At 34.7% G+C, this 288,358-nt stretch overlaps 4 protein-coding genes, 2 long non-coding RNA genes and 1 pseudogene across 7 annotated transcripts in view; 6 read left to right on the forward strand and 1 right to left on the reverse strand.

Annotated features, from left to right (window-relative positions):
* Window positions 1–15,863: 15,863 nt before the first annotated feature.
* On the forward strand, window positions 15,864–18,804 carry LOC138710087 (uncharacterized). Its single transcript, XR_011335054.1, has 3 exons — window positions 15,864–16,098; window positions 17,094–17,233; window positions 18,666–18,804. It is a non-coding gene; the product is annotated as an uncharacterized lncRNA (long non-coding RNA).
* An 8,452-nt stretch (window positions 18,805–27,256) lies between these two features.
* Window positions 27,257–163,059, forward strand: LOC138709986 (hydrocephalus-inducing protein-like). The gene is made up of 42 exons (XM_069840666.1): window positions 27,257–27,359; window positions 30,774–30,952; window positions 39,308–39,524; window positions 39,868–39,986; window positions 43,040–43,153; window positions 43,498–43,648; window positions 46,507–46,685; window positions 49,767–49,911; window positions 56,208–56,410; window positions 59,086–59,192; window positions 60,527–60,659; window positions 66,219–66,497; window positions 68,235–68,434; window positions 75,890–76,004; window positions 80,097–80,233; window positions 82,147–82,303; window positions 90,455–90,552; window positions 102,748–102,880; window positions 105,429–105,596; window positions 106,938–107,204; window positions 112,093–112,320; window positions 113,791–113,884; window positions 113,969–114,432; window positions 114,874–115,043; window positions 117,343–117,517; window positions 120,600–120,945; window positions 122,236–122,449; window positions 125,281–125,505; window positions 130,918–131,222; window positions 132,398–132,557; window positions 133,479–133,674; window positions 135,603–135,821; window positions 139,357–139,526; window positions 142,128–142,323; window positions 146,657–146,989; window positions 149,113–149,282; window positions 153,786–153,921; window positions 155,093–155,235; window positions 158,276–158,420; window positions 160,548–160,862; window positions 161,574–161,801; window positions 162,922–163,059. The coding sequence occupies exons 1-42, from the start codon at window positions 27,257–27,259 to the stop codon at window positions 163,057–163,059; spliced, it is 7,974 nt and encodes a 2,657-aa protein (XP_069696767.1).
* Window positions 163,060–164,517: 1,458 nt separating this feature from the next.
* LOC138710963 (uncharacterized) lies at window positions 164,518–169,953 on the forward strand. The gene is made up of 4 exons (XR_011335329.1): window positions 164,518–164,735; window positions 165,555–165,700; window positions 167,043–167,223; window positions 169,219–169,953. It is a non-coding gene; the product is annotated as an uncharacterized lncRNA (long non-coding RNA).
* A 4,423-nt stretch (window positions 169,954–174,376) lies between these two features.
* LOC138710964 (SRSF protein kinase 3 pseudogene) lies at window positions 174,377–177,791 on the reverse strand (annotated as a pseudogene).
* Window positions 177,792–181,422: 3,631 nt separating this feature from the next.
* Window positions 181,423–213,962, forward strand: Tbce (Tubulin-binding cofactor E). The gene is made up of 12 exons (XM_069842204.1): window positions 181,423–181,611; window positions 182,794–183,014; window positions 185,783–185,986; window positions 189,337–189,525; window positions 191,749–191,896; window positions 197,695–197,825; window positions 199,441–199,570; window positions 200,333–200,464; window positions 202,796–202,970; window positions 208,023–208,088; window positions 210,311–210,459; window positions 213,306–213,962. Exons 2-12 carry the CDS (start codon window positions 182,800–182,802, stop codon window positions 213,396–213,398), a joined length of 1,632 nt encoding a protein of 543 aa, XP_069698305.1. The 5' UTR covers window positions 181,423–181,611; window positions 182,794–182,799; the 3' UTR covers window positions 213,399–213,962.
* A 9,923-nt stretch (window positions 213,963–223,885) lies between these two features.
* On the forward strand, window positions 223,886–281,313 carry LOC138710967 (deubiquitinase DESI2). Of its 2 annotated transcripts, none has more exons than XM_069842206.1 (7): window positions 223,886–223,992; window positions 224,249–224,343; window positions 234,486–234,659; window positions 237,250–237,322; window positions 241,171–241,264; window positions 243,846–243,987; window positions 245,127–281,313. In XM_069842206.1, exons 3-7 carry the CDS (start codon window positions 234,537–234,539, stop codon window positions 245,289–245,291), a joined length of 597 nt encoding a protein of 198 aa, XP_069698307.1. In that variant the 5' UTR covers window positions 223,886–223,992; window positions 224,249–224,343; window positions 234,486–234,536; the 3' UTR covers window positions 245,292–281,313. The 2 variants fall into 2 exon arrangements, with proteins under 2 accessions (XP_069698307.1, XP_069698306.1); XM_069842205.1 differs by having other exon boundaries at window positions 223,896–224,102.
* A 4,175-nt stretch (window positions 281,314–285,488) lies between these two features.
* The window catches only part of slmo (PRELI domain containing slowmo), a 25,531-nt gene continuing 22,661 nt past the window's right edge, over window positions 285,489–288,358 (forward strand). The window contains exons 1-2 of the mRNA XM_069842207.1: window positions 285,489–285,648; window positions 286,059–286,224. Coding sequence (XP_069698308.1) covers window positions 285,617–285,648; window positions 286,059–286,224 — 198 coding nt within the window. The 5' untranslated portion in view covers window positions 285,489–285,616. The remainder of the gene's footprint in view (window positions 285,649–286,058; window positions 286,225–288,358) is intronic.

Consider the following 288,358-nt stretch of genomic DNA (forward strand, 5'->3'; position numbering starts at 1 on the left):
ATTTTTGCATCTTCACTAGAACATTCGGTTAGAATATCCAGATCGATACAAACATAATCATTCACACCGATGGTGTATCCTGCACTATTTATGAGGTTCTGTGTGGTGTTCATTTCGTCAGAAATATCTGACTCCACATTCATTTCACCATTACCAGCAGGGAAACCAGCTTTCCGAAAGCAACTCTGAATTGTTGTTGTTGAAACTTGTTTCCATGCATTTTTTATCCAAGAAATTGCTTGGAAAACATTCAGTTCTTTCGTAAGACTTTGCAGTGACGTTCCATCTTCATCAAGTCTTGAAACAATGTGCTTCAATACTAACTGTCTATATTTCACTTTAAAGTTTTGGATCACTCCTTGGTCTAATGGTTGAGAGAGGGATGTGACATTGGGTGGGAAAAACATGACCTTGACATTGTTCAATTTGATGTCTGGATGTGAAGTGGCGTTATCCAGAAACAGCAACACTTTCCTATTTTGACGCATCATTTTCCTGTCCAGTTGTTCCAGCCATTCCGTCATTATCTCTCTCGTCATCCATGCTTTTCTGTTCGCTTTCCAATCTACGCCGAACTTCGTTACATCCATGTTCTTAAACCAACGTGGTTTTAACGACTTGCCTATGACGAGGGGTTTCTCACGTTCTCCGCTCATACTTGCACATAACAGTACGGTTAGTCGTTCCTTAGCCACTTTACCTCCAGCACAGGATTGGCCTTTGAAACACAAAGTTTTATCGGGTAAAGCACGAAAGAACAACCCTGTCTCATCAGCATTAAAAATGTTCTCAGGAGAATAACCACTGATAAGTGAAGGCAACTTTTCCTCCCAGTTCGTAACAGTCTCCATATCAACAGTAGGAGATTCTCCACAAATAGACCTGAATTTAATGTCATGACGCTTTCTAAATTTTTCAAGCCAGCCATTCGAAGCTTTGAATTCGGAATCATTGGTCCCGATACAGGAACATTTTGGCTTCTGAGTCTGCTGAACCACTATAATAAGGGCACCACTCCCACTTTGAAACTGTCGGATGCGCTGCTCATTACCATTAAGGTGCCAATCCCTGAGAAGCTCGTCTTGTTTCTTCACAATTTCTGCTGCCTGTGTTTTCCCTATCTTGAACACTTCCAATAGTTTTCTTACTCCGCACTTTTCATGCCTATGATAGTCGATCATGTCTACCTTGTCTTTTAAAGTCAAAGATTTACGCGGAGCCATCACAAACACGTGCTTGTCAGTTCGTTTGTTGTTTCAGACTATATATACCGAGGCAAGGGATTTTTCAACCACTAGTGTGACCTTGGCACACTTTGTTTATTCCTATTAAGATCGGTTTTCACCAACCTTACAAGAAAAAGAGAGTCAAATATTTTTGTCTCTCTTTACTAGAAAAATACGATCCCACTGTCAAGTTACTGTATTCCTCACACATAATAGCAGTCGGTCCCGTTAGGTTTGCGGACTATGAGAGGGGTGAGAGTCAAGCCTCCCGAGAAGCCTGAGTGAAAGTACTGTGGTACAGGCTGCTTCAAAAATACGTTTACGCATAATACGTTATGTTCCCATGTACATTTATTCCAATATTTTTTTAAGCAGTGTCCGTTAAGAGAGGTTTTGATCGTCATTTTTGGTACATATTTTGTGTCCGTGTCCGTAATAGAGAGTGTCCGTCTTAAAGAGGTTAATTAATGTGGAGTTTTGATATATTGACCTACGGACCGATAAAATCGTCCGTTAAGAAGAGGTGTCCGCTATAAGGAGGTGTCCGTTTAGGGAGGTTTCACTGTATTACGGTATTATTAAATCTGAGTTTTAAAGAAATTATTATCGAAACATGAAGAAACAAACGCACCAAGAATTAATCCCATCCTAGCTGATAATAATTAATTAAATGTATTAAATTATTCCTTTTTTCAGGCTTTTCTTTTATATAATAAATTGTTATTACTGAGCAGGGTATAAGGAGGGATATGTTTCGTTAATGGTTCAAAGGACCCCAAAAGATAACAATGGAAACTGGATCATTTTTTCGGGGGGGGGCAGAGTTGCGCGTTGTGGTCATAATCCGTCTAGAAGATCGTAGGAAAATCCACTGTCTCTCCCTTCTCTTTCACATATTGCATTTCTCCACTCCTGTCTATCTTGCGTCTCGTTTTCAAAATTTATCCACCCATCATAACCTATACACACGATCACAACATTCCTCAATATTATCCATTCCCTCCCACCGAACATCTTCATATTCATCTTCTTTCACTGTGGCTGTTCCTCGACTTTGGAATTCCCTACCGAGTAATGTCAGGGACTGTCAGACATCAAACCAATTTAAGAATAGGCTAACGAAATATTTTTCTAACAATTCTTGTTAACAATAATAGCTGTTTCAGGTTTCTCAATGTTTAATGGTTATATATATCACAGATAAATATCTAAATTATCTCACTATTATTATTATTATTATTATTATTATTATTATTATTATTATTATTATAACTATTTCTTACCAGTGTTTATTATTGTCACACTAACATTACTTATCCAACTTTCATTATTTACTTTCATGTTGTTTTATGGTCTAGATATTAATGTAATAACTATGTAAGCAATTGTATTAAATTAGAATTAGAGTCTGGCTGGGCGGAAGAGAAGGCCTACTGGCCTTAGCTCTGCCAGATTAAATAAATAAATTATTATTATTAATCTGTATCTTAGTTGCGCGAAAACATCTAAGGTAACACAACATAAGTTGCACGTAAATATAATGAAAATGTGCTTATGAATTGCGCGAAGTGGTTACGGACAAGAGCGCACTGAAAATGTAAAGGTAAGCAATTTCTCCATCATACTTACTATAGAGACTAACTTAGCGGTTAGGTCGGTTCGGCGTAGGTGCGGTCGGTGGGCTTACAACTCACCCCAATAGACGCACAATAGACATCAGGTCGCGGTGCACAGGGATGTTCTCCTCCCGGTCTCATAGAAATAGAGAAAACAATGCCTATAGTAGCAATGAAACAGTAGAATTTATTGATGTCCTCTCTCTAACACCGAAAAAGACACACAGGTCCATAAAAGTTAAAATAACAAGAAAAAGAATAACCCTATTAACATAAAAAGGATAATCTTAAAACTATATAAATTGGGCTTTAAAATGATAAATAACATGTATAATTTGATTCATTTTTAATTTTTAGCATGTAGTGATCACTCACTGTGGCATGGCCCTGCTCCTGAAGTATTTTTCAACAAAAAAATGTCACTGTTGAAGCAAGTTTGGTATTTTTAAATTAAAAATGAATTACATGTTAACTTCTTTACGGCTTCCTGCAATGAAACGAAACTAATCACTGTACAATACATAAAAATCCAACTAGGATTTAAATATTCTGAAAATATATTCTGAACCATCTTTGAGGTTCGTTTTCAGCACTGCCTGTTATTAATTAAATTTATTCTGTTGAATTAAAAACGTATCGCCAGAGTAGCACATGTAAGGTGCATCGTTGTAAACCGTATTATGTCCACCACTGGACGAAATCGAGTTTGAATCAATTCACATAGTTTTGAGTGTGCTCTTTCGTGCTGTGAACTTTGTGTCAAATCGTGTTCTATCCCGGTATAATTAAATGGTGAAAAACAGCGATTGTAGCAAATCGTGTTTTGTTCACATTCACGATTGGTGCAAACCGTATTTTGTCCATAACGAATCTTTGACCATATTGACAATTCTGAAATTTTTAAACAATAAAGTTTATTAAACTGATCATTCTATCAGTGCAGCAATGAGTACATTGTAGAGGGAATCTCTAAATTGATTATTGTACTAGCCGTACCCGTGCGCTCCGCTGCACCCGTTAGAAATAAATATAAAGTAATTAGGCCTACGTAATTAAAATAGGACATTTTATCCAGGGAACATTCGTGTTTGATAGAAGGATAAATCGTTTATTATGTTACTTAATTTAAATTGTATTAAAAAATTAAAATGCGATCATTTCGATTCAGAGGCCACTCATTTGGCCATAAAAATTATTTTAGGAAATACAGGAAACGAATGCTTATCAAGTTTTCTGTGCATAAGAAGCTATTTTAATCTTACCTGTCCTCGATTCACTCAGAAGTTACTGTAATAACATTATAGCATTATGTCCATATAGAGAAACTACACTTTCCAATGGTGAAATAATAATTAATTATACAAATCGGTTAATTTAGCTTCCGATATCACTTCATACAAACACAGAAACATTCTCTGTAGGCTATGATTCATAGCTTTCGATTGTTGTTGACCAAGGTCCCTTATAGATGAATTCATTTGTTTATTTCATTACACCGCCTTAGATGGCAGTTATTTTAATTTTGAAACTCATTTATCTCATTAAATATCAGTCCTATCAAAATGTTTCAAAGTATAAGACTTATCGGAAATTATTTTTAAAGAAAGTTTTGTTATGTAACATTTTTCACAAAAATCAATAATAAGCGAGATATGTCGACTTATTTAATTCAGGCCCCCTTATAACCCACATTTTAAATAATCTATTTTGAATGCCATATAGCCTAAAATCTAAGTTACAACGAACTTAATTTATATTCCAATTTTCATCGAAATCGGTTCAGCCATTATCGCGTGAAAAGGTAACAAACATACAGACAGACAGACATACAAACAAAAATTTCAAAAAAGCGATTTTCGGTTTCAGGGTGGTTAATTATATATTGTAGGACCAATTATTTTTGGAAAATCGAAAATTACCAGAAAAATTTCGGCTACAGATTTATTATTAGTATAGATAAAATTGTTTCACTATGGGTGAAGGTGTAATGTAGGCGAAAACTCGAGAGAAAGCCGAAGAAAACATAAGAAGTCAGCAAGGCAGCTACAGTCTGAGGCAAGATGCGTATTTAATGAGTAAAATAAAATACTAACAAGAAAAATATCTTATTTCGTAATAGCATTATCGTTATAAACACCACCAACACCATCACCGTAACATTAAATTAAGAAAGAGGTTTGGCAATGGTTGGAGTAGTGAAGAAGGATTAAATTATTTTACTAACTCTCTAGACAGATCAGCATTTCGCAGTGAGGATGATGATAATGTGAGTCCATGTGATTATTTGGAGAAAGAGTTTATTTGCACATTAAAACTTATATTGACAAATTTTATTATTTTTCTTACTAATTTGTGCTCTTGTATTAATGTAAGATGGTATAGATTTTGTATTTCATTTGTGTATCTATTTAGATATTAATGATTATGATTTAATTTGATGTTATTTTGATATTTAATTCTATAAACTTCATGATGAACGGATCAAACTGTATTAAGTCCAAAAAAGTCCCAAAATTGTAGGGGCTGAAATTTGGAAATATTTCATTTTACATATTATCCAATTTAGCATGTATAGAAATGAGAACTCTTCTTTCATAAATAGCTGTCATACTTCAGAAGTATTTTGTTTTTCGTCTCTCCTATAAAATTTCTTTTTTTTGACATAATATGGTTTGCAACGCTGCTCCTCATGTTATTCTTCTACAGTATACCTTGAGTTTTATTTTAATGTGTCCTTACAGGTTTTTGAGGTTGCTCCGGGGAAGAGTCACCTGAATCCATTAACTATTGAAAACGTCTTTCTGAGTTTCTGTGCAGATCAGCATATGTATGCAGAAGCAACTATGATGTGTGGAATAGAAGGTGGAGCACCTAAAACCATAACCTTGAAAGGAATGGCCTCGAACATCAGTTATTATGTTGATATCACACATATTGACTTTGGAAATCAGGTAATTAATTTGCATCGCTATAATTTTACTTGGACCATTTTCATTGCAATTCGTAAATTTAAGTCCCGCGCTGGTTCAAGTCCTCATGAGGAAAGAAAGTTCCTCAAGAAATTTTGGTCAATGTATCGGTGCGGTGCCCACCCAGCATCGTGACCACACATTACCCCGATCTGATTGGATGATCGTTCACCTCTGCTGAGGCATATGGACATGAACCAGCAGTCGGCTGGTAGGACTTGGTTTTCTATCACCTGCCGCGCCACGGAATAAAAAGATTGCAGTTCATAAACATATCTGTGCTGAAGTTAGTAGTAATTTAATTTCTTCTGTATACGTTTTTTTATAAGCTTGACAACCACTCAGACCGTGTGCATCGCCAGTGTTCTGTGGCCGTGGCTGTGTGTGAAGGCCTTCTTTTATATCCATTATTCACAAGCGGCAGTGCTTTTGAAAGTGGCTTCGTTTGAAGGGACCTTAACGCTCTTATAGTGTATAGAATATACATCGCAATGGGTATTATTAATCATCATTTGTAGAAGTATTAGACCCTAGTGGATCCGTTACGGTCTCCTGCTAACCCTTCATAGGACGTCCCAAATTCCTGTGTCCTCAGCGACGCTGATATAACCTAGGCAGTTGCGAGCGTTGTTAAATAAAACTTAATTTACAATTTACAATATTTTGTTTGCCATATCTTCATCTGTTGTTGTTGTTTTCTAATGCCAGGCATTTGACAATAGAGTTATTTGACCTCTTGCACTCCAATATTTTTCAAAGATATTGTCATGGTTAGCTACTGACGCACAGATTTTGAGATGTTCTGAATCCATTTCTTGATTTGAGTTGCACAATGGACAGTTAGGAGACTGATATATTCCAATTCTATGCAGATGCTTGGCCAAACAGAGAAAATGGCAAGTTGTAGCCTATTTAAGTGTACACCATATTTTAATGTTTTGGTGGCTACTTCATTCACACACAACCCCCAGAATGTCTGGAGGATCACATCTGCTGTTGGTCGATGGGTCCACTGGACCTAGTTGGGAGATCTTGTTGATTACCAACTGGAGGACAAGCCACTGGAGGACAATTTTAGTGTCATAGCAGGTCAGCACTAGGAACAGAAAAGTAGGAAGGGTAGGAAGGAAAGTGAAATGAACCCCTAGGCCTCGAATGCTCTGATACTGTCGGGGTCGAAGAAAGTAAGAGTTCAGTCAGAGGACTGGATAGGAAAGGGTAAAGAGAGAATTATTTTATAGGTATTGAATAGAGAAAAATTATACCAAATTCGGTCAATAACTCATCAAGCTCACCAGTGCTAATTGATGAGTAGCCCCTCCCTTTAGTTCAGCTTGTAAAATTATGCTTACTAACAGCTGCACCACGGGAAGGTAGAGATGGGACATTGGGTATTTTTCCAGGTTGGTTCCTTAAAACCTTCAATAGGAAGGATTAATGGCTCTCCCCCCTGTATTCGACAAATACCGTTTTGCAGCGGTATCTTCATCTGTACTAAATGGCATCTTGTAACCCAACAAATTAAAAGAGTTGTCTCATTCAATTAAAGTGTTATTAATATAAATTGGTGAACGGGAGAAGAGTTCGAGGTAGAAGAAGATATCAGATGATAGACGACATTAAGATATATGGATCATATGAGGAAACACAAAAAAAAAATAGGAAAGACTGGAGAAAGCTGGATTTGCAGTGAAAGACTTGCCCTTAGACAGAACACTAAATGAATGAATACAAATTTTGTTTTGAATAGGATATTTTCTCTTTGAAGGCCATAACTTTAGTTTTATCTATAGAAATGTTAAGTCCAAAATCTGAGGTAATTTGTTGTAGATCATAGGCTGCACGCTGGAAGTCATATTCAGAAGACGCAATTATAATTATTGACCAACTGCATACAGCAATGTGTCCAGATATATGTTAGTAGACAGACAAAATTCTACATGATGGTTTCTTCTCCATATCAGAATTATTATGGTTCATATATATTATAAACAGCAGGGGAGATAGTCCACAGCCTTTTCATACTCCTAGATTTATTGGTGCCCAATAGGAAATGCCGCGTTCAGTTTTGACAGCTATTTGGTTGTGATTATAAATATTGTAGATTGCAGTTATAAATTGGTCAGGTACATTGCCTTGTGTTAAAATATTTATTAGTTAACTTCTATTTACCTTATCGAAAGATTTTGTGAAATCTATAATTAATCGTAAATATAATTTAATTGTAATGAAAATTCAATCCATATGATCTTATTTTTATTTTTCAGGTGTTTTGCGAAGTTTGTCAAACAACAGTAACGTTGTATAATACTGGATATGCAGAATTCGATTTTACAACAGACACTGTTGATTGTAAATTTGATACTCCAAATACAAGCTTCATCCTTGAAGCAGGCATGATAACAGTAGAACCAAAGTCAGGTACAGTTCCCCACCACAGCAAGGTAGAACTGTCCGTGCGATACTTCCCAGGGATATGTGGAGAATTTAGTGAAGAATTCCAACTCGAGGTATCACATTTTTGTCCCTGGAATAGTAATAATGATATTTGAAATTACCATCGGTTGTTTTTAATGTTTGTAGTGAAATACAAATACCACAATTTCTAAAATGATTTTACGTGTTATAATAAATGAGTAAATCAAAATAAAGTAGACTTTACTTAGGCATAGTTACTCTTAAAAGTTATGACCAACCTATATTTTAGAAGGTAATTTAAATGTAATATGCCTGTATAAGATGTAGTGATGTTCGTGCATATATACTAGACGTTATATTAGCATGGGATGATAGTAGGAGGAAGAAGAATGCATGCATAAGATTTACTGATGGTATGGTGTTGTTAGCAGAAGAGGAGATATTAGTAAGGAAAATGCAACTGGAGCTAAACGAATTCTGTGAACGGTATGGGATGAAGATAAATGAAAACAAGACGAAGACCATGATTATTAGAAGAAAAATAAAGAATGTAAACGTGCGAATTCGAAATGAGGCAGTTGAACTAGCGAACAGTTTCAAATACTTGGAGTGTACTGTAAGAAGTAACACGAGCTGCTGCCAGGAAATCAAAAGGAGGATAGCAATGGCAAAGGGAGCTTTTAATAGGCAAAGAAACATTTTTATGGACCTTGGAAAAAGAACTAAGGAAGTGGAGTGTTTTGTGTGGAATGTAGCATTGTATGTGGTAGTAGCAGGGACATTACAACAAAACGAAGAAACACGACAGAAACATTTGAAATGTGGATATGGGGAAGAATGGAGTTTGTGAAATGTTCAGACCGGATATTCGGTCTTATTTAAGAAATGAAGATATGCTAGAAATAGTGGGAGAAGAAAGAATAATACTGAAACCGATGAGGAAGATAAAAAAAAATTGACTGGGCCACTGCTGAGAAGAAACAGTCTACTGAAGGATGCACTGGAAGGAATGGTGAAAACTGTGTATGATTAAATGAATATTAGTATGCCATACACTGCATACAGTGACTTTCTCTCTTATTATACTGCAGCTAACGGTTATCACAAAACCAAGTTCGAACTATAAGTGTTTTATTTGCAGACGTCGTAGTGTTGATATGATAGGAATGGTCTTGACTAGCTGCGTCAGCATACATGTCGTCTTAACGGCAGAAGCGCGGCCTCCCACCGAGCATGCGTGTGGTCAATCATTGCGGCCATGATGGTGAAGACGTACTGTACTTGAATAACCATAGTTTCAATTGTATATTTCTTCAGATTTGATACATTATTAATGAACAGAAGGTAAAGAATGATAAAATGGACAAGAAAGCCGTATGAAAATGTATTAAATTGCTTTACCCTTAATATTTTTTCATCTGTATTTTCAAATTCTCAAAATACTTAGTACCGTATAGGCTATATTTTCCTAAACATTCGATGTGCGATGAAACTATGTAGGTACATAAGTCTTGCAAATCATTTCTACCTAGAAATCTCAGTCAATGTTGAATTTGTATGAAATGTAATGTTCCTTCGTAACTTAATGAATGTCATAATATACCATCTTAGTAACAACAAAATGCGGCTCTTTCTATTCATTCAACACGTAAAAAGAAGCCGAAGTTAAATAATACATAACACTTAGTAGTAATTACTGTTGTGCAGGTCCTTCCCATTTCCAAACATTGTCCTCCTCAGTGACTCAAAAGCAGCGATATCTGCAATTGGAAACTACTTACTACAACCAGCTATGATGACATTCAACAATGCAGAGAAGACATCAAGAAACTAAATAAAATTGTACATCTGCAATGGATACCTTCTCACTGCGGTATTGCCGGGAATGAAGCAGAAGACTTTCTGGCAAAGGAAGGAACAACTATCCCCCTTTCTTATTCTAACATGCTGCCATTCCATAGAGCTTCTACAAATATAAGAAGTCGAGTGAGACAACGTTTCCATAAGAGTTTGGAGGAACAAATTAAAGATAAACACTGGAAGGACGCACTAAACTCCACTCTCCCCGAATGGCCCAGAAGAGAAGCTGTTGCGACGTTCCGCAACGCACTAGGTCCTGACTGTCTGGCTAATCACCTCCACCGCCTGGGTGTATTATCCAGCCCCCACTGCATGCTCTGTGGATGTTCCGACACCATGGACTCAAACCACATTAAGACTTGTCCAGCACTTTCATCTGTCAGCTTTGTGGATAGGTACTGGGAGGCCAGAGAAAGAATGCAGCAGTGCTGACATTCTCTCCTTCATAGTTTCACTTGCACATTGTTCACTTTATTTCGTCTTCTTTCCTCTTAGTTTTTATCGCCATTGTACGGCCATTGGCTCTAGTCAAGTGTCACTGCATTGAATAAAAAAAAACTTAGTAGGAATTTTAAATTTAAACATCAGACCAATAATATTGACAGACCACAAGGATCCTGAATTCTAGAAAACAGAAATTTCTGAGTGTTTCTTTATCAAAATAAGTTAATAACAAAAGCTTCACTTTAGTTCATATCTCAAACATTTCAGATGGAATTAAACGCAATAATTTGATAGGTATATTTTCATAAAACCACACACACTTTATAAGGAATACTTATGCTGTACCTCAGAATTTCTAAGTGTAACGCAAATTTCGTTTCAGGTTGGTTATTTACTACCAATTAAAATCAAAGTGAAAGGAAATGGTGTGTTTCCTCAGTTGTACGTTGCACTTCCACGTCCTCCTAACTTCTCTTTGCCACGTGAAATAGGATATATTGCAATAGCCAGCATTGCCTCACAATTGTTACTTTTAAAATGTGCCTCTCCATTAACTACATCAGGAAGTGAAAGAAAATACCAGGACATATCTGACGTACAATATCTGCAGGACAATGATTGGGATTTCAGTTTATGCGAGGTGAGTAAAATATGTTTAATAAAATTGAGATATCAAATTGTGCTGCATGGAGTAAAATTTAGAATAAATAATTCGAAAATTTAGATAACACAGAATCTAGAAATGTTATGCTTACTTGATTGTATAAAAAAAAAATTGGAATCATTTAACCCATTTTGCTTCTAGTCTCCCAGTAAAGGGCATTCAAATTTCTGCACTGACGAACTTCCTTCTTCAGTTTAGTGCACTGAAGCAGATTTTCTTTGTCCATTGATGATCCTGATATGCTGCACAGTGGACACTCTTCTGTGTTATTATATTCCAATCTTGATAAGATGTGATGCAAGACAGTCATGTCCTGTATTCAACCTGAAAATAGATACGGCTTCCTTCCTGGATTTTAGGATATATTATGTCTTCAAGGTTTATTTATTTCTGTCCATTTTTCTCTTGTGATTCCTGATTATATTTATGGAATATTTCTGCTTCCAATTTAGTTTTAATTTTCATACCTAATGTGTGAGCGCTCATAGTTTTATTTTATTTATGTAAAATAAGATATTAAGAAATATATTTCTTTATGCTCTACCATGCCGAAATGTAGTAATTATACACCTGGTAGTAGCCCTTCAATGGACCTCATTAAAGTACACCTATTTATTAAAGTTCAGGTGTTCCACCAATCAGAAAACACCATTGTAGCAATATGAAAGCGCAAGTATCGATTATTCTCGGATATGCAATCGAAAGACAACTAGCGAAACGTCACGGAGGCTGGAAATCCAATACTGTCGCAGAAGGTTATGTTCTGTTACTATAATAATTAGCGTTAATTGTAAATAATATTCAAATAAATTCAATTTGTCATCTCTTTTTTCAATGTCTAAATCAATTTCAAGGTTATATCAAGGTTAATGTTTATTTTACTTTCTAGATTATATCGAGGTCAATGACATTTCTTTCTCGGAAAAAATCAATACTTTCGCGTCTGCGCACATCTCACAATTTACGAGATATTGCACAAGGTCAGTTCCGCTCCCCAGTCAGATAAGAATAACGTGAATACTTATTAATATTTTCAAGTTAGAAATATGGCCGAGCATAAAAAGTCGTATGAAACTTGCCTATAATGGTAATTAAGACGCTCGTATGAAAATTATGAAACTCGCTTACGCACGTTTCATAAACATACTCGCGTCTTAATTACTACCACTACAGGCTCATTGCATAATGTACTATTTGAATTTCACCACTAATACTCTTTCCTTTCTTGTTTATTCTAGGAATATTACCCTCCAACGTACGCAATAGATTTGGCTGTTGAAAGAATAATGACTTACCAACATATTGAAAGCAATCCCACAGTACTAATGCAGCATCTTTCGTTTCAAAAAGCCATTTCAATACCTGAGCTGGTATTCCCACCATATTTTCTCGGTGAGTGATACTAATAAATGATTTATGTTATTTGCACCGATACTGTAATGATATAATATACTTAAATAACATACTGTTTCAAATAATGAAAATAAAAGCATCTGTACTCACATACATTAGCTTAATACTTAAACAAGAGTGGTTCAGCTGATTACACGACGTAAAAGTGGGGAATGTATGAATCAACTGGGTGAACCGTAAGTAATGTCATTAATTTGAAGGAGTTATTCTTTGGGATATTTCAAAGAAAAAATTTTAATATAATTTTGCTCGTTTCTGCGCCTTTTCGAGCGTGTTTCGGGAAAATCATTGATTTAGTTCCCAATATGCTGAGTCAATTTAAGAGAACAGTGTATTATGTTAAAGAGTGATTGAAAGAATTTTAGTTTTGTCCTTTAAATGTGCAGAAATTTGATCCGAACAAATATAACATTTTAAAAATCCTTTTCAGAACGAAAAGTTACATTTGTTCGGATCAAAGTTTCTACATTTAAAGAACAAAACAAAAATTATTTCAACAATTTCTTATCATAACACACTGCTCTCTTAAATTAACTGAACATATTGGGAATTAAATCAACGGTTTACCCAAAACACACAATGAAACGTTTCATACAAAACAATTTTTATATCGAAAAGAAACAGAAACGACCAAAATTGTATTAAAATTTCCTTGTCTGAAATATCCCAAAGAATAACCCCCTGAAATTAATGAACTTACTTACGGTTCATTCTGTAGTTATACGGGTCTCTTTTCTTATGGTTTAGAACAGTAAATGGTTGGTTGGGTTGGGTTTTGGGTTTTTGGGTTGGGTTGGGTTTTGGGTTTTTGGGTTGGGTTGGGTTTTGGGTTTTTGGGTTGGTTTGGGTTTTGGTTTTTTGGGTTGGGTTCGGTTTTTGAGTTGGTTGGGTTTCGCGTTTTTGGATTGGGTTGGATTTTGGATTTTTGGGTTGGGTTGAGTTTTGGATTTTTGGGTTGGGTTTTGGGTTTTTGGGTTGAGTTGGGTTTTGGGTTACGTTGGGTTTTATGTTTTTGGGTTCGGTTGAGTTTTGGGATTTTGGGGTAAGTTGGGTTGGGGTTTGGGTTTTTGGGTTGGGTTGGGTTGGGTTTTGGGTTTTTGGGTTGGGGTTTGGGTTTTTGAGTTGAGTTGGTTTGAGTTTTGAGTTTTTGGATTGGTTGGATTTGGTTTAGTTTTTGAGTTGGGTTAGGTTGAGTTTTGGGTTTTTGGGTTGGGTTGGGTTTTGGGTTTTTGGGTTGGGTTGGGTTTTGGGCTTTTGAGTTGGGTTTTGGATTGTTGGGTTGGGTTTGGTTTGGGTTTTTGGGTTGGGTAGGGTTAGATTTTGGGTTTTTGGGTTGGGTTGGATTGGGTTGGGTTTTGGGTTGGTAATGCTCGGCGTATTGGAGTTCTTCCAGGAAATGTAGACAGAGTTGTTATTTACTATGAACAAGAGGCTTTAATTTAATTATTATTGTAACGATGAAAATATAAAATACAAGAACAGCTACTTCATACATACTCATCATTGGAATTTTCTCATTCTATAAAAATTAAAGTGTTTATGACTGAAAAAAAATCATCAAAGCTTATTGAAATGACATCCTGTGCAACAAGTTGAAGCTTGAAACTTGAAGCAAATGTTAAAGTAGCCTATTTTGTGGAAAGATGTTTTGTGGCATGACAATGAACAAATTATTCTGTACACACTGTTGAAATACTTCATAAAATGAAATTCGAGATATCTAAGCACCTTACATGTAGTCCTTACGTAGCTCCCTGGAATTACCTTCTATTTGGTCCACAGAAAAATGTATTATGAGCTCGTCGGTTTGCCACGGACCAAAATATGAATAAGAAGGTGCATCCATAGTTACAATACCTACCTTCTGAGGCATAAGTATATGAGCTTGTGGAACGCAGAACCAAGTGCATTGAAAATCAAGGACGCTTTGTTGAAAACGATATACTTGCAAGTTCTTTTTTTTATATTCTATTAAATTTCATAATTAGAATGTTGATAGTCATTATTGATTTAACTCTTATGTTAGTATAAATAATAATAATAATAATAATAATATTATTATTATTATTATTATTATTATTATTATTATTATTATTATTATTATTATTATTATTATGCAATATGTAAAGAATTATAATTAAGTTGAGGTAGCTATGGTGGTTTGAAGAGAAATACTCAGTTGCGGCTGAAGTATGCCTCTCCTTTAAGCTTCTTTTCTGCATTATATCCTGCTTCTTCTTCTCCCGTTGCTTACGTTTCTTCCATGGGGTTCCTTCTGCATCTAAAGATGACTCCTTAACTAATATAACAATTCATATGTCAAAGTATTTTTCTCTGAGGTAGTTTTTGCCGCGTACGTAAGAGGCAGTATTGCCATTCTACTACAGTTTAAAATTGTATGGATAAATGTTTCAAGATGATCTGAATGGGATATTTGTAAATGTTACCATCGTCCTGGTTGGACAATGACTGTTTTCACGAAAAAGTCTTTGGACTATGGTTGTTTTATGAAAAACCACTGAAAATTTTCAGTCCTAAAACATAGGTCTATGGTGTTTTTTTTTTTCATCTAACAACTAATTCAGTAGATTGCCGTTATAATACGCTCACCATATGCTTAATATCTCAAATTTTCATTTTTTGAACTAGGAATGTTTTTTTTTTTTTTTTTTTAACCTTTCAATTATTAGAAAAGTGGAACTCAGTGGAATTCTACCTACCTTTTAAAACTCATTGGAAAACTTGTAGAATTGATTTTTTAAGATACCATTTCAGGGCTGGCCTCGCATTCGAGAGGTCCGGGGTTCGATCCCAGGGGCCGGCAATCCTAACTGAGGTTTTCCATGGTTTCCTCAGTTATTTCCAGGCAAATGCCGAGATTGTACCTCTTGAAAGTCCGGCCATGGACGGCGATCCTTCCCTTAATCCTTTCATATGTGTGAGTGAATGCTGTGTAATGTCTTAAATGCTTGTGTTGTACCGGAGGTGGCCCCGACATTGAGCTGATCCCTCATCCGGGGAGGCCCTCCATGTCCTTGTGTGGTCAAAAAAGTATGTATGTGATCCATAGTAATTCCTCTCCCGACAGGTCGCGGCCCTGTAAGGCCCGGGTGGCGTGGGTCGTGTAAATGCACCTAGAACGGAGAGGTTAAACTGAGAGAAAGAAAGAAAGATACCATTTCACTTAGATTCTAATTTCTTGGGAATGTTTTTATTTTCATGTCGTTTTCCTTCCCCTAGATTTAGGATACGTGGTGGTGGATACAAAAGTATGCTACTCTGCTACTCTCCATAATTATGGAACTGTTCCCGTCGATGTGAATTTAGTGAAGAATGATCATCTGAAGTCATTGGGTATCGCTGTTCACTTTCCTCGATTAGTGAATTTTCCTGTTGGAGCGCAAACTGTTCTTGAAGTTTCATTTAGTCCAACATATGCTCTCTACCCATCTCCGGACCAAGAAGTGAATTGTGTCTTCTACTTGGAAGTAAGTATTTAACCATGAAGTTTTCGCACATAAGTTTATGACATTAGTATTGTGCAAGTTGACAAAAATACGAGTAATATACATAACTTATTCAAAAAATATAGAGCGATCGAGCCAAGATGTCCAGTCACTACCGGTGTGTTTTGTATATGGATCTTTAGTTTCTGTGTAGTGTGAGACTTTATTGTTCAAAATAAATCTGAATGTTTACCACTTCGATTCACGTTCAAGCGCTATATGACTGAAGTAGCCTATAATAGTACATTATGCAACGAGCCTATAATGGTAGTAATTAAGACGCGAGTATGTTTGTTTATGAAACGAGCGCAAGCGAGTTTCATAATTTTCATACGAGCGTCTTAATTACCATTAGGCCTATAGGCAAGTTTCATACGACTTTTTATGCTCGACCATATTTCCAACTTGAAATTATTCATAAGTATTCATGTTATGGTTATCTAAGTGAAGCGCGGAACTGACCTTCTAAATTGTGAGATGTGCGCAGACGCGAAAGTATTGATTTTTTTCCGAGGGACGATTGTCATTGACCTTGATATAATCTAGAGAATAACATGAATATTAATATTGATATAACCTGGAAATTGATTTAGAATTGAAAAACGAGATGACAAATTGAATTTATTTGAATATTATTTACAATTAACGCTAATTATTATAGTAACTGAACATAACCCTCTGCGACAGTATTGGATTTCCAGCCTCCGTGACGTTTCGCTAATTGTTTTCGATTGCATATCCGAGAATAATCGATACTTGCGGTTTTATAATGGTACAATGGTGATTTCTCATTGGCTGAACAACTGAACTATAACGAATAGGTGTACTTTAATGAGGTGCATTAAAGGGCTACTACCAGGTGTATGATTACTACATTTCGGCATGGTCGAGCATAAACAGTATTTTGTATTTCACATCTCCTAGTAACAATGTTGTATATAATATATACATTTTTAAAAGCATGTGTTTTATTACAGGTCAAACTTGGAGGAAAAATTCCAATTCACTTGCAAGCAACTGTCACAGTACCTCGACTTACAGTTTCAAAAACGCATTTGAATTTTGGGAATGTTAAATGTGGAGAGTGTAAAGTTATGACATTGTTCTTACAAAATGAGTGAGTTTACTTTTATTTGTTCATTTATGCATTATTAAAATTTTCTTTATTAAAATCATTTAATAACATAATTATCTTTAATGCATTATTGAAATGTTCGTGTTGGAAAGTATCTTGGTAAGATATACAAGTGTAAGATATTGATTTTGAAAAGCAAAGGAAGATCAACATTGCAAGTTTATACATGCTGTTTGCAACTGATTGAATATAAAGTCATCTTTCACAATTTATTTTAATATTAGTATATAAATAAAGTAACCTGCTAAGTTACAATTTTTGTTTATGGTACTTTTTAAAAGTGCATAAATGAATGCATTCTAATATCCGTATCTCACATTTGTTCTAAATACGATCATTGTAAAATGTCTCACAAATCATTTTATCAACTTTGATTATGTTATGTGGACTTTAGATCACTAATAAAATTTTTTTAAACACACACATTACGTAACTAGTTAGGTAATGATACTGCGTAATGTGAATTATACATTAAATTAAATCTTAACTTTTGAAGGGTCCAGGGGAATAACGATCTTAAGTTATTTAAAAGAAGAGCTAATTGTGCCATCTGTTAGATGAGGTCAAGCAATATCTTCTAAATTTAGTATTTAGTATTTATTTAGTATTTAGTATTTATTTGTTTAACCTGGCAGAGATAAGGCCGTCAGGCCTTCTCTGCCCCTCTACCAGGAGATTCCAACTACAATATGAACAATAAAATAAAAAATGTTATTTCATTGAAGAAAAGTGATCATTGATCAGAGTCTTAAGTATGAGGGATAGAAATTTTAAGTACCCACGTAGGAGACATCCGTCCCATACCATCTTTCCACGACTGTTCCAAAGGTTAAGGGAAAGAGGACACTTGTTGCGAAATTACAATTCTATTCCCACACAACTATTTTTACTTATAACTTTCGACTCAGTCATTTCCGGACCAGGGTTCATTATCTCAAATTGGTACATCTGCCCTTCCCCATCATCCCCGAAAATTTGTAACACCAGCCCGGAAACACCCTGTATAGAGTTGAAATTTTTTAAAAAGTGCAGGGCCTATAACATATATTAAAATAAGCAGGTTTATCAGCATTACTGTTCAAAATTTCTCAACGAAACAAAGTTACTTTAGGTAACAAAAAAACTACGGAGAATCGATTTAGACTATGCATTCTCCGGGAAAGGAACCTATGGGGCTATGGCCCTTATTGCAGCTACGTTCTCAATTTAGGTAATGTTTTCTAGTTTAGAAAATACATATTTTTGGTATGTATTATGAAAGATTTATTACACTGTGTTAATTGAAACACTTATTGTCACACATTTATTTGAATTTCATTTTTTCCTCTTTATTGGTTATTAATTTAATATTTTATGTATTGCTTAACTTTTTCTTGAAATATTTAAAGTTCAACTGAAAATGTAAATCTTCTAGGGGTTCAGTTTCATGTCAGTGGGAAGCATTTCTTGCTCCAGTGGTCAAGGAATGCCCTAAAAGGAATACTGCTGCAAATATTTATGGGCGAAAGAGCGCTCAACCCTCACAAAAAGTATTTTCCTTTCAACATACAAATGAATTAGTCGCTCCTGTTCTGTTTGAAGTGTGCTTCCAACCTAATCACTCTGTAAGTTGATATGAATTCCTTCATTTAGAGCTAGAAATGAAGACTTATAAGTTTGTAAATGATGTTTTGTGATACCTGACGCAAATATCATATTCAATTTTACTGATTTACTTAATGTTATTGATGTATACTTTTATAAATTGACATATTTACAAGTATTACAAATTGAAAGTAACCCTTATCTTACCTTGTTTCAGGGTACTTTTGAAATGAATCTTATCGTAACCGTGCACCAGAATCCAGAGAAAGTAATAGTATTACTGAAAGGCGAAGGCATCGAACCAATACTTTTAATAAGTAATCCACTTATAGTCTTTGAGCCAACCGTACCATATCCTCAGTGTGCTGAGAAGACATTCTCTATTGAGAATCCATGTTCTTTCCCAGTTGAATTTATTTTTTGTGATTTAGACAGGTTTGTCTCTTTTGTTTCTGTATTACTTTATTTAGATACTTCAAATATATTATGATAACTTGTTTTATCATATCCCTCTTAGTTAGCTCTATTTAAAGCCCACGGCATTAATGAACTGAGAGATATTATTAGCTAATACTCAGAGAGATCAGATGTTTATTATTTGGTTCCATAAATCAAAATAGTACATCATGCAACGAGCCTATAATGATAGTAATTAAGACGCGAGGATGTTTATGAAACGAGCGCAAGCGAGTTTCATAATTTTCATACGAGCGTCTTAATTACCATTATAGGCAAGTTTCATACGACATTTTATGCTGGACCATATTTCTAACTTGAAATTATTCATAAGTATTCATGTTGTTCTTATGTGACTGGGGAGCGAACTGACCTTGTGCAATCTCGTAAATTGTGAGATGTGCGCAGACACGAAAGTATTGATTTTTCCGAGAAACAAATGTCATTGACCTTGATATAATCTAGAAAGTAAAATAAACATTAACCTTGATATAACCTTGAAATTGATTTAGACATTGAAAAACGAGATGACAAATTGAATTTATTTGAATATTATAGGAACAGAACATAATCTTCTGCGACAGTATTGGATTTCCAGCCTGCGTGACGTTTTGCTAGTTGTCTTTCGATTGCATATCCGAGAATAATCGAAAACCTGAACTTTAATGAATAGGTGTACTTTAATTACATGCATTAAAGGACTGCTACCAGGTGTATAATTACTACATTTCGGCATACTTACAAATGGCTTTTAAGGAACCCGAAGGTTCATTGCCGCCCTCACATAAGCCCGCCATCGGTCCCTATCCTGTGCAAGATTAAGCCAGTCTCTATCATCATACCCCACCTCCCTCAAATCCATTTTAATATTATCCTCCCATCTACGTCTCGGCCTCCCTAAAGGTCTTTTTCCCTCCGGTCTCCCAACTAACACTCTATATGCATTTCTGGATTCGCCCATACGTGCTACATGCCCTGCCCATCTCAAACGTCTGGATTTCAAGTTCCTAATTATGTCAGGTAAAGAATACAATGCGTGCAGTTCTGTGTTGTGTAACTTTCTTCATTCTCCTGTAACTTCATCCCGCTTAGCCCCAAATATTTTCCTAAGCACCTTATTCTCAAACACCCTTAACCTATGTTCCTCTCTCAGAGTGAGAGTCCAAGTTTCACAGCCACATAGAAGAACCGGTAATATAACTGTTTTATAAATTCTAACTTTCAGATTTCTGGACAGCAGACTGGATGATAAGAGCTTCTCAACCGAATAATAACACGCATTTCCCATATTTATTCTGCGTTTAATTTCCTCCCGAGTGTCATTTACGTTTGTTACTGTTGCTCCAAGATATTTGAATTTTTCCACCTCTTCGAAGGATAAATCTCCAATATTTATATTTCCATTTCGTACAATATTCCCGTCACGAGACATAATCATATACTTTGTCTTTTCGGGATTTACTTCCAAACCGATCGCTTTACTTGCTTCAAGTAAAATTTCCGTGTTTTCCCTAACCGTTTGTGTATTTTATCCTAACATATTCACGTCATCTGCATAGACAAGAAGCTGATGTAGCCCGTTCAATTCCAAACCCTGCCTGTTATCCTGAACTTTCCTAATGGCATATTCTAAAGCGAAGTTAAAAAGTAAAGGTGATAGTGCATCTCCCTGCTTTAGCCCGCAGTGAATTGGAAAAGGATCAGATAGAAACTGACCTATACGGACTCTGCTGTATGTTTCACTGAGACACATTTTAATTAATCGAACTAGTTTCTTGGGAATACCAAATTCAATAAGAATATCATATAATACTTCCCTCTTAACCGAGTCATATGCCTTTTTGAAATCTATGAATAACTGATGTACTGTACCCTTATACTCCCATTTTTTCTCCATTATCTGCCGAATACAAAAAATCTGATCAATAGTCGATCTATTACGGCGAAAACCGCACTGATGATCCCCAATAATTTCATCTACGTACGGAGTTAATCTCCTCAAAAGAATATTGGACAAAATTTTGTACGACGTCAGCAAAAGTGATATTCCTCGAAAGTTACCACAGTTGGTTTTGTCCCCCTTTTTAAAAATAAGTACAATTATGGACTCCTTCCATTGTTCTGGTGCAATTTCCTTTTCCCAAATAGCAAGTACAAGTTTATAAATTTCGCTATATAATGCACTTCCACCCTCTTGTATTAATTCTGCTGGAATTTGATCGATACCTGGAGACTTGTACTTTTTCAGATTTTCTATCGCAACTTCGACTTCTGAAATCGTGGGTTCGGGTATAAATGGCTCAGCAGTTTGTATTTGAATATCGTCCCGATCATTTCTATTTGGCCTATGTACATTTAGTAGTTGCGCAAAATAGTTTTTCCATCTGTTTAGGATTGATGAAGAGTCTGCAAGTAAGTCACCATTCTCATCCTTGATCACGTTTACCCTTGGCTGATATCCGTTCTTAAATTCCTTTATACCCTTGGCATGGTCGAGCATAAATACATAAATAGACCTACGGTATGAGTAAGAGACTCACATTAATATACGATGTAAAATAATAGTTTACATCGTAGAACTTTCTTAATATTGGATTTCCTACATAGGGCTTAATTTCTGGTGTCTTCCACCTACACTGAAATGCAATAAACCTGCTTACTATAAAATTCAGATTTTTTAAATGTAAATATATTATCTATTGGACTTGCATACAATTATGTGTGATGGAGTGTTGTCTTAATCTTCTAACTAGTGTCTGCATACGAAATTCTATTTTATTTGCAATTCTTTTCAAAATTATGGCTGAAAATCCATTTAGTGTCATTTCCATTCAAAATACATGAGTTTTGTGATCATAAACTTTTCCATGTTTTTCGTTATTGTATTGCTTCTCGTCTGCCTTTATTGTGAAGAATGTTGTTGATGCATTAAATTCGTTTGCAACAATATTGCTGTCAGCAAAAGAAGCTGCAAAAGTTATTGCCCTTATTGACGATGGACACAGTTTGCACTGTGCTGCTACTGCAGTTGTCTACAACAACTGCAAAATGCATTGAAGTTGACGGTGGGTTTTTTGAACATGTTCTGTAAAGAAAAGTACACAATTAAACAGAACATAAGGTAACAATGTTTTAATTTACTATCACCTGCACTTTTCATATTCCTCATTGTTTCCATTGTTTTCTCCGAAATCGTTAAGAACAGGACATAACGTTCATATAAACTTTTTTGTTCAGAATCATCAATTTTATCACCCCTCAAACCACATAGACTACCTTTCCTCCTGATGACTCACCCTATATTTAATATCTTTATTTATGAAACTTGCGCAATATTTTCATATATTGCATGATAAAGTATTGTATTTCATAAACACTGTATTATTTTCAGCCAAGTTTTGGAAGAAGAAAGAATTTTGAGACTGTTGGCACATTATTACAGGAAGGATTATTTGTTAGCACCAGTCAGAATTCCAGGACAACCCTTGCCACAGGAATTTAACGATTTTTACCAATACTTAATTTCTCAACTTACGTCTAAACTGATGCTTCAGGAAGAAAGTGATACAAGTTCAAAATCAGGAGATGATGGTAAGAAAAATATTAAGATGTTTTAGAATAAATCTCTCCGTGGTTTTCATACTGTGTGCTGGAAGGTATGCTGTTCTGTTGGATACCAACTCCATTCACTTCTTCATGGGGAAGCTTCATTGAAGTGTTAACATTGGAAATATGATTTATGGTGATCATTTTCACATGTTAATTGTGGACTAAGTTTACAAATACCTAGTTGACTAATTTCAGCTTAGTAGGAGCCATCTTTAGAACTAGAGAGATCCTTGTATCTTCGGTTTCTTCAGTTGTTTTGCAGAGGGGTTCGTTTGTGTTACATAGTATGGAGTCAAATAGTATGTATTGTCTATCAGCTGATATCTTTTACCCCCGAACTCTTCTCCCGTTCACCATTCCTTAAATATCGTAATTAACAGCACATGGTGGAATACCCAAAGTTTAAAAGTTTACTTCCGAACACAATTACCATAAAAGCCTATAAACTCAGAATAGGTACATTGTTAGAGTATTTTATGCAATAAACTGAAGCTTCCAGTATTGGAAAAATAATATTTATTTCAATAATACAGTATATTTAGAGTTGTATTTTAAACAGTCATGCCCTTTGTCTACATTTCTTTGAGTGATATTAATAAAAGTTTCCCGAAACGAAAAATTATTTCACATCGCAGCAAATAAAGGAAGATATTATTGTGTTACTTTGAAATTAAATTAATCGTTCTTGTGACAATAATTGTATTTGCTCCATATATTTCTTCCTTAAGGTCCCATATCTCGGATTCGCGTTACGAAATGCGTGCTGGTTCGAGTTAATTTCCCCACTCTAATCTTGTTGTCCTTTAAAAATTTACCCATACATTCATTTCGTAATAATTTAATATTTATCGTAGGTGTAATGATATCTGTGTTGGTATTTTCTATAATTCCTTAACACTATTCGTAAGAAAATGGTCTAACAGTAGGCGTCGTACGATTTAATATGAATAGTTGATGTTAAAATTGCAAGAATGAACAGTGATAATTTATTTTGTAATAGAATTTATAATAGCTGATTACCAGTATCAATTATTCAATAATATTTACTCGTACAGATACACCAGAGATAGAAACAAAAGCACAAGGAAGATTGTCCTCTAAAGTACAATCTGTAGCTTCTCAATCGACAATAGACACTGCGACAGAAAGAATGCCTATTTGTGCTGATTCCTTACTCAACATGGAACCTGAAAAAATCGAAGACATTCTTCACGGTATGTACTGTAATATTACTACAATAATAGGAACAGTCTGTTTCTCTTTATTTTTAAAGCGTTTCTCCACTTGCGAAGACAAGTTCACAGACATTGTTTTTTTTATCGTTTTCCCACTTACAAAAACAAGTTCATATTGTTTTTTTATCGCTTTCCACTTACGAAAACAAGTTCACAGACATTGTTTTTTTATCGTTTTCCCACTTACCAAACAAGTTCACAGACATTGTTTTTTTTATCGTTTTCCCACTTAAGAAAACAAGTTCACAGACATTGGTTTTTATCGCTTTCCACTTACGAAAACAAGTTCACAGGCATTGGTTTTTATCGTTTTCCCACTTATAAAAACAAGTTCATAGACATTGGTTTTTATCGCTTTCACTTACGAAACAAGTTCAAAGATATTGTTTTTCTATCGTTTTCCTACTTATCAAAACAAGTTCACAGACATTGGTTTTTATCGTTTCCCACTTACGAAAACAAGTTCACAGACATTGGTTTTTATCGCTTTCCACTTACGAAAACAAGTTCACAGGCATTGTTTTTTTAATCGTTTTCCCACTTATCAAAACAAGTTTACAGATATTGTTTTTTTATCGTTTTCCCACTTATCAAAACAAGTTCACAGACATTGTTTTTTTATCGTTTTCCCACTTACAAAAACAAGTTCATATTTTTTTTATCGCTTTCTACTTACGAAAACAAGTTCACAGACATTGTTTTTTTATCGTTTTCCCACTTACCAAACAAGTTCACAGACATTGTTTTTTATCGTTTTCCCACTTAAGAAAACAAGTTCACAGACATTGGTTTTTATCGCTTTCCACTTACGAAAACAAGTTCACAGGCATTGGTTTTTATCGTTTTCCCACTTATAAAAACAAGTTCACAGACATTGGTTTTTATCGCTTTCACTTACGAAACAAGTTCAAAGATATTGTTTTTCTATCGTTTTCCTACTTATCAAAACAAGTTCACAGACATTGGTTTTTATCGTTTCCCACTTACGAAAACAAGTTCACAGACATTAGTTTTTATCGCTTTCCACTTACGAAAACAAGTTCACAGGCATTGTTTTTTTAATCGTTTTCCCACTTATCAAAACAAGTTTACAGATATTGTTTTTTATCGTTTTCCCACTTATCAAAACAAGTTCACAGATATTGTTTTTTATCGTTTTCCTACTTATCAAAACAAGTTCACAGACATTGGTTTTTATCGTTTTCCACTTACGAAAACAAGTTCACAGACATTGGTTTTTTATCGTTTTCCCGCTTACGAAAACAAGTTCACAGGCATTGTTTTTTTTATCGTTTTCCCACTTATGAAAACAAGTTCACAGATATTGTTTTTTTATCGTTTTCCTACTTATCAAAACAAGTTCACAGACATTGGTTTTTATCGTTTTCCACTTACGAAAACAAGTTCACAGACATTGGTTTTTATCGCTTTCCACTTATATCGTTTTCCACTTACGAAAACAAGTTCACAGACATTGGTTTTTATCGCTTTCCACTTACGAAAACAAGTTCACAGGCATTGTTTTTTTTTAATCGTTTTCCCGCTTACGAAAACAAGTTCACAGGCATTGTTTTTTTATCGTTTTCCCACTTATGAAAACAAGTTCACAGATATTGTTTTTTTATCGTTTTCCTACTTATCAAAACAAGTTCACAGACATTGGTTTTTATCGTTTTCCACTTACGAAAACAAGTTCACAGACATTGGTTTTTATCGCTTTCCACTTACGAAAACAAGTTCACAGGCATTGTTTTTTTTAATCGTTTTCCCACTTATGAAAAAAGTTCACAGATATTGATTTTTTTTATCGTTTTCCCACTTATCAAAACAAGTTCACAGATATTGTTTTTTTATCGTTTTCCTACTTATCAAAACAAGTTCACAGACATTGGTTTTTATTGTTTTCCACTTACGAAAACAAGTTCACAGACATTGTTTTTTTATTGTTTTCCCACTTACGAAAACAAGTTCACAGACATTGTTTTTTTTTATCGTTTTCCCGCTTACGAAAACAAGTTCACAAACATTGTTTTCTTATCGTTTTCCCACTTACGAAAATAAGTTCACATTGTTTTTTTTATCGTTTTCCATTTACGAAAATAAGTTCATAGACTTTTTTTTATCGTTTTTCTACTTACGAAAACAAGTTCACAGATATTGTTTTTTATGTCTCGTTTGGAAATTCATTTCAGAATATATTGAAAAAGAAATTGAAACAGGAGAACTAAACTACGAAAATTGTGATCCCTTAAAGCAAGCTTTAATTTATCTGAGAAGACCAACAACTACTAAAGAAGAACCAATCTTAAAAAACGGAACATTAATAATATTTCATGGCGCACCTTTCACAGGTATGAAATTATTCTCATTAGTCTGAAGTTTGTGTGATTTGCAGTGATTACAAATCTGTTGTACAGTAGTAGTAAAAAAAACCGGACCGACCCTTGTAGCTGATTTCAGAGCCTTGTTCACTTCAGAGCACGATAGACTGGTAACTAAGATTTTCGTGGTTCGAATCCTGCCTGGGAAGGAAACTTTTTTTGTTCCTTATTCAAATTTATTCTCAATACTTTTCGATTGCTGGTAAAATTCATGTTCTGGGAATAATAAGTTAATTAAGTAGTAAAATATCGTTGCAATCGAAAATTATTGGGAATAAATTTGAATAAGGGACAAAAAACGTTTCCTTCCCAGGCAGGATTCGAACCACGAAAGTCTTAGTTACCAGTCTATCGTGCTCTGAAGTGAGCAAGGCTCTGAAATCAGCTACAAGGGTCGGTACGGTTTGTTTTTTGCCACTACTGTCTGTAGATGCTTAAGGTTCACCTGTATAAATTTTGAAGAAATAATTAAGAAAATAATTTTCATTTTTTCCACCTATATATTTGCTACAGTTCTGCATTTAAAATAATTACTTATGTAAAATCAAACTTGTACTAATTTTCGTAGGAAGTTATATGCAATTACTGCACAATGCATATAATGAATACATTTGAAATTTGACCTATTATTTATTAATACAGATTCCACGTACTACGCTTGTAGAGCGGCCAGAATACTAGGTCTTACGGCATTGAACATCGATAATGTTATCCTAGAAGCAGCTGCTTCAGGTAAAACTATGGCAGGAATGATGATACGAGATCAAATCAACCAGAACTATACCGAGTATATGAGCACTTATTTCCCAGAAAGTGATGAAGGCTTAGAAGAGGCAGACACAGGTAAATATTTTATGCTTACAATCAGTGCTTTAGTTGAGTCGGAGCTGCGTTCCGAGAAATATAAGATCCAAATTTAAAAATGGTGTATTTTTTAGTAGTTCATATATTTACGAACAAATTTTGGGAACCCAGAATAAGGCTTGCTGCATGAATTAAAAATTGAAAGCCATCAACAAATGCAGGGCAGAAGATCTTGGAAGATCGCTGCCGTATGAAACGATATTCACACTGCTGAAATGAAAGTGAATTCCCTAAATATTTTTTCCAACTAAAGCACTGCTTACAATAAAACTGGTTAGTTACGAATTGTGTAACTGATATAAGCGTTTAGCTCTATTTTTGTCTGTCATTTGATTATTTTACTAACTGTAAAAAAACAGTATTTTTATTTATGACTTCTTAAAATTATATGTATTGTGAATTTACAGAATTCACTAAATATGATTGTTAATCGTACATTATGCAACGAGCCTATAATGATAGTAATTAAGACGCAAGTATGTTTGTTTATGAAACGATCGCAAGCGAGTTTCATAATTTTCATACGAGCGTCTTAATTACCATTATAGGCAAGTTTCATACGACTTTTTATGCTCGACCATATTTCTAACTTGAAATTATTCAGACGTATTCATTTTATTTGTATCTGACTCAAGATCGGAAGTGACCTTGTACTTAGCTCGTGTGAGATGTGCGCAGACGGGAAAGTATTGATTTTTTCCGAGGAACAATAATGTCATTGACCTTGATGTAGAGAATAACATGAACTAATTTTGGTATAACCTGGAAATTGATTTAGAATTGAAAAACGAGATGACAAATTGAATTTATTTGAATATTATTTACAATTAACGGTAATTATTATAGTAACAGAACATAACCTTCTGCGACTGTATTGGATTTCCAGCCTCCGTGACGTTTCCCTCGTTATCTTTCGATTGCGTATCCGAGAATAATCGAAAACCTGAACTTTAATGAATAGGTGTACTTTAATGACATGCATTAAAGGACTGCTACCAGGTGTATAATTACTACATTTCCGCAAGGTCGAGCATAAAATAAATTAAATTGGCTTCGTATCATTACAATACTTATTTACCAAGGCTGAAAAGCAGCTGAAGATTCTTATTTAATTCCCATGTTACTGTTCACTTGATTTTGACACATTGTTCATATTCATATTTATTAGTTGTCAATAGACTTGTATACAAGTTTCTGACATTGTCAAAATCTTAAGACTACATAATGTCTTACAATTAGAAATTAGTAACACTGTATGAATACTATACACAATGTGGAGTAACTGTCAACGCGTCTGGCCGCGAAACCAGGTGGTCTGGGTTCGAATCCCGGTCGGGGCAAGTTACTTGGTTGAGGTTTTTTCCGGGGTTTTCCCTCAACCCAATACGAGCAAATGCTGGGTAACTTTCGTTGCTGGACCCCGGACTCATTTCACCGGCATTATCACCTTCATTTCATTCAGACGCTAAATAGCCTAGATGTTGATACAGCGTCGTAAAATATCCCAATAAAATAAGAAAAATACAATAACTAAAATTAAGGATTACATTGTATAACAGGATGACTGAGAATAATAACTAGCTATTTACAGTAAACTATACATACAGTACATTGACATTTTACAAGGTGACTGGAAATAATTCATATTGTACAGATGTTATTAACAAAACAACATAAGAACATCACCATTACTTTCTGTTATTCGAACCCTTATTCAGGGCGGCTTTTTTATTGAAAAAATTTATTGCAGTAGGCCTAAGAAAAACAACACCACCAATTTCTGTTTCTGTTTTTCTTGTATCATACAGAAATTTCATCAAAAGGATAAAAATTTAATAGCGATATTTCTTTAAATATTTGCATTAGAAACGTGCGGTAAATTCCATTATTATTCTAATTTTATTTAGTTCAATTTCTATTACAATTTGTCCAATAAAAAACAAACCTTGTGCTGAATATACTCCCTTTTCTGATTAATATTAATTTTCTACAGGCCTAAGCTAGATTTGTGAGATGTTATATGCCCTTAAATCTAACGAAAGCAGCTGAAAGACATCAGCAAAAGTATAGGAGATTAAGGTTGTAATTTTAAAAGCCTCATGCTGTATGTAAAATGACTACATATAAATATATGTAATTTTATTACAATCAGAATTTTAAATATACCACCTGATTTGAGATATTTTTATGTACTGTTGCGAATAATGTTATGATAACACTTTAATTAGGTAATAGAGTGCATCCGATCGCCTCACTAGCAGTGAATGGAGACTAGCTCTTAAAATGACAGCTAATGTTTGTCCGCTGCGTGCTATACCAGGAAGGTCCCGAGACGGAAACCACTGTCGTCGTTGCGTCAGTGAGATTGAAACTCTTGGCCACGTTTTGGGTGCCTGTCCTTTTAGTGAGACACTGCGGAACTATAGACGTCACAGAATCAGGTCCATGATTGCCGAAGCCTTGAGGAAGAAAGGTCTCACTGTACACTAAGAAGTCCATGGCATCTCTCAGGAGGGATCCTGTCGGAGAATTGACATGGTTGCCATTCCACCAGGCTCTACATCCGCCTACATTATCGACCCGACAGTCAGGTTCGAGGCACAGGAACAACAACCCGCTGAAGTCCACGCAGAAAAATGCAGGATTTATGAGCCCACAGTTCCATTCTATTTGGAGAAATATCACCTCACCTCCATTGAAGTAATTGGGTAATGGTTGGCGCTAGGGGCACAATACCTCGCCTCTTTGTCACTTTCTGCAAGAAGTTCCAGCTAAACAACGACTTCATTCGTGATGTTTCCCTTACTGCTATCAGAGGATCACTTGCCATTTTAAAATACCACCTGTACTTTGTTTCCTAAGAAGGAAGAACTTTTGTTTGAACGTCTAATCTATTTGTTTACTATGTTTAGGCCTGTTATGTGTATGCTATTATCTGTACTTAATTTCCCTTTTTTTGTTCGTTCTCTACATTTCTCTTTTGTGGTCTGTTTTTGTTTTCACTCTGTGTGTTTGTTATGCTTTGTCCAATGAGGTAGTCCCATTATTGGGAAAGCTGACAGACTGTCTTTCTCTACAATTCTGATTTCATAACATATATTTCTATAAAGATGTATTCCACTTACGGAAATTCTGTGTTAGCTACAGGTCTATAGACTTACGATGAAGACAAGTAATCTCTGTTGCATTTCCAGTACAAGTATTTCGTTTCTTAAAAAACGTATTAGGATTCTAGTTGGAAACAGTCATGACTCTTTCATCCAGATGTTACCAGGACAGTAGCTATTACATGGTACATGGCAATTAATGACAATTATTTCGCAATTAAAATGATATAATTTCTGTATTTTAAAGTGAATTGATATTTAACATATTTAATAATTTCATTACCAGATCTTACATCGAAATATGACGCTTTGGATGATATGACTTATAAGATGAAGAAGCTGCAATTAGCTGATTATAAAAAAAAGAAACCCGAAGCTGAATCAAAACACAAGAAACGTAGTGCAGCATCTTCTCCAGTGTCAGGCAAACATGTTAGTAAAAATACGGCTGAATCTGAAACACAGGCGAGTCATGGAGTGAACATTGCGCCAGATCTTCTAATAGAAATTTTGCAACAAAGGTAATATTGTTGTAATTCCTCATATTTTGTATTTTGTTGTAAATGTAATACTGTACTTTCAATGTTAAATTTTATTTTATTTGACTATGGTGCACCACATTCACTCGGTGGCTAATGCAAATTTTTTATCAGTTCGTTGATTTACGACGTAGCCATCGTAAATACGAGTAAATTTCAAATTCCTTCTTAGAATATAGGTTAATAAAAATTAAGGGTGCTATTCATAGACATTCCGCTAGACCGCGCTACGAGCGTGCTAAACAGGGTTCATATCATATCATATCGCTAACACTGGTTTATGAATACGAAAAACGTTAGTTCGCTGATCATCCACCGAAAGCCCGCTCTAAGAATGTCTATGAATAGGGCCCTGTGATATTAAAACTGAATAGTAGGATTTATGTATGTATTTATACATATAATTTAGATACAGTTCCATCAGATGCACAGTTAAGAACGACTAAACCGCCAGCTTTCCAAATTGGAGAAGTGGGTTTAAATCCCCGACTAAAACTTAATGTATAGTGGAGAAACCGAAGATTGGGGGAAATTAATAATAATATTGTCTTTCCTGCAAAAAGAGACCCCATGCTTAATTTATCATCACAGTCAGCATACCGGTTGCTAAGAAGTGACAAGTGGTATCTACAAAAATGGACATTTAGTTTAACTATATTATTATTTTGAATAACTACCGTAAACTGGGGTTACTTTGAACACAGAGGAAACTTTGAACATTTTTTTCAGAAAATCATATTTAGGTTTCTACATGCTGCACTTGTTATAGATGAAGGCAAATTATTATAAAATCATTCTCATACCAAATTTACCTCCATCTGTAACAAGAGCAGTATGTAAAAACCTAAATATGATTTTCTAAAAAATTGTTCAAAGTTTCCTCTGTGTTCAAAGTAACCCCAGTTTACGGTATGTTATTATTATGTTCACAAAATTGGACAGTTAACTAATATTTTGTCGTCGAGTAGATGATCTTGCAAAGAAGAAACATACATAAACAGTTTGTCTATTTTGGAAGAAATTAATTTTTAAATATTTTTTTCTGATTTACCTAAAAATTCACAGATACAAGGTGTCACTTATTAGCCATCGATATAGTATAACGTAGATCCTCCTTTTGTGAAGCACCAAGGTCAAAGTCGAAGGCAGCAAAGTTATCTATAAATTCGTAGCATTACTCATAGATAAGGAAGCTTTGTCACTGTTAAATAATCAAGTACGTATCGTTGAAAAAAATATTTAAGGAATATCTGTATGTTTTTTTTTCAGGTTTTCCATGACTGACTGTACAGCTGGAATAGTAATTGATGGTTTAAACAGCATTTTCTTCAAAAATACAGCTTTGACCCTTACTTCTTTGTTGAAAGTTGTCGGGAATATTAGATATATTCATTGTATAGTATTATATAACTACTTTATAAATTATGCAGACTATTACGTCAAAAACAAAAAGAATAAAGGTAATTGTGAACGTGGTACGATTTTTTTAAATTTTTGCACCGTGTCGTATATGCGGAAACATCAAACATTTCACACCTGCTAAGCAACAGCTATTGGGAACAGATCCAACAGATAGGCTTCTCTTTCCCCGTTTTCCCTGATGATGTAGCCGGTATGTACTGTAGCTCCGAAACTTTGAAAACATCTACTACACTGTGCAAAAACCTAAAAAATATCGCATTACAATAAAGGTAATGTTAAGCTATTTTTCTTTTCTTAGATTTTACTATTTTGTTCTCTCTTCTCACTGTTTGTTTGTTTATTTGTATGAGTAAAATTGTTTACTTGTTTCACACTAAACTATGAATATTGCATGTTGCCATTATCACGGCTAAAGATAAACTCTACAGCCCTGCATTAAATAAATAAAATAAAATAAATACTGTTTTGTTCTAACTTCGACAGAAACCTGGAATACTTCGTGAATATTTTCCGTATCTCAATCACAGATGGAGCAAAGTAGAGACAAAGAACATACAACTTATTCGCTTTCACAAAACTACCTCATAGGCTACTTGAAACTCTTTAACTTTTCCCCATAATAATAATAATAATAATTATTATTATTATTATTATTATTATTATTATTATTATTATTATTCGTGATACTGAAAAGTAGTCGTTCTCTGTGGCCTTGCGTTCATCGTACTGGGCTTTGGAGGCAAGGTTCGAGAGCTCAAAGAGTGAAAGATTGATGAATCCCTAGCATGGCTTTCTCTGGCAGGGAGTTAAACCTGAGAAAGCAGTGTTTGTAGATTTACGGCACTTAAGACTACCTGAGAGAGGTCTCTAGATAAGATTCGTCGGCCATTTCTTACTCTCCTTGAATTTTGACGCTGAATAACTGCTCCTGCTGCTACTACTACTACTACTATTACTACTACTACTACTACTACTACCACCACTACCACCACCACCATAAATACTGCTGATACTATTACTGCCATACATACTGTTGACACTACTACTACTACTACTGCTGTAAATACTGCTATACTCTACTGCCATAAATACTGTTGATACTACTACTGTCATAAATACTGCTGATACTACTACTGCCATAAATACTGCTGATACTACTGCCATAAATACTGCCGATACTACTGCCATAAATACTGCTGATACTACTACTGCCATAAATACTGCCGATACTACTGCCATAAATACTGCTGATACTACTACTGCCATAAATACTGCTGATACTACTACTGTCATAAATACTGCTGATACTACTGTCATAAATACTGCTGATACTACTACTGTCATAAATACTGCCGATACGACTGTCATATATACATCTGATACTACTACTACTGCCATAAATACTGCTATTACTACTACTGTCATAAATACTGCTGAAACTACTACTGTCATAAATACTGCAGATACAACTACTGTCATAAGTACTGTTTATGCTACTACTGTCATAAATACTGCTGATACTACTGCCATAAATACTGCTGATACTACTAGCCTACTACTTCCATAAATACTGCTAATACTACTACTGTCACTACTACCATTATTACTGCTACTACGGTCACTATTACTACATCCAGTTTTGTATTTGCGTAAGAGCCAATTTAAGTACAATGAAATATATATTTGATACGATAGAATTTCTTGGAAGGCAAAATTTAGAGGGAAAGAAACAGAGAGAGAGAGAGAGAGAGAGAGAAAAGCGTCAAAATTGAGAGATGGAGAGAGAGGACACTCCGTATCACAATTCATTTTAATCCACTAGAAAAGTCGACTTTGGTAGCGCAGTCGGTATAGCGCTGGCCTTCTGTGCTCGACGTTGCGGGTTCGATCCCGGCCCAGGTCGATGGCATTTAAGTGTTCTTAAATGCGACATGCTCATGTCAGCAGGTTTATACTGGCATGTCCTGCGGGACACAATTCCGGCATACCGGCGACGCGTCGTTAAATAAACCATAATTTTTTTTTCACTAGAAATGTTTATATTTTCTTCCTCTTAGTAAAGTAATACACTACAGCAGGCATTCTCAACCTGGTACTCACGAGCACTATCGTTCTCTTTCAATTACATTTGGAGCTTTCGTCATGCGAGTAAAAAAGTGCTCGCGAGCACGAACGCGCCTGAGGTCCTTTTTTCAATTCACACTTTGTTATTTAATTCATTTATTTTATTTATGTATTCATATAGGCCTATTAAACCAATTTCATTTCATGGTACTCGGTCACTTAATATTACTTGTGGGCGGTGCTTAAAATCTTCAAAAGGTTGAGAACCCCTGCACTGCACTACGGACAAGAGGCAATATAATTTCGTTGTTTGTTCTTATACTTAGATGTTTATATTTTTAAACATATATTTGAATTTTTTAAGATTCTCTTTCGTTGGTAACTGTTACAGATGACAATATAAAGATGGAGTATGAATCAAAAATCAAACGGCTTAAAGAAATAAGTGATGATGAAGTTGATAATCTTAATGAAGAAGACAGCATTCTTTACAACAAACTCTGTTCTGATAGAAGAAAAGGAACAAAAAATAATATTAATGAATGCTTGATTAAACTTCGTCAAGAGAAAAGTAAAAGTGATCAGTTAAAAGCTTTAAAATTTCAGGTACATGTGTGTACATATGATAAATTTTAACTACTTTGAGTTTAAATCAGATACTATCATAGGCATTTGATGGAATATATGAATGCAAATAGTATCGTGCACATATCCATATCTCTAAATACTATTATTTAGAAAAATAATTTACAATTAAATTACCTTCAAAGCATACTCTATATACAGGGTGATTCAGACCACCCGAACAGTCATTTATTTCGGAAACTAATGCATTAAAATTTTCGAGAAAAAAATATTTATTACTAAACCACATGTGAACTTTCACTTGAGCTTAATTTCATCAATCAGTTCTAACAGGAAGTAGGGTCAGTGGCGTATCACTTTAAAATTTCAAATGGAAGTATGGGTCAAATAGAGTACCATTTGATAGAGCTCTTCAAAACAAACAACTTCCATAGGAAACGTTTTGATTAATTCCTATTCTTTCAATGAGAAAACGTACGAAAAGGCAATGGGTGATTCGGACCACACGTAAGTCATTTATTTCGGAATCTAGTGCATTAAAATTTTCGAGACAAAAATATTTATTACTAAACCACATGTGAACTTTCACTTGAGCTTAATTTCATCAATCAGTTCTAACAGGAAGTAGGGTCAGTGGCGTATCACTTTAAAATTTCAAATGGAAGTATTGGTCAAATAGGGTACCATTTGATAGAGCTCTTCAAAACAAACAACTTCCATAGGAAACGTTTTGATTAATTCCTATTCTTTCAATGAGAAAACGTACGAAAAGGCAATGGGTGATTCGGACCACACGTAAGTCATTTATTTCGGAATCTAGTGCATTAAAATTTTCGAGACAAAAATATTTATTACTAAACCACATGTGAACTTTCACTTGAGCTTGATTTCATTAATCAGCTCTAACAGGAAGTAGGGTCAGTGGCGTATCACTTTAAAATTTCAAATAGGAGTCCAAGTTGAAAACATCGTTTATCAAGACTGTCCCACAATAAGAGATGACATAAAACAGCGAATCCGGGAGACCTGCCAGTCACTTGACCACGCCGAAGTGTTATGAGTCACTGACAGTGTTAGAAGAATAGTACGGGTGTGTGTTGCTCAGAACGGCAGACAGTTTGAACATTTATAAAAATTAATGGAATTGTTCAGTCTTTCAGTAAAATGTCAACATTAATTGTCTTGTTTACATTTTCGTCTTTTAACATTTCTCAATATTGATGGGATTATCTTTTTGTACGTTTTCTCATTGAAAGAGTAGGAATTGGTAAAAACGTTTCCTATGAAAGTTGTTTGTTTTGAAGAGCTCTATCAAATGGTACCTTATTTGACCTGGACTACCATTTGAAATTTTAAAGTGATACGCCACTGACCCTACTTCCTGTTAGAGCTGATTAATGAAATCAAGCTCAAGTGAAAGTTCACATGTGGTTTAGTACTAAATATTTTTGTCTCGAAAATTTTAATGCACTAGATGCCGAAATAAATGACTTACGTGTGGTCCGAATCACCCATTGCCTTTTCGTACGTTTTCTCATTGAAAGAATAGGAATTAATCAAAACGTTTCCTATGAAAGTTGTTTGTTTTGAAGAGCTCTATCAAATGGTACCCTATTTGACCCATACTCCCATTTGAAATTTTGAAGTGATACGCCACTGACCCTACTTCCTGTTAGAGCTGATTGATGAAACTAAGCTCAAGTGAAAGTTCACATGTGGTTTAGTAATAAATATTTTTTTCTCGAAAATTTTAATGCACTAGTTTCCGAAATAAATTACTGTTACGGGTGACCTGAATCACCCTGTATATGGGTACGCTCACTTTAAGTGTTGATTCATAGTTATTTTGTCTAAATGTGTCCCTCCTATATCGAGGTAGGGGTAGAGGTCGAGGTATAAAGGTACTTATCGGGCGGGGCATGGCGCATGTCTATGCATTACAACTAAAGAAGCTTTTTGTGCACCCGTGATGAAATGAGCTGAGTGCCGACTGTGCTGTGAGGCTAGCCTGACCCACCATTCGCCACACTGTGCATTCCTCTCATAAGGAAACCGTCCCAGGTCGTGTAGCTTGAATTTAATGAAAATGCATATTTAAGCTAATTTTCGTTCGTTAAGAAACGTGGTGATAGTCGTTCGTTTTGCTTTTTCCTCGATGCTACTTGTGCCGCTTCTTGAGCGCACTTCGGATCCTTATAGTTCCGCGAAACTGTATCACAGTTCTCGCATTAATGCTCTAGTTTATTATTTTAGCATCGATTTTGAAGTCCTTATACTGTATTCGTAAACGAAGAAAAAGCGAAACGAACGACTATCACCACGTTTCTTAAAGAACAAAGATTAGCTTAAATTTGCATTTCCATTAAATTCAAGCTACACGACCTGGATTGGTTTCTTCGTTAGCCTTCAAAACCATAGGCCTATACCATTTTTTATGGTGTTCTACCGTTCCTCACAATTATATATATATATATATATATATATATATATATACAGGATTTTATTTATTTATTTACTCATTTATTTATTACTTATTTACTTATCTATTTACTTACTTATTTACTTCCGTACTTATTTATTTACGTACTTATTTACTTATTTATTTATTTACCTATTTATCTGTTTATGTATTTATGTATTTATCTATTTATCTGGTTATTTGTTTGTTTATTTGTTTATTTATTTAGTTATTTATTTATTTATTTATTTATTTATGTATTTATTTATGTATTTATTTATTTATTTACTTATTTATTTATTTATTTATGCATTCATTTATATATTTATTCATTTATTTATTCATTTTCATTTATTCATTCATTCATTCATTCAATCATTTATTTATTCATTTATTCATTAATTTATTTATTCATTTATTTATTCATTCATTTATTCACTTCTTTATTCATTAATTTATTCATTCATTTCTTCATTCATTCATTTATTCATTTATTCATTCACTTATTCATTCATTTCCCATTCATTAATTTATTCATTCATTTATTCATTTATTCATTCACTTATTCATTTATTCATTCAGTTATTCATTTATTCATTCACTTATTCATTCATTTATTAATTCATTCATTCATTTATTCATTCATTTATTTATTCACTTATTCATTCATTAATTTATTCATTTATTTATTCAGTAATTTATTCATTTATTTATTTATTCATTCATTTATTCATTCATTTATTCATTCATTTATTAATTAATTCATTCATTCATTTATTCATTTATTTATTCATTCATTCATTTATTCATTTACTTATTCATTTATTCATTCATTTATTCATTCATTTATTCATTCATTCATTTATTCATTTATTTATTCATTCATTCATTTATTCATTTATTTATTCATTCATTCATTCATTCATTTATTCCTTCATTTATTCATTCATTTTTTCATTAATTTATTCATTCATTTATTCATTTATTTATTTATTCATTTATTCATTTATTCATTCATTTTTTCATTCATTCATTCATTCATTCATTTATTCATTCACTTATTCATTTATTTATTTATTTATTCATTCGTTTATTCATTTATTTATTTATTCATTTATTTATTTATTTATTTATTCACTTATTTATTTATTTATTTATTTATTTATTTATTTATTTATTTATTTATTTATTTATTTATTTATTCATTTATTTATTTATTTATTTATTTATTTATTTATTTATTTATTTATTTATTCATTTATTCATTTACTTATTTATTTATTTATTTATTTATTTATTTATTTATTTATTTACTTACTTACTTACTCATTCATTCATTCATTCATTCATTCATTCATTCATTCATTCATTCATTCATTCATTCATTCATTCATTCATTCATTCATTCATTTATTTATTTATTTATTTATTTATTTATTTATTTATTTATTTATTTATTTATTTATTTATTTGCTGAAACGAACCATAACCTTGAAACATTAATTCTACTGACATTCAACAACAACTTCACAAAATAATAACAAAATTACTAATAATACTAATCCTTGTACACAGGGTATGCTTGCATGGATAGAAATCGATGTGACTTTGTACACACCCGGTATATACTGTACATATTAGTGTAACTTTTTTTTCCATCAATTTATTATTTGTGATCCTACCCTTCTCTTAAAGACTTTTTCCAAATCCTTTAAATTGAAATAATGTTTAAATGTCTGAATTTGTCAACAGGGTAACAAAGAACAATCTAAGAAAATTACGAAAGATATATTGTCAAAACGTAAATCCCGAACTGGAAGCACCGGAAATGGAAAAAACTCTGACAAGAAAAATAAATTAGAAACGAGTAAATCTCAGATGGCGAAATTAGCACAGTCTTCAGAAGATGGGAGAAGACAAGGGACTGTTAAGTCTGTTGAAAAACGTTCATCTCCTAAAAGTGCAAGAAGTAAGACTGCAAAAAGTGACAAAAGTATGAAAATGTCTAAAAGTAAGTCACATCTGCTGATGCTCATCTGTTATAGTTAAGTACAAAAATTGTAGCGGATATCTATTTTATAAAACTGTCATATAAGAGTTCATTCGCCCGTCTCTTTATAAGGATCTTCAGAAAATTATTTAACTTTGTTATTAAATAAGCAGGAAATTTACAAGTGATTCTGTTCACATGAAGTATAGCTAGATCCTAACTTTCATATCACAGTCCTTCTTGTCTTGCAACATTCGCTAGATCCTAATTTTCATATTACAGTCCTTCTTGTCTTGCAACATTCGCATATTGATGCTTACAGGTGATATTCCGGCAGATGTAGAAAATGCAGAAGAGCTTACAGCACAGTTTGATGCATTTGAGTTTGGTTATCAGGAAATAATAACTATACTTGAACAATGGGATCGTAGGAAAGGAACAGTAAGTGGAGACATATGTATATATCGTGTATCAGAAATTATGTTATACAGACCGGGAGCGGGTTTAGTGAACCAAAGCGATGTTCTTCTTCTTCTTCTTCTTCTTCTTCTTCTTCAGTTCCTTCTGCTGCTAAGCGTCGGGTTCGCCTCTCTCCGTTCATTTCATCCATTTTTCCCGGTCTCTACACATTCTCTTCATCTCTACCATTGTTTTTCCTTTCTGTTGGCCTATTCTTTCTATTGTATCATCCCATTTAATCCTTGGTCTTTCCCTTCTCTTTCTTCCTTCCACTCTCATTTCCATCACCTATTTAACCTTCCTTTCCTCTCCCATACGATATACATGCCCAAACCATTTCAGCTGCCTTTCATTAATCACCTCTGTTAATGCTTATCTCATTTTAACTTCTTTTCTTATCCTGTCATTCCTTATCCTATCTCTTCTGGTCTTTCCTACAGTTCTTCTAAGATATTTCATTTCCACTGCTGTTAATCCAAAGCGATGTTATTTATTTTAATATACTTATGGCCAAAAACATGTCATGTAAATCATAGAGGCATATGTCCCTGGTTAGAACTATTGTCAGTGCATTTCGAATTGGCATGGTGGGTCAAAGTCAAGCTATGGACTGCATTTACCACACTGCTTACTCCATTCCTGGACTATTCTCCTCAACTAAAGTCAGCTGGGACAGCCGGGATTACCAGTGCTTCAGTTCACAGTTTTCAGTTTAGTGACTCGTGCGTGGTTTGTACGTGACCTTGAACCGCCAGTTCGAAATGCACTGGGTAGGCCTATAGCAGTTCACTTCAATACTGATGAAATGACACACCGAATGCTTGGACTTGTCTCAAGGAGGTATTTTTACACAAATGACCTTCGCAAGGCATAATCAAATTTACCTACGTACATCGGCAGGCAGAGTTGTCAGAGATACGTATTCGTCTTGGGCTTGGTGCACAATGCTGTTCACAGTACCGTAGTGCAGATATATGAATAAGCAATAGTATTGACAAATATATTCAGTCTAACATTGCACTATAAGTTGTGTGAATAATCAATATTTTTGCAAAATTGTATTCAGTCTATTGTCGCACTATATGTGACTAAGCAATAATGTTAAAAATTATATTCAATCTATCATCGCACTATATGTGAAAATAAATTGAACAGCTAATAACATATTGATGTGTTGATTTTATATAAGCTTATTTAGTTAAATCTGTTTAAATGTATAAAATAATTTGACGTGGCACGGAGAAGACCGTATTTTTTAATAATAATCATGTTGTTGTTGTTGTTTTCTAATGCCAGGCGTTTGACAATAAAGTCATTTGACCTCTTGCACTCCAATATTTTTCAAAGATATTATCATGACCAGCCACTGAAGCACAGATTTTGAGATGTTCCGAATCCATTTCTTGGTTTGAGTTGCACAATGGACAGTTAGGGGACTGATATATTCCAATTCTATGCAGGTGTTTGGCCAAACAATCATGGCCTGTTGCCAATCTAAATGCAGCTACAGACGATTTTCGTGGTACATCGGGAATTAACTGTGGATTTTGATGCAGAGAGTTCCATTTTTTCCCATGGGATTGTGTTATCAAATTTTGTTTGTTGAAGTCTAAGTGGCACGGAGAAGACCGTATTTTTTAATAATAATTATATGAGCTAATAATAGGCCAGTATGTGTTGCATGTCAGTAGGCCTACTTCTGCTTCCCTGAAGATGGGACCAGTAAATAATTTTGAATCTTGGAAGATATTTTTCTCTAACTTATGATTAAAAACAAAACTTTCAAATTACAGAAGCATGAGTATGCTTTACGTACGATTCTCAAAATATTATTATTCTGTGTATGAAACGTGCCTAAAATTTTAATTTCTTCCTCTATAAGACTTAATTTTATTTATATTACTAGCCGTACCCGTGCGCTCCGCTGCACCTGTTAGAAATAAATATAAAGTAATTACATAATTAAAATAGGACGTTTGCTCCAGGGAACAACTTTTACAACAGCGCAAGATAATCTGCTTCGCTCATTACCCAATTTTTTTGCATTGCATTTATTGCATATATATTTTATGTATTTTAACACGATTCAATTGAGCATAGTTAAAATTTGAATTATAAAATAATGGATTGCTAAGCTAACGTACTATTACTGCATACTAAATCAATACATTCTCGTTGTTCGTTAATTCTCTGAGATTAAAATGAGTGTACATAAATATTATTTTAAAAAATACAGAAAAAGAATGTACAAAATAGCCTATCAAATTTTCTGTGCATAAGAAGCTATTTTAATCTTACCTGTCCTCGATTTACTCAGACGTTACTGTAATAACATTATAGTATTATGTCCATGTAGGCAAACACTTTCCAATGGTGAAATAATAATTAATTATACAAATCGGTTAATTTAGCTTCTGATATTACTTCATACAAACACAGAAACATTCTCTGTAGGCTATGTTTAATAGCTTTCGATTGTTGATATCCAAGGACCCTGTTTCGATGTTGTTGCCCAAGGCTCCTTATAGACGAAGTCATTTGTTCTTAATTCATTGCACCGTCTTAGATGGCGTTATTTTAATTTTAAAACTCATTTATCTCATTAAATATCAGTCCTATCAAAATTTTTTAAAGAATAAAACTTATCGGAAATCATTTTTAAAGAAACGTTTGTTATGTAACATTTTTCACAAAAATCAATAATAAGCGAGATATTTCGATTTATTTAATTCAGGCCCCCTTATAAACCCCCTTTTAAATCAAGTATTTTGAATGCCATATAGCCTAAAATCTAAGTTACAACGAACTTAATTTATATTCCAATTTTCATATAAATCGGTTCAGCCATTATCGCGTGAAAAGGTAACAAACATACAGACAGACAAACAAACAAAAATTTCAAAAATGCGATTTTCGGTTTCAGGGTGGTTAATTATATATGTTAGGACCAATTATTTTTGGAAAATCGAAAATTACTAGAAAAATCTCGGCTACAGATTTATTATTAGTATAGATTATTTTGTCCTATGTTTTAGATACGGGTAGCAGAGAAAGACACTCATCTGAGAAAAAGTGTGAAACGAACTAAACGTGGTCAAGAAAGTCCACATGGGCTTCAGACCGTCAATTCATTTGACAGTACATATTCAGTAAGTATTATTTGCATGATCGGAAACTTGTAAAAACTCCTTCACAATGTTAACATGTCAGTTATTTCAAAATTAAATAAGATCTCCTTAATGTTTTTAAAAGTTATCATTCATATTATCGCCTTACTACTGACTTCATTACTAGTTAGCTGTTTTTGTAACAACAACCAGACACAGTACCACAGTAGTATACAGCTACTCACTTAATACTGTTCCTGAAATAGCGTATTAATTCATATATTTATTAAAGCAATTATTGATGCTTGAAGTTGATGTGAAGATTCAAATGTTTAATGATTAATATATAAACATTTGTTCTGAAATGCAAATTTGCATACTTACAGGAAAGTGTATCACCTGAAGAAGCTGCATTGCAGAAAATTATAATTGGTATTCCATTGTGGGTAGTGCATAGAAGTAACCTCGATGATATACGCTTACTTGATATTATGCTTAAAACATTGAAAGAAACTGCAGAAATTCATGAAAAAGAATGTAAGTATTTAAAATAGGTATATGTTATTCAACAAGGCGTTTATTTCGAAAGATTACAACTGTTTTTATTCCGTCACTGTTATAGTCCCAATTCTAAATACCGTATAATTGCAAAATCGACGTTTAGTACATTCTCTTTGCCTTCTATATCGAATTATACACGATTCCACACCCAACTACCTTGCCTCTCGGTTTACTCTCCTACCTTCGCATCATAATCGTAATACACGTTCACAGCAGAATCTGTTGCTATCAATACCACGTCATCAGACATCTCTGTACTCAAGTTCTTTTTCAATAGCCATGGCCCGCTCATGGAATTCGCTGCCGCTGGAAATCAGGGGTAGTCTTAGTCCTCAGTCCTTTAAAATTGGGTTGTTTAGATATATTTTAAATGCACAGAATTAGTTTTTAGGTATAATAATAATAATAATAATAATAATGATAATAATAATAATAATAATAATTATTATTATTATTATTATTATTATTATTATTATTATTATTTTACACAGTCATTACTTTATTTTTTCCATTAACACTAATATCTAAGTAATTGTCATTGCCTCAACGTAACCCGTGCTGTGCTGATCATACTAATTCTACTATTCCTTTAGTTGTGAGATTATATTCATATGTATTAATTTTTTTAAGTTAATACTTGTAAACTAGAATGTATTTTCCTGTTTGTGATTATGTATTCAGTCTCTTTTTATTATATATATTTTATTATTATTATTATTATTATTATTATTATTATTGTTAATACTGATTGTGTATATGTATTCAATCTCTCTTTTTTACTTTATTATGTTTATTATTATTTTAAGTTAATATTTGTATACCGGTATGTATTTTTCTGTATGTGATTTGATCCTGGTTGAGTGGAAGAGAAGGCCTGATGGCCTTAACTCTGCCAGGGAAAATAAAACTATTAGTATTATTATTATTATTATTATTATTATTATTATTATTATTATTACTATTATTATTAAACAAGGCCATTAAAACAAGATCGTGTGGAACGAAATTAGATTAGATAGTTGTAACTAGGGTTGCCAATTTTTTTAAGAAAATACGGGAGATTAAAAAATCGACAAAGTTTCTATAAAAAATTGGAAAATTATTCACTTCAGTTACTAAAAAGCAACTTTACTCTACACTTCGACAGCTAAGCTTAAATTAAGAGTATTTTGCGACAGATCTTGTCTCGCGTAATAGTATAAATCAATTGTAGTTTTCCGCTATGATTTGATTGGATGTGTAGTACTCCTGTTTCTAACATCTGTCCAATTATTGTTCATGAGATAAAACACCCTCTTTGTATGAGCATTACTACTTGGTGTGCATAGAACATCCGCAGGAAGAGCATGCAAAAATCTAAATTTGATTGACTCGCCAATTGAGAGTAATCGAGTTATCCCTGTAAACTGGCGTTACAGAGGTCCTTGTCCTTATGGAATTTTTATATTCTAAAAAATTTAGAATATGGACATCTTTTATGTATTTATAAATGAAAACTAAATAATTAAAATAAAAAGAGATCCTTGCACGCACTCCAAATAGAAAGAGAAGTGTAGACGACGGAATTGAGATTGCAACAGGTCACATGAAATAAGATATGCAATTATTACTACTACTAGCCGTACCCGTGCGCTCCGCTGCACCTGTAATTACATAATTAAAATAGGACGTTTGATCCCGGGAACATTCGTGTTTGATAGAAGCATAAATCGTTTAATATGTTACTTAATTTAAATTGTATTTAAATAATTAAAATGCGGTCATTTTGGTCCAGAGAGCAATCATTTGATGCAATGACAATTCCTTTAACATGTTTCTTAATTGTTATTACATGCAACGATAGCTTAATGAAGATTGACATATCATTTAGTTTTAATTTGTATACTTTATATTACTTGCTATATGTTTCAGAAGTTACTGTAATAACATTGTAGAATTATGCCCATCTAGAGAAATTACACTTTCCAATGGTGAAATAATAATTAAACAATTAATTAGCTGCCGATATTACTTCATACAAACACAGAAACATTCTCTATAGGCTATGTTTAATAGCTTTCGATTGTTGTTGTCCAAGGCTCCATATAAACGAAGTCATTTGTTTTTATTTCAGTACAGTGCCTTAGATGGCGTTGTTATTGTAATTTTAAAACTCATTTATCTCATTAAATATCAGTCCTATCAAAATTTTGTATAGAATAAAACTTAACGAAAATTATTTTTAAAGAAACTTTTGTTATGTAATATTTTTCATGAAAATCAATAATAAGCGAGATATTTCGATTTATTCAATTCAGGCCCCCTTATAACCCTCCTTTTAAATAAAGTATTTTGAATGACATATAGCCTAAAATCTAAGTTACAAGAACTTAATTTATATTCCAATTTTCATATAAATCGGTTCAGCCATTATCGCGTGAAAAGGTAACAAACATCCAGACAGACAGACAGATATACAAACAAAAATTTCAAAAAAGCGATTTTCGGTTTCAGGATGGTTAATTATACATGTTAACACCAGTTATTTTTGGAAAATCGAAAATTACCAGAAAAATTTTGGCTACAGAATTATTATTAGTATAGATTATTTCTACTACTACTACTACTACTACTACTACTACTACTACTGCTACTGTTACTGCTACTGCTACTGCTACTGCTACTGCTACTACTATTATTATTATTATTATTATTATTATTATTATTATTATTAGTTTGAATATTATTATTAGTTGAATATTCATGTCATATATATGTCATAGTTAAACGAAAGCACAATTTCAGGAGGTAAAATTTGTCGTCTAGTATTCAAAACTTTTGTACTTTTTTTCCAGCTCTCATTCCAGATTGTTCTCAGGCAAAGGAACCGGATGAAGTAACTTATTGTCACATAATTCCTCCTTCTAAAAGGCAGAGAGTTTCATTTTCAAACGTATTTGCGTTGGAGTATATCAAGAAAGAAGATCCTGTTGATCAAATGGAGCAGTCAAATATTACAAATGAGGCTTTTTCTGTAAGTTAAACAGTACATACAACCACACACACGCATAAGCATACATACAAACAGACCCACACACACACACACAGAAATAGACACACATGCACTGATACTAACGCTGCTCATATTGATGTCATCCATGCAGCCTATCTTTGATTAAATTGCTAACAATTGTAATGTCAACCAATCTCGTAATCTTGTGAGAGATGAGACACAGTTTATCCTTTCCCAAACAGCTCAAATGTTTGCACTTTTTTTCGATACTTATCAGAATACGTTTTCGTTTGGCACCAGTGGAAGACATTTTGCGTAAAAATTTCATAGAAATTTTAATAACTTCGAAAGGTATATACATAAATATAGAACTAAAAATATGAATTCTCTGCGTTTGTGTGAATCATAATGTAAAACCGATGCAGCTTTTTATCATAGCACGAGTCAAGGTCCCAGGTTATTAAACAAATTTTATTTCATTATTATTTTAACCACGAATCCTCTCCAAATTAATAAAAACAATATATATAAAAAATTGTTTTGGATTTTATATTTTGGGTTTTAACATATTAAACACTTTTTAATATGTATTCACTTTCAATTTTAATTGTGTTTTTGTTTGTATTGGAATCCCCTCCTGAGCACGAGTCTTACTCATTCAGGAGTGGGCTAGTTTATCTTTCTTTGTATTTATTAATTTGTATTCATCTCAGACTTACTAGAAATAAAAATAAAAAAATTATACTCTACTGTCACTCGAACAATAGGACAAGGAATGAATTATGCACGGGTTTGCAATTGTGTGGAAGTTCTTAGGGTCATTTCTTTAAAAGCAGATACTGCCATAAATACTGCTGATACTATTACTACTACTACTACTACTGCCGTAAATACTGCTGATACTACTGCCGTAAATACTGCTGATACTACTGTCATAAATACTGCCGATACGACTGTCATACATACAGCTGATACTACTACTACTGCCATAAATACTGCTGATACTACTGATACTACTACTGCCATAAATACTGCTGATACGACTACTGTCTAAATATTGCTGATACTACTACTGTCATAAATACTGCTGATACTACTACTGGCATATATACTGCCGATACGACTGTCATATATACAGCTGATACTACTACTACTGCCATAAATACTGCTGATACTATACTGCAATAAATACTGTTGACACTACTGTTACTGCTGTTGTAAATACTCCTATAGTCTGCCATAAATGCTGCTGATACTACTATTTCTACTACCGTAAATACTGCTGATACTAGTATCGCCATAAATACTGCTGATACTATTACTACTACTACTACTGCTACTGCCGTAAATACTGCTGATACTACTGCCATAAATACTGCTGATACCACTAGCCTACTACTGGCATAAATACTGCCGATACGACTGTCATACATACAGCTGATACTACTACTACTGCCATAAATACAGCTGATACTACTACTGCCATAAATACTGCTGATACTACTACTGTCATAAATATTGCTGATACTACTACTGTCATAAATATTGCTGATACTACTACTGCCATAAATACTGCTGATATACTACTGCCATAAATACTGCTGATACTACTGCCATAAATATTGCTGATACTACTACTGTCATAAATATTGCTGATACTACTACTGTCATAAATATTGTTGATACTACTACTACCATAAATACTGCTGATACTACTGTCATAAATACTGCCGATACGACTGTCATATATACAGCTGATACTACTACTACTGCCATAAATACTGCTGATACTACTACTGTCATAAATACTGCTGATACTACTACTGCCATAAATACTGCTGATATACTACTGCCATAAATACTGCTGATACTACTGCCATAAATATTGCTGATACTACTACTGTCATAAATATTGCTGATACTACTACTGTCATAAATATTGTTGATACTACTACTACCATAAATACTGCTGATACTACTGTCATAAATACTGCCGATACGACTGTCATATATACAGCTGATACTACTACTACTGCCATAAATACTGCTGATACTACTACTGTCATAAATACTGCTGATACTACTACTGCCATAAATACTGCTGATATACTACTGCCATAAATACTGCTGATACTACTGCCATAAATATTGCTGATACTACTACTGTCATAAATATTGCTGATACTACTACTGTCATAAATATTGTTGATACTACTACTACCATAAATACTGCTGATACTACTGTCATAAATACTGCCGATACGACTGTCATATATACAGCTGATACTACTACTACTGCCATAAATACTGCTGATACTACTACTGTCATAAATACTGCTGATACTACTACTGCCATAAATACTGCTGATACTACTGTCATAAATACTGCTGATACTACTACTGCCATAAATACTGCTGATACTACTACTGCCATAAATACTGCTGATACTACTGCCATAAATACTGCTGATACTACTACTGCCATAAATACTGCTCATACTACTACTGCCATAAATACCTCTGATACTACTACTGCTATAAATACTGCAGATACTTTCCTGAAAAAAACCCTGTGCAACCTTAACATTTTCATGCTATTAGTAACTGTATTACAAGTTGGGAAAAACACTCCCTCCCACAAGTAACTTTTCTATTGCCGGCAGAGACAGCATTCCTACTTCATACTGTGTAACGGTAAAGACTTCTAATAGCCCTCTCTAGAAAAAATACTTATTAGCAGAATGTACAGTACTGCATATTTTTTCTGCAGCAAAAAGAATAGTGAGATAAAGGTAGTCGGATAATCCGCCGATTGGTTGATTCTACTGTAGTGTATGCATTAAGATAATGAATGAATGAAGCCACTGTGTCCATTAGTGCATTGTCCATTGTCCATTAGTGCAAGTGCATTAAGATATTGTACTGGTATTTCAAATTTTGTGCCGTTCTTTTTGTCCCACTGTGTATATACGAGTATTATTTTAATGTAATATAAATATATATAATGAATACAAATTGTGGTGGAAGATAAAATTTTCTTTCATAAATGTTAAGTTACAATTTCGTTGCTTAGATGCTGTCTTGATTAGGGCTCTGTTACAGGGAACACCACGTGATACAACTAATACGAACATTGAACAGGCAAGTGTCAGTAGAACATCATCTAAGATGGAAGTGAAGCGTATAAAAGCATCCAATGTCAAGAGTAACACCAAGAAAGGAATTCCATCTGATTCAGGAATCGAAAGTAAGTTTTGAAACAAAAATAGTTATATTACTTTACAATAACTACAAACTTTTTTACAACATACTGATTTCGTTATACAGTAGAACTTGGTTATAGCGACCTCGTTTTGTACGACACCTCGCCTATAACGTCAAATATTCTGTGGTCCCAACTAATTCCCCATAAGACATAAGCTTTTCTACCTTGCTTAATACGACAAACGTATATGCGTCTACCTCGCATATAACGTCATTTTCAACCTCAGTTTTGAATACAATTTTCTAAGAACCAAAGTATTTTAAGAAATATTTTGCTGAAATCTGGAAAATCTTTTACTGTTCCCTTCTGTCACAGACCTCTGGAATGCAGGCAGATTCCCCACCCCATTGTAACCCGCCCGAATTCATGCGGTATTAATGGTACCTGCATGCGGTCAGTTTCGTCACGAAGTTATCACTAAGTGCACGCATTTTAACGCAGTATGGCCACTAAAAGGAGTGAGTGACACTTTAGAAGCCATTAGAATTGTGAACATTTCTATGAAGCTAGAGGAGGGAGTATGAAGCTAGGAGAAGGAGCAGTGAAATTGCAACTGAAGTAATGAACATAGAATTTAATTTAGAAAGTGTATATTGGGCAAGTAGGAGACAACAGAGTAAAATGACTGATTACTTCACTCCTCAGTAAATAAGTTTGGTGAGTAATGAACAAACTGTTTTAATACAGAATACTGTATTTATAATTGTACGTGTATTTTATTGTGTTCATGGTATGCTTAAAAGTGAATACATAAATCCAAAATAAGCCTAATTATGTTTATTATTTTTCATTTTCCACCTCACTAAACTGATAATATGATTCTCGGTTACTACGACACTCGTTTATAACAACATCATTTTTAAGGTCCCTTGGATGTCGTTATAACCAATTTCTACTGTATTTGATATGAAGTATATTGGCTGATAAAGTGCCCTTGAAAGCAGTATGAAAGTAGAATGCAATGAATTCATTATCTTCTACTTAACAATTAATATTGAGAATTTTTAAATGTACCAACTTCTCAAAATTTTCAGTGCTCTGGCAATTTTAGTGCTGCGTACAGATCAGTGTTTCCAGGTTAATCAAAAGTATTTTTCCATATAATCAGCTTGTCGACAAATATTGATACCGAATAAGTTTTCCTAAACTTGATAAACTTACAGGATCTTCTATACTGTAAATGTTTTGACTTGTATACCTACTGGTGGCAGGCGAATTTTAGAAATATATTATGGAAGAGAACTAAAGCATATTTCGAAAGTGCTGTTATTCTGTCTGGATGAACTTCTTATAATCACGAAAGGCTTTACCTCCAATTTCAGTGGTAATATAGAGAAATACATCGAGTTATACAGAATGTCTGACTCAACCCGTTCATAAATTGTTTTAGGCATCACGCTCAACACGATTAGGGGTGGACACACAATACTTTTCGCTGTTGAAATTCTCTAACTCGCAGCATTTGTATTTAGTTTAAGTAACGATTGAGCACGGCTGAAATAATAAATAAACCTAGGTTTGGTGGATTAATTGATACATTAATTCATACAATGCATCTACTTAAAGATACCAACATTTATAATACGCAAATCTCTCGAGGAAAGTTCATGGCTCTTAGCTAGAGTGATGTGTTCATGTGAATGTGTCGACTGTCTAAGAGGATTCGATATTAGTTCCTTCCGTACTTTTTAAATTTCGAACTTCGATTTCAGGTGATTCTTACTTACTTACTTACTTACAAATGGCTTTTAAGGAACCCGAAGGTTCATTGCCGCCCTCACATAAGCCCGCCAGCGGTCCCTATCCTGTGCAAGATTAATCCAGTCTCTATCATCATACCCCACCTCCCTCAAATCCATTTTAATATTATCCTCCCATCTACGTCTCGGCCTCCCTAAAGGTCTTTTTCCCTCCGGTCTCCCAACTAACACTCTATATGCATTTCTGGATTCGCCCATACGTGCTACATGCCCTGCCCATCTCAAACGTCTGGATTTCAAGTTCCTAATTATGTCAGGTGAAGAATACAATGCGTGCAGTTCTGTGTTGTGTAACTTTCTCCATTCTCCTGTAACTTCATCCCGCTTAGCCCCAAATATTTTCCTAAGCACCTTATTCTCAAACACCCTTAACCTATGTTCCTCTCTCAGAGTGAGAGTCCAAGTTTCACAGCCATATAGAACAACCGGTAATATGACTGTTTTATAAATTCTAACTTTCAGATTTTTGGACAGCAGACTGGATGATAAGAGCTTCTCAACCGAATAATAACACGCATTTCCCATATTTATTCTGCGTTTAATTTCCTCCCGAGTGTCATTTACATTTGTTACTGTTGCTCCAAGATATTTGAATTTTTCCACCTCTTCGAAGGATAAATCTCCAATATTTATATTTCCATTTCGTACAATATTCCCGTCACGAGACATAATCATATACTTTGTCTTTTCGGGATTTACTTCCAAACCGATCGCTTTACTTGCTTCAAGTAAAATTTCCGTGTTTTCCCTAACCGTTTGTGTATTTTCTCCTAACATATTCACGTCATCTGCATAGACAAGAAGCTGATGTAGCCCGTTCAATTCCAAACCCTGCCTGTTATCCTGAACTTTCCTAATGGCATATTCTAAAGCGAAGTTAAAAAGTAAAGGTGATAGTGCATCTCCCTGCTTTAGCCCGCAGTGAATTGGAAAAGGATCAGATAGAAACTGACCTATACGGACTCTGCTGTATGTTTCACTGAGACACATTTTAATTAATCGAACTAGTTTCTTGGGAATACCAAATTCAATAAGAATATCATATAATACTTCCCTCTTAACCGAGTCATATGCCTTTTTGAAATCTATGAATAACTGATGTACTGTACCCTTATACTCCCATTTTTTCTCCATTATCTGCCGAATACAAAAAATCTGATCAATAGTCGATCTATTACGCCGAAAACCGCACTGATGATCCCCAATAATTTCATCTACGTACGGAGTTAATCTCCTCAAAAGAATATTGGACAAAATTTTGTACGACGTCAACAAAAGTGATATTCCTCGAAAGTTACCACAGTTCGTTTTGTCCCCCTTTTTAAAAATAGGTACAATTATGGACTCCTTCCATTGTTCTGGTACAATTTCCTTTTCCCAAATAGCAAGTACAAGTTTATAAATTTCGCTATTTAATGCACTTCCACCCTCTTGTATTAATTCTGCTGGAATTTGATCGATACCTGGAGACTTGTACTTTTTCAGATTTTCTATCGCAATTTCGACTTCTGAAATCGTGGGTTCGGGTATAAATGGCTCAGCAGTTTGTATTTCAATATCGTCCCGATCATTTCTATTTGGCCTATGTACATTTAGTAGTTGCGCAAAATAGTTTTTCCATCTGTTTAGGATTGATGAAGAGTCTGCAAGCAAGTCACCATTCTCATCCTTGATCACGTTTACCCTTGACTGATATCCGTTCTTAAATTCCTTTATACCCTTATATAAATCTCGAATGTTTTTATTCTTACTATTTGTTTCTACCTCATTCAGTTTTTCCTTCAAGTAACCTCTCTTTTTATTCCTAAGTGTACGACTTGCTTCCCGTCTTTCATTGAAATAATTATCTCTATTCTCCTCAACTGGATCCTGTAAGAATTTCAATTTTGCCTGTTTCCTTCTTTCTACTACCATGCAACAATCTTCATCAAACCACGGTTTCTTTTTCTTAGTTTCATAATAACCTATGCTCTGCTCAGCTGCAATTTTGATACTATCTCTGATATTTTCCCACACGCTATTAACATCTAATTCTTTCTCAACTTCGTCGGAACTTTCTAAAGTGGCAAACCTATTCGAAATTTCGACCTGATAATTTTGCTTAGCTTCCTCGTCCTTTAATTTCAAAATATTGAATTTAGTAATATTAACTTGTTGCTCTACTCGCTTGGCTACTGATAATCTTTCTCTTAATTCTCCAATCACCAAATAATGGTCAGAATTACAGTCTGCACCTCTGAAAGTTCGAATATCTACTATACTAGTATGTCTCCGTTTATCTATCAAGACGTGATCTATTTGGTTGTGTGTCAATCCATCTGGAGAAGTCCAAGTATATTTATGTATATCCTTATGGGGGAATGTTGTACTTTTGACAATTAAATTTTTCGATGTGGCAAAGTTGACTAATCTAACTCCATTGTCACTACTAATTGCGTGTAGGCTCTCTTTTCCAATAGTTGGTCTAAAAATATCCTCCCGTCCTACTTTAGCGTTGAAATCCCCCAATAAAATTTTCATATGATATCTAGGGAACTGATCAAAAGTATGTTCCAATTCCTCATAGAAGCTATCCTTTATATAGTCGTCTTTCTCTTCTGTAGGGGCGTGAGCATTTATAACTATGATGTCGCACCATCTACCCTTAAGTACTAAATATGATAACCTGTCACTGATAAATTCGACCTTTTTTACTGCTGATTTTATTCTTTTATGTACAAAGAATCCTGTTCCTAATTGGTGATTATTGTTTCCTTCCCCATAATACAACAAGTAATCTCCTATTTGTGATATGCCATTCCCATCTAACCTAACCTCTTGTACTCCCACAAAGTCTATTCTATATCTAGCTAGTTCTTTTGCTACTAATGTTACCCCTCCTGTTCTATAAAGACTAGTTACGTTCCAAGTGCCAAATCTCAAAACCTTATTCCTTTGCTGTGGTCGTGCCAGAGAATCAGTCCTATTCCGAGGCTTACTGTAGGAATTCGTAACAAGCTGTTTTTTACGGTGATGGGTTGTTAGCCCTTCGCCCAACCCCCAAGCTGGAGGACCACCCCTTATCGGCTGTCCACGACTGCTTATTCAATATATTCGCAGCTACCCTCCATATCTGGAGGCCGTCTCCTCTATCCGCAACCTGAGGACGCGCCATGCCGTGGTGATAGGGACCCACCATACATGGCTCAGGTGATTCTAGAATATTCTAATTAATACTACTTTAAAATGTAAATACGTAATCCATCGTAACATCATATGAACCAGAATGTTCCACAGCAGTAGCTCTGAAAGATCGAATTTATCGTCGGTAACCATTCACGGTTTGAATATCTGAAGCTCGTAACAGCAAAAGTGAAAGATAGCGAGAAAAAAATTAAATATAAGATGTTCCAGCAAGCAAGCTACGTCGACATCGTCCAACTCCATGCGGGTTGTTATCGATCTCGTGTGTCTCAGACCATAATTATTATGATCTGTCACACTCTGAACCCAACATCTTTCTTGGTCTAGCCAGGGGTTGACGTTCTCATGGTAGCGTCACTAGGCTTAACATATTCAAAATAAATTGATACTAATCAACAAATTCTTTTAAAATTCTGCGCTGTCTGTTCTTTAGAGATACGTTGTTCATTCCGAATGAAACAAAAGAAATAAATTAATTTGAAAGATTGGATGTAACTTGCGTATTAAGAAAACTGTGTTATAGAAATTATAAGAAAAGCAAATGACTCGATAAAACATTACACAAGACTGGAATAAACGTTGGAAAGGAGAAAGAAAATAAATAATTAACATAACAGATTGACAGCACGTGTTTAACATAAAATTATCATACGAGGACTAAAATTCGTAACATTCACGTGATGATGCCAGTGAAAGTTATACTCACCTCTGATTCCGCCTACGAAACCATTAAATACAACCCGCATGTCTCGACTGTTATTTGGGCTGCTATGAAAAATTGAAAGACAGTGAGACACTCTGTACATTCGTAAGTTAAATTTTTATCTTAATTTTTATAAGCTAACTTAAAATTTAAAAGCTACTTTGAAGAAAACACTTTTATGATAATTATGAATTGTCCCTGTTTTAAATGGTTAATCATTCGTTATTATATCGTTTCTGTATCATTAAATATTGCATACATACGAATAAGATCTTCCAGTCCGCTATAAATCTTAATTTCACTGTAGACAAACTACCGCCATTTTGCTTTCTTAGCACAATAATATATTATATACGGTACATAATAATATATTTGATTGATAGAATTTATAGATATTATTATATGAACATAATAGGCCTACTTTCCAGGAGATATTATGAATATGTGGTCAAAATTAGTAAGATGGAAATATTTATTTCAAAAGGAGAAAATGTAATTTATTATAGAATTGCAGTGTGTCTCATACTTACATCTTGTAGCGAATCTGAAAATGCTAATTATAGCTCTCCGTTCATTCAACATTTAAACTGGGTAAATGTGTGACATTTATAACAATATTTCTTTATGTTCAGTACCAACATTCAAAAGTCGGTGGCTTCTTAATCCAGGAGAAAAGGCCCAGTTCAAGATGAAATTTTTCCCAACTTGCTCTGGTGAATATTCTGTGAAATATAATCTGGAAATTGTTGGCTGGAAGAACTGTTACTCCATCACAGGACAAGGATCAGCTGATATTCCTCAATTTAATTTATGTCCTCGTGTTATATTTCCTAATGTAAGTTTCTATGACCTTTCTATTAATGTAAATGTTTAATAGTAATTAATAATGTGATATGATATGATTTATTCTCACACCAAACTCGTTGATCAGTGCGAACTAATGTTTAATTAATATTTAGTATTGGTTAATTACTTACAGAACGTGGGAACCAAAAGCATCTCTATCATTATTATGAGCAAACTGATACATTGTTAGTTAGAATAAAATGTTAATTAGAAGTAGAGTATTAATTAATTTTTACTTAAAGTCTAGATAATACCTGCACAAACAGCGCTCAACGAGCGCGCGCGCTCCTTCGTAGCTGGAGAGCTGTGTTTACCGCTCGCCGAAACGGAGAGGAAGATACGTCAGAATGACATAGATTTGCTATAGGCAGAGGAGAGGGAAACGACCACTAAGTTATCTAGTGGAGTGCAGTGTGTAGGCCTATTCTCAGTAACTGTTTCACGTTGCTTAGCTACTGCTACAGTACAGTATGGAGGAATCTAAAAGACGGAACATAACATTTAACATTTAACTATTTACAGCTCGAACTTATTGATCTTCAATGTGACCTAAGGGCTAAAGATCGTTCGAATAATACTACTAGCCTGGTTGAGTTTTACAAGACTAAACATTAGCAATAATATCCACGACTACACAGGCTGGCTGTGAAAATGATTGTTATGTTTGGCTCAACATTTATATTTGTGAGCAACTGTTTTCTATAATCAACTTTAATAAAGACAGACATTGAACATCTGTAACTGATGTTTCATTACAATCAGTAGGCTACTGTTCCTTTCAGCTGCCAACAGCATAAAACCTCGTTTTGATGTACTGATAAATAAAAATATAACAAAATGATATTGTACATTTAAGTAGCTATAGAATTTCTATTATTTCTGTAAAATAAATATTTCTTTATTAATTAATAATAGTCCAAGATAGTTTTGCAAACACTGAACAGGAATTCATTTCATAAACACTCTTACTAGTACTGTATTTCCTTTTGTGTATATTTTGTACGAGATCACCCCTTCTTCCAGTCCACCCTTATACAGAGCACAGCTAATATCTGCATTCCGCTCATGAGCTGTGAGCTGGCTCGGAGAGAGCAAACCTTGTGCAGGCCTGGTGTAGATACTATATTAAAGAAAGCATTAATTATTTTTTTATGATTTCATTCACAATATTTTATAAGTAAGTACAGATCTTTTTAAAGTGTGAAATTGTAATTAATTCTTTATTTGATTCCTTACAACGGACTAATTTATAAGAAAACTTGTCCAAAGATGCTTAGTTCATTAAAAGTTGACATGATCTGTCAGAGAAAACCAGGGCTCCTTCTATGACCAGAATAAAAATGCATTAGTTTAATTATTATTTGATTTATCGGGAAAACAGAATCCCATCACCTAATTACACACAAAAAATATTACCAGAATAATAGTATCCCACTAAAATCAGAAATTGATGAGCTTCAGCGTCACTTCACATGTAAGGTAGGTGTCCCTGATATGGTCATGCTATGGTTTGAGAATTTTTCTAGCCGCCATTTTGAAAAAAAAATGTAAACCACTTTTTTCTTACTCGTTCTCAGTCTAATGGGCTTTCTTAAAACAATTTCCTTTCCCCATAAAAATAGCTTTAATTGTCCAAAAAGTCCCAAATTCCAAAAGTCTACCTAGTGGCCATATCAGGAACATGTGCACATGATATGGCCACCTTTGTTCCATGTTCTACAAATCGTGGTTGTTTTCAGTTTGATAGCGCAGTTGTGTTAAAATTAAATAATTTTGGTGTAAAATGAATAAAAATGACACTTAATAATCTTTTTTATAATTCAAAAGTGTAGTCAAAACAGGTTTTTCCATAAAAAAAATTAAGTTGTTTTTCTTAAAATGCAAAATGTTTGCGTAATCCCAGCTATAAGGCATGTAAATTTGTCAGGTGAAAAAATAAAAGTGAAATGAACTTGATATGGCGATGGTGCATTTGATATGGCCATGGTACATTTGATATCGCCATATCAGGAGCAGGTAAGCTTTCACGAAAATCGTTTGATTATGAAAAACTCGTAAAAGATACGCCATTAACTACAACACCAATCAACAGAAAATTAAGAACTGAATGGAGTACGATGGTTTTCATGAAACAAGTCTTTGAAAAACATGCATAAAACAAAGAAGACTTACCATAGAAAAATAAGAAGAGGTCACATGAAAACCGCAAAACAGGCAACTGAAGCCATATTGCTCAACCTGACTGGATGGAAAACGATCAAGTGACATACCAGGATGCCCTTTCACTGGATGCTGCTGCAATTTAGCGGATTTTTTGGTTAACTAACTTACAATAGGGGGTGGCCATATCAGGAACATAGCCATAACAGGAGCACCCACCTTATTAGGAGTATGTACAGGATGTTCTGAAAATATACATACAACTTCTAGTATTTAAATCCGATGGCAGCAGTTTGACTGGAAAGATGTTACGACTGTATGATAATTATAGTGAAACTCCTTTTATTAAAACATAATTTATGTTAAAAGACCAGACTTAAATTCAGTAGATGATAAATCGCGAAGTACTGTATATGAATAATTAAAACGTTTTATACTAATATAACGTCTGTATAATATAGTTTTATGATAGTAAAAATTGTATTATTCTGTTTATTCTTTTAGGTTCAAGCAAATAAGTCAGACGGCAATTTATATGAAGTAACTTACTTTACTGATACTGATGTATTCGACTTTGGTGCTGTATTGGTTGCGAAACCAAAGGAAAAAAAGTAAGATAAAATGTTCTGACATTTGAATCTTGTAGAAACTATATTTTTAGTTTATATACGATAACTGAAAAGCTCGTACTCAAAACAAGTAGAAAAGCTCAAAAAGAAAAATGTAACAAGTTCTAACTTGTATTTACGAAGCTCAGCTACAGTGCGTTTCAGCTATGCTGGAACGGACAGAATACCGAGCAGGAAGCCACGAGTCTGCCGCTAGACGGCATGAGTACTCACGCAACTGGACTGATTAAAACATAACACATCATCCTGATCACAAAAGATGCTGTGTGTAATGTACATTTTTTCGTACGCATATTTCACGCATACGCACTAGTTCTTCTATTGTAATGTACTTGCTGTTTGTATATTTTCTTCAGTTCATTTAGCTTATGGGGATTAATTTTATACACATTATTTTTTAACATTCACCAGAGATGAAAAAATCACAAGACTTGAGATCTGGGGATCTGGCGGGCCATAAATTCCTGCTTATAATTCGTCTCCAAATATCCGGAACATTTCAGTCATGGATTCGTATGTAGTGTGGGCTGTCGCAATTACATAAACTGTTTTATTCATGAAAGTGGTCGTGTTGATATGAGAATGGCCTTGACAACACTTAGCCGTCTTAGCACAGCAGTTGCGAGAATACGCATGCCGTCTTAGTGGCAGATGCATGGCTTCCTATCCGTTAATTTTCGTATCAGCATACCTCAGACGTACTATATATAAAGTTGTATTTGTTTCCATCATAGTGAATTTGAATTCCAAATAATTTATTTTTCCTTGTGATAGAAAGATCTATAGTCCCGTCGCTCTAATTTCCGGCAGCCAATCACGTTGCCGGTCGGCTACATTTAAACGTGTGCGTCTTGTGATTCGCTGATGCATTTCCTAAGGCTCGATAAATACTTAATATAATCGCCCGCCATTTTGGCTCTTTAATTGGGATCGCAGAAAGCACACGAGGACGTTATTTGCCGCGCAATTATTTGCTCAATTACAGTGCGTTTGATTTATTATCATAGGAACTACGACATGATAATGTTTAACGGTTCGGCAAATAGATCCCTCGTCTGGTAGTTCGGCAACGAAAGAACAAAAATGGCGAACGACACTACCTACCTAGACTTTATAGAGCCTTCACTTCTTAAGACGTAAGCAAAGAGGAGGAGTCACGCCGGGAATAACAGCGTCGCGACTATAAACAGGGCATTTAACTTATTTTTTTAGTAATTTCAGCCTGAAATTCTTTAATAAATGAAGTTTTTAATTATTGTAGTCCACATTGTTCCTAGACCTCATTATTACTAGAATTTGTCTTATGTTTTATACAGATTTCATCAAGTCTCAACATCTTTCAAACTTAATAATTCCTCTACAATTCCTGCAATTGTCAATGTTAGCTTTGAGAAACCAGAGGAGAAAGTCGATGCGTTTGGATTTGAACCTTCGATTTTACATATAGAGGTAAATATGAAGTTTTAAGTTATTTGTAAGTTTGTGCGTTGTTACTTGTTACTTTGTGCAGACTCTTTTCATATTATTTCAGCAAACGAAGTACATGTAGATAAAATATGCTCATAGAGAAACAATAGGCACTAACTGACCAAGTAGTTAATACAGCGTCGCTAAATAACCGACAAAAATAGAGGAAAAATCAAATTTATGATTTACTGTATATGAGAAGACATAATTATTTCGAAGTTAAAATTAAGACATGTCGAAATAGTCGTTTTCAATCTACTGTATTTGCTTCTTCACAGTCCAGCCATTTGTGTATCTATGTACTGTACACGTTTTCTTATACAGGTGTCCCTCCGCAGCTCCATTAGTTCTAGTAACCCTGCAGAAAGTTGGCACTCTCCCCATTCATTCCTGTTAGACAATCTTACACCCCCAGTCCATCATATGCTTAGCGGTCAGTGCTGCCACTTGAATTCTCTGCCTAGTTGATTTTCTGCTATACAAGCACTGCGGAGAGACTTCTCGATCGCATTGTAGAATGGATGTTGTTTATTCATTATTGGCTAAATTTATACAGCAAATAGATACATAATATTTAAACACATTTATTAGAATACTATTTGTACAAAACATTAAAACCGAAGATAACACAGAATTATTATCATTTTATTTTATATCTCGAATATTCTGCACAATATTTTGCCACTGCCAGTCTCCGCCCATTACTATTGAACAGAGAGTTAGCTCTCAAGACACGTTTAGTTGAATCTCCAGTACGTATGTTATGTTTGATTTCAAGATTTCATTATGAATAACATATTGAATCTAATCATAACGTTAATAGGAAAGCTTGAAACCATTTCATTAAATGCTATCATTCACAGTAACTTTAATGATGGGATAAAAATTGTAAAATAGTTATATTAAAACTATATTAAACACAGAATAAATATGGGAAATGCCTGTTATTATTCGGTTGAGAAGCTTTTATCATCCAGTCTGCTGTCAAAAAATCTGAAAGTTAGAATTTATAAAACAGTTATATTACCGGTTGTTCTTTGTGGTTGTGAAACTTGGACTCTCACTTTGAGAGAGGAACAGAGATTAAGGGTGTATGAGAATAAGGTGCTTAGGAAAATATTTGGGGCTAAGAGGGATGAAGTTACAGGAGAATGGAGAAAGTTACACAACACAGAACTGCACGCATTGTATTCTTCACCTGACATAATTAGGAACATTAAATCCAGACGTTTGAGATGGGCAGGACATGTAGCATGTATGGGCGAATCCAGAAATGCATATAGAGTGTTAGTTGAGAGGCCGGAGGGAAAAAGACCTTTGGGAAGGCCGAGACGTAGATGGGAGGATAATTTTAAATTGGATTCGAGGGAGGTGGGATATGATGATAGAGAATGGATTAATCTTGCTCAGGATAGGGACCAATGGCGGGCTTATGTGAGGGCGGCAATGAACCTCCGGGTTCCTTAAAAGCCAGTAAGTAAGTAAGTTATATTAAAACTGTTTCAAGACGCAACAGTTTCAGAAAAGACAGAAGGGGTCCTGTGATATTGGGACAGTTCCGACAGTTTTCTTACAGCATTCAGAATAGCAGTCGTTCGCTGTTCCAAGGAATAGTAGCTACAGGGTGAACAGATTATGAATTTATGAGTTTCCCGCCCGCCTGTCCACGGCCAGTGAGCCCTGCCACGGTAGGGAGCGCGAAAACGCATCTTCAGTCTGAGCTAAACGGCTGTTGAAACCGCACGTGTACGGCAGTGTGCTAAGAAAGGTATAGCTAATAAAAGGCCAAAGTATTCTATTCCACAACGAGTGTTTCTTTACGATTTGTAGGCCTATATGTGCGTGCAGAATCGGCTCATGCTCTTATACTTTATTATTCCAATAAAATGTTCCTGATGATAGCGCAAGAAAATACAATTCAAGTGTGTGATCCCAAACCTCACTCAGTCCATTTGGTCATTTTTATGATTATGCTTGAGACCTCTATAATATTTTACTTTTGTTTTCTTCCAAAACAACGCCAATCCTTGTCTAAAAGTTTGTGTTATTGTGCATGTCACTTGAAAACTCGCTAAGTCCGTAGAACAGTGGATTAAAAAAACTAGCCCAGTCCTTTCATAAAAATGGACTTAAAGCGTTTTGAGATCACACTTTTCAATTGCTGTGCAAATTTCAAATTCTTACCTTGGAACAGTTACTTTGACACTACTCCAGTAGGCTATTGAAACTCTTACATTTGGAAGCTACCGTAACGATATAAAATTAGAACCTTCAAGGAACCTAGCAGTACTGCAAAGCCTGATTCCTAAACACCATCAGATAGAATCTGAACAAAACTTATTCACTTAATAAAACACAGGATCGGCTCCATAATCAATTCAATAAATCGGTTATACCGGTACCATTTGCGAATCAATAGAATACGTTATTTCTTTTGTTGGTATACATTTCTTATTTTGGACGCTTTTCGTTATGTTTCTGTTAACTTCAGAATAAATTAAGTTTACGTTTAAGTTTGTATTTCGAATTTAGTCTTGCAGTTAGTTGCTGAATTTGAATTTTCATTGAAGGAATAATTAATTATTATAGTACTTACATCATAAGTTGATTAAAATTTCTGCACAGCAATGTTTCATCTTAACTCACTAGACGGGTTAACATGACAGCGGCAAATATATCACATAAATACACTCGGTATAAGAATAGTCTTAAATAATTATTGTTATGTGTACCGAATTTTCGTTCAATTAATAATTGCGGAAGTAAATTATTTAGGTTTGGAATTCGCCAGTTGTAAAATATATTTTTTTTAAGATAACACTAATCGCTCACTATTCACGCACCCAGAACTAATCCTGTGCAAAGTTTTGATTTGATGTCACACTAAATGCAACTTATCTGAAAGAGATAATACATTTTAAATGCATCGCTCTTTGCTATAAGCAACAAACATAATTAATTAAAATGTTTTGTGTATATATGTTTTGTTGTATAGTATATGTAAGTATAAAGTGCTGAATGTGAAGTATTATTTTTCTTAGTACTAATAATGTACATTAAATATTTCATTACAGCCAGGATGTACTAAAGAGCTAACTGTGTGTGCACATCCTAATACAAGCGGAATAATATCTGAAGTGATATTATGTAGCATTAAAAATAATCCAAGAATTCATCAGTTACAGGTAATATATAACACTTATAGGTACTTCCTCTCCTTGCAAAGACGTATTACAAAGATTCGTTTGAAACGCTTTTATCGGTAATACTTGTTCGGCAAGTCATGTTGATGCTTTTCATTAGGCCTAATATGTTTAATACTAAATGTACTAAATTGTAGATTATTATTATTATTATTATTATGATCATCATCCTCACAGGTTGTAGTCCTATGAAGAACAATTATGGTCTACCAAAGTTTTCTTTCCATGGTTTTTTGAGGACATCCCAACGATCTTTTTCCTGTTGGATTGTAATTCAGCACTCCTTTTGGTATTCTATCGTTTGACATTCGATTTACATTGGAGCCAGTACCTCAAAATCTGTGCTTCAGTGGCTGGTCATGATAATATCTTTGAAAAATATTGGAGTGCAAGAGGTCAAATGACTTTATTGTCAAACGCCTGGCATTAGAAAACTACAACAACAACATTGGAGCCAGTTGCTTTGATATTGATGTACTGTACGTGATCCAGAAAAGGTAGCATTTGTAGTTCGTTCAAGACTTCTTCATTTCTTTTTCTGTCCCATTTCGTATAACCTGCTGTATGGCGCATGAATTTCATTTCACTGCCAGTAATGCGATTTTCATCACGTCTCCGAAGAATCCAAGCCTCACTTCCATAACATAGGATAGATCTCGCCAAGGTTTTTTAGAGACGGAGGCGTGTATGTCTTTGGACTAATGATGGTTTCATAATGCTGTTGATGATACCCATAGATGACCAGTGCACGACCATGGACAGAAATGGAAAAAAGAATATAATACAAAATTCGCTACATGGAATGTACAGAATATAGTCCATAGCCATTTTGTAACTCCATGTAAAATAAAGAAAGGCAACGATGACAGCGCAGACCATCGGATAGGCTATAAAAGGAAACTTCAACAAATGAGTGATGAATCCATCTATGAATTCCATTTTGTAATCGAAAAATAAAGGACCAGCACAATAATAAATTCCTACCATTCTATTGTAAACACTTTTGATGTACAATTGTATTGGCTATTCCGTTTCAAACTAACTTAACAGTCCTAGGTGCTTTATCTTATTGCATTTGTACATTTTATTATGAACTGCTACGTCCTGGTGCCACGATCAGTAATTTTTTGTAAATCCAATACCTGAAAAATCAGGCGGTAGCGCGTTCACCTACTGATCCGAAGATGCACTCGGGCGCAGATTCGATTCCCGCTTGGACTCATAACTTAGCTGGATTTTTTTCCAAGGTTTTCCCAAGCGTAGGATGAATATCACAGAATTACATGGCTTTAGCTCGCCAAATACCATCTCACTATCACCAATTTCATCGACAATAAATAAACTACCGTCGCGCGGGGTGACTTTGTGCCATGAAGGTGACTTTGTGCCATGAGGGTGACTTTGTGCCATTCGCGCATTTCATAAAAAAAACGTAAGGAAGTAGTCTTAGAAACCGTCACACGGTTTTAAAGACTACTAAACGTAAGGAAGTAGACTTTAAAACCTTGTCACGGTCTTAAAGAATACTTCCATACGTTTTTCGCGAATGGCACAAAGTCACCCTCATGGCACAAAGTCACCCCGCGCGAAGGTAGTTGATATAATGTCATTAAATAACCGAGTAGCAGTAGCTATAACTCCGTGTCTGGAATCTGTAGAGTTAGTCGGCGTATTTGGGTGGAGATGGAAAGAAGCGAATCGAAGGAGCCTAGCAGTGCGAGTGTGTGTTGTGGGCAGCATCGGCTCACGGCAGCTAAGGGGTAAGATGCGCGTGACGGAAGATGGCAGGTAGTGTGACATCTCAACTGCAGTTTAGTTCAGATAGAAGTGATTCCCTCTCGCAGTCGCTCGCTCCCTTCAAGCAATGCCTTCCCCCATAGAGCGATCATTGGATAGCCCCTTCCTCTCACCACTTGCGCAGAGGACTTGTTTCGTCTCCTATACTCTACAGATTCCAGAAATGGAGTATAGTGTTTAAAACGTTAGCCTTTGGAACTGTTTTGATGTATGTAATAATATGATATATTACATGGTTTAGAACTATTTTAATTAAGCACGTGAAGACCAAGTGAATAGTTTCGAGGTATCATGGCATAATGTATTAAACTTTTACAGTCGTATTCATAGACATTTTTAGTGCGGGTTTTCGGTGGATTATCAGCGTTTTTCGTATTCATAAACCAGTGTTAGCGATAGGATATGATTTGAATTCTGTACTAGTAACCATTGGATAGCATGGCTAGCTTAGTACGCTCGTAGCGCGTGCTGCGAAATGTCTGTGAATACCACCCTTAATGATAATCGATCAAAAATATAAAATAGATAATTTTCCTTGCAGGTTGTATGTCAAGGTGTAAAGCCTGACTTTGAGGTAGATCCTACAACAGTAACATTTGAACAGATGTCGCTTTATCGCAAACAAACTCAAGCTCTGAACTTAACAAACAACTGTCCTGCAACTCTCATCTGGAGATTTGTTGGAATTGACGTGTTTATGAAATATTTTGGATTATCATCTGTAAGCGGGCTGTTGAAATATCAAGAAAAGCAAGAGATACTAATAGAATATGTTGCACGTAAAGTCCAGACGATAAATAAAATGCCTCTGAAACTTGAGGTAATTTAGTGAAATAGTCTTATTCGTAGTACCGATATATAAAAAGACACTGTATTTAACTTAATGATTTTAAAGTACAGTGTACAGCTTGTCCAAGTCAAGTCTGCGAGTGGGGATATCGGGATGGAATGTAGAGGCAAAACACAGTTATTACATAGGTCACTTGACGCTCAGATTTCAACGTGTGCACATCGTTTAAAATACACTACGGAGCGCACGCATTTTTTGTCCTTGTCTTCAGATAAAGGCAACAGTTACGCTGTCTCCCAGCCTCCCCCCTCATGAAACTTTCTCTCCTACGCCCATGCTTGCCAATCAGAACGCCAAACCTCACTGTCAAGCAGAAGTAGAAGTACAGTCTATTTCAAACCGTCTTAAATTGTTACCGCTCTATGAACTGAAGCGCAGTAGGAAAACTTTGCTTCATATGAGACTGTACTGGTCTCCTCTCGTTACCGCCTCCTTTCACTATAGAACTGCCTCCAACTTCCCCTCTCGGCTCGCAGACTTAACTTGGTCGAGCTGTAGGACTGAGCTCATCGGCCCTGGTCGGAGGGGAACATCATAGAAGAAGCTAGGAGTGAGGATGTAGTGGAACTAATAAGAGGTGGTGACAAGCTAAAGGTCTGACCAGCGAATAGAGATTACAATAAAATGGACACTGAGCAAATTGTCATGTTCTGTTTTCTGCGGTCATGCGCTCCGTTAGCGTATAATTCCATTTTCAAACGCTGGAGGTCATTGCATTGGAGCACCCGCTAACGGTGGAAGAACAATTCCTATTCGCTAGCAAGCCTACTAACAAATATTCTTGTTGTCAATTGCTGGTGCGATACCAGCGTCAACTCTAGGGGAAAAGGCAGAACCTCACGTTCATGTAGGTACATCTGGTTTGAAGGTCATTGAAATAAGTTCCTGCTACATCAAAAGACACAGACGCCAAGTGTCCATACTTGTAATTCTCTATAACGCTGGCCTGACCATTCAACTATCGCAGGAGTTTATACAAATATAGTGATTCGTTAATGCTTTTATGAAGCTTGTACTGTGGAAGCTGGCGAATAGGGACGTGGTTTTAAGTAGCTTTGGAGTGAGTAACAGTTTTTGCATTTCTTTTGCATCCTTCACAAGGCCGGTGGGGTGAGTCCCGTATAATAGTTACTCTCCAGTAAATTTAATGTTGCTAAAGGGAGCTAATTGGCAAAATATATATAGAAAGTCCAAATAAACATTGGAATAGACAAATTATGCTATTTTCCTGCAGGCAAATAATGTTCAAGGCCAGCCACCGGCGTGGCTCAGTCGGTTAAGGCGCTTGCCTGCTGGTCTGAAGTTGCGCTCGGGCGCGGGTTCGGTCCCCGCTTGGGCTGATTACCTGGTTGGATTTTTTCCGAGGTTTTTCCCAACCGTGAGGTGAATGCCAGGTAATCCATGGAGAATCCTCGGCCTCATCTCGCCAAATACGATCTCGCTGTCAACAATCTCATCGACGCTAAATTTAAAATTCAAATTTCAAATTTATTTACAATTTACATTTGAATTGAATACATATGAATAGATACCCGAAATGAGCATATGCTCGTGCTCGGGTACAGTCCAGTAGTAGCAGTTGGTACAGCGTCGTTAAATAGCCAACTAAAAAAATATTCAAGGCAGGATTGAGCAACTAGTCATGATAGGCCTATTACAGTTTTTATTATTATCGGTAATAGTAAATAAGTTTTCATTTTTATTAAGGTATATAATGCTCAAGGAACTGGATCTCCTGTTTATACGGAAGTAATATGGATAAGTGCAGAAGCTCAAGATGTTATAGTGGAAATTTATTATGCAGTACCAAACGAAGCCTACGTTAATTTAGAATCAATCAAAATGGGTGTTGAAATTCAACAACCATTTCAACTCAAAAACAGAGGAAAATACGATATTCAGTACAGGTAAATACATTAAAATTTAAATATTAGCTGCATAATCTGTATAAGTTACTTACATCACATAAAAATTGGTGTCATTAATATAACAGACTTCCTTTTTACAATATTTAACTATTTCGCAACACTTCAGTCTTTCATTATGTATCTGCAACATTCTTGTTTATAATTCTTACTTACTTACTTACTTACTTACTTACTTACTTACTTACTTACTTACTTACTTACTGGCTTTTAAGGAATCCGGAGGTTCATTGCCGCCCTCACATAAGCCCGCCATTGGTCCCTATCCTGAGCAAGATTAATTCAGTCTCTACCATCATATCCCACCTCCCTCAGATCCATTTTAATATTATCTTCCCACCTACGTCTCGGCCTCCCTAAAGGTCTTTTTCCCTCCGACCTCCCAACTAACACTCTATATGCATTTCTGGATTCGCCCATACGTGCTACATGCCCTGCCCATCTCAAACGTCTGGATTTAATGTTCCTAATTATGTCAGGTGAAGAATACAATGCGTGCAGCTCTGCGTTGTGTAACTTTCTCCATTCTCCTGTAACTTCATCCTTCTTAGCCCCAAATATTTTCCTAAGAACCTTATTCTCAAAAACCCTCAATCTCTGTTCCTCTCTCAAAGTGAAGGTCCAAGTTTCACAAACATACAGAACAACCGGTAATATAACTCTTTTATAAATTCTAACTTTCAGATTTTTTGACAGAAGACTAGATGACAAAAGCTTCTCAACCGAATAATAACACGCATTTCCCATATTTATTCTGTGTTTAATTTCCTCCCGAGTGTCATTTATGTTTGTTACTGTTGCTCCAAGATATTTGAATTTTTCCACCTCTTCGAAAGATAAATCTCCAATTTTTATAGTTCCATTTCGTACAATATTCTGGTCACGAGACATAATCATATACTTAGTCTTTTCGGGATTTACTTCCAACCCTATCGCTTTACTTGCTTCAACTAGAATTTCCGCGTTTTCCCTAATCGTTTGTGGATTTTCTCCTAGCATATTCACGTCACGTTTATAATTCATTTTCCTTAATTTAAAAAATGTGCATAAATTAATTCATTTATTATGTAAACGAATACGGAGGTAAAACTTTGCTTCCCTCATTCCGCGTGAGATAATCGAAGTAAGATATACCGTAACTGATTAATTTACTAGTCATACAGTGCCTTCGCTTGGATTATGTGTCGTTAGTACGTGGCTAGCGAAACGGATGGAAGCACGCCGCCTGCTAGTCGTTTTATCTTTGATTCCCTCGCAAATCTCAGTGCGAGTACTTGGTTTGATACGGGCCTTCGCGACGTTTTGCTTGTTGAAGTGGAATTTATATTGTCTTCTGTGTAATTTGATAAGGTGATAAACAGAGCTAGGAAATTGGTGCCGAAATTGTTAAGTTGTGTGAGCTTGAACTAGATCTCTCTCTCTCTCTATCGAATCAAAAGTAGTAGCGCAGCTCTCAATGTCAGTGAACCAGAACGACAAACATGTACAACCGGGTGGTAACCAAATTTGTGCTCCAATCGCCCACGACCTTAGAACAAGAAAACAATAACTGAATAATATACAAAAACAATAATTTGCAATTATATAGCGTACTGCATAAGCTTCGTAACTCCCAATCTAAAATAATTTACCCATAATCTATACTAATAATAAATCTGTAGCCAAAATTTTTCTGGTAATTTTCGATTTTCCAAAACTAATTGGTGTTAACATATATAATTAATCATCCTGAAACCGAAAATCGCTTTTTGAAATTTTTGTTTGTATGTCTGTCTGTCTGCCTGTCTGTCTGGATATTTGTTACCTTTTCACGCGATAATGGCTGAACCGATTTATATTAAAATTGGAATATAAATTAAGTTCGTTGTAACTTAGATTTTAGGCTGTATGGTATTCAAAATACTTTATTTAAAAAGGGGGTTATAAGGAGGCCTGAATTAAATAAATCGAAATATCTCGCTTATTATTGATTTTCATGAAAAATATTACATAACAAAGTTTCTTTAAAAATAATTTCCGATAAGTTTTATTCTATATACAATTTTCATAGGACTAATATTTAATGAGATAAATGAATTTTAAAATTACAATAACAACGCCATCTAAGGTGCTGTACTGAAATAAAAACAAATGACTTCGTCTATAATGGGCCTTGGGCAACCACAATCGAAAGCTATTAAACGTAGCCTAAGAGAATGTTTCTGTGTTTGTATGAAGTAATATCGGAAGCTAATTAATTGTTTAATTATTACTTCACCATTGGAAAGTGTAGATTCTCTAGATGGACATAATTCTACAATGTTATTACAGTAACTTCTGAAACATATAGCAAGTAATATAAAGTATGCACATTAAAACTAAATGATATGTCAATCTTCATTAAGCTATGGTTGCATGTAATAACAATTAAAAAACATGTTAAAGGAATTGTCATTGCACCAAATGATTGCTCTCTGGACCAAAATGACCGCATTTTAATTATTTAAATACAATTTAAATTAAGTAACATATTAAACGATTTATCCTTCTATCAAACACGAATGTTCCCTGGATCAAACGTCCTATTTTAATTATGTAATTACTTTATATTTATTTCTAACAGGTGCAGCGGAGCGCACGGGTACGGCTAGTTATAAAAATAATATACAAAGTATATTATTATAACAAATAACAATAACATTTTAATTTTATTAAAAGAAATACTCCTTTTATGTTCGGGAAAACAAATATTTTCGTTCTACGTCACAAGACGTTAGTGGAGTAAATCTGAAATATGTATGTATGTATGTATGTATGTATGTATGTATGTATGTATGTATGTAAGTATGTATGTATGTATGTATGTATGTATGTATGTATGTATGTATGTATGTATGTATTTACACTGCAAGTGGGCAAGCACCCGGTGGCAGTGGTATATACAATATTAACAATACACAATAAAATGATAAGCAATACACAATAAAATCTACAATACACAATACAATTTTACAACACATATACAATTTTATACACAATACAATAAGAATACACAATACAATTTAACACAATAATAATAAAACATAAATAAAATACCTAATTTTACAATACAACCTACATAATTATGTATAGGTCCTACATAAGTTTCAATAGTCTTTCACTTTACTCTCATCTCACTCACTGTAGTGGCACTATGACGCATTTCACTGACACTTTAGCACACATTTCACTGACACTCTGTAACACATTTCACTGACACTATAGAACACATTTCATTGACGCTATAAATTATCACTGATCGGAACTGTTCACTGCACTGTAAAACCATAACTTCACTGACTCACCTCGCTTCACTGATACAACAGTTCAAATAAGTCAAATAATTACATCCTTATGCATACTTATAAACAGAACTACATTTAAACTAAACATTTCTAGTCTAAGGCCCTCTTACACGCTAGTTTTAAATAATTTACAATTCAAACCAAGGAAGTAACTCGTCAGGCTAAATAAATACATGTCACCTTAAAAAATTAAATGTTAAATGTCACCTTAATTTTAATTTGCACTTTATACACAACTTTTTAAATTATTCTTGAAACTCCTTAAGGAAGGACAGCCCTCAAAGACCGCTCCAGGTAGGTCATTCCAATCATTTATAGTTCTATTTAAAAATGAGAATTTACCTACATCCGTTTTCTGTTTCCTACATTTGATTTTAAAATCATGATCGTTCCTACCATAGTACGTTGGCTTTTCTAACCGAGCCGTTATGTCTACCCATGCTTTCTGACCTAGATGTGCTCTATACATTGATGTTATTCTAGTTTTCCTACGTCTGTTTTCCAAAGTTTCCCATTTAAGTTCTTTTATCGTATCGTTTCCATCTTCTCTTTTACCCTTAACAAATTTAGCTGCCCTATACTGGATTCTTTCTAAGGAATTTATCTGATATATTCTATAGGGATCCCAACATGTAGTTCCGTATTCCATTAACGGTCGCACTAACGTTAGATATGTTATTTCCCTCGATTTGGGGCTAGCCTTTCTCAAGATTCTCATAATAAAGTGAAGTGCCCTCCATGCTTTACCCGTAACATTATCAACATGCTCTCCCCAAGAAAGTTTGGAGTTTAAATACACTCCTAGGTATTTACAACATATGATACAGTATTTCTTACTATCATCAGGTAAACAGCAACTTTATGAATGTAATAGTATATCTCGTATTGGCACATAATATTAAACCCATAATTGTTTCCAAGAACATTTGTCATTTCTATTGTAATGATGATATTGAATGAACTTGAACTGTAACGCAGCCGAATGCACAGTAGCACAGCAGCACATTTTTTCCGCAATGAGCGTGAACACCTGACGCCAACATTTCAGGATTGCTGGATTGATTGGGGAAGCCCCACATCTTGGCCTGCTCGTTCCTCAGATTTAAATTCTCTAGACCAGCCGCGGCGAAAATGCGACTCACGAGCACATTGTGGCTCTCAGTGCTTTTCTCTCGCTTCCTACCTACAACCCCCACCCTCTTACTCACTGGAGTCAAACTCCGTTCTATTAGTATTTGTCTCGGACCTGCGAGTGGCGTGTCGTCGCAATATATCTCTCGAAACCATGTACCTCTATAAAAAACTAAAGTTGCAAGTAGGATGGGAGGATGCATTCTTTTGCTTACAATATGATGAAAATATTAAATGTATGATTTGTTCGCAAATATTACTAGGAAAACGGTTGTATAACATAAAACGGCATTATAAGTTACTGAAACATTAAAAGGTTAAGTGTTATTATTATTATTATCATTATCATGTCTGTACGTCGATTCTTTTACAGCAGATGTACGAATAATGCGGTTAGATTTTCAATTTAAACTCACAGATTTACAATGTGACGTTAAATGAAAGCTAGATGTAAGGACTTGACAGATATTGAACTTTTCAAATCTTTGCAAAAAAATAAATATTTGAAGCTTCGTTCTTTCGCTTGCTCTGTTGAAGCCGTGTTCGCTGTAACTTACGTTATTATTATTATTATTATTATTATTATTATTATTATTATTATTATCATCTCTGTACGTCGATTCTTTTACAGCAGATGTACGAATAATGCGGTTAGATTTTCAATTTAAACTCACAGATTTACAATGTGACGTTAAATGAAAGCTAGATGTAAGGACTTGACAGATATTGAACTTTTCAAATCTTTGGAAAAAAATAAATATTTGAAGCTTCATTCTTTCGCTTGCTCTGTTGAAGCCATATTCGCTGTAACTTACGTTTGTGAAAAATTATTTTCAACAATGAAAATACTGGGTGTTCAGTTCAAAATGTGTCTTGGCTCGCTGTATGCCGTCATGTGGCTAGCTGATGAGCCTAGAGAATTCAGTCTTCCTACACTTCCGCAGCTCAGGTGTATAATCTAAGAGGCAGAGAAGTTGGCTAGCAAGTACGGCGTTCATTCTGAAGAGTACGTGCCGATACGTACGGTAACGCCGGTAGTGGCAGGAATGTGAACTGTTTGGAAATACGTACTGTCGGGATATGGGGAGAGGGTTAAGACGATTACTTACGTATTTGTTGACATTAACTTCGACGGTCAACATGGACACGGAGCATTTGATTTGTGTTGTGGAATGTTACCGTACGCAACCGATGATAACAAATACCCTGCGTACGACTTGCCGGCGCAAAACACAGTTTGAAAGAGGTTATGGTAGCACACAGACCGTACAGACCGCCATCTGTTGCTACGACGTTCAAGTTATACCGTACACGTTCTCAAGTTCAGATTGAAGAACGCCTTAAATAATAGGCAACTTCTCTAACATATAAACTGAAACTCGCTTCAAATCGGTGACCCAACAACAGTGACGTCATGACACACTTTGAAATGAACACCCAGTAGTAAAAATCAAATTTAGATCACGACTGACAGACAAATACCTTCGTGATCAACTACTATTGGCAGTAAGTGACATAATTCCTGATTTTGAAACTTTGTCGCAGAGACATTCTGAAGACAGTTAATTTTAGGTTGTGATAATGTGTCCTATGTTTTCTTGTTCATTTCTTTCTTCGTTACACGTCCTAAACATTCCCCTTCGGTTGTCCGCCTCCCTCCATAGGTGCTATGCACGTTGCAGCTTACACAGTGACTCGGCGCACCATGGTCTTTTCGTCACGGCTGCTCTAGACTTTTGGTTATCAAGAACAACCAAGTCAATTTAAAAGAGTGCGTGATTCCTTACGCCGAAGGGCAGAGGAGTAGCTATATTGCCATGAATGGACGTCACATTGAGCACCTCCTATGAACAAGTGTTCAGATCTCAGAAAGTATGTGTTGTAGGACCCATGTTTATTAGACTTTTTTTCCTGTTTTGATGCATACTAGCACCTCATAAAATATTGGATACTTTTTTAACACTCTGTATAATGTAACTTTTCGTTCTGCAAAGGAATTTTACAATGTTAAATTCGTTCGGATCAAACTTCTGTACATTTAAAGGACAAAACTAAAATTATTTCAATAATTTATTATCATAATACACTCTTCTCTTAAACTGACTCAGTAAATTGGGGAAAAAATCAATGGCTTTCCCAAAACGCGCTATGAAATGTTTCATATAAAACAATACTTTTTATCTCGAAAAGAAAGCAAAAAAGAGCAACATTTTGTATTTTGTGATTCGTGGACCACGGACTTATCCCAACGCAAGTTATAAATTGGAGGTACACCGGGGATCGGACCCGGGTCCACAGGATTGCAAGTCCAGCACTCTAGCAACTAGACCATCGTGGCGGCTTACGAGCAAAATTGTATTAAACTTTTTTTTTTAATATCTGAAAGAATAACCGGCTGAAATTATTTAGGCCTACATTACTTATGATCCATCCTGTATATGGCGACAAGTAATGAAAATAATGAGTATAAATGTAATCATTACTATTTTTAAAATAAAACTATCCATAGTATAAAATCACTGTTATTCACACAGACAGCAGAGAAACACAAAGCTTCCATCTCTTAAATGTTCCGGTATATGACATCCCTGTTCTTGTCATTGAAACGAATGTTAAATTACCAGAAGATTGTGTGAAACCTACTTTAGACAAAGACACATTCTGAACATGTTTTCTCGGAATATGTCTTAATTTGAATGCTCCAATTTCATTCTGTATTTTCTCTCTGTCTTCCACCATCATCTCATAAATCCTCACGTAATTTTTACGGAAGTAAAACTTATAAAGCAACAAAATATGTAATTTAAGTTTCTGCGCCCTGAAATTTAAAATACACATCTTACGTTTAAACAGGAATAGCAATTTTCAGAACGACAAAGTAAAAACGTTGTTTTATACAACCTTAATAAAAGTACTAATTCATATTACCATGTGTAATTATTTCATTTAGTCTAGATATTTCAATAATGATCTTTATTTTCAGAATAATATTGGAACCACCATGTGAACTTACTGTTCCACCTCATTTTGAAAAAATATTAACCGTAGAACCTTCATGTGGAACATTACCGCATGGAGAAAAAGGATGCATAATACAGGTATCTGAACTTTGTTATACTTAATGGACAATATTACATTTACGAAATATTTGTGAAGTGTGGTTATACTTACATTTAAGCTTATATTTACTTTTACTTTACTTTATTTCATATAATTTAGAGAGTTTTTATTAAAAACTATTATGTGCACCACATAGACAAAATCTTCAGCGGACTCATCCCGTATTTTGGACTTGGTTTACGAATCGTCCAAAAACATTGAATTGGTCCGCTAAAGCCTTATTTTGTGTGCTTGATACATAAATAGCTATTATAACATTTGCAACCTTATATTTATGCATAAGTTTCTTGTTTATATTGCCATTAAAACAAAGACGAGAAATCTAATTGAACTTGAAAGTGATATCTATGTGTGTATCGAATACAGCAGGGATGAGACGATATTAGCTCCCAATCATGGTACAAGAGCTCGAGCTTGATCACGAGCGCATAGCGCATCCACTACGTAGCGTCGTAATGTAGACAACAGGGATGTACAGTACATGCACATTACACATGCAGCGAATAAAGGTAGCAATTATTACAATAACTTGCGTTACTAAATTTCTGGCTATGTAATAGGGTTAACTACTAAGTTATTTATAAACAAATAGCAAAGGGAAGGGTTTTTAGGAACAAAAAGAGAAATAAGAAAAGTTAATTGTATGTAAACCATTTAATTGTTAAAAGCAATTATTTATTATGTAAATACTTCACTTCATTGGTTAGGAGAAACTAATAGGGTCTACCTGCTCGACGTGTGTGATCTCTAAGTACTTTTGAGTGTTTGTTGAAAAAATAATAATGGCAATATTGATTGAAATAGAGTATATTGATTGTGTGATTGTGAAAATGTAGTCCTTACTCTCTAGTCGTGATTATGTAATGACTTTTCTTAGAGTGATTTGTGAGATGCACGTAACACAAAAAAACAAATTGATTAAATTAAGATATTGAGAGCCATCGTAATTTTTGGGGTCAATCATTTAAGGGAATATGTATAACTTTTAAAACTTCCATACTTTTCAGCCAAAAATTTGTGAAATTTAAACTATATAAACAGATCTATAATAATATCATCTGTACAAAATTTGGTGCAATTAGGTCTGATAGTTTTGAAATTATATTTTGAAGTATATTTTATATTGACGTTACTAAAAAAGCACCTTGCATCAAAGTTTTCAAAATGTTTAGTCTATATTTGCTCAAAATCCTGAAAATAATTATTGGAATAAAAGTGAATTAGCATTTTGAGTTTATTAATAGTATAAGTTAAAGTTCAATCAAAGATAGAATATTATTTCTAAATTAAAGAATCACGTAGTCTAATGAAAGTAAATATCCAGAAACAAGCAGCAAATAAAACATCAACAATACATTTAAAATAAAGAAATGAAAGGAATCTAGATACAATTTACAGACCCAAATGTAAATTAATTTACCTTCGATGTCAATTCCGAAATGAATTTATCTCTCTCTTCTCCTGAATAATGCCTATTTTTTTTCATGTTGCGTCTCATGATCCCGTTTTATGTTGCTTTTTTTGCAAATGATATTTTTTTTACACAACAAACACTGGACTTCATCACCATGTTCGAAGCATAAATATCGTATCTTTCACTCTTCCTTGAAAGCTTTAAGCGCTTCCGTTCCGTCATGATGCGCTGAGTTCTAAGATCTGTACATCCTTTAGCAATGTTTACAGGTAAAAGAGCTCCGAGCGCGCGCAGCGTGCATGAAAGAGCTCTCGCTCGCAATTACTAGTCACCATCGCAAGACTGGAATACTGAGTTCAGATTTGAGACTTTCTGGAAAACAGGCACATTTGTGGAATTAATAAAATAATTTTTTTACTTTAGTTATAACTACTGAAATTTTTTTTATTATATTGAATGTTGTTTAAGTTTCTGAACACACAGTATTTGTACGTCAATAAGGTGTTTTTTATTTTATTTTGTAAATAATCTCGCGACTGCCTCCGTGGTCTGCATGCTAGCTTCCAGATCAGGAGGCCCCGGGTTCGATTCCCGGGCTCGGCTCTCGGTGAATTTTTCTTGAAGAAGAAGAATTCCCTGGGGTCTAGAGTCTGGAAATTTGTATGAATGTTTGTGTGATTGTGAGTGTGCCGGGTTAATATTAATTAACCAATCATCACAAATATAAAAATACATCAGGACTGTCGCTGGGACCTGAACACACGTTTCAGCGTCACATTGTTGACAAGTAACTCCATCTGTTAGCACAACCATAAAGCATCTAATAGATGCTATAGAGCAGGCATGTCAAACCCCTGCACATTGTGCAGTCGCGCACATTGTGCACTTGTCTCTGTGCGATGTGCAGTTCCTATTCCCCTACCTGGAGGGAGTGAATCGGCTTGGAGGGGAACGCGACAGGGCTGTACAGTACCTATAGTAGCAGATCAGCTTTTGTTTCAGTAACACAGATCAGTACGGGTGCTCACTGAGTTGTGATTGTGAATGCGTTATGGAAAATAAAGTGAGGAGTCCACAGATATAACGAAGAAGAGAAATCACGAATCATATAACATAACTGTTATGATGTTTTCCTCAGCCAACAGTAATTATTTTAAAATGAAAGGCTTTCACCATATCATGTGGACCTAATAGTGATGTGAGAATTTAAATCATAGTAGTAAAGTTCTCAAAATATTCTATTCGCCAGCTCTTATTTCTTAATTAGTACTCCCATGGCAAGATAAACATGACAATGTTGTTGTTTTGGAGTCTGTACTAACACAGCCATCAATGGTTAGACACTTACAACTTTTATTTGATAAGTGATGAGAATATAGTGAGTAATACATGTGAGGCTCTTGAGGTTGTAAGGGAAGGAAGAAAGCAACTATTTGTAAGGCGGAAAATTTTTCTGGAAAAATAATACATAATGGCGAATTTTCCACCTCACGTTACTATATTATCTAATATACTTACGTTAATAAATCTTTAAACTTGACATAAAGAAAATGTCCTCGCTTCACAGCTTGTGAAGTACTCTTTTAACTCAGTTCAGTAACGCTCCCAACTTGCTAATACTTATAGTGAAAATATTTTGAGTTCAATCAAAATATTTTCACTATATTATATTAGATTTATCTGAATACAAAATGAATTGCAAAAAAAATGCTAATACTTGCTCTCAACGTTTTCCAAATAAACTACCGGTATATATAAATTTAAATTCAAGCTTAATTTATCCAATTTATTAATAATAATGTGAATTTATATTAATATACAGCAAGGAAATGATTCCAGTGTAAAAGCCTCACAATATCCTATTGCATGTAATTGGGAGTAAAATATTTTCTTTCTTAGCATTTGTGCACCAATGGTCTCAATAACGCTTGAGGAACAATGAAAGAGTATTACTTTGAAATAATCAGTACCTACTGCGTAAAATGAAATATTGTGTTCGTTTTTTGTTGTTTCGAAATTACTGCAATATTTATATTTTCTTCAAATGATGTATACAAATCATGTAAATAAATTATTCTTTACAAACGACTGCATTGTGAATTGTAACTGAGTAAGTCTATTGTTTCTTGTGTTACAATTATTGTCAAATATAGACACTGACAATAATTGTGTTTTTTCCTTCTGCTAAGTATGTTTATAATGTCCAAATGTCAATTTAATTCAACACTGGAAGTGCAGAATAGATTCTTGTACATCCCTCCCGCTAAGAACTGGTAAGAGCAACACGTGAATGACGCAATCTGCACAGACCGGCGTTCCGCGCACATACACTGCACTTTCAGTGTCTGATTTTTGACATGCCTGCTATAGAGTTACCAACAACGAAAAAAAAATAATAATAATCTCGCGACCCGCTCAATTCTTTACACGATCACTGCTTTAAGATATATCATTGTATCAACTGATGTTTCTGAAAATGCGGAGGCTGTTCTACTCATGCGCACCGTCTTCCATTCCTGTCTTTCGCATTCCTGCTCTCGCACAAAAAACGGTTTCAGAACGCACAGACAGTGTACTAATCATATTCATATTTATTTCCAAAAGATTTCGTTGTCACTCATTTAGTAACTTTCGTGTTCATCTCTCTTTGTTGTAGGTTATATGTAAACCTAATGCTGAATTTCAAATTAAAAACGCCCCATTGTTTAAATGCTACATATCTGATACAGGAAATAAAGAGATGCTGGTTGCTGTGATCCCAATAAATGTATCTATATCAACACATTTTTCAAGGTAAGAATTAATGATAGCCATCCAGTTACAATGAGTGTAAAATTGTGTTGCGAAATTATTTTCATTATCTTCCAAATTCCTTCCTTTTGGTATCCATCTTAGCCCGTTTGGGAGTTTTATCCTATACTATCCAATCTTTTTTTGGGATTCTTTTATTATAGGATATCGCTTAATTTTCGTCAAGTTTGACAAACGATTCTGACATCACAACATGGCCGACGTAAACCAACACGACGAGTAAATAAAACTCACTGAGATATCTCCTCAACTAACCGACTAACCTTCTCACATAAGTTGACCTCATGTCACTGAGATATCATCTCAACTAACCCACTAACCTTCTCACATAAGTTGATCTCATGTCACTGAGATATCACCTCAACTAACCGACTAACCTTCTCACATAAGTTGACCTCATGTCACTGAGATATCACCTCAACTAACCCACTAACCTTTTCACATAAGTTGACCTCATGTCACTGAGATATCATCTCAACTAACCCACTAACCTTCTCACATAAGTTGATCTCATGTCACTGAGATATCACCTCAACTAACCGACTAACCTTCTCACATAAGTTGACCTCATGTCACTGAGATATCACCTCAACTAACCCACTAACCTTTTCACATAAGTTGACCTCATGTCACTGAGATATCATCTCAACTAACCCACTAACTTTCTCACATAAGTTGACCTCATGTCACTGAGATATCACCTCAACTAACCGACTAACCTTCTCACATAAGTTGACCTCATGTCACTGAGATATCATCTCAACTAACCCACTAACCTTCTCACATAAGTTGACCTCATGTCACTGAGATATCACCTCAACTAACCGACTAACCTTCTCACATAAGTTGACCTCATGTCACTGAGATATCACCTCAACTAACCGACTAACCTTCTCACATAAGTTGACCTCATGTCACTGAGATATCACCTCAACTAACCCACTAACCTTCTCACATAAGTTGACCTCATGTCACTGAGATATCACCTCAACTAACCAACTAACCTTCTCACATACGTCGACCTCATGTCACTGAGATATCACCTCAACTAACCCACTAACCTTCTCACATAAGTTGACCTCATGTCATTAAGATATGACCTCAACTAACTCACTAACCTTCTCACATAAGTTGACTTCATGTCACTGAGATATCACCTCAACTAACCCACTAACCTTCTCAATAAGTTGACCTCATGTCGCTGAGATATCACCTCAACTAACCCACTAACCTCACATAAGTTGACCTCATGTCACTGAGATATCACCTCAACTAACCAACTAACCTTCTCACATACGTCGACCTCATGTCACTGAGATATCACCTCAACTAACCCACTAACCTTCTCACATAAGTTGACCTCATGTCATTAAGATATGACCTCAACTAACTCACTAACCTTCTCACATAAGTTGACTTCATGTCACTGAGATATCACCTCAACTAACCCACTAACCTTCTCAATAAGTTGACCTCATGTCGCTGAGATATCACCTCAACTAACCCACTAACCTCACATAAGTTGACCTCATGTCACTGAGATATCACCTTAACTAACCCACTAACCTTCTCACATAAGTCGACCACATGACATCACCCCATTCTCCAATCTAGCCAACATATATTCTCATAAACACACTACTGATATCCTATAGTCATATAGATCTCTTTTTTTCATTATTTCCTCACTTCATTTCTTACATTTACTGACCTACATTGTTAAAATATTAAAAGTAGAATTAAGTTTTGTATGCCTCAAATTCCACATTCATTATTTCAATTAACTAAGATTATTATTTACAATATAACCGTAGAATTGTACGGAAGGTACATAATACAATAACATTATTTTACAATGCCTAAATTATCTAATTAGAGCTGTTCACTTTTTATAGATTTGTAATCACGCCAAGTATAGAATTGAACTTTGGTGCTATGGTAGTTGGGACGAAGAAAACAATGAATATTACTATCCAGAACATTGGATTAAATGACTTCAAATACACTGTCACCAAAGTTGTTAAAGAAACTGCAGACGAAAGCAAATTACCAGTAAGTAATATTAAAATAGGTACCGTAATTTCCCATAACTATGGTCCAGGCACCCAATTATGGTCCAAAACGCATTATCTACTACTTAGTCCCCCAAGAGTTCGGTGTTTGCCATTTAAGGCGCCACTGTGATGGAATTATGTTCACCATAGATGCTTCTATCTACCATTACACGTGGCAATGATATGGATGCTTAACAAGGTCAGTGTGCATCGTTCTATTGAATGTGTGAAGACACGAAATCATTCAGTTTGTGATTTTCTGTTTTATTAACCTCTCCTCTGTAGAATTGGTACGTTATAAATATATGATTTTTTGTACAATTAAACCTGGCTATATAGTATTTACTTTCACGTAATAATTAGACTGGTAGAGATTAAAGACTCTGCGTGAAAAATGTTTAACCTCAAGGCTACAAGTCAGACCTCAAGTATGTACCACAATTTTTCGTGGACCATAGTTGTATTTAATTTTGAAATATTTGTTTTAATGAAATGTGAACAATTAGATTATTTACTTCTGCAAATACGGTATCTCAGTATATTCTAAAACACCATTTAACATTATAGTCCAGTAAATAAAGAAACAGGCTGTTCCAGCATCAATGGTACTAGCACGGATAATGGTCCGGTAAAACGAAAACTTCAGGGTAGAAGGATCACAACCGTCCCTGTAAGTTGACTATGAGAGCGATGAAATTGAATTGGATACAGATTATGATGTTTCCGGTGTACTCTCCATATTTAGAGACAGTGAGTCAGATGTGGAAAAGAAGACGAAATCTGTTAAAATAATGCTAAAGGCACATAGTTATATGGTAGTTACTTATGAGGAAGAATTGTGACCATGGAAAGTTTTGGAAGTGAAGAACAATGGAGCTGTTTTTTCATGTATAGTAAGAAGCGGCAATTACTGGGGGAGGCAATATCCGATATTAGTAACATCTGGGTGGCTACAAAATCAGTTGAACATTTGGAAGAAAATTGAAACAATTTGTAAGTTTTTACACCTTTTAATTATATCCATTGTTTGGCGTTGAAAATAATAGCGCAAGTGATAATGAAAAAAGAGTTTTTTTTTTCTGGGAAGCAATGTTTTCTTCATTTCATAATTGGTTTTCTGATTCTCACCTCATAAAAAAAATTGAGAAACTTTAGGTGGCCCGGTATTTTTGCCGGTGAGTGTAGTTGTTCATTATTGCAGGAAAATGACTTTCAGATTTCACTTATTTATTGTGTGTTTATGCATTGTGTACTAATAAAAAGAATCCATGTACTTTTCATTTATTTTTAATATTTCTGTGCTAGATTATGTTTCTACCCTTAAATTAGAAACTCAATTTATTGATTTGCGAATAATTACAGATCCAGTTATAGCCCATTCATGTTTTCAAGCATGAATATATGAGTGGACCATAGTTGGGCAACTCAGAATACAACTATGTACCAATGCTTATTATTTTTTCAACACTTGTAATTAAAAAATTTCAAACACATATGTCAATTTTTATTTAATATACACTTACAAGAGTCCGAAGCCAAAATTTCACTTAATCTGGATGAATAGTATTGAATATACAAGAAAAATGTGACAAATGTGGACCATAGTTAGGGGAAACTACGGTACATAACAAACTTATAATCTTTAATTACTAGTATATTGTGCTAATTGAATATAAATTTTACTTTATGCTCGACCATGCCGAAATGTAGTAATTATACACCTGGTAGCAGCCCTTTAATGGACCTCATTACAGTACACCTATTCATTAAAGTTCAGGTGTTCCACCAATCAGAAAACACCATTGTAGCAATATGAAAGCGCAAGTATCGATTATTCTCGGATATGCAATCGAAAGACAACTAGCGAAACGTCACGGAAGCTGGAAATCCAATACTGTCGCAGAAGGTTATGTTCTGTTACTATAATAATTAGCGTTAATTGTAAATAATATCCAATTAAATTCAATTTGTCATCTCGTTTTTCAATGTCTAAATCAATTTCAAGGTTATATCAAGATCAATGTTTATTTTACTTTCTAGATTATATCAAGGTCAATGACATTTGTTTCTCGGAAAAAATCAATACTTTCGCGTCTGCGCACATATCACAATTTACGAGATATTGCACAAGGTCAGTTCCGCTGCCCAGTCAGATAAGACTAACATGAATATTTATTAATAATTTCAAGTTAGAAATATGGTCGAGCATAAAAAGTCGTATGAAACTTGCCTATAATGGTAATTAAGACGCTCGTATGAAAATTATGAAACTCGCTTGCGTTCGTTTCATAAACATACTCGCGTCTTAATTACTACCATTATAGGCTCGTTGCATAATGTACTATTAAGAGACTATTACTACTACTACTGCTACTAGGTCTACTGCTGCTACTACTACTACCACTGCTATTAATGCTACTTCTGCTATTAATACTACTACTACTGCTGCTGCTGCTGTTGCTGCTACTGGAATGTTTTATTCTACTCCTAATAAATAAAACAGATATTGGTCCCTTCTATTCAGTAAATTTCATAACAGTTCAAAGTGGTGTTTACTCTAGCGTTTCGTGGTACGAGCGTAAATATACTGTATGAGAGTAGTAGTGTTTAATGTGATTAAATAATAACGTAGTTTATATATAAAGAGCGTTAATGTGTAAGTGATTAATTAATAACACGGTTTTCAATTTAAAGCATCAGTTTTTGTGCCAAAATAATCATAATGTCGCGCCGGCGGTGTATAAATTCTCCGAACGTGTTTTGTCACGTGTGTGGTGAATATGCGACTAAATTTCAAAGAGAGGCTATTTCAACTGTGATTAAGAAAGCATATGACCTGTATTTTAAAAGCAAATTAGGTGATCAGGACAAAAATTTTGCACCCCATACATGTTATAGTAAAATGTTCTCGATTGGTTAAACGGCTCTCATTCTTCGATGTTATTTGTTATTCCGATGGTATGGAGACAATAAAAAAAAACATGTCGCAGATTGTTATTTTTGTTTAACAAAAGTTTAAGGTTTTTCCTAAAAAAAAATAAATAGGCCTACTCTATGCTTAACCTCAAAAGTAAGGTAAGCTGAAATGATACATTAAACAGAATAAAATACGAAAGGTTTTTACAGACATTTATTTATTACTTGAAGTTAGTCATATTTTCTTACTTACTTACTTTTAAGGAACACGGAGGTTCATTGCCGCCCTCACATAAGCCCGCCATTGGTCCCTATCCTGAGCAAGATTAATCCATTCTCTATCATCATATCCCACCTCCTTCAAATCCATTTTAATATTATCTTCCCATCTACGTCTCGGCCTCCCTAAAGGTCTTTTTCCCTCCGGCCTCCCAACTAACACTCTATATGCATTTCTGGATTCGCCTATACGTGCTACATGCCCTGCCCATCTCAAACGTCTGGATTTAATATTCCTAATTATATCAGGTGAAGAATACAATGCGTGCAGTTCTGTGTTGTGTAACTTTCTCCATTCTCCTGTAACTTCATCCCTCTTAGTCCCAAATATTTTCCTAAGCACCTTATTCTCAAACACCCTTAATCTATGTTCCTCTCTCAAAGTGAGAGTCCAAGTTTCACAACCATAAAGAACAACCTGTAATATAACTGTTTTATAAATTCTAACTTAGTTACAGTTATTGAAAACGTAATTATCAAAGTTAAATTTTGTTGGCATTTCTTGATTTTCTGTGATTGACACTGAAGACGATTGCTTACAAAGTGTCTTATCAAAAAACACAACTGTGATTGGTTGATTTTAAGGAGGTTCTGCAACGTTATTGGCCAGTATCTGAAACTCATCCTATAAGATGAAAAATCTCTATAAGATTATGAAAGATGACATCTGATGCATTACAAAGAATTTAATCATAACTCATCTCCATCAGTTAATTATAATCCCATGGTTAACAAAACTGCTATGGAACGAATAACTGATAGAATTACGAAATAATGAAATAGCCCTAAACATATTGCTGTAAAGCGATGCTCGTATCTTTGTTGGATACTGATTCTTTATAGCAGCTGTTAAAACTGTCCATCACCACGACCACAACGCACTACGGACCGTTGCACACGCTCTATCATTAGCGCATTTCGTCACCGGCTGCGACGATTACTCATTACAGTGCATGAGGGTTAAGTTGGCGTGATTTCTACTATCCTTGTCTGCGGTCCTTGTCTATCGACTGTCAACAGATGTAAGGGGGGAAAGGTTTTCTTTTGTAGAATTCTTGGAATTCCCTTCCCTCCTTCTCCCTTGGCCCTTCTAGAACACACTTTTGCAAACCCAATTAGTGGGTCTCTCAGTGGCGTCTTGGCGTTGTTCGAGTTCATTTATTCAGTAGTGTTTTGTGAATAGTGAATAGTGAAGTAAGTGTGTGTCTCGTTGTGTCAATATAATATAATATAATATAATATAATATAATATAATATAATATAATATAATATACAATAATTCACAATTTAAACAAAATGTTTTCGGAATTGCATGGTTTCCCTGTTATCTTAAACATTGTAATGTGTGTTGTGCTCTTGTTTTTAATAATCATGGTAGGCAATATGGGAAAACGCGGGAAAGCCTTGAAGTCGGACAGTATGAACATGGTTATTAATGTACACAAATTCTTTACTGAAGAATATGAGGCACTGAAACGCGGAAAGCAAACAATATCTGTGTCGAGTGTTATCGAAAGAACTGCTGCAGCGACAGGTATATCGTCTCGTAGTGTTAGCAGGATTTAAAAAAAACAAAGGGAGGCACTAGAAAGTGGAAGTGTTCTGCGAACTCCAGGAAGGAAACGCCCAAACAGGACCCCTCAGAAAACTGCAATTGACTCATTTTCTGCCGCCGCTATAAGACGAGTAATTTATCGGACTGATTTTTTGCCTAGTTTGAAGGATATAAATGACGCATTAATTAAGGAAAGCTTATTTACTGGAAGCATATGGAGTTTGAGAGAAATTCTTAAAAAAATGAAATTTAGGTATGTTAAAAATACTCAAGGCAGAAAATTTTTAATGGAAAGGTCAGATGTTATTTTAAAGAGATTTAAATTCTTAAGAAAAATGAAAGAATTACGCGCCACTGGACGCGCCGTTGTTTATCTAGACGAAACTTGGGTTAATGTGAACCATACGAAAAGCAAAGTTTGGAAAAGCGATGATCACGAAATTGACTTCCCACTTCAAACCCCAATAGGAAAAGGTCAACGGTTTATTATTTTACACGCCGGATGTTCGACAGGTTTCATTCCAAACGCGCTTCTAACTTTCAAATCTAAATCAACTAAAGACTACCACGAGGAGATGGACAGCACTGTATTTAAGAACTGGTTCATTAATCAATTATTACCAAACATTCCTCTCAATAGCATCATTGTAATGGACAATGCCCCCTATCATTCAACAGAACTCAATAAGGCACCAATTTCATCAACACCGAAATCTGAAATGCAGTCCTGGCTTCGTAACAATAACATTGAATTTGATTTACGATCCACGAAACCTGTATTATATGAACTTGTAAAAACTAAAAAAGATAATTTCAAATCATACGAAATCGACCAAATTGCGACAATGCACTCCCATACTGTAGTGAGACAGCCACCATACCATTGTGATTTAAACGCGATCGAATTAATATGGGGGCAGGTTAAAAATGACGTTGCAAAGCGTAATATTTCGTTCAAAAGTAAAGATGTGAAATTGTTGTTTGAGAGCGCTCTTGCAAAAGTGACGGAAGATAATTGGAGAAAGGCCTGTGAACACGTGGAAAAAGTCGAACAATTTTATTGGGAGAAGGACGGACTAGTAGACGAAATTAGCGATCGATTCGTAATAAATTTGGACGACACGGACACGGACGAGGAACTTTCTGGCGGAGAGGAGTCAGAATTTGAAGAGGAAGAGAGTGCCGCCGCTGCTAACTCCTGGTCGCTGGAAGGAGTGTCGACCATACCGCCGTCACCATAAATGAGGGTAGAGAGAGATGGTGAGTATTCTTTCTCTTTCTAAAAGGGACTAGACAAGTAAATCCTCATGGACTGTAATGAGGCACTGGAGACCATAGCTGTAATCCCTGAACAAATTCTGGAAGTTTGTCGGAAGATTTTGTATTCTGAGAAGGTTATTAAGATCAAAATTTTCATGTTTGTTGTGTGCTTTTCTGTGAAATCGGAGTACTTATCACTGTGGTATTTGGCGAAATGAATCCATATAATACAGTTGGAATAAACTTCGGAAAACCTCCAAAAAATGTAATCAACCCAAACAGCCCAACGGCATTCCTAATATAGCCTTAGATCTTGAGTCCAACTCACTATCTAAGCTTACGCCAGTGGCAGGATCAACTTTGATTGAAGAATATTCAAGTTCATCAGGGGCGATTTCTCAGGGCATGCTATTCTTGCTGCGCAAGCCCAATGTTTTCGTAGAATGTGTATTTCTCAAAATGGGATTACGTACATTAAAATTTATTTTGATTTTTGGAATATTGTATAGGCGTAATATCATCCGCAGGTTGCATACGGCAAGTATCGCAACGCTTGCTCGTTTCTCGGAGCTACAGGAAAGACGTAGAAACAGCGAGAATATGATGCGCGCGCAAGTGCCTTCCTCCTTGGTCCGTCCTAAGCGCACATGCTTCTGTTATGTGTTGTTTGAAGCTCTGGTCCGTGAGCTACACCAACGACTATTTAACGTTACACAGAGCAGTATTGACAGCGGGAATGTGCTGTGATTTGCGAGTGCAATGTAATTGTATGAGCGGAATGCATGTGTTAGCTGCTGCATGTATTATTAATTCTTAAACATTAATTTGAAGCATTGCAATGAGTTCGGAATTGTGTGTTATTGAAACTTTATTATTAAATCCATTTTCCCGAAGGACTATTCAAGAGAAGACAGACATTATAGAGAATATGTGCGCTCGTTCAGTGCAGCTCAATACAGCAATATGCATTGGTTGGCAGGGTCGAAAAAACTAAATAAATTGTTTTGTTGGCAATGTTTGTTATATTATATCGAACTTCTACATCTGATAAGCTAATATGATCCATGACTTATAATGATTTCATAATTATAAAATAAATTATTTGTGGGTCTGATTATTTTTATTAATTATGAATTATTATATCCTCCCATCTTCCCCTATGAATAAAAGAGCAAGCCTAACTTTCTTGACTAGCATTCGCCCCTGAAGTTCATTGTCATGCCAAATCAAATTGTATTATTACTAAGCTGCGGATTTTTAGTCACTAAAAACAGTTGAAATAGGTAGGCAAAATAGGCATTCAAAATTATAAAATAGGCATTTAAAAAGGATCTAACAATTTCTGAATTCTTAACGGCTAACACGACCATAGCGTAGCATTATACACTAATGTCTATAGTAATGCCATTATGGCAGTGAATAACTGAATATTCCTGCAAATGTTGTAATGAGAACTGATGTCTGTTGTCTGTAAGAATGTTCTTAAATTGGGAGAAACTTCTCTCCACTTCACATGAAGTGATGGGGCAATACTTCAGGGATCCAATCCCAGATGGGGACCAAACCAGTGGGAACGCAGTAATATCTATGTCATTTCCAACCAGCAATAACGCTTGCTCCCAACCAGGATTTATTTTCACAATTTTTAAATATTTATTTCTCATTGTTTCTCTCACATTGCTTGGTATTTCTTTAAGAATAGTTTCTTCTTTCTTCATAAGTTACACAGCACTGTGGAGTGGAATACTCCTCGTTCCCAGTTTCGTTATGTAAGCAGGCGGCTTTCCAAAGTTTGCTTTGATGAAAGCAAGATCAGATGTTAGCTTTGGGTTTTCCAGGATAATATTTGCTGTTGGATAAAAAAGAAACAAATTACAGATTTAAAAAATTGATAGAATAGTCAATAAATTCAACTTTTAGGCATTTATAAGCAAATAGGCATTTACTAGTGAAATAGGCAATTATAGGCACTATAGAATTCGCATATAATACTCACAATGCCTTAAAATGGATATGTAACTAAAAGCTTGCGTCTTCAGGTTAAGGATTAAAATAGGCATATAGGCATAAATCCGCAGCTTAATTATTACTGTGTAAGAAACATTTCTGAATTTTGTGCTAATATTATTGTAATCGTAGTTTCAGAAAGAACTTAAAAAGAGAAATGGTAGCAAGAAAACTACGGACAAATCCGAAACTAAACCAGGAATGAGAATCTCAGGCAAACCGCAGAAAAGGTAAAGCTATAAGTACAGTATGTTATTTTTTTTACTTAAGACACTTGATGAATTAAGCTCTTCTTTTGAAGTGATATATTTACATTTCAGGGAAAAATAATTTCTAACGCATTCATGTTACATTACTAAATTATATTACTGTAATAATCGAAGAATTGATAGCAAAACCCGGACAGTACAGTTCTCTTCACTTCATTTCAAGCGGCATCTATTGACATAACAAGTTTCTACAAAAACCGGATTTGTGTCATTGAAATGAGTGTTTGAAAATGTAACATTTCTGTAAAAAGCGGATTAGTCCAACGTCTTTCTAGCAAAAGACGGACAAGTCACAAACTTAACCGGTTCTTGTTAGAAAATATCATGAAGATGGCATTAGTGTTGTCTTCTTTTGCTTCATCGTCATATTAGTTGTTACTGTCGGTGTTATTGGTTGAATATTTGTAATTATTTTTGGCTGTAATTTTTTTCTCTTTTCTAAAAATTTTGGCATCTAAGCTTATAAAAATTTGCCTCCCTGGTCCAGACTCATGTGATCCATGTGTAGATAAAGGCCTGACTATAGCAATCACGGGTGAACATTAGAACAGCTTAAAAAAAATGTTAACTGCCAAAAGGAAATCCACAGAAAACATTAATTTACAGCCACTGAAAACCATTAAATCATGTGTTGATAAAACTTCGGAGCTCTCTATTTAGAGCTCTGTATTTACTAATTTGTAATGTTTTCTTTTGACTGGTAGAGTTGAGGTAATTTGGAACTCCGGTTGAAGGATTAACGCGAGAAGAGAAGTTATGCCAAAACTTCCAACTGAAGTGTTCATAGAGTTGGTCAAATGAATCTGCTTACCAAGAAAAGTGAGAATTTTATTCTTGGTAACTCCGAGGAGAGTTAGGCTATTTAGTTGACTTTCGGAATCTTAAATTTTTAACGAAATCATAAACTGTTTATATATGGACGAAATATTTTGAATAGGCCTCTTGTCCAAAATTTTTCTCGCATTTGTTCATTCTTCATGGATATTGTAACAAAGTATAATTAAGGTGGGTGCTCCTGTTATGGCCATGTTCATGATATGGCCACCCCCCCCCCTATTGTGAGTTAGTTAACCAAAAAATCCGCTAAATTGCAGCAGCATCCAGTGAAAGGGCATCCTCGTATGTCACTTGATCGTTTTCCATCCAGTCAGGTTGAGCAATATGGCGTCAGTTGCCTGTTTTGCGGTTTTCATGTGACCTCTTCTTATTTTTCTCTGGTAAGTCTCCTTTGTTTTATGCATGTTTTTCAAAGACTTGTTTCATGAAAACCATCGTAATCCATTCGGTTTTTAATGTTCTGTTGATTGGTGTTGTAGTTTATGGCGTATCTTTTACGAGTTCTTCATAATCACACGATTTTCGTGAAAGTTTACCTGCTCCTGATATGGCCATATCAAATGCACCATGGCCATATCAAGTTCATTTCACTTTTATTTTTTCACCTGACAAATTTACATGCCTTATAGCTGGGATTTTTTAAGAAAACAACTTAATTTTTTATGGAAAAACCTGTTTTGACTACACTTTTGAATTATAAAAAAGATTATTAAGTGTCATTTTTATTAATTTTACACCAAAATTATTTAATTTTAACACAACTGCGCTATCAAACTGAAAATAATCACGATTTGTAGAACATGGAACAAGGGTGGCCATATCATGTGCACATGTTCCTGATATGGCCACTAGGTAGACTTTTGGAATTTGGGACTTTTTGGACAATTAAAGGTATTTTTATGGGGAAAGGAAATTGTTTTAAGAAAGTCCATTAGTCTGAGAACGAGTAAGAAAAAAGTGGTTTACATTTTTTTTCAAAATGGTGGCTACAAAAATTCTGAAACCTTAGCATGGCCATATCAGGGACACCTACCTTATTTATATCCCCTTGGCTTTTTGCCTCTTTAAAAATAAAGAAGCAACAACTTAGAGGAAATGTTTTAACGCGGTTAGTCCTTTATTGAGAATCACATCGGTCCTTAAAATTTCGTGAAAATATTGAGAATAAATAAAGCCGTTATCCACATATCATATATTTACTACTAGCCATACTCGTTCGCTTCGCTGCACTTTTTACAAATAAATATAATTGACTTAAATCTATTATATTTTCAAGTACAGTTTTGTAATTACTTAGTGAACAATAATTTGTTATATGTTATAGGTCGTTTGCTCCTGAATTGTTTTCAAAGTATTTATTTATTCGAATGACAGGTACATAGATAACTTACCTTTGACCTAAACACAACCTCAAGATTAAAACAATTAACTTGATACAACTTAAAATTAAATCTAATAAAGTAACTAAACAAAAACCTTAAAGAACTAAAAACTAAGAACTAAACAGAGGCATGAGGCTTCTCGCTTCCCAGTATCTGCCACATTCAGTCAGTGATTTTAGAGCTGGGCAGCGTTGGAGATGATCCCTATTCATCGCTTCTTGAAGCTCACAAAGGGTACAGGTTGGATGTTGATAAATACCGAAACTGTGGAGATGCTGCGCCATGCAGTCATATCCAGTTGCAAGACGGAAATGGGCGACTGCCAATCTTCTTGGTCTGTTAGGTATTGATAGAAGATCCCTTCTCCAGTGTTTTCCATATGTTTTTTTCTGCAATCTCATGGGAGTGGATGTTGTGGGTAACTTCTTTGATGTATAATTTTATTGCTTGGAAGGGTGTTGGTTTAGGAGATGTTTGTAAAAGTTTTCAAAGTTGTACTTGAAACCAATTCCACTTTCAAGCTGTTACTCTCAGCTGAAAGAATTCTTCCAATTAAATGATGATGAGCTTATGCTTGAACTCTAAATGTTGGCATAAAATTGACTTCATGTCTTTCTTTTGCACCAAAAAATGCCACTTGGAGTAATGTGCTGTACTGTCTTATATTATTTAAAAAGTGTGTTAATAACGAATGTACTCCTGGTTCCTTCTCCAGTGTTTTCCATATGTTTTTTCTGCAATCTCATGGGAGGGGATGTTGTGGGCAACTTCTTTGATGTATAATTTTATTGCTTGGAAGGGTGTTAGTTTAGGAGATGTTTGTAAAAGTTTTCAAAGTTGTACTTGAAACCAATTCCACTTTTAAGCTGTTACTCTCAGCTGAAAGAAATTCTCCCAATTAAATGATGATGAGCTTATGCTTGAACTCTAAATGTTGGAATAAAATTGAATTCATGTCTTTCTTTTGCACCAAAAAAATGCCACTTGGAGTAAGGTGTTGTACCGTACTGGCTTATATTATTTAAAAAGTGTGTTAATAACGAATGTACTCCTATACGTAAGTTGTTAATTGGTTGTAAAAGCTTTTGAATCTCAAATATCTTTTCCAACAGCACAACGCAATACGTTTGGCTAATTACTCCATTTTTTTTTTTGCTCTGGATTTATTGCATAGTTCATTCATTTTACATATTTGAATACAATTCAAACGATCATAATCAAATATTTTAATCATAAAGGAATGCTAAGCTAACGTACCTGTGCATCACTTCGCACATTGCCCTCGTCTGCCTTCCTTTCCAGCTGTTCGTCGTTTTTTGCCGTCGTCATTCTACACTCTAATTTTTGTTGATCTCGTCATTTTTTCGACTTCATTGCTCTGCTGGTTTAGTTGTCCTGACATGGTCTCATTAAATTACTCAGGCTTACTTTTCTAATTCTCATATTTTTTAATCTCACTAGTATTAGCCTACAAACCTAATATACTAAGTTCATTTCTACATCATTCTAGTTTCTGTTCTCGTCATTATTTCGACTTCATTGCTCTGCTGGTTTAGTTGTCCTGATGTGGTCTCATTAAATTACTCAGGATTACTTTTCTAATTCTCATATTTTTAAATCTCACTAGTATTAGCCTACAAACCTAATATACTAAGTTCATTTCTACATCATTCTAGTTTCTGTTGTTCTCGTCATTATTTCGACTTCATTGCTCTGCTGGTTTAGTTGTCCTGACGTGGTCTCATTAAATTACTCACGATTACTTTTCTAATTCTCATATTTTTAAATCTCACTAGTATTAGCCTACAAACCTAGTATACTGAGTTAATTTCTACATCATTCTAGTTTTTGTTGATCTCGTCATTTTGTCGACTTCATTGCTCTGCTGGTTTAGTTCTCCTGATGTGGTCTCATTAAATTACTCAGGATTACTTTTCTAATTCTCGTACAAACCTAATATACTAAGTTAATTTCTACATCATTCTAGTTTTTGTTGATCTCGTCATTTTGTCGACTTCATTGCTCTGCTGGTTTAGTTCTCCTGATGTGGTCTCATTAAATTACACAGGATTACTTTTCTAATTCTCGTACAAACCTAATATACTAAGTTAATTTCTACATCATTCTAGTTTTTGTTGATCTTGTCATTTTTTCGACTTCATTGCTCTGCTGGTTTAGTTCTCCTGACGTGGTCTCATTAAATTACTCAGGATTACTTTTCTAATTCTCATATTTTTAAATCTCACTAGTATTAGCCTACAAACCTAGTATACTAAGTTCATTTCTACATCATTCTAGTTTTTGTTGATCTCATTTTGTCGACTTCATTGCTCTGCTGGTTTAGTTCTCCTGATGTGGTCTCATTAAATTACTCAGGATTACTTTTCTAATTCTCGTACAAACCTAATATACTAAGTTCATTTCTACATCATTCTAGTTTTTGTTGATCTCGTCATTTTTTCGACTTCATTGCTCTGCTGGTTTAGTTGTCTTGACGTGGTCTCATTAAATTACTCAGGATTACTTTTCTAATTCTCATATTTTTAAATCTCACTAGTATTAGCCTACAAACCTAGTATACTAAGTTCATTTCTACATCATTCTAGTTTTTGTTGATCTCATTTTGTCGACTTCATTGCTCTGCTGGTTTAGTTCTCCTGATGTGGTCTCATTAAATTACTCAGGATTACTTTTCTAATTCTCGTACAAACCTAATATACTAAGTTCATTTCTACATCATTCTAGTTTTTGTTGATCTCGTCATTTTTTCGACTTCATTGCTCTGCTGGTTTAGTTGTCTTGACGTGGTCTCATTAAATTACTCAGAATTACTTTTCTAATTCTCGTACAAACCTAATATACTAAGTTCATTTCTACATCATTCTAGTTTTTGTTGATCTCATTTTTTCGACTTCATTGCTCTGCTGGTTTAGTTCTCCTGACGTGGTCTTATTAAATTACTCAGGATTACTTTTCCAATTCTCGTACAAACCTAATATACTAAGTTCATTTCTACATAGAGGTACATGGAGTATAAAATAAAACAGATAAAATGAAATAAAGATTTTATTGGATCAGTAGAATCTGGTACAAAACATTTAATTTTTTTCAAACTCAACAGAGGAGGTAGGTGCTAGTTGAACATATGTACAAGCAGAACTCGTTCTCTGGTTGGCTCAGTTCCGCTGCTGACACCCACTTCTATTCGGAGACGTTCTTTCGTCTCCTGGCAGGCAGGTCCCTCCTGGAGCGAGAGCGCCTTGGTGGCGGGTGTGAGAGCTGCGTCGTCGACGCCCTCCCCTCCTGCTTCTGGAACGAGAGTGTCGACGTCTCCTGCGACTAGAACTCCTTCGGCGTCCTCCCCTGCTGCGCCTGCGTCCAGATCGAGAGCGGCAGCACCTGTGTGACCTCACATGCTTCTCCAGATCGAGCTGGTAGCGGCCCTTGTAGGTCCTCAGAATTCCGTTGGTCACTCCTCGTTTCAAGGCCGTGCCTACCTGCCGCAACTTGCTGGCATCACCGGGGCAGCTCGACATGATATACTTCGCGATCTTCCTCGGAGTAGAACCGCTGGGCTCCCGTAGATCCTTGATGGCCGGTATCACCAATTGCATTGGCTTCTTTGGAGCTTCCTTCTCCGTTGACTGTTGAATTTCCATTTTTAGCACAAGATTTGTTCTGGACCGAAGCTAGACAGGAACTTAAATATGCATAGTTAACTGACAAACAAAGAATTTATCTCGCAAACCATTTTGCCTTATAGCGTTCAAAAGTGCGAAGAAAATGTATCAGGTATTTAAGTACTTGTCGCGGACTGTCAAGAAAACACTACATGCAATGATTTAAAAAAGTCTTGAACAGTGTGCATTCCTCAAAATCAACGGATGTATAAAGAATTATTTTATGACTGTGTTATAATATGAATATATATAGAAAATATGAGAACGTGACATAAAAGTGTTGGCGATGTAATGGCCCTTGTGCAAGTGACAGGAATCTTGTAAAAGACCAAAATATATTAATTTATTCCAGACAGTGAGAAAGGAGAATGAAATTCAACACACAATTCTGACGTCATACTAACGTTACTTAGCAACAGCTCAATTTTAAGGAAATGTATTTAAGAAATTAATAAATTAGGAAAATACATTAAAATTCTATAATAAATACTAACTTATAACTTTGAAAAATTCTGTATTTAATAACAAGCGTTTCATACAACAAAAGTGACATCAGTTTCAAAGACCTATGAATCAGTAATTATTATAACTGAATTATTATAGTTTGATAATTAATTTATTAATGGAATATTGTGAACATAGTTGTGTGTCATCATCATATCCGTCACGTATTAGACCCTACAGGATCTGTTATGGTCTCATGCCAGCGCTTTCTTGGTCTTCCCAATTTCCTCTTTCCTCTTGGTACATAAGTAAGAATCTGTTTAGGCCATCTAGTGCGATCCATCCTTTCGACATGTTTTTTCCACTGAAGTCGATATTGGTGAACAAATTTAACAATAGGTTCCATTTTTAGTTCCTGCAATATGTCCACATTTTTACGGTGTTCCAGCAAAGAGCATCCCGCTGTTCGTCTCATGAACCTCATTTCAGCTGTCGTCAGCCTTTGCTCATGAGCTTTTCTGATTGTCCATGCCTCGCTACCGTAAGTGAGGACCGGTCGAGCTAGTGTTTTATATACCTTTAGCCTTGTATGTTTCTGAACATGGGAGGATTTGAAGACGGCGTTAATTACGCCAGTGATTTTTATAAATTTAGATATTTTGTTCGACATATCTTCATCAGTGATGTAAGAGAGGTTATAACCTAAATAGTTAAAGGAATTAACACGTTCAATTAAAGTATTATTTATCATGATCTTACTTGGAATTGGATTCTCTCCCGAAAATGCCATGACTTTTGTTTTCTCTTTTGAGATTTCCATATTGAAATATGAGGCGGTTATTTGCAAATTATAAATGGCTCTTTGTAAAGCATCCTCTGTTTTAGCGATAATAACCTGATCGTCGGCAAACATTAGTGTATCGAGAACTGTGTTTCGATTAATTTGAATTCCAGCATGATGACTTTGCCTCCAAATGTATAAAATATGGTTCATATATATAATAAACAACAGATGGGAAACCATGTGTGTTAATTAATTTATTTTTATTCTAGATTTGATGCAAAATGTAAATACCTGCTGTCTCGTTAAATTGGTATTCTGTGTCATGTTTAAAACACACAAAGTGAAATATAATATTGGAACGTACAATAGAATGCACAATCACTTACAATCTGATGATTAAGCACTATTTGTCATAACCAGCACATAAATCCATACAAACTTATGTATTCATTCATTCATTCATTCATTCATTCATTCATTCATTCATTCATTCATTCATTCATTTATTTATTTATTTACTTATTTATTTATTTATTTATTTATTTATTTATTTATTTATTTATTTATTTATTTATTTATTTATTTATTTATTATTTATCTATCTGGCGGAGTTAAGGCCATCAGGCCTTCTCTACCACATCACCAGAATACAAATAGACATAGACCTATACAAGAAACAAATGCAGAGAGCAGAAGGAAATAAGAAATAGTAGTAAAATTGCAGATACAAATACAAAAAACACAAATGCAAAAAGAATGAGAGAAATATATATATATATATATATATATATATATATATATATATATATATATATACATATACACACACACACACAAACACACACACACACAAACACACACACACACACACATATATATATACTAGTAGGAAGATAAGCTCACAATGGGTACAAAAGGTACTAATACAGTATATTGTTTACCTAATATATTAATGATTAAGAAAAATTATTAAATATCTAGAAGTAAGTAACCGACAGTGCAAATATAAATCGGAACAAAACATTAACAATTTCGAAACATTTTCAATGAGTTAGTATACTCAATTTACTACATGGCATTCTACGCAGTAAAAAATGCTTAATGAGTTTGTTTTTGAACACTGTTAAATTTAAAAAAAAAGCTCATTAAATGTATAGATTGCACTAGAGACAAATGACTTTCGTCTTCCTTTGTTTTGCCTCCTAAGTGGTCATATTAAACTCTACTGTGCACCGTCTTCTATTTCTTAGTTCTGTCCACTACATCTTAATTATCGTTGTGTTCAGTTGCCAAGGCCTGCTCGGCACTTCAGCCAGCTTTGTTTTGAAACATACAGGGTGATTCAGACAACCCGTAACAGTAATTTATTTCGGAAACTAATGCATTAAAATTTTCGAGAAAAAAATATTTATTACTAAACCACATGTGAACTTTCACTTGAGCTTAATTGCATTAATCAACTCTACCAGGAAGTAGGATCAGTGGCGTATCACTTTAAAATTTCAAATGGGAGTATGGGTCAAATAGGATACCATTTGATAGAGCTCTTCAAAACAAACAACTTTCATAGGAAACGTTTTTATTAATTCCTATTCTTTAAATGAGAAAATGTACGGAAAGGCAATAGGTGATTCGGACCACATTATTTATTTATTTTATTTCTTTCGGAATCTAGTGCATTAAAATTTTCGAGACAAAAATATTTATTACTAAACCACATGTGAACTTTCACTTTAGCTTGATTTCATCAATCAGCTTTAACAGGAAGTAGGGTCAGTGGCGTATCACTTTAAAATTTCAAATGGGAGTCCGGGTCAAATAAGGTACATTTGATAGAGCTCTTCAAAACAAACAACTTTCATAGGAAACGTTTTTACAAATTACTATTCTTTCAATGAGAAAACGTACAAAAAGATAATCCCATCAATATTCAGAAATGTTAAAAGACGAAAATGTAAACAAGATAATTAATGTTGACATTTTAGGCCTACTGAAAGACTGGACAATACCATTAATTTTTATAAATGTTCAAACTGTCTGCCGTTCTGAGCAGCACACACCCGTACTCTTCTTCTAACACTGTCAGTGACTCGTAACACTTTGGTGTGGTCAAGTGACTGGCAGGTCTCCCGAATCACCTATTGCCTTTTCGTACGTTTTGTCATTGAAAGAATAGGAATTAATAAAAACGTTTCCTATGAAAGTTGTTTGTTTTGAAGAGCTCTATCAAATGGTACCCTATTTGACCCATACTCCCATTTGAAATTTTAAAGTGATACGCCACTGACCCTACTTCCTGTTAGAGTTTATTGATGAAATTAAGCTCAAGCGAAAGTTCACATGTGGTTTAGTAATAAATATTTTTTTTCTCGAAAATTTTAATGCACTAGTTTCCTAAATAAATTACTGTTACGGGTGATCTGAATCACCCTGTATAGCCTCAATGCAATTAACGTTACGTCGTCCATGTGCTGCTATTAAAAATTGAATAAGATGGAACTTTTTTTTATTTATGGCTGATACGAACACGACAACGTGCCACCTGACCATCCAGCAACTCGCGCCTTAACGCTCGCGATATGTTCGGGATACGGCTGGCGGCGAGAGAAAAAAAAAAGGATTGCGCTTTCAGAGTGATCCGTGTTGTGGACGATTTTCACATTGGTAATTCTATGAGATAGGCTCTGTAACTTGCTGTTCACGAGACTTCACAATTCCACTCTGACGACAGATGCCAGTGTATGTGCATATCACACTAATGCAAAACATAAACAGGCCCCCAACCTGCTCTTTATTTTTAAGTTTACGGGATTAGGCTAATTTCCTGGTTGTAATGAGCATCACAATATTTTACCGAATTATGACAAAAAGGTTAAAAAGGTACATAAATAACAAAGTAAAAGAGGATCGTCGTATTTTAATGAAGGAAGAATCGGATAAAAAAATACCAGTGGCGTAGCGTCAATGTAAGCTAAAAAGCTTAGCTTCCCCAGTTAATAACAATTTCATAATAAACCTGCAGTTTATGGAGAAAATTATTTATTAATTTTAATAGAATTTATATTTACGCGTTAAATATTGTGATGCGGCAGCTCAGGATGATTTGTGATGCAGCAGTAAACAAGAAGCCTGCACACACCAGCTTCCAAGCAGACTGGTTTCTTCTGTGTAATCCACCCCACAGATTTTCCATCCCTTTCTAACTAAACTACCCTAGTCGCAAGGCTCGCAAGAAGCTAGCTTTAACATTTAAAATAAGTAGTTTCCGAGTTATCCCTTTTCGTCAGTTGTGTTCAGTTGAAGTGTTAGTGTGCATTGTGGCTGATATAATAAATAATGAGCGAAATAACAGTTCCTGACACTAATTTACTTCAATTTTTTTAAGGACAATTGTATTATCAAGACTGACTTACGAACAAAAGTGTGATTTAAAAAACAAATTACCGACTCCCCTGCTGTCAATGAAGGACACAACCAAAACACAGACGCATACTTACGTAATGATACTAATATTGTGATTTCTCTAAGTATGACAGGGAGTGAGCTAATGCTTATACGTGTCTATTTGTTAAGAGATATGTGTAAACCGTGAAATCATATTTTACTACATATCATTTGAGGCCATGCCTTATTGGTGTTACTTACGATGTTCCAACCAATCTTCGACTGCCGACTTGAAATTGACTACTATTTATTTTAAGACTGTATCTTTGTAATACGTTTTCTCATATTGCGTGAAAGACAATTGAGTTAGCTTCCCCTGCTCAAAATTTCATGCTACGCCACTGAAAAATACCGGGAGATATCCGACCTGAAGAACTGAAGAACAACTAAAACATAAAAAGCTTTAAGTAATCATAAAAATATTTGTTTCCATAAAATTGCAGAAAACGGAGTACCTACCTTCTTTAAAATGTTTAAATTCTTATTATAAAGTGATTTTAAATTAGCATTTGATATGGTTGATGCAATAGCTAAATTCCCAATTCTGAGTGACATATATGCTAGCCAAATTAGTCTTCCTCCAACGAGTTTAGCGCTGGGACCTGAGGTATTCTTGCCATCGGTACGGGGGGGGGGGGGTTGCAGGTAGATTCTTTTGTTGCTACAGCCAAGCCGAGCCGAGCGGAGTGGGAAGTATTAATCGTCCAAAAATATGCAGTCTTCAGTCTTCTCCCTGATGTTAGCTATGTTAATATTATATGAATTACTCATTAAATATTTCACCGTTACAAGTCATTTTTAAGGAAATATGCTGTGGAAAATTTTTGGTTTTATTCTATTGGAATTTTAGAATATGTGTGATTGGTATCGTGAAAAACAGAGTCCTTTAATGTCATGCGAAAATCATTTGTTGGTGATATCTTAAAATACAAAATCAAGTAGTTATACTTCTCAAGTGAGTTCAGTAGTACATTATATTTAAATTGATTACTTTACAAATTTAATTCAATTCTACTAATCACTAAATTTTATAGTATGATTCTTCTTTTCATTTATATTATTGTAGTTTTAGTATGATTTTTCTTTTTATTTGTTTTACTGTATTTGTATTTCTGGTGGTGTGATGGCCTTAACTTCACCAAAATAAATAATAAATAAGTAGTAAATAAATGAATAAATAAATAATAAATAAATAAATAAAATTTTCTACAATACTTTCCTTCTCTAAACACGTAAGTACGAATGGTTGTATCTCTATCTCGCCAGAAATACGTTAGAAAACTAATAGGCATACTGCTCTCGTAAATTGGGCGAATGTTTTCAGTATGATTGTACTTCCTTCCAGACTGCCGCTGTCACTGTCCCCTCCCACTCCAGTACCGCGCTAGATTAGTCGGAACCACATTCCTCTCAGCATTAAACTCCTCAGAGGATGAGGATGTTAATATTTATTATTCATAGACTGTACACAGCATGTAGCGAGAACCCTACACAAGAAACTCTGTGTACAGTACGTGTGTGTTAATTCTTTTATGCGAGTTTAAATATGTTACTTTTTACTGTCTTGTCTTCTTTTATTTTGCAGCTCAAAATTAGATGATACTCCTCTATTAGTTGGAGTTTTCACAGTGAATACCCCTACCGAAGAGGTGAAGGTTGGCGACACTGCTGTAGTGTCTGTTGATTGTAGTGTTGAAAGTCCGGGAATTTTCTGTGAGGTAATTGCACAAAAACAAACACATAGGCCTACCTATTAATGTTTAACTCTCAAATTTGTGTATTTTGTAAGGAGTATTGGGGAAACGAAGTAAATATATTTAGTGTAATAGAGGAGAATGAAAGCAACTTAAAATCTCTTACACATTTCGACATAGTCCTTATTGCTTAAAACAATGAATACCATAATCCATTATTTTTGCCTTAAATAATACACTAGTCTACATAAGAAAATTTGTATGTTTTTGCTGATTTTGTACAGGACTTTCATTTCAGAATTTCCCAGTCTAAATAACTAATTATTTAAATTGAATTCAGAATAGTGGCTAGAAACATTTTTATTTTATAAATTTAATTTGTACTCACTAGCTAGCTAGTTAAATAAATAAAATATATAAATAAAATAAAATAAATTGTAACAAAAACACATCAATTTAGACCAGTCTTGCGATGGTGACTAATATTTGCGGGCGAGAGCTATTTTCTGCCCGCAGCGCGCGCGCGGAGCTCTTTTACCTGTAAACATTGCTAAAGGATGTACAGATCTTAGAACACAGCTCATCATGACGGAACAAAAGAGCTCATACAATAAAGTTTCAAGGAAGAGTGGAAGATGCAATATTTATGCTTCGAACATGGTGATGAAGTCCAGTGCTTGTGTAAAAAAAATATAATTAGCAAAAAAAGCAACATAAAACGGCATTATGAGACGCAACATTAAAAAAATATATATAGGCATTATTCAGGAGAAGAGAGAAATAAATTGATTTCGGAATTGACATCGAAGATAAATTAATTTACATTTGGGTCAGTAGATTGTATCTAGATTCCATTTATTTTTTTCTTTTAAATGTATTGTTGATGTTGTATTTGTTGCTTGTTTCTGGATATTTACTTTCATTAGACTACGTGTTTCTTTAATTTATAAATAATATTTTATCTTTGATTGCACTTTAACTTATACTATTACTAAGCTCAAAATGCTAATTCACTTTTATTCCAGTAACTATTTTCAGGATTTTGAGCAAATATGAACTAAACATTTTGAAAACTTTGATGCAAGGAGCTTTTTTTAGTAACGTCAATATAAAATATACTTAAAAATATAATTCCAAAACTATTAGACCTAATTGCACCAAATTTTGTACAGATGATATTATTATAGATCTGTTTATATAGTTTAAATTTCACAAATTTTTGGCTGAAAAGTGTGGAAGTTTTAAAAGTCATACATATCCCCTTAAATGATTGACCCCAAAAATTACGATGGCTCTCAATATCTTAATGTAATCAATTTGTTTTTTTGTTTTTTTTTTTTTTTTGTGTGTGTGTTACGTACATCTCACAAATCACTCTAAGAAAACACATTACATAATCACGACTGGAGAGTAAGGACTACATTTTCACAATCATACAATCAATATTGTCGTTATTATTTTTCCAACAGATACTCAAAAGTACTTAGAGATCACACACGTCGAGCAGGTAGACCCTATTAGTTTCTCCTAACCGATGAAGTGAAGTATTTACATAATAAATAATTGCTTTTAAATGGTTTACATACAATTAACTTTTCCTATTTCTCTTTTTGTTCCTAAAACACCCTTCCCATTGCGATTTGTTTATATATGTACATGTACATTAAATAACTGAGTAATTAGCCCTATTACATAGCCAGAAATTTAGTAACGCAAGTTATTGTAATAATTGCTGCCTTTATTCGCTGCATGTGCATGTACATCCCTGTTGTCTACGTTACAGTGGATGCGCTATGCGCCCGTGATCAAGATCGAGCTCTTCTACCGTGATTGGGAGCTATATCGTCTCATTCCTGATTTAGATATTGATGGGAAAGTCTGAAACCAGACTTAATTTCATTTTATATTCCACCTCCCACCCCTAGTCTCCCACTCTTTGAAATTTCAAATGGTACCCCTATATTTTTATACTTATGAGTATCATTAATTTCCGTTATCTCCTTCGATAGGCAAATATATAGTATATTACCACAGTCTAGTATATACAGTCACGAATCTTGAGTTGTGAGGGTGCTAGGAACAATAGACTGTGCCGGTACTATTTCGCATTGTCTGTAATGAAGCGATATTAGCGATCCTAGTGGTTAGCAACTATCTATGGATGCATATTTACTACGTACTGAGCTTCGTGACTGTATATACTAGACTGTGATATTACTTTGACACGCTTCCTTAAGCAAGCATAAACTCTCAGGATCACACAAAACAGCTACTCAGAGAAGAACAATAATAGAAGAGAAGAAGACGAAGAAAGGACGATATTCTTTATTTTTAGTGGATGATTCTTAATTAAAAATACATTTACATGAATGTCTTGGTACATAAACATAACTTTATTAACAGTGATCCGAATTTGGTACTCTTTGTGTGCTTAACCTTTACAAGTGTAATAGTATTAAGTGTGATCATTCAGGATTTCTTTAATTATATGCAGCATGTTATAAACACCGTCAGAGTTTGAAATCATCTCATAATTATAAATTAATTCTACATGATACATTCAATTTTTCAGGAAATCGTGATATGCATTTCTGAAGCATTGCCAGAACATAGTAACGGTATATGTAAGCAGTTAATGGCATTAGGTTGTGTTCCAACTGTTGACTTAAAAGACGTGGAAAGTATTTTTGAGGAACATCATATTTGCCAGAACTTAAGTGAATTTATATGTCCTCCTAAGGTAAGCAACTCTATCAGCAGTGTTCAAACTAAAGTTTTAAAATAATAGAGAGATAATCCCAAACGAGACAACTGCCCATTCTATGGTATCTAATAGATTCTGCAACTATATCATAAGTGGGGCCCAGATTTTTAGATTCCAACTTATTTTTTACCTAGCTTCGTAAATAAGAAATTGCATCTCACCGCTATTTTTTTCAGCTAATGTCTACTAAATTCGAATGTGTGACTCCTATTAAACCTGAAAGGGCTAAATGGGACTTAGAAACCCGAAAAGGGTTAAGTGCACCTTTTATGCAAATGGCTTTTTATTTTTTTAAATTTGAATATAAGTCACATTTCTCGAATTTATTTAGAAATAAAAACAAATATTTAGAATTTTACCTATTGCAAATTTTGACATATCAGTTCATATAAGTATATAATAGTACATTATGCAACGAGCCTATAATGGTAGTAATTAAGACGCGAATATGTTTATGAAACGAGCGCAAGCATCTTAATTACCATTATAGGCAAGTTTCATACGACTTTTTATGCTCGACCATATTTCTAACCTGAAATTATTCATAAGTATTCATGTTATTTTTATCTGACTGGGGAGCGGAACTGACCTTGTGCAATATCTCGTAAATTGTGAGATGTACGCGGACGCGAAAGTATTGATTTTTTCCGAGAAACAAATGTCATTGACCTTGATATAATCTAGAGAGTAAAATAAACATTAATCTTGATATAACCTTGAAATTGATTTAGACATTGAAAAACGAGATGACAAATTGAATTTATTTGAATATTATTTACAATTAACGCTAATTATTGTAGTAACAGAACATAACCTTCTGCGACAGTATTGGATTTCCAGCCTCCGTGACGTTTCGCTAGTTGTCTTTCGATTGCATATCCGAGAATAATCGATACTTGAGCTTTAATATTGCTACAATGTTGTTTTCTGATTGGTGGAACACCTGAACTTTAATGAATAGGTGTACTTTAATGAGGTCCATTAAAGGGCTGCTACCAGGTGTATAATTACTGCATTTCGGCATGGTTGAGCGTAAATATCTTTAGTATAATATAATTGTACGTTGTGTACGTTATTTATTGGTATATATAACTGCGTTATGGCTTACTTTGGTATATTGGTGAAAGTGATTTTTCTCTCGGATTATACAAACATCTTAATACATTAATTCATTATAGGAATGCCTCCGCAACCATAAGACATGTTTCTTTGATTTAGTAGCAGAAATTTCACGGAACATTTTGTGTGAAAATAATTTGTTCCATATCATTGCAGTAGCATTTTTATGTCATAAATTTGTCACATTTTTATTTTCAGATTTACAGTTACTGTGTCTATGTTAAAGATGATGGAAAGTTAATATTTAACGGAGCGTGTGTAGGTATAGAAATGACGGCCAGAATCAGGATACGAAATAAAGAGTTGGTTCCATGTGATATCACGGCTACAGTAAATCCACATAACAAAAGAACCTCTCGGGACTCTAACTCACACTTGATGTTTACTGTACGGCCAGCCAAAGTAACTGTTGCTCCTTATTCTACAGAATATTTTACTATCATTTTCAAACCAGAAGCTATGGAGGTAAAATGAACACACTAATATTCTTCTATTTAATATTAAACAGTTTATATTAAAAGATAAGCCAGTATTTTCATATATTAAAATGGCAGCGAACTTAGATTTGTATGTACGATATTTTAAATTTTAAATTTATTTATGTTTAACTTCGGTGTATTCTTGTGAACTTACAGAAATAAGAACATGTCTTAGGTGATCAGATGTCCTCTTTTGTCCTGACATGTCCTCCCTTTTTACGTCTTTGTTCGGGTTCCGGCCGGATTTTTAAAAAATCAAGAAATGTTCTCCTTTTCGTAACTTGTATGTCTGATATTTTGAAATTATCTGATTTGGCGCCTTTTTAAAGTAATTTTCCTGTAGATGGCAGCAGCATTGACAGAATATAGGTACTCTTTGCCAACGATCATAACTCTCTTTGCATACAAAGAAATATTAAATTCACATTTTGTACAGTCTTTTTATATATTTTGATACTAATTATAGTTCCTTTGGCTTTCATATGTACTTAACTGTAAAATCATTTTATAATAGGCCCTATTAAGTTTTATCATAAGCAGGGAACGGATTTATATGGACTAAAAATATATGAAATATGTAAATATATATGTAGTTATTTTTACCAAAATATGGAATTAAATATGGATTTTTACCAAAATATGGAATTAAATATGGACTTAAAATTATAAAAAAATGACTATGTACGTTAAATATTGGTACATTTTAATCAAACTAAACAAAAAATATAATGGACGTACCTTATCTTCCAATGTAGTTTCAACAAAACACAATTTTTATTGTCTGTTACCATAACAATAGGTTACAAACATTTCTTTCAAGTGCTGAAAAGTGAATCTTCTTCTATTGTCTCTGAGGATAGATTTATACTGACTAAAAGAGCGTTCGACGTCACAAGAAGTAACTGGTACATAATTCAATTTCACAATGTCTGCTGGGGATAAGTCCAAGTTAATCTTCACTGTTGATTCACCACTCATCACAGCAACAACTTTTTGTAGTTCTTCATATCCAGGGTTTTTTGAAAGTACAGTGTCCACCTTAGCTCTTACTGCATCTGCAACTTTACCTCTACCACGATTCAGTTGTTCCACAGTACTATTTATAATTTCAAAACTTTCAGATAGTGAAAGGTGCCTATTTTGGAGACTTTTGAGCGTTTTTATGATGCATGAAAATGTATGCTGAATGTGAGCTAAGTCATTCTTCACACTTATGTCACAGGTAACTGTTTTCGCAGTATCAATTGAGACTGCATCTTCAGAGTCCAATACAAGGAGAACATTGTTAATAGAGTCTATATGTTCGGCATAATATTCAACTGCTTCTAGCCATGTACCCCATCTAGTTAAAATTGGCTTTGGTGGCAATGGAATTTCAGGGTACATTTCTTTCAACACGTTAACTCTACTGGGAGCTTTGAGAAATACTTTTTTCACTGATGAAATCAACAAATCTACTTTAGGGAAATTGTCTCTGACCACTTCTGCCACACGATGAAATGCATGCGCCACACAAGTAAAATGAGTCAATTTAGGATATACAACAGATAATGCTTGTCCAGCTTTGACCATATAAGGGGCAGCATCGCTAATAAAGAATAACACATTATCGTACATAATACCCTTTGGCCACAGGATACCCATAGCTTCGTTGAACAGTTTAACTATAGTTTTGTTATTGCACTTTTCTAGAACATCACAATGTAAAAGAATTCGTTCAGAATATTGTTCACTTAACAAACCGATAACTACATTACCAACAAGTCTACCTTCTTTGTCGGGAGTCTCATCAATGGAAACCCAAATTGAACTATCTTTAATTTCATCTCTTATCTTCTGTATTGTCTCATCGTAGATGGATGGAGCATACGTCTTCCTAAGTGTTGACTCATCCTGGATTGTATGTTGAGTATATTTTTCAAGGAATTCCCTGAAGACCTTATTCTTTAGTTTGTAGAGAGGAATATCAGCAGAGATGAGAGAACGGCACAGGTCGATGTTAAACTCAGATCTTACATTCGATGTTGTTGGTTGTGTTAAAAACAATTGTCTCTGCTTGGAATTTAGTTGTTTGTTGGCCTGATGTTTACTAGTTGTAATGTGTTGTTGCACCAGGAACTTTTGTGTAGATGATACTGCACACTGACACAAATTACAAAATAATATTTTATTGTCAGTTGATAAACCATCTTCTTTAAATTCTGAAATGTAACTTGTTAGTTTTGATTTTAAATTGACTGAATGACGTACTTTTGGCATATTTACCGTCTTTATAGTATGATTTACAAAACTGAACCTATGTGTACTCTGACTGGCATTTAACTGTTGAGCTGCACAACTGAAGTCTGTTAAAAATTTTAAATTAAATTAATACAGTTTTGTAACTTACTTTCCCATTGTTGATAGGACTGCTAATTTTCAAATAACTCTGATGTTAAAGGGATTACTGAACATGTGTTTAAATCTCTATTGTTGAAATGTATTTTTAAAAGTTAATGGAATTTTGTTTTGTTTTATTGTTAAACCTAATATAATATGGACTGTTTTATATGAAATATGGAAAATATATGGAAATTAACGAAAATATGTACTAAACTCTAAAATATGGAAAAATATGGAAAATAAAAGTAGGATTTTTCAACCCTACACATTGTGAAACATAAAGATAATGCAAAATATAAATTATATTAGCTTTATAAGTAAATATGTATTTACATATAAATCCTTTCCCTGATCATAAGTATAGGTCTACTGTAATAAAATAGATATTGACAATTTTAAGTATAATATAGGCCTAAGCGTAAATCTAAGTAGGGTAGATATCTTCTGTCCTATTTAATAATTATAGTTCTCTTGACTTTCACATGTAGCTAACTGTAAAAGCATTATTATTAAGTTTCATCATAATTGTTTGTGTATTATTAACATACTTTTGAGTATGATATAAACCTAAATCTGTACTGTAAATATTTTGTAAGAAAATAGATATTGACGTAATTTATAGTAGGCCTATAATATAGACCTAAGCCTAAATCTAAGTACATATTTTCTGTCCTTTTTTTCGAACAATTTCCTCCATTTTGAAGCTTTGTGTCCTCTTTTCTATCGATGTGAATCTGGTCGCCCTAAACATGCCTGACATGGAGTGTGGCATGTAGTCTTTTCTCTCGCCGTGGTTGTAAGTGGATCCGGAATCACAAGGGTCTTTCCTGTAGTGAGTGGAGGGAAGCGATCAAGATGAATGTTAACGTATCAGCTGTGCGTAGTGTACCTGGCAGGTCTTCGGGCAGTAACCTCTGTCGACGTTGCGACAGGGAGGTTGAAACCCTTGCCCATGTCCTGGGGGCCTGTCCACACGGTGAACTTCTACGAAATACGCGGCATCATACAGCAAGATCTATAATATAAAATGCCTTAAGAAACAAAGGTTATTCAGTATATGAAGAAGTACACGGCATATCCAGTGAGGGCAGTAATCGAAGAATCGACATAATTGCATTTAAACCTCCCTCTCTTGAAGGTTACATCATAGACCCTATTGTGAGATTCGAATCGCACGAACACCAGCCAGAAGAAGTACATGAGGAAAAAAGGAATATGTATGAACCTTCCATCAGTTTTTATAAGAACAAATACCATCTGGAAACCATCGTCATTACGGGACTAATGATAGGAGCCCGTGGGACCATACCCCGGTTCCTAGTCGACTTCTGTAGGTTTTGGCATGCATAAAAATATTTTAAGAGATCTAACAATTGCAGCACTCAAAGGCTCAATAGCTATTTTCAGGCATCATACATAAGGACCATGACTAATATTCGCATCTCCTTGACGTTACTTCGTTTAATATCATGTTTCAATATAATTCAAATTGTTATTTTTCACTTTAACAACAATGTATCACTAAGCCTCAAGGCATTTACTCTATTGTATCATGGTACTCTTTGTCGATGGTAACCTGTAGTGGTTACAGGAAGAAATTAAATAAATAAATATTTCATAAATTCATTCTGTGTATTTACGGCAATGTTGCGATCAGTAATTATTTATTACTTAAAAACCTAATTCTCATGCCATACGACAGATTTTTTTTCTACATAAATTTAATTGCTTGCACGTATAGTATTTGTAGAGCATAATTCAGAGTGTCCACATGAGGAAACAAAGTCAATACGTAGAAGCCTGAACCCTTTGCACTTTATAAGCATACAAACTAAATATTTATTGCGACACCTCATGGACTGTTAAGCGTGATTTGTTCAGCTCTCGTGACGCCCTACGCCACGAATTGACTTTGTCGAGCTTTTAGCCAAGGCCTCTCTGGTCTCGTTCATCGTTTCCCCAGACGTGCATTTCTTGCCCGATCCGGACTGTCGGTTCCGTGGCTAGGAACTTATCAAAGCACGCTTTAATTATCTTTACATCTGGTGGCTCCCGTTCAGGGTACGTTCGTCTGAAATACCTTTGGACCATAATCGGTGATTTCGTTTCAGAGTACCACACCACACACTGAGCTCTCTCTTGTGCTGTTCTCGTCTTTGCTAATTATTCAACATCTGCAACAAAAGAATAGAATAGAAAATACAAAACGTTTTGAGTTGTTTTACATGAAACTGCAAACCGCAAATCTCTAGGACTAATAGTTTCCTTAAAATTAGAATTTGAAATCAGGGAAGTTTCATGTGGACACCCTATGCATTATATTGCAATAGAATTCACTGCTGTTTGCACGAATCTCAATGCTTAACTTGAATATGTATAAATGTGTTATGATGGTTTTTACATATATTTCGATTTATGATTTATCAATTCATAATTTTAGTCATATAAAGATAGAAAGAAAGAATATATTTATACAGATAAGTTTTTTTCAGACTTACGTATCGTACTTGGAGATTGCAATAGATTCTGCTGTTCCTGGTAAAAAAGAAAAATGTTCAATTAAGCTATGTGGTGAGGGAAATATTCCCCAGGTTGCCATTTCCGTGCCAATGTCAGACGAAAATGATGGAAAATTAAATATCCACTTCCAACAAACTCTTCTAAATGAAGTTTCTACTAAGCAGTTTGATGTCAAGAACGTGGGAATCATATCATGTGATGTACAATGAATTTCTTAATATAAATCTTTAAGTATATAACCTACATATAGCTTATGTAGTAAATTTTCAAAATAAGACTCCAGTTATTAATATTAATCTGTGTAACTTAAATGATTTTAAAAGTGACTGTGGTGGAACTGCTGTAGTTATGTGCTCGTATACTGATGAATCTGCTTAATAAACTCTTCCTAGTATTATTATTTTGTATGTATAACGTAAACTGTAATAATTGCAGCAATAATTAGCTTATATCTTCCTTAGAAATTAAATGAATTACAATTAGTCTGGGGTCAGAGACTACTTTCTAATCTTTGATAAATGGTGATAATTGTTATTTTAATTTATATCAATTTTTATCCAATTATGAGAATAGTTGTTATGAGAAGACGTATGTACTAAGTACCAAAAAGGCATTATCCTGAAGTTATTTTGAATTCCTTAAGTAAGATTTTTTAGACTTCCGCAGTATTTGGCATTGTGTGAAATTATTTTGATTTTTACACTATGCCATAGATGTTGTTGTTGTTTTCTAATGCCAGGCATTTTACAATAAAGTCATTTGACCTCTTGCACTCCAATATTTTTCAAAGATATTGTCATGGTTAGCCACTGAAGCACAGATTTTGAGGTGTTCCGAATCAATTTCTTGATTTGAATTGCACAATGGGCAGTTAGGGGACTGATATATTCCAATTCTATGCAGGTACTTGGCCAAACAGTCATGGCCTGTTGCCAATCTAAATGCAGCTACAGACGATTTGCGTGGTAAGTCGGGAATTAACTGTGGATTATGATCCAAAGATTTCCATTTTTCCCAAGAGATTATGTTATCAAATTTTGTTTGTTGAAATCGAAGTATGTAGATTTAATAAATCTTTTCACAGAGTAATAGGTAAATTTAGTAACAGGTCTGTAAGTAGCAGTGCTGTCCTTCTTTGCTAAAGCATCTGCATTCTCGTTTCCCATGATTCCACACTGGGCTGGTATCCATTGGAGTACAATTCTTTTATTGAGTGTTATTAATTGAGAGAGCATTTAGTTATTTGTAAACATAACTGACTATCCATAATCAACACTGTACAAAATGCAGACATACCTTATCTTGAAGTAGTGTCATGCGCTATGTTGACAAACACCAAACTTTGCTTGTATTCGAAGTAAACAATCTGACCACAAACACACACCTTCAACATTAAACAACCAAAACACAAATTGAATGTAATATCAGGGAGGTTGAGCGATCCTAGACCCCTGAGGAATCCATATTATCTGCATCCCTAACGGGAAAACGGTGAATCTAAAATATTTTTGACACAACAAAAATGTTCTTCTTTACCTCTTCTATCATCTCTGAGCCTTGTAAATGACCTTTTGAAACATTCTGCATAGCGTTAAAGCTGAGGACGAAATATTTCTCGAATTATTAATAATTACAATGTACTCAATCATGTTATGTTATTACTGTTGCAGGTCATACTCGATCTACTTAAGAATATTACTGGTTGCTTTTCTCTTTTTCCAACTCAAGAAACAATTCCCTTAATGAAGACTTTGAAACCTGAAAGTAAGATGAGATAAGTTACTTTGTTAATCATATATGTCTGTCAAAATTCATAGTACTATTATCTAATTCCATTCTCAATTTCAGAACCTGTTCAACATCCAATAATGATCAGCATCATTCCTAGTCAAACAGCTAGTATTCTAGTCTGTTTTGAGCCCTCTGAACTAGGTTGCTTCAGAGCAGAAGTAAAGCTAACAGTTGTTAAAAATCCATTTGAAAGCATGTATATCAACATATACGGTGAATCATACAGGGAAGATATAACAATAGAAGGTCTTGAGTTACCGGAGTCGAAAGTATGGGCGCAGAAGAGAGGAGAAGAGCCTAAACCTCCACTATACCACTTGGACTATGGTTTTTGTTATATCGATAAAATGAAGAAACGATGTTTCAGAATAATCAACCATTCGGATGTTGATACATACCGGTTTGAATGGGAATCTCATCCTAATATTTTGTTCACTCCCACAGTTGGTCATATTTTACCATCGACAACCAAAGACATAGTCGCAACATTTCTTTCATCCGAACCTGTTAATCTGAAAAAGGTAATTTAAGACACAAAAATATGATTGTAATATTTGAAATAATTATTGAAAATCAATTCAAATTAATGGAATAAACCATGATATAAGAAGTAATTAGCTAGTTTTATGTAGAGTTGAATTTTAGAGATACTTTTATACAGTATATTTTCAAAAAAAAACTCTTGAAACCCCAAGCCATCAATTTCATCAATATTCCGGGATTCCCAAGAGCAAATTAAATCTCCAAATTCCCCTATAAAAGTCTCCCCTTTACCTAACTTTCCGAACATGTTATTTTGTGATGCCTGATACTAACCTAATATTATTCTAAAGTGCTTAAAAATGATTGAACTAAAACTACAGTCTTTTAAAAAAAAGTTCTCTTAATCAATAAATTCAGTTATCCTTGCATCATTATAGATGTCTTTTATTAATTAACTTTCTAACTCTTCCGTATTTTAGATTTTACTTAAATTCAAAGTGGCAAAGATTATTTGTACTGAAAAGAAGAAAGCTTTAACAGCATGGGATGATAGACAAAGTGTGATAAAATGGGTGTCTAATATTGATGATGATGAGGCAGACAACAGTAAAGAATCCAGAAAGACACTTGGAGGTGGATGTGTGAATATGTAAGTACACTTTACAGAAAAAAAAAATGTTTTCTTGAATGAGAGGTGGCAATAATACAACCTACAGTAAATCATATTCTTCGAAAATGACTTTTAAACTTTACAAATGGCTCCCTAATAATGCATTTGTTTATTTTCCATAACTTAGATTTACACATGCAGTTTATTGCATAACAATTGAAGGGCTTAGTGGAAGAAGGGGGTATCCCTCAAAAGTATGTTTTTGAGATATTTAGCATTTTGTTAGATTCTCTGTAACTTAAGGAAAATAATAAGAATCACAAAGTCTTTTGGGTAATGTGTTAGGTAGGTATTGAACTAACTTTCTGCAAATGTAGAGCATAATATCTTGATTATTATTGTTATTGTAGGAAAATTTCACTTATGATATACTATATTTTACAACAAAGAAAGAAACAAACTTTGAAAGGTATTAATCAAAAGACACTTAAATAAGATTCATTTGTTTGTCTGTTGAGTCAACTGTCCGAAGACAGGTCTGAACCTCATAAGTGATACCAACAAGGCACCACTTATGAGGCAACAGACCAGGAGGTAATGGGTTATGATCATTGTTTTCTACTTCACATCCATTATCTGATTTCAAATTTAAATAAAAGTTGTGATGAATTGGAGGTATGAACTTTAATATGGACAGTATGTCAGGACGCTAAGCAGCTTTGATGAGCATTCCATCGGGGTGCTTTGGTTTCATAACTGTGCTTACTATACAGGGTGTTAAAAATATCCAATATTTTAGGAGGTGCAAGTATGGTAGTGTGCTGTATTGTAAGGCAGAGAAATGCATTGCCATGAATGGACGTCACATTGAGCACCTCTTATGAACAAGTGTGTGTTGTAGGACCCATGTTTATTAGACATTATTTTCTTATTTTGATGCATACTATCACCTCCAAAAATAGTGGATACTTTTTAACATCCTGTATTTGGTGGCTTTTCTTTTCCTGTATGTTAGTGAACACTTTAGCAGACATTACTTTGTCTGTGCGTGTAATATATTCTTGTCCACTGTTTCGTGCCTTCTGTCTGCTGTTGTCTTTCCATTTTATGGATTTCTTTTCCTCTTTTTGCTATTATTTGTCTTATTTTCACCATTTCGTCACTTACAAAAACATTAGTATGGTTAACATCCGCCATGTTGCTTGGAAACTTATTGTATCAAAGCAGTATTCTCCCATTGGTCAGTCAGGTAAACAGCTGGCCAATCAGAACCAAGGTTTCAAGGAACTGTGGGATACCTCCTTATTCCATTCAGAATTTTGATACAACTTACAAAGCCCTTTCATATGTTCATATTTACTTTAAAATGGGACTATCCCTTACTTAAATAGCACATTAAACTAACAGTAGATGGACTCAGCTTTCATAATATGGACTTAGTTCATTTTTTACTAAAATGTGGGATACCCCTTTATTCCACTAACCCCTTCAATTGTAAACATAGTTTGGCAGATTATTATATACAGAGTGTTCTGAAAAAAGGTTCCAATATTTAGAGAGGAGGTAGTATGCATCACGACAAGAAATAAAAGTTCTAAACTTGAGTTCCAAAATTAATATCTTCTCAGTAATTAGCAAATGTTTACCATCACTATAAGAACAGCATCTCTTCCACTGTGAGCTCTTTGACAAGAAACAACTGTTTGTCGTCTCTTGATACAAACACAAAGGTATGCTTTGTAATACACAGTGACAAACGGCTGCATTCTGTTTCCTCAATTCAAAGAGCTCACAGTGTAGGAGATATGCTGGTCTTGCAGTATTGGTAAACATTTGCTCATTTCTCAGAAGATATTAATTTTATAACCCATGTTTATAGGACTTTTATTTCTTGTTTTGATGCCTTCACTCTAAATATTGGAATCTTTTTTCAGAACATTCTGCATATCTACGTACACGTTTCAAACCTACAAACTACTTTTCCTATGACAATTGTTACAAAAATTTAGATTCGCATGAAATAATATGCTCTGCAATGTTCTCTAAATCCTAAAAGCAAAGAAATGTCACTGTTTGTAGAAGTGGTTAATGAAATTGTTAAATATTTTTGCATGATATTCTTACTGAAAAGTTGGACATATCGTAAGTAGCCGAAATTGCATGACGGTGAATAAAGATATTTCGAGTTCAGGCAGTAACAAACATCTTACATCAAAAAACTAGATAATGGAATCACCTGAAAAGAAAATAGTTTGATAAGAATATGACATAAAAATTGTAATTCGTAAGACTGCAGCAAGAGATCGTTTTAGTATTTCATGTCTAACATTCCTTACAGTGTTGAAAATCGACGTATGTTACGGAAGATTATAGACGCAGTAGATGAACCTGATCATGAAGTGATAGACGGCACAGTTCGAGATGTGTTATGCCATATTTCTGCAGTTGCAGATTATACCAAATATGAATGTTCAACTGATGAAATTCATATAAAAGATACGCTAATGTTACAGGTATAATTTTGTAGCTTACATTTTGAAGTAAAAAATGTTTGTGTTGCTGCTACCGTTGTATTTTAAAAAGTAACAACAGTTCAAAACTTAAAGGGAGAGGATGGTATTTTTTAAAACTTTTTTCCTATTTGGTGTAAAATATTAATTTTTTGTGTGTAGAGAGTTCATAGCTGTAACAATTCAACTAAATATAAATATTTTGAAAAAAAATTATTTGGGGCCCCAATCTGAAAAAAATATACCCAATGCAGTATTGTACTAAATCCGATATATCTAAACCGTTTTTAAAGATAGATTCAAACAGTTTTTTGCAATGTATTTGCAAAAGCATGCTCTACAAACTGTCTGTAATAGAATTTTGATATTAGTTCCTACGCATGTAAAATAAAAAAAATTATAATTTAATAACAATTTTCTGATTTCCTTTCTTGCAAACAAACGGACGTATTTTTTAAATTAAATAAATTAACAAAATTCGGTTACAGAGGAAAGTTTCGTAATAGTCTAAAGAATGTGTGTTCTAAATTTCATGCATGTTCAGAAATTATATCCATATTTGTCTGGCAATGTAGCAAAAAAAAAAAAAAGAAGTTACTGGAAACCGATAAAAATGGGCTTGTGATTTAAAAATCCATAGCGCAGGAAGTTTAAAAATGACGTCTCAACATCCGATAAGGGCACAAATACCCACAAAATGTTATGCAATGCATTCCACACATATCAAAGGGTATTTTAAAGAAAAAAATGTTTTTTTTTAATTTAATTTACCGGAAACAACAATGAAGGCGTGTGATTTAAAAATCCATAACGCAGTAAATTTAAAAATGGCGACTCAACATGCGATAAGAGCACAAAAACCCACAAAATGTTATGCAATACATTCCACACATATCAAAGAGTATTTTAAAGAAATTTTTTTTAATTTAATTTACCGGAAACAACAATAAAAGTTGGCGAGTGATTTAAAAATCCATAACGCAGGAAATTTAAAAATGGCAACTCAACATGGCGATAAGGGCACAAATACCCACAAAATGTTATGCTATGCATTCCACACATATCACAGAGTATTTTAAAGAAACATTTTTTTTTTAATTTACTCATTTTTCACCAAAAAATACCATCCTCTCCCCTTAAAATAAAAATGTATATTACTCATTTAATTTTCTTCATTTTTCTATATATACTTTTAATGCTTATGTATCACTAATTAAAGAAAATACACCGAATCTCAAGTTGCAAGGAAACACAGAGAAAATCATGTTATCCTTTTCTTTCGATTATCTAGGTCCATTGCTAGTAGAATTTTTGGAGAGTGGACAAATGACCACTGCCCAGAGCTATATCGACACTCTCGAGCATCTTAGACTGAACTTCAAGAATAAACGCCCAGGCCTTTTGACAAGACTGGTTTCACTCCGTGACAATGATCTAGCTCACACTATTATTTCAAGTCCGTACAATCACCACTCAACTGACTCCCAATGCTGACAACATGGTTGTTACTCAGAGAATTTTAACCCGAAAATTCAGTTTTATCATTGATGGAAATCTAAAGCTGCCAGATATAATGGAAAGCATTTTAGTATTAACAACCCGTAACATTGCTTTGCGAAACTTACAAAAACATGGCCGTCAAGTATGGACTTATCAACATATGGCTCGGAAAGCATGGACTTACCCGCACATTGATATGCATGGCTCATCCGAGACGGCCTAGAAACTGGACTTATCAATGTTTAATCCACACAACTTTTTCCTCTTATGTTGTTGTTGTTTTCTAATGCCAGGCGTTTGACAATAAAGTCATTTGACCTCTTGCACTCCAATATTTTTCAAAGATATTGTCATGGTCAGCCACTGAAGCACAGATTTTGAGTTGTTCCGAATCCATTTCTTGGTTTCAGTTGCACAATGGGCAGTTAGGGGACTGATATATTCCAATTCTATGCAGGTGTTTGGCCAAACAATCATGGCCTGTTGCCAATCTAAATGCAGCTACAGACGATTTTCGTGGTAAATCGGGAATTAACTGTGGGTTATGATGCAGAGAGTTCGATTTTTTCTATTGAGATTGTGTTATCAAATTTTGTTTGTTGAAGTCTAAGTATGTAGATTTAATAAATCTTTTCACAGAGTAATATGTAGATTTAGTAACAGTTTTCCTCATATGTAGTACATGGATAAAACAACTACATATGCACTGCCATTCTCAAAATCATCGGAAATGGACTTATCAACTTTTAGCACGCAGTGCTTCAATTTGATTTTATGCAGATTTTATTGTAGATCTTGTAACTTTTTCTTCTTCTTTTATTTATAATAATATTATTAAGTGAGATAGCAAAGTCTTGGTTGAATTTTGGAGAGTTAGCTGACTTTCTTCTGTCATTGTAAATTAAATGTATACCATTCGTCTTGATATGATAGTGCAATGGTGCACTCTCGGTTTAACATTCAATCAGATTATTTAATCTTAATTTGTGTCGAAAAATGTATGTAGGCCTACATGTTTCTATATCTTAAAATTTTCCAACAAAATCTGTGATGTGGATGTGTTTGAAGAAGATTACTTCGAGTCTTGTCATTTGAAGGAAAGCTTTTATTGTAATGTGTATTTTAACAACCATATTGTCTGCAGCTTGTCTAACATTAAGCAAAAATATGAGAAAGAATATTGATTTGTACAAGAATTACGGTCATTTCATGACAATATTTTCCTTCCCATTATCTGTGTTCAAGTATTTATCACGACATAGATATAGGCCTACTTTTAAATCTCTTCTTCGGTATTGACTTAATAAATAATAATAAATGTTATTTTATGCATAGCATCGACTATCTAAGAATTCATGTCTTTAGCAGAGCTGAGCACCGGAAGCGAATCCAAACTCTAAACGGGGACGCTTAATATTCATCCGTTACGGCATCAACGCTGTGCGGTGTTCGGCAGGGAAGAAAGGGGTTGAAGAGAAGTCATATGGCTCCCCGTGAGAGAGTAGAATTCGCTCTTGCTGCCCAGCCCTGCTTTAGCGTATGTTTAATAAAAAGCGGTTCTCATGTTCATATATTTATGTTACAGAGTAATTCAAACCAATTTACACTGAAGAACATAGGACTTGTTCCACTGGAATATAAGTGGCAAATAAATACATATGAATCTTATCCACTGCTTCCTAGTCCTTTAGATGTACTTGAAGTAACAGAATGTCCAGGGCAATCTACATCACACGTTCCGTCAACAACAAATGAATTGCAGCTTACTTCATCCGCCACTCAAATTTTAACAAATAAATCCTCTCATAAACTATCAGGTCCAAAAGTCAGTGCCGGCTCTGTAACTGTCAAACAATATTTAATTTCAAATCACTCTAAGGTAAATTCCGCCGCATCTCAGATACAGACGAAGACAACTGATCAATCTGGAGGTCAGTAAATATAATTTATCTTTTTCTGGTTTGAGTTTCATAATATGTAAGGAGAGTACAGTAGTGAAAGTGAGGTAGTAATGTTTTAATTCTGTGGTTCCAAAGCAAAAGGTGATGTGTCAATTTCTGGCGAAAATGAGATTTTACAATATTCTGTGCATCCTGATGGTATGGTACATTGTTAAAAATTTGACAGTGGATAATTTAATAGATATTTACTTCAGACAGTGGTTATCTTAATTTCTATAATATAATATCTGTCGTATAATGACTAGTATTGTTATATTTATATTTTCCGATACATTTATCATTAATAATTAAGAATTACTAGGAATATATGGTGCTAGCCTTCTGTGTCCGAGATTGCGGGTTTGATCCCGGCCAAGGTCGATGGCATTTAAATGTGCTTAAATGCGACACGCTCAAGTCAGTAGATTTACTGGCATGTAAAAGAACTCCTGCAGGACAAAATTCCGGCGCACCGACGACGCTGATATAACCTCTGCAGTTGCGAGCGTCGTTAAATAAAACATAATTTAAATTTAATATTATTTAATTCATTTGGAAAGTGTCCTGTTATAGGTATACCAGGTATCAACTAAATCTAGATCTATGGATTTGGTGTGCCAGCTGTTTCAATTTTAATCATTCCAATATTTTTGGATGTAAATTCTTGAAATTAAAAAAAAAATATGGTTTATTTGACGCCGGTGTGCCGGAATTTTGTCCCGCAGGAGTTCTTTTACGTGCCAGTAAATCTACTGACATGAGCCTGTCGCATTTAGGCACACTTAAATGCCATCGACCTGGGCCGGGATCGAACCCGCAACCTCCAGCACTCCCAGGGCTTGATGTTGAATTGGATTGCTTTTTTCAGTATTTTGATTTCGTAAAAATGTTCTTATGTTGTTGTATGCAACACATTTTTAAAGTGCTTGAGTATGTAATGTAATGTGTATATGTGTTTGTATCTACATTACGTGTTTATCTACAGTATGTGTGTATTCATATATGCAACATGCATTTATGTATGCAATACAGTATGTGTATTAAATACGTGTATGCATGTGTGTATTATGTATGTACGTAAGTGGGTTTGTGCTTACGTATGTATGTACGTACTTATGTAATGTGTGTAGGCCTACTTATGCTTGTATGTGTATGTGTCTACTTTGTATGTATGTATGTATGTATGTATGTATGTATGTATGTATGTATGTATGTATGTAATTTATATTGGATATTTGTCATTTATTGTACTATTTATTTCCTTGACAATTTTTCATACAGGTGTTTATAAACATCAATCAGCTGGCGTGTCAGACTTGTTTAGTAGGACAGCTGATGTGTCAGACAGAACGATTGATACCTGGATAGAAGATGATGACGTACCATTTCTTGTGACTCCTGAAAGTGGAGTACTGGAAGCTGATGAGATTGTGACGTGCTCTGTTGTTTTCAAACCACGTGATGTTTTTGATTATAGAATGATTTTAACTTGCGAGTAAGTGTGACTGTTGTTTTTACTGATTTGTAGTCGTGTAAAGCACAGCGTTTTATGCCTGAATGAATTTAACTTGCGAGTAAGTGTGACTGTTGTTTTTACTGATTTATAGTCATGTAAAGCAAATACAGCGTTTTATATCTGAATGAATTTAACTTGCGAATAAGTGTGACTGTTGTTTTTACTGATTTGTAGTCGTGTAAAGCAAATACAGCGTTTTATGCCTGAATGAATTTAACTTGCGAGTAAGTGTGACTGTTGTTTTTACTGATTTGTAGTCATGTAAAGCAAATACAGCGTTTTATATCTGAATGAATTTAACTTGCGAATAAGTGTGACTTGTTTTTACTGATTTGTAGTCGTGTAATGCAAATACAGCGTTTTATGCCTGAATGAATTTAACTTGCGAGTAATTGTGACTGTTGTTTTTACTGATTCGTAGTCATGTAAAGCAAATACAGCGTTTTATATCTGAATGAATTTAACTTGCGAATAAGTGTGACTTGTTTTTACTGATTTGTAGTCGTGTAATGCAAATACAGCGTTTTATGCCGAATGAATTTAACTTGCGAGTAAGTGTGACTGTTCTTTTTACTGATTTGTAGTCATGTAAAGCAAATACAGCGTTTTATATCTGAATGAATTTAACTTGCGAATAAGTGTGACTTGTTTTTACTGATTTGTAGTCGTGTAATGTAAATACAGCGTTTTATGCCTGAATGAATTTAACTTGCGAGTAAGTGTGACTGTTGTTTTTACTGATTTGTAGTCATGTAAAGCAAATACAGCGTTTTACATCTGAATGAATTTAACTTGCGAATAAGTGTGACTTGTTTTTACTGATTTGTAGTCGTGTAATGCAAATACAGCGTTTTATGCCTGAATGAATTTAACTTGCGAGTAAGTGTGACTGTTCTTTTTACTGATTTGTAGTCATGTAAAGCAAATACAGCGTTTTATGCCTGAATGAATTTAATTTGCGAGTAAGTGTGACTTGTTTTTACTGATTTGTAGTCTTGTAAAGCAAATACAGCGTTTTATATCTTAATGAATTTACTCTTCTTTATGTTGCAATATAGTTACGATTCTTTTTTTAATACATCATATAAATTAATTACGTATTACCTAAGATTCGGGAGAGGCAACGTTTTATTATAAGGTAGCTAACTGTTCTATCAGAATACTTAGTAAGTAAAGACTTTTAGCAGCCTAGCAGTTACGAAAGCTGCTCTCGCGTCTCCGTCATGATCTTTAGAGCTCTATTAAGTGCTAGTAATTTGAGTCGCACCACTTACATGCCAAATGAAATGTTTTTTGTTCATGCAGAATGCTTGCATAAATCTATGCAGGCCTAGACATCCAATACATCTGCAGTGCAAATAACGTTTGTGGTGTAGTATAACGGAATTTAATCCCCTGCGGTGGCTGAGTGGTCAGACCCTCAGCCTGTCACGCAGGCGATCAGGGTTCGAGTCCCGGTCAGGCCTAGGATTTTTCATTGAAAAATTCATAGTGACACTTGTGGCGGGCAAGATCGCAGTTGGAGTTTTTCTCAAGGCTCTCCCGTTTCCCCATATTAACCATCTACATCATTCCGTCACCAGTCCTCCATTTCGTCATCATTCCATAGCATTCCCGAACGCCGGCAGGCGATACACGGAGAGAGCTGGCCTAGGAACGAGGGGGTAGTCTGCTCGAAACCTGGGTACGCAGCGAACCTTAGTGTAGTCAGCCGGTATGGGTTTGGGAATACGCCTAGCTTGAGGGTTAGCGCAATAGATCATAACAGGTCGCAGTGCTGGGCCATAGTGCCTTCCTCCCCAAAATTCCATTCCATTCCAATACAGAATTTAAATTATGTTTATCGCTTCGAAATTTTCCAACTGTCAGTCAAATGTCAGGTAATCACATGGCGAATCCTCGGCTTCATCTCACCAAACACCATCCCGCTATCACCAATTCCATCGACGGTAAACAATCTATTAGTTGATGCAAAAAAGTTGACCAAATAAGATACTGTTTCATCATATAGATCAAACGCCTGAAAGCTATGTGAGAAGGGATCCATAATGATTTACTGATAACTTCTAACAAGCAGACATTCTGATGGGGGCAGATAAAAAAGTTAATTTTTTTCTACCACCATGTTAATAATGTCGAAAGAAGTGCTTTTACGAATTTTGGCCACTCGACCGCAATTACGAGGGCCGTAAAAAAATTAGTTTGCCAGCGGCCGTTAACAGAAAAAAAAACATAATTTTATTGGACAAATTTATTGGAACCGACACAGCAATTGTTGAGCTATTTTTCAACATATTTTCCATCGGAATTGAGACATTTCTCATGTCATGGAGTCGACAGAGAGAGGTGCAGACGCAGTCAAAAGCTGGTTCCGATCTGAGGGGGCCGACTTCTATGACACAAAAATTGATCCCATGGTATGAAAAATGTCTCACTTCCAGTGCCGGATATGTTGACAAATAGCGCAACAATTTCTGTATCTGTTTCAATAAATATTTCCATGCAATTGTGTTTTTTTTATAAACGGCCCAAGGGAAAATCACTTTCTGGACGTTCGCAATTGCGATCGAGTGGCCAAAATTTGTATAAGCACTTCTTTTGACATTATTAACATGGTGTAAGAAAAAAATTTAACTTTTTTATCTGCCCCCATCAGAACTTTTGCTTGTAAGTTAAAAAATAATTATTTCTGTCGATAGAGTTTAAATTAGATTGTAACGTGGTGGAAATAATTTCCCTAGAACATAGCAAGATTGATTATGCTGTCGATAAATGTCTTATAGACTATCTAATTATACTTATTTTTATAGAATACCAAACTTAGATCCTCAGCAGAGGCCTCTGGAAATAAACCTCAATGCCAGGAGCTTATTGCCGTACTGTCATTTTGATTTTGAAGAATCAGACTATATCTCCAGTGGTCGGCGAGACCCTTCATTGCCAGGACCAATGGGTATAGGTGCATGTTTTTCTTTGGATCCTACCACTCGTGTTCTTGAATTCAAAGTTCTTGGAATAGGAACAACATTTAAAAGGTGAGATTATAATTTATTCTTATAATTGTTGACGTATTTTATTAAATATTTAACGGGTAGTCTATAGACAATTGATTCCACTATATTTCGATATGAATAGTAGGTAATTAGCGACACTCGCAAGTGAACAGTCGCTTCCAAATAAAAACACAAAGGCGTCGTTGAACGACTATTTTACCAGAGCCTACTTCTATTAATATGTAAACTTATCATTACAAGCTCTGCTCAAACTGACATCTAGTCAAATGTATGTCTTATATCTGTAAATACACCGTGATTTAAAAAGGATGGTGCAAAAGTAAAGCTGATTTATTCATAACTGAACGAACTTAACACAACTGTATTAACATAAGAAGTCGCGTTAACTTCCATGTTTTACCTGTGCACTACAAAAACTCGATATGAGCATCGTTGATGACACGGCAGATGTCGAGACGATATTTCAGTTTTGTCCAGACTCTTAAGCCTACCAACATGTCCTCGGATATTGACTCCACTGCTTTTCTGATGCGTCGTCTCAGGCCGTTCAGGTTCTGTGTCATGGGGGTAACAGACACAAAGTCCTTCAATACCCACACAGAAAAAGTCGCAGGTTAAGTGTGGCGATCGCGGAGGCCAGAGTGACATTGATGAGTCGTTGTATCTTGCATGACCGATCCAACGTCCTGGAAGAGTATAATTACTCTTCCATAAAATATGCCATACCATGGATTATGACACCTGTAGCTCCCTACTAGCACGCCTTATTGACTTGCTAGGACTACATTCGTACACGGCTCGTATCCTATTTACTGTATCTTCCGAAGTCCGACAGACCGGACATTTCCTAGGACATAAACAGCCACTAGTTTCGAATTACGTCACCCAGCGCGCAATGCAGTTTCTATGTGGTGCAGTCCTGCCAAATTCAATCCTAAAGTTTCACTGTACTGTAACAACAGCCATTTCATTGCAATTCTTTTGTTATTTGTCAGTAATGTCCATGTGCTAAAAGGGATAAATGTTCATCTCCCCTCTTGCTTAAAAAAGTCCCTTGTGCAGACACTTGCATTTCCCTATTTTGACTATGCGGACATTTTACTGACTGACCTCTCCAGCGACAACAAAATGAAACTTCAACGTGCTCATAATTTGTGTGTACGTTTTGTAAGCAATGTTCGTAAATATGATCATATTACCCCATCCCTGGAAGCAATAGGTTGGCTTAAACTAGATAAGAAAAGAAATTTACATTCACGTCTCTTTCTCTTCGAAATCTTGAACTCTTCTATTCCTTCGTACCTGTCGTCTCGCTTCACTTACCTTTCTTCCCACCATAATCTGAACACACGCTCTCGTCATGAAACAATACTAACAATACCATCCCATCGCACCTCCTCATACTCATCTTCTTTCACAATAGACCTGCCAAGACTCTGGAATTCGCTACCTGCTAGCATCAGGGACTGTCGAAATAAAATTGAATTCAAACGAAAACTTACTAGGCTCTTGGTCAGTAATTGATTACTTGTAAATAGTTTCTTTAATCTATCACAAAATATTTCAATATTCAGTAATTTCATCACTATACAATTTTGTTATTCTAGATTTAATTTGTAATTCAGTAAATATAAAATATTCTTTGTTTCTCTATGATAAATTATCTAGCTTTAATTATTCAGGTAATCTTTTCGTACTTTGATTTTATTGTAATTGTAAATTTAATACTAATTGTAATATTATTTGTAATTGTAATTGTAAATTTAATACTAACTTAATTGTAATTTTATTGTTGATATTGTAGTTGGAATCTCCTGGTAGAGGGGCAGAGAAGGCCTGACGGCCTTATCTCTACCAGGTTAAATAAATAAATACTAATACTAATGTACTAATTTTTTGTATGCAATCAATGATTTCTATTTATTTATTGGAATTATGCTTTAGAGTCAGAGCATATCAGTGCATTTTGGAAGGATTCATGTTGTAAATTGAATTGTGTAATAGCCAGTCTGACAGTTTGAATTTCACCTTCAGATGCTGATTTGTAGTAGCCCACCGGAGTACAGAGTAGACTCACCCCTTGTGGTGCACTCCGCACAACGTTTTAACGGCAAATTGGTCTATAGCAAGAATTGTGATTAAGGGGAAAAAAAAAGCTCTTTTCATAACGAATGCATCCAGAACTTATGTGATGCAAACAATTTAGCCATTCAATCACTAAAGTTCCTTGTACTTTGTTAAATAATGTCAAGAATGTACAGGATTGGGCATATAAAACCGGCGCGTCTCATCTCATTTGATTTGAAACAAACTTTTTCAAGGAAATGGAATGAAATTAATAAATGGATATGTCCTCTACTAACCTTCATAATAGACGTTGAAAGTGCCTTCCACCAACATCTAGACACTTCTGTGCACGTCTCAATAGGTTTCTAGGCACGTTCCAATTCCTCACGGGTGATTGTGCGGATGCTATTCGGAAAGAGAAAGGGTACGAGCAGAATCCCCTTACTGTAGATCAGTGATGTCAAAGCAAGCGCATTTTTCTGACCTTGACGCCGTGCGCGGGCAGCAAGCGCTAAGTATGGAAAGAGGAAGGGTTGTGTAAATGAATAAGCAACCTGTTGGATTAAGAAAACAGTGGTGCACAAACTTCAAACGGAACGTGAAATTTTATGTCGTTATTTTTATATAGCTCCTTTCTGTTTAATATAGTACGTCCGCTCAAATGAGAGCCACTTGCACCTACCTTGAGCGGGAGGCGTCAGGTGTTTCAGTCTTGAAGCATGCGGCTGATTCTTGGTAAGCCAGCGCTGTTGGCAGATCTAAGTCAGTACTCCGAGAACAAGTTCATATGTATATTGTGGCTTTTGTGTTCCATATAATATAAATCAAAAATAAAATAGCTCCAACGTCAAATAAACTTCTCAATGCAATGCGTAATAAAACACAAGCTACCCAATATGAGTTTCCGTATCAAAGAAATACTTTAATGGCACTATTACATTCAATGGAGTTTAAATATAAAAGTCATGGATCTCAACCAGCAGCAATGGAATCATTACGAATACGGATGTGGCGTTCCTCGTATTTACGGAATATAGAGTATTATCGACAACTGGGTTATGCAGAAGTTTACTTAGATGAAACATGGTATGATACCCATGACGGAGTAAAGTGTTGTTAGTCAGATAGGTCAAGTTATTGTGATGGCAATTTTTCTTGAGATAAAGGACAACGAATGGCAATTTTACATGCGAGGGGAAGAAATGTTTTCATTCCATTCATTATTCGTTACTCACCAAAGTATGTGTGATGCCCCGGCTGATAATCGTGGGACTATGAATTCTAAAATCTTTGAAGAATGATTTGTGGAATGTTTGCTAAAACGACTGGAAGGATCGTTTGACATCATTATGGATAATGTCCCATACCATTCCCGTATTGTGAATCCTGTACCTACCACTAGATCAACAATACTGTAGATGCCATTAAAACGTGAAAATAACATTCCTTTGCCCACGCCAGTCCCAACAACAAAGTTACATCTGCTACAAGAGATAAAACGTAGCCATTACATAAAAAGATGTGTGTACTGTAATTGACGAACAGTCATCGAAATACGGCCATGTTGTACTACGACTGTCCTCCCTACCATTGCCATAGAATTCGTTTAGTGGGAACTGAAAAGAAATGTCCGGTCAGAAAATGAATTGGGAAACAAACCTGTTCAAGAAGTACGGGATTTAATAGTAACTGTGATGGATGACATTAACAATAAAGAGCATTGGGTGAAGTATATCGAACATGTAAAGACAAAAGAAAGTGATTATCGTTCCTTAGAAGCTAGCTTGGAATCTTGTGTAATTGATTTAAATAGTGACTCAACGGACTCTGAATAGGAGGTGTTAAGTGTTTTAGTTCTGTTTTTACAAGACGCACACGAAGATTCACTTCAGTCTTCAGAAGGGAGATATGGCAACGCAGCGTTGTTTACATGGAACCTGTTCAGAGTCGCGTGCCTACTTGCTCCCTGCGGTAAGTGTGTCCAATCGCACGTTCCAAGTGGCTCTCATTTGAGCGGATGTACTATATTATCTATATTGTCTGTAAATCAAAAGTACTAACACTGATTTCTTAATATTGCACTTGTGTTTTAAATCTTAATAACATAATAGAGAGTTAAGAAGGAATATTCACTTAAATTCCATAGTAGTATAATATTATAGTGTATTAAGTGGATGAAACACATCATTCATAAAGTAAGTGATATTCTAAAGAAAGAGATTGACTATGACATGATAAGTTGGAATTTATATTGATGGTATCTTTAGCCTTACAAAAGTAATCAATAAACTAATCAAAACAATATTACAGTACAAAGCAAAGTTACTTAGGTACTGTATCTGTTTTAAGTGTAACTAATATTACATAACAAAACTCTTATCGCATTATGCTTTTAAGGTGATATTTGTGAGCAACTTCCTATCATCAGAATATTAAATTATTTTCTCGAAATCTGCTGAAGCTATAGAGCTGACATTTTTACAACACATGGGCACGTATCTTTTGCTTATGATGTAACAGTAGTTGCTTTGTTAATTCATTTTCTAACAAAAAATTTCCATGCGAATATTTTCAAAAATTTCAATACACTATCTTCAGTAATACGTATATACGGTATATTATATTTACGAAAACATTCTGTAAGGCTACTAAATAAATAGGCCTATACCTGAAAATTTCACTTTTCTATAAAAAAAGTTGAGAAAATATTTCTTTTGAATAAAAAAATCAAACTTGTGAAAAATGAGCATTAAAATTAAAACTTACATTCTTATAATGCAATTATACTTCTCAGGCAAATCTAAAAATTAACATGCATAAAGTTTTAATAAGCTCTTTTCCCTTTATCTATTGAATCAGTGCTGGCCATCCCTGAATATAGCTCGACCAAGCGGCATATACCACCTCTTTCGTCTGTCTCTTTCCTTTCCGCTGTAAAGCGCTCGGGCTCTCCTGGGCTCTAAAGCGTGCGTTTGCTCCTGTGGGCTTCAATTGACATGCCTGCTGTAGATGAACTGAAGGATAACATCAGGAATACCATCCGCACTATCACCCGTGAGAAATTGGCACGTGTCTAAATGTATGTAACCTGTTAAGACGTGCACGGAAGTGTCTAGATGTTGGTGGAGGGCACTTTCAAAATCTATTAAGAAAGTTAGTACAGGACACATTCATTTATTCATTTTATTCCATTTCTTTGAAGAAAAAAAGTTTGTTCCAAATCAAATGAGGTGAGACGCGCCGGTTTTGTCTGCCCAACCCTGTATATTAGATGTAGGCTACTATTATTCACGTAGACCTGTTCTGAAACTATGTAAGTACCAATCCAAGCTTCTGAATTACGTATATGTTCTTTTTTTCTTTCAGGATGTTTGATGTTGTTAACCCAACAGACCAAACATATTCCTTCTCGTGGCATGATGTCAATTCAACGGGCGCAGAAGAAGTCACAAGTTTTCATTGTTCCACTATGAAAGGTGTTATAGAACGGGGAAAGGCATTTAAAATGAAGTTTACCTTCTCTGCGCAGTCAACTGGAATCTGTGAATCATTTTGGAATTTTTGCATTGAAGAATATAACATAAGAACACCATTCCTCTTGGTAGGGAATGTCACTGAGCCTTTAGTATATTTTCTGACTACCAATCTCAACTTAAGCCCAACTGTAATTGGTTAGTAGTTATTAATTATATTTTTATAAAAGTTATTATTATTATATTAAATTATTTTGCGTCAGTAACTTGTATTTATCAAGTATGGCAAATTACGCTTATAAATTTGTGAACTAAAAACGTAAGATATTACCTGACGACTTGTCGTCAAAGATATTAGTACTCGATCTCAGGCGGGATCAATATTTGTAGTTAAGCAGAGCGGATATGGTGCAGGTCTGCTCAAAGTACACTGCTCCGCCGATTTAGTAGAATGTGTTTCAGTCTAAAAAAAAAAAAAAGCAGAAAACAGTACAACGTTATCTGTTGTGACGAGAATCTAAGCTCCCGCACACCGGTAAGGCATCATGTCACAAAATTTTCACGCCTGAGTATTAATGACACCTAGTATTTAACATCTAGAAAAGGGCGCAAATATTAAGGATATTGCTGGAGAGTTTAAGCTAATATTTGTTTATATATTTCTTTATTTTTATATTTATTCATTTATCTATTTGTTCCTTTACTCACTCACTCACTGTCTTATATGTTTATGTATTTGTATGACTTGAGACTTCCCCGATGTTTGATATGGAGTAATTATTCTCGGGTTCTCAGTCAGTTGAGCTGGATAGTTGCTTTCCAGCTTTCGACGACTAGCTCTGCCATCTTCTTCAGGAAGTAAATTGTCGTGGGACCATGTCTAGCCGGTATATTATATGATGTCAATAGGGCTTTTGAGGACCAATCAGGATCTAGTTCCTAGTCCCGACCGCCTGTCGTGTTCTGGTTGGTCGAAGCGTGTTGATGGCAAGTTTCCATTCTGTACTCAGCTGCAGATACTGTACTCAGCTCTCTGTTGAAATTATTGCCATCTAGCTGAATTTCCATAGCGGATAAATCGCAATATAGCGAACTCCAGTAGGGGAAGTTATCCCCACCCCCATGAAATGTGCATTCGACACAACACTCGCCTATCACGTAGAGTGTCTGTTGAGCTAGTAGGGGAAAGGTGGAAGGGGTCGTGGGCGGAGCTTCTACGTTCGCTATATTGCGATTTGCCCTCGATAGCTTCTTTGATGACAGATTAATCGATTAAATTCCACAATACTACGAGGCCTATTTATCAATTATACATTACCGCATTTCTATATATAATAATACAATAATAATATTATTTTCTTCCATTTCATTAGGTGTACCGACTTTTGAAACTGTAACTCTAGCGAACAGTGAGGATATTCCGTTAAGATACAAGTTTCAGCCCGCATCACTTTACTCAGATGGACAAGACAAAGGTCTTTCAGTGTACCCTATGAATGGTACAATTGAAGCAAACAGCGAAACAGTTATCCGGTAATTTGTAGCTTATAAGTATTCTCAATAAAGTAAACTCTTACTGAAAAATCATTAACGCCATTAATGTAAATACATTTATTTACTATATATATATATACATATTATGTTGTTTTCTAATGCCAGGCGTTTGACAATAAAGTCATTTGACCTCTTGCACTCCAATATTTTTCAAAGATATTATCATGGCCAGCCACTGAAGCACAGATTTTGAGGTGTTCCGAATCCATTTCTTGGTTTGAGTTGCACAGTGGGAGGTTTATATATATATATATATATATATATATATATATCTTAAATTTCTCAGTAACAACATAATTTTCTTAATTTCTGTAGTTACGAGTAACTTCGAGTGTAATGCTCAGTGACAACACAATCTATGCAAGTAATTAGGATGAACAAATTCTCTACAAGAAAAAAAAAAAGAGGATTTTTCGAAATTTGGCTCAAAGTAAATAGGCCTACATTTATTACCATGCAAATTATCCTCTCCATTTCTTTCCTGAGTTTTCTGTATTAAGAATAAAAGTTACTTTTTGCTAAAGATACTAAAAACTGTAACTATACGGCATCACTCATGAGATAACTAAGCTAGGAGATAATTGAGTAGGGCGGCCAGTTCCTTTCTCCCTCCATTGCATACATAATAATAATAATGATACCTACTGATAATAGATGTACAGTACATATCAATCCAGAGGTATTTTTTTAACTGATGTAAAATTACCGCTAACAATGGCGGCATTGTTGACACGTTTTCAATGCCATCTATGTGTGAAGCACAAACTTTTCAAACGCATCTCCTACACCATCATCATCATCATAATCATCATCACCATCATTATTATTTCAGACTTTATCATATTTAATTTCAGTCCTTTCTTTTGTTTATTGTTCTGAAATGTTATTGGATTTCCTTAGCGTTGAATTCATCCCCCAAAAACCTGGTGAAAGTATATTTAATTTGATGTGTTCCGTGAAGAAACTGCGTCAGCCATTGCAGCTGCATGTAGAAACTTGCTGCTATGAGATTCAGCCTGTAGTGACGTGCTCAGATTTGAATACAAAGAAATGGAATCTCAGTCCCACTTCAACCAACGTTATTGACTTTGAATCAGTAAGTTCATTATGCTAAAGTTAACAAAATTATTATAATTTGTATTTTTTCGAAAATGTGTCCTGTATAATAAGTAGACTTCGTGGAATTGCCACGAGAATCGCAAGATTTACTGCGCACGCGGTATAGACTGTATGAGAAGGGGGCATGCAACGGATGGAGTATGCCTCTAATGTAAACACTGAGCAGTGTACTGCGGTTACAATAAAACCTGTATCCTGCATTCAAGAAATATAATGAATGATCTTTGAAGTAGGAAATGTCTAAAAATTTTTAATACACAATTATTTTATAGTGAGATATATTAACTCTTAAAATTTAATGTAAGATACTCACATCATCCTTGAATATGTGCATTGCAGTGAAGAGTTACGTACATTTTGAGCGACTGCAAAGTATCTTCTCCGATGGTCAATTAAACAGTTTTTATTTTGGAAAAATGTACGTTCAATATCACACGATGTAATACGTACATATTTGAAGAACGGAAAGTCACTACTTTTTAGTACACCAACTTCAGATGTCTTGTCGTGACCTGATGGTACATCATTTATAATACGAATTTGTGAATAGGCAGAATTTTTAGCAATAATGTTTCTCAACTTACATTTCACTTTTTCTGAAATTAGTAAATTATTATTTTGGATAACGGTTTGTGATTCTTTATCCACTTTATTAGGGGCTTCTAAGAGTTGTAGTTTAGACGATTCTAACAGGATGATGCTTTTGGACACGATTTTAAAATAGAATCAATGAACAGAATATCTTCCAATAGCAGTTCAGAATGCAATGATTTTACAGCTGCAACAGAGGAACTGTCTGTGCTATCCAATGCATCAATTATCTCCATTATTTTTCCGTAATGTTCTGCATAATAATTAACAGCATCCAACCACGTTCCCCAACGAGTCAAGACTGGCTGCGGGAGTAAGGGTATTCCAGGGGGAATTATTTGGAACAGCAACACTCTCACTGTAGTATGTTTGATTGAATTCTTGTCTGCACTGAACAAATGTTAAGCTTTGACTATTCCAACCATAGTAATGCAAAAACAAGTGCTTACATAGGTATACATTAGCTGTAGCAGCTCTATCTATTTGGACCGGTCACAACTCTTAACATGAACTGCTTATACTACTAGACCGGGCGGTCGCTCACCTCCTCTATACTACCGTACATCGACAACCTGATTGCATGCTGCGCGTGGCAATTCAACGAAGTCTAATAATAAGGATATGAGTAAAGTTCAGAAAATCGTGAGAAAATTTTTTAACTAAAAATTACCTTAAGTTATATTATGGACCTAGTAATGTGCATACAAATAGTGATTGATTTATTATTTTGAGTCTTTCTTAGGAAAAATCATTTATGTTTAAAGAAATGTTGTCTTTGCAACCAGGAAACATTTTGCGAAAACAGTGAAGAAGCGAAACTCATTCTACTTTTTTCCCTCTAATTACGAAAATTTTTGTTTTTCTTTAGACTTGTTAAGGATTGTATAAGATAGTTAGGTAACAATACTAATTATAATAAACATTGATTTTCAACTCTTCATGACTTACTCGAAAACAGTTCCTTTTTAATTTTCCAGTGATTTAAGTTGTGAAGGTACTATTCTATGTCACACGATGATAATTATTTTGTACTGTCAAGAGATCGTATTTGTGTTATATTATGCATTACATCTCAACTGGAATTTTGCAGATCATATATATTTAAACAATTATTTTCGTATTTTATTAATATCCAGTAAAATTGAAAATACTGTCTTAAGTCGCAAAATAATTGTAATGTTTCTATATGTGTGATTTAAAATAGTAGAATATTATTAAAGTTGAAATTGAGAAAATTAATTAAAACAATTTTCATTATTTCTTTCATTATTCACGTCGCTGTTAATATTTATTTGTATATATTGTACATTTCAGATCGTACCTAATGTTATTAAAACTCTTGTTTTCAACTTAACAAATATTGGGAAGTGTACATTCCGCTACAATTGGATATACAGTGAAGAACAAAACAAATTTAAATTCCGTGTGTCAGATAAAGAAGGACTTGTAACATCACAGTCAAGAGTGTATTGTAACATGTCACTCACGTTTTTTGCCAAGTTAGAACTGAAAGATTTTGAAGTTAATCTTCAGGTAAATTGACTTTATATTTACATATATTACCCTTATATACTTTATACTTGTATATTTATATATAGGCTACTTGTATACTGTACACACATAAAGTGTTCTAGTGGGCTTTACGTGTTTCTGGAAAGAAAATAAACATATAGGGCTATTCCATCTCAAATCGACCGAAATATAGAGAAAATTGACCTTGCAATTTTTAAATACAATGAAACTTTTTCTGTCCGTAGACAACTGTGATATAATGCTTTGTGCAAAGTTTGAGGCATCAGAACTTCATAGTGTTTAAATTAAAAATATTTAAATTTATCGTCTTTTCATAAAATTGGCAAATTTAAACTGTTGTGGCTCCGAAACCCTTTCACCCAATGATCAAAATCATGGTTTATTTTGATGCTGAGAAGTTAAAGTTTATATTGACATGTAAACAGTTTTTCTTACGTTTTATGGAAATGGAGAAATTTAGATTTTTCTTCATTAAGACGCCTTTGGCCACGAAAAAATATTTTTAAAATAGGCTATATGATTAGATTCCGCATTGAAAGTACAAATAAACACATATTTTTTACTGGTGGTACGTTGATAAGAAAGTATTGAAAATATCAAATAAAGAAAATAAATAATACGCGCGTGAACTAACCAGCTGACTGTGAGACGGGAGGTAGTCGAGACAAGCAAGGCCAGGAGACAAACACGTGATGTGTCGTCTAGCAGCGCATGGCTGGGCTAGTTTTATCACAAGTTTTCATAAACACAGGAGTAAAATGACGCCCAATGCTCGCTTATCTTCAGCTCTCGGCCAGTGCGTGCGTTCTTGGTGCGGTACTGCGCCGTTCAAGTCTAGGCGTGTGAAAATAATTTATTTAATACCCTCGAAACTTATTGCCGAACCACTAAGCAAGCAATGCCGAATCCCTCTTAATAATGCAAGGTTTTTTCTCAGTATTTCTTTACGTTTTTACAAATGGCCAAAAAGCCTAAAAGCAAGTAAAATCAGATTATCTGTCTTTCTGTTTACAATAAAAATAAGGATTACTTCTTAACATAACCTACCAAATGTCAGCTTCAAAATAAGCTCTCGTTCAGTGTTCTGCAGTAAATGGTTCCAGAGTTCTGAGAGCTGAAAGAGGCTTGTTTTTATAAAATACGCTAAATTTGTCGCTCAATAATACGAAAACCGTTTGACTTTCGATAGTATATTTTTGAAAATGCAATCCCCTCAGCACCTTGTATAAGTAGGGAAAAAATTAGAGTATAAAAAGTGCGAGGTTTTTTACTGATCGATTTCATATGGAATAGCCCTAGCTTTACATTGCATTTCGTCGAAAACATTTTTGTATTCGTGGAAAGAAGTAAGGGCAAAGTTATTTTTATAATCTGAAAATATTTGCAATATATACTAGGCCTACACTTTCTCTCTTCTCTGTCTCTGTCTGCCTGTCTCTCTCACACACATACATACACACACATACATCACACAACAGGACATTTCAGTTTTCTCCTATATACGAAGTATTTAAGCCGATTACAATAGGATAATGTCTCTTAAAAAATATTACTCGAAAACTAAGACATTTCCAGCAAACCTTACTGGCACTCTTCTATCTTACATTCCAATTTTCTCTAGATTGGCACGCAGAATCATAGACGGAAACAACATACGTTGCCTTCAGGCACCATCTTTCGTAGATACTTACATTGTACTGAAACTTTTTATGGTTCATTTACCTTCCAAAAACACTTACATAAGGGTTTAAAAAAAAAGTTAGAGGTAATTTTCATTGCTCATATTTTCTTAATTTTCTACGCACAATTAAAAACTCAGATACTTACTTATTGAGCTTACACAAGAAATTACATTTCTTTTTGCATCACCATGACAACGAGTTTGTTTTTTTATTTTTTTTCTGGTGGTTGTATTATCTGTAGGCACTTCCTGTAACTTGGCCTGGAAGGTCTCCAGATATTAACCCAGTTGATTATTCGTTGTGGGGCTATAAAAAGGAAGAAGTATTCTTGAGCAAATCTATGACAATTGATGAGTTGAGATGTTGATACAGCGTCGTAAAATAACCCAAAAAAAAATGATGAGCTGAAGGACTCCATCGCCAAACTGTGACAGGTAGCCTAATCCTGAACATGAACTCAGAACTGCTGCTGTATACAGCATTGAAGAGAGACTGTTACTTGTACAGGGACATCATTTTATTTTTACTTCAATTTTTATTGTATCCGAGTTTTTTAATGTACTTCACTCCCACCCCCTCTACTAGTAAACTTTCAACCGTCTCCACACAGAACCAAGCGTATACAGTCAAAGTCGCCTTAAGGTCATAGTAAACACAAACAGTACTGAGTGAGTATAGTATGTCCCAGAAATATGTTCGCTTTGAATATTGAATCATATTTTTGCACAGATACTGTAGTCCGTTTGCCTACATCGCATCCTGGTTTCCCCCACCCGCTTCTGCTGGCCCTCTGTAAAAGCTAGTGGCTGGGCTGTCTTAGCTCTTTTCTGAAAACAATTTCTGTTAGGAATTGGACGTCTACGTAATATTATATACAACTGTTTAAAATAACTTAAATAAAAGGGCCTCGTTAATTAAATGCCACGTGATTTCCCTCCTTTCTACAACCCTGCGACAAAACTCTTGGACGGACAGTAGATAGCATGTCTGAGTAATTTTATCTTTTCGGATCGGGCAGATGTGAAGATTGAATTTACAGCACGTAAGGTACTCTTTTATAGAGTAGGTACAGAATTATTTCAACATGAGTTACTAGTACGAAGGACGAAACTGGTAATTGGGATTAGGTACAATAGTCTATAGCGCGATAATATGCAAAAAAGAACTGAAGAATGTATCGAAATGAACGGCCACCATTTTCAAAATTGTGTTTAAATATCCATATTATGATTATTTTGCAATTTAACTTCATTCTCTATATTGTACGCTAATGTGCTGTAGATAGTATAATGTACACTGCATAATGAATACGTCCGAAAGGATAGTTCATTTCGTAAGTAAAAACACTTATTGTTAATATTGTACTCTATTTTGAATAAAGAAAAACCTAATGAAAATTATCAAACTCAAAATCGCGGTATTTCCTACTTTACGTAAATGGATGAACTACTTTTCTTCCCTCCTATACCTAGTAAAGTGATCTGTTTGCATTTTACGCCAGTATCATCGAAGTCCAGTCATGGAAGGAGATAGCAAACGTTGTTTCCGTTTAATCCAAAGGTATACCCAGGTTAATATTAGAAATGTTAGTCAAAATAAAATGATGTCCCTGTACAAGAACAAAATGGTGGATACATACGATGAAGTTATGGCAATGCAAAATTCCCATTTCTTGTGTAAGATGTCAGTGCCAGAATTTTTAAGATTTTGTAAAAAAGAAATATGAGTAATTAAATTTACTTCTTACTTTTGAAAAAAAAACCGTCATATAGCTGCACTATGCACATGCACACATAGCTACCATGATTGCTTGATACATTTTAAGTCTTTAAACGCATTTTCTTGTATTTTAGATTCTCCATGGGCCCCAGTACAAGATGTTAATTAAAGGTTCTGCAAACAAGACTCAATACATGTTTTCACATTCAGAATACGATTTTGGACCCTGCTTAATTCAAACATCAGATACATGTTTTTATACAACTGTGATTGCATTCTGTAATAATGAAAATGAAGCTGTAGTGTAAGTACCGGGTGTCTATTATAATGTGATCTCATCAATTCAAATTTAGATAAGTTGCAAATATATAAATATTAACAATATATTACACCTGTGGAGTAACGGTCAGCGCGTCTGGCCGCGAAACCAGGTGTCCCGGGTTCGAATCCTGGTCGGGGCAAGTTACCTGGTTGAGGTTTTTCCGGGGTTTTCCCTCAACCCAATACGAGCAAATGCTGGGTAACTTTTGGGTACTGGACCCCGGACTCATTTCACAGGCATTATCACCTTCATTTCATTCTGACGCTAAATAACCTAGATGTTGATACAGCGTCGTAAAATAGCCCAATAAAATAAATAAATATTAAAAATATACAGTTTATGAGATGGCATTATCACTAGAGAGTGGAAAAGTATAAAATTTCGTTTTTGCACCATTAATCGCAGAGTATTGGGAATCATTAATGTTTAGTGTTTCGCCATGAGTAGAATCAAAATGAGGGTACTTCTTTTTCATATTTGTTCATATTTCCCAACACTGACTTTCCTTTGATGTAGGCCTATTTCCTATCTACTGGAGAGTTTTGAAAACGAGCTCAGATTTTCTTATATAAATAATAACAATTCATAACCAATGTCAAACTTCCTCGCTTTCTCAATAAAATTACAAAAATATATAGAAAAGCTAGGTTACAGGTTGAATTCCGAGCACTGTGGCCTCATTTTTGGCAAGGAAGGTATTTCTATTTTCAGTTTTATTTTCCTGATATGTGAATAGCGCCAATGACCTAACAATTCCCGTATTCGTGAATTATTAGGGGTTGCCTACTTAACAAAAATCGGTCTCACCCCAATAAATTAATCCTCCAACACATCCGCCTTTTAACTTCAAGACTATAGCATTGGCCGTCAGTTCTCTTTATTATTCAAGGATAAGGGGTGTACGTGGGGTTTTCTCAAGTGGTATTCTTCCCACTGATTACGTATGTAAAAATGCTGGCAATTATACTTGCTGATAATAATTATTGCATTATATTATATTTGGTTTTGCAATATCAACTCTAGTCTTTTCTTACTTGAATTATTATTACTTACTTACTTACTTACTTACTTACTTACTTACTTACTTACTTACTTACTTACTTACTTACTTACTTACTTACTTACTTACTGGCTTCTAAGGAACCCGGAGGTTCATTGCCGCCCTCGCATAAGCCCACCATTGGTCCCTATCCTGAGCAAGATTAATCCAGTCTCTACCATCATATCCTACCTCCCTCAAATCCATTTTAATATTATCTTCCCATCTACGTCTCAGCCTCCCCAAAGGTCTTTTGCCCTCTGGCCGCCCAACTAACACTCTATATGCATTTCTGGATTCGCCCATACGTGCTACATGTCCTGCCCATCTCAAACGTCTGGATTTTATGGTCCTAATTATGTCAGGTGAAGTATACAATGCGTACAGCTCTGTGTTGTGTAACTTTTTCCATTCTCCTGTAACTTCATCCCTCTTAGCCCCAAATATTTTCCTAAGAACCAAACACCCTTAATCTATGTTCCTCTCTCAAAGTGAGAGTCCAAGTTTCACAACCATACAGAACAACAGGTAATATAACTGTTTTATAAATTCTAACTTTCAGATTTTTTGACAGAAGACTAGATGACAAAAGCTTCTCATCCGAATAATAACAGGCATTTCCCATATTTATTCTGCGTTTAATTTCCTCCCGAGTGTCATTTATGTTTGTTACTGTTGCTCCAAGATATTTGAATTTTTCCACCTCTTCGAAGGATAAATCTCCAATTTTTATAGTTCCATTTCGTACTATATTCTGGTTACGAGACATAATCATATACTTAGTCTTTCGGGATTTACTTCCAACCCAATCGCTTTACTTGCTTCAACTAGTATTTCCGCGTTTCCCCTAATCGTTTGTGGATTTTCTCCTAACATATTCACGTCATCAGCATAGACAAAAAGCTGATGTAACCCGTTCATTTCCAAACCCTCTGTATTATCCTGTACTTTCCTAATGGCATATTCTAGAGCGAAGTTAAAAAGTAAAGGTGATAGTGCATCTCCCTGCTTTAACCCGCAGTGAATTGGAAAAGCATCAGATAGAAACTGGCCTATACGGACTCTGCTGTAAGTTTCACTAAGACACATTTTAATTAATCGAACTAGTTTCTTCGGAATACCAAATTCAATAAGAATATTATATAAAACTTCTCTCTTAACCGAGTCATACGCCTTTTTGAAATCTATGAATAACTGATGTACTGTACCCTTATACTCCCATTTTTTCTCCAATATCATTACTATCATTATTTCATTAGAAGTACTGTATAATAATAATAATAATAATTAATAATTCATTTTTAATATATCAGTCAGTCTTTTGTTAATTCTTATACAGAGAGAAGCAGCGAAAAGTTACCGCACTATGCAGGGGATGTCGGGGAACAGATTGCCCGCAATCCATTGCTCGACTCACCGGTAAGCTGTAGCAACGCGGGCGTTCAGTTTTATTATTATAGGCCTAAAATTCCCGAGGAGAGAGGGGTGGAGTGCGCGGGAAGCGTAGTAATAATATAAAATTACTCACTGTCTCATTTTTGCAGTTTAGAGTGTATATTTGAAAACAAACCTCATATCGTGGTGAAGTCTCCAAACTTGGTAAAAGCGAAGGAAACAGCTTTGATCTCCATTGATTTTCGCCCTAGAGAAAGAATAAAATATGAGGAGACTTTAAAATATATTATTAACAGCAACGAAGAGAAAACCATCAACATATATGGAGAAGGAGTTGAATTGAAGGTATGTAGTTTCAGTAATTTCCCTCATTTTTACAACACAGCAAACTCTCGATTATTCGTGTTACTCACCGGACAAAATTGCACGAATAAACGAAATACACGAATAATCGGGAATGTTAATTGATTGGCCACAATAATGGTTTAGCATAAGAAAATCATAAACATATATCTGTAGTAAGGTACTTAACTTACTGTATTTAAAATCATTATTTTTCCATTTTGAATCTTGCGTACACTACTTTTAACACTTGAATATAATTAATTGATTAACTAGCGGACTTACTCGTGTTAATTATGTAAGATTTGTGCGGCTTACAGCTGTTTCATTGCTTCACGCACCATCCTCAGAGCCTACTAGATCTCGGCGTCATCTCGAACTTCTCTGCCTGTTATGTGGTGTGTTTGATTGTTGAAAGGTGTTGAAGAGTGGAGTCAAATAGTATGTGTGTACTGAAATTGATCTGTGTGTTGAGAATTTGATCGGGGTGTGTTTTAGTGTGTTTGTATATTTCGTATTGTTCTAGTGTGTTGAGTTTTTGGTTCTTGGGTTGTATTTGTAGGAATCCCATGTCCGCTTTTGTTATTGTATGTATGGTTAGCATTGGTTATGTGATAGGCGTATGTAGATGTATTGTGTCTTCTGGTTATTGCTTTAATGTGTTCTTTGTAGCGTGTTTGGAATGATCTGCCTGTCTGTCCTATGTAGAACTGAAACAGCTGTAAGCCGCACAAATAATTAACACGAGTAAGTCCGCTAGTTAACCAATTAATCATTATTTTTACATTTTACGGCAGAATAAAAATATCAGGCTGCTGTTTCATCATTCAACTTTCCTTCTAGTCCTAACTCTTTATGGAAGAACTTTACTTTTTCAACACACATTACACCGGATACTGTAATTCCTCCCGAACGATTCTGACGGAACCATTGTACAGTAAGAGTGCAGTATCCAAAGTTTAGTTATGTTGACTTTTTCATTGATTTACGCTTCAAAGGACCAGCTACACTGCCACAGTTCCGTGCAAATTCGATAAGTGTTTCTTTATTTAGAAAGATAATGTCTCTAAACCACAATAAAAGTTAACTAAACTGTAATTAGAAAGACAAAACGTCCTTTGTTGCTCTAACGCTAACAAATTAGACACTCAAAACATATAATTTATACCTATTCTATTGTTTCTAATTACAGTACTACTGCATTGGAATTACTGTACAGTACGTTGTTAGATTTAGCTTGCATAAGAGCTATTCCATCTCAAATCGACCGAAATATAGAGAAAATTGACCTTACAATTTCTAAATACAATAAAACTTTTTTTTTGCGTAGAGAACTGTGATACAATGCATTGTGCAAAGTTTGAGGCATCAGAACTTCATAGTGTTTAAATTAAAAATAATTAAATTTATCGCATTTTCATAAAATTAGCAACTTTAAACTGTTGTAGCTCCGAAACCCTTTCACCCAATGATCAAAATCATGGTTTATTTTGATGCTGAGAAATTAAAGTTTATATTGACATATAAATAGATTTTCTTACGTTTTATGGAAATGGAGAAATTTAGATTTTTCCTCATTAAGACGCCTTTGCCAAGGAAAAAATATTTTTAAAATATATAGTTAGATTCCGCATTGAAAGTACAAATAAACACATATTTTTTACTGATGGTATGTTGATAAGAAAGTATTGAAAATATCAAAGAAAGAAAATAAATAGTACGCGCGTGAACTAACCAGCTGACTGTGAGGCGGGAGCTAGCCGAGGGAAGCAAGGCCAGGAAACATAACACGTGATGTATCGTCTAGCAGCGCATGGTTGTGCTATCTTTATCACAGGTTTTCATAAACACAGGAGTAAAATGACGCCCAAAGCTCGCTTATCATTTCTCGGCCAGTGCGTGCGGTACTGCGCCGTTCAAGTCCAGGCGTGTGAAAATAATCTATTTAATACCCTCGAAACTTATTGCCGCGCCACTAAACAAAGAATGCCGAATCCCTCTTAATAATGCAAGGTTTTTTCTTTTTTTTTTTTTTTTTTTTACATTTTTACAAATTGGCAAAAAGGCTAAAAGTAAGTAAAATCAGATTATCTGTCTCTCTGTGTATAATAAAAATAAGGATTACTTCTTAACATAACCTACCAAATGTCAGCTTCAAAATGAGCTCCCGTTCAATGTTCTGCAGTAAATGGTTCCAGAGTTCTGAGCGCTGAAAGAGGCTTGTTTTTATAAAATACGCTAAATTTGTCCTCAATAATACGAAAACCGTTTGACTTTCGATAGTATACTTTTGCAAATGTATTCTCCTCAGCACCTTGTATAAATAGGGAAAAAATTGGAGTATAAAAAAATGCGAGGTTTTTTACTGATCGATTTTATATGGAATAAGTTTTTCCAGTTCGGTTCGCTTATCTAGTATCCCAGATCATATATAACAGATTGCTCAGGCTTATATGCTTTGACGGTAACAACTTTTATCAATTTAATTAGGCCTACGCTGCCGTCTAGCTACTGCATAAGAAGTCACGTTATGACTCTCATTTGAATTGCATGGAGCAACTGTACTTCCATCTAGCGGTCGTTCTCAATCGACGGTGGCGATTCTGGCGGTTGTTCTCTTCTATATGTTACCGATTTTAACATGGGCATGGGCAATCTGTTATATATGAGATCAGGACTAGTGCATAGTGCTGTACTATGTTTATACGACAGCTGTGTGTCGATTGTTGCTGTTTATGACGCGCGCTGCTAGTTGTGAGAGCTCAGTTCACATGTATTCGGAATTTCTTGTCGTTTCAATCTTTCGAACACCTTCACCGAAGTAAAAAAGCCTTGCATGAATAACCCGCAAACCGAATAATCCGCGCACGAATAATCTAGAGTTTGCTGTATCTCTATTACGCCTTAGTTGTATATTAAATTCAATTATACAGAGTGTACCAAATTGATATATGTACTCTTTGAAATACTATTTCACAGCAAAGAAATTAGATAGAAATACGATTTTTGCGGTTTATGAATCAGAATGCAGTGGAAAGCGTGGAAACATGTTCATATGTTTATAAACAAACATGGCGGTGCATTTATCGTTCGATGAACGTAAATGGATACTGAAATGTTATTGAAAAGTGGAGAATGTTGTTAAGGTTCAACGACGTTGGAGTGTTGAATTTGGAACACAACCACCAAAAAGGTTAACTATCACAAGAATCCGAGACAAGTTTGAAGTCGACAGTACGGTGTAAGATGTGTTGAAAGGGCTGTGCGGAAGAAAGAGAAGTTCCACCTATAACGAGAGTGTTGATCCAGTCATGCAGGCTTTTGCACAATCCCCCAAAAAGTCAATGAGGCAATGTTCTCGTGAGACTGGTACCAGCAAATCCAATGTGCATCGAATTTTGAGAGCTCAAAAATGGAAGCCTTACATTCCGAGACTTATCCACGCACTAAATGAGGACGACCCAGAGATGGATAGGACGAAGAGGAAGTGCTGCGGAGTTCCCGCCTCGATCTCCGGATTTAACCCCTCCAGACTTTACCTATGGGGAGCTCTAAAGGACACAGTGTACACCATAAAACCACAAACATTGGAGGAACTGAGAGTTCAGATTGAAGATGCCTGTAATGATATTCCATTAGCAACAATCCAGTTGGTATGTCGCTCTGTTGTACGTCGTTGTTGGGAATGTACTGTGGCGGAAGGGGGCCATTTTGAACATGTACGGGCTTAAGGAATACAAAACCGCAAAAATCGTATTTCTGTCTCATCCCGTTGCTAAGAAATAGTGTTTCAAAATATGTATACATCAATTTGGGACACTCTGTATTTGTGTTACTGTATATCACAGCTACTTGCACTCACATAAAATATGCTAATATCACAGTCTACTATATACAGTCACGAAGCTTGAGTTTTGAGGGTGCTAGAAACAATAGACTGTGACGGTACTATTTTTCATTGCCTGTAATGAGGCGATATTAGCGATCCTAGTGGTGAGCAACTACCTAGTGTTTGCATATTTACTACGTATTGAGCTTCGCGACTGTATATACTAGACTGTGCTAATATTGAAATTTGAAATGGACAGTGATATTTGGTAGTGATGGAAGTAGTGATGGTGACGTATCGACGGAGTCGGTGGCGTTGGTGATAAGTGGTGTTTGTTAACGATACTGAGTAGCGTCTGCAACATAAATGATGGCAGTGGTAGTGGTGAGTTAAAATAGCCATCACTGCCACCATTGGCACCACCGCCAACTCAAATCTTACAGCTGTTCTGGTAGTAACTTTTTCTACAAGAGACTTCTAATCTGTTAACCTCCTCATTCGTTACAGATGATGTTGGTCAACCCAGAAAACAAATACATCGATTTTGGAAGCGTTCCTTTGGGCCAAGCTGTGTATAAACACATTGAAGTAATAAATAAAAGCAAAGCAACTGTAACGGTATTATTTGGACTATCTAATCAGTTTGCAAAATGTGAAGACCAAAATGATGATTCTAATACTGAGCTTAAAGTCACTTCTTCTTCCTCGCCTTATACCAACCCCTTATTTGACGCATTGTTCATAAATCCTAATAGACGTATTACTGTGACACCTGAGAACAGTATAAAGCTGTCAATAAAGTTTTTGCCGTTATCAAGAATGCATCCTTTTATGGAAAAGGTAAGCTAAGCATATTAAAAATTCGACTCTGTTTCATAAACTGGTATAATGTATTCAATGTTTATTCAAAAATTGTTTGGTAAGCTTTGTCTTCTAGGCAGCCTTCAATTGGGTGGGGGGAAATTGTTTATTCAAAATAATGAAAGTAATGCTTAATTATTCTCTAATCACAATTTTAATTACTTGGTTTGCTGTGTTAATGCGTAGGATTATTTAAAATGATGACATACCAGATTAAACGGTTCCCAGGCGTTTCGTTCATGTGAGTTCTGTCCATCACCTTTTCATCAACTTTTATTTTAGGTCAACATTAATCGTCCCTCCATTGCAATTTAGGCCTATCTCCACAATAATTCTAAGGTATCCAGCTGTCCACTCCCTTTTCATTCACCTATATTGTTCGGTCATAAGGATTTTTCGTCCATATGATTTATCAAGGCTGTATCAATTATGACGGTAATAATAATAATAATAATAATAATAATAATAATACCTAATAATAACAATAATACTAATTTTATTATTCCATGCTAATTAGGCCTACATTCTTCCCTTGATCACAAGATTTGCCTATTGTCACTAATGTTCTCTTTTTCTTGTAGGTCTACCGAATACAATTTAATTTTCTTAGCTTACAATTCTCAAATACCGATCAATATTGTTATGTTAACGACATGTTCATTGACATCTACCCAGGATTTGTTCTAGTTACCGTTGCTTTAGAAAGTACCTTCTTCATAGGGTACCGGATGTTTACGTGACCCGCTGATGACTGTAGAATTGTTGTTTTGATTTTCGAATGATGTTAATGGACTAAACGTTCCAGAATGGATTAAACCTATACCACACCACACATTGGACAGTTTTGGGCTCATGTTCGGTGCCCGTGGCACGATCCCACGAGAAACTATAAATCAACTTAAACAATTTAAAATTTATGATGCAACGATTGATGCCATAGGATCTCATGTGTTAAAATCATCCTTAGCTATAATTAGTAATCATTTGTACCCAACAAACTTTTATTGTAAATGATTTCCTATGTTTTCGTATCATTAATCTTAATGTTTTCTTTTTTCCTTTCAAATTGTCGCACAATTGGTTTTAATGATTATTCTTTATGAATTGATTAGTAGGCCGATCTATTCGAACCCTTATTTAGAGCGGCTTTTTTTATTAAAAAATCATGATAGATATTTTAAAATAAGCTGTCTATGTTAAGTTCATTATTTCTTAGTATTTTATGTATTCAACTTCCATTGCCGGATTTCTATAGATAATATTTTCCATTTTTTTTTTTTTCATTCTACGTCATTTACTGTCGCAGTTTGAAATTGTCTAACTTCTAAACCTGTTGATTTCTTGCAGTAATTCCCATTATTAGGTTTTTGTTTTTAATATTACATGTTCACTATAAAAAGTGCATAGAAAATATTGTTTTACTGCAAAATAGGCCTATCTTATTTTTCTTCATCTTCTATTTCTCTCTCTCTCTCTCTCTTCTCTTTTTCTCTCTGATATGTCGCTGTCTGGCCATACACTGTTATGATGTCGTAAATCATTAATTTGTTCGTAAAACTTGTTTTCTTTATAAACATTTGATTTTACAATGTTATTATAATAGTGAAGGAACCTTATGATAAAGGATATTTGATGTTGTTGTTTTCTAATGCCAGGCGTTTGACAATAAAGTCATTTGACCTCTTGCACTCCAATATTTTTCAAAGATAGTATCACAGTCTAGTATATACAGTCGCGAAGCTCAATACGTAGTAAATATGCAAACATTAGATAGTTGCTCACCATAGGATCGCTAATATCGCCTCATTACAGGCAATGCAAAATAGTACCGTCACAGTCTATTATTTCTAGCACCCTCAAAACTCAAGCTTCGTGACTGTATATACTAGACTGTGATATTATCATGGTCAGCCACTGAAGCACAGATGTGTAGTTACTAATGAACAGTGATGTGTAAGATATTGAATTATAGACGACCGATGAAATGAAATTCTATTTCGTTCACCACTAATGCCATTTGCATTCAACAGAGTTTGAAACACGATATCATTATTAACATTTCGATTGTATGCAATATTAAGATAGTGTTATTTATTTGACAGATATGCATGCAGATTAATGACATCATTGAACCTTTATGTGTCATCGCAGGAAGTTGCTTTGGATCTGAATTTTGTTTGGACAGACCAAACTTATCATTTGGTCCAGTTGTCCAAGATTGTACTGCTATCCTTAAGATCTCGCTTATAAATCTTGGAGATATTGGCTCGAGGTGAAATACGCTATAATATGCTACTACATTACATTTTTTTTTTATCTTCCTGTTCAAACAGAGTGGAAGTGGTATACTCGTAATTGTGCTTATTTTAATTGTTTATATTATCGCCGCGCTCTCATGGTTAACATTCGGCAGGTCTTTGAAATTTAATTGCATTATTGTTTTCAATTTCTTATGTCGCCGCTCCAATCACTCGCCTCAATTTCAATATTGCAACCAATAAGCTGCTTCCATTATTAAATGACACCTACTTGTCTAATCCACGTGGACTAAAACCGAGGTTGCAATATCTTGTTTTTTTATTGGGTTATTTTACGACGCTGTATCAACATCTACAGTAGGTTATTTAGCGTCTGAATGATATGAAGGTGATAATGCCGGTGAAATGAGTCCGAGGTCCAGCACCGAAAGTTACCCAGCATTTGCTCGTATTGGGTTGACGGAAAACCCCGGAAAAAACCTCAACCAGGTAACTTGCCTCGACCGGGATTCGAACCCGGGCCACTTGGTTTCGCAGCCAGACGCACTGACCGGCAATGTCTTGTGCTGAGGACGAACATTAAGGTATGTGATTAAAAATTATTATTAAAGAGTTATTATTAAGAGTTAAGAATGTCAACGTACTCGTATATGAAGTAATGATAATAATAATAATAATAATAATAATAATAATAATAATAATAATAATAATAATAATAATAATAGCCATTTAACAATATAGCAAACCAGTGCTTATTCTTGTCGAGGAAGTAGACGTGACAACGTGACGCTTAGAGTGAAATCTACAGAGCAACAATCGGTCGGCAAAATTATGTTTTAAAAGCACACCGCACGTTATTGTACGATGCCGACATGTTGAAGTAGCCACGTTCAATTAGTAGGCTAGCGGTGTCAAAGAGGACGGAAGCTTTGTAGTTTCAATAATTTTAATTATGTCGCTGTCCATTGTCGTCATCAAGTCTTTTGAAGGCCGCTCCAATACTTCAAGCGGAGAGTATAAACCAGAGTTGCGAAATTTAGCAGTGTGTCTTGTTCTAGTTCACAGTGAAAATTAATTATATTACAGTTCAGTGTATAATAAAAATGTGGAGGCTGTGGGAAGCGAGTGAAGTGTCGGAACCGATACCCATGAACGTCAATAACGACGATGGTAATAATAATAATAATAATAATAATAATAATAATAATAATAATAATAATAATAATAATAATATATCAGAGTTAAATAACAATTCAAATTCAAAAGCTAGACCAAAATTATTTAAGCAGTATCAAATGTTTGTGTGCAATGCTCACACGTATGTTCTGAAAAACAATTTAGATCAAGGAAAAATTTCGGAGACATCTAAAATTCTTAAATTAAATAGAAATACTGTAAGTAAAATTGTAAAAAAGGGACCTAAGACACCTAAAAAGCGTGGACACAAGGTCACAAAATTTAATAAAGTAGATGGTTTTACGAGTGATTACATTCGCCGTGAAATATATAAGTTAGTTCTTACAATAAGGGCCAATCCTTAACAATAAAATAATTATTACAAAAAGTCAAACTTTCCGGTTTTCCTTATGGAGAAACATTTAATTATTTCTTTAAATAATTAATTTAAAATAAATAATCCAAATAATATAAATAATCTTCAAATTAACTCATGCTTTGAGCAATTAAGCCTAGCCCATATCCATGTTATATTAATATATAGCAGCAACAAACAAAACGTGACAACGTCGCATTTTCATTTTATTATCGGTGCATGCAATAAAGACCTACAAATCTTAAAAGGAATGCCGCTGCCTAATAATTAAACGAGGCAACTTTAACCATGAGAGCGCGGCGATAATACCTTGGGTAGAATACAAATGAAAATGCAAATATTTTGATGGGACATGAATACTTAAAAATTGTTTTTGCCTTAAATGTTTAAGCCTGTTTTACTCTGTATGCATTATTCGTACTATTGTAATTTGTACTGAGATAATTAAGTACATCAATTAGGAATGATTTGTTCCTTTGCAGTTTTGCAATACAATTGATGATTTTCGTGCAAATTACAGTAGAACCTCTATTATCCGTGGTAATGAAGGGGGTGGAGTGAACGGTTAATCGAAAAAATCGGATAATCCGTACAATATAAAGTTTTCATAAATTAAATGGATAATACAGTTTCGTAATTTCCTCATTGGTCTTGTGTTTTTAACACGCTAGGTAGTGGATCAGAAGTTCACTAATTTAAGTTTGGTTTTCAACAACGGATTTTTAATGGTCAAGGAAACTTCTTATGATGGCTGTCTGTGAAAAGATAGGAATAGTTCAGGTCTCAAGTTGTAGATTCACATACTTCATACACTTGATATTTGTTTTTCGTTAAATCGTGCACAGTTGTAATTCTTATTTCGTATTCTGATCCGAGATGAACAACAGTTTTTCTTTTCTCAAAGCACTGAATTTACTTGCACTTTTTTTTTCTTTTGACACCTGTGGAAAACATATTGCATAGAAGTTAGGCCCCTCGAAGAGCAGACCATATTGTATAAGGGTTGTTGTTTAGTCAACTGTCAGAAGACAGGTCTGAAGTTCACAAGTGATACCAAGAAGACACCACTTATGAGGCCAGGAGATAATGGGGTAGGGTGGTCAGTTCCTTTCCTCCTCCATTGCATACATCGTCGACTAGCTACATATTACACTAATCAGACTTCAGACGCATACAATAGTAATATGCGTTACAAGAGCGATATGTTGAAGTTTTCATGTTCGAGGAAAAGTTTGAAAAAGCGAAACGTAGTTGAGCTTTTTTAATTTCCGAGAATTGAAAGAAAACATACCGCTCGTGTATCGTACATTATTTTGTGCGAAGATCGTTTATTACATACCTGAAAGACGAATTTCTAATTAGTTGCAATGAAATCTCCATCTTAGTTTCTGTTCAATGACGGCAAATTTGCAAAACAAAAATATCTATCTTCAACATTGTTGCTTTAAAATGTTTTCTGTGTTTACTATACTCCAGCAGGCCGTGATATACGTCTGTCTTTTTTTTCCCCCCAGTCTATAAATGCGAACTTAAAACAAACAGTAAGGTTATGTAATGATTTATTTTTCATTTTAATATTTTAACAATAGTATTGATATAACATATTGCAGTAATAACATCGGCATCTGGAATCTTGTTGATTTTTTCACGGCTTCCTTAATGTTACTTGCATCACGAATGCAGTAACTTTAGAGGAGTTGTAGAGTTTACTTAATTTTTGCAAATATTTAAAAACAATAATTAACAGTGCAATTAAGGTGAAATTGCAGTGGTAAGTTTCCAATTTATAATTATTACTATATTGAACGTCTCTAAAAATAATATGTTAAAAGCCTAAAGCAGTAAAATCAATATGTTAGTTAAGCGGTAAGAAGAGGGAAATTGTTATGTGTGTTAGGTTGGGAATACTGAATGTGGAATTTTAGACTTACCGCGGATTGGTTTTGTGCGGAAACCAAGCAAATACGCACGATCTCGCACAAAAAAAAATTGTTTTATCTTGCACTTGCTTTTAGTTTTGTAATAAACGATCTTCGCACAAAATAATGTACGATACACGAGCGGTATGTTTTCTTTCAATTCTCGGAAATTAAAAAAGCTCAACTACGTTTCGCTTTTTCAAACTTTTCCTCGAACATGAAAACTTCAACATACCGCTCTTGTAACGCATATTACTATTGTGTATTAAATATGTAAATTGTAGAAATTGTATTTAAATAACAGTATATCTTTGGGTAAAAATTATAAAGTTTGTAATGTAAGGGTTTAATTGATTAGACTACTTGTATGTACTTTGTCTGTGAACTATAATATAATAAATATATAATATATTATGTGTATTTAATTTAATTTTATTTTATTTTTTGCGTCATAAGCATTGCTTCATGTCATTTAACATGTTCACATCTGCGAGAGTAACGTGGTAGTCGTTTGTTTACATTCCAGTCAGCTGGTTAGTTCATTGCTACTGAAGACGGCGTTGAGACGGGTGAGTGTGACTGTGCAGTTTGTTTACATCCCAATCAGCTACTGATGGGGTTGAGAGGGGTGTGTTTGTCTGTGCACTGTTGCCATCTTGCAGAGATTTTTGGCCTACTTATCTCAGTAACGATGTATTTAGTCACAAAATATTATTTGCATTTCTTTTTTATTCTACCCAAGGAATACGCTATTCAAATTTGCACAATTATACCTCTTGCACCCTCTATATTATAATGCATTTGGTGGATGTTTGAAGACAGTTTTATTAGATTAAATCTATGGAATGGCATGCTTAGTATGGCAATATTTTTTGTGGAACTCTAGCGTTAAAACGTGAACGAATTTTATAGTTCTGCATAATAAATAACGAATTAATTTTTCACATATAAATTTCTTGCATTATACGAGTAGAATATTTAAAATCAGATATTGCTTAAAATAAAAGTTGTGCAATTCAAAGCATTCGATCTATTTCCATGTCTAGATTCGTGTGGGATTGCGCCGCTATGGGCGAAAACTTCAGTTTGACTCCAGCTACGGGATATTGTCCTCCAAGTTCATCTGTTTGTTTCAATGTGGAATTTCATCCCAACAAACTAAATGAGCATATTTCGTGTGAGGTGCGTAATTTTTTATATACATCTTATATCTTAAAAACACTTGCACAGTAATAAAATTAATTTTAATAAATCTTACATAATCTAGTGAAAACTCGATTTAGCAAATATGTTAAACTGAAGAAATAATGATGATTTTTAATTATTATTTAGTCTATTAAAGGCCTACATATCTTCTTTTAAAAAAAAGTCCTTGTGTAGGGCATGTATTGCCCTATTTTGACCATGCCGACATTTTGACTGACTTTTCCAGCGACAATAAAACGAAACTTCAACGTGCTCATACTTTATGTGTACGTTTTGTAAGCAATGTTCGCAAATATGATCATATTACCCCATCCCTGGAAGCAATAGGTTGGCTTAAACTAGATAAGAAAAGAAATTTACATTCATTTTTTCTTCTCTTTGAAATGTTAAACTCTTCTATTCCTTCGTACCTGTCGTCTCGCTTCACTTATCTTTCTTCCCATCATAATCTGAACACACGCTCTCGCCATGAAACAATACTAACAATACCATCCCATCCTCATACTCATCCTCTTTCACAATAGCCCTGCCAAGACTCTGGAAATCGCTACCTGCTAGCATCAGGAAATGTCGTAATAAAATTGAATTCAAACGAGAACTTACTATGCACTTGGCCAGTAATTGAGACTCGTTCAGACTCGTTCGTTTGTAAATAGTTCTCTTATTCTATCACAAAATATTTCAATATCCGCTAATTTATCACTATACAATTTTATTATTCTAGGTTTAATTTATACTTCAGTAAACAGTTTAGCACAAACATAATATTGCATCCGTATTTTTCGCAAATATTTTACTTAAAATCTGATGAATCATTTGTAATTGCCCTGTATATCACTTAGGTGTAGGTTGTGTAGTTTCTAATATATAAGCATTAACCACGGCGTGTTGAAAAGTGCCGCATGTCGTGTTCATACTGCCATCCATACTGAAAGAATAGACCTATTTCAGAACTTCAATATTCATGTTATCTATTCCTGTAGCTTTCCTATTATTGTAGTGCTTATTCCTCTTTTGTAATTAGGCCTATTCCTTGAGCCTCATAGTTTATATGAACCATATCTTCTTTTGGAGCATTAATGGATGATACTGAAAAGTAATAAACTAATTGATTATGTTCTTTTTTATACGATTTTGATTATTGTAGGTTTCATGTGAACTTGAGAACTTCAGACCATTGATTCTTTTTTTGACTGGTAGCTGTGTTTCATTACCACTTGCAAGAGGCACAATTTACTTTATTACACCAGTTAGGCAAGAGGAGATGAAAAATATTTCAATCAGTAACAAGTAAGAAAATAAATTATATTAGTCGGTTAAAGTGGAGTACCGTACCGCGTGTTTCAAAATGAATATCGAAGTTTTAAGGTTTTGTAGTATTTATTACATTTAACGTACAATTATAAATAATACATGAAATGAAAGAGCAACTCAAACAGTTTTGTACGCGCATGCACTGTTTCCTCTGTCTGCCGTTAGAAAGCGCGTTGAACGAGTGAGAGTCTTTCACGCGTAGCCCCAAGAAATCTGTTCGGGAGGCTAGTCGTGAATTAGCAATTCCAGCGACGTCTGTGTGGACAATTTTAAGGAGACGCATATGAAAGTACGCGATTAGTTCAAACGACGTTGTACCCGACCGCTGGATTGGCCGAGCTTGTTTCGCGTGGCCTCCACGTTCACCAGATCTTACGCCATCGATTTTTACCTTTGGGGATTCATAAAGGATCGTGTGTATGTACCTCCGCTACCAGCTGACCTACCAGACTTAAGACAGAGGACTGAAGCAGTTGTTGCAACAATTACTCCAGACACACTGATCAAGGTTAGGGAAGAACTCGCTTATCGACTCGATGTGTGCCGTGTGACGAATGGTGCTTACATTGAGCACTTGTAGCAAAACTGTTTGAGTTGCTCTTTCATTTGGTGTATTATTTATAATTGTACGTTAAATGTAATAAATACTACAAAGCCTTAAAACCCCGATATTAATTTTGAAACACCAAGTATATTCCTCAGTTTAATGCCGAAAGATGCTATTTCTTTAGAAGTGTAAGCATTTTGTTATTAGCGACGTTCAACAATATCATGGAGAATATTTCTAGAACCTTTTGGTTCAACTTTTGCCAAACTACTTTGAAATTGTATATGTAGGTACTTACTTTAGTGGTACTTAATAAATGTAAGTTAGAACATAGACAAAAAATATATATATCGCCGTTCCGGAGGAACAACGACGTAAGTGCAACATTAGCTTAACTTAGAATGTTTTTGAGAAGCAAAAAACAAAATCTTATTTATAAATAATCGTTTTAAAGACTGAAGAAAATAAATTCTTATGACAATCGAAATAAAGCAAAATATTATGGGTTTATGGTTACTTTTAGTTAGTACTAGTCAGATAGGGTTTGTTTAATATTCACCCCAATTTTATACTTGCGCCATTGTTTTTCCGGAACATCGATATAATTATAGTCTATACTTTGTTCCATAATGTCTGATAGGAGATGTAAACATTGTCGGCAGAGGTGGAGAGAAGTATAATTCCTATTCAACCAATGGCAGAGGTCTCATTCCACGTTTGTCTTGAAGTTGGGCGGTCTGAAGCGTTCTACACCTGCCCAACTTCAAGACAAGCGTGGACAGAGACCTCTGCCATTGGTTGAATAGCAATTATACTTCTCTCCTCCTCTGCAAGCAATGTTTACATCTCCATTCAGACATTATGGAACGAAGTATAAATGTGGATATAATATAGGGTGTTCTGAAAAAAGTTTACAATATTTAGAGAAGAGGTAGTATTCATCAAGACAAGAAATAAAATTCCTATAAACATGGGTCCTAAAATTAATATTGTAAATTTTTATTACTGAACAACAATGCAATTTTATTATCTCAACAATAACTCTTCACTCTCTACAATTTAACTTCACTCCCGTCAACAATGGGATTTGCTCTCCGCACAGCAACACAGCGTTCGTTATTGCACTCCACAAACGACAATGACAATTTACTTGGACTATTACGAACAACAATGAACTGTTAATCTTAACTAATATTCACAAAGCACTGTTTACAACACAGAACTGTCAGTTCTCAGTTCACAGCTCGTTTGTCTTGGCTAGTTCTTCTAGCTCAGTCACTCGTGTTCACAGAATCTCGAACCCCAGACCTTCAGAGACGATCCGCTGCACTTCGAACTCAGGTCCCCCAACTGCGGTCCACTGCACTCGAACTCCGGGCTTCAGGCTCCACAGTTACGGACACAACTCAAGTCGCGCTCTGGTCTCGAAGCTGGCTTCACTGTTCTCCACTGACTTTAACAACACTGCCTTACTGACTGACTGACTGAATAAACTGCTCAAGTTCACTCGCGTTTCTTCTTTTATAACTAAACCATAGTTACGAGAAATTTCTACGGGTGTCCAGAGATAGCTCTCTCGAATTATCTGGATATCTCCACTTCTCTGCCGCAGTCGCTCTTTCTCCTTTCTCCCCACAGCACATGCCCCAGGAAGCAGATGCGCGCGCAACCTGCCCGTCAGGATGACCGACTTAGCCCTTCCTTCTCACGTGGCTGTCACAATATATTCTGAGAAATGAGCAAATGTTTACCATTACTGTAAAAACAGCATATCTTCCACTGTGAGCTCCTTTGAAAGAAACAAATGAGAACACAAAATGCAACCATCTCCCAGGATCTCTTCTATGAAGTCCTTGACAGCCACAATTGGATCCACTGTGCATGTTTTTGGTCGAAATCCGAATTGATTTTTGTTCAACAAATCATTCGAGTTCAAATAATTTCGAGGGAAAAATTGTTCCGGGGCCGGGTATGGAACCCGATACCTTTGGTTAAATGTACCAAAAAAAACATTCATCATTGACGTCACATTGGATCGTACTTGTCTGGCTTTTTTGGGCGTGGAGATGAAAGACTCTTCCGTTGCGAAGATGGTTGATTCATAAATCCACATTTCATCGCCTGTAATAATCTTCTCCACAAACCACGAGTCATTTTGAAGCTGTTCTTTAAGATCTGTGCAGGCAATCACACGGCTTTCGTTTTGGTCATTTGAAAGGAGGCGATGCACGAACTTTGCGACAATTCTACTCACAGTCGAAGTATTGTGTTGTTTTTATAGAGTCATTCCAAAATCTTTTTGATCACGCCTCGTATAACCGATCGTCAGAATTTCAGTGAAACGAGTGCGATTTATTTCTACTACATGACTACATTATTAAAATAACTCATAGTGCAATTATTTGTCTTTATAGATTATTACTGTAGTGAGTATGAATATTAGGTATTCTACGCTCAGTTATATTTTAGGTCTGCTGAAACATGGGATCTGATTCCACAAGTAAAAGGCGATTTCTTCTCTGGCCCTGCAATATTGACTGTTCTTCCACATACAACAGAACAGTATACAGTAACCTACTCGCCATTAATAATGACTAAGGAGAGCAATCATTCAGTAAGTAATGTAATTTACGCACATAAATAAAACATTTGACTATAATAAAAAGAATAAAGGTAAACACTTTTGTTTTTCTTAGAATCTGGCACATTACACTACGTGTTGCTCTGTCAGCTTCAGATACATTATATTTTTTATTTTCTATTGCAGTTAGTGTCTCAGTGAAACGTACAGCAGAGTTCGTATAGGTCAGTTTCTGTCAGATGCGTTTCCAATTCGCTGTGGGCTAAAGCAAGGAGATGCACTATCACGTTTACTTTTTAACTTTGCTCTAGAGTATGCCATTAGGAAAGTTCAGGATAACAGAGAGGGTTTGGAATTGAACGGGTTACATCAGCTGCTTGTCTATGCGGATGACGTGAATATGTTAGGAGAAAATCCACAAACGATTAGGGAAAACACGGGAATTTTACTGGAAGCAAGTAAAGAGATAGGTTTGGAAGTAAATCCCGAAAAGACAAACTATATGATTATGTCTCGTGACCAGAATATTGTACGAAATGGAAATATAAAAATTGAAAATTTATCTTTTGAAGAGGTGGAGAAGTTCAAATATCTTGGAGCAACAAGAACAAATATAAATGATATTCGGGAGGAAATTAAACACAGAATAAATATGGGAAATGCCTGTTATTATTCGGTTGAGAAACTTTTATCATCCAGTCTGCTGTCAAAAAATGTGAAAGTTATAATTTATAAAACAGTTATATTACCGGTTGTTCTTTATAGTTGTGAAAATTGGAGTCTTACTTTGAGAGAGGAACATAGGATAAGGGTGTTTGAGAATAAGGTGCTTAGGAAAATATTTGGGGCTAAGAGGGATGAAGTTACAGGAGAATTGAGAAAGTTACACAACACAGAACTGCACGCATTGTATTCTTCACCTGACATAATTAGGAACATTAAATCCAGACGTTTGAGATGGACAGGGCATGTAGCACGTATGGGCGAATCCAGAAATGCATATAGAGTGTTAGTTGGGAGGCCGCAGGGAAAAAGACCTTTGGGAAGGCCGAGACGTAGATGGGAGGATAATATTAAAATGGATTTGAGGGAGGTGGGATAGAGAATGGATTAATCTTGCTCAGGATAGGGACCAATGGCGGGCTTATGTGAGGGCGGCAATGAACCTCCGGGTTCCTTAAAAGCCAGTAAGTAAGTAAGTAAGTAAGGAAGTATTGCAGTTAGTGTATTTTTTTCACTTGCAAAATGGTCAGTCTTCCTTAAGCTACGTTACGCGGTCGAACATCTGTACCAGCAGATGGAGGAGCATTCCTCCGAAACATATATGGTTTTTAACCGATTTTATTAATTTTATTCAATCATTAAAAAGTGTTCATATAACTGTATTAAAAAAACTTCTATTGTATATAATTATGCTTGTATTATTTTGTATTGTTCATGTTCTAACAAACCTACATCTATGATGTTTTAATGCATTTTTTATAACATTCTGATTTAAATTCTAGATTCTGAAATGTTGTTCCTCTACAGAAAATGCGTAACCTAAAGTATATTAGAGTTGGAAACAAGCGTACGTATGCAGAAGTTACATGTTGAAAAGTAGTAGTGAGTGAGTGACCACAACTTTGTTTGTGTCCGTTAGTTAATGTTATACTGGGTGCTATTTTATTTCCTATTTTTATTTGTGCTTCTGTATTACAGTAAATTTACTTTATCAGATATATCCATTTTTCCTTCACATTCATTCGTGTCTTTGTTGGCCACAACCTAGATCTGGGAATACTGTCGTAGGCTTTTTCTAAATCTATGAAAGTCGTGTGTAGGCCTACGATATCTATTTTTTTTTTTTTTTTTTTTTTTTTTTTTTTTTTTTTTTTTTCTATTACTTGTCTTACACAATGTATATTATCTAAAGACGATCTTCCACGACTAAATCTACTCTCTTCTTCACTTAATTTTGTTACTGACAATAGTTCCGGTATTAAAATTTGTTATTCTTGATAAAATTGTACTAAATTGCTCTCCCAAACATTCAAGCAAGCAATTTTTCTCACAAAAACTTGAAACCAAGGATTGATATGTTTAAACTATTAAATATCTGAAATTGTAGTAGATGGAGATTAAAATAAGGTATGCACTGTACCGTGTTTCTGTTTATAGGGATCTGTTTTCTTTAATTTACCTGATGGCCAAGCTCTGTTGTATGAATTGGTTGGAGAAACTGAGGCCCCACGTTCCAATGGGAAGATTGTACTGGAGATTCCCTGTAAAACCACACACACAGAGCTCATTCCAGTCAAGAACTGGCTCCAAGTGCCACAACGATTCAAAGTTATCACAGAACTTAAGAAATCAGAAAAGTATGATCCTGTATACAAAATTGCAGGAAATGAGTTCATCTGCGTTCCAGCAAACAGTGAAAGTGACTACATATTCAGCTTTCACTCCTATAGGGAGTCTAATTTGTTATTTAAGGTCTGTAAATATTTATTAATTACTTATATTATAGATTCTGTAAAATACACGGTCTCAAGACAGTCTACTGTAAACGAGCGTCTTCTCTTTCATATAATTCCAACAACTTTTATGTGCTTACTTAATTCTTCTGTAGTTCTTAAGAAAAATGAAGTAATTAAGAATGCAGATGACAAATAAACCTTACAAATGTCCTAAGCATGCAAATGTTTAAATATAATAGATTAGCTTCCTATAATTCCAACGTCTCTTATATGCTTACTTCTTCTGTAGTCCTTAAGAAAAGTGAAGTATCGATAGTTAAGAATGAAGATGATTAAAATATCCTTACAAATATCTTAAGCATGCAAATGTTTAATTATAACTAGATTAGCTTCCTATAATTCCAACTTCTCCTATTTGCTTAATTCTTCTGTAGTCCTTAAGAAAAGTGAAGTAGTTAAGAATGTAGATGATAGAAAACCTTACAAATGTCTTACGCATACAAATGTTTAAATATAACTAGATTAGCTTCCTATAATTCCAACGTATCTTATTTGCTTACTTCTTCTATAGGCCCTAAGAAAAGTGAAGTAGTTAAGAATGCAGATGCCCCTTTCCAATCCAATCAATGTTACACGAATGTCATAATTTCTTGTGCACGTTCGATTCAATGTTATGAAATAACATGTCAAAAAATAATATATAGGCCTAATACATTATTATTTTCAGGTGACCTTTGTTAATGAAGAAGAAGAATATCAGTTTTATGATATGTCTATCAAAGTAGTGAAATGTGCAACTCTTGACACAATCACAATGAAAACATGTGTTCGAATACCAGTTTTTTACAACTTAAAACTTGAAAATCCTTTGCAGAAGACTGTAAACTTCACCCTTTCATGTTTCTCATCAGAAATAAAGTTTCAGACACCTTGTAGTGTCTCTGCTAATTCGACGGTAAGAAATATAACTTTTTTTCTTCCTCCCTCTACCTCTCTGTTGCCCTCCTGCCACTCTCTCTTTTCTTAGTTTATCTTTATATAATAAGGGGAATACGATATTTTAGCTATAATTATTGTTTCTGAAGGAAGGGCAATTAAAGTAAATAGCACAATTACTTATTTTATATATCTCAGATTTAAGCCCCCCATCGAAGCACCACATAAAAAAGAAAAGAAACTCTGTTGAAGCTCTGCAACATTATAACAGTGACTTACTTCGAGTAATACTGTACACAACCTGTTTATAATAATGGAAACTCTCCCGATAACTACATATACTCCTGAAAGGTCATTTTCATCACTAATTGTGAGAAATCGTAGGTACATTAACGTTCAAATATATCTGAACCTACTAATCGATAGTGATCGATAATTTGTTGGTGTAAGTGTGGCTCGATAATTTGTTGGTGTAAGTGTGGCTTCTTTAGTTATTACTTCTATGAATAGATGGCGAAGATAATAATCAGTGTTACCAATAGTACATAAAAATCTGCATTATACTGAAGAATTCAATTTTTCATATCACTCTACTGATTGTAACTCGACACTGCATTTTTCTGGAAACTGCTGATTTAGTCAATTATGAGAATAATTTATGCTTAATCTACATAATCATTTTTCCTGACACTTTTTAACCATCCAATAATGGTACCACCTATTAAGAACTAGCGGAACTGTTACAATGTTTGTCAATTTGTATATCTTTGGTTCTGACCTATCCCGTGGTTAAAAAGTTCACTTACACGATCGTAAAATCGTAGGTCAGATAACTTTGAACGTCAGTGTACCTTAGGAACAGCATAGGGGAGGAGCTGTCATGTACTGACTGGTTGTCATGTACAAGTTGGAACCACCGATTCTGGCGAATGACCTTGCTGACAGTGCCAGTTGACGAGCTATTTGTTGTCCTTCATGAATGAGTTGGAGATAACGTTTTCCTTCGCTAGTATCATTGTTATGAAACATACAAATGGACCACAGTACAATCCGAGTGGATAATTTGTAGCGTTCCGCAAGCGACTTTCATTCGCAATGATTTTACAATACGTCTCTCAGTACGTGTAATATTTGTTTAGTTTTTGAAGGTGACTCTCCAGAGTCCAATAGAATACTCGGGCGTGCATGTTTACTCTTATGTCCTACCCATTCCAGCTGCAACAGAGATAACAACCGATCTTGCAGCGGTGAGTAACTCGCACTCGAGTTCACATTAACAAAATCCATCTGCCTAAATCGCTGGCGCCCACTTATATAAACATGCATGAGAAAGGTTCTGTGAATGGAAATGAAGTGTTCAAGGAACTAGCTAAGAAACGCAGTAGGTTGAAGTACACTGTGTCCGGCTTAATAGTATAATAAAAGAGAAATGATCGTCGTTCATTTCGTCGCACTTGTTTTTTATTTAAGCACATCAATATTTTTTCGTTTCATTGTATGGCAACACTGTAATGAAAATTTAAATTTGTGCTCATCTCTTCTCGATATTCCATACTCCTCGTTTTAAATGTATATTTCGTCATCATCGTCCTTGCAGGTATTAGGCCTAGTGGCCTGTTACGGTCTCCGTCCATCTTTTTTATTTATATGTATATTTATATATTATATATTGTTCATATTGATTTAAAATTGTTTTTTGCGTTTTTGTCCATTTCGCCTTTTTTTAGCTCTCCTTCCCATTTCCTACTCATTTCCTTGATGTATGAAAAATTAGAAAAAAAAAATAGTGAAAATACTGAGATAAAACAAGTACCACATTTTATGAAATGATTGACCTTAAACAATTTTTTTAATCTTCTGATTTTGTTGATAGCGCCCTTTTTACAAATATTAGTCTATCAGTACAACGATTTAATGTTTTTTTGTAGGCCTATATTTTACAAAGTGAATTATTATTTTTATGAATTATTGTTATGTTTATATTGGGATTTTAAATTTAAATATCTCATAGTGTCTCCCCAATTCATGTAAATTTGTTCTTAATTTATAGACTTAATAATTTGTTTCTAACATAGAACATGAACATTGTACCTACACCGATTTCACATTTCTGATAATCCTACTTGTCTGTGGTGTAATAATCATGATGAAGATCTGGAACACATTCTTCTATACTGTCCATCCATAAACCACAAAAGAAGTAAATTAAAATCATCAGTACCAGTTGCAGAAGACACAGCCCTGTAGTATATATTGACTACACCCCAACTCTGGCTACTAGTAACAGGCATCTATAATGAACACCGATCAAAATACCCTCATTTCTCGTGAAAAACAACTGAATAGACTACAGTGGTCTATAGTGGATTTTATGTTGTCAGCAAACAGCTGGATACACTAAGAAGATTGATCGATTGATTGATCGATCGATCGATCGATCGATCGATCGATTGATTGATTGATTGATTGATTGATTGATTGATTGATTGATTGATTGATTGATTGATTGATTGATTGATTGATTGAATTACGAGTAGATGAAAAAGCACTCACTTTATGAAAATTATTTCATACTTGTTTCTTTATCTTACTAAAAGATAATAAATTACACTGGTTAAAGTGTTATAGCATAACTGCATAATATTCTTGAGTTTAGAAATAAATTTTTTAAATCATTATTATCAATTTAATTTCAATTTCAAATAACTTTACTTGTATACTTTTTCAGACAAATGTGAAACTTGAATATTTACCATTACATCCGGGTGAAAGTACTTGTCGATTAGATGTAAATTGTCCGGATCTTGGCTTATTTCCTTACAAAATGAATCTTGCGGCAACACCAGCTCTCCATGAGAAGCCAGTAAATTTAATTACATCTCTTGGATCACAATGCAGAACTGAAATTAGTTTTCAGAATCCACTAAAAACTAAAGCAGAATTTACGTGTACAGTAAGTATATAATAAAAATAATATATAAAATTTATTATAAAACAATCTGCCAAATTTACAGGTTACCAAAATGACAGAGTAACACTATATACAATATTAATGGTAATAAAGACTAACAATTTGAAGTTAATATAAAGTGATATTTAGAAAATACAACAAAAGTAAAGGTAAATTCCAATTCAAATAAAATTCAAATTTCCCCTATAAACTCTAGCACAAATGATTTTCAATATGTGCAAAAACCCCATAATTACGATAAAAATAATTTTCCTAATTTTGGTATCAGGTTAGTCAGAGACGTTTCCATGCTTCAACAAAATGACGTGGTATAATTGCGCCTGCGTCCATCAAATCAAACACCTCTATCTCAGTTACTTTATATTGATTTTAATTTTATAATAAGATAATATTGGTATATAGCTGTTTTACGATGTTTACTTCCTCAGGCTGGCCTTTAGTGACCGGGCGTGGACTGTCGCTTACAATTCCTGTCTAGACATTGGAAAAATGCACACCCGAAAATTAGCTTCACGTATGGTTCTACATTTGTCATTTTATATACCGCGGTACTTTCCATACTTTCAAAAAAGATAAAAGAACATGCACAGAGACCTATACCAGGAATGGAAAACTGATAATACTATATTTTGCACTGACGTGTACTTTGGGATGGGGTTGCGACAAGAGTGGGAGTTGGGCGAAAATACGCATGCGCGGCCAAAGTCTTCCTACATGGCTTGGATTATAATAAGTTTCAATAATATTATATTTAATGACTTAATATTTTTGCAAACTGATAAAATACTTTCTTAATCTCAGGTGGATAATGAAGATTTCTCTGTTGAAAAATCAACTACTGTCGCAGGTAATCGGATGGGAAATATCTATGTCGTATATGAACCATCCAGTTTACAGGAAGTGAAAGGCTTTCTTACCATTAGTTCATCAACTGCAGGAACGTTTGTGTAAGTACTATTTGTCACTTATATGTAGGGGAGAGTCGGGTACTATCGGACACCGGGTAGTATCGGACAGTGCGTTTCTTTCATCTACCACCATATGGTATTACCTGAATGACATGGTTACGTTTCTCTATGCGACATCACAGAAACGTAACCATGTCAATCAGGTACTATCATCGTGTGGTAGATGAAAGAAACTCACTGTCCGATATTACCCGATGTCCGATACTACCCGACTCTCCCCTACTCTAAAGATAGAACAAAAAGGTAGGCTAACTTACTCATCTCTTCCATACGATAATACAATACATAATAACGAAATCATAACAAAGCAAAGAAAAATATTTATTTATATATCATTTTCCGTAGTTAGAAAGATTACTTACATACATGATTTTAAAACTAGTTAATTATGATAACGAGAAGCCTACACATAGTTCTAATACATTTACAATTCTTCAACTTCTAGACTCGTGGCTTTCAATTTCAATACTGTTTTCTTAGTGGCTTATTTAAATATTTACCGCCCCTATGTTCTAGTAACACTCCACCTCACTTTACAACATGCAAACAACTATAATATTGTGAGATTAAACTGTGATGATATTTTACATTAATTGACTAGTTTCAAAGTGGTGTTGGTCATCTTCTGAATTCTAGTCTAAAATATCCTCATATGTCAAATATGTGTTCGTAATGTTTTTGTTTAGTCATCTGTCCGAAGACAGGTCTGAACCTCACAACTGATACCAACATCGCACCACTTATGAGGCAACTAGGCCAGGAGATAATAGGGTAGGGTGTTCGTTATGAAGATACTGAATAAAATTGTTTTTTTTTTTTCGCTCTGCTATAAAATTGTATTCTTTACCTACGAGGTTGTTGTTCAATATTGTTAAAAAATGAATTACTTTCAGGTTTATTTCCGCATAGGCCTAGTAGGAGAAATAATCGACACCAAGAAATCGTAATATCACCAGTCCTTTGTTTTAAATTTATTTTTCGAGAATTTATTATATCGCAAAGAACTGCTGTTGCTGTTCTTAATGTTTCTGTTGTACAGAGAGAATCCTCAATCACCAAATTACGCTAACTCTAGATAATCGCGCAGCTAATACAGTGTATTTAAACAATCGATAAAAAAAGAAGCACAAGAAAGGTTAGAGAATTCAAAGCTTAATTTTTTACTCTTGTGGAAATGTTTTGTGATTTTACTTGAAGTAGGTAATATTTGCACATATTGCATTAAATATGTAAAATTATCAAAACTCGTTATTTATATGCTTCGAAATCAATATTTTTATATATTCCAATTATATTTTAATAAACCAATAATTTCTTACAGGTTCCCGTTAATAGGGACATGTACCATACCAAAACCTCAAGGTCCATTTGTTATTAAATCTGGATCGAGTATAACTATTCCTTTCAAGAATCCTTTTAGGGAAACTAAGATATTCTCCTTATATGTAAATGTTCCTACGTTTGTAATCAAGAACAAGTCAGAGACCATAAAATCTCTTACGGTGAGTACCGGTAACAAAGACATGTTACACACAACAAATTAAGATAATTTATGTCTAGTATTGTAACGTAAGACACGACATTATGTGTTATGTATTTTATTCGCCTTTATTGGCACAGGAAAAAATTCAGTCCCAGACTGATATAGACCCTTTTGTACTACCAACAAATATAGGCTACAACTTCGCAAATGAACAGAGTGAACAATAATTCACGCATATGCAAGCCACCATGCAATTTACCATTGCAAATTATGTCCAATTATTGTTTCCAAAAATTGTGCCCGGGCCCTAATTTCCGAGAAAAATTGAGTTCAAATCACACAATCTGTCAACGCTGGATAAACGACAGCATGATTGTTTCCGAGCTCTTGGTTTGATATACTGTTTCCTTTAATTTTTCTAAGCCAAAATGTTCTAAGTGAAATTTATTCAATGTAATCTTAACACTGGTAAAATTAATTTTTAGCAGCATTATGTGATGTTATTTCATAATCTAACAAAAGCTTTGAACTTATTAACTGCTTTCCAATAATTGGAGACATAATTTCTTCAGGAAGCACAAAAATGTTGTTTTGAGTATGGGTATTAGTATTTGGCAAAAAAATAAGTAATCAAAGAAAAATTGAAAGCATTAACACATCATGAATGTTGGTGTACATTTGATAGAAATGGTTGGGAGCATAATCAAATATACTGTTAGCCAAAACAATGAAGCATTCACGAGAAAAGTTCGATTTGTTTTACATTATATTATTAAGAAAATTTTACTGTTGCTATCCACACACGAAAACTGTTATCCAATGTGTGTAACTACATTTTCGGCAGAAACTTCTTATAAGGCTTCATCGATGGAAGAAGGAACAGAAGGAGCATTTTAAAAAGTTTCCTATAAACTGCCTGCCTGAGCGGATCATTTTTTTTTTAAATCTCAAAAGTATTATTTTCTTTAATTTCGGCTCTAATCAAACTTAGGGGCTTTACATACAAATCACTTCTTGCCTTTCTCTTCAATGCTGTATGAATTTTGTTATTTTTTAATGTTTTGACGGTCATGATAACCTGTTCCATCAACTTTTAAAAGTTTACATTTTTCAGGTCTGTTCCACTGTAAACTTCCATGTCTTGTCTCTTTTTTACTTTTGATCGTTCCATGTTTATAAAATCTCAACTCGTTAAAATACACACACTGATGTAAAACTCTGAAAGGACATTTGTTCATAAAACATTAACACTTTAACATACACACTTATTTTAATCTCTAAAAGAGTATTTGTTTAAAATTAATTCCTAAAATGTTTTGGCCTATATTGTAGCCACGATAATTCCCTAACCACTATACATAAAAGAAAATTCACTATTATACACTACTATTAAGACTAAGGAAAGGCACTCTTTGCCTACCGTAAGACTACAGTAACATACATTGTACAGCATTGCCAAACCAAGGATGTTGAATTGTGAACGTGCCTACATTAAAAGAAGTGCGGTGAAATGAAACCTATGTCCTAAGGGTAAAATTCTACGAAATGAGCTAGAGCGAGAAAAATTTATATTTCATATTTTCGCATTACAATAAGCAATACCTGGTTTGAAAGATACCTACGTTAAAGAAGGTTTTATTTTTTACGGTACTGACATGTCGTGATAACGCATTGTGCATATAGCATGTGCATAGATGCGTTGTTGCCAAGAAAGCATATGGCTGCATTTGTGGCTATGTGAACTGAGCAGCAAATGGATTTCCATTTGCTTTAGTTGAGGATCTACAAGTCTTATGAGAAGTTCTGTTTCATTCAAACTGTAATTATAAAGTAATGGCACATTAAAGTTTTGTTGCAGTATGTATAATAGTTATTTTTTTTATTTAAAAAAACCAGAGCCAAATTCTAAATGCGCCACTCAATTTATATACAGTATTACTGGTATGTCAGATTTTGACACTACCTCACAAGTTAGCTATATGTATAATTTATTGTAGCCTACAACTGTTTTCAGGAACATGGTATTCAAATTTCCTTTCCGAATATGAAGAATTTGAAGAGCGCAGACGTAGACACATCTGTCCAAATGGCAGGGAAGCTTGTAATCTCTTGCAATGATTCTATGTTCTCTAATATTTTTTGGATATACTACTTGAAAGGTGTAACAGAATGAAATAATTCGATTATTTTTATAATATTTGTCATTGGAATTTTGTGTTTGGTAATATTATTGTAGCACAATCTCTCAGCCTGAATTTTGTTTCTGCAGATTTTGAACTACAAAATAAATTAAAAGAAATTATAAGTTTTAAGCATTATCTCATTTATGAAAATAGTTTTAAAAGTACTGAGTTAAGTCTTCCGCTAAAGACTTCGTAAATGTACAAATAATATCACTATTGCACATTGTAAAGCGATAGTATTAACTATCCAGTACAGTGTTAAGTACAAATAACTAGTATATACAATGCGTGGCGTATCTCACTGCCTCACTATTCATAAAACTGTGGTAAAACATTTCACTTGGGCCAGAACTGGTGCCGACGCGTGCAGTTTCTCGGTTTCACTTCTTAGTATCAATTGTCTCTGAAATTGGACACTATCTAAAGTTGACTTTGGACTGGCATTTCTCGATTCTCAAGATACAACTTCTTCACAGAAAATATGTCAATACAGCCGCAAAACCACGAAGTTTTAAGTCATGCAGTATCTTCTGGCGTTTAAACTCTTGTAGCTGTTGGCACAATGTAACCTTGTTACTGCATAATTTTGTTACAATATCAATTATATTTTATATGAACTGTTACCTATTAATGGACTTCTTCAATTGTGAAAAGCTGTTACCTCATCATATGACCATATTAAATTCCTGAAAGAAATGAAGCCCTAGTTTGAATCTAGTCAATTTCATTATTCAAATAACAGAAATATCACAACAGAATAAAATGTCTCAAAGATTTGTTTTTTTATTGGGTTATTTTACGACGCTGTATCAACATCTAGGTTATTTAGCGTCTGAATGAAATGAAGGTGATAATGCCGGTGAAATGAGTCCGGGGTCCAGCACCGAAAGTTATCCAGCATTTACTCATATTGGGTTGAGGGAAAACCCCGGAAAAAACCTCAACCAGGTAACAACCGACCGGGATTCGAACCCGGGCCACCTGGTTTCGCGGCCAGACGCGCTGACCGTTACTCCACAGGTGTGGACTCAAAGATTTGTTAATGAACATAATTGCCTTTAAAATGTTTGTAAATGAATTGATTAGGGGAAATTAGGAAACTCAATCGGGATGGTCCTGAAATTCATATCTCATTCCTGAAACAAAAAGGACACCATTCCTCCAATCCATCACCAAATCAATTTATTTCAGAATTTTGCAGTGTTGCTGTTAGTAAACGTTAATGCAACCACTTGAAACTAGTGGTAAGAGTAAGTCTGTTTAGGAGCCAGATTATATTAGTTAAATAACAAAGTCTGCTATCCCAAGACCAACTGCTTCAAATTTATTCCTTTGTGATATGACTTAGCGAGACCCTCACCTTCCCAATTTTGAAACTTCAAGACATTTTTGGGGAACCAATAGAATGACGTATATTTTCTTTTTTGTCTAATGTCCTTACAAAAGTATTCTCAGTAAACCATTGTGACACGTGTATAACATTTCTTGTTGACGACAGTTATCTTCCTAGACTTGTAAATGTTGGCACAATGTAACCTTGTCACTGCATAATTTTGTTAGAATATGAATTATATTTTATATGAACTGTTACCTATTAATGGACTTGTTCAATTGTGAAGATTCGTTAAAAGATTTAAAGAAACAGGCTCAGTGAACAATCGAAAATCAAACAGAAAACGAAGTATTCTTACAGAAGAAAAATTAGATGAGATTGGTGAAAGAATGGGGGCCATATTCAACAACGACTGTGAGCAAGGTAATTCCAAATTATTGAACGTTTATTGTTAATACTGTTACATATTGTAGAAGTGCTGGAGAAATGGTTACGTGCTTGCCAGAAACCAGACTAGCAGTGGCCTACAAGTCACCTGCCATTTTCTCGCATCACATCATAATGTCTCTATATGTACCAGTTATGATCTCGACTTGGATTGTCAGCTATGCGCCATGCTTGATTTTCTTGAAATTTACGTCTATCTAAAAGGTTATTTTTTTTATGATTTTAACTAACTTGGATTCATTATGAACAACGTGCACTGACGAAAATATTTTGCACATATTAGACAAATGTGCACTAGTTCAGAGTATCATTCACAAATCTTAAAAACCTATGACACAGAAATCTGTGGCTACAATTCTCTAGAATTTATTATGGAGCAGGACTTAGGAATTTTTGAGAAAGGTATATTGTATTGTTGGAGGTCTTAAAGTAATATATGTAACAGAACAATATTATAATACACTTTTAATGTCTTAAAATGAAAATCTATGTGAAATATCGGAAACTTATTTTGATGTCACGACATTTAGTTCCCATAATTCTTATTCAATGGTACCGTAACAAATTTTCTTTAGAACAGATTTGTTTCGTGTACATATTGTACTTTCAGGTAGGGTAAGTAAATTACAATACAGTACAAGATGTGACGCATTGCGCATATTAGGGGCAAACACGCAATTGAGATTGAGTTTGCCCCTAATATTTGCAGCACCTCGTATCATAATACCCTGAACTGAAAATGGTCACATTTGTAAGCATAAATTATTGATCACATTAGTATTTGCAATAATATCTAATCATCACAGGTTAACATTTTATTAATATCTCTGTATAATCACTTTTACAAATGTTTCTAAAGACTGGAGGACATTTGTCTATTGTTGGTGAACTACTTTCATCCAAATCAGTTGGCAGGCCTAATCTTATAATTACTAGAAATTAACTACATTTTCATAAATATTTATTTACCAGAACTTTCTCAAATCAGAGTCTGCCATTAGACAAAGCATAGGAAACAAAAGAAAGAACAAATACACAATGAAAGAGAAAAGAATAAGAAAATGACAAACAATTAAACAAACAAACAAACAATGAAAGTTAACAGAGTAGGAAATAAATAACAAAGAGTTACAAGATACATTTAATTGTGATTTATATGACATTCTTGTTCTCAAATGTTACAATGTCTGCTTTATTTTACAAGATGCATGAAAGTGCCAGAAATAGGAGGATACAATCATTGCATTTATGGGAAACTCATGCTGGAGTATTTATCTAAATGATGTTTCATGAAAATGTGTTAATGTATACATTAAAAAAAAAGTTACAGTATTTGGATACATCTTATAAAATTGTGAAGAACCTAGGATCTATATGAAAACTCATTTGTGAGCTGTGTTATTGATAATAACATTTCAAATTTCCTGTTTTCGTAAATTGAAGACCTGAATTTGACAAACATCCGAAGTCCGAAATTTACCGAATTTAACTTTTTATCTGACATGTTGTTTTCCATAGACTCCTGTAAAAAAAAAGAGAATATCCCAAGTCCGACTTTAAGCCAGTATTTTTTTAAATATATAAATATTTATTTCAGTATCGTACTCTTATATGGCAAGCCTACATAGTTTTCTTGCTCTCCTGAACAATTTACTTCAATAGATTTAGGATGTATTTTTCAATTCAGGTCTTTAATTGTACTATTGAGCAATACTTCTATAAACATCTTAAATAATAATAAATTTTAAATTATTAGAATATGGAATTTATTTTTCTACTTCCTATACGTGTAACATATTTACTGGAAAGTTTCGTAAATACCGTCTGACACTATGTCATATAATACGATATTTAAATGTAAAATATATTTTTCAACCATCTAAATACTGAAATAACACCATCATTGGTTATTATACAAGTTGTTCTGAGCTATTATAACCTATATCTGGATTGCAAGACGTGTCTATAATGAACATGCATATATTACATAATATATGCAAACTCGGTTTATTTATTCGTTGTTTGGGTAAAATTTATGTTTGATAATTCTTTACAATTGATTTTCCAAAGGAAAGCGGATATCTATCCATACCCACCAAAATTAGGGTTACCAGACGAGTACAAGAAGATCTACTCTTTTTGAGAATATGCACTTCTTTTTAGTAGAGTACTGTACTCTTTTTTATACTATGTGAGTTTTGAAAGGTCGTGAGGGGCGAGCACAATATTACGCTTTCCACGTCACTAGAGTTGGCAACACTGTCCACGTTTCTGAAGAAGAATGTGGATATGTTGCACATGGTCCACTGCCACGGTGATTCCCAAACCTCAAGGCAATTTCTGATGCAACTAATGTAGTACCATTCTGTGTGCAGTGGCAGTGTTGGTATAATACCATATATAATCTTTACCTATCTTGTTAGTGATTTGTACGAGTATTATTTTATTGGGATCTTTTTTATTTTCTTGAACTGATTAATTTGAATCAGACTGCAGACAAAATGTCGCGACGAAAATGTAAATGTAATGCAGATTTACAGAAAGAATTTCCTGTGTTTAAAAAGACAAAATTAGATTATGGAGTGCTTTGTGAAGTATGTAATTGTGTCGTACAGATTTGAATCAGCATGTCTTCAGATGAACATAAAAAAATCAATAGGTAGTTAATTAATTAAATGGCGATCTTACTCGTGTTAATTGTGTAAGCATGTGCGGCTTATAGCTGTTTCGGTGTTTCTTCACACCATCCTCCAAAGAAACACCGAAACAGCTGTAAGCCGCACATGCTTACACAATTAACACGAGTAAGATCGCCATTTAATCAATTATTTACATTCAAGTGTTAAAGTAGTGTACGAAAGATTCAACATGGACAATAAGTAGTGCTCATTCCTCTAAAACAGTAGACAAATGCTTTGTAAAAGAAGATACTGCAGGAAAATAAGGTATTGGCAGCAAAAGCTGCATTTGCTTTCCATACAGTGTCCCACCATCAAAGTCATATGATTGTTCAGCGAAATTATTTAAGCAAATTTTTAGTAATTCCTCAGTAGCCACTTACATTTCTTCAGCAAGAACAAAAACAGAAGCTGTAGTGAATAACATGTTGGACACTCATTCCTTGAAAATGCTAACACATGAGTCCAATAGTCAGAAAGTAAATTATCTTGGTGTTGCAACCGACACTTCCAACCATGGAGCTACAAAAATATGTCCTATTTTGATACAGTATTTTGACGTGAAAACAGGTAGGTATTCACATAAACTGTTAGATATTACATCTATTTCAGATGGAAAATCTGACACAGTTTCTAAAGTTATAATTAATGCCTTACAAAACGTACAATTGTCTAATAAATGCACAGCCTTTACTGATGATAACTGCAATAGTAATTTTGGGGGTTTTAACAGAAAGGGCACTAATAATGTTTTTCGTCATCTTCAAAATCCTCTTCAGAAAACAATATTAGGAATAGGATGTCCTGCCCATATCTTAAACAATTGTGTACAGGATGGTGTACACTGTTGGCCAATTGATATTGAAAGTCTTGTGTTGATATTTAATCATTTTTCAATATATACTGTCCGAACAGAAGAACTTAAGGAATACTCGTATTTTATTAACTTACAAACAACTTCTTTACCATTCAAAGACTTGGTGGCTTTCCTTGTTCCTTGCTAGCAACAGACTACTAGGGATGTTCTCAGCTTTAAAATCCTATTTTCTATCCTAAGAACTCCCTCCAGTTGTCCTTAAACAGTTTTTTGAAAACCCTTTAAATAGATCTTACCTCTGGTTCCTGCATTCATTACTGTTTGTATTCCATAATTAAATCAAAGCAACTTTCAGCTCTTAATTCCAGTGCGAAATTGGAGTAGATGCTCAATTTGTCCTTTGTTTACGGCACATATATGACTCGACTAGAAGCTAAGCATCTAAATATATCCTACCTTTGTTTGGTAACGCAATTGTAAAGAAATACTTGTTTATACTGAATATATTAGCTTAAATATACTTCACATATTGCTAATTCAGAAAAAAGAGAAATGTTCAGCCACATGTAGCAATTCATTATGATAGGGTCTATACATAAATATTTTGAATAAGGTATTTTGCTAAATTTTACACTTTTCGACATAAGATTTTAATAAGGGCTAAGCAATTAAAATAAATAGCATAACTTACCCTCTATTTGTGATGAATATGCTATTAAATAAAGTCTTCTCCAAACAATCTTTAGTTGAGATAATATTGAACTCTTTTACACTGACTTCCACACCTTCTGGCACATTATATCCTATCACTTTTGCAATAACTTAAAGTACAATACAGTCAAATTTGAAACGTCTCCAAAAATTTTCTCAGCATAAATAATAAAACATAACCTCGATATGAAATAAATATGAAATAACTATCTTAATTTTGCTATACAGTTTTAACAATGCCTCTTGAAAGCAGTGAAGCTGTTTAGATAAAAGTCAATCATGTTATGGGGCATCCTATTTTGTTTCTTTTTTCAACAATGAATATTGATGATCTATGCAAAATTTAACTGCCATGTTGGTTGATTACTAATTATTTGGTTACAATTTGGAACTATAGATTTAGCAAATCTTAAACAGAACACTGAGTTCTTGCTAGTTCAGCCAAGGATGTTTTAAGCACTCTGCTGCTGTGGCACGTCGGTCAGGATCAAAGGCCAACATTGGGAGCAGAAATGCGGTAAACTCCTGCGCCTCTGTAGGATCCCATTTGTACTTTTTCGTTAAAACTTCAAACAGTCCCCAAGGTTTTAGTCCTGTTATATGTCGCAATTCACATTTCCTCCTGAAGAAATGATGAGAATACGACCCGGACATGGCTATCCTCCTAGGTATTCTACCCAGCAGCTCTATGATACGGGCCAAATGATCTTCATCACGATTATAGTCTTGACCAGAATGTGGTTCGAACAAGAAGTCACCAGTAGCTAGTTCGAAGGCCATACAAGCAGTACTCCAAATATCAGCAGATGTTCCATAAGGAGCTCCCAAGAGGACTTCAAGAGAACGGTACTGCCTTGTCTGTATGTCTTCAGTAAAATGTCTATTCACCCAACAAGCATTACCCAGGTCTGCTATTTTCACCTCCACATCACACTCTTCCAAAGCAGGATCTGGTTGACTTGCCTTGGATTCTTGGTTGAATGCTGTAAATGCTACTGGAGGACGTGGGAATATATTCGATTTTTTATTCTTTTCTAGAGATTCCTCAATAATCTTCACTTCATCCGATTGTATAGTGTCACTTCCACCTCCCTCACAGCTCTTTTCTTCGTATGATCGTTGCGTATTCTTGGCTTCACTTCCTTCTATTTCACTGCCTGCCATCGATTTATTACAGAGTTCTGTCTTATTGCAGCCAGTTTGATAAGTTGTATTTATAACCTTGCATTCACCTGAGTTATTGTCACTTCTGTCATCATCCTTCCCTTCTTCATCGTCGTCATACTTTTCTGGCTCTGGTTGTATTGAAGTTGAGTCATTTTCTATCTTGGGACTATGGCAACTTTCTGCCTGAAGCTCTCTCTGCTTTTGTTCCTCTAATTCTTCGATTTGTTCCATTTGTTTTTTCAGCAATTCTGTCTGCCTTTTTGCTTTCTTTTTCAATTTTTTCTTTTTATTTCTTGACATCTTTGCATTAGGGTTCGGTTCTTGAAATTCTTTTGGCGCAGTACTTATCAACGAAATGGGCAGCTTTAGACCCATTGTATGCAGTTCTGTGGCTTCTGAAGCTAACCTTCTTATATATGCCTCATCAACACATATCAAAACATTTTCTGGTTTGATATCAGTGTGAATTATCTTGCACTTAGTATGAAGATAATCTAACCCTTCTAGGACTTGCCTGATTATTGATTTTACATTTGCGCGAGGTATGCCATGGTAATTGCTTCTGATTATTAATTTCAGTAAGTTGTAGCCAAGCACTTCGAACACCATACACACGTGAGTGCCATTGACACCGATTATCTTGAAGTCGTTTAAAAGTTGCTCGGTTTTATTTCTCTTTGGATCGTTCACATCACTGTCACGAACAGCTTTCAGAAGCTTTATTTCGTCTAGTGCGGTTTCCGTATAATGACATGCGCTTTTAACTATTTTCAAAGCAACAAACTGCTTGTCTACAAGATCCCAGCATAACCACACTGTGGAAAAGTGACCCCAACCTAACTTCCTAGTAACACGGTATCTGCTTTGGAAGAAGTCCCCAATTTTTACTGGATGATATCCGCCCTTGCAATAATCCATAGGATCTTCCTGTTCTTCATCCGAACTAAAATACTCTTCCTCGTCATCCTCAAGTGTTTCATTAGAAGAGGAATAACATGGATCTACCTTGTTTGAGCATGATGGAGTGTCTCTGTTGGCAGTTGAGCCATGTTCTTCGTTCTTCCCTTTCCTCTTACCAGGTTTCTGGCGTTTCTTTTTGGCCTTTACAGCAAGAACCCGTCTATTTACATTTGTTTTCGAATTCATTTTCAGCGATTCCTAATTGCTAGATTGCAATAAATATCGTTTTCGACAGAAACGTTATTGTTTAAGTACGGCGACCGGTCACGACAAAGTTTTTGTTGTGCTCATTTAGAGACGTCCCTGATGGACTAGTATCTTCTGACGTCTGTCTAGGATATTGTAACCTTAACGCAGTGTAGTCAAAACACTTTTTACTAACAGACGAACATCTTGCGATATTTCGCACGATATAATGGGGAGACATCTTGCATGTGGCGCTCCTAGCGGCTCGACCTCTCAAATCAGGCGGGAATTCAAATTATTCATTTAATATATGTGATTGGATGAGGAAATTAGAGCTCGTAAGATGCACATTTTGTTCAGTATTTAGCTTAAATTAATGTAAAAGGAAAAGTATGTTGAAGGAAAAAATGATGAAAAACGTTCTACACTTTATTGATTCTAATGCATAACATTAATTATGTATTACTTTTTTAGCTTTCGAATTCTTTGGTTCATTTTTTTGTGTTCTTTCTTCCTTTTCTTTTTTTAGTGACTTTTGATTTAGTACATTGACACATTTGTCAGTTAAAAACATTCATACAATAACAACAAATAACATTTACACATGTACGAATTTGGATGCATTGTTTCAACTTGGCTTTTACATTGTTCCTGTTGCTCTCTAAAAACTCAAGAAACTGTGAATTATACACTCCTAAAATTACAATGTACAGTGCAACAGCATTGAAGTTTGGGAAGTACATTATTTTCAGTAGCCTACAGTACTCTATAATATGAGTGTTGTGACCTTGTAGCATTTCTCCCTCTATGTCAACGCATTAAGGCATAAGCGGGAAAATAACAAAATATTAACTTTTTTATGTATTTCTTATTACACATGAAGATATAAATTAGCAGAAAAGGTTAACTAAATGGGGAAATTACAGAGTTCCAGGGAAACTATAGGGCTAAATATTGTGATCTTTATTTATACTTTAACCACCATACACCCGACAACAATGTGACTTTATTTTTAATAATTCATCCGACAACAATGGGTATTCCACTTAACGCAGCAACACAACAGTCGTTATTGCACTCCACACAACGACAATGACAATACTCGACGTGTATTATTGAGAAGAGCAACAATGTACTCCTAATTTCAATTAATGTTCGCAATGCACTATATGCAGAAGAAAACTGTCAGTTCGCAGTTCATTTGCCTTGGTTAGTTCTTCTAGCTCACTGTTCAAGTTCACTGCACGTCGAACCCCTGTCTTCCAGATGTGGTCCACTGCACGTCGAATCCCAGTCTTTCAGATGCGGTTCACTGCACGTCGAACCCCAGTCTTCCAGACGTGGTTCACTGCACGTCGAACCCAAGTCTTCCAGACGTGGTTCACTGCACGTCGAACCCAAGTCTTCCAGCTGCGGTTCACTGCACGTCGAACTCCTGTCTTCCACGGCCACTTGCACTTTTATTACTAAACCACATGTTCTGGAATCTTCGATTCGCGTGGCTTTCAGAATCTTCGAGAGAAATACGCTTCTAGATGTTTCCCTTGCTCTCTCCGCTCCGCGCCGTCGCCGTAGTCTTCTCTCCTCTCTCCGTACCGCGCAACAGCTCCTACCGAACCTCGAGTTTCCGTTTCCCCGGGCGCGCACATTCCTGAGGCAACCAGAACAATCAAGACTGGTGCCACAATATAAAAGTTATATTTCATTGGAATAATTATTATATAATTATTATTTTAATTCATGCAAATGCGGCAAGATACTTATTGTATTTAAGGTCGATAATTCTCTGGCTTATGCATATTTTTTTGTTTCGATCTTGTCATTTAACTTTCTGTTGTACTAGCATTATATTATCATGTATTTCCTTTTTTATCCTCTGGCCTTAACTCTGCCAGAAAAAATAAAGTATTATTATTATTATTATTATTATTATTATTATTATTATTATTACTGTGGCTTGTTCTTAAAAAATTGAAAGAAAGATCAGGAATCCTTTTGTATTTCCTGATTATTGCAACCATATACTGCATAATACTTTCCATGTGTACTTCGAATCTTCTTTGTACACACCACATCACTACACTACCATAAACACTATGAATAACTTGAAACTAATTACAGAGCAGTTGAATCTTAATGGCACATGCACAGCACACAGCAGACTCTCCGCAAGGTCAAGCCTCTAGAGGCGCTGTTGTTCATGTCGCTCACTATTTCGCAAAGATGTCTGTCTTGTTAGTATAAAGACTTTGCTCATAGCCACTATATGAAACTCTTAACTCGTTGCTCTTTTCACAGTTAAAATTGGAAATTATCATCTGTTGTTTTATCTGTTGCCGACACTTATGATCAAAAGAAAACAAAACCGTGAGTAGAAAACAAAGTCCTACTGTACCTTAACAATAGTAAATGTAAAAAGGTAATTAAACCAGAAGTGTAAAAGAGCTAATTTATTTAGTTGCTGTTTCTTAAAGTCTGTGTGATGTATCTTGTCTTACTGTGAAAAGAGAAAGGAGATATGTCTTACTTCGTCTGTATTGTTATGGCGATGGGGGAGTGGAGCGATGTCGTCCATCCATCCAGTGGCGGAAGAGACTAGTTGATACATTTTGTAGTGCAAAATAAGATTGCAAAATATCTCTCTTCGTACTGTGTAGTTCCGTCACTGAGCTTGTCTTTCAAGAAATTGAGTTCCGGTAGCCTGTACAATAACAAGAGTTTGAAAGGAATCCTGAAAATTTACAACCCTCCTATAATCTTCACGCTCATTTGAAGGGACTTGGTTTTATTGCTACTGAGACAAAATAAACCTTACCAGGTATAGAAACTAAAGAATACAGGAGAAAAAAAACATTTAGTTGGAAAACAACGAACATTGCGACATGGTTTCAGCGGTGATTCTATATTATCACCGTTGTTTCCAGCCAGTGAGCTCTATACTAAACTGGAATATGCATTAATTACCAGCTAGTCCTAAATACTTGCCTCACATTTAGTTGGGACAAAATCATCCCGATGCATCGTCATGATATATTTCCGGCGTAATTCTTCTTCCTCAAGGAATTAAAGGATAAATTTCAGAACACGGATTCCTTCCTTTCCCTCCTACTTCAAAATTCCAACCTTGTGCACACAAAATAAATTATTGGCACTGAAAGGTGACTTTCGTAAGTATGATCACAGTTTAGTATATACAGTCGCGAAGTTCAATACGTAGTAAAAATGCAAACATTAGATAGTTGCTCACCACTAGGATCGCTAATATCGCCTTATTACAGAAAATGCAAAATAGTATCGTCACAGTCTATTGTTTCTAGCACTCTCAAAACTCAAACTTCGTGAATTTATACAGTAGACTGTGGTATGATGATGCGCATTCGACAAACGCAGACAAATCTGCTCTTTTTAGTAAGCTCAATACGTAGTAAATATGCATCCATAGATAGTTGCTAACCACTAGGATCGCTAATATCGCCTTATTACCAGAGTCCGTGGATATATCCACGGACTCTGCTTATTATAGACAATGAGCAATATTACCGGCACAGTCACGTAGCTTTAGTTGTGAGGGTGCTAGACTGTGCCGATACTATATTTCGTATTATCTGTAATGAGGCGATATTAGCGATCCTAGTGGTTAGCAACTACCTATGGATGCATATTTACTACGTATTGAGCTTCGTGACCACTCGTGACTGTGATCTGTGTTTAGTACCACTCCAAAACACATGCATCGATGTTATGTTGCTAAGCGTGCTAAGTAGGCCATGAGAGAATTTGTTTGGTTATATTGGTTGTAGAAGTTTGAGAGTTAAGAATTTATCAGTGAATATAAGCTTAAAAGTTCACATGTATTATGTTCAAAATATGTTCTTGATTGTTACATAACATTTCAGATGTACTGCAGCTCATAACACGCCTTGAGGTAAATTTATCGGTTATATGTATTTTCAGATGTAGGTTATGGATTGTTTGTAATTATGTATAATGCAAACTGCAAGACGAGTATGTAATGAAATAATATTACGGTGTTTTTCTTTTTCGTCAATATAATTAGTCTATTTTCAGATTATAAATTTTGTATATGTTTTAGTAGCAGGCCCTATTTTTAATCAGAGACCTTTGCCTTTCGCGGCTGGGATTGAAGTTATTCAAAATTGTACACGACAGTCGTTCTCATTTTCAGATATAGTTAAATTATGCTCTTTCTCTTTATCAGATTAGCCAGTAATTAAAAACTAGACTATCAGGACCTCCAGACATGCCCAGTTTACTTTCGGTATACCTAAGCTTCCTTGCCGATAGTTTCCCAATTTCCAGGATATGGTAAATAGAGAAAAGTTATCGGAAATTATGACTAATATTTCAAGGCATTACAAACCACCTTGTTAAAGGCTATTCAAAGTATTCATATGATGTACTTTAATTTTTCAGGTCTTAACTTTAAAACATTTCTCACAAATGGTGATGTTATTAATGACTCCAATTGCCCTTATGCGTGAACACTATTAAGTTCTGTAAACAGTCAAACTTCGATTTATCAGTTTTTAAAAGTCCACCATATAGATTAAGAGAATCGTCTGTTAAGTCCCTTTCGGCGTTGTGGAAGTGGTTGCCAGTTATCGCTATGCTTAATCTTGTAGAAAACTTCAGCTTCTTTAAAAAAGCAGTCCCCTAATATCGACGACTATATGCACTCCGGTATTTGTTTTTTGTGCCCCCTTTAGATCAAGAGGAAAAAAAAATATTATTACTTATTCATATCACATTTCTGAACATAACTACCAAATTTCTTAACTGTATCTTAAAACACTCGGGAGAAAAACAAGTTGACGTAGAGAAAAATGTCGAAGTGATGGGTAGGACGGTGGCTGGAGAGATTTAAATGCAGCGCAAGCTCTTAAAAATAGGCCTAACAACATAAATACGTGTTCCAGTGCCTGTAGGGGCACCAAAATTCACAGATATGCTATTTAAACTGCAGAGAACATAACAATTAAAAAATGTGTTTTTTGACCCCAGTAACATTTTTTTCAGTGATCCATCGCCTTAATATAAATTTTAAAAAACTGGCTAACACTGTAGTTATCATTTTCTCTTGAAATAGGTGGTGATGGTTAGTGTTAACACATGCAGCACAATGACTCATGATGATGCGCCACTTGTGAGACCTGGACAACGCATAGAATGCAATGGTTATTATGGTACCATTGGTTACATAGGAGAAGTTCCACCCACAAAAGGGATTTGGCTGGGCATAGATTGGGATGATCCTGCTCGTGGTAAACACAATGGAACACATGAAGGAGAAAAATATTTCAACACAAGGTCAGTTTGAAAACTTACAAAAATGGTAAAGGTTAACAACACTAAACTTCAAATATTTCATTTGATCATCTCTTTTGAAATGTCGGTATTACTTTTTTTTTAACCAGATATCCTATTACAATTTAATCATTTTAGTGGATATCTAAGTTATCATATGCTTGTTATGAGATAGTCTATATTTGAATTAGTTATATGGAGAATCCAACTAAGGGATTGGCATTCCTGCCATTTCTTGGCTCTATAGTCTGGCAGGCAAGTTGCCAGCTCATGTGGATGTTCTTGCATAATAATAATAATAATAATAATAATAATAATAATAATAATAATAATAATAATAATAATAATAATAACAACCTTGTGATTGAGGTTCTGCCTGATATGTGTATATATATATACATTATATATATATATATATATATATATATATATATATAATCAGACAGTACATCTCATTTGACGACATGTGTCAGAGGAATAACAATTGTTTGTATGCATCTGAAGTGTGATTAGTGAAATATGTAGCTAATCGGCAATGTTTGCATTGGAGGGGGAAAGGAACTAGCCACCCTACCCCATTATCTCCTGGTCTAGTTGCCTCATGAAAATATGCGTAACTTTTGAAACACGCTGTACAGTATATGCCTATTTTATCTTCATGTTTTCCCATTTTAATGGAATTATTTTTTGTTATTTTTTGCGACACAGGCACGTAATTTTGCAGTACATCCTTTGAGAATCGCTGCTTTAGATTGAGATTTTGTTGGTCAAACAAAGCTTCTGCTGTGGATAATATTTTGAAAAATGCTGTCCGGTGAAACATTGAACTTCCTGTTAAGGTTATATTTTGTCACAGTATAGCTGTAATAAAATTAGAAATAATCTCAAGTGACGTTAAAGAGCATCATAACGCGAATTTACCTCAATTGTAAGATTAATGCATTTCCTCTTTATTGTTGTAACCTTCCTATGCATTCATAAATCTTGTTAATCTGTAGACTAATGTGAAATTAGCAATGAAGATGTGTTTATTTCTAAACGGCAAATTCCCAAATAAATTAAAAAATGCAATTATGAAATCTATTTTTAAAACAGGAGACAAAAGAAATATGAACAATTATAGACCAATATCATTACTTTCATGTATTTCAAAATTACTAGAAAAATGTATTTAAAGTTCGATTAATGAATTATCTTGATAAATATAATATATTAAGTGATAATCGATTTGGCTTTCGAAAAAAATTCAGTACAGATAATGCAATATATCAAGTTAGTAAAAAAATTGTTAGAGAATTTGATCAAGGTAACAAATGTATTGGTATTTTCCTGGACATAAGAAAAGCATTTGGTACAGTGAAACATGATATCTTAATTGAGAAATTAGACTTATTAGGAATCAAAGGTAATGCTTTAAACTTAATAAAATCTTATCTTAACGACAGAATTCAAATAACGAAAATTGACAATTATGCAAGTGAACCTTTAATTATTAATATAGGTGTTCCCCAAGGCACAGTTCTAGACCCTATTCTATTTTTAATATATATTAATGACTTATTAAAAATTGACTTACAACAATACAATGGTGTTCACTGTTCTTATGCAGATGACACAGTTTTACTTTTTGGTGGAAAAACCTGGTATGATGCATATAATAATTCAAATAATGGACTTATATTAATAAAAAAATGGTTTGACATAAATTATCTTTCTATCAACGAAAATAAAACCATAATTATTCCATTCTCATTATCTGAAAAATGTAACGTCTATATTAAGTATTAAATTACATAATTCTGACTGTTGTCTTATACAGTGTAAATGTCCGATTATTAAAGAGTCCTCTGAAGTTAAGTATTTAGGCATAATTTTCGATAATCATTTAAAATGGAACCAACACATTAATTACCTTTGTAATAAATTACGTAAAATAGTATATTATTTTGTTTTATTGAGGACTTACTTGTAATAAATTTATTACGTACAATATATTTAACTTTATTTCAATTGATAGTTATGTATGGAATTATAGGATGGGGTAGCTCATTTAAATCCAATTTTAATCCACTTTATTTATTACAAAATAAAATAATTAAAATATGTCTTCATAAACCTATTGATTTTCCATCTCAAAATTTGTTTCTAGACTTTAATGTACTTAACGTAAGACAAATTTATTATATTGTATTAATAAAATTCATACATAAAAATCTAAATAATTTTGAATTGTATACTCATAGTTATGAAACAAAAGGTATGAATTCTTTAAGATTGTTTGAACCAAAATGCAACACTGTTACAGTATTTTAATCATAGTAGTAATTTAGGCCCAAGAATATATAACAAACTTATATTTAAATATCCTAATCTTGTCAATTCTAATAGTTCTAGTATTAAATTTAAAAAGTTATGTATGGATTTTATAAAAATTGAAAAATTGTAAATTTAAATTTATATACTATAATTGCACAGTAGACATAAGACAAATTGTATTGTATACTTATTAATTTCAATTCAGGAATCCGCCCCTGACCACGAGTTCTACTCTTTCAGGGGCGAGCTAAAGTTTTTCTGTATATATTATATTTTATGTTACAATTATTAGCAAAATAAATAAATAAATAAATAAATAAATAAGCTCTGCTCAGTAATTAGAAATGTATTCAGTGAAATAGTAAATTACAGAACTAGAACATCATTTAGGATTATGTGTGATTTAAGATATTCACATGATGTCTTGAGCATACTGTTTGAATTTTCGTTTCTAGGCATCCCACATCAGGATCATTTGTTCGTCTAGAAAAGGTTAATTTGGGAAAGTCGTGTCCAGCTGCTATTAGGAACCGATACGGAGAAGTTAAGGATGATGAAACTGCAGGAATCAATAAAGAAAATTTAGCTCTGCTCCAGCGTGAAATAAATGCACGTTTTTTAGAGGTTGTGGGCTTTGATAAAGTTAATAAGAAACAAAGGTTAGTAGTTACTATAAGAAATGTAATATTGTAGCTACATATTTATTAGAATATTTGTTGTTCATCTGTATCTGTTCTTATAATCCCCTTGTAAGTGATTCCCTGCTACCTACTTAATATATTTTCTTCTTGTAGACATTGAAAGGTCTTCTGTTGTGATTCAACTCCAAGATCCCCTCCTCCACCCTTTTCTTTTCAGTTATTTGCCCTTGGCCTTGTCAGCCTGGCAGGCGCAGTTGGTAAAGTGTCTGCTTAAATGTGACAGACTCATGTCAGTACATTTACTGGCATGGAAAATTCCTGCACACCAGCGATGCTAAAATAACCTCAGCAGTTGCGAGCATTGTTAAATAAAACTAGGCCTAATTTTTTACTTGGCCTTGATGTTGTACCGGTATAACAATATCCTGTTGCCCAGTAAACTGCTGGTCGAGTTTATGGAAATAAATAATGCGTCATAACTAGGGACCAGATTTATAGGTTTTTACCTATTTTTTTTCCTTACTTCTAAACTCATAATTTCTTAGATAACTTTCCGAATCATGATCGCAAGAGTCATATTTATAAATTCTCTTGGACCTAAAAAACCTAAATTGGACCTTAAGAACTAAAAAAACCTTATAATTAATATGTATTTCTTTCTATATTTAATGCATTTTATATAAATACAGTGTACAGTAGAACTTGGTTATAGCAACCTCGTTTTGTGCGACACCTCGCCTATAACGTCAAATATTCTGTGGTCCCAACTAATTCCCCATAAGACATATGCTTTTCTACCTTGCTTAATACGACAAACGCAGTATGGCCAGTAAAAGAAGTGAGTGACAGTTTAGAAGCCATTAGAATTGTGGACATTTCTATGAAGCTAGGAGGAGCAGTGAAATTGCAACTGAAATAATGAACATAGAATTTAATTTAGAAAGTGTATATTGGGCAAGTAGGAGACAACAGAGTAAAATGACTAATTACTTCACTCCTCAGTAAATAAGTTTGGTGAGTAATGAACTGTTTTAATACAGAATACTGTATTTGTAATTGTACATGTATTTTATTGTGTTCATGGTATAGTGAATACATAAATCTAAAATAAGCCTAATTATGTTTATTATTTTTCATTTTCCACCTCACTAGACTGATAATATGAACTCGGTTACTACGACACTCGTTTATAACAACATAATTTCCAAGGTCCCTTGGATGTCGTTATAACCAAGTTCTACTGTATTTATAAATTTCAATATGCCTTTTAATTTTTATTCTCTTCCGCACTGGAGAAAGCGACCCAAATGCGGTTTTTACTCTTTCAGTCTTTTATTGTTTTGAATGGAATGGTTAACAGAAATTCCGTCTTTCTCTGTATAGTGGGTCATCCTTCAGAGGCTCCATCCTTTCAAGGGCACTGATTGTGACTGTACGTGTTTTGGAATTTCCACTGATCGCAGATATGATATGCCAGTAGAAGGTTATGAAGTAACTGAGCTTTTTCTTGAGGTGAATGAACTGCGAAAAAGTCGCATTGTTGAAATTCGTGTGAAGTTTTCGAGCATGTTCACTGATAGAAGACTATGATCTTGCGTGTCCGGGTACGAACTGTGAACTTTTCTGAAGTCTCTGTGCAGTCTATCATATTCTGGTGCTTCTGATGTTAACATTGAATTTTATATTTTCTGCTACTTACAGACCTGTTACTAAATCTACGTATTCCTCTGTGAAAAGATTTATTAAATCTACATACTTAGACTTCAACAAACAAAATTTGATAACACAATCCCAAGGGAAAAAATGGAACTCTCTGCATCAAAATCCATAGTTAATTCCCGATTTACCACGAAAATCGTCTGTAGCTGCATTTAGATTGGCAACAGGCCATGATTGTTTGGCCAAACACCTGCATAGAATTGGAATATATCAGTCCCCTAACTGTCCATTGTGCAACTCAAACCAAGAAATGGATTCGGAACACCTCAAAATCTGTGCTTCAGTGGCTGGTCATGATAATATCTTTGAAAAATATTGGAGTGCAAGAGGTCAAATGACTTTATTGGTAAACGCCTGGCATTAGAACAACATATTTTCTTTTTCATTAAGTTATGCCAAAACAAGTTAAATCACATTTATTACGACAGTGGATTGGAAACTATTCCATCTTTATCATCAAGCGAAAAGTTATGTTATTTAAACTTCACTAGAAACGTACATTTTTAACATTTAGGGAATTTTTGCGATCCCTTTCACTGTTTGGACAAGAAAACCTAAAAAAAAGAAACATATTTAACCTATTCCAGTAACCTAAAATGAACTTCTCAAAATCCAAAAAATCCAATCCCTATATAACTTTCCTTCACCTACCGCATGATCTTGAAATAATGATATCCTCAATGAGTGCATGGTTCCTGCATGGAATAGCTGTATGTTTTCTCTTCACTGAAGAACAAAATCAATTTGTCATTAACACATCTTTTAGAATTTACTCTTTAGTGAAAATGGACCCCAGATTTACTTTGAGTAGGAGAGGTTATGGAATGCACTTCACTACCTCGTTAAGTCCCAGGCTGATATGTACATCAGTTATTAGGCAGTATAAGCTTCTGCAATTGGAAGATATCTTCGGTCAATCTTTATTACATGTGGATATAAATGTACAGAAAGTTGCGTTTTTAATCTTGCGTACACCACTTTTAACACTTGAATATAATTAATTGATGAACTAGTGGACTTACTCATGTTAAATATGAAATATTTGTCCGGCTTACAGCTGTTTCAGTGCTTCACGCACCATCATCAGAGCCTACTAGATCGCGGTGTCATCTCGAACTTCTCTGCCTGTTAGGAGGGTGTGTTTTATTGTTGGAAGGTGTTGAAGTGTGGTGTCAAATAGTGTGTGTGTGTACTGAAATTGATCTGTGTGTTGAGGATTTGATCAAAGAACACATTAAAGCAATAACCAGAGGACACAATGCATCTACATACGCCGATCACATAACCAATACTAACCATACATACAATAACATAAATACGGACATGGAAATCCTACACACACAACCCAAGAACCAAAAACTCAACACACTGGAATATACAAACACACTAAAACACACCCCAATCAAATCCTCAACACACAGATCAATTTCAGTACACACACACTATTTGACACCACACTTCAACACCTTCCAACAATAAAACACACCCTCCTAACAGGCAGAGAAGTTCGAGATGATGCCGAGATCTAGTAGGCTCTGATGATGGTGTGTGAAGCACTGAAACAGCTGTAAGCCGGACAAATATTTCATATTTAACACGAGTAAGTCCACTAGTTCATCAATTAATTACGTTTTTATTTCTGTTTTCAGTCAATTTGAGGAACTTTTGGTTGTCTGCTTACGAGAGTACTATGTGAATGGCCCTGGAAAACCTGGTGAACTTCTTAAACTTTGTCCAAATTTGAAGGAATTAGATTTATCAAGGAATCTTATTCAAAATTGGCATTCTGTTGCTGATATTGCTTGTCAGCTAAGACATCTCAGAGTTCTTAACATCAGGTAAGTGATTCACATATTTTTAAGTTACTAGATGAAATTGATGACATAACTATTACTTTTGAGTGACGTAGAATTACTGTAGTGTGCTAATAATACATCGTTTTTTATTTTATCATTACACAACATGACTGAATGATTGCAATATTGATTGATTGATTTCCAATACTCAGTAATATGGTAGTGAACTCACCTGTTTGTTGTTTTGCAACCTACTAGGAGAAATATTTTTTTCAAGACTTCAAGAAATGAGCATTTTTAATGTTCCTGTGTCATCCATATCTCTTCTTCTACCAGCCTACTGTCCAACTGCCTAAATGCTTAGATTTTCTTTTTTAATGCATATGTTTTTATATTTAATACTAGCCGTACCCGTGCGCTCCGCTGCACCCGTTAGAAATAAATATACAGTAATTACATAATTAAAATAGGACATTTGATCCAGGGAACATTCGTGTTTGATAGAAGGATAAATCGTTTGTTATGTTACTTAATTTAAATTGAATTAAAAAATTAAAATGCGATCATTTTGATCCAGAGACCACTCAGTTGGTCATAAAAATTAGTTTAGGAAATACAGGAAACGAATATACAGAATAGCCTATCAAGTTTTCTGTGCATAAGAATCTATTTTAATCTTACCTGTCCTCGATTCACTCAGAAGTTACTGTGATAACATTATAGCATTATGTCCATCTAGAGAAACTACACTTTCCAATGGTGAATTAATAATTAATTATACAAATCAGTTAATTTAGCTTCCGATATTACTTCATAGAAACGCAGAAACATTATCTGTTCTTTCATAGCTTTCGATTGTTGCTGTCCAAGGCCCCTTATAGACGAAGTCATTTGTTTTTTAATTCATTACACGGCCTTAGATGGCAGTTATTTTAATTTTAAAACTCATTTATCTCATTAAATATCAGTCCTATCAAAATTTTTCAAGGAATAAAACTTATCGCAAATTATTTTTAAAGAAACTTTTGTTATGTAATATTTTTCAGAAAAATCAATAATAAGCGAGATATTTCGATTTATTTAATTCAGGCCCCCTTATAACCCCCCTTTTAAATAATGTATTTTGAATGCCATATAGCCTAAAATTTAAGTTACAACGAACTTAATTTATATTCAAATTTTCATCGAAATCCGTTCAGCCATTATCGCGTGAAAAGGTAACAAACATACAGACAGACATACAAACAAAAATAAAAACTGTGATAACATTATAGCATTATGTCCATCTAGAGAAACTACACTTTCCAATGGTGAATTAATAATTAATTATACAAATCGGTTAATTTTGCTTCCGATATTACTTCATAGAAACGCAGAAACATTATCTGTTCTTTCATAGCTTTCGATTGTTGCTGTCCAAGGCCCCTTATAGACGAAGTCATTTGTTTTTTAATTCATTACACGGCCTTAGATGGCAGTTATTTTAATTTTAAAACTCATTTATCTCATTAAATATCAGTCCTATCAAAATTTTTCAAGGAATAAAACTTATCGCAAATTATTTTTAAAGAAACTTTTGTTATGTAATATTTTTCAGAAAAATCAGTAATAAGCGAGATATTTCGATTTATTTAATTCAGGCCCCCTTATAACCCTCCTTTTAAATAATGTATTTTGAATACCATATAGCCTAAAATCTAAGTTACAACGAACTTAATTTATATTCAAATTTTCATCGAAATCCGTTCAGCCATTATCGCGTGAAAAGGTAACAAACATACAGACAGACATACAAACAAAAATTTCAAAAAAGCGATTTTCGGTTTCAGGGTGGTTAATTATATATGTTAGGACCAATTATTTTTGGAAAATCGAAACTTACCAGAAAAATTTCGGCTACAGATTTATTATTAGTGTAGATTTTAATGGTGAAACTAGCCCAGAAACAGATAATATTGCATAACTTTTATTGAAGTTGTGACAGTAATACAAAGTGCAGAACTATTATAGATAGTCAAAATGGGCTCAAATAAATTTCTTTTCTGCTTGAGTTTCTCATTATACAAAATATAAAGACAAAATATTGTGGTGCTATAAGAAAGTTCAACTTCCAGATTGTCACAGAAATAAATGTTTTTGTACTTAGGCCAGAAGGGTGATTTTTGACATGCCATCTTTCTGTTTATTGTGATGTCTCGGAAATTGTTGGACAAATATTGTTTGTATTTAAAATCAGCCACTTAATTAATGTTTCATATGTTACAGTGAAAACCAGCTAGATATTCCTCTTCAAGCAACTGAACTTCAAGGTTCCTTTCAAGCTCTTGAACACTTAATTATGGCTGGAATGGATTATTCCTGGTCCCAAATACTAAACTGTGCAGTCATGTGGCCAGACATATACATTTTGCAAGTATGTACAGTACCTGTATGTATTTTCATCCCATAGGTCTTGATAAGAGTCATTTCATTATAATGTAAAATTTGTTATGTTTACAGATACAGTAAAATCCTTTTTTAACGAAACTCTTGGAGACTAATTATTTTTCCTTAAAAGGAGTTTTCATGTAATGTAAGCAAGAAAGGGCAGAAAGTGGAAATTAAAACACCCTTAAGCCTTGTTTCCTGTGATAAATATTTAACAACAACATGTTGAATTTAACATTTCAAGTCTCAGTTGACTTAACATGTTGACTGAGTATGTTGAAGTTTTAACATGTTGGCGTGTTTTCCAGCAGGAATGGAAAACATGTCAAGTCAATTCACTTGCTTGTGCAGTGTTGGTACAGTTCATATACTGTCCGTTACTCAGGAGAAGACGAGCGGAAAGAATGTGACCTTCTTGACTATCGCTGTTGATTATTATAAACATCGCTCAGATAAGCATCCCAGTAGCCAGATTATTACTCGTGCAGGAAACATGAGTAACAATGTGTATGGAAATTAAAGCTAAGTTGAACAGAAGGAGACGTAATGTTTCCGCTTACTGCAGTACAAATACTGTCTTGCGCTACGAGTTGGCGCGGGGAGTAGATAGGCGGGACGGGGAAACTTTACACTACACTCTGACCTGAAAACTTTAGTCCACTTACTTGGCTACAAGGGAACGAAGTCAGACATAAAGGATTCCGCATCTTCATTGTTGTCGCTATGACTATCATTATCACATTTTTCAAAATTGTTGGAGTATCATCTGTCCATGATAATCGTATATTAACTCGAATCTCTCAACAAAGCCATTAGCCACACCGCCCCCACCCTGATGGACAACAATGAGTCTTTTGGACACATTTATGGTAGTCAAAACTCCCATAACATTTTTATCCTGCCAGCACTTGGGAAAAGTTAAATTGGTAGGCCTATCTATCCTCATCTCGTTCAGATACAAAATCGGTTTTTCCACTTCCCTAAGCTTCCTTATTTGCTGTAGCTATCTTCACATATTCTAATTTACAGTGTTTTCCTCTTCAATTATTTTATTCTCGATGCATACTTCTCCCACCTGAAATACTTTTCCTTCAGTATTCGTCTTAATGTTGTCTTTCATTTCAAATGATGTCTCTCTTGTAGCAGGGGTAAAAGTTTGTTGCAATTTGGTACTACTTTTTTTTTACTTGGTTATTAAACGACACTGTAGTAACTACTAGCTTCTTCAGTGTCGATTGAATTGATGATGGAGAGATTAATAACTACTAGCTTCTTCAGTGTCGATTGAATTGATGATGGAGAGATAGTATTTGGTGAAATGAAACCAAGGATTCGCCATAGATTACTTGACATTCGCCTTCTGCTTGGGAAAACCTCGGAAAAAACCCAACCAGGTAGTCAGCTCAAGCGGGAATCGAAATCATGCCCGAGCGCAACTGCAGATCACCAGGCAAACGCGCTACCTCCTTAGCTACGCCGGTGGCCCTCTTTCTTTTTCAAATAAAAATTCTCAATTAAATCGTTTTTGTTAATCTCCGGTCAAAGTCATCTACATTTGCATTTCGGTAGTCTGGACGTTTCCGTTTTTTTTCTCCCTCAGGTGTCGACAACGCACTTTCTTCTGTGCAGTCTTTCATTTCATTCCTTATACGCTGTATTCTTCTTGTGGATAGATTAGAATGTTTTTCTGCCTTTGCTGTAGGTTTCGTAAGAGGAATGCAAAGACACTATTGTTCTTTTTCTTCATCACAGAATTATTTTACACTTGCAATAATGTTCCTTTCTTCGCTATAGATTGTCAATCCTTGTTTCCTCTTTGTCGACATATTTACAATAAACAAAAAACTGCTATAAACCTAAACTAATAATATACAATAACATAAATTCTATTAACTATATTACTTACTTACTTACTGGCTTTTAAGGAACCCGGAGGTTCATTGCTGCCCTCACATAAGCCCGCCATTGGTCCCTATCCTGAGCAAGATTAATCCAGTCTCTACCATCATATCCCACCTCCCTCAAATCCAATTTAATATTATCTTCCCAATTACGTCTCGGCCTCCCCAAAGGTCGTTTTCCCTCCGGCCTCCCAACTAACACTCTATATGCATTTCTGGATTCGCCCATACGTGCTACATGTCCTGCCCATCGCAAACGTCTGGATTTTATGTTCCTAATTATGTCAGGTGAAGAATACAATGCGTGCAGCTCTGCGTTGTGTAACTTTCTCCATTCTCCTGTAACTTCATCCCTCTTAGCCCCAAATATTTTCCTAAGAACCTTATTCTCAAACACCCTCAATCTCTGTTCCTTTCTCAAAGTGAGAGTCCAAGTTTCATAACCATACAGAACAACTGGTAATATAACTGTTTTATAAATTCTAACTTTCAGATTTTTTTACAGAAGACTAGATGACAAAAGCTTCTCAACCGAATAATAACACGCATTTCCCATATTTATTCTGCGTTTAATTTCCTCCCGAGTGTCATTTATATTTGTTACTGTTGCTCCAAGATATTTGAATTTTTCCACCTCTTCGAAAGATAAATCTCCAATTTTTATAGTTCTATTTCTGGTCACGAGACATAATCATATACTTAGTCTTTTCGGGATTTACTTCCAACCCTATCGCTTTACTTGCTTCAACTAGAATTTCCGCATTTTCCCTAATCGTTTGTGGATTTTCTCCTAGCATATTCACGTCATCCGCATAGACAAGAAGCTGATGTAACCCATTCAACTTCAAACTCTATTATCCTGAACTTTCCTAATGGCATATTCTAGAGCGAAGTTAAAAAGTAAAGGTGATTAGTGCATCTCCCTGCTATTAACTATGTTATCGACACTATTAACACTAAAAGCAAACGATAACTAAAGCAATATTAAGACTTGCGGTATACTGAAAACAATCGTCCTGTTGAAACAAATCAAACACTACAATAAAAAACCCCAGTATTATTTCACAAAGTCGCAAAGATTCTTAGACACGTGCAGTAGATGTTTGTGGAACAGGAATATTGCAGTGAACAGCGCGGTGCACATGCGCGACTGTTTCCCCTCTGCCCCGTCTAAGTACTTCTGGCAACTTCTCCTGGCGTGACAACAGTATTGCACGTGTTGTCGTACGTTATCTGTTCACATTTCTTCCTCCTCAGTCCGCTCTCATCTTCTCCTGAGTCACCGACAGTAATTTCCATAGCAACAACTAACTTCCGATTTTGTGGTGTATAACTAGGAGCATTTTTATACGTTCCTTGGTATTTGTTGTAAGTTGTTTGAAATACTGGAGTGGACGAAGGAAAATCTGTTGCAATAAAATTGATTACTGCACTGATGGAAAGGCCTTGTTCGTGGGATGTGTCTGCAAAAGATTACAGAGACAAAACAAAGAAGGCTGACTGTTTTAGAGAACTAGAATTATTATTTAACTGTTTTCGAGAATATAATAGAGAGTTTTCGCATCCTCGTCGTACACTGAACATTAATGATATGTTGACGTCAGTAATGGTCATATTTGGTGACATATATTAACTTTCGTAAAACTTCGGAAAGAATCATATGATATTACTCGCTCCTTTAACATTTATCATGTCGTAGCTCCTATGATAATCGCACTGTATTTTTTTTTACCCCCCCCCCCTCCGGTGAAATGGCTGCTCTTAATTGTGTGTCTTTCTTTGATATATCAAGAAGTTTTTTTTGCAGTACTATATTAAAATTGTATTCTGACATTCTCAGAAAGTTTTTGACTCCAAATCGATCTTGAATTTTAAGCTCGTTTTGAATGTCTTCTGCATTGTGTCTTTTAGTAAGATATTGCCGCATCCACATTCCATTTTCTTCCTTTTCAAGGCATGTAACAAGCAATAGAGACAATTACAAAAGCCAAATCATGTTCAATCAACATGTTGGGATGTTAACAGTAAACAGTTTAACATTTAACATGTTTAACACTAACATACTTTTAAGTACTGGTACTGCAATTAAATTTACAATTTTATATGTAAACATTCATCATGTTTTTGCAAGCTTATTTTCAGTCGAGATATTGATGCATATTCATTGATCACAGTGTAATGTTGCTAGTGCCACATTGATGTGACCATACCTTCTATAATAATTGATCACAAATGTTGAAATAGGTTTGGAATTTCATTAAAACTAATTGTGTATCGCAAATCCATTCAAATATATTCTTTAAATGAGTGATTTTTCTTAAAACAGGGTTCCTTAAAGTGAGAATCAGTTAACATTGTGTATTAGGTAATTCTGCTGGGATTTCTCATATTATTCCTTAAAAACGGGAACATTATAACGAGGTTTTATTGTAGCTAACTATTTACAAATTCATCCACTGATAAAAGGTGCAAATAATTGTATACTTTGCACCAAGCTCTTAAATCTTCATTACAGTAGTTCCCCCTCTCGTCCGAAAATGCCATGTGTGATGTGTATGTATACATATAATGTATTTACTTTTTTTTTTATTAAGTATAACTTGTGTTAGGGAAATCATATATGGAATACGATAGTGGTGATTAGAGCAGTGAAAGTTTAATACACTGTCTTGAATTTAGAGAAAGTATTTGAATCAGTATTGTCAGCATTTCTAAATGAATACACAGCTTGTTGCAGTAGAACACTACGTGAGAACACTGGTGTTTCTATCAACATAGACATGTTAAGTACCATAAAACCTAGATTTAAAAATTATTAGGAATAAGAACTTAATGTGCTGGCTTCAAATTGTGTATTGTTTGTTTCCTACTTCTCCTAGAAATAAGGTACAGCCATCACATGCATCACTAAGGCAGTATATGTTAAATGCACATACCTTACCTCAGTCACTAGTGAACTTCTATTAACTCTTGAGAAATCGACAGATAACTCTGAATCTAATTTACTAAATAATTCAAATTGAATGGTAGATTTATTTATAACGTTTCTTAAGAAAAAATGCTGGTTTTGAAATCTGATTTCATTAGTTAATTTTTGTATCTCATGTAATCAATCAATCTTCTTAATGTATCCAGCTGTTTGCCGACAACATAGAGTCCACTATAGTCCACTGTAGTATATTCAGTTGTTTTTCACGAGAAATGAGGGGTATTTTGATTGGTGTTCATTATAGATGCTTGTTGCTAGTAGCCAGAGTAGTCAATATATACTGCAGGGCTGTCTTCTGCAACTGGTACTGATGATTTTATTTACTTCTTTTGTGGTTTATGGATGGACAGTATAGAAGAACGTGTTCCAGATCATCATGATTATTACACCACAGACAAGTAGGATTATCAGAAATGTGAAATCGGTGTAGGTACAATTGAGTGACAACGTGACCTGTTCTGGCTCTTGTTACAAATGTTTGAACATGCCTGGGCAAGTTTTTGTACATTTCCAGGTCATTTGGTTTCTTTTGTATAGACTGTAAAATTTTTCCTTTGTCAGAAGAGAGCCAATTGTTGATCCATAGGTTTGTATCTCATGTAAATTCTTATTGAAATATTAATACCAAAGTTATTTTATTCTATTTGAATCAAGAGTAGAAGGTAAAAGAAGGAGGGGTAGACCAAGAATAGAATGGAGACAATATGTTAATGATGTGGTGAGGAGAAGAGGGAAGGAAATTCGGGAAATAAGAAGACTGGCATTGGATCGGGAGAGATACAAGAAATGGGTGGAGGACCCAACGCTGCAAGGCACAAGGGATAGATGAAGAAGAAGAAGTTATTTTATTCTTTCACATTACACCTCGCAAAATACACTATTATATTTTTACAGGTTCCTTTCAACAAGATCACAACACTTGAAACTCCTCCAAGTGGAATTTTGCAGCATTTGAAGTCTCTTGACTTAGAAGGAAACGAAATTAACGACTGGAGAGAAATAAACAAACTTGGAACAATTCCATGGTAGGACAAGAACTATTTTAAACTATGTACATTTATGGTACTTTGTTGTCTTTATTTAATTTGTGTAGATAAGTTGTGTCTTATGTGTCTTCCTGAATTTTTTTGGGTGGTATAAAAATTATTGTCTTGTACAAAATTTCAAATACCGTCAACCGGGGTTACTTTACACACTTTTTTTGCTTATTCGTTAAAATAATTGAAGATTATCAAGTTAGATACACAAATTAATTTTTATATGAATGTTCCTGGTTAATTTGAGTAAATTTGAAAATCTAGTGATTGTACATATGCATTATGACACACTTGTAAATAAATAATCACGTGTGTAAAGATGCCTCATTTACGGGGTTACTTTACACACATATTTACTTTGCCTTATAATCGAGTTTCTGTTCAATATGGCCCAACATTGCACTGTTTCAAGTACTGGGATTGGAAAGGTAAAACATTTCTGAACAATATGATGTGTTTCGCAATTTATTAGCCCACTACAGTTAGCACAGTGGGAACAAAATATATTGGTAAATTCCTGAAAATGAAATATTTTATATAAAAGTAAAGAAATGTAATAACAGTACAATAAATGGTTATATGCTGTTCATGAATGTGCTGCTACATTGTGATTTTCCTGGGGAGGTGCTGTAGGAAGCCTTTTCAGAACCTGGTGACGGTCCAACGGTTGAGAGATAGCGTCATGCTAACCACATGACTATACTGCTACCTACTGGTTGCAGTAAACGATTCAACTGGCATTGATCCTTCAGAGCTGACGTGCCACAGATTATTTAAAATAATAATAATGATAATAGTAATGATAATAATAATCTACAAGTAACGACCTTGTCTGTTTGAAAGTCATTTATTTTCCCCTATCATTTCTCCTATCCTACCACCATTAATAGTGACATTATACATCATATTAAAAAGAGTTTTTATTTTTAATTAGTGTCCATAAACACTTCACATCTGTGTAAAGTTGCCCCGTTCAGAGGTACATTAGGTTATCATTCTTGTTTTCCCTCTCGCAGGGTAGCACATGTAACGAAAAACTGGTCAGGCAGTCATTTCCCGCGTCTGAAAGCTTCATAATTTCATACAATACTAGTCACAATTGAATGTATGAACTGAACTGTTCAGTACAACACAAAGTTTTTACACATAGAAAAAAGAGTAAAAATACTTGCCTCGTGAAATTCACCAGCAACAATAGTGTATAGCAGCTTTAATAATGGCACACACTTCAGACTACTACACACATGTGCTGTTGTCACACAGAATCAGTTCCACGGAGTTGCTACACATTGTCTCTAATGTGCTGCCATCTAAGCATTTTTTCTAAAAATGTGTAAAGTTACCCTCCTTGTGTAAAGTATACCCGGTTGATGGTACCAACAAATAAGAGTGAAGAGAAAATATCCCATAAAAGACTAGAAATACATATAATATATACATTAGCTTTGTAGGAAAATGGGAAGAAAGTGAAAGCATTTGATAGCTACAAGTGTACAAATGTGACAAAATTTGTGGCTTTTCATTATTAATTTATTCTTATATCCTCAGTATGGCGAACTGTATATTATAAAAGATGAAGTAATGAAATGTATTAATGTTTCAGTTTGGAATATTTGAATGTATCTAACGTGGGTGTAAGTGAAGTTTTTTTCCCTGTCTGTCAACCAGAACTGAAAACAAGACTGTTCCCTGCACTGAAGCAAATCCATCTTTCACAAAACAACATACACAACGTAAGTTACAGTACCTAACACTTCTGATACGATTTTTTGCTACAGAGTGGATTTCTCTTTTATGCTTTTGTCTTTTAAATTTATCTAACTTTCATATATTTAAGATCTGTGAAATTAAAAATAGTTTCTATAATGAATCACTCTGAGATTAACATTAATCCACATAAAGGATGGAATAAGATATTTAAAAAGTTCTTGACAGTAAAATATAGTGAAACCTCCTTCCTTTGTTTTTTAGGGGAACAAAAACAGTAAATATGGGAAAAATTACCCTATTTTCACGTATAGTAGACATCTCATTGTTATGGACGCATCCCATTGTTCTCTACAAAATTTAAGGGAGAAATAACCAAATATTCAATGCATTTAATTTAAACAATTATCTTAAATAATGTGAAATTGTAATGAACGTGCCCCATAATGTTTTATTCTTGTTTGCATTTTAAGTTACGCCGTACATCATCTCTGCTTGGGAGATGTGTGTGTATGCACGCGTGAAGGTCCCCCCCCGTATTTGCTACAACATATGAGTATAGACATTGTAATTTTTATTGTGCCAAGTGGCTGCGTCTTTTATGAATTCTGTGATTCTTCCACATGTTGTTGGAGTTATATGAAAGAATTAGGTGTTAACTACTGGAAAAAATGCTAAATTCATCATATCTCAAGTAATTATGTAACATTGATTGTGATTGGCACTGTTATTTATTTAAAAATATTTCTAGTAATATTGTTACATTATGCTCTGATTTCTTTCAACAGTGGGAGTCCATGAATGAACTAAATAAATTACTTCAGCTGGAAGAACTAAGGTTTCGTGATAATCCTTTGCTCCAACAGGAAAGTATTGAAACTTCTCGGCAATTTGTTATTGCAAGGATTGGTAACCTCAAGGTACTGGAATCTCAATAACTATACGTAATTCTGCTCAGTTTTGATTAAAACGAATAATTATTTTGACATCTCGTAATATACCATATTTACTCTTAATATCCTGCACACTTTTTTTTTTTTTCTGAAAAATACAACTTGCGCGACTTTCCTCCCTTGGAACTTCTAAGATGGTAGCACATGTGAATATCTTCCCGTGCTGGTGTTTCAATTGTCAACATTGTTAATCGGAATTTGGATTGCTGTATACACGTGTCAGAATCAAGTTCTGGTGTTATAAGTACATAGTTTGTGCATCTTATATTTTCAATGGATTCGTGATGCATGGGCATGCATATAATGCCCTCTTGTTGAAAAGAGCTTCAAAAAGTGTAGCATCTCCAGCTGGACAGAACAGAGGACGATTGTAGACGAATGCTATGGCGACAATGATGATAGTGTTGATGAAAACTGTACAGAATGAAGAAGTTAAAACTGATAGCAAATGCGCTATTTATTATAACAAACCACGTAGTGTCATACAAAATAAAGGTAGTTAGTTAATGTACTGATGTGTGCTATTAATGTTGCAGGATATCATGTATATGGCCGATTAAGTAAGACAACTGACATGCATATAATGCACGCATAGGATAGGTTTGAAATGTGCCCTGTTCCAGGATAAAATTTATTCATGTTGAATCTTTCGTACACTACTGTTAACACTTGAATATAAATAATTGATTAAATGGCGATCTTACTCATGTTAATTATGTAAGCATGTGCGGCTTACAGCTGTTTCGGTGCTACTTGACACCATCCTCAGAGCCTTCTGTGTCTTGGCGTCATCTCAACTTCGCTGCCTGTTGTGTGAGTGCGTTCGTGTGATGAAGAGTTGTGTCAAATAGTGTGTGTGTTCTGAAATTGATCTGTGTGTTGAGTATTTGATTAGTGTGTGTTTTAGTGTGTCTGTATATTTTATATTGTTCTAGTGTGTTGAGTTTTTGGTTTTGGGTTGTATGTGTAAGATTTCCATGTCTGTATTTATGTTATTATATGTGTGGTTGGCATCAATTGTGTGTTTGGCATATGTAGATGTATTCTGTCCTCTGGTTATTGCTTTAATGTGTTCTTTGTATTGGGTTTCTACATTGGACAGACAGACAGATCATTCCAAACCTGATACAAAGAACACATTAAAGCAATAACCAGAGGACACAATACATCTACATATGCCGAACACATAACTAATGCCAACCACACATACAATAACATAAATACAGACATGGAAATCCTACACACACAACCAAAAACCAAAAACTCAACACACTAGAACAATATGAAATATACAGACACACTAAAACACACCCTAATCAAATACTCAACACACAGATCAATTTCAAAACACACACACTATTTGACACAACTCTTCATCACACGAACGAACCCTCTGCAACGTCTGCTTTGTCCACTACGAATTTCATCACAATCTGGCTGAGGGTCGAACCCGGGCCACCTAGGTGGAAGAGCCACTGATGTGACTGCTCATAGTGTTCATACATTTGCTTAATGATATTGATTATGTTCGTCAGGATTCTATATTCTTAAGGCTCTTTCACATTACTTTCTGTTGACAAAGTTGAAGGCCTTTATATTTACTGAATAAACTCATAGTGAATGTAATTTGTGGTAATTGCTCCTAAATATTAGGCACAATATTGCAGTATCGTTTTTAAAATGCAAGTGTAGTAACTTGTGACAAAGAAACGTTTATTTTGAAAGAAGCCTATAAAGTGTGTAGATTAAAAACTAATACAAAAGTTTTTGAGACCATTGAAGTTACAATAAAGATAACATTGTAACACTTTCATAGCACAATTCAGTTATTGATTCTTACAGTAGAGTAAAAATATTACCGTATGCTACGAAGTTCCTAGTTGAAATGAAAATAATTTGAAATATATGAATGTGACTCTGTACTTCACGTCCTGCAAAACAGAGATAAGCTGGGAATCATAACTGCTGAATCATATCATTAGATTTCTTTTAAGAATAATAAAATTGTCTCCTATAATACAAAGTATTTAGAACTCGTGCAGAGCTCTAGATTTTAAATTCTTAAGTATAAATAAGATACACTTAATCAACACATTTATCGGTGTTGTGAATACATGACACTTGATTTTTATTGTTTTATTCTATATCAGGCATTTTTTTCCCACAATTGGAATTAGCTGTAACTACAATGGCATAGAGTATGATGATTTTATAATATGTTTTAGTTACCAAATGATAGAATTTCAAGGTAGTTGCATAATTTACTTTTACTAATGTTATTTCTTTCTTTATCACTAGAATTTGAATGGAGCTATAATTACGAATGATGAGCGGAAAGGAGCAGAAATTGACTACTTAAAGAAATATGGTGTTGTATGGGTAAATATGGCGAAGCCACTGGACATTATGAACCATAAACCCATCTTGGACATGTTTGTTCAGAGTCATCCGCGGTACCCTCTACTTGTTGACAGTAAGCATTTTTATTTTATAAGAAATTAAATTAAGTTTCTATTTTTCTTGTGCAAGTAAACAGTATGAGTTAGTATGATTGATTTTTATGCTAGAAATCAGAGGTGAGTTTCTTAACATTATTCATACACTAGCCGTACCCGTGCGCTCTGCTGCACCTGTTAGAAATAAATATAAAGTAATTACATAATTAAAATAGGACGTTTGATCCCGGGAACATTCGTGTTTGATAGAAGGATAAATCGTTTAATATGTTACTTAATTTAAATTGTATTTAAATAATTAAAATGCGGTAATTTTGGTCCAGAGAGCAATCATTTGGTGCAATGAAAATTCCTTTAACATGTTTCTTAATTGTTATTACATGCAACCATAGTTTAATGAAGATTGACATATCATTTAGTTTTAATGTGTATACTTTATATTACTTGCTATATGTTTCAGAAGTTACTGTAATAACATTGTAGAATTATGCCCATCTAGAGAAACTACACTTTCCAATGGTGAAATAATAATTAAACAATTAATTAGCTTCCGATATTACTTCATACAAACACAGGAACATTCTCTGTAGGCTATGTTTAATAGCTTTCAATTGTTGTTGTCCAAGGCCCCTTATAGACAAAGTCATTTGTTTTTATTTCAGTACAGCGCCTTAGATGGCGTTGTTATTGTAATTTTAAAACTCATTTATCTCATTAAATATCAGTTCTATGAAAATTCTGTATAGAATAAAACTTATCGGAAATTATTTTTAAAGAAACTTTTGTTATGTAACATTTTTCATGAAAATCAATAATAAGCGAGATATTTCGATTTATTCAATTCAGGCCCCCTTATAACCCCCCTTTTAAATAAAGTATTTTGAATGCCATATAGCCTAAAATCTAAGTTACAACGAACTTAATTTATATTCCAATTTTCATATAAATCGGTTCAGCCATTATCGCGTGAAAAGGTAACAGACATCCAGACAGACAGACATACAAACAAAAATTTCAAAAAAGCGATTTTCGGTTTCAGGATGGTTAATTATACATATTAACACCAATTATTTTTGGAAAATCGAAAATTACCAGAAAAACTTTGGCTACAGATTTAGTATTAGTATAGATGGGTTCCATTTGTGTTTGTATTTCCATGTTTACTGATCGATGAAAAAGAAAAACATTTGCGGTTTTTTTTTTGTGTGTGTGTGCATGTGCACATGTGGTTTAAGAGAGTGAGTTAAGGGAGAGAGAGGGGGGGATGCAGTCAGATGTCTTCTTCAGTTTTCTCAGTTTTAGGTATTCTGAATCTGAACACTGTGCACATTCACAAGTCTATAACTCTGACAAAGCAAAATCTGCAGCCTTCCTTCATCATTGCAATGGCCCTTGCAATCTCTTCAGAACTATTCCCACGGTGCCTGTTTCATTGCTGGCCAGCAAGCTTGGTTCTCTGGTGAGTACGCCGATGACTCCCGTGTTTGCTACTATGCTGGTTGCTGTTCACACAAAGCTGGCTCTTTTAACAGTTCAGATTGGAAAATCATCTGCTGTTTCATCTGTTGCCAACACTCATGTATAAAAAAGAAACTAAACTGTGAGTGGAAAACAACTAAAGTTCTACATTAACAATAGTAAATGTCGTAATAAGGTAATTAAACCAGAAGTGTAAAACAGTTAAAGTCCGAAATTTATTTGCTGTTTCTTAGAAACTAAGAAATATAGAGAAAACAGATTTAGCTGGAAAACAACAAACCTGGTGACATGGTTTCAGCGGTGATACTATATTATCTTTGGTTCCAGCCTGCAAGCCAACATGAAAAATAGCAATAAATCTAATCTCGAAATCCAGCAAGCTAGCCACCAGAGCACATTATTTCCAGCGAGCAAGCATATAGAGCAGACTTCAATGCTGCCAGCTTAGAATTCATCACACAAACAAGTACCGCGGGAACCAGGCTTAAGCGCCATCGTGAAAAACTTCGGTTCATTGTTGTAAAAAGGCACATAAGCAAAATTTGTAGCAGATTTTTTCGATGAGAAAATAATTCAAAACAATGGCCAGAAACTCTTCAAAAGTGTTGCTTAAACTATAAAATGGCTTTCATGAACATTTGAGGAGTTTGTTTGCTAATCAAATCTGAAGAGTCCACTTCAAGAATGATGGATGTCACTTTCTTGTCGAAAATGAACCAAGACTGTCAATGCATAGTTTAAAACATATAGAATGTACATACAGAGTTATATTGCATTAACACTGATAGTCATTGTCCAGTAATGATCGGAAAATCACAGTTAAGCTTTGAGCTCTAAGCATTTCAAACTTTAAATTGCTTCTCCTGCAAAATGTATTCCAAATGACATCCATCATTCTTGCAGTGGACTCATCTCAAAGAATGGAAATATTCCATGACCCACCAGATCGTCTGATCTGTTCACCATCCTTTGATGGTATTTGAAAGTGCAAGTCTTTCAAATACTACTGCCATGTAATCTCCAGGGCCTGAAAGAGCAAATCCAGAAAGAAGTATGCGAAATCTTGTGGCTATACTACACAATGTGATGGGTAATCTACACACAAGACTGACAGTGTGTGGAACAAAATGGAAATCATCTTCATCGTGTTATTTTTATAAGGATTGTATTTTCACCCAATTCAGAAGGGAAACAACTCAAAATTTAAAGTTTTGAGAAACCTGCATTTTAAAGCATTATGTTGCTGTGATAAATCACAGGATGGTTGAAAATACTGTACTCCAAATTCTGTTAATGATGTTTTATTTATATTTTAAGTTTCAAATTAGAATGTGTTAATTAGATTTCACAGCAAAATGAATCTTTAAAATTCAGGTTTCTCAAAACTTTCAATTTCGAGTTGTTTCCCTTTTGAATGAGGCCATTGATATGTTAAATTGATACAGTAATCGTTTTTCAGAATAGTACATTATGCAGTGAGCCTATAATGGTAGTAATTAAGACGCGAGTATGTTTGTTTATTTTATTTATTTTATTCGGTTATTTTACGACGCTGTATCAACATCTAGGTTATTTAGCATCAGAATGAAATGAAGGTGATAATGCCGGTGAAATGAGTCCGGGGTCCAGCACCGAAAGTTACCCAGCATTTGCTCGTATTGGGTTGAGGGAAAACCCCGGAAAAAACCTCAACCAGGTAACTTGCCCCGACCGGGATTCGAACCCGGGCCACCTGCTTTCGCGGCCAGATGCGCTGACCGTTACTCCACAGATGTGGACTGTTTGTTTATGAAACGAGCACAAGCGAGTTTCATAATTTTCATACGAGCATATTAATTACCATTATAGGCAAGTTTCATACGACTTTTTATGCTGGTCCATATTTCTAACTTGAAATTATTCATAAGTATTCATGTTACGGTTATGTAAGTGAGGAGCGGAACTGACCTTCTAAATTGTGAGATGTGCGCAGATGCGAAAGTATTGATTTTTCCGAGGAACGAATGTCATTGACCTTGATATAATCTAGAGAATAACATGAACATTAGTCTTGATATAACCTGGAAATTGATTTAGAATTGAAAAACGAGATGACAAATTGAATTTATTTGAATATTATTTACAATTAACCTTCTGTGACAGTATTGGATTTCCAGCCTCCGTGACTTTTCACTAGTTGTCTTTCGATTGCATATCCGAGAATAATTGATACTTGCGCTTTTACAATGGTGATTTTTCATTGGCTGAACAACTGAACTATAATGAATAGGTGTTCTTTAATGAGGTGCATTAAAGGGCTACTACCAGGTGTATAATTACTACATTTTGGCATGGTCGAGCATTAATGCCCACGTGCATCAACGTCGGTTAGTGTAATCACCAGTTAAAATTGTCACCTAACCGCTTGTTAAGCATTTTTACAGTGGATCGACCTCGGTTACGACTTAAATAGGAGGTTAACCGCAGTAATCTCTAACCGGCCATATTCGAGCGGTTAAAAGAGATAACCAGTGATTAGTAGAGCAAGTAAAGCAAAATGGCGGCCAGAGCCACAGATGTTTATTTCGAAGACAGTTATTATCGCACAATAGCCTACTTGAATTTCTTGGATAGAGCATGAACGTAAAGTTTCTTTAGTGGAAAGAGAGAATTCTTACGAGGAATTAGGTGACAGAAAATTTCAGGAGGTATTTCGTTTATCAAAATGTACAAATGGATCACTTGAAATAACACAAAAAGTCATATTTCTCCTATGGATCGGTTGCTTATATTACGATTCTATGTAACTGTTATTTTCTGTACTAAAAGGGGGAATACTCGAATATCTCTTTCTCCATGTCACTGGCTGAACAAAGAGAGGTTATGGATGGATCTTGGGATAATGAACAGTTCCCTCGTGTAAATAAATGGGGTCCTGGATTGTATACACATTCCTACTAATCTTCTGCATCCTTTTCCTTTATAGATATGCCATCTTTTTATATATATTATATTTAAATCTAGTAAATTAGTCTATCGATACTTCAACCTCACATTGGGATATAATCATTTTTGCATTCAATTTTCTATTTCGTACGATTTTAACCTAACAGCACTGAAAAGCAAAGAAATGCAACTCGCAAATATAACAGCGCCCAAAGGCAAACAAATGCAAAACGAAAATGTAGGACACGTTCATTTCGATGTAGAACGGAGTGAGCGCAGCCGTTTTTAGACATTGACTATTATCTTTGCAGCGGTATGGATGCTTTCCTTTAGTAATTTTGTAGAAACAGTGTACCATCATAGACATTACTCTGGTTAAATGAGATGTCAGCTAGCCATGTTTAAGTAATCGGTAATTGTGAATGGTGCACAGAAATTACATTTTAACCACTGTTACTGTTTAACCGTCGTTTCGTAATCTATGATTACTGCGTTTTTAACCGATGTTGATACACTTCGCCAAAAGACAATCTCATAATCACCTAATTCACTACCACATCTTATAGTTACAAAGTGATATTTAATCCAGCATAATTTTGTTCTTTGTGCAGTCATTGAGTGCTAATGTGAATATAAATTATACATGTTAATGTTATTTCTTTCAGAATATGGAGCTCCAGATGAAGGGGAATATAAAACTCGCAAAGTGACATTGAACACAAATCTAATAAGTATCCTTTAATAATACATAATTTTCCTTTTATTTTACATTAGCCCCATAATATATAACTCTGTGAGTAAGAAAGCTTAATCTTTTTCTTCTTCTTACTCGTGTCCTCTTTCCAGGGTCTAGTTTTTGATAAGTTTCCATTTTTCCCTATCCTCCAACAGTTGAGTTCTATCTACTTTATGCCATTCTTCTCCTATATTTTGACGTCCGTCTTAATCTGGTTCAGCCATCTGCTTCTTAGTCTTCTTCCTTTTTCTATCGATTTCAGGCTTTTCTGAGTAATTTGTCATCATCCATTTCATATGACAAAACTGTCTCAATCGTACTTCCAAAGATGTCTGTAAATTTTCAACTACTATTTCTCTGTCTGTTTTTTGCTATCATTCTTGCCTTACCCACAATTCCTCTCAGAAACCTGTAGTCTACTAATTTGTCTTTTTTTTGTAAATGTCATGTCTCTGCACCTTTTGTCAAAATAGATTGCTTGCATTTCACCAGTATATTTTTATTCCATAACAGATCTTTCATCAACTAATAAAATTTGAACTTGACTGTATTCTCGTGCTAATCTCAGTGTTACTGATTTTGCTTCCCAGATATATAATATGCTCTACTTCTTGGATATTTATGTCGTTATCATGAGAACACTTTTTTTTTTTTTTTTTTTTCAAAATTAATTTTTAAATCAAACTTAGCATTTTTCAGTCCAACTTGTTAATCTATTTTCTGTTTCTTGGATATTTCTTCTCCAAATCAGAATGTCATCTACATAGATAAGCGTTTTTAAATCATACTCGTATTCTTCAACCATTTCCTACATACGTCATTCATCAAAATATTGAAAAGGATTGGTGATAATATACTATCTTGTTAGAGTACTTTCTTTACATAATACAACTTACACAGTCCACATATGTTATTTGTATCCTTTCTGTAAGATGCATTAGCATCCCTGAATGTTTCATCCATAACTTTCCTCTGTTGGCTGTATCATAGGCCTTATCAAAATCAATAAAACTCAAAAGAATATTAACTGCCTCACAAATATCAAATCAATTGTTGATCTACCTTTCCTAAAGGCATACTGTTGTTCTTTTAATTTCTCTTCTAAGAATTTATCCAATATGTTAGCCAGAATTCTTCCATAAATTTTATGGCACTGAGTAGTGTTATCCCCATATCATTTGAGCATACATATATACAACGCTTTTTTTCAGCCGGAACGGTCCAGAACGCGTTCCAGTAAACTTTTTACCGTTACAAATTCCAACGAGATATATTTTATAAGCGAAATTGAAAATTAAAATTGCTGCCACTGCCGAGTCCAAGAGTTTACATTTTCACATTATTATCGTTAGTGCAAAAGTAACTTATGCAATCTAGTGCTGCCATCTTCCGTTATTGATCCTGAAACTATAGCTCGAAATCGTAAAATTTCTGTTATGCTTAAAATCGATGAGCTCCATTTGCACCTTATTGTAATATAAGGTATGTAGGCCTAATATTTTTAAACCTACGTTTTTGTTGTATAATGTGATCGAGTGTTTGAGTTCCGGTAAACTTTTTTCCAGAAAAAAAAGCACTGCATATATACATGTTTTCTTATGAATTAGAACCATTATTTCTCGATTCCAATCTTCTGGTATAAATTTTTCTGACCATATTTTCAGGAGTACTCTCTAAAACCATTGTCATCTGTTGGATGTTGCAGCCTGTATCATTTTCTTTGTTATTTCATCTGGTCCTGCAACTATCATTTCTGTCATATTTCCCATAGCTATTTCCAAAACCTATATTTATTTCATCTCTGCTTTCTTCCTCTATTCATTTTACTTTTCTTGGACTTCTTCTTATTCTGCTTCTTATTCTTCTAATAACTGCATGAAATAATTTTTTCATGTCTTAACTTTTTCCCTCTCTGACATCAGTTTTCTGTTTGAGTTCATTATATGATGATTTACAATTTGCTTGTTTTTATTTATCTTTCATCATTGCAGACAATATTCTATTTGAAAGCAACGAATTCTTTCATCATCAAATTTCTGGTTCTGACATGACTTCACCAGAGCCCTTGTTAGCTTTCATTTTCAAAGTTCTTTTTTTTTATCTTAGTAACTATCTTGAGGTGCCAGGGACAAGACCCTACTGTGATTTGCCCTTACAAACAATCCTTTACTTGAACATTACAGTATCAGAAAAATTTTCCTTAATATTTGTTTTCAGCTGTTGAAATATTTAGTCCAGATCAAGACTGTAAAACATACAGAAAAAAATTACCTTTATCAATGCAAGTTCAAAAATTAATGGGTTTGGTCCAAAGGCTATTTAACACTGGGAGTGAAATGCCAAGACTTGCATATATCAGTTCTAAGGTAACAATTTTTTTGTTACAAATAGTTTTAGTGGAGTTCAATAAAGGTACAGTCACACATCGCTACTTTTGCAGCGCTGCAGTACAAAAAACTGCGCAATTCTTGTACTGCAGCGTGTGAACAATGGTGCAACCCGAAAAGTAGCGGCTGCCGAACCTGCTGCCTGCTACTTTTCCATGCTGCGCGCAGCTTAAAAGTAGTGACGTGTGAACGGGGTTCTCAGGGTTGCAGCCGCAGCATTTTTGATATCGGTTTTGTTGAAACTTTTGCTGCGGTTGCAACCAGTGTTACCACCCAAAAGTGCCAATGATACTTTTATTGTTTGGATATATTTTAATGTTAAATGTGATGAAAGTAAATTATTTGTAACACTTATTAAATACACAACATAGTCTGAGCATAATTGCTGACGATATAATTCATTTTTTTTTATTTTTCGTAGCGTAGTTCCAAACAGGAGGGTTGCCGACATTGATTATGTGAATATACTGTTGGTTATCATTTAAGTATATGGGCGTTTTTAAAAGTTTTATAGTAAAAATAATGTCAATTTCTGAATACTAGTTTCGACAGAAAAGCAAATAATAGATAAGGAAGCTTTCGCGTGAGTTTCTTAATAATGTGAACATAACCACAAAATGTATATTGAGAAGTCAACACGGAGATGGAAACCTGCAGCATGACTGCGGCTGCAAAAGTAGCGCCTTGTGTGTGAACAGACTTGCAACCTCCAGTTGCAACTTTTGCAGCACTTGGGTTGCGCAGCACGAAAAGCAGCGTGCAGCGCGCTACTTTTGGCTTACGTGTGAACACGTCACGCAACTTTTGCAGCTGCAGTACAAAAGTTGCACTGCAAAAGTAGCGATGTGTGACCGTATCTTAAGCCTTGTTGATGACAAATTTTCAGTAAATACTTGTAAGAGTAATTTTATCTTCAAATTTGGACCAGATCTTGCGACTCAGAAATTATTATGATGAACTGTTTGAAAATAATAGGACTACCTCGTGATTGTCGCACTGAAATGTTTTCTATTTCTAAAAATGTCCGAGACTTAGGATTATTTCGGGAATCAAATATTCAACACTTTCACATATCTTTATCACTGTCAGAACTTTAAGGAATAAAAACAACGAGTACTTACCAACTTTGACCTTCCATTCAGTGTAGAAATTATGAACAGATCAGGTAAATGATTCAGGAATCAGTTATGAGAAAGAGCATTTGATTCTTGGTGTATGAGGTATTGATCCGATATCTCGTTATTTTGATTTATGTAGTTATTTTTTTTATTTGTGTATTTTTCTAAGGAAGGCCAGAACAATTAAGGTCTATGGATTTAGGGGCGAACTCAACAAAGAATCTCGAAACTTGTACTTTGCGTGTTCTCCTTCAATATTCACACTGCCTCAATTATCCAGCCTCCGAATTTATATGTACAGGGTGACCGTATAAAATGTTACCAGTTTTTCTCAAATAGATCAATAAGACTAAATGCTGATTTTTTTAACTCTTATTAGAGGAGAGGGCTGTCAGATTGCGTCATGTCAGTGAGGACACTGCATTATGAAAGTAATTTCAATGCTCTCAATCTTTCTGTCCTCCATAGTACATGAGCTCTACAAGTGAAATACCATAGTTCCTATTGAATATATGAATGTTTGTCATCAAAATATGTACACTTGATACATCAATTGTTAATGGTGATCCTGTTACATTCGTTTTCCTGAAACTCACCTTAACAGAATATGTAATATCTATATATATATAATTTGAATTGGTAATGGAAATTACGGGAAAACAGCTGGACGGATTTTAATAAATGACCCCTCATTTTGAAGCTTGGAACTCAAAGTTTTTCGGAAAAATAATTTTCCTATTTTCAAAAATCCATCTGTCGTCAGTTTTGAGAACTAGCTAATAGCATTCACGGCCGACTTGATATTACCTTCGCTTTTTTGTAAAGAAGAAGCGAAGCGAGCATCAAGTCGGCCGTGTTGCATTTCAGAATAAAACAAAACACATACTACAGTAAACAATATTACACGAAGGTCATGATCTGCAAGAATGCTGACATATTTAGAACTCAAATTAAATTGGTTATTAAAAACTTAACATACTAAAAATAATTTACAGGTTCGATTCTGTGGTGTGTAATTTTCTGGGTACAGCTGTGTATTGGATATTAAAAACTACAAAACTTGAGGTGGTTTGATGACATTATTACCATTAGAAATGAAATATTATTGTAATTAATGCCATGATGTGACTATTTTTCATTAATTATACATATTAATGCTATATTGATGATATGAAAGTGAAACATTTTGGGGTTATATAAGTAGATGTAGAGAATAACTTAAATTAGATTTTGATTTCTATATTTTACTGAGTGGCGGCTATATAGTATATGTTGCTGAAAGCTATAAAACTTACGTAAGATAATAATATTATTAAAAATCAAATATTTTTATAATTATTAATCAAATGGGGTTGGATCTTTTTCATATATAATGGTGGTGTGGTGTAGATATTTATATGCATGGTTCTCTTCGGTATTGGCTCGAGAGAGAGAGTATCTTTCATTGTTATGGAAGCAAATAACTTTCTGAATGTCTGGTATTCTTCATTGAAAATAAATCTGAAAAATGTTAATTTGAACGTCTAATGAACTTAGTTTGCAGCATTTGCTGCACAAGCCACTAGTAATTTCTATTTATCACTTCAGAAGTATTTCTTTATATGTATTCGTTTACAGTGTTCTTGTGTAAGCATGTATATGTCAAAATTAATTTTATTTCCTACGGTAACAGTACAGTGTTTCTCAATTTCTCCACGTTTGTTTCAGAATCCTGACATTGAATTTCCATTGGATAAAAGTCAGAAGGAATTGTCCTTTTATTCTATCGAAGATGGAGACCGTATTAGTGTGCGTTGGTAATGCTTGAAGAAAGTTGTCTGTCCGTCCGTCAGTTTCTACTGTTAACACGGCTGTGATTATGTAATTTAAGCATCTGTTTAATAAAAACAGTATATAAACTTTTCTCACTTTAATGTTGAAAAGTTTTGAGTTAACAGAATAATTAAGTGCTAAGTTGTTGCTTCACGAATTTACTTAAAAATCTGCATAAGTCAACATAGGCATCAGTTAACATAGTGCTCTACAACTTTAAAAAATAATCACAATCATTAATATCATCATTACCATCAATCTCGTTCATTGTCATCAGTAACATTTCAAAGAAGGGTTTGACGACCTATTCACCCTTCTATAGAAAATCATAATTAATTGAAATTAAATGCCTTTCAGAATATCTTATTTTTTCATTAAAATATTATTAACAATTTAAGTGCCAATAATTATTGGTTGCAAGAAAATTTAAAAAAAAAAATGCAAGTACCAATCTCTTCTTTTTTTCTGAGTTATTTGTAATACCTTAATTTTAAACGTGTACATAAAATGATAATTTTGATGAAGTAAAGCTTTATATAATTGCGACCTTAATTTTGTGTTGTTTATTTCTATAAAATGAGTTCACCACGTATCATAGTCATAATATTGTACATGTATCTAGTTATTATTACTCTGATATTGGTTGGGTCACTGGCTGAGAAGAAACTGCTTGCTGAAAGATGCACTGGAAGGAATGATGAACGGGAGAAGAGTTCGGGGTAGAAGAAGATACCAGATGATAGACAACATTAAAGATATATGGATCATATGAGAAAACAAAGAGAAAGGCAGGAAATAGGAAAGATTGGAGAAAGCTGGGTTTGCAATGAAAGACCTGCTCTTGGGCAGAACACTAAATGAAAATTATATATTTATTTATTTATTTTTAAGTGAACATTTTATACCTAATAGTGAGTAAAATCTGTTTTGATTCAAGGACATTGCGGAAATGTTGGCAGTATCAAAAATGTTCATGGTTTTGGTGTCAACAAGGGCAAGTTGTAACCAATGGTTTTACTGTACTTTTTTGGTGACGCCCTTTGAATGTAAGGTATAAGTGTATGAGTGACACCATTATAGGGGTAATGTTAAACCTCTGCAAAGAAGCCTCATTTTTCCCACTGACATCACATCATGTGAGTGTTCATGAAATAAAAAAAATTCTGAATGCTGTGGATTCCAAAAATATTGCAACTTGGTCAGATTTTTTTTATTGACATTTTATTTATTTCTTAATACGTGTGTCAGCTATAAGCTGATTACACGATGTCCCAACCTGTGTGGGATAAATTCTTCTTTAAATACATTAACCCGACTGACGTAATGAAGACGCTGCGACGTATGAAATCTAAAGCCCAAGGTATAGACAATATAAATATCACTCTCCTGTATAAAATAATAGATGTGATCCTGCCGACCATCACACATATATTCAATGCATCTATTATGACTGGGTCCTACCCCTCACTCTGGAAAATGGCATTAGTGAAACCTTTACCTAAATCTAACACACCTTCTACAGTAAACCAATACAGACCGATATCAATTCTTCCCACTCTTTCAAAAGCATTAGAACATATTGTACATGGACAACTTATGAACTATCTCGACGAACACAAACTCCTTGATGACTATCAATCGGGTTTTAGACATGGACACAGCACTTCTACAGCCCTACTTAAAGTGACTGAGGACATCCGTGAAGCTATGGATAGGGGTGAAGTAACGGCACTAACTCTTCTCGATTTCAGCAATGCCTTTGGTTCTGTTGATATCGACTTGCTTCTTGCAAAGATGAAGGCTTTGCACCTGTCAGACAATACCTTGAGCTGGATGGACTCCTACCTACGTGACCGCCAACAGTGTGTTTCACTTGATAATCAATTCTCCCAATGGAGATGCACAAAGGCGGGAGTGCCGCAGGGCTCCGTATTAGGTCCACTACTTTTCTCTATCTACATTAATGACGTATCAAGGAACTTACAGTATTGCCGATATCACCTCTATGCCGACGACCTACAACTTTACATACATTCCAGACCCAATACGATCAATGAATCGATTGACAAGTTAAATTGTGACCTAGCCACTGTCTCCACTTGGGCGGCCAATTTCGGACTCGCACTTAATCCAAGTAAGACTCAAGCCATAATTATTGGACATAAGCGTTTAGTTAACTCCCTTAATAACAGTAATCTTTCAGTTGTTACTCTTAACAACACGCTAATCCCTTATTCATCTGTCGTAAAAAATCTTGGCTTCTTTTTTGATAATAATCTAAGTTGGAATTTTCAAGTTAAAGAAACGATAAAAAAAATCTGTTCCTCCCTTCACTGTTTGAGTCGCTTGAGAAACTTCTTGCCCCAGCAACTAAAACTTACCCTAGTGCAAACCCTAGTAACGCCGCACTTCGATTATTGTGACGTTTTGTTAAGTGACCTAAGTTCTGAATTGTCAGTCAAGTTACAGCGAGCTCAGAATATGTGCGTCAGATACGTGTGCAACATCCGACGGTATGATCACATATCACCGTCCTTCGCAAGTCTCTCGTGGCTCCGACTTAAAGAACGTAGAACTTTACACTCTTTGTCTTTACTCTTTCGAATTCTGCACACTTCAACACCAAATTACCTTTCGTCTCGTTTCTCTTATCTATACTCTAACCACGATGTAAATACCAGATCACTTATCTGTGGCACGCTAAGTATACCTCTTCATAGAACATCTTGTTATTCATCATCTTTTACAATATCCACCTCGCGTCAATGGAATTCCTTGTCACAAAGTATTAGGGGCTGCAAGACAATAAACACCTTTAAGAACAGCTTAAAAGATAACCTTATTAGCATTTCACTCCAATCATACTGATTTAAACTATCACTGACTACATTGTTACTTTTTTCTTTAGACATCATCCTGATTGTGCTGTATTTTAATTGTCTCGTAATAATCTCTTTCTATTATCTAATATTATTTGAAATATATTAACATTCTACGTATTTTAGTTTAATTCTGCTACACAGTTTATTTCAGTGTTTAATTAATAGTTCATAGTATTTTGTTGTTTAATTTGTAAATAACTTTTGTATACATGTAACTCTCATCTCAATCAAATTGTTGGATTCTTTGTAAGTTCATGCATATGTATATACACTTTTTGCTGGTTGAGTGGAAGAGAAGGCCTTACGGCCTTAACTCTGCCAGCTAAAATAAATCATTATTATTATTATTATTATTATTATTATTATTATTATTAAATCAAGTTATGTAGTTTTCCAGAGCTGTGGGTTGGTGAGAATTTCAAGTAACAAGTGTTTTTTCATTCTTTCCTGCAGTTTATGGTTGGTGTTATTACATTGAAGTAGAATATGTTTTATTGTTTCTTCTGTTAAACATTTTTTTACAGTGGTGACTCTGATAAATAATTTAAAGTGGTGCAGATAAGCTTCCGTAATAAGGTGTCCAATTCTAGCCCATGCAGTAAAAGTTAATATATAATAAAAATAATGATTTATTTATTTATACTGGCAGAGTTAAGGCCACAGGGCCTTCTCTTACAATCTACCAGGTCACAAAGCATACAAGCAGTGCAATTTAACAAAAAGTTAAAGAACAGAATACTAACATATTACAAAAAATAAGAGCATAACAAAATCGACACTAAACAATGTGAAAATAATTCCATAATAGAAAAAAGGAAGTAAAATACAGATCTAAAGATTGGAATATAATAAGAGCAACTCAGTTAGTACAAATATTTAACAGGGAAAACATAAGGAAGAATCAACAAATGGAATGTGATAAAATAATAAAAAAAGAAATTGAAATTTAGATAAAATCCACAATAAAAAGGCTATAATGATAAATTTACCTGGTGATCAAGAGAACAAGAAAAAAAATAAAATATATCTATTTTTTACAAAACTGTCGCAGAGAAAAGGCCTTAAAATTGAAGGGAATCTGAATTGAAAAAGTGCAATTTTAGTTTATTTTTGAAACTAGATAATATCCGACAGTCTCTGACATGCTGTGGTAGAGTTCCAGAGATGAGGTGCAGAGACTGTGAAAGATGAAGAGTAGGAGGATATTCTGTGTTTAGGAATGGAGAGTGTGATTAGTGTTGTGAGCGAGTATCTATTTCTGTACCTGTCTGGGAATATCACAGCAGATTTTTAATATTGTTGGGTTGTTTCAAAATTTTCCATAGTGCTCTTCCTGTTTGTCCACTTAACCAGTCTTCTGTCCATTGCTTATTTATCATCTTATGATTTTATTGACATTATGATTCTGATAAGTTATAATTAAAAGATTTCTTCATTAACAGGTTCCGTCTACAACTTTTCTTTATTAAAGATGAGTTCACATTATTAATCAGACACCTTAACATAGTTAATGGTTTTACTGTACTTCTTGGTGATACCATCGAGTCAGAGCATCTATGGCTCAAATCTTACAACAACGTGGATGGAAGGAATCGGAGAGCTGACATCATAGCACTTAAAAGGAATGAAAATATAGCATTGGTTTTAGATCCCACCATTCGCTTCGAAAGGAACACCACCCAGGCGGAGGAAGTAAATGTTGAGAAACAGGCTATCTACAAACCCTGCCTGCCATTCCTATCAGAAACATACAAAATTCAAATCAATCAATCGGTTGTGAGAGACCTCCTGTTTGAAGCAAGAGGTACCCTACCAAAATTTCACCGGTGATGTCCTTAAAAGTCTAAAATTAATTTCTATGAAATTGAAATTCTAATTAAAATTCTTAGAGATTCTCTCCAAATAATAAATTACCACTTATATGATAAGTTAAATCAATTTTTCTTTCGATTGTTAATAACACTGTATTAATTTTAATCTTAATCTTCAACTTTGTAAATTTATTACTGTATTATTGCATTCTGGATCCTTGTGGTAACCCTCAATGGACGACAGACGAGTTTTTTAAATCTCTCTCTCTCTCTGTGAACGAACGTTTTCACCTTTTCAGGCATTATCAGGTCCAATATGTATTCAATATGAAACTTCAGTTAATATACCTGATAATACCTGAGAAGGCAAAACCGTTCCTCTAACTGTAAAACTAAGTTAAGGTGTTTATTAATCAACGAGTTCACATTATTATTAATCAATGTGAACTCAATATCTTTAATAAAGCAAAGTTGTAGATGGAACGTGTTATTAATTTGTCAGATATACCCACTTCATCCTCAGCCATAAAATTTGAGAAATATTTCATTTGTCAATATTTCGTCATAATTTTAACTGATCCAGCATCATAAATTGAAAGAAAATACATATGTGTACATTTTCAAGTTACATTAAATGAGTAACATGAAAATATTTATCCCATCTTATTCTCCCTCCACCTTGCCAAGTGTCCATTGTCCTGAGTAAGGTATACTTCAGCCTCTTGTCTTAATGCTTCTATATTTTTGTTGGAATTTGGTTTGCAGAGGCACCTAAATTGAGATTAGAAGCAGCTGGCCAATAAATTTTTCCTAGAATATTTTTAGTAAAAAACATGCTTATTTTACATGCCACATATTTATGATTCAGAACTCCAAACTTTAATTCATTTTAACCCAAGTACTTTGACGAGCTGTGGCCACTCAACCGCCCAGCGTATTTGCATCTGATGACGAGTTGTAGTTCCCCAATTCTTTTTGTTAGTGAGTAGCATTAGTGCGGGACAGTAGGCTACCATGTTGAGTAAATCGTATGTTGTATCTAACGAAGGGGGGGGGGGGGTTTCAAAAGTTTCTTGATAGCATATTGAATGTAATTAATGTCAACAGTGACAGAGTTCGACGTGAATATGTTAGGAGAAAATCCACAAACGATTAGGAAAAACACGGGAATTTTATTGGAAGCAAGTAAAGAGATAGGTTTGGAAGTAAATTCCGAAAAGACAAAGTATATGATTATGTCTCGTGAGGTTTGGAAGTAAATTCCGAAAAGACAAAGTATATGATTATGTCTCGTGACGAGAATATTGTACGAAATGGAAATATAAAAATTGGAAATTTATCTTTTGAAGAGGTGGAGAAGTTCAAATATCTTGGAGCAACAGTAACAAATATAAATGATACTCTGGAGGAAATTAAACACAGAATAAATATGGGAAATGTGTGTTATTATTCGGTTGAAAAACTTTTATCATCCAGTCTGCTGTCGAAAAATCTGAAAGTTAGAATTTATAAAACAGTTATATTACCAGTTGTTCTTTATGGTTGTGAAACTTGGACTCTCACTTTGAGAGAGGAACATAAGTTAAGGGTGTTTGAGTATAAGGTGCTTAGGAAAATATTTGGGGCTAAAAGGGATGAAGTTACAGGAGAATGGAGAAAGTTACACAACACAGAACTGCACACATTGTATTGTTCACCTAACATAATTAGGAACATTAAATCCAGACGTATGAAATGGGCAGGGCATGTAGCACGTATGGGCGAATACAGAAATGCATATAGAGTGTTAATTGGGAGGCCGGAGGGAAAAAGGCCTTTAGGGAGACCGAGACATAGATGGGAAGGTAATATTTAAATGGATTTGAGGGAGGTGAGATATGATGATAGAGAATGGATTAATCTTGCTCAGGATAGGGACCAATGGCGGGCTTATGTGAGGGCGGCAGTGAACCTCCGGGTTCCTTAAAAGCCAGTAAGTAAGTAAGTGACAGAGTTCAGGACTATCAGCCTGGTATCGCATTCATTGAAGATTCTCCTGCAAATACTGAATCGACATTTATGTTCTAAGTTGGAAGAAGAACAAATTTGGCTTCAGGAATGTCCAATGTAATTGGACTGCTGCGAACAGTCAGCTAAAGATACATACAGAAAAATAAAGGAGTGTATGTAGTATTTGTGGACCTGGAAAGTACTTTTGACAATGGATTGCAATAAACAGAGCGGGGGTCCTGAAGGAGATATGTGTAGATTGAAAAGAGAGTAAGCTGTTCTGTAATCTTTATACGAAATAATGAGTCAAAGTTACGATAGGAGAAGAAATGTCAAAGGGAAGTGCAATAGGAAGAGGAGTACGACAAGGATGTCCTTTATCAGCTACTTTGTTGACATCTACTTAAGGACCAAGAAGATTTCCTTTCCTTTCGTTCAGTTCAAATATTTTGTAAACAGATTTGAAATCAGAGCAAAGGCTTCTGTGAAAAGAACCATTCTTTCTCTTTTAGAAGACAACAGGTTGAGTTGTGAGTCCTCTGCCAAGCAAAAATGCTTGTTCGTTTCTCGGCGTTATTCAGAAACCAGTACCTAAAGATTTTGAGTAGAGAAAATGTTTGAAAATAATTTGCATTCTTTCTCAACATTTCTCTCGCTTTGACCCCCCAAAAGATTTGTCACCAACTTTTGAAGGTGTAAATGTCTAATCTGAACAGATCTCTTATAAACTAATGCTTTTTTCTCACTTTTCAAAAAATATTTTGATTTTTGAATTTGTTTCTACTCTTTCCTTAGACATTGAGCTATCAGTCAAAAAAATTACAGCATGATTGATTATCATAGGAGCTACAGAATGATAATTTTTTAACGGAGCGGGAAACATCGTCCTAATTTGTTAACTGCAAACACCAACAAACGGACCAAAAACGTCCGACTACTATACTCATTAATATAGAGCCTCACGGTAAGACGTGCGGGTCGCGACAGGATCATCTTGGCTGTCTCGCATGCGCGGACTTCGTTAATAAAAACCTAAACTAACCAAACCTAACCTTCGTATATACAAGATGTGTAACCGGAGCACGAAGGAAACTTCTGGATTTGATCTGAAATATACACACGAAAAGAAATCCAAGTAAGGGTTACGCTGACACTGCATGAGAGGTCTGCGCATGCGCCACAGCCAAACTGTTCCTGTCCGCGAGTCCCTTTTATGGTAAGAGGGTCATGCAAGGTTGGGTAAGATAACGCCACATGCGAGATCGCCCATGCAGTGTCAATCACAATCTTATATGTTACTTCCTGTAGTAGCAAAATAGTAACTCAAACAGTTACAGTATTAAATACTAATTTTTTTCTGGCAGGTTTTCCCATGATTTTAGTTAGCCGGTAATGAGTACTGACAGTTGGCAACACTAGCTGCCAGACAATCGACGCTGCTTGTTTTCGTTTGCAACTGACGCGATACGACGTACAGTACCTGCAAAAAAGAAATTTCTCAACCCATGGTAGCCGTTCCATAGCGCGATTCACATGATAGCGTTCGTGAACACGGACCTTTTTCGTGAGGAGATCGACACGGCGCGTAGAAGCGAGGGTACTCTTCTTGCAGGGAGAAAGCGTAAGAGAATGGCGAGCTCCATGATATCTGTGGCTGTAAAACGGTAAGACGTGTCACCACAGCCTCCAGACTCCAACAGTGAATCCGGGTACTGTTAAACATACTGAGTAGTACCTGATCACAAATAACAGATTGATCAGTCTAATGGAGTTTCAAGACAACTTTGATCAATTTCATTATGCTACCATATAGCAACTTCAAAAGAAGTCACGCTATAACACTGATGGAATTGCATGGAGTAATAGCACAGTCTAGTATATACAGTCACGAAGCTTGAGTTGTGAGGGTGCTAGATACAATAGACTGTGCCGGTACTATTTCGCATTGTCTGTAATGAGGCGATATTAGCGATCCTAGTGGTTAGCAACTGTACTGGATGCATATTTATTATGTATTGAGCTTCGTGACTGTATATACTAGACTGTGGTAATAGCTTGCTGCAAGTCCTTCATCTAGCGGTCGTCACCAAAAAAACTATTTTCCACAGTGGATATCCTTGTGAGTTTTCTCTTTTATATGTTGCAATTTCATAACAAGTGAATGGTCAATTTGATATGGCTATACGTGATCAGTAGGGCCGAAAAAAAAAGTGTTAGATATAGGTTACGCTGCATCGTACGTACAGCTCTGTGTTTAAAAACTGCTTGTGTGCACGCACGACTAGTTACTGTAGCGGCTGCTTGTACAGTCTGCTCCCTATGAATGAACTCATAAGAGAATTTATATTTACAGGATTACTTATGTTTCAAATTAATTAATTCGGAACAAATATTAAATTTACAAAAAAAATCGTTATCAATTCAGTCAAACGCAATTTCCCCGTGTTCTGAATTCAGTCCTTATATTATCTGTTCTTTGCTGGATTTTTGTTTCGGCATTCTGATACAACCTCACGTCACTTAAGCAGGTCTACTATTGAGGAGAGTCGGATGTTCACTCCCTGCTCCTTCAGACCGTAGACACACCCGGAAACACGACGCATTTTGTAAACAATGTATATAGAAATTATTTATTATCCTGATATCAATACTTTTCTTCAGCCCTAGTGATCAGGGGTAGTACTCTGTGATGTAAATCATTAATTAATTCATTGAGTAAACGAAACACATTCAACACGTTTATTTTTTCCAGAACCGCCCTCACTGACAAACGTAGTTCTACGTCCATAAACTTTCCTACTCACTTCATTAGTGAGTCACTGCCAAAGACGTTATATAGTATCACCGTCGCTGCTATTTTTCTTGGGCTCGCAACCATAGTTAAACTAAAGACTTTATAGCTTAAACTTATTGTATTCCATAAACCTTACATTAGTACCCGTATTGAAGCTTTAAGATGTGGAACAATTCAAAATTGTACAAGATTACAATTTCTTGGCGAGATGAAGTGAGGCTGAAAATTTGCCATAGATCACCTGGCATTCGCCCTACGGTTGGGAAAAACCTCAGGAAAAAACCCAATCAGGTAATCAGTCCGAAGGGGGATCCAACCTAAGCCTGAGCGCAGCACCGGTTCAGCAGGCTAGCGAGTCCACCGACTAAGCTACGTTGGTGGCTCTACAAAAAATATACAGTATAAAGCAAGCAGATAATTCAATTTACAAATCTAAACAATTATTCATCAGTTGAGCTACAAAAATAAATACATAGCAAGTAAATTAATTCAATTTAAAACAAACAATTCAATCGGTTCAGATATACAAAAATTGGTATAATATATTAATACATATCATGCAAATTACATGAGTAGGTGCCGGTTCCCTCTGCCCTGGAGCGGTGTGAAAATACGATAATGGTATAAATAAATAAATAAATAAATAAATAAATAAATAAATAAATAAATAAATAAATAAATAAATAATTTTTTTCGGAATGTGTATTATATGACTTTCTTGTGTTTTTTTTTTTTTTCATAATTTTTTCTAGTAGAGACGATGAGCGTAGATGTAAACTTTGCCTGCAGGTGTAGTACAGTACTGATGTAATGAGAGCGTATGTAAATACAGCATTGTGACGGTAATTTGCACAGACAGATCTGTGAACTGTTCCAGAGGTTGTATACGAATTACGGAAGTGGCATGCAATTTAGATATGGCGCCGACGCGCAATCGACGGGTCTCTTGTCCACGAATTAGTACATATATCAGTGATTTTACTGAATTGCATTTATCGTTGACGTAACTAATAGATTATCTCTTCTCAGTTTCTAGAAGACAATACTGCAAACTTTTTATAAGCAATGACATTTTACTGCTTTTACTTGTTGCTCAATTTATATAAGTTTGTATTTACATCCTATGAATATAATGAAAATTTCTCTTTGACGAGAATCAACTGAGAATAGGAACCTGTCAGGGTTGCTCGATTAACAAAATCAGCTGTTTATATTCGTCAGTTTGTGTTTTTATGTCTACTTGTGTTTAATTTATGCTTCCGAGGAATTAGTTGCTTAGAATAGTGCAGAAGAGAAAATTTAGACTATGCAACAGTATAAATTTTAACTGGCCTAAATCTTACTTCCTGGATGTGTTCACAGTGAATTTAGCTTAAAAGTGAATCAGGATCAGAGCTACTGCAGAGTAACATTGTGGATCAACGGACCAAGTCAACTTCTTTATTTGTACAATATTGGTATGTTCACTGTTCGTTGTGCGCACTTTAATTAGGCTATATTGTTATTTCGTTGATTAAAAAGTCAAATAGCATAGTGAAGTAGTTCGTAATTATGGTTCACATTTTTACACCCATATGATCATTGTATTTAGTTTTGGTTAGTTCGTACACTTATTGGACAACGAATTAGGACTTGGGAAAATTTCAGTATGCGGATTCCTCACAGACAATTATATCTCAAAATACTAAAAAGAGCAGGTTTGTCTGCGTTTGTCAAATGCGCATCATCATGCTTACGAAAAGGCACTTTTCAGTGCCAATTTATTTTTTGTGCACAAGGTTGGAATTTTGAAGTAAGAGGAAAAGGAAGGAATCCGTGTTCTGAAATTTATCCTGGATTAAATGAGGGACTAACTAGAGGCCGAGGTATGTGACAAGGTTAGAGGGTTACTTGAGGGGCTATACATGTGACCTGAGGTCGAGGGATGTAAACCAAGTTTTCAATGTTTTAAGTACGTTTTCTCTCTTGTGTAGTGTGGAGAGATATCGAAGTTTGACCAATCGTTGAATTTATAGGGATTTCTTGTGGAGATGGAGTTGAAAATGTAAGGATTTTATAGCGATACGTTTGAAGGAAAAAAAATCGTTGGAAAATGTAGCAAAGTACGTTTGAATTGGAGGTGCGTCGTAATGGAAGTGAATATGTGGTGGTTTCTAGCGAGAAAAAAAATGGTCAATGTAGAGTATCCACCGCCCACTGAACGAATATTTCACACTTTTATCACTGCCAATGCGCTATAAACCAATTTTCGGCAATCTAATGTAAAAGACTGCCTACAGATATTTGGAAAGTTTCAGAGAAAATTCACAAATTCAGTCTCCTAACACGATTTTTTTGTTTTTAAATAACTAAGTAATTTGCTGGGAGACATCGTTAGATATAGACCACTCTTACACTAAACCGGAGTAATTTGAGCTTATTAATCAGGTATGATTCTACTTACTGTTTTTATACGCTCACCTGTTATGTAATTTTTATTTTATACATATTTCATTGTTATTGCCCATCCAAAGATCGTTAGGAGCGATGAATATTACTTAATATCTCCTATCTTTCTTCAAATAGTGTTTATATGCCATGTTAATTTTCATTTGTTTTTATAAGTTAACAATCATGCACATTGGGAGCAACATAGGGTTAGGGTAGATTAGGTGTGTAGCATTATATGAAAGGTTAGGTTATGTTAGATTAGGTGTATAGTATTATATGAGGTTATGTTAGGTTAGGTTAGGATAGATTAGGTGTGTAGCATTATATGAAAGGTATTATATGAGGTTATGTTATGTATAGTAGAATTGTGTAAATTTAATTTATTAAGCGTGATTTATTTATTAATTTGTGCTTTGTGAAGTTATTCCATTTCTCTGTTTAATATGATGAGTTAAAAAGATGCAAAGAAAATCAGTTATTATAATATTATCTTATACATAGCAAGATCGATTATTCAATTGATAGTATATTTTATGAGGTTGTCATGACTGAGATATGTATTGTCAATTGCTTTTATTTCTCAGAAGGCCTTGACTGACGGGTATATAAGGACTGGCGCTGTTAGGGGTGGAGGTCGGCAACAAGTTATACTAAATATGTTTAGTGTAAAACTAGCCTATGTCTCCATAGTGGGCGGGACATAAGTAACATTCACCCAGAAGTTATAACAATTAAGGAAGTAAATATCCGAGTATAAAGTGCATGTAAGAGCGTTGTCTGGAGAGAGATACTTCCTCTTGGAACGTGTGAGACCCACTTCTCCGCCCGAAATATAGTAGTTCGAAGTTTCTTTCATAGAATTATAAAGGAAACAAGGATGAGTTCCATTAAGTATGTTGTGATTGGTTGTGTAAGACTCATTCTATTACAGCGATCTCTATCGGAAGTCGTAGAAGTAATATTGATAACATTTGAAAAATTGTAACGTTGTTAATAAAGGGAAATTTCGCCTTCTGTCAGTTATCCCCTCAACTAACCTAACCTAACTTTGTCACAGTACTCGCCTCCTACGCTTTTAGTGAGGGAACTTATTAGTCTCTCTATATTTACATGAACGTTCATTATGATTTTGGTTCGGGAAAATATTAGTCTTTATTTACTGTAGACTATGGAAGGAAATGTGTATGATGAATATTACAGCACTGCAGTGTCGTTTCTCATTGGATACTCCAGCAGACGACATTTTAGTGCATCTTAGCTTTCACGGTCGCATGGTGTAAGAAAACAAAGAACTACGTCTCCTAGCAAATACCAACAGAACAAATAATAACGAAATAAACACAATTTTCGCACCATTACACCGTTTTTTTATATCCGTCATTACCATCATTACTGACATCACTAAAAAACATCGTCAGCCTTTCCCAGGGCTTAAAAATCCCCGAACTCGATCACTGCCATCTGAATCTTCTCGTGTCTGCGAGAAAGGCCAGGATAGAAGGCCTTGACGTTTTCTAAGCTAAACTAATCTAACTTAACATAATGTAACCTTTGGGTCAATATTTACAATAGCGTTACCAAAGGAAGGCAGACAGCAAGAAAGGACACATTCTTATACCTCTTTTTTTTTTTAAATGGGACATGATGCTTAAGCGGCCGAGCTTGGAACTACAGCGCTATGTTGCCAATATGGACTATCATGCTGTTAGCTGATCGGAACTAGCAGTTGATGTTAAATGGGATGTTAAAACATTCATTGACAATTATTGAAGTGAAGACAAAAAAAAAACACATACACAAAAATCGACATAGAATGAAAGACGAAACGTATCAGTGCTAACATTGTGTACACAATAAATGTTGCCAATAGAGCTATTGAGTACTCACCATGTAGAAACTGTAACTTTGGCTGTTTGGCAACTCGACCGTTGTTACCATAGCAACAGGCCTACCACGCTATGTGACATTCAGGTGTTTTTCTGATCGTAATGCTAATGTCATGTCCCATCTTTAAAAAGACAGGTATAGACAATTTTGAGTATATGCAAGGAATACTAAAAAGTCCTATACTAACCTAACCTGTCACTGATTCGTATATGCAAGGCATACGAAAAGCCTAAACGAGATCTAACCAAAAGTAAAGTAACAAAATTACCGGTAACGTAAAAATTGCAGATGTACATTAGCGTGAAATTTTCGTATTGTCACCCTAGGTTATGTTGGTAAGACTGAATAAACATCTGAAAACAGTTGAAGGTGTATAAGCAGAGTACGAAAGAAAGTACCTACTCTCTAGTTTAGCCAAGTTTTTGTTGGTGACGGATTGGCTATCAAGGTCCCGTCCCATGGCCAGCAAGATCACCAGATCTTAATCCACTTGACTTTTTCTTGATAAACAATCCATCTCTCACCAAATGTTGCAGTCTGCTGTTGCCTTGCCGCAAGACTGAAGTGCGCAGGAGTTCCGTCATGCTGGAACCATATTCTGGTGTGTACTGCAAGCGGTACCTTTTCAATAAAATGGGCACGGTGTTTTCCAGAAAGTCCTTGTAATTTCTCTCTCTTTAGGTGACTTGCCATGACATGTGGACTGAGACAATGATGCATCAATGTGCATAGCAACAACAAACAAGCGCAACATGGCAAACAGCCACAACACTAAAACAAGTGTAGCGCCATACTGGTGCAAGATAGGACATTGCTTAATGAAAAATATTTGTATTATACCTGGTAAGGTAGCAATAAAACCAAGTCCCTTCAAATGAGGGTGGAGATTATAGGAGGGTTGTAAATTTTCAGGATTCCTTTCAAATTCTTGTTATTGTACAGGCTACCGGAACTCAATTTCTTGAAAGACAAGCTCAGTGACGGAACTACATAGTAGGAAGAGAGATATTTTGTAATTTTATTTTGCGCTACAAAATGTATCAACTAGTCCCTTCCACCACTGGATGGATGGACGGCATTGCTCCACTCCCCCCATTGCCATAACAATACAGACGAAGTAAGACATATCTCCTTTCTCTCTCTTTTCACAGTGAGACAAGACACATCGCACCAGGGGCGATTTCTCAGGGCATGCTATGCTTGCTGTGCAAGCCCAATATTTTCGTAGAATGTGTATTTCTCAAAATGGAATTACGTATATTGAAATTTATTTTGATTTTTGGAACATTGTATAGGCGTAATACCATCCGCAGGTTGCACACCGCAAGTATCGCAATGCTTGCTCGTTTCTCGGAGCTACAGGAAAGACATAGAAATAGCGAGAATATGATGCGCGCGCAAGTGCCTTCCTCCTTAGTCCGTCCTAGGCGCACATGCTTCAGTTATGTGTTGTTTGAAGCTCTGGTCCGAGAGCTACACCAACGACTATTTAACGTTACACAGAGCAGTATTGACAGTGGGAATGTGCTGTGATTTGCGAGTGCAATGTAATTGTATGAGTGGAATGTATGTGTTAGCTGCTGCATGTATTAGGCCTATTAATTCTTAAACTTTAATTTGAAGTATTGCAGTGAGTTCGGAATTGCGTGTTATTGAAACCTTATTATTAAATCCATTTTCCCGAAGGACTATTCAAGAGAAGACAGACATTATAGAGAATATGTGCGCTTGTTCAGTGCAGCTCAATACAACAATATGCATTGGTTGGCAGGGTCGAAAAAACTAAATAAACTGTTTTGTTGGGCGCGTTTGTTATATTATATCGAACTTCTACATCTGATAAGCGAATATGACTCATAATGATTTCATAATTATAAAATAAATTATTTAGGCTATGTGGGTCTGATTATTTTTATTAATTATGAATTATTATATCCTCCCATCTTCCCCTATGAATAAAATAGCAAGCCTTTTGTGACTAACATTCGCCCCTGCATCACACAGACTTTAGTACCCTCTGTCTACCATATTCTTCTGTCATACAAGTTTTGAATCACCCTGTATACTTTTTGAATAAGTCTATCAGCTTTTCATTCCATGCTTAGTGATATGCTGCTACTTTGAAATGTGCAAGGACAATTACAGATGTTATTTTCCTATAAAACAATGCTTGAATGAAGTAGATTTGGTTTGTGGTGTACCGGTATCTGTGTTGGCAGAATTTGAGTTGTTCAGGGTGAGTGATTTTGCTGCTTTTCAGGTAATAAATTATTAGTTTAATCTTTTTTACTGTCATTCTTTTTGCTAATTTGCATATATTACTTGTTAGTGATAAGATAGGTCGATGACTTTACTCTCTGGGTTAGAGGGACCTTTTTGTTTGAGTATAGATATTATTTGTGCTTTTCCCTTTGTGTTGAAACATGCTGTTTCCACGTCAGTTAATGAAGTGAGTATGGTTGCTCTGACTGGGTGTCCTAAGTTAATCAGAAACTGTAAATGATTACCATTGGCTCTCGGACTTTATTTCAAGTTCTTTGAAACTTGGGACTGTTTCTATGTGAAGAATTGGTGAGTCATCTTTTGTGTTGAAGTATGAGATTGACATTTTATAAAGAACCTTCTTCTGCCTTATAGTATTTTAACTGTAGTAGGCCCTAATTTGTTTTTACATTATGATTAAGTATAGTTTTGTTGTTGACTGTATGTTCTTGCTGTACTGTTCATGATAGAATCGTTTATTTTAATAGATTTTTCATTTGTAATCTTCATCTTACGATGTTTGGTGACGTATATACGTCCGTTGATGTGACATATTAATGAATTTAAATACTATTATAGTCACAATCATGCCATGGTATGAAAGAAAAATTACACAACCTCGAGTGGGAATCGAACGTACGACTTCCTGTTCTCCGGTCAGGCGCTCTACCACTGAGCTATCGAGTTCGTCTCACGCCAAAGGCTTGGAATTATCCTTTCATACTGGCGACTCTGTTGTAGATACTGTCCATAGCGTCTGATCTAGTCAGCACTGCTTATGGGTGTGAAGAAACTTTTACAAATGTAATCTTCATCTTACGATGAAGATTACATTTGTAAAAGTTTCATCATCTTACGATGAAGATTACATTTGTAAAAGTTTCATCATCTTACGATGAAGATTACATTTGTAAAAGTTTCATCATCTTACGATGAAGATTACATTTGTAAAAGTTTCATCATCTTACGATGAAGATTACATTTGTAAAAGTTCCTTCACACCCATAAGCAGTGCTGACTAGATCAGACACTATGGACAGTACTCTACAACAGAGTCGTCAGTATGAAAGGATAATTCCAAGCCTTTGGCGTGAGACGAACTCGATAGCTCAGTGGTAGAGCGCCTGACCGGAGAACAGGAAGTCGTAGGTTCGATTCCCGCTCGAGGTTGTGTAATTTTTCTTTCATACCATGGCATGATTGTGACTATAATAGTATTTAAATTCAGATTTTTCATTGTTGTGTGTAGATACGAAATTGTATGCTCGTCATCACAATAGCGGTAAATTTGATTTAGCTACACTAAACGGCAATTCGGAAGGCGGTCGGCTCCTATGCGCTGTAGCATTTCTGACATGTGACGTCATAAGTTTGTACAGGAGAACCAATCGGAATCAATCTGTAACAAGGACTTCCAGAGTTCGTTTGTTCATGTGTGAGTGTTTCAATACATTGAATAAGTAAAACTAACATTTACTGTGTGTGTGTGTGTGTGTGTATGTGTAAGATAAATAAATGGAATAAGAGACTGTGAAAAGACAAGTATTGCACAGGCAGGCGCGGAAAATAGTTTTTAAGGTGTATAATTATTTTTAAAATGTTGACGAGCAGAACGCTGCCGGCCATCTTGATGCTGGCTGCAACGTTGCCAATGCGCAAGAAATGACTGCAGAAGCATGTGGTGTGGGATTGAGAACCGTGCAAAGAATATTATTAGTGAAGGAAAGAGTTTATGTTTGATGTCATGCTTACAGTAATCAACGGCTAAAGGTCATTATTGTCTTTTGATCATTTAAATTCTCTCCTGCGCTATTTGTATTACACATGCGCGTGAAATACGATGTGGCAATGTTGTACGCTGCCTTGCTCTCTCTATCTGTCTCTCTCGATGCAAACGCAAGCAGACAACCGCCTTCCCAATTGCCATCGACTCTATGTGACTATATAGTATACTCAGTGTAAATAAACTCTTATGGCAAACTTTAATGGGTGTTTGAATGAAGTATTTTGATGTCTTGAGATAGAGAACTCATGGGTAGTAAGGTCTCTTTACTAAGATAGTGAGAGTGTGAGGAGTGTGATTGATCATAGGACATAACGTTACACAAACAACATTCACTGCTCTACAGGCTGCAATAATATGGACAAGTTTGAAAAGAGTTTTAACAGGCCTCTCATTCACTAAACTTTTATAATTATGCCCCTCCCCTTTCACCTAGTATAGTTTAGTGGTATTAGTTCAGGTGCTTTTGCTGGTCATGCATTAGGACCACCACAACTGATCCATTAGTGTCCAAACCTTTGTTGAGGGTGATTTATAACATGAATAAGTAAGACAGCTGCTAGTCATATTGCACTTCTACGCTGTTCAACATACAGGATGAACCTTAAGTAATGTCATTAATTTCAGGGGGTTATTCTTTGAAATATTTCAAACAAAAAATTTAAATATAATTTTGCTCGTTTTTGCTTCCTTTTCGAGATAAGTATTTTATATGAAACATTTCATAGCATGTTTTGGGAAAGCCATTGCTTTAATACCCAATGTGCTCAGTCAGTTTAAGAGAGCAGTGTATTATTATGATAAATGATAGTAATCATTTTTATTTTGTCCTGTAAATGTGCAGAAATTTTATTTTAACAAATGTAACATTCTAAAATTCCTTTACAGAACAAAATGATATATTTGTTTGGATCAAATTTATGCACATTTAAAGGACAAAATTAAAATTTACTGAGGAATTTTCCAATTGTACTACAGGGGCTATTGAAATTTTTTATTTACCGGGAGTGGGGATTATTTTACAACTTGCTGCTATAAAATATTTGTGAATCGTGGAAAAGACAACAAATCTCTGTAAAATAAAATGCAGAACAGAGATACATATACCACATGGTTCCATAAATTTTAATGTAGTGGAAGTCTAATCATCACTGAAATTAAAATAAATAAACACAGAAACTAAGAAGTTTTGAAAAATCATAAGGTCTTTTTCCCAAAGGCATCAATTGCTCTTGATATTCCAAAGTATCATGGGTACTGAAGTATCGAAAGTATTGAGGACCAACTCTAATAATGCTATAGCAATATTAAAGTACTAGTCCAGATTATTTAGCTTATTGAGTTATATTCCAAAGTTGAGGTTGTGGGTTCGATTCCGGCTCAGGTCGATGGCCTTTAAGTGTGCTTAAATGCGACAGGCTCATGTCAGTAGATTTACTAGCATGTAAAAGAACTCCTGCGGGACAGAATACCGGCACATGGCGATGCTGATATAACCTCGACAGTTGTGAGCGTCATTACATAAACCATAATTTAAATTTTTATGTTCCAAAGTATCATGGGTACAGAAGTATCGAAAATATTGATGATCAACTTAGTATGCTGTAGCAATATTAAAGTACTAGTCCAGATTATTTAGCTTATTGAATTATTGATCAATTTGGACAGTTTACTTTTCTTTTGTAAATAGATTACATTTTGTGCTTGATTTCTTCCAAGAGTTATCTTTTTATGAAGAAATAGAACCCATTGGTTTTTTTTTTCTTTGTTCAACTCAGGTTGAAGCTTAATTTGACTTTTCATAATACCTTGTTTCAGTACAAAAATGAGGGGGCTGGACCTGATGGCTCAAAAAGAATGCAATTGTCACTTCAATATAGAATTTCTTAACAGAAGATAATGCCAGCCCAACTACTGATCACGTTCATATGTCACAAAGCCAGTTCATTCCTTATTAGGAGTTCTTGAACCTCCCTCAATGCCATGTTTATCATTAAGTGGTGTTCGAAATAAGTGCTAGTTCGACTCTTCGTGAGAGAGGAAATTTTCTCATGAAATTTCGGCCAGTGTATGGGATCAGTGCCCACCCAGCATCATGATGAATTTGGGGAGCTACAGTAGGTAGAAAAATCCGATAAGCAAGCCAGCTATGGATCATGGGAGATGATCATGCTAACCACACATTTCTTCAGTACTGCTGATTTTGTTTCAGAGCAGTTCAGTTGATAGGAAATTTAAGATGCATGGATTTACTTTTACATTGTATTATGTATGTATTTATTAACACTACAATTGGGTATACAGCCAGTGGCAGTGATATATAATATACAATAATTACAATTACAGAAATGAAATAAAATAAACGTAAATCTATAAATATTAGATGCAATAAACCTAGGACTATAAATAAAAACTATTCTATAATAACGCCTACAATAAACAAAAGTAAATCTAACTTATAAGTACTACTATTTCACCCAACTATTACCAATTTAAATAATTACATCTCACCTTAATTAATTACATATCATCTTAATTAATTACATATCACCCTAATTTAATTACATATCAACTAAATTACATATAATCTTAATTACATATCAACTTAATTAATTATATAACAACTCAATTAGTTACATGACACAACTTAAATAATTACACTGCATCTCCAATTACATTTTCAGTCTAATCTTCTCAACCTTTCCTTGAATGTATTGATTTTAAGAGGACCGCCCTGAAAGATTGCTGCAGGTAAGCTGTTACAGTCTACTATTGTGCGGTTAACAAAGGAAAATTTTGCCACATCTGTTCTTTGTTCTCTACATTTAAACTTCCTAATATGATCAGCCCTTCCTAAGTATGATGGTGTTGCTAATCTAGCATTGATATCGGTCCATGCTTTATGTCCCATTTGTGCCTTAAACAATGCGGTGAGTCTGGTTTTTCTGTCACCTTGATTTGGGAGGTTCCCACCCTAAATCTTTTACTATCTCCTCACCATGTCCCTTCCCCATTTTGAATATTTTGCTGCCTTGCGTTGGACCTTTTCTATTGAATCGATTTGGTTTGTCTATACAGATCCCAACCTACGTTGTATCCATGAAAAAATAATTGCTAATAAACATAATATGACGACAGTACTATAGGTGGTCGTCGTTGCAATAATTTGATGCATCAAGAGTTACATGAATCTAAATTAACAAATAATATGACTTGAAGTATGGTGTTCATTTATAGGTTGTTGGAGAGAGGGGCATGCTGGACTACAAAACTCTACCCGTTTGTTGAATGTTTCCTTCTGGAATTGGTTGCAACCTCCCATTCCCCAGTTGTCTGGGATTCCCCACCGAGACGGAGGAACTCATCCCCAAGATGGCTAGGGAACCTGTCATACTCAACGTATATGACATGGTGAGTTATCAATATTGAAAATAATTTATAATTCTACAGTAGAAACTGTAAATATGTTGTAATTGTTAGAGTGACATATATAAGAAATGTGTTTAATAACAAACATGACTGTAAAACTTTGATTAAATAAGAACAAATTATATGGTATTAAGGAATTAAGGATGTGTAGCATTACATTTTAGTCCAAAATTTTATTACTGCTATACCTACCTGACCATAATTTTGTCTTATTTTGTATGAATGTAGAAATACATGAGGGTCATGTTGAAAAGTTTTTGTGGAAATCATGAAAATAAATTATTTCGAAAATAACTTTTACAACTACCCAAAATTGGAGTAACGGTTAGCATGCCTGACTGTGAAACGAGTGGGCCTGGGTTCCAATCCTGATTGAGTTTTTTTCCGGGGTTTTCCATTAAGAGCAAATGTTGGGTGACATCTGGCATGGACTCATTTTACTGACATTATCACCAAAGAATGCCCTTTATCACCCATCCTGTTCAACATCTACTTGGAGAATTTAGTGAAGAACTCTTCTCAGAACATGGGAGGGGTGATAGTAGGAGGAAGAAGAAGAATAAAGTAGATAAGATTTGCTGATGGTATGGCATTGTTAGCAGAAGAAGAGACGATGCTAAGGGATATGCTACTGGCGCTAAATGACAGCTGTAAACAGTATGCAATGAAGATAAATGGAAACAAGACAGAGACTATGGTTGTTGGAAGAAAAGTGAAGAGGTAAACGTGCGAATACTAAATGAGGTTGCAGAGCAAGTGGATAGCTTCAAATACTTGGGGTGTACTATAAGCAGTAACATGAGCTGCTGCCAGGAAGTCAGAAGGAGGATAGCAATGGCAAAGGAAGCTTTTAATAGAAAAAGGAACATCTTCTGTGGACCTCTGGGAGAAGAACGTCGTAAAATAACCCAATAAAAAACCAAGGAAAGGGCTAGTGACGTGCTTTGTGTGGAGTGTGGCATTATATGGAGGAGAAACGTGGACATTACGACAAAGTGAAGAGAAGCGACTAGAAGCATTTGAAATGTGGATATGGAGAAGAATGGAGCATGTGAAATGGACAGACAGAATAAAAAATGAAGATGTGTTGGAAAGAGTGGGTGAAGAAAAAATTATGCTTAACTGATCAGGAAGAGAAAAAGGAATTGGCTGGGTCACTGACTGAGAAGAAACTGTCTACTACTGAAGGGAGCATTGGAAGGAATGGTGAATGGGAGAAGAGTTCGGAATAGAAAAAGATATCAGATGATAGACGACATTAAGATATGTAGATCATATGTAAAGACTAAGAGGAAGATAGAAAATAGGAAGATTGGAGAATGCTGGATTTGCAGTGAAAGACCTGCCATTTGGCAGAATTTGTGCGTGTGTGTGTGTGTGTGTGTGTGTGCATGCGTGTCACCTATGTATATAAGGTGAAGGTAGAATAAGTTTTTTTTTTTTTTTTTTTTTAAAAAGAATGATTTACAGCTAGTGGTTCGAGACACTTGGCCCATGTCCCTAATAGCTCTATTTTGTAATTTAAATATTTGAATTGCATTAGACGAATTTATAAAACAGTTATATTACTGGTTGTTCTGTCTAATTGTGAAATTTGGACTCTCCCTTTGAGAGAGGAACAAAGATTAAGGGTTTTTGAGAATAAGGTTGTTAGGAAAATATTTGGGGCTGAGAGGGATGACGTTACAGGAGAAAGGAAGAAAGGTACACAATGCAGAACTGCACGCATTGTATTCTTCACCTGACATAATTATGAACATTAAATCCAGATGGGGCATGTAGCATGTGTGGGTGAATCCAGAAAGTATATAGAGTGTTAGTTGGGAGACCAGAGGGAAAAAGACTTTTGGAAAGGCCAAGACGTAGATGGGAGGATAATATTAAAATGGATTTGAGGGAGGTGGGATATGATTATAGAGACTGGATTAATCTTGCTCAGGATAGGGATCGATGGCGGGCTTATGTGAGGGTGGCAGTGAACCAGAAGTAAGTAAGTATTAGACGAATTTCCCTAAAATATAATACACCATATGTTAGGACAGAGTGAAAGTATGCAAGTACATTGTGTGAGCGGATTCATTAGATGATATTCTTGATAGTAGTCACAGAAATATAATTTCAGTGACAGTGCATCTGAATGCTACTTAATATAAATTCTTAATTGCTGTTGTAATATTATATTCTAATTTTATTTTGATTTGTTAAGTTTTTCTTTTATAGGCTTGCAATTTATATTTCATATGCTAGTTAATGTTAAAGACAGAACTTTCTGGATATTTGAATTGTGAATTTTTTAAGTAATCTTTTCAGCTGCCTCTATTTTCACAGACCTGATCTGATTTCCATACAGTTTATGAATTTTTTAATAATATTTGTAGATCTTTTTTGTGACGGTGTTGTGTTAAACTGTGCATGTGGAGTAGTAAAAATGTATCTCTCTGATAATTTTATATTTTAAAATTATTTTGTGTTAGTCACATTTATAATTACCCTTAAGTACATAAAGTTGCTCACTTGTGCAATTAGAACGAGGTAATCTGCGTGTTAATTACTTATGTCATGCTCTTTTCAGTATTGGATTAATGAATATACAACATCTCTTGGACTAGGTGTCTTCCATTCAGGGGTAGAAATCTATGGCACAGGTAAGGATTTTATTTTCTATAATACATTTTACAATACTCAATAAACAGTGTATTGGTTGTAAACTGTTACAGTAGAATTCCTCATATCCGGCAACTGTGAGACAAAGCCAGTGTCGGATAACTGATTTTTCCGGATAATTGGAAAATATGTTTAAGGTTATATGAAGACACACTGCTGTACAAACATTCATAATATTCTGCCCACTGCAAACCCAGCATTCTCCAATCTTTCCTATTTTCTGCCTTTCTCTTAGTCCCCGCATGTGATCCATATATCTTAAGGTACGGTCACACGTTGCTACTTTTGCTGCGCAACTTTTGTACTGCAGCTGCAAAAGCTGCGTGTCATGTTCACACATAAGCCAAAAGTAGCACGCTGCACGCTACTTTTCGTGCTGCGCAACCCGAGTGCAGCAAAAGTTGCAACTGGAGGTTGCGAGTCTGTTCACACACAAGGTGCAACTTTTGCAGCCGCAGTCATGCTGCAGGTTTCCATCTCTGTGTTGACTTCTCAATATACATTTTGTGGTTATGTTCGCATTATTAAGAAACTCATGTGAAAGCTTCCTTATCTATTATTTGCTTTTCTGTCGTATCTAGTATTCAGAAATTGACATTATTTTTACTATAAAGCTTTAAAAAACGCCTATATACTTAAATGATAACCAACAGTATATTCACGTAATCAATGTTGGCAACCCTCCTGTTTGGAACTACGCTACGAAAAATTAAAAAAATGAATTATATCGTATGCTCAGACTATGTTGTGTATTTAATAACTGTTACAAATAATTTATTTTCATCACATTTAACATTAAAATATATCCAAACAATAAAAGTAGGCTATCATTGGCACATTTGGGTGGTAACACTGGTTGCAACCACAGCAAAAGTTTCAACAAAACCGATATCAAAAATGCTACGGCTGCAACCCTGAGAACCCTGTTCACACGTCGCTACTTTTAAGCTGCGCGCAGCATGGAAAAGTAGCGGGCAGCAGGTTTGGCAGCCGCTACTTTTCGGGTTGCACTGTTGTTCACACGTCGCAGTACAAGAGTTGCGCAGTTTTTTGTACTGCAGCGCTGCAAAAGTATCGACGTGTGACCGCACCTTTAATGTCATCTATCATCTGATATCTTCTTCTGTCCCGTACTCTTCTCCCATTCACCGATATATATGCGCTGATTTTATTTACCGCCCATTTAATTTTTGATACTGTGGAAACATTTCGTGCCAGTCTCCAGTCCTCCATTGTTACCCCTTGGCCAAGGGTTTCTTAATTATGAATGGAGCTTCCGTTTATGTTTTCAGTAAATTTACAGCCAAGAAAATTAATCTTAAGAAGAACATCTACATTGTCACCCATCTCTATCATCTTTGTAAAGTGTGCAGTGAGGTGGTTGCTGACTCCCAAGTTGCACTCGCAACTTACCTGTGTTTAGCCAGAAGGTGGAAGGAGTATCCGTTGAATTGGTAGTATTGTAGTGCAGTTGGTGAGAGATTGGCCTCCATGACTGTGAAAACATTGACATCCAATTTCCTCAATACAGCAACACACACACACATACACACATAAATTGTGGCCTGTGGTCTAGTGAATATTATACTAGTTATTACATCCCAGGTTAGTGAGTTCAAACTTGGCCGATGATTATTCGTGTTCAAGGGACAATAAAATTCTTAGTTGGTTTCGTCTAGGAAGGAAATGAAGCTATAAGCCTATGTTGCAGATTTATGGCATGTGAAAGAACCCTGTCCCTGATAGAGGTCTCCAGGCAAAATTATTACACATTTCTTGCAAAGTTGAATTATGTTGTAAAATAATCTCTGCTAAGGAACTGATTTCTAGTTCTGTACCTATTTTGTTTGCTACATCCTATATATACGATATTCAGATATCTTTACGTTTCATGTACACAGGAACTCCCTATTAAAATTCTATAGGACCTAAAACACCTACTGTAGATGAATCATAAACTCCTATAAATGCCTAATAACTATATTTGTGCCTGAAAAATGCCTTGTTAGTGTTTTACTTATATTTAAAAATAAAGATACTGGTACTAAAAATGCAAACTTGCTAAAAATAAACTACAAAAATGCTATTTACAATATAAAAAAAATTGTCTTACAGACAAATGCTGGTCTGACAAGTTCATTCCATATTGGTCTTACCTACCTACTTGCTCATGTAACGCTTTGAGTATATCCTCACAAGTTAAATATTTAGGCATTATTATTGACCAACATTTAAAATGGGACAAGCATATCTCCTTTCTGTGTAACAGATTGCGTAAAACAATCCACAAATTTTCCATTCTACGCTCTTATTTACCTGTTTATGTTCTGCGTACTATGTACTTAGCTCTGTTTCAATCAATAATTCAGTATGGTATTTTAGGTTGGGGAGGAATGGCAAAATCGACTCTCCGTCCTTTAAATCTGCTCCAAAAAAGAATTATCAAAATTTGTCTATATAAACCTTTTGATTACCCAACAAAATTAATTTTTGAGGAATTTGGCGTATCAAATCTAGAACAAATTTATAAATAAAAATTGCTGATTTACTTCCATAAAAACCACAATAAATTTAAATTTGATCCTCATGAATACCAGACGAGACAAAACTACAGTTTCTTTCTAAATACTCCCAAATGCCACACAACTGCTGGATTAAAACACAGCAGAAATTTTGGACCCAAAATATATAATACATTAATTAGAGCTTACCCTGAGCTAAGTACACTTAACACACATAGATTTAAGAAACAAATCAGATTAATTATTTAATTGTTTAAGCTAATTGAGTTAAAAATTGTTACTCTAATATTCATGTACTTCTGTATTTTCTATTTGTATATAGACCCTGTTATTACATGCTGTATGTATTTTACCATTTATTAATGTGATTGTGCTCAATGAACTCTCTTAATTTTGTGATATATTTTGTATAACTGATCTGAACTGCGCCCGAGCACGAGCTTCTGCTCTTTCGGGCTGCAATGCCTAATGTAGCTCAAGTGTATAGAATTAATAAATATTATTATTATTATTATTAGTTGGGGAGGGGGAAGAAAATTTTACCTAATTTCCTGGAACCGAAGTTTGTTCGGAAAAATCCATCTAGCATAAAAGGGGTGATAGATTGTTCAGATTAGGAGAGAGCTTACAAATTAATTTTCATGCCAATGCACCCCTGTTATGCGAAGTGAAATGGACCAGTCAGCAATCAGTCTCTTTCACTGATATAATTTTGAGTCCTCAGTTCAGTAACATTGTCAGCACCAGTTCTGTGTACAGTAGTGGCAAAAAAAAAACCGGACTGACCATTGTAGCTGATTTGAGAGCCTTGTTCACTCCAGAGCATGATAGACTGGTAACTAAGACTTTCGTGGTTTGAATCCTACCTGGGAAGGAAACTTTTTTTGTTTTTTATTCAAACTTATTCCCAATACTTTTCGATTGCAGCGATATTTTACCAGCTTATTTTCTAATGGCTTTCGAAATGGGCTACGTCAGCAGTCGAAACTACAAAAATTTCAATAGATTACTCGCTATCTTGTGAATGCGGGCGTGGCATGTGCATTGGCTCATTTTGGGGACTTTGATTATTCCGTTGGTCCGGTGTTTTTGCCACTTCTGTACATAAATTTCACCTAAAATGGAATATTCACTAAAATAAAAATTATTAATTGTTAATTTTATATAAAGTTCTAAAAGTACGAACTTGGATTTTATAAAGTCCTAAACCTCCCTTTTTTTTTTAGCACCTAAAAATCTGTTCTCTAGTAACTACACACATACACATATGTATACGTTTACACTTCTGTATATTGTTTTGTTTTTAGAATATGCCTATGGTGGACACCCATTTCCATTCTCCGGCATATTTGAAATAAATCCAAGAGATGCAGAAGAACTTGGAGAACAGTTTCAATTCAGGTATAATAAATTACATTATGGTCATCATGAAAGAATATCTTGTCTTTAATGCTGGATTATTTGACCAACTAAAAACCTAAAATGTAATTAAATGAAAAAGTTACTTAGCAAATAATCAAGTTTAAATTTTCACCTCCGTAAAACAGAGGTAAGTAGACATTAGTTCATGAAACCAAATGGATAATTTCATCGTAATTCTTGCTAATATTAAGTTCTTTCAATTGCTTTGAATTCCTCTTTCCTCTGTGATTGACTTGTATACCTACTTGTGTTCTTTTCTAAATAGGTAATGACTACGTGCATGTTTAAAAGCTTATGTTTAATCTAGTATTTGTGACTTTAAAATATTTGTAAATTTATGTTTACAAAATGTTTAATTAAAGTTTAAAGTTTCTTAGCCCTTGATGTTTTTACTGTGAACAATAATGTGGTAGCTGACTTTCCATCTGATGTCACAGAGTGCACAGGTATATAGATGTGTATTTATAATAGAAAAATATTAACACAAAATTCAAAATTACCGGTACTCAAGAAATATGCAATGAAATTGCAAAACAATGTTAAGAAAATACCGTGAGATGGGAAAATTATAATATGAGGCGCATCCAGAAAGTAAGTTTCCCGATTTTTTCCCCTTGAAAGTAAACATAATTAGCTGTGTCAATTGCGCATGCGTAACAGATCTATGACAGATCAATCATATGCCAGCCAGACAGGTCCCGCCTGGTGCCAGTAGCATGGCAGCAGTGGTCCGAAATGGAAGCTCTTATTCCTTCTCCCGCCACCTGCGAGGTTCGGTCGGTGATAAAATTCTTTAATGCATAAAGCATTGCGCCAATTGAAATTCATCGGCAGCTCTGTCAGGTCTATGGGCCGAACATCATGAGTAAGCAGATGGTGCGTCGCTGGTGTAGGCAGTTTTCCGAAGGTCGTCAAAGTGTCCATGATGAAGAGCGCAGTGGGCGACCGTCCCTCATCAATGATGATCGTGTTGAGCTGATGCGGCAGTGCATCATGGAGAACCATCGCTTCACGATTACGGAGCTGAGCAGCCATTTTCCGCAGATATCGCGATCCTTGTTGCATGAGATTGTCACTAAGCACCTGCTGTTCAAAAAAGTGTGCCAGGTGGGTGCTGAAAAACCTGACACCCGAATACAAAATGCAACGTTTAGGAGCAGCTCTGACATTTTGCAATGGTATCACGATGACGGCGACGAGTTCCTCGACAGGATCGTCACGGGCGATGAGACTTGGATTTCGCACTTCACCCCGGAAACCAAACAGCAGTCAATGCATTGGTGGCATAGTAGATCTCTGGTCAGGACGAAATTCAAACAGACGCTGTCAGTACGGAAAGTGATGTGCATGGTGTTCTGCTCATTGACTTCCTTCCAAGAGGTGAAACAGTGAACGCTGACCGTTACTGTGAAACACTGCGAAAATTGCGACGTGCCATTCAAAACATTAGGCGTGGAATGCTTACTGCAGGTGTTGTGCTCCTCCATGACAATGCTCGTCCACATACGGCTCGGCGCACAGCAGCTGTTTTGACGGAATTTGGCTGGGAGTTGTTTGATCATCCACCCTACAGTCCTGATCTTGCTCCCAGCAATTTTCACGTTTTCTTGCACCTCAAGAAGTTCCTGTCCTCCTGTGAGCGTTTTGGCAATGACGAAGAGCTGAAGACGTATGTCACATGCTGGTTCCATTCACAGGCGGCAGAGTTCTACGACAGAGGGATACAAAAGTTGATCCCACGATACGACAAGTGTCTCAATTCTGATGGTGGCTATGTTGAAAAATAACTGATACATTGCTGTACCTGTTACCAATAAATGTTTTCCTGGAAGTGTGTGTTCTTTTTTTTAAAAAAAAATAGGAAAACTTACTTTCTGGGTGCGCCTCGTATTTTAGAATATGATTTTCGTGAATGGTAAACACAGCTTTTGAAGTTATAAAGTGTACATAAATTTATATATTTAATTACCGTTGTCAACCTGTGCAAAGAAGTGAATTCATTGATTTTTATGCATGTTGTTGACTAATTCTATGTATGACATATACAGGGAAAGACGGAAAGCACATACATCATTGTTATGTATTTCATATTTACATCATTCTTGATTACACTCTTTTAACACTTATTTATTACTAATGCTCTGTTAAATTTTTGAATAAAAAAACTTTTAAACTTCACTATGATAATATTAAACTATGATTTATAGACATACAAAACATATACACAATACAACCTCAACACTGAACTGAATTTCAGAACACATACCCTTTGTTACGTAATATTAACAACATAAACACGCCCTCCAAGATAACAAGAAACCAGAAGATAGTGCGGGACCTCACTAGAATTTAGAAGATGACGAACACCATGTCGAAACAAATCAATTAAGGTAAAATGCCATTATAGTTTAATAACATAGTGAAGTTTAAAAGTTGTTTATTTAAATAACTTAACAAATCATTAGTCATATTTCCAATTTGAAATGTTACTTTTTCAGTTACAGTCGTGTTATATTGAATAAATTATTTGCATTAACCATTTCATGTATATATGTTCTAGGCAATCTGTTCATGTTGGACACACAGATTTTACAGAAGATGATGTAAAGAGAATAGTTGCAGAACTGGGGAAAGATTTTCGGGGTGATCGATATCACCTTATGAACAAGAATTGCAATCATTTCTCAGGCTCCTTTACCCAGGTAAATTTATTCTATTTCTAAAGGATAAAGTTCTCTTGTACAGGCCATGAGATGTAGCTTTCATAGAACAGATGTCATCTTTACGATTCATTCACTTAACCTTCAGAAAAGAACTCTTAGTACTCATTTGGAAGGGAATTGAAAAGATTCTAGAACAGTTCTGGAAGTTACTGTGAAAATAAAACACTTTTGATTTTTCCAGGAATAAAACTTACATGTTTCCAATTTGTAGCCAAATACTTTTAAAGCCAGACTATTTCAGCTTAACTTCATTCGTAAAGATAGTGTAAGTTCAGACACTTTGCAATTTGAAAGCGATTTCAAAAACCTGCAGTTTGGACGTCTAAATATTTTGAACAATTAAATTTTTGTTAATTAGCGAGGATATCAGTAAAGATGGGCATTAACACATTTGTATGTCCAAAGATCTATTAATTTTTATTTGTTTTCACATAACCAGTGGTCACTACATTAAGAAAGTGTTATCCAAAAGTGATGACACTACCTGGTACTCATACTATTTGCATTATTGAAATTAAAGTTTCCTCGAAAATGTTTTTCCTTTCTTTATTTTTCTTTTTTTTTTTTCCTTTCTCTCTTTTTTTCTTTCTTTCTTCAGTGGTACAGAATATCTTATGACATGCTATAGTCCCGACGCTGTTATTTCCGGCGTGACTCCGCCTCTTTGCTTACGTCTTAGGAATTGAAGGCTCTATAAAGTCTAGGTAGGTAGTATCGTTCGCCATTTTTGTTCTTTCGTTGCCGAGCTACCATACGAGGAATCTATTTGCCGCACTGTTAAACATTATCATGTCGTAGCTCCTATGATAATAAATCAAACGCAATGTAATTCAGCAAATAATTGAGCGGCAAATAGCATCTTCGTGTGCTTTCTGCGAACGCCAACGAAAGAGCTAAAATGGCGGGCGATTATATTAAGTATTTATCGAGCCTTAAGAAATGAATCTGCGAATCACAAGACGCACACGTTTAAATGTAGCTGACCTGCAACGCGATTGGCTGCCGGGAATTAGAGCGACGGGACTATACATTATTTAGATTTGAACATATTTTATGTATTGTAAGAAATATTAAGTTATTATTTTCCTATACATTATTTTTTGTCATTTTATCTACAGATACTGTGTGGTCAAGAAATTCCATCGTGGGTTAACCGGCTAGCATATTTCAGCTCATGTGTTCCATTCCTCCAGCGCTGCCTCCCCAGAGAATGGCTAACACCAATGGCGCTACAACACTCTCTCAATTCACATCAAGAAAATTCTCCTGACACGTCATTGTAACATCAGGCTTCTGCCACTAGGCTCTAATATCCGTCAGTTCTTTTATCATGAATGAAGAGTTAAAAACCGTCGCAAAACTTCGTTTTTTTATTTGTTCTGTTTTACATCGTTGTTTAATTCCCCAGTAAGATTACGACAGAATATAGCAATGTAAAGACCATTTTAGAGCAAGAATGATAACTAGGTGCTGCGCAAAGTGTCATAGGAACAGCTGTTTGTGCTGATGCGATAACATGCTCATACCAAAAGTATGTTTTGGGGGCCTGATTGTTTGTTTTGTATACTGCAGTTTTACAGGGTGTTAGATGCACATATTGTAATTATATTTCTTATAATATTCGACGTTATTATAGAAAATGTGACTAGTTCTTATTTAAAGCTTTTCCTACGTAACAAATTTCTTTTACAATATTTTGATGAATTCTTTTATGAATGTATTGAGTAAAATATACTATACAATTAGGTGCATTTTGGCCAAGGTAGCAAGGCCATTTTAGTCTTGCCGTTTGTAGTTAAGAACCTTAATTCATAGTAGATTGCCAGTAGAAAACGTTCTGCTGGTAAATTGTCCTAGTATGTTGGTAGTTATGTTATTTCAAATGTAGAACTAGGGCCAGTGAGAAATTATCTCAAATTACATTTCTGAGCCGTGCAAATTTTCTGAATTGTCCCAAAAATATTAGTTAAGAATACATTATAATCCCAGTCGTTATTGTTACATAATGAATTTTTTTAATTGCACAGCAGCACATACTAAACAACAGGCTTGCCCTGATTGTTCATCGTGGGAGTACTTGAAAGTGGCATAAGAGCAGTGTATAATGTGAGTTTCGGTGCACAAGTTGAGGCAAAAGGCAACTGTTTTTATAAATAAAATCCTAGATTTTTTTTATCAACCAGTCTGTTACGTGTTCTTTTTTTAAATAATAATTGTCATGAACAAACCTCTGTTTTTGTGTGATGAAGTGAAAGATAATGAATTTGTAGTGAGAATATTTGTGTAAAAAGTATATTATAGGTAGAACGAATTGTGATGTCCTGTTTTCCTGTACAACTGTTAAAGGTTGTCCAAAGAGAATTTAAAACTGTTTTACCAAATCAAAGAAATTAATATTTTTCTGATAAATATCCATAGTTTGTTTCGAAATATCAATATGGATTGCAAATATTTGTGACAAGTATTTGGTATATTTGCCATTCAGATATGAAATGTATTGTTGTTGAAACATTTCAGATATAAATATGCATTTAAACATACGTATAACAAACAGGAAGAAAAACTGACATACAGCTTTAAGCCACAAAGTAGTTATTAATAAGGATGCATAACACGATTCCATGTATCAACATTACCCTCTGTAAGATTCACAAATTCACTATATTACACTGTAATTGTTTGACAGCAGCAACTTGTTAACGGTTAGCTTGCATTAGAAATGTGTGTATTGTGAATTATATTTTGAATATTAGATCCAGGAAGCGTCTGTCTTGTTGATCTATTAGTAAGTAAATACGTGAAAGATGAAATATAGACTTTGTGGTCTTCAGCTGTAGTGTCGTCTCTCTTCTGCAAGTATATTGGTTTAATGACTTCCTTTAATGGGCTACTTTGCCCACCTGTAGAGTGCATTTATAGCTAGTTGCATTTGCACTGTTAATTATGTGGTCAGTCTTAGTTGTATATGCATATATTATGAATTAAAATATTGGATGATACAGTATGGATCTGTAGCAAACAAGAAGTAGTGACGTAAGTATATTTCATTTAGGAAATACTACAAATATTTTCTGAATGTAATATATTTATGTCGTGAAGTCTCGCTGCTAATGGTCTATACTATATGTAAAGTTTTTAATCTAAAGAATTTCTATGTTTTCGGTTCTTACATGATTATCCAGAGAAATTTCTATAATTGTTTCCTAATGTGGGTCGTTTTTTAATTTCAATTTTTGTGCTATTCAGCATGAGTAAACCTTTATTTGCGAATTTAAATACTATTATAGTCACAATCATGCCATGGTGTGAAAGAAAAATTTCACAACCTCGAGCGGGATACGAACCTGTGACTTCCTGTACTCCGGTCAGGCGCTCTACCACTGAGCTATCGAGATCGTCTCACGCCAAAGGCTTGGAATTATCCTTTCATACTGGCGACTCTGTTATAGAGTACTGTCCATAGCGTCTGATCTAGTCAGCACTTCTTATGGTGGGAAGAAACTTTACAAATGCAATCTTCGTCATACGATGTTGGTGACGTATGATGATTGTGACTATAATAGTATTTAAATTCATTACCGGTAATATGTCACATCAACGGACGTTTATACGTCACCAACATCGTAAGATGAAGATTACATTTGTAAAGTTTCTTCCCACTATAAGAAGTGCTGACTAGATCAGACGCTATGGACAGTACTCTATAACAGAGTCGCCAGTATGAAAGGATAATTCCAAGCCTTTGGCGTGAGACGATCTCGATAGCTCAGTGGTAGAGCGCCTGACCGGAGTACAGGAAGTCACAGGTTCGAATCCCGCTCGAGGTTGTGAAATTTTTCTTTCATACCATGGCATGATTGCGACTATAATAGTATTTAAATTCATTAATATGTCACATCAACGGACGTTTATATGTCACCAACATCGTAAGATGAAGATTACTTTATTTGCCCTTGTCTTTTCCATTTATTTGTAATGTACATCTTGAAGTATATATAGCATTAATGTTAAAATCATATACACTTTTCCCGAAGTTAGAATTTGAATTGATCACTTCTAATACGATTAATAATTAGTATTAGTATGTACCTTTTCAATAGGAAGTAAATGTTATCCTGTATCAGGACCAGTAATTTTTATGTATGAAAGTGAACAAATACGTTTGATTTCAGTCTAAGAAATGAGTAACTGCATTTGTTTGGCTTTATTGCCCTGTTATGTCATTAACCCCCCATAATTTCTGGTTGATGAACTTACTAACATCAAGTGTGTTATACATTGGAGAGATTTTATGTAAAAGAAAGAGTGGTAAAGATGAAATTTAGCTACGGACATTCTCTTCAGTTTTTTGGTATTAGAATTTTTTAAAGTAAATAGTTATGACCTTCGACACATTGTGCTTACATATGTACCGTTAATTTCAGTTCAAACACTTTTAAAATATATCTCAAATATGTAGATCAGACACATTGTCATTTTACAGGGCAGTAAAGAAACATTTTTTTAAACAGTAGCTGAGTAAAGATTACACAAATTTGCCTCTGTTAAATCTTCGGCAGTGGTCGGCAAAAATTATGTCATATAAAATGCAGCCGGCAATACACAGCAAAGGAGAAGGAAGAAGGGGGAAACTGCTTAATGTTGAATGAACAAATGATGGCGAAGGGAAGGGAGATCATGCCTTACTCCTCTGTCCTGCTTGTGTATTAAGGGATAGACTCGCGAGTCAAGAAATGCCAACCACTCTTTGATATTGGTTCAGTATACAATAGGCAATGTTTTTTTAAGTGTTATACATAGTGGGTGACTATAATGTGTTTCATGTTCATTGGTGTACATAGAGTACAGTTTATTAATTTGGACATAATGTCATCCTTATTTTTTGTTACTCTTGTCGAAAATGAAAGGCTATCATCACACTACAGTGTTACAGTGGAAATAATTGTAAATATTTATGCATTTCATAATTAGTGTACTTATGAAACTCGTTTACATAGTAATATGGCTACCTAAAATATTTATTTAACGTCTTTCCCTTCCTTATTATACGAAGTATAGAGAGGACATATTCTTGCTGCAAAAATATTATTTCCACATTTTGACATATTTTCCTGCATTTGTAAAGAAAAATACGATCTTTGTCTTGCTGGCTGTTAGACCATCAAATAACTCACACTATTTCTATTTGCTTTCAATTTTGGTCGCATAATTTTAATAAACTAATGAAACAATAAATTGAACTAAAACAGATTGTTACAAAAATCTCAGAACTGAGTTGGTGTTAAGAGATGTCTGGACATTTCAGACTGAACAGAATGTCATAAGACATAGAATATTTCAAATTCAGAAGGTGTAGGATTTGGTCTTTGAAGATTTTTTAATATAGTTTTCCTATGTCTTTATAAGAGAATATTATCTCTTTCAATTGTTTTTCTTCACTTGTTATTTATGATCACACTTTCATCTTAAAAATATGATGTAATTGCCATAGAGAAGCCCATATATGGAAAATTAATGTATGAACATCTCAGAAAAGATGCATTTTTTGTCATTACACATAAAAAGATAATAATCTTAAAGGCATTTGACAAAGTGGATTGGAAAAAAACTTATTGGGATCCTAAAGAAAATTGGTGTGGATTTGAAAGAGAGGAGACTGTTCAGTAACTTCTATATGAAAGAGTCTGTCAGGATAGGAGAAGAAATGTCAGAAGGAAGCGAAATAGGGAGAGGAGTACATCAAGAATGCTATTTATCACCTACCCTGTTCAGCATCTACTTGGAGGATTTAGTGAAGAACTGTTTTCAGAACATGGGAGGAGTGATAGTAGGAGGAAGAAGAATAAACTGCGTAAGATTTGCTGATGATATGGCGTTGTTAACAGAGGAGGAGATGATGCTAATGGATATGCTACTGGAGCTAAATGACAGCTGTGAGCAATATGGAATGAAGATAAATCCCAAGACGAAGACAATGATCATAGGAAGAAAAGTAAGGAAGGTAAACTTGAGAATTCTAAAGAGGCAGTAGAGCAAGTGGACAGCTCAAATACTTGGGGTGTACTATAAGCAGTAACATGAGCTGCAGCCAGGAAGTTAAAAAGGAGGATAGCAGTGGCAAAGATAGAAAAAAAGGAGCATCTTCTGTGGTCCTCTAGAAAAAGAACTACAGAAGAGACTAGTGAAGTGCTTTGTATGGGGCAGAAACATGAACATTATGACGAAGTGAAGAGAAGTATTTGAAATGTGGATATGGAGAAGAATGGAGCATGTGAAATGGACAGACAGAATAAGAAACGAAGCTGTGTTGGAAAGAATGGGGTGGGTGAAGAAAATGATGCTGAAAAGAAAAGGAATTGGTTGGGTCACTGGCTAAGGAGAAACTGCCTACTGAAGGATGCACTGGAAGGAATGGTGAACGGGGGAGAATAATTCGGGGCAGAAGACGATACCAAATAATAGACGACATTAAGATATATATGGATCATATCCAGAGACAAAGAGGAAGGCAGAAAATAGGAAAGAATGGAGAATGCTGGGTTTGCAGTGAAAGACCTGCCCTTGGACAGAACGTTATGAATGAATGAATCTTAAACAGAAGTCCCTCATAGAGGCAGAAGTTTCGTTATTTCACTTCACTATATTTTGTTGTCTTCGAATATGTGATACTAACAGCATTCTCATCTCTCTTTCAAAAGGAACTGCATATACAGTCTCAAAATAGCATCAATTAAGAATTGATTAAATAAGCAAATGGTATATAATGTACAGAAGTTATTTAGCAAGTAATTTCTCTTGGATTAAATTAAATGTGATCTGAAGTGAAGTAAAATCATGTTCACAACATTTTAAAATAAACTTTTTTTTTTACTGCATTGCCATTAAATTAGTAATCTGAAATTAAACAGACTTTATTTCGTAAAAATATACACTTTTCTAAATTTCTAAACATATGTGAATATGTGGTAACAAATAGATTGCCATCTCCCCTCTCTTGAAAAGAATAAAATTGTATGTGTCATCTCATTATAGCAGCCATTTGGTTATTGATAATTAGATTATGTATATATATATATAAAATGCTATGAGATGCAGATAGTTATTTTAATGATCTTTTCTTTTAGACTTACTTAATTTATGACGTTATGTAATGTAACATTTTTCTGAAAACTTTATAAAATGAACTTCCCAATTGATATCAGTAAGACAGAAGTAGAGAGAGAATATCGTTATGCTAAGTGAAAAGATTTTTAGATTTTCAAGAAAATACCAAATACCCAACGTCTTTCATTTTTTTTTTATTTCCAGTGGCAGGACCCTTAACTTCAGATAGTGTTTGAGGCAATGAGCTTACCACATGTCCCCCTGCCCCTGTCGGCAAATAAGTGTAACTAAATTCCTTGTAGGTGCTGAAACCTCCGTCAGGAGTACCATGTTCTGGCATCGAAGCGATGGATTAAATACATACATATATACAGTATAAATATGTCTTTTTTCGATATCATACATACTTTTGATATAATTTGACAAATTATAAATACTGTAGTAATAATAATAATAATAATAATAATAATAATAATAATAATAATTACTTTTTACATTATTACACTTGTGAACTCATGCGCTCGCCATCTAAATTCTCTATAAAATCTTCAGATTAAGACACTAGGTACTAAAATACGTAAAAAAAAGTCGTCAAGGTTAACTGCTATTAACCGCAGATACAAATTCCACAGATATGTCGGGACACTGTATACACTTCGACTCCAGAGTATGGCTCACAGATGTCACTAGTGTCAAGAAGTGTAGACTACTTAGTTTGTCAGAGACATTCCAATACACTACAAGTGCTGGATCTACATTACACTTGTAATGAATCATGATAATGAAGACTTGTTGGAATGTTACAGGGAACTGGAGTACCCAGAGAAAACTTCTGTGTTGCCTGGACCACAGACTTGCCCAACACAAGTTATAAATTCAGGGTGGATCGACCGGGATTTGAACCCGGGCTCTCCCTGACTAATAAGCTGAATGCGCGAGCATTAAGCCACTATGGTGGTGTATCTTTCGTATAGAAGAGTGGTTTTTAACATTTGCTAACGATTTTGCTACATCATTGGGCAGACTATATTCGGTAGTATTTCAATTCATTCCAAAAGTCTAAACATGTAATGTCAAAATTTTATTGAAAGATGGTAACATATTTGAAACTTATAAACAAAAATTACACAAAATTGTAGTGCACTAAAATTAGTTCTAACGATTTTCTGTTGTATAATATAAAAAAATAGTGCCAAATAAAAGGACATACACCATATCTTGCCAAAATATTTTTGATAATAAAATTATCGTCTACGAAAATATTCCTCCATTAGACAAATTCTTTAAGTGAAAGTGTTACTCTGAACAAATCAATATGAGGTTAGTCAATTAGACAGCAATAAGTAATGTAATTGCCATAAATTGATCTATAGTAGCGACGCTGTTATTCCCGGCGTGACTCCTCCTCTTTGCTTACGTCTTAGGAAGTGAAGGCTCTATAAAGTCTAGGTAGGTAGTAACGTTCGCCATTTTTGTTCTTTCGTTCCCGAGCTACCAGATGAGGAATCTATTTGCCACACCGTTAAACATTATAATGTCGTAGCTCCTATGATAATGAAATGCACTGTAATTCTGCAAATAATTGAGCGGCAAATAACGTCCTTGTGTGTTTTCTGCGAATGCCAACGAAAGAGCCAAAATGGCGGGCGATTATATTAAGTATTTATCGAGCCTTAGGAAATTAATGACGTCATCCTCAGCGAATCACAAGACGCACATGTTTAAATGTAGCCAACCTACAACGTGATTGGCTGCCGGAAATAAGAGCGACGAGACTATAGTAAATACTTGTAACCTTATAACAAAAAGTATGTTATTGTAATTGTAGCTCACCAGGTGTTCCTACAACAAAAAGTACATAATTTAATTTAAATTTCTATAAAATAATTATATATTTTTAGTGAATTTTACTTGTGTGCCATATGATGTACTACACTTAAAGATTCTTGATTCCTTATTTTGTATGTTTTGTATTATCGCCTTCACCAAATGACTGGGTGTAGAGTAGGGTGAAGGAGGGGCAACAGAAAGAGAACCCGAAGAGGGTTAGCTTCTTTCAACTATACAGTAATCCGATAAATAAGATGATGACAACCTATAATTTATCAAACACAAATTTATGCAAAATAGTGATTTTGTTTTATTTAAGGTTGCTTTCCGATGCTCAGCTAGTTGGCAATGAAACAGTTTGCTGGTTTTATTATTAATATATAAATGACATTATTTATTTATTTTCTCCTTACAATGAAGGCAAAGAAAATACTGTATCACCAAAATAATGGGTTTTGAAATGTCGTATGTGTGACTACAGTATACTTTATTTTTTTTCATGGAGTGCAGTTTCATAGAAAGGACTTTGCCGACAGACCTACTGCCCCCTACTAATTGGTTGTCATAAATAAATATCTTCCTTACGGTGACGGAAAACTGGTCTTCTCCTGTCAGTAACCAATCACAACCCTTGTTCAGAAGAATTGACAGGCTCTCGTCAAATCCACGTGGAGGCAGAGTTGCTGCATCTTTTCCGAATTCCAAGAATCCCGTCAGTCTCATTTCAGGGTCACCAGGATTATGGCAACTGTGCAATTTTGGGACGAGGGGACAGGGTGGAATTGTCAGAGTTGTTTGTGTAGGAAGTCATAAATCTGTAAGTGGGTGTTCAATGGAGCTACGGAACTGCACTCCTTGAAATAAAATAAGGTATACCGCTATTAAGGCACAATGCTGCAAAGCTGGAAAGTTGCAGGTTCAATTCCTGATGGAGTCGTGCCTTTTCTTCATTGATCTAATCCTTCTACCTGCTCTATGGCCCTGGGGTTTACTCTGCCACTAACAGAAATGCGTAATAAGAGCATTTCCTTAGGAGTAAAGGATGGCGAGCATGTTGGGCCAATTTGGCCCATAATGGGATTGACTTTACCTTTTATATGTGTATGTACAATATCTTTATTAATCTATTGAAAGGATTTTGTTTACATTTGCTATTTACTATTCAGATTATATAAATAGAATGTCAAAATGTTTACTTGAAAATGGCCATGATTTATTAGAAATATCTCATCTTAAGAAACACACTTTACTCTTTGAAATAAGCTCTAATCTTCTTGTAAAAAAAATTAAATTAAACCCTATAACTCAAAGATCTGCAAAAAAGTTTCTGAGCTAATAATTTTTAAAAGTAGGGTTAATGGGAAAGTTATACATGTACTGGTGTAGAGTGATTGCTTTGAAGAAAACAGACTTCCTGTTACAATGAAATCAGCTCAAAAATTGGTAGTACTTCTTACTCCATCTAACAAAATGCTGAAAGAGAACGTTTAAGTCAGTTCACTTTTTTTTCCAACTGCAGTTGTTGTGTAGCTTTAGTTAATTATAGGATGTTAGTGAATGTAATAAGTAGGCCACAGGTAGTGTGACTTAACTTCAGTTAAAATATTGGCTATTATTAGTTGCATAAATTTAATGTTTGATTATAATATCCCATTTGGATGACACTCTTCTTATATTCATAAATGATGATCAACAATACTGGCTGCTTCTTTGAGATACAATTGTGACTTTTATTCTTCATATTTTACATATTATGGAGAAGTATAGGTTGTTCCATTGACTTTGTTCTTCTTCTAGTAGCTTGCATTGGAGGATGAGCCCACTTGTTGCCTATCAGTCCAATAAAGCGTTTTATGTTTTTAGACATCTCTGGACTGTTCGGTCTTAGTCTTGTGTTGTAAATCATGTAACGTTATCCAGGGAGGCACCACTTGAAGGCGATCTACCCTACTCCCCTCCCCCCATTGACAATTATCTGAGTTACTGTCGGAAATGAATCATTAGTGATGCTGGCAAGTGAGAAATCAGTTTTCAATAATAAAATGGGTTATTGAATGAATCTAGTCATGTAGAGCAATTTAACTAAAATCTATACTTGCCATAAGTACGGTTTGAAATATCTGCCATCTTGTGGAATGCATGCCTCACACTTTTAAATAAATTCTTAGACATATGCTCATAACAAATCACGTGTAGTAGGTGAAAATCTTAGTGGCACAAATTAAAGCCAGCAGTGTATAGGATCATTGTCTTATTGAAAATATTCGAGGAATTTTTCTTCGTCTGTTATTTCATTGAAGTATAGTCTAAGGATATGTGCGTGTTGAGCATATCACGTGTACAACAGAGTGGGTATGTGGGAGAACTTTGTTGTCATTTTGTGACAAAATGTGAAAATAAGCATTAGTTTATTGTTTATTCAGTACATAATATGTAGTGGTGTTTTTATGTCTTTTGCACCATATTTTCGAATTTAGAATTAGCCACGAAATCCCGTGAAGGACAAGGGCCTCCTGACTACGCAGAGTGGCTTGTCAAACAGTTCCCGGTTAGCCACTCGAGGAATGATGGTCACTTTTTGTAATGTCATATCTGAAGGGTCCCCTGTTCACTAGTCACTGTTTAGGTTGCAAGTCACTTTGTGATTAGTTTCCATTGTTGTCGGTCTTTCACTGTTCTTGACCATAAATGTCCGAATCTTGCTCTAAGTTCGTCTGCCCATCTTGTCTTCTGTCTTCCAGCATTCCATTTGCCAATCCTTGGGTTCCATGTCATAAGTATGCGTGTCCACTGGTTCGCGTTGAGTCGCATCACGTGTCCTGCCTATTTCTTCTTCAGCTTGTTGGCCGTCTTTGCTGCGTCTTTGAGGTGTGTTTGTCTTCTTATGTCTTCGTTACGTAGTCTATGTCTGAGTGTAATGTTCAGCATTTTTCGTTGGCACTTTCTCAGCATGTCCCGCTCTCTTTCCGTCAGAGACCATGTCTGTGCTCCGTATAGGAGAACTGGAAGGATGCAGCTGTTCATGACTCCGCTTCTTAATTTTAAACTGTATGTCTTGTGTGTCAGAATGAAATTGAGGCTCCAAAATCTCTTCCATGCATTTCCGATTCTTCTTTGAATCTCGTTCTATCGTCTGTTGTGAAAGGACATTAGTTGGCCCAGGTAGATGTATTCAGTCACGTAGTCTAGTGTCTGCTTCCTATTGTTATTGGTATTTTGGAGTTGTTAGTCATAACTTTTGTTTTCTGTGGGTTTAGTTGTAGTCCTACTTCCGTGCTGAGGTTCTGTAGCTCCACTATCATTGCTTCCAGTTTTTTGGCTGACGTGGCTAGGAGTACAATGTCGTCTGCAAACTGTATATTAGAGAGCTTCTTCTTGTCAATAGTTATTCCGTCATTGAGCTTTCTCTTTCTAAACACTTCTTTCGAATTATATATAACTACAAAATTAACTTATTAGAATAAGTAGTTCTATTTATATTCACTGCATTAAATGGTGTGCAAAAATTGCAGTGAGTTGTCAAGAGAACAAAGTGACAGCTTGTCAGAATACCCTTCAGTAGATCACTTAAGAGGTGTCTGCTCATACAATAAGTACCTCCGTAAAAACAGTTTTGTTGCGTGAATTTCGTCACAGTGATGATAGTGTGCAATATGTTCAGTGTATAGGTTACATTGTAGTTGTTTATAGTCAGAGGCACACAATTGTCGTGGATGATTTTTCACGAATTTCTGCTAATTGAGTCAGAGAGTTAAAATTTCTATAGGTATAAATGAGACTTGTTCTGTAGACGTGATTTGTCACGAATCGTTTTTCCCTTTCTTGCGACTCTGGCAATTTTTTTTTTTGCATTAAACGCTGATATTGTTGAATCGTACATTCATTGGTCACGAAATTTCATTATTTTATTTTCGCCAATGAGCCTGATAACTACAAAATTTTCTCATTCATACCTACAAGAAATAGAATCAACTGCTAAAGACAAAAAATGGATTACACTACTTTCCAACCCAGATATAATCTCCCAGAGACCAAGGAAAACAGCAGTTTCAGCCTTCAGACTATGGACAAATCATGACTGTCTAGCAAGTCATCTCTACAGAATAGGTATCTCAGCTTCACCCATATGTGTCCTGTGTAACGATCCAGCAGAAATGAATGAAGACCACTTGAAGACCTGTGAAGCATTAAGATCAGAAGAAACTACAGTTCAAAAGTATTGGAAAGCACGACTGCTAATGGCTTCATTGCCAAATGCAAGGCACTAGACAACAACAACAACATTTTCGGCAATGAAACTTTCAAAATAAATACGAAAATGGACTTGTCTTTTATATTTTATGGGAAGCATGGCTGCTCAACTGTGAAAAATGAAAATCTGTGTGTCGCACATGCACAATGCTTAAGTTTGTTACACATTAACACAATAAGAAGAAATGTGTGAAAAATATTTACCACATTTTCAGCAAGAGTACGCAACAAAGACTGAAGAATAATGTAGGGGAATGAGTGTTTTGTTAACCAATTTTTAAAAGTGATTTCCATGTTTAAATTCAAAATTTTTTTCACAATTTACATGTTTAAATACCGACTTTTTCACTAATCACAGTACTTTTATTTACCGAATTTTATGTATTTTATTCACCATTTTACAATGTCACTATTTATAGTCCTGGTTTTGGGTCAGTATCCATATAAACTTTGAACAATGTGTGATCTTGACAAGTACATATAAGAATATCTCAGTGTTCTTCAAGCCCTAAATGTGTTTCACCATTCTGCAGCAATGTAATCAAGTGTTTCTTCTGTTAAAGATTTTTTTTATTCTTTTAGTCTTGTTAAAAGAACATCTTTTCCAACTTTTTCCCACTAATATCTGAGTTACGTTAATGCACAGCATTCTAGAGAACCTTCTTATGAATATAATCTGACATTTCAGAAATTATTTCGTTTACGTGTATATATCAAATTTAAATATCCATTCTAATGGGTACCTTACATCGCCACAATACTGACGCAAACACACTGATGGATAGCACATGATATCAGAAAGTCAAGGGAAGCTCCATTTGTTAGGGAGAAGTGTATATGTTACTGTAAATGTACGAAGACCAGTAAATCTTAGAATTTACCGGTATAATCTAACATTTACTGTTATAATGCATAAAACCCCGAAATATCTTATTAGATGTATACAGTTTTTACTTTTACCAAGAGATGTTGGTAAATCTCAGGATTTACCGACCAATTGTGGTAAACTCGTATTAATTTAATAAAAAAATCTTTATTAAGTTTTGCCGTTCTTCGCACTTCTACATATCTATTTCCAATTCTTCTTTTTATTGTTGTTTTAGGATCTATTTAAACACGTAAATAAAAATCACCTCAGCAATGACTGAAATAATTTGTATTTATTTTAAATTGAAGTTATTCAAATATTCTTAGGCCTACATTCCAATATGAGTATAATAAACAATATTTCATATTAAAAATAGTGAAAAATATTGTAGTTTTAACAAATGTCTGTTATAGTATTCCATACAAAAATTAGTCCAGGTCCACAAATAAAGTAAAACAAACATTATGTATGTTAATTCTTGTTACAAGGTTGGCTGTTATGACATTTAGAATTACACAAAATGGAATATGATTAAATAGTTTTTGTTGAACATTTTTTTTAACAATTACACTTTTTGAACCCTTGTCCTCTAACGAAAGATAGTTTGCCAACCACTTCCCGTACAGTAATTTCTTCTTTTTATATTTCTTCGATACCGGTACTGATAAAATTTTCTTTGCACAATGTAAATTGGTTCCTAGTGTACAATGACTTCAGTTTGTCAGCTTTGGTACCAAGTTGATAAAACTCATCATCTTGAATATTTATGACCACTGCTATTATTGATTTTGCGTTAATTTTTGCCCGGTCTACATCCGGTACTTCGATTCTCAAATTCTGTTCGACTGATAGTTTTGGAATTATGTTACAAGTGGCTGCGTTCATTTTATTCGCTTGCATTTCAAGACCTTCTTTGGCAGCCTCTCGGAACCACTTCACTTTATCAATCCTGCAAAAATATGTCTGAACGTGCACAACGGAGGCAGGATTCTTCGATCTAGTTTTTACCAGCTTGCATCAGTAAATCCTGATATTTACCAACATTTCTTGGTAAAAGTTCAAATGTATGAATTTAATAAGATATTTGGGGGTTTTACCGCACTATAACGGCAAATGTTAGGTTATACTGGTAAATTCTAACATTTACCGGTCTTCGTACATTTACGGTAACATACTGTATATATTTGTACACAAAACAGTTATATTAGTGAAAGGTAATGCGCTTGCAACTGTGTTTCCCTACCGTCACATGAGTGCTGGTCAGTAACCTTGCAAACTGAAATTTCTAGTCTAGAGCCAATTGCCAATGGAACACCAAATATATGGAATTGCATATAATTGTGATTGACATTTGTAACAGAAAAAATCAACTCATTTTTACAAACGAATGTGGATAAAGTTACATTTAAATGTCTACTCTAAAACTAAACAAGGCCAGATTTCCTACAAAGGATAGCTTTTCGTTTATACTCCCATTTTGAAATACTGCATTATGTTTCCATATAATTTAATTTTTCAAATTCATGAACTTATTAAAGTAATAAAAATAAAATATTTATGTTAATTAAGATAAAGTCTAAGGAATAATATTAGATTGGCCAGATATTTTTAAATGTGAGTAGTTTTATAGAAGAAATCGCTGCTAAGTGACCATGCAAAATTTTGAGAAATGTTTGACAGTAATACAATACAAGTATATTCATTATTCCTTCTATAGGCTGAATAGATTTGAAGATCTTTTTTAAGCATTTGTGGTGTAGAAAATTATTTATAAAAACTCAGTAATGTTGCTTAAGTAATAAGTATATGTCATCTATGTGGACGTTTGTGTTTCATTCATCTCATTATTTCAAATTTTACTTCCTTCAGTAGACTTCTTAAGAGTACAAAATGTCACATTAATTTAAAAGCAGTCTTCCTATAGAAAGCTTTAATTTATTGCAGTCGCAAAAAAAAAAAACAGCAGTTATGCGACCTTAAATTGTTAAAAAAAAAAAAAAAAAAAAGCTTTAATTTCTGCTGGATAAACACAACTGGGAGTTTTGAAAAGAAGGTGATATTTATTTTTCACGAAATCATGAATTTGATATTGCAGAAGTTCGTGTAACACAACTTCCTTTGAAATTAAAGTACTTTTCACTTTTAGTGTGGACAAGATTTGTAAGAGACTTAAACTAAACAAGTCTTTACTATATTCTAACGTACAAACAGTCTTCCATATCGTATGAAATAATGCACCAAATAATTTAAGTTTGTAAATTGAATATACAATTGAGATATATCTACTATTGAAGTATATGTATTCCTTAATTGATTAACTAGTGGACTTACTCGTGTTAATTATGTAAGTTTGTGCGGCTTACAGCTGTTTCAGTGCTTCATGCACCATCCTCAGAGCCTACTAGATCTCGGCGTCATCTCGAACTTCTCTGCCTGTTATGTGGGTGTATTTGATTGTTGAAAGGTGTTGAAGAGTGGAGTCAAATAGTGTGTGTGTACTGAAATTGATCTGTGTGTTGAGAATTTGATCACATAACCAATGCTAACCATACATACAATAACATAAATGCGGACATGGAAATCCTACACATACAACCCAAGAACCAAAAGCTCAACACACTAGAACAATACGAAATATACAAACACACTAAAACACACCCCGATCAAATTCTCAACACACAGATCAATTTCAGTACACACACACTATTTGACTCCACTCTTCAACACCATTCAACAATCAAACACACCCATATAACAGGCAGAGAAGTTCGAGATGGTGCCGTGATCTAGTAGGCTCTGAGGATGGTGCGTGAAGCACTAAAACAGCTGTAAGCAGCACAAACTTACATAATTAACACGAGTAAGTCCGCTAGTTAATCAATTAATTATATTCAAGTGTTAAAAGTAGTGTATGCAAGATTCAAAATGGAATATGTATTCCTATTTAAAATGTAATCTTATTTCATCACCTTTCTCGTATTGCATTTAAAAATGTAACCAAGTTTAATGTTTGCAACATTGATAATAGTAAATAAACAGTTCCTTAATTTTCAGTCTCACATATTAGGTAATATTGTGTATTGGTTCCATATCAGGGAAATCAAGGAAATGGGAATCAGTTTGTTTGATTTGTTAACAAAAGCTATTCTCCTGAAGCCCTTAGTAATGGATCCAACAGATGACTTCATTTTCCTTACCTTCCCTGATGATTGTCAATGCATGAAGTCATGTACTGTATATTTCTGTATGTCGTCACTGCGCCTCCAGAATTTTCTGTGCTTCTAAAAAGATTTTGCAGGAGAAAGAAAAAAAGCATCGTCACTTTATTTTCAAAGCTACTTTCGGTATTATTTCGTCATTTTTCTTGTAATGGTTGAAATTATACTGAATGTAGCTTTGAAAATCAAGAGAATTAAAAATGATAACGCTTTTTTCTTTCTCCTGAAAGATCTTTTTAAAAACACATACCTGATTTTGGAGGCAGAGTGACAATATAGGACTCAGTGTCTAGAGTCCAAAGATCTCTCACCACATTGAACACGGTGAAAGTGTTACACCAGTGTTAAATGAGAATTAATTTTAGATTTTCTGACTTTGTTACAGTATATTGGCCATTTTGTTACAGTATATTGGCTACCTTTTACAATATATTGGCTCGCTGTCAACTTACAAACAAAAATGTCTGCTAATTTATCTTTAACAGATGTGTGACTGTGGCACAATGTCCAACACACTATGTGCAGAAGTGCATTCATTATGAGTGACTAAGTGGATAAAGCATCAGCACGTAGAGCTGAAAACCCGGGTTCAAGTCCCAGTGCCCGAGAAAATCTTTCTCCACTCCACTCATCCTTCATCATATGATAACACAGAAATTTTGCATGGAAATATCATATGTACTTCGGTACATCATATTAATGTAATAAGCTGAACTCGTGATCCAAGGCTGGGTTTGAACTGCATTTGGGCTGATTATTTTGTTGGATATTTTCCAAGATTTTTCCCAATGCAAATGGCTGATAATGTCATGACTAATCTTTGGTTTTATTTTCCCGTCATCAATTCCACTGATGTTACTGATATGAGTAGAGAACCTCGCAGTTGATATAGCATCATTAAATGATTAAAAACATCAATATAAGCAGGTTAATTGTTCTTCCTATTTATAGAATTAAACAACCAACCCAGATACATGTATAAACTTCGATATGTTCCTTCGTTTAATCCCCTGGAAATTCTCAGAAGTTTAAGAATAGTTCCCAGAATATTTGAACACAAGTCTAACCATTCAATTCAGTCATTGGAATGGGATATGTGAGGAAGTTTCTTTCATTCCCACATGTATTCATAGTAAACTCCGTGATGTTTAGGTGTTCCTTCAGGTGCCACTGACCTGTTAGTACCTATGTCACCATATTTATCCAAGTGCAAAGTTAAACCATGGGTCCTCAAAGAGGAACCTGACCTGTCTCATAGCTGATACTTCAGTTCAAACCTTTCAGAATTTCTTAGAAAGATCTTTCAGAGCTCAGAGTCAAGCAATTTTGAGATTGCCAATAAAAGGCTCTAGAATAGTAGAAAATTCTGGCCAAACTTATTTATATTTATTTATTCAAAAGCAGTGGGATTGACAGTTTGCCATTGCCCATAAATACAGATAAATGTTGACCTGGTTGGCGAGTTGGTATAGCGCTGGCCTTCTATGCCCAAGGTTGCGGGTTCGATCCCAGGCCAGGTCGATGGCATTTAAGTGTGCTTAAATGCGACAGGCTCATGTCAGTAGATTTCCTGGCATGTAAAAGAACTCCTGCGGGACAAAATTCTGGCACATTCGGCGATGCTGATATAACCTCTGCAGTTGCAAGCGTCGTTAAATAAAACATAACATTTTGCAGATAAATCATCAGAAAAACTATAAAAATCAATGAATAGTTTTGCTCTTGATTCTCAGTGCTTCTTTCTGTTGATTCAATCATAAAATTATCATTGTTATATTAATAGTGATTGAATCTGTGATTTGAATAATTTGAATGCAGAACAAATGAATATCGATAATTTGATATCCAGCCACCTCGTTCTTGTATATATAGGGTGGGATTGAACACTTAGATCTAGACCTATCACATTGAAGTTTCAGCCTTCTTTTGAAGGAAGATTCTGACAAAAGCTTTTAAAAATGTTTTTCTCATATATGGCGCATATTTCTGGACTTTCTGCTTTTAATTCAGATATAATTTTGACATTTTTTCATCACTCTCATTTTAAATTAAATTCCTCTTCAAATATTACCGTACCCTAGTTTTTAGGTACTTTTACTGTACTATCCACGATATAAATTTACTTTTAATAGACAAAGAACTTTTCCATTATTAATTTCTGGCTGTGATTAATAGTATCTCACCAGTATTCTGCAAACACGTCGACACTATTGGCAGCATTCTGTATTTCCAATATTTTGATAAAAATTCTCTCCTTGTTCACCACTGATGTCAACAAAATTTGTGGGAAGATATGGAAATGTTAGATAGAACATTATTCTTAATGATTTATTACAGCCCATTACTTCTTATATCCAAAAGAGCAAGTTTCCGTTTTTGAAAAGAGAAACTTATGATACAGTACAGAGAGGTCATAAAGTGGTGCGTATCCCCCATTTATTACGACATTACGATGGATATAGTTGAGTGATTGATATGGACATGTACCTGATAGTTTAACGATCCAAGACATCTGTATGAAGACCTTAATTTTCATACCATAGCTGAATTCTGCGCCATGTCTGGGCAGATGTTTTGCGGAGATAATCGTTCATCTTCCACATCTGCTCGTAATTGTGCCATTGTGTTATAGCGGTGATTTCGCATTTTGTCCTTGATGAACCCCCAGAGAGCATTATCAGGTGTTGTCAGGTCGGGACTTTCCAAAGTAAGTGAAATAATATATGGGGTATACATACAATACATCGTAATCTCGTGTACAGTTAAGCGTTGTGTGCAATATTTATTTAGAAAGAAACTCTTTCAGCATTCCAAGCTATGGGACTGCCTCATTGGACAAAGCATAGGTAGCACACACAGAAAAAAAAAAAGTGAACTTGAAAGAAGAAAACAGTAAAGATCACAAAAGAGAAACATGGAATTGAACAAAAAAAGTGACATTAAGAACAAGAAATATAACAAAATAAAATACACATTGTAATCAAACAGATTAAACGTTCAAACAAATGTTCTAGTTAGGACACGAAGGACAGATTATATTTTAAAATGGCAAATGATCCTCTGATGACAGCAAGGGAAACCTCACAAATGAAGTTTAACTAAAACTTCTTGCAAGAAATTGACAAAGAGGCGAAGTATTGTGCATTTAACTTCAACCATTAGCCCCACAACTTCAATGGAATTGAGGTGATATTTCTTTAAATAGAAATTGGTGGGCTTTTTCTGCGTGGACTTCAGTGGGCTGTTGCTCCTTTGCCTCAAACCTGACTGTTGTGTCGATAATATAGGCAGATATAGAGCCTGTATGAAATATATATTATATATATGCATGTATTAATTTATTTATATGCTTCATATTATATATTAGAAAATACTACATTTAATTATTTGTATCATTTATTTTAGAATTACTCTTATATCGAGAAATGTGAGCATTTTGAATGCCTAGTTCATTTCTATTCTGTATAAAATGTTTAAGAACTATTAGTAAGAAATGTAAAAAATTATATATTGCAGTTATATGAACACTAATAAATATGATATAATTATTAAAAAATTAGTAAAAGTCAGACATGTTTCGGAGATGCTTTTCCATCCTCAGTGACTTTACCACGACAGCTGGTTCAGGTGATCGAACCGCTTGTTGCTTGGCTTAAAGGAGACTTTAAGCGGTTCGATCACCTGAACCAGCCGTCGTGGTAAAGTCACTGACGATGGAAAAGCATCTCCGAAACATGTCTGACTTTTACTAATTTTTTAATAATTATATCATATTTATTAGTGTTCATATAACTGTAATATATAATTTTTTACGTTTCTTATCAAATCTATGAACACTGTATAATTGGCCCAACATGTGTGGTTTATCTTTGAATATTTAAGAACTATTGTTTTACATTTTGAAGAGACGTGAATGCAACTAGCTATTAAATTAATCTTATTACTAATATTCGAATGCCATATTATCAAGGTAACTGTATTGATCAGATTGACCTGAGTGGATGGATATTACTTTCAACTTTTGAAACCGTAAAATGAACGAATCAGGGCATTTTTAAGGGTATTACTACTATTAGAAAGTTATATTGCAGAACTATCTAAAATACCTAATATGTTATTATTAGGTATTTCTTGTTTTGCATGATGTATAGAAATACTATTTTTCTGTTCTGTATTTGTATACAGGTCATATTATAAGTGAAACTTCTGTGAATAAGATATCACTGCCTAAATCTGACGTATTTATTGTAATAATATATGTATATCCACAATTCTGAAATATCTTCCTTGATATATTAGTTATGTTGTATTGGTTTAGAACCAATTAGATAATCTGGCCAATTCATGACCAAATGTACTTGAAAAGCCATGTTTTTGTGTGTTAAAGATACTAAAGTACATTTTTATATTTAATATATAGATAGATTTTCATGAAGCAGAAAATGCGTAGTTTTAATGTTTTGTACATTTTTCCTGTAGTTTGCATAAAATACTCAGAGAATTTATTCTCTAGTGTAATATGTAAACACTATGGAGAACTGAAAATAAACATCCCCGTGGATATATTCTGAAACATAGCAGTTCTAAGTGAAATTCAGAATAATTTTTAAAGCTATGCATCTGACAGTTTAATAATGTGTGTTTCACCGATGTCAGTTATTCTGTAAGCAGGATTTGAAAGATATTTGTTTTGTTTACAGTCATCACCACTGTCTGCCCCTGCTTCCTTCTCCTACTCCTTTTACCTTCTCCTCCACCTTATTCTTCTTCTTCCTTCTCCTCCCCTCTCTTATCCAAATCTAATCATTTCAATTGAGGTTTAATCTTCAAAAGAGACGAAAGGATTTCCACTATATATGGGGTATGAACCCATTAGCTTCATTTAACTTACTTTTCTAATATAATGTATTTAACTACATTTTTGGTGTATGATGCACAAAATTTTTTTAGGGTTTGTAGTGAACAAAGTAACTGTACAGATTTTTGTCCAGTTTTTTGTTTTCTTCATTGCTGTTATTCCTCAGTTGCTCCATTATGATCATCAAATCACCTCTGAATAGCCTGTATAATTTTATATTAAAGATGAATAAAAAAATTACCTACCTGCTTTGTAAATCGTGGTCATAAGTACCTACAGAGTGATTCAGAATGAATGTGACAACCTCCCAAATATTGCAGATCATTGCAAATGAATATCAACAAACAAACTCAATCATTCAGACTGCATCCATGCCAGAAGTACAAGAATGTAAAGACCCTATTAGTAGATGGCACAGGAGTTACAGTGTGTACAGTTGTATTCACTTGTCTGTTACATTCACTACAGAATGTTCTGTAATGAATGTAACAGGGAAGTGAATGTGTGAATAAGTAAATCAATACCGGTACCCAACTGCATGGACACATTGTAACTCAAATACTGCACTAAAACACTACACTACACTACACATGCAAAAATTCACAGTATGAGAAAACTACTGTACTTAAGGGAACACCTGTCAGATTTACAGCAATTGTTCAAAGTGTCGCCCTCCTACTTCTAGACAACATTGACAAAGTCTCTCATTGACTCCAACATCTTCTCAAAAATGCCAAGCATATGGCATATCATAGCTGCACCTGCAAAATCTGATGTGTGTTTTTAAAAAGATTTTGCAGGAGAAAAGAAAAAGCATTGCTACTTTTAATTCCCTTGATTTTAAAAGCTACTTTCGGTGTAATTCCATCAGTTTTCTTGTAATGATTGAAATTATATCGAAAGTAGCTTTGAAAATCAAGTGAATTCTGTGGTGTTCGGGTAAAGGGGGATAAGTAATTCTTTATGCAGATGGAATTTTGTTCCCCACATGAACACACAAGTTAAATTATACAAGTGAGTGTGCAAAAATCAAAAGAATACTAGCAGTTGATGTGTTTTAATTGTGTAGAAAATTATTTGTAATAAGGGTTAAAAGTTTAATTTTCATTTATCTCCGAACTCATTTTTATGACTTATCTCCCTTTACCCAAACAACATAGAATTAAAAGCGACAATACTTTTTCCTGTCTCCTGCAAAATCTTTTTAAAAATACATTTTTGGAGGCACAACAACGATAAGTGCTTGGTAAAAGTGACATAAGTCAGTTTCCACAAACCTTTTTTGATAATTTATTGACAACTTACACTGGTTTATGTCGATTTGATTTTTTTCTGTATGAATTATTGTAATGGGAGGAATACTTCCATATTTTTTTCCAAGCGAGCAGATGTTCCGTAAGTTGTCAATAAATTATCAAAAAAGGTTTGTGGAAACTGACTTGTGTCACTTTTCCCGAGCACTACAGAATATATGGTCACAGGCTGCCAGACATGGTATGATGCGGCTGCATACATAAAGGATACTTCACTGTGTACAGTTGCGCATCTCTCATTCCCGTTAGCATCCCCATACACAAACAGCATGTCAGCCGTTTTGCCCACAGTGTATCTTGGAATGTCTTCTTATGTACAATGTGCAGGCAGAAACTTATTATAGTACATGTACAGTTAATCTCTCAGACACCTCTGAGTTGCTTGGTTGCTGTGAGAGCTCTGTGTCATTCTCGTGATTGTATATACTGTAACTCATGTCGATGCACCATCTCCTGGTGCGGTCTTTGCTCCTTTGTATCTCTGACACGGATGTAGTCAGAATGCGCGGGTTTATTTTGTTGCTAAACATTTGCAATGATCTGTAATATCTGGGAGTTTGTCACATTAATTTTGAATCATCCTGTGTATCATGTACCAATACTCGAATAATCTATAAGTAATGTAATCTTGAAAACAATAAATAAATAGAATTTCATGTTTACATGAAAATACAAATTTTCTTCTAACAAATGCGAAGATTTTATACGAATCAGTTTATATGGAATGTACCCACATCAAATACAAAAATTTCCGGAAAACTAGTATTAATGTATTTGAAAATTTTCAGACAAGATTAAAAAAATATATATTTATTTAAATTGCCTGTAATTGCCTTTATTACGAGAAAAATTGCGTCAAATGAAATTACAGACCTATATCTCTAGGAATGTGTGATTCAGAGCAGTACCAGTAACTGTTATGTTATATCTCAAATTGGAAGCTTTTTAAGACAAAAATTGTGAACCTTAAAAATCTAACACAAATTACTTTAGATTGAAGTTCAGTCATCTGCTTATGGGAAAGAGCATGAAGTGGCACATTTTCTGCAAGTTACATTTAATATACTTGTAATACCTACCACTACCAACATAACACAGTGAATAAGCATCATGACTCGTAATGTGAAGATCATTAGTACCATTGGATACATGCATTTATGGTTTCCATATGTCCGATAAAATATGGGAATGCTCCTTTTTTTTTTTCATTAATGTGCCCTGTTGTCCTGAAAGAGATCTTCTCGACATGTTTTTCTCTCATACTTAAAAATGAGTGTCAGAAAAAACAAAATTGGAAACATAACTGCTATTTTATTATAGATATCAGTCTCCATCACTATTGGTGACATTTCAGTTCACTACATTGACAATACTGAATGTGTACATTGTTCTTAAAACAGTTCATACTATGAAGCAAACTGCTTCAAATCAAACATTGTTGAATCTCACTTGTTTGATGAGATCATAATTGAGGCATTCAGAAGCAAAGTAATATAAGTGACATTTTTTTTAAAAAGCGAGATAAGTATATATTCTAAATCTTTAACGTCACTTCTGTTCAGAGAAAAAGTAATATAAGTGCAGTTCCAGTCATTGCTGCGCCATGTTTTGACTGAGAGGCAAACTAATACAAGTGCGTTGTTTGCATATTGTTGTTGCGTTTCTTCTGTGTATGACTAATTCATTTGCCATAATGGAGAGAGGTAATAAATTACATATTCGAAACATCTACGTGGAAGGCCTGCACACATTGAGCTGGACCAACTATACAGTGATCCAATAAGGATAACTTTTGCTAAGTGGAGCAACTTGCAATAGCTAAAGAAATTCATCCCACTCATACACCACTCTTTCTTTGATGACCTGAAGCATCAGGATGGGCCTATAATAAGGACTGTAGGACGTGGAAAAGTGCGTGGAAGAGGAAGTTGAAGGAATATTCGCGGTAGGAGCACTACAGATGTACTTCATGAGAGAAACATAGATGTTTCAGCAGAGACAGACATGACTTCATTAGATGAGGCTAGTGACGTAATGAACAGCGACTAAGGCTGAATTTCATCTAAAATTTGAAATTTTCTTAGCCCTCTTTTTTCGGAGTACCAAAAACCACAACTGTTGCCCTAGAAATTGAATATAATGTTCAACCAATAAGACACTATGAATTAAAAAAGGATCTAAAAATATATTTAAAATTGCAAGCCTCATCCAGATCTCAGATGTTCTTCAAACTGTCAGATAATATCCTATGTAATTCCTACAAAATAAATAAAGAAGAAATACCAGTCTATATCACAGACACACTCATTGCTAAAACTCCAGTTGTAAATGAAATTCCTCAATGAAAATGGATAATTCCAGAACATTGCCTACAAATTCCACGAAATCATTTCAAAAATGATCCTTCATACATTCTTAAGTTAAATGCCATGGAACTACTCTGCAGCTCATATAAGGATTACCTTCAAATTTATACAGATGAATCTCTAAACCCTGATGATGGAACATCAGGAGCAGGTTATTATATTCCAAAATATCAAGAAAATTACTTCATACCATGTTCAACCTCCTCCAATCTTGACACTGAATTGTTAGCTATTGATGCTGCTCTTTAGTGTGTTACTCAAATTTCTGAAAGATATATTTGAATACTTACCGACTCCAAGGGGGCTATATTTAATATAATTAAATATGTACCACACCTATACGCACATAGAATTATTCCAATTCAGAAACAACTAAGTGATCTAAAAAAACTCCAAAAGAAAATAAAATTTCAATGGATACCTAGTCATTGTGGTATACCTGGAAACAGGAAAGTCGATAACGTTGTGAAACAGGCAACATATTTGCAACCAAGACCTCTTCAAGTGATATCTCTATTCAATGCCTTTACTCCAGTAAAGTTTCATTTTATAAACTTATGGATCAACAATTGGCTCTCTTCTGACAAAGGAAAAATTTTACAGTCCGTTAAAAAGAAACCGAATGACCTGTAAATTTACAAAAATTTGCCCAGACATTTCAAACATTTTTAACAAGAGTCAGAACAGATCACATTGTCATATAATTGTACTTATATCGATTTCACCTTTCTGATACTCCTACTTGTATGTGGTGTAATAATCATGATGAAGATCTGGAACACATTCTTCTATACTGTCCATCCATAAACCACAAAAGAAGTCAATTAAAATCATCAGTATCAGTTGCAGAAGACACATCTCTGCAGTATATATTGACTACACCCTACCTTGGCTAGTAGCAACAGGCGCCTATAATGAACACCGATCAAAATACCGCTAATTTACTATGAAAAAGAAGAACTGAAAATACTACAGTGGACTATAGTTGACTTTATGTTGTCTGCAAACAACTGGACACATTAAGAAGATTGATTGATTGATTCTTTCGGTTATACAGACATGTTTTGTTATAACATGATAATAAGAAAGCTCAAATGCTGTTAAGACAGAAATGTTTCAATGTTGTAAGTAATGTCCTTGTTCTTGTTTTAAATAATATAAAAATACCGAAAACCCTTGCACTTATATTACTTTTCCACAAAAATATTTTCGTGGCAAAATAATACAAGTGACTTTAGGACCCTATTTTACCTAAACAGTTTTAGAATAGATAATTTCTATTTAGAAGTTAAAAAATATAAGTACCAACATATACAACTGTAAATTTTATAGCAACATAGCCCTGTAACAGATTTTTTAATTTCCGTTTCAACTTCAAAGTCACTTATCTCAAAACTTACTAAATGTCACTTGTACCACTTTGCTTCCGAGTGCCTCAATTGTGGAAAATGTTCTTTCTTAAATCATAACATTTAGTTGAAGTCTGGATGGATCTATTCAAAAGTGTTGATGAAATTTCCAAATTTAAGAAGTTCATTAAACTCATATGTATCCCTGATACAAATTCAAATTTTAAAAATTGTTCTCCTGCATGAACTCACTGTGGACTGATGAGAGATATGTAAAAACAGTAAAATCGATTCTTATTGTGAAATAATTTTTCATTGAGGATGATTGTGTTGCATTTCATTGCTTAATGCTTCGAAACAACCAATTATTGTTATAAGAAATACTTCTTTAGAAAAGTTTTGTACGTTTGTCTCTGATATATAACAGTGTATTCTCAGGTGAACCAATTTTGTAAGAAGTACAGTTTCAATTCATTTTGTTCAATTTATTCTTTAAGTACCGGTACCATAAAAAAGGATGAACAGAGAATCAGGGGTAAATAGGGACGAATTTTCACTATTTCTTATTTATTTGTGTCCTAGATAGAATATAATAATAAGAGTTTTTATGTTTTTATTCATAATGAGTGATCAAATAAACATCTTATTATTATATTTATTCTTTGACACAAAGAAATAAAAAATAGTAAAAATTCGTCCCTATTCACCCCGTTTTACAGTACTTTTTCAGTAATAGTATTTAATTTGGTTTAATAGTATTGTTTTATTCCGTTTAAAGACAATATGGATAAGCACAATGGAAAGTATACACCAAAGCTTAATTTTTAAAATCAGTGTTGAGTGTCCCGTATTTTTTTCTGGTGTTTCTGGGAACTCTATATATGTTTTACATAACAGTAATTTATCGGAATATAATATTTACATTCTTCTTCTATGTTAAAGGGATATAGAAAGATAGACGATAACTTAATGACTTATCTGAGAAATAATTTGTCATGTCATAATTAACAATCCTTGTACTTATGTCTGGTATGCACGTTTTATAATTACAAAATATTCGACACAAAATTTCATACCAGAACAGTGATCACAAAGTGTCGTCCTATCATCTTTTACACAATTTCTTGTTAGCATTTAAGATAAAATTTACAGTTTAAAGACTAACTTGAAGTATTCTTGAATTTAAAAAAAATGTTTCCAATTAACCCTACAAAATATGATGTAATGTGGAATTTGTATGTATTATTGATTTGAAAAAGTCATTGAGAGGAAGGATTAAATAAATATACGTTTAATGTAAGTTTCGTTGAAAATTTAAATTTAAGGCTAAATCTTGTAACCTAACAGTGGAATATTGCCACAGTGCCACATCAGTGTTAATCTTAAACAGCTCTTAAGAGAGAATGTGAATTAGAACATAAAAATACCTAAATTAATTAATTTTTGTATCACACATGCAAATGCAATATTTGTTTTATAAGGGCCCGTTCACATGGTATGGAAATTTCTCGAAACATGCATTTATTTGAATCGATTTTGCGTGAACACAGTGTACATGCAGTTCGAATTTTTCCTGTGCATAACGTAAATTACATTATGCACAGGAAAAAATTGAACCCTGTGTACATTGCTGTCCGCATGAAATCGTTTTGAATAAATGCCTATTTCGAGAAATTCCCGCACCGTGTGAATGGACCCTTAGATTGAAAAGTCCATAGTGACACTTGTGGGGGACAAGGTTTCAGTTGGGGTTTTTCTCGGAGTTTTCCCGTTTCCTCATATTAGGCATTTGCATCATTCCATCAACATTTCTCTATTCTGTCATTATAGCATTGCCGAACACCAGCTGATGATGCACAAAGGAGGGTAGTCTAGTGATGAGTCGGGTTGCCTGCTCGAAACCTGGATATGCAGTGAATCTTAGTGTGGTCAGCTGGTGTGGGTTTGGGAATTTGCCTAGCTTGAGCGTTAACGCAAGAGATCTTGAAAAGTCGTAGTGTCACCACCACGAAATTCAATTCAATATCTTCATTATAATTCTCGCACACAGGCCATTCTGTACACTGCCTTCTTTTCTTCCCCATAGCATACCGTAAACTGTAATCAATCACTAATCCACTCCAGAACTTTAAGTAGCTATATCTCATAAATAAGAGTACATATAAGAAATATATATTGTTACAAATAATATCTTCTTCTTCTGCTGACTTTTCGGTTTAGACACTTTAGTCTGTTTCTGTTCACTGTTGTAACCATCTTGTTTGTGGTCTTCCCTGATCTTTTCGTCCTATTGGTCTGTACGATAGAGCTGCATTTAGATGACGGGAACTTTGCATTCTGCCAACATGTTGTTTCCATTTGTCTTTGTAAAAAAATATAATAACAGAAATAGTAGAGTACAAATAATATCTGTTTATGTAATGTAATGGGACAGCTTGTTCCCTCTATTTTATGAAGTATACAGCGAAACCTCTCATTTACGGACATCGAAGGGACGTAACAATTTATCCGCATCTGGGAGGTGTCCTTTATTGGGAGGGAGGCTCCCCAATCTAACAGTAAATTTATAATATACATTATGTACCCCTTCACGCTTTAAATGAAATGTATTACTGCAGTTTAATTCTAAATATAGTATACTGTACTATAGTAAATTCTTTACAACTTTGAAATACAGTAGATAAGACCGGAAAAGGAAAATACAGAACTGTGCCATGCAATTTTATTCTAGGTCTACAGTTATGCAGTGCTGTAATTTACAGTTTTCACTTAACATTTACGTTCAAGTGCCATGTCTCTCGAAACAGAACAACTGATTGAAGTGAAGAGAATAATCCTACTAACCCTATCATGTATTGAATACAATTTCACGATTGTGGAAACCTTGGATCCATCAGACAGGTTAAATAATTTAATGACTTTGTTTATCCACCCGCTTCCAGCTAACAAGGGGTAGCCGGTTGTGATAGTGGTAGCGTACGAGACTCTTATTGTCTTCTTTCATGTTAAGGAATTTCTGTACTAAATTTTCCATTTTTGTAACACATTAGGTCTTCAAGTCCAAGTTCTGTCCGCAGTCAGGAGGTAAAGCAAGCTTTAGGACTGTGAAACAGCTGTCAGTGTCCGTGTCTGATTGTGTCCGTAAACGAGAGTTAAATTTATCATTATTTCTATATTATTTCAGTTAGGATATAAAAGTCTGTCCGTATATGAGGAGTGTCCGTATCTTGGGGGTGTCTGTAAGGAGAGGTTTCACTGTACTGGTATTGGACAAGGAGCAAACATTGCTAGAGAAAACCAGCCTGTGGGGAAAGTTCTTCCATTTTGTGACCTAATAATATGTTGTAATAGAATTATTGAAACTAATACATAAAGTTCTTACTGACTTTACTTTTACAGGATTTCCTCTTTCCAGTGGTCACCTTATGTTCTTGTTCCAATTCTCCATGATATTATATCTTGCCACTGTCCCTCTTCCAATTCTCTCCTCTGCATGGCCTTGTTGACTCCATCCATCCAAGTAAGGCGGGCCCTGCCACACTTCATTCGACCAGGATCAGTCCAGTTAACAACATTCACGGGCAGTCTCTCTTCTGTCATTCTTCGCACATGTCCGCACAATTTCAGAGTTTTTATTTCCAATCTATTGACAACGATTTCTTCTGCATCCATTTCTAGTCGAATATATTCATGCCTTATGTGTTGCATCCTTGATATTCTCATACCTCTTCTCAGTCGATCCATTTCTGTCGCAAGTAGTTTTTTCCGTAATTTTTCATTCATTGTCCAACTTTCACCTCCATAAGTTAGAATATTCTCTATCTGGGTGTTCATTTCAAAGTGTGTCATGACATCACTGTTGTGAGTCAGTGATTTGAAGCGAATTTCAGCCTTTATGTCAGAGAAGTTGCCTGTTATTCAAGGCGTTCAATCTGAACTTGAGAACGTGTATGGTATAACTTGAACATCGTAGCAACAGATGGCGGTCTGTAAAGTCTGTGTGCTACCATAACCTCTTTCGAACTGTGTTTTGCACGGGCAAGTCGTACGCAGGGTATTTGTTATCATCGGTTGCTTATGGCAACATTCTACAACAAAAATAAAATGCTTCGTGTCCAAGTTAATGTCAACAAATACGTAAATAATCGTCTTAACCCTCTCGCCATATCCCGACAGTAAGAAAAAAACTCACCTCAGTACGTGTTTCCAAACAATTCACATTCCTGCCACTACTACTGGCGTTACCGTACGTATCGGTACGTACTCTTCAGAATGAACGCCGTACTTGCTAGGCAACGTCTCTGGCACATAGGTAATACACCTCTGCGGAAGTGTAGGAAGATTGAATTCTCTAGGCTCATCGACTAGCCATATGATGGCATACAGCAAGCCATGACACACTTTGAACTGAACACGCAGTACTATAGTTTTTACTATAGGCTATTCAATTTTGTTTTTTAGTTAAATCTCTATGCCATAAAAACCCCTTCAATGTTTTAATTGCTTTACTTACTTGATTGATCCTATTGTGTATGTCCTTTTCACTTGTGCTAGATTGGTCAATAACAGATCCAAGATGTTCCACTCGTCTAATTGTCTTGTCATTTATATGAAGGTCTTCCCCTTCTCCTCCCACTACCATATATTCAGTCTTATCATAATTTATATTCAAGCCTCCTTCCTCCAATGTATCAGCAAGTTTGCGAGTCATAAATTCAACATCCTCCCTATCTTGTCCTATTATATGAGTTGATCATCAGCAAATAATAGGCTATGAATATATTTATCATTTATTTCTATTCCCATTCTATAGCATGCAGGATATCATCCAAAAATATTTTCTCAGGACATCATCCAAAAATATTTTGAACAGTGTTGGTGACATTACACATCCCTGCCTTAAACCTTTCGTTATGCGAAATTCTTTGGATATTATACTACCCATTACATGAAGTAAAATAAGAAAATATTGAGAATGTTGAAGTCTTCTTGTCTGTACAGAATTGGCGATCTCTACAGCTAGCATTGCTAAAGAACAACTATCACTACAGCTATTACTGCTACCACTACTAGTACTACCGGTACTGGTAGTATACAAATTTCATGAGAGGATCCCTACGAGGGGAGTATGATCCTTGCAGGGTGACACAGTGCCTCTGAAGGAGCAGGTGATTAGGGTGATATAATTGGACGGCTGGGACAAACAAGGCTCAGTAATTGGCTGGCTGGTTTCGTGGGATGAGGGAGTGTATGAATGGGGGGGGGGGAACTCTAATTTCTTCCTCGAATCTTCTCGTGAAATGCGAACTTTACTGCTGCTGCTGCTGCTACTACTGTTAAAATAATACTGCTGCTACTACGACGAATATTATTGCTGCTTGTAGTACAACCCTTATCGCTACCAACACCAATGACCACCACCACCACTATAGTTGTTATTACCTTTTGTACTGCTCTTCTAAAGTTAAGAGAGTCTATGTACAATCCATGTAATCAACATTGTGGCTTAAAAGCTACAAGAAGTTAAATTGGAAATTTATTTTATAATTACGAAACAATTAGCGTTAAGATGGCAGAGTTAAATTGGAGAGTGTGATCGCAAAACTCTCTCAGTCCATTTGGCCATTTTTATAATATATACATAATATAGTCGACCTGCTTGGCGAGTTGGTATAGCACTGGCTTTCTATGTCCAAGGTTGCGTGTTCGATCCCAGGCCAGGTCGATGGCATTTAAGTGTGCTTAAATGCGACAGGCTCATGTCAGTAGATTTACTGGCATGTAAAAGAACTCCTGTGGGACAAAATTCTGGCACATGCTGTGACGCTGATATAACCTCTGCAGTTGCGAGTGTCGTTAAATAAAACATAATATATAGAGTGATTCACGAGGATTTACCTTCCCTTACGGAGCTTATTTCTGAAGACATTCTGAGCAAAAAAATGTCATATAAACATTTGTCCTAATCTCAATATTTTCAGAGTTTTGAAATTATTTGTAAAATACCATTATTCTTGAGTTTTAAGGATAAAAGAATATTACAGATAAAGAATGAACTATTTAGAAGCATCATTTCTTTAATTAGCTAGTACTTTGAAGCTAAAAATGTTTGGTGAATTCCATTGTTGCTTCGTACAGAATTTTTTTTCGATTTTTAACTACAAAATTACACTTTCTCACGCATTTATCACATAATTGTCACAAATCACGCCACTCTTGTAAATTCTTCTTCCATTAACAAAACTCATGTACTTCAGGATGCATAATTAAACTGTTCCTAAAGTCGTATGCTTTGTAACAATTTTTGTGATAAGTGCGTAAAAATGATGTCATTTTTAGTTAAAAATTGAAAAACAAAATCTGTACAAAGCAACTGACAACACTTTCTAGCTTCAGAACACTAGCCAATTAAACAGATGATATTTCTGATTAGTTCATTCTCTATGTGTAATATTCTTTTACCCTTAAAACTAAAGAAAAATGGTATTTTACAAACAACTTGAAATGAGTGTAACTCTGAAAATATTGAGATTAGGACAAATGTTTATATGATATTTTTTGCGCAGAATGTCTTTGAAAATAAACTCCGTAAGTGGCGGTAAATCCTCGTGAATCACTCTGTATACGGTTATGTTTGAGACTTCTATCATTATATTTTAAGCTTGTTTTCTTCCAAACTAACGCCAATCCTTGTCTAAAAGTTTGTGTTATTGTGCATGTCACTTGAAAACTCGCTCAGTTCGTAGACCAGTGGATAAAAAAATAGCTCAGTTCTTTCATAAAAATGGACTTAACGCGTTTAGGGATCACACTCTTCAATTGAAGACTTTAAATAAAAAAGGCTCTAAGTGCCATAATCATGAATTTGAGGAAAATGAGTTTTAAGTGTACTAGGTAATTAATGGTCATAATTTCAGTATTAATGTGTTTTAATTGAAAGATAAGCATAGTATGGAGCTAGTATCTAAAGGAACTTACAAAAGTAATATTGTAATAGTACGAAAAACATACAGTACTGAAAGTGGAAATTTAATGAAAGGCTCTAAGTTCCATACTTCAGAATCAGCAAAAAGATAGTGAAGAGGGCAAACGAATGAAACAAAAATAGTTTTTTGTTCATAAAATAAAAGTTTATTCAGTAATTCTTTTGTAAAACTGTTTGTGGTCATCATTTGTCAGGTACTGTATCATTTCAGTCAAATTCTTTTTCTTCTCGGTTAATACCTGGATTTTCTTCTGAGTTAACGCAAATATTTCAGAAAATGTTCCTCTGCAAACTTGCACTAAGTCACCTTGCCCATCTGGAACAGTATAATGAATCGTTGTTTGTCTCCTGCTCTGTGAAGGGTCATCGTAGGTTCCATGACGTCTTCTTTTAACATGTGATACTTGCATCAGCCCCATCAAGTAACTCCCTCGCTTTTCAATATCTTCCAGGTCATAAAACCTTCAAACAGCCCGACCTTGTGTTCATAGCTGAGGTTCTCGCATTTATACTTGCATGCACACCGACTCTGAAAGCAAGCTGGAGAACCCTGTGCACTATACCTCACTAGGTCTACCAGTTTTTTTCTGTTGTCACACCAACATAATTTAGTTAGACCTTATTGTTGCTTTCATGCAAACAGAACAAGAATAATCAGTCTGTCCAGGTATGGTGTAGGTTAGCGATTAGTAATGAGACTTACCTCCTGTGCTGGACGAGCTTTTACAGGAACATTTTTATTTTTTGAACTTAGGCCTATGTACTCATTTCCTCCATTTTTCAGCTTTTTTTTTTTTTCATTGCAGCGCAGTACCTTCTCCTTTAATTCGTCATTTCTTTCCTCTCAAACTCTTACAAATATCTGCCGCCTCCGTCATTTAATCTAACTATGAGGAGGAACTCGCAGGGTTGAGAAAAACCCGGGTATTTAAAAAAAGACCCAACCCAGTGGGTTTTTATGGGTTTTTTTGGGGTTTTATTGGGTTTTTCTCTAATGGGTATTAAATAGTTCAATTTCGTGACTAAGTGATTCAGAACACCAACATATTCTAAGAACTACTTCATGAGCAAAAACTGGTTAAATTAAATAAGCAAAGATTGGTAAATTATTATTAAATATTCTTAAGTTGGCAGCCTGCCCTTCCACTATCTTGCTAATATGTTAGATCCAAGATTCAGAGGGGCAAGAATAACTGCAGATCAAGAGGAAAGTGCAGAAAATTGGCTCACAGAGATTCATCCAGAGTGGGTGACAAGTGTTATGTCTTTTAGGATTGCTGATTCTGATTATTTTCCTGCTACTATGTTTTCTGACGCAGTTGTACAACAGTTCAGTCCAAAAAATGGTGGAAAATAATGGAATTGAAAACAACAAAAAAGGGGAACTTGCCAACAGGATTTATCAGCTTTGTGAAAAGTTTAATTTCTTGCCCTGCCAGCACTGCATCCATTGAGAGAATCTTCTCCACCTATGGGCATGTTTGGTCAAAGTTAAGAAATAAGTTAGGAGAGGAAAAAGCTGAGAAATTAGTGAAGATCTACAGATTTCTGCATGTTAAGAAGGACTGAATTGTGATGTAGTTAATATTAATACCATTCTACAATAAAACACCGTGTTGATGAAAGTAATTTTTTCTTTATAATGAAACATTACCTAATTAATAACTTCTGCTGACAAATTGTTATAGTAAATAAATATGATGCACCTTTTTGTAATATTTTGTATGTTGATTAAATTACGAGAAATAAATATATGGGTTTTTTTTGGGTTTTGTGTCGGGTTTTATTGAAGGTTTTTTTTTTAAAAAAACCCATATGGTTTTTTTTGGGTCGGGTTAAATTACAACAACCCTGGGAGGAAGTGAGCGGAACATAGAGCCTTTCATATGTTAACAGCAGTGGCAGTTAAACCGCATGCTATCTTTCGATTGCATTTGGTACTACATTTTCATTCGTAGCAGTTCGAGCCTTTTATACATTATTGGGCTTGGCATATAGATCCCATTTTGCACACAATTTCAAAATTCCTTGTTATGGCATTAGAGCCTTTTTTATTTCAAGTCTTCAATTGTAATTGAATTGAATGACACTGTGCCACTGTCAATGTTGGGTTTGATCCCCGAAAGATGCTGTAAGATATGATGGACACATTGTCAGTGGGACAGTATGCATCTCAATATTGACGTTCTTTCTGCCTGTGTCATTCTAGAGTTTCTGTATTGTCTTCATTATATTTTCATTGACATAGCACCATTAATTGAAAAGTTGCAAAGTAAGTACAAAGATAAATAAAACATGCTTCTACCAATAGGGAACTTACTAAAGACTTGTGTCTGAAGAATCCCTGAAAAAATTTAAAAATACAAGAAGCAAAGTTACCAGTAATTTCACATATATAAGCACAATTAAAACGTGAGATCTGTATAAAGAACTTTGTAAATTTAAGTCGTGACAATTTGTTTTGTATTTTATTAAAATTAAAATCCTTAAAACTGCTCTGATCTTTCTTCTATTGTAGCTGAATTTTTATATTTGGTCAGTGAAAGTCAAGTCTTTCAAAACTGTAACTTTGAAGTGAATGTGTGACACGTCTATAAATGGGTATAATAGGTACCTGTCAATAAAATATTTTTCTTTTATTCATCATTCAAGTTTGAAGTGCCGTATATGCAAGGTTCTACTTCACATGTTTTTTTTTTTTTTTACAAATGGTGCATATATCACTATAAAGGTTCTGAAATTTGGAACGATAGTTCCATTAACAAAACTCATGTACTTCCATTGAACCACAGCATTTTTCATTATGTGAATATACTACTCCACTTACATAAAATAAGACAGTTACAGGTTCACTTAAATTGGAAATTGATTTTATATTTATGTTTTACCATAGCTGAAGTTAATAATTTTCATTTAATTTAGAGTCTGGTACAATATAAATTTATTTAACTGTCAAGAAAAATAAACGTTACAGATTAAAGGACTGAAAGCTCTATCTATGCTAAGAGCTGACTTGAATATGGCTGTGATAGTCCATGTAGCTCTTATTGTTGATGTCATTATGTGTGGTGATGTTCCTATCAGTGTTTTGTTCATTCCTGTTAGAAAAGTAATAATTGTATTGTATAATGCTGCTGTAAACAGTTACAAATAAAAACATCGCTATTTATGATACTGACATCCATTGGCAAGTGAGCCTGTAATTGAACTTTTTTGTTACTTTGTTTTCTTTAATTTGGCATTTAATGAATGAACACACGTATTGGAAACATAGAGAGATCATAAATGAAATTACTAGTGGGTAAATATACAATGTGAAAAGTACTACTTGGTAGATATATGCATCACAAATCTGAGTTGAGTAGAACGTGATTATCTACCACAAGTGTATGTCAGATATTAGTATGGAAGATCAGTTATAAAATTCCGCTCCGTAACTCTTTTGTCAGTACTTGAACTGATTATTGCTATATACAGGTTTTAACTTCATCATGCATAGGAAAAAAAGTTCTATTATTATAATATTTATTAACTTGGATGATTAAGTTTAAAATGCTGTGTGTCTTGTTAATATTGAATGAATGACATTTTTGCAGAACTTAAGAAATATTACATAAAGAAATCAACTCTTATACAGACCATTTGAGGTACAAATGTAATAATTTCCCAAACTTAATTTCAGTAGGAACCTGAAATTATGAATATCATACAAATGTTTGTGCAGTTATGCATTGTTGTAAAAGTTGTATTAATATAACTTTTATTTGTGACTTGCTGTATTCTTCTTGCTCCTAACTATCATCATCATCATCATCATCATCATCATCATCATCATCATCATCATCATCATCATCAAAGATCTCCTCTGTTCCCCTCAATCTTAAGATATAGACCCATCTTCATGTCAGTATTACCTCTTGATTTCATTGTTTATATTTGTATACTTGAATTGGAAAGTAGGCTAATCAATTCTATACATTCAATCACATCGTGTATTAATTTATTTCGATATGATTTGAAGTACCAGTAATTTGTTGTTTGATGTAGCATTTTGCGAACAACACACTGGACTAATTTTGATAAACCTAATACCGGTAGGCCTAGTATTCTTCAAGGAATCAAGTATGGCAATGCTAAAGTGCAACAAGAATAATAATTAACATGTAATTACAATATATTTCATTAGAGATCAAATTAGTCTACTGTATCACTTTTTAAATAACTTAATTCTTTGAATACGTAGAATATCTCATAATTAGAAGCTTTAGTTTATAATATATTACACATAGCAAGTTTGATATAGGTACTGTATAGATGGCTTTTATGGACAGTTTCTGATTGGAGATACGACGACGATGCTCTAGATGTTCTTCGTACCTTAATGATTGGTGATATCGAGTATAATCAGTAATCTGCTATGCAAAACATAGTCCATATTTAACAGTTTTTCATTAAAAACTTCCGCATTTTCCTTGAATTGAAGTTGAATGAATTCTGAAATTTATCTAACGACATTTTGTTATTTTATCTGCGCAGTTTCATGGACATTTCAATGGACTTATGTTACCAGAGTGCGAATTAACGGAGGGGGATGGGGGATTTCTCTGCCAAGGATAACTTCTATCACCCCCCTCACAAAATATAATTGTTCCAATACGGGTATACTTCATAAAGTATAAAGTAAGCAAAGAAAATAATATTGATGTGTTGTCATCACTGGCAAGCTGACAACAATCAATAACTTAGGAATTACACATCTTATCTTAAACCTGCTCATGGATATAATTATTATTATAATCAAGATGCAAGACAAGCAACTCAATGCAACCAAGCGTTCAGATGTATCGAATGAGGATAATAATAATTTTATGTATGGTAGGTATTAGTGTCATGCATTACAAGCGCTATGTCCAGTTCAAGTTTGTCGAATATGATGAAGTTCGATATTCGCCAAAGTTCGCTCTGCAGAAGAAGGCATGTCATGTTTGTTTCACCTTTATAAAAATATTCGCTATCCTTTCTTCATATTTTAACTGCTTAAGGATTTTAGCACAGATCTTGCAATTAGTTTTTCATGTGAAATAAAACGAAGTTTGTAATGTCTTTGTTGCCTCTCTCATGTTCGAACATTGCAGGACATTAGTAGGTATTCTCTATCTAGGATTCTATCCCCCTCTCTATCCCCTTAATTCGCACCCTGTATGTTATCAATTTGTATGCTCAAATAGACTAGCTGTGGAAAATTCATGTGACCGGAAGGATGTAGACTACAGTATAATTAACATACATAGTTTTAATTAACTTTTACAGTTAAATAATCTAAACTACATTATAACCCAATCTCAGTTAATATCACTCAATAAAATAATTGTATTCCAATGGATACCATCCCATTGTGGAATCCTGGGAAACGAGAATGCGGATGCTTTAGCAAAGAAGGGCAGCACTGCTACTTACAACCTGTTACTAAATCTACGTATTACTCTGTGAAAAGATTTATTAAATCTACATACTTAGACTTCAACAAACAAAATTTGATAACACAATCTCAAGGGAAAAAATGGAACTCTCTGCATCAAAATCCACAGTTAATTCCCGATTTGCCACGAAAATCGTCTGTAGCTGCATTTAGATTGGCAACAGGCCATGATTGTTTGGCCAAACACCTGCATAGAATTGGAATATATCAGTCCCCTAACTGCCTATTGTGCAACTCAAACCAAGAAATGGATTCGGAACACCTCAAAATCTATGCTTCAGTGGCCATGATAATATCTTTGAAAAATATTGGAGTGCAAGAGGTCAAATGACTTTATTGTCAAACGCCTGGCATTAGAAAAGAACAACAACAACATAACCCAAACAATATTGAAAACAGCTTTCATTTTTACATCTCTTTGTCATGATAAAATTTTTGTGCACCACAATATTGTATATTCTTTTTTAATCCTCATACGTAGCAAATAACATATTGTTTATTTTCTCACTATACAGTGTAAGCTAAATTTAGGTTTTACCTACTCTTCCTATTATCAGTTATGCAGAGTGGAAGAAAACGAGTTAGTTCAGATCATTACAAGCAAATTTTTTCCATTGATGTTTTTGATACGGTCAATAATCTACTGATGGTTGATTGGTTCTAATGAGCTGCTTGTAACAATGAAGTCATTAGCAGTCTCTCTTACCTGTAGGGCCTACTTGGAAGTGATGTTGCTTTCTTCATGCACTGCATCATGGAGACTTCGCTGCTGCTTAGAACGCAAGTTGTTAAAGTGTAGCCTAGATGTTTAGCCGATGTAAATACTGTGGAAGGCAGTCATGACCTGTTGTCAGTCTGAAGAGTGCAGTGGCAGTTTTCCATGGATCGTCAAGAATCCGCAATTTGTTTCTATTAAGAACTTCGCACTTTTTAGTTTCTAACAGCTCCTTAATCATTTTTTTTTATATAGAGTTTTGTGACTGAAGAATATGAATACATGACATGAATACATCTTCAAAACCAGACCGACATATGGGATACTAGGATAGAAACAGCAATGTAACTTTCGCATGGTGATCCATTTGAGCACTTAAAACTTCGTGACTAAAAGGAGAAGAATGAAGCATACGTTTTGGAAAAAATGCATTTTTTGGGACTATGTTTTTTTTTTTTTTTTTTTTTAACCTTTAACTATATTATGGCATTTTAGGAAAACATTTTGAGCCCAAATTTTTGACAAACAGAAATACCAAGATAAAATAATGCTCGCTCAGATAGTGAATCGTTCCTTGTCATATTTATAGTCACTTCTTTCCTTTTTCCTTATTTCTTTCGCCTTGTGACAGAGAAAACAAATGTGTGCCTTTTTTAGTTCTCTGCAAACAATTCGGAACACAACAGCATATTTTTTTCACACTTGTATCATCATCATCATCATCATCATCATCATCATCGGGGCAGTGTAACTCCGCCTTCCAGGTGCCCCAACCTCAGAAGTGGGTTACAAATAAGCCATTGTCAGGAGAGACCAGATATGTGAAAATGACAACCTGGTGGTATCGGATAAAAAAAAAATTTCGAATTATCACGTCGCCAGGAAAGCTTCAGTAGTTATTTAAAATTACATTCATTCGCTGTATGCTGCAAAATGCGCGCTGAAATTGTCGGCATTAGCCGGCGTGAAGGATTGCGGTACTCCGTATATCCATGGACTCTGCATAATGTATTGACATCTAGCGGCATCGTTGGAACTACAACGACTGGCAGAAACGAAGCTGCGGAGGCCTTGAAAAACGTTTGAGGAAAATCACTATGACGCAACCTAACTCGTTGCTATGACGTCATACACTATGTGCAACAAACCGATAAGTGTGACTGTACTAGTCGATAAGTTCTTTCATTTATATTCGGTGAAGATTCGTGGAAGTGGAAGCCCTATCTGTAGCTGTTGAGGGAGTTGTGTAGAACTACATTGATTAACTAAATCATGAAAATCTGGACGTCTGAACATACATTTAAGTACGTTATTACAATTATGTGAACCATAATTAGGTGTTTTATGTAATTTTACCATAAAAGATGTGTATGAATGAAAGGGTGCATGGTATGTATGGAAAGTGGTTATCATTTAAAAACATCCAAAAATATTTTAAATTACTTATAGTATTGTAAATTATAATGTTCGTAAGAGCTTTCAGGTTTCTACGAAAGCATTGGTTGAGTCATTTCTGTTTAAAGAGTTTATTAATAGGTTAGAATTTTTTTGATCCGATAAGGAAGCACTTAATAGTATAGAATTAACATTATGCTCAGTAGGCTATGTGATTTCGAGTTGTAACAGGCATAACATAAGTAGGCTATGTTTTTTGCAATTTATACAAACCAAGAATGGATGTTATATTATCAGTCGTTTAATAATTGTATTTCAGTCATCCATGGGAGACAGTGGCGCAGGCTGCTTGGAGAAAATATCCGAATCCTATGAATCCAGCCGTTATAGGTACAGATGTAGTTGACAGAAAAGTTGTTGATGGAGTTCTACACACACATAGACTTGTCAGCTCCAAGTGGGGCTTCCCACGATGGGCCCAATCCGTAAGTAAACTTTTTATCTACTTATGATTGCTTGAAGGGATTGGAATTTGCACTTACAGCAGAATTACAGGAATCTTGAATTTGTTTTACAGCTTTTGTTGCTTTCATGTAACAATGTAGGCCTATTTTCAAATCTGAACACCATCGTACGTCTCTCTATTCTAGACATTACCGTAACATAACGAGCGTTCTTTATAACCTTGTGATTGGCCTTGTAACTGTCACAACCTTGTAACATATAATTCTTGTAAGGTGAACGGGTGAGAACTATTAACGTTAATTCAGTATATTCACACTTTGGTCAAATTCTCATCTTTTTTTACTGTGTATTGCATAGCACAGCTGAAGTTCATGTTCTGTATGGTTTCATTCATATGCAAAATAATCTTCAGCATTTTGGAATTTCGCTTAGTGACAGTAACAGTCTTTAAGCACTATGTAATAAACAGGAATTATTTTTTTATGAAGGAACAATTTAAAGAAATAATTTGGGCGCACTTCCGTACAGGGGCAGAGGCATTTGCTCTAAGGTTAGAACCCAGTTTAGGTGTGTGTGTGTGTGTGTGTGTGTGTGTGTGTATTAATCGAAAATTAGAGGCTACAAAATATTGAGAATAGGACGCATGTTTATATGACATTTTTTTTAGATTAATACACACACACGCACACCTAAACTGGGCTCTAACCTTGGAGGAAATACCACTGCCCCTGTACGGAAGCACGCCCATGAAAAGTTGCTGTGAAAGTGGAGGCTAGTGGAGAGATGCGGGCAGGCAGGATTGCTCCTTCAAGAAGGGTAGGCGACAGAGAGGGGCAATACATATCGGTACATCTCATTTCCGTGTGTTTCATTACATTGAGAAATGGCGAATTTTCGTAAGGTCGAATCAGTGACAGGTTAGGTTTGGGTAGTTTAGATTAGGTTAGGGTAGTTCCGGCTTCTGGCATGCCTTGCATACACACAAAATTGTCACTATCTCACCAAAACTTCTCTCTCACATGCTATCCCATAATGTCTGTCATGGTGGGTCCTTGCTATTCTCCTTCCTTTGGTAATGCTATAGTAAAGATTTAGTCTTTAACATTATCTACCTTCAGTAGGTCTTATAGTTGAGACATCATAAGCATCGTGATAATGATAATAATGCTTTTTGAAAATGATGAAAGTGTAGCGAAATTTCTTTCTCCTCAGTTTTATGAGGTAATGAGTAATTGTCCATAAACCCAGAGATGCTGGTAAGAAATAGCAATGCACACTATTTATTGTTGCAGAATAGAAAAAGTACAGAGAGCCACACCACAGCTCAGGAAGTAGCGCTTGTTTGCCTGCTGATTCAGAGCTGCACTTGAGTGTGGGTTCGATTCCCGCTTGTGCTTGTTGCCTGGTTGGGACTTTTCTGATGTCTTCCCCCAAGGGTGAGGCGAATGTCAGGAATTCTGTAGCTAATTCTCGGCAGCCTCATCTGGCCAAATACCATCTCACTATCATCAGTTCCATTGACGCAAAATAACCAAGTGCTTGATACTGAGGTGCAGGGGCATACTCAAGGGGGGTTACCGGGTTTGAACCCCTCCCCCCAACTTAAAAAATAAATACATATTTAGATTTGAATATTCATCTACATCGACATAAGGCATAGTCCTCCTACCCCTCCTTCAGTGTAATCCCTGTCCTTGGTGCTGCGGCACGTTCAAATTATAACAATGCTACCTTTATTATAGAGAGATCTTTCGCCTAGAATTAAAATGAAGCCGACATAATATGAAATTTAACTTGTTGTGTAATATATTAAAAGTTGTTTTGACAGTTCTGCAGTGCAGATGTTAAATATTGTGCATTGACGATTTTAAACCTATTTTAAGAGTGATATTCACCTCTTCGTTAGTTTGAGTTCCGACTTTATTGTTTAACTTTTTTTTTTTTTTTTTTTTTTTTGCATATGAAGGTAAAGGTATCCCCGTAACATGCCATGAAGGCACTTGGGGGACATGGAGGTAGAGCCCCTTGCTTTCCATGACCTCGGCACTAGAATGAGGTGGTGTGGTCGGCACCATGCTCTGACCGCCTTTTACCCCCGGGAAAGATCCGGTACTCAATTTTATAGAAGGCTGAGTGAACCTTGGGGCCGTTCTG

The sequence above is a fragment of the Periplaneta americana genome, chromosome 12, assembly GCF_040183065.1.
Source record: "Periplaneta americana isolate PAMFEO1 chromosome 12, P.americana_PAMFEO1_priV1, whole genome shotgun sequence".
Classification (NCBI taxonomy): Eukaryota; Metazoa; Arthropoda; class Insecta; order Blattodea; family Blattidae; genus Periplaneta; species Periplaneta americana.

Excerpts from the sequence above, each read along its gene's own strand:
- Tbce (XM_069842204.1), top strand. The coding sequence starts at position 182,800 with ATGGTTAGTGTTAACACATGCAGCACAATGACTCATGATGATGCGCCA. Across the intron at positions 183,015-185,782 it reads GAAAAATATTTCAACACAAG|GCATCCCACATCAGGATCAT; the intron begins GTCAGTTTGAAA and ends TTTCGTTTCTAG. Across the intron at positions 191,897-197,694 it reads CAGACATATACATTTTGCAA|GTTCCTTTCAACAAGATCAC; the intron begins GTATGTACAGTA and ends ATATTTTTACAG.
- LOC138709986 (XM_069840666.1), top strand. The coding sequence starts at position 27,257 with ATGGCAGGAATGATGATACGAGATCAAATCAACCAGAACTATACCGAG. Across the intron at positions 46,686-49,766 it reads TTACAAATGAGGCTTTTTCT|GGAACACCACGTGATACAAC; the intron begins GTAAGTTAAACA and ends GCTCTGTTACAG. Across the intron at positions 68,435-75,889 it reads AAATACGATATTCAGTACAG|AATAATATTGGAACCACCAT; the intron begins GTAAATACATTA and ends CTTTATTTTCAG.
- LOC138710967 (XM_069842206.1), top strand. The coding sequence starts at position 234,537 with ATGTTTCCTTCTGGAATTGGTTGCAACCTCCCATTCCCCAGTTGTCTG. Across the intron at positions 234,660-237,249 it reads TACTCAACGTATATGACATG|TATTGGATTAATGAATATAC; the intron begins GTGAGTTATCAA and ends TGCTCTTTTCAG. Across the intron at positions 237,323-241,170 it reads GGTAGAAATCTATGGCACAG|AATATGCCTATGGTGGACAC; the intron begins GTAAGGATTTTA and ends TTTTGTTTTTAG.